Genomic DNA, 259,400 nt, shown 5'->3' on the forward strand with positions numbered 1-259,400 from the left:
AATGTTTAGAGCCTCCACAATAGGCTCTCGAGGTGGGGGCCCCCTTTGCCTGGGTTTAGGGTCTTTTGGGTTTGTCTTTTAGGCTTAATTTGATCTAATTCTCAAGATGCTTGCATATATTATTAATTCTTTCCCTATTAGATGTTTGTTTTTATTTTATTAATGTATGCTCTTTCTGTTTTCCTTCCTACTTTCTTTAGATTTTCTGTTCTTTTTCTAACTTCTTGAGTTTGCTGCTTGGCTCAAGAATTTCTCTTTTTTCAGTTTTTAAATTAATTATTTAAGGTGACAAGATTCTTTTCATGTGTTAATGTAGCTACATTCCATGAATGTTGATATGTGGTGCTTTAAACTATCATTGGTCTAAATATACAGTCTCCGACCTATGATAGTCTGACCCAGGCAACCATTCTGTTTTTCACATTTAGTAGAGTATCAAGGAATTGGATGTGATATTCAACACTTTGTTATAAAATAGGTTTTGTGTTAGATGATTTTGTCCAACTGTAGGCTAATGTGAGAGGTCTGAGCATGTTTAAGGTAGGCTAGACTAAGCTATGATGATCAGTAGGTTAGGTGCATTAAATGCATTTTCAAGTTATGATATTCTCAACTTAACAATGGGTTTGTTGCTACATAACCCCATCGAATGTTGAGGAATATCTGTGTATAAGTATATTCATGCATATCTATACACACATACATATGACAAATATATGATTTCTTCCTTGTTTGTCTGAAAATGTCATGATTTTGTTCTTCTGAATGATACTATTCTCAGGTGATGTGGTTTTCTCTCAACATGTTAAAGGTTTTATCACACTGTCTAAACACCTTCCTCATTATTGAGAAGTTTGATTTTGTTTCATTTTTTTTTCCTTTGTAAGTCATCTGTCTTCTCCTTCTGGTTCCATTTGAAATCTCTCAGCCTTTGGTATTTCACAATGATGGATCTAGGTGTGGATTTATTTTCACTTACATTGCTCAGAATTTGTTAGACTTCCTGATTTTAAACATTTTTATCCATAATCCATTCTGAAATGGTCTCAAATGTTCTCCCTTTGAATCCCGCCCCCCAACCCCTCTCTTACTGTAACAGCCCGGATGCTCTTGTTCTCTGTCTCCTTCATATTTTTCATTTCTTTATCTCTCTGTATTGTATTCACATTTATCTTATATCCTAGTTCACCAGTTCTCTTTTGTTAGATATGTCTAATTAGATATTTGCCTCTTCCACTACATTTTTAATTTTAACGACTGTATTTTTCATGTGCAGATGTTCTATTTGGTTCCCTTTAAAACCAATCTGCTTGGGCAGCCCCGGTGGTGCAGCCTGCAGCCCAGGGTGTGATCCTGGAGACCCAGGATCAAGTCCCACGTCGAGCTCCCTGCATGGAGCCTGCTTCTCCCTCTGCCTGTGTTTCTGCCTCTCGCTCTATCTGAATAAATAAATAAATCTTAAAAAAAAATCAATCTGCCTCCTCATTTTTTCACAGTGTATTGCCTTTTATGTGTTTAATGCTTTTTTTTGTCTCTATTTTTAAAATCGTTATTTTAGGGATCCCTGGGTGGCACAGCAGTTTAGCGCCTGCCTTTGGCCCAGGGCGCGATCCTAGAGACCCGGGATCGAATCCCACGTCGGGCTCCCGGTGCATGGAGCCTGCTTCTCCCTCTGCCTATGTCTCTGCTTCTCTCTGTGTGACTATCATAAATAAATAAAAATTTAATAAAAAAATAAAATCGTTACTTTAAAATGTCTATCAAAAAATTTCAGCCTGTCGGGACACCTGGGTGACTCCGTGGTTGAGCATCTGCCTTTAGCTCAGGGTGTGACCCCGGGTCCCGGGGTCCTGGGATTGAGTCCCGTGTCAGGCTCCCTGTATGGAGCCTGCTTCTCCCTCTGCCTGTGTCTCTGGCTCTATCTCTCTCTGTGTCTCTCATGAATAAATAAATAAAATTTTAAAAAATTTCATCCTGTGAAGTCTTGGGTATCTAATTCTGCTGTTGACAGCTGACCAAATGTGTTGTAATTTTGGATTGTGAGTCCTTCTTCCAGTTTTACATATGGGAATTGTGTGCAGCCTGGGTTGGGAGTCATGGCCCTCTAAAGAAGGTTTAAAGTTGTTCTTACCAGTTGTCCCAAGTGTCCTCACCGGGCAAGGACACATTTTTCATGTTAAATTTTTAGAGTGTGGATTTCCAGACCATGAAATGTTGATGGATGAAAGAGAATCTTTATAGCCCTTGTGATTCTTGGAATCCACATATATGTTTGTATGAAACTGAAAGTTTTTATTGAGTATTTGTTTATTTAATCCAGAAATATGTGTTGAATATGGTAGGCAGTTGGGGAACAAAATTGGAAATGTGACCATTCTTGAGGAAATGGACGTGAAAACAAGAATTTAGGTTCAGCATGATAACTTTTGCCAGAGTGTATATACAGCCCAGAAGAACCACTAATCGCGGCTGGAGTAGGAAGAGCAAGAGGAAGGCACTGCCCAGCTGCTGCTTAAAATGAGCCTAGCATTGTTAGTACAAAAGGAAAACATGATACAATGACAAGATTATATGGTTGCTTTATCCTTAAGATGGCACTATAAACTCACAATTCCTTTGTAGAGAAAGATTACATTAAAAACTGCAATCTAGTAAAAGAATTCTCTCAGACCTTCTAATATAAACTAATATAAACTGGGGTGGCTTTTGTGTGTCAGACACTAAGTGCTTGTAGCTATCACTTTTATTTCATCTTTAAAGCCACCTGAAGACATAGAGACAAGGAGTAGTCACCCCGTTTTGCAGACTAATGATAGAGATCAGAGAGGGTGTGACTTGCCCCTAGTCATGAAGCCACTAAGTGGCAAAGCCAGGATTTTAACCGGGACACCCTGAATCTGGAAACCGTGTACTTAATCACTATGCTGTATCTGTCATTAAAGGAATCCAGATGTTGGGGATGCAACAGGAGAATGATCACTTATCAAAACTGCCCCCCACCCCAGGCCCCAAGTTCTGGTTAAATCACCCTGAGAAACGTGTCCACCACAGGGGAATAAGCAGTCAGAGAACCCGAGTCTCAGCCCTAGGAGTCACAGAAGACATCCAGGCACCTGGAAAGCTGCATTTAGTATGTCTCTGTTCTCATTGCTCTGCCCCCACTGCAGCATGAGGCCAGCCCTGGCTTCCCCTCGCACCTGAGCAGATGACGTCGCTGTACTAAGTGCTCCAAGTTGTGCTGATCCGTTTGGATCCGTCTTCCCCACCTGTGAGCATCTTCATACCCTCCATGCTTGGTATAATGCCTGGAGCACAGATTTCTCACTAAAAAAAAATTTTTTTTTTGAGAGGAGAGCATGTGAGTCAGGGGGGAGGGATGGAGAGGGGGGGAGAGAGAGAATCTCAAACAGACTCCCTGCTGAGCAGGAGCTTTACCCAGTGGGGCTCGACCTCAGGACCCTGAGACCACAACCTGAGCTGAAACCAAGAGTCAGAGACTTAACCGACTGAGCTGCCCAGGCAACCCTGTCACCAGATCTTTGCTGAAGCTTTTCTTTTTCCACATTAAACCAGATATTGCATCGGAGGCCCTATCTTCTCCTTCACTTCCTTCTACACATAAATAATCTCCAACCGAGAGAACAAATTGTAGGAGAGAAGATGATCTGTGTGGAAAAAGTAGTTTGTCTTTGGAGCATTTGTGTGTTTAAATAAGAGTTAAGTAAATGCAAATACTGTGCTTACTTAAATTATCAAGCAGTACCCAACAGCTAGCACGTCCTCCGCTAGGGCATTTCTAAACCTGAGCAACCTGGAAAGAAAGAGAAGCATCCAAAGAGTGAATTCTGCAGAAGGAATGAAAGTGAGGAAGGGTAAATTAATCCACTTACCTTTTACCTTCCTCTGTTCTCCTTTATAAACTACACGTTGTTTCTTAATAACAACTGGTAACAATTACCTCTTTCCCTTCTGCCTTAACTTAATGACTAGTTACTAACCCCTACCTTCCCTCCACCCCCCGCAATTCCCAAAGCAGGGATACCAAGCAGTATTTCTTTTTCTTTTTTTATTTCAAGTTTTTGTTTAAATTAGCTAACACATACAGTAAAATTGGCTTCAGGAGTAGAATTTAGTGACTCCTCACTTATACACCATATCCAGTGCTTATCACAAGTGCACTCCTTAATGCCCGTCACCCAGTTACCCCACCTCCCACCCACCTCCCCTCCACCAGCCCTCAGTTTGTTCTCTATTGTTGAGTCTCTTATGGTTTACTTCCCTCTATTTTTTCTCCTCCTCCCCTATGTTCATCTATTGTTTTTTCAATTCCACATACAAGTGAAATCCTGTGATATTTGTCTTTCTCTGACTTATTTTGCCTAGCATGGTATACTCTAACTCAAACCATGTTGTTGCAAATGGCAAGATTTCATTCTTTATGTTGGCTGAGTAGTATGAGGTGGAGATATACATATATCATTTATCTATCTTTATCTATCTATCTATCTATCTATCTATCTATCTATCTAATCTCCATCCATTCATCAACTGATGGATATTGGGGCTCTCTCCATAGTTTGGCTATTGCTGATAATGCTGCTGTAAATGTTGGGTGCATGTGTCCCTTCGAATTACTATGTATCCTTTGGGTAAATCCCTAGTAGTACAATTTCTGGGTCATAGGGTAGCTCTATTTATTTATTTATTTTATTTGAGGAACCTCCATACTGTTTTCCAAAGTGGCTGCACCAGTACTATTTCTGGTTTGGCAACCTTTGGGACAATTTTTTTTAGCCAATAAATCCTCTGGAGGGAGAGAAACTTGGAACTTTTCCTTACAGCTTAAATTAGTATTAGGGATGGAGTGGGCAGGAGAACTGGCTGGTTCAGGAGGCAGTCCTGCTAGGATCAGAACACAGGTGTGGCAGTGAAACACACCCAGGTTCAAACCTAAGCACTATATCAGCTGCTGAACTTGGACAAATTCAGTTTTTTAACTTATAAAATGGAAATATCACTAGATCTATTTCATAGGTTGTTATCAGGATTAAATGAGTGAATTCATGCAAAGCTCTTTGAATAATGTCTGAAGATAGTTAAGTATTCAATAAATGTTAGCTCTGATTATTATGGTGGATTTATGTAATTCATAAGCAAGGAGGCTGGTGAATGACTTCATTCAGTCACTATTCATAAACTCCTTGCTATGTACAAGGTACGGTGTTAGGTCCTGGAGACACAATTTTCATTTCTTTATTCAGCAAATACAACTAAGCTCTGGACAGGAATAAGAGAGTGAGGAAATAATGTCTAGTATACTATTGAGTTGGTTCACATCTTAAAATCTTCTGTTTTCAATGTTTCAACTCTATTTAGGGGATTTGCAAAATTTTTGATTTGCTTTACTATAGAAGTTTACCTCAGGATGTTTATTTTGTAGGGTGAGACAAAAAGTCTCACTTTTTGTTTTCCAACTAATGTGGTCTTCAGGAGGATATACTACTATTTACAGATTAATTTAAAAATTTTGACTTTTTTTTTTTTTTGAGTAATCTCTACACCCAACATGGGACCAAACTCACAACCCCAAGATCAAGAGTCAGATGCTCTATTGACTGAGCCAGCCAGGCACCCAAGGAATTTTGACATTCTTGAATGGGAATACCACCAAACTCTGTGAAAACTATGGGTTTTTGGCCATACAAAACAGGAAGAAGTATAGATTTTGGGGTCAGAGAGACCTGACTCCAAATTCCTCCACTTAACAGCTATGGAATCTTAAATAATTTGTTCAGTCTTCAGAGTCTTGATTTCTTTCTGTGTAAAAAGGGATAATAATATCTCCATTTTGTAGGATGTTGGGAGAGTTAAATTCATCCATCCAACAAGCATTTATATGTTGAACACCTACTAAATACCAGACATTCTTCTGAGGCTACAAAAGTAAACAAAACATGCAAGAATCCCTATCCTCATAGTGTTTATATTCTAACAACACAAAATTTAGTGAAAAATTAAGTTAGCTTATGTAAAATGGAACACTTTAGAAATTTATTATTGTATCAATGTATGCAGTGCTTGTATCAGTAATGGAAGGCTTAAAAAGAATTTAATTGTGGCAGAGTAGAAATTCAAATTAGAATGTGCCGTTGTGTACTGGAGATATTCTGAATAAGAAAAATAATGTAGAAATGAGTTAATTGCTAGTGAAACGATTTTCAAATTACTTTTTATTAGGTAATCTTATAACAGCTGTTTGGATATACAAATATGTATATACAATTTTCTAAACATGTAAATAAAAAGCAGTAGTTTAGTATACCTACTTGAATTCATATTAACTCAAAACCTTACCAAAACATTTATTATAAAAAACAGTAAAATTGCCTGACATATCCCAAACATTTTTGGGTGTGTGTACATAAACATTTTCAAGCTTGCTTTACAAAAAAAGAGTGCAATTTCTAATCCATGTGTTCATAGTGACTTTCAAAAATAGTTCAGAGGGGGAGAAAAGAAAGTAGTACTGCCTTGTAAAACACCATTAATTAATACTGACTTACCCTGGGACATTCATGAAAAGATCCTTTGTTACCACATATGGTAAAAATATTTAAAAATTAATGCTCCAAAAAGTCAATACTCCATTTCTATGAATAAAACATAGGAAATAAGATTTTATTTTCTTAGACTAGCTTGTTAACCATGAAAAACTGCATTCATTCTGCAGATATTACTGACACCTCACATTATTACTTTAAAAATAGTTATGATTCTTGAAATTCAAAAAGAAACCCATAAGACTTATTCTCCTCCCAATACATTCACTGAATGCAGATTTAAATGAGCACATCTCATTTTGCTTGTGCCCTTCATTTGCATACTTTAAGATGATTGAAATATATAGTACATTTGTATTTTTAACTGGAACCAAAATTAAGATGAGTGATCTATGCAAAATCAACAGCCTGTACTTTTGTAACAGTTGTCATATGCAAAAAGGAAAACAAAACAAAACAAAACAAAAAGCCCTGAGTCAGTATTTTTTTGCAAAAGAAATGAAAAAAGAGTACTGTGCTGTGGAGTCATTGATAACTTATGAAATGGTTAAGACTGTCCAGTATTCATTTGTTTTGTTTTCATTTTGATTGAAGAGAGGTATGGCTCCTGTTGAGTTTATCCAATCCAGATCATTTCTTAAAACTCAATTTCATTTAAATCCTCAGAATATCCTGATGATTGTTGAGTTAAATCTTCTATTTCTGTCAGGAAAGACAAATCAAAAATAGACAATAGTAATTTTCCCTATTTTTATTGTGGAAAAACACTTAATTTGCCTTCTTATGATTTGAGACTATTGCAAAACCCCTTTTCAAGCATGCTGATATAATTGGGAAAAAGACTGCTACCTGCACAGGGTCCTGCTTGAAATTTAACATCATCAATGGCAATATCACTTCTTATTGACACTCCCCGAATGGCTTCAAAAATTACCTGAAAAGTAATAGAGTTTGAATTTAGACAGAGTCATCCTGATAAAACAATACTCATAAAAACCACAATGAGATACCACCTCATATCAGTCAGAATGGCTAAAATTAACAATTCACGAAACAACAAATGTTGGCAAGATTTGGAGAAAGGGGAATCCCCATACACTGTCAGTGGGAATGCCGGTTGGTGCAGCCACTCTTAGAAAACTGTCATTCCACAAAAAGTTAAAAATAGAGCTATCCTACAATCCAGCAATTGCACTCGTAGGTATTTATCCAAAGGATACAAATATAGTGATTCAAAGGGGCACATGTACCCCAATGCTTATAGCAGTAATGTCCACAATAGCCAAACAATGGAAAGAGCCCAGATGTCCATTGACAGATGAATGGATAAAGAAGTGGTATATAGATAGATAGATAGATAGATAGATAGATAGATAGATAGATCTATATGTGTGTATATAGACACAGATGTAATATTACTGTCATCAAAAAGAATGAAACCTTGCCATTTGCAACGGAATATTACTCAGCCATCAAAAGGAATGAAATCTGGCCATTTGTAACAAAGTGGATGGAACTAGAGGGTATTATGCTAAGTGAAATAAGACAGTCAGAGAAAGACAAATACCATATGATTTCACTCATACTTGGAATTTTAAAAAAGATTTTATTTATTTATTTGAGAGCAAGAGAGAGCATGAACAAGGGGTGGGGAGAGGGAGAAGCAGCAGGCTTGCTGCTGAGCATGGTGCCTAACCCAGGGGCTTAATCCCAAATCCCTGGGATCATGACCTGAGCCAAAGGTAGACTGAGCCACTCAGGTGCCCTTCATATATGGAATTTAAGAAACAAAACAGATGAACATAGGGAAAGGGAAGGAAAAATAAAATAAGATGAAAACGAGAGAGAGACAAACCATAAGAAACTCTTAATCATAGGAAACAAAACCTTCCTGGAAGGGAGGTGGCTAGAAGGATGGGGTAACTGGGTGATGGGCATTAAGGAGGGCACTTGATGTAATGAACACTGGGTGTTGTATACACCACAATAGTGGGTATTGTATGCAACTGATAAATCACTAAATTCTACCTCTGAAACTAATAAAACACTATATTTTAACTAAATTGAATTTAAATAAAAATTTTAAAAATAAAAACAAAACAAAACAATACTTGTCAGGGACAGATCCAGGCTATGTGGGTCTGGAAGCTTAGACTGTTTTTCGAGCTCCTTTAAGGAAAGGAATGCAAAGTCACAAATTCAGACTTAGGTACAAAAGAGAGTACTTATTTGGGATTTTAAAGAAATTCACAAGTTATAAGAGCCTTGGAGATTTAAGTCCCTTTCTTCTGAGATTTCTTTAGACAATTTCCCAGAAATGCTCACTTAGAAAGGCTTCCTGGTAGTGACCTGGTTTCCCCTTCCTCCCTAGAATAGTCTAGTCCCAGTATTCACAAGGCCTATGAAAGCCATGGGCCACAAGTTTAAGCTTTCTTAGGCTTTCCGTAACTCCACAGTGATACTAGTACTAGGTGGAAGAATTTAACATGGCTGATGAGACTATGTATGAGCAGCAAAGAATAATCATGAAGTTTACCAAAAGGACAATGGTTCACTTATCATGTTAAATACCATAACATCCAAGAACAGCCCAGGAGGAGAGAACCAGCTCCATAACTCTAGATACTGAGAAGAAAATACCTGATCAAATATTCAGGTTCTAGGGAAAACAGGTTACATTACCAGTCCTAAAGCTGCTCCAACAATGGTTAATAAACCACCGAATACTCCAGGGAGGCTCGTGGGTAATGAAAATTATCCAGAAGATACATTTGCTCTACTCACTTTATGAGCAAATGACTCCCCATTGGACTAGTTTATGATTTAAATTAAATCAAAGAATATAAAGTGGATAATTAATAAGTATATGAAACTATCTTGAAATTAATGACTCAAAGAAGCTGTAATGACGGAAATGGGCAAAATAACGTTATTAAAAATTCTAAGGACACAATCCCAAACAAGAATCCAAATAAGTGGTTAAAAGAGGGAAAAAAAATATCCTAACACATCTAGATAGGAGGATATATGAGTGCAGTTAATAAGCATTCTGGTTCTCTGGACATCAATAAAATCTGGTTTTTCACCTCCAACTCTAACAATGGAAATACAAAAAACAAATTACCTGATGGAATTAAATTTAGAATAGTCTGCAGTTGAGCCAAACATTTGATTTCATACAACCTTCTCATTTCAATTTCCTTAATACTTGAGTGGTAACCATTTTATACCATTATGGTTTCCCCCTTGTATTACAGACACACATTCTATTATTAAATAATTTTAGTTATTTAAGAATGAGATAAAACTTTATTTTTTCTTTCAATTTAACTGTATTATTTTTTTCAAATGGCTACAAAGTCATTAGGACACAAATGCTAAGTTGTTTGGGCCCAACTATTTAATAAATGAAACTGTTAGGAATTACTTTTGCTCTAGTGGCACCAGGAAAAGATGAATGAGACTAAGCACACCGTGAACAAGTACTTTTGGAAACATGGTGTTAGATGAGTACGCAGCACATAATAATTCCTACTAAATTTTAGGCAGTATAATGAACAATATGAATGACATAAATGTTTCAATGAGCTAAGAATTTGTCTAACGTTTTCTTTCAATAGCATCAAAATAAAAGAACCCGAGAGAGTGGAGGAGGAAAGGTTAAGCAAGGCATTCAAAGGAAATAAAATCATTTTGTGTTTTTGATCAATAGCGAGTCAAGTGTGGCTCAGCACCTTATTAAACCCCAAGGAAAGAGAATGATTAAAATTTTGCTACTTGATGCATTTCTTCTACAAGGTGATCCACACTTGCCTGCCCCCTCTGATGATTCACACGCTGATTTCTCCAGCTTTGTTCTCCCCAGACTCCAGTCTCATATCCTACCGCTTACCTGACATCCCCCTGTGGATATCTACCTGATGTGGAAAACTTAGCATGTCTGCAAAACCCCACCTGTTAAATTTCCCTCCTGTGCACACTGCCCTTACACCTCCAGATATGCTCCACCCAAAGCCTTCCCCAGCTCAATTAACGGTAACTCCATTCTAGTGGTTGCTCAGGCCAAAACCTGTGGAGTCATCTTGATGACTCTTTCTCTTGAGCCCCACATGCCACACATAAGAAGTCATGTGGGCTTCTGATGCGTTTCACCTCTGCTACACAGCCCTAGCTACCACCCCTTCTGCCAGGACTGCTGCAGTAGCCCCAAAGTCTCCTTCACTCCCTACAGTCTACACCCCACATAATAGCTGATCATTTAAAAATATAAATCAGATCGCATTACCTTAGATCCATCTGATGTTTCCTTGTTGCTTCTGGAATAAATTTCAACCTCTACCATGATGATGGCCAAGACCTTCCATGATTATGCCCTGGTACTTCTTTGATCTCATTACCTAATCAGCTTGACCTATTCTTTTTCTCAGCACTTATTATCACCTGATGGTACATTATATATTTTGGTTTACATTTTCTACCTCTTCCCCACGAGAATGTCTACTCTAAAAGATGAGGAGCTTTACATGTTATGTTCATTGCTGTACCCCAGCACTTAGAACAGTAAGTGGTCAATAAATAATGATTAAAATAAGGTATTTTGGCCTCATACTTTAGGAACTCAGTCTGGTTGCCAATGTAACTATTGAGAATACCAGGGTTGCCATGGTGACATGAATTTGAGACCAGAGATATTTGGGAGGGAATGTATTTTTAGAAACAATAACATCTTTTTATACTTTGGGACTTTAAATAAAGTATATTAAACCCTTTCACATACATCATCTCATTTGACCATCTAACTCTGGTGATGTCAGCACGTCAGAAATTACTATCCCATTTTGAAAATATATAAACACTCTGAGAGAGGATGAGATTTCCCCAAGATCACCCAGTGCTAATGACACCCAGGGGAATGAGTTTAGTTTGGAACTTCCATGATAGGAGGGAGTGTAGAATAATGATTTAGGGATACAAACTTTGGACCAGTTAGATCTGGGATTGAATTCTCTCACTCAGCCACTTACCAGCTGGACAGTTTCTACATCTGTAATGAGGAGCTAAAAGATCAACTGGAGGGACTTATATTCTGATCCTAGGGCTGTTAAGTGCCTGGCACGGAGAAAATGGCTGATTTATTCGAATGGGTGTGTCTGTGTTTTATCAGACGCTAAAATGTTTTGGAGAAACAAGCTCAGCCTGGTCTCCAGATAGTCATTTGGGATTCCTGAGGGAATCACTAAATCCAGAAGGAAATTCCTCATGGCAGATTCATATCTGTTTCATTGTAAGACAAAGGGAATGGTCTGGAGTCTTCCTTCTAGGTTGTGAGCTAAAAAATCTCTCTGGCTATTCTGTACCCTTTGAACTTGACATCTCAAGATGCTACCCTAAAAAAAAAAAAAAAAAAAAGATGCTACCCTAGATGCCTAATTACTTTGGGATCAAAAAAACATTTCAAACAACCAGCTACTCAGCAAGTCTAGCATATGCAAGGCATGTACTCAACTCCCTGGGTTTGTTTATTTGTTTAAGATTTTATTTATTTATTCATGAGAGACACACAGAGAGAGGCAGAGACATAGGCAGAGGGAGAAGCAAGCAGGCTCCCTGTGGGAGCCTGATGTGGAACTCGATCCTGGGACCCCGGGATCATGACCTAAGTCAAAGGCAGATGCTCAACCACTGAGCCACCTAGGTGCCCCAACTCCCTGGGTTTAGATGCTAAGAAGCTGGGAAGCCTGGGTGGCTCAATCAGTGAAGCATCTGTCTTTGGCTCCTGGGGTCCTGGGATCAAGCCCCATGCCAGGCTCCTGGCTCAGCAGGGAGCCTGCTTCTCCCTTTCTCTACTGTTCATGGTTTCTCTCTCTTGGTCTCCCTGAAATAAATAAAAATAAAATCTTTAGATGCTGAGAAGCCACCTGTTCTCTTCAACTTAAATCCCAGATTGCATCAGCAACATTTGGGAAATGTAAAAAACATCAGCGCTCAGTCTCCACCTGAGAGACTCAGATTCACTTCCTTGAGGACAGACTCTCCAGCGTTAGTGGGCATCTGAATCACCAGGAGGGCTTGTTTAGACACAGATTTCTGGTCCCCTTTCCCAGACTGGCTGGTTAGTAGTTCCGAGGTGGGGCCTGAGAATGTGCATTTTAGGTACATGTCATTTTAGGTGAACTTGCATTTCAAGCATTGCTGCTGGCCTCAGGATCACACTTTATGAACATCTGAATAAGGTACCAGTATGAGTGTCCTAAATAGCCTAACGAAATTAATCTACCATCGCAGAATGATGATCAATTATCTTAGTAAGTTCCTGAATGATCTACGTTCCTTCTATACCAAACATTAAAGCACCACTTAAATCATTCCTGAGGCTGTTGTCTTGACTAAATCTCTCAATAGTTCCATCATGCCAAGATAATGGGCCATCCCTGGATAATGGCTCATGTTCCCTCTGTTATTTGTTCTTTAGGAATGCAGCACCCTAGCTGGCCCCACCACCTGGCCCACCCGAGCTTCTGCAATTCCTTCCCATTGGGATCTGTAAGAAAATTCTACGTGGCTGTACGATGGTATAAAATGAAGCCCTTATTTTAAGTATCTTGGCCCCAGAAGAATTAGGCTTAGCAGAGTGGCCAGTGGTTAAAGCTGAGGGGTGCTGACTCAAGACTGTTCATCGGTTAGAAGCAAGGATGAGAAGGAAGCAGGGTTTTCGGTGGAAGGTCACAGCTGAGAATTCTACAGAGCAATTTCAGGAACAGTCAGGATCCAAGGGATGTCTCCCCAGAGCTTTCTGGAGCTCTGGCTCAGAGGCAGGTGAAGTCAGTGGCTGTCCAGAGGCCCTGGCTCACCTCTAGACTAGACTGGCTGCTCGGCTTCACTGACTGGAATGTGAAAGGCTCCTTCCTGTTGCTGCCCAGATTCGCTCATAGCCAGGATGCTCCTACTGCACACGAGACTCAGGATGTAGGATCAGGACTTTGTTTCTTCCATGTCAATGCAGACAGAGACTTCAACTTTCCCCTGGACCACGCACTCTGTTAAATAGAGGCCTGCAACCAAAGCCCTTGCGTGTGGGTAATGATGAGGGGAAGATGTAGCCTGAACAACTAATTGGGTAATACCAAGTTTGGAAGAGAAGGGGACTGCTTTAGGGACATTGCAGGGCACAGAGGATGCACCTGACACTCAGAATGTGCCAAGACAAAAATAGCTACCCTTTCATCACTGAGTTGCAAAAAGCACTTTACACGTAAATACCCAAAGCTTTCTCTCCCCGCCTACTCTCCCATTCACTGCTGAGATTTCATCAATATAGACCAATTATGTTTACTCTGAAACAAGTACTGCCTTTCTCTATGATCCTGAAAAAGAACAAAATGTTCTCTTGGGTCACAAGAGAAAGAAAGAACATCAGGAGCTTATAGGACCACTTTCTATCACTCGGTTCTTGTCTCCTCTGGCCTACCTGGTGTTGCCTCTCACAACTGTATTCAATCAGCGCTCGTAGCCAGGAAATGCTCTGTTCACCTCTTCTTCTCCATAAGAGGGACTCTTCACTCTCACCTTCCCTCTTTAAATAAACACTCAGCAGGCCAGTCCCTGCTCCATACATGTGGTAGAAGAAGGTCAAGCAGTGTTTTCCAGTGACTCCTCTCAGAGGCCAGGACAAGAGCTGTGCTTTTTGTCCATACACCATGTGGGAGGCTTCGATGTACATGTAGTAGCCTAGAGAGCAACGCAAAATCAGGTATTATTAAAAGCATGTGTGTGCGTGCGCACAAACACACAGAATATTCTCTTCTTTCTCTTTTGAGTAGTGCTCCTGGAAACAAATTAGAGTAAGTGGATGACTTGACCACCATGCTGATGTAGGATTTTTATCATTTTGGAGAATATCATCCAAGAGGAATAGATAGACGTGCTACAAAATTTAGATAATCAAAATAATTTTTTTCACTTACGAATTTAAAATTCAGTTAAATATATAGGATGTAATTGACGTTATTATTATAACACTAGTATTGGGCCACCAATGTGATGATCAGTGCATCAGAATTTGTCCTACTAACTCATGGACAATGTTCTGGAGCTTCCAGACATTGGTTTGGGAGAGCCAGCATGGATTTTGTAGTCAGATGTGTCTGGGTTCAAGTCTTGACTCTAATATCTGATCTTGGTCTAAGGAATTATCCTCTCTCAAATTACATTCATCATTTTGAATAAGGATGAATACTATCTATCTATCCATATGCTATATAACATTTCCATTTCCTTTATTAATTTCAATTTGTTTTAATTTGCTGGTTTCAGGCAGAAGCAAGATTTGTCTGCACATAAATAAAACAGTGGTTTGCTGGAACCAGCTTCTACTGGCTCTTGAGAGTCAATCGTGTGACTTCTGTTGGTAGGTCCAAATGACGGATGTATTTACCCCACAGAAACTAGACATGGCTACAAATTAGCCCAACCCTGATAGAGCTGGCTAGTGTTAAACAATTACTATCCAGCCACTGAAATAAGGCAACAGATGAATAATATGAATACTAACTTCTAGATCAACACACCAGTGATATAATTCTGTAAACTTGAGGGTCATTTTAAAAAAGGCCCTGGATTCCACATCATTCTTAACCCTGGACCATTTGATAAAAGTTTATGTCTCTTCTACCTGAAAAACTATGCACAAGTGTTTCCATGCATTTTTATTGTCTTCTTGGCCAATATTGATTTTTTTATGTGTATGATGTAAAACATAATCCACAGTGTTATTCCTATTATTATTATTTCATGCAGAAATTAATGGCCAAATTGAGGGTAAAAAGAAAGAGAGCCCACATGCTGCATGCAGATGAAATGGTCTCTAAGGCATCTTTCTTTACAGTTGGACTTTTAATCAATTAGCTCTAGTCATTTCCCCAAATGCAGGGCTTGAAGTATTCAAACCAGAATTGGTCAGAAACTCCATCTGTGCTTCTAGAGGACATTCATCCTTTCTCTCACTTCCATAAACACAGACCTGAGAAGTCCCATGGGCAATTCAACAGGTGGGAGAGAGTCCTGCTTAGGTGGGTCTTATCAAATTGTATGCACTGTGTCACCCTCCCCACCCCCACCCCCCTACCACCCCGCCATGTTCCACTCAATGGAAACTGGGCCAACAGAGTCATGGGATGTGGCCTTCATCAACCAGCCTTCTCCATGATCTCCTTAAAATATTACAAATAATACTGCCAGTATTTCTGGAGTGTTCACCAATGACATGCTCACCATTAAACCAGTGTCAATATTTAGCCTTTGTCATTCTTGGCTCATCTGTGGCATTGAAGAGAATACATCACTTCTGCCTCCTACAAGTGCTTTCTTAACTTGGTTTGCAGGACGCTATACTCACCTGGTTTTTCTCTACTTCACTGGTCACTCCTTTGCTAGCTTACCCTTTCTTCTCTGACCTTTAGCCTTTGGAGTGCTCCAAGGCCCAGGTCTTAAACTGCTCTATTCTTACTGACTCCAAGAGTAATCTCATCTTGTTTCATGGCTTTTAATTCTTACATGTGTTCTTGTAGCATGAATTTAAATTTTCAACCCTTTTGCTGAAACCCAGATATGTTTGTTCAAACAGCCTAATAGACATCTCCCTTTATTGTCAAACGGACACCTCCAACTGAACACGTCCAAAACTAAATTCCAACAGCCTTACCGTAAAACCTACAGCACCCTTACTGGTTGGCCAGGCCCCAAACCTGGAAGTCCTGTGCCACCTCTTCTCCTCACTATCACCTCTAGGAATTCCTGACAGCTTGGCTCTACCTTCAAAACATGTCCGGAAGCCAGTCATTTCTCTTCTCACCACCAACCCTGATACCTTTTGGTCTGAGCCACTCTTACTTCTCACTTGGATTAATGCAACACTTACTAGTTAGTCTGCCTCTCTCTGCCCTTGTTTCCCCCCATCTAATCTCAACATAGTACCCATAGTGAACAAAAGCTAAATCTCACCACCACTCCTCTGCTCAAAACCTTCCATTGGTTCAGCATTTCCCTCAGAGTAAGAGCTGAAGGTCTGAGAATGGCTTTCACAGCCCTGTATCTCCCAACAGTTTTCCTACCTCTGATTTCTACCCCCTTCCTCTCCTACTGCCTTTCTTCTTACTCACTCTGCGTTGGGTGGCCATATTGGTCCCTGTGTTGTTCCTGGAATGGAGGAAGTATGCTATCAACTCAGAGCCATTGCACGTACTATTCCCTCTGCCTGGAATGGCTTTCCCTCCATATCATCTCAGGCCTCACCCTCTCATTTCTAAGTCTTTGCTCACTTATTTCCTTTTTCATTAGACCAATTCTGACCACAGTATTTTGAATTGTAATCCCCCTCTGGCACTCCTCATTCCCTATACTATTATTTCCGTAGCATTTAATTGCTTCATAACATACTATATAATTTTTTTTTAGGTTTGTCTGTCTCCCTTCTCTAGAACACACAATAGCAGAGATATTTTCTTATTTACTTCACTGTTATGCCTCCAGGTACTAGAACAGTGCCTGGAACATAATAAATACTCAATAAACACTTGTTGAATGAACAAATGAATGTATTTTCTTCAGCATCTCTAAGCCACAAACCAGTGCGACCAAGGTCACTCCAGTTGTGTGAGTGTTTTGGCAATGAGATATGCACTTGACTGGGATGCTCCAAGGAAAAACTAAGATGAATCCAAGTTTTGAAAAAATTAAAGTCATATAAAATTAAATGTTCTTAAACCAGTACCATGCTATCTGATGCATTGTTTTTTAACCAAACACACAAAAAGATTATTTTTTAATGTTACCTTCACTCTTCCACTGGCAAGAAAATTACTATACAAGGAACACTGGGGTTTTTGTATTTTCAGCAATGAAAGGAACTTTTATTATTCTTTTCTTTAACATTTTCTAACTTAAGCTAGGCTGGATATAAAAAATTCAGCCATACATCATCCTAACAGAAGGGTGTATGTATATATGTGTATATATATATATATATATATATATACACACATAATTGATTGAAGAGACAGCCAGAGGTGGGAAGTGGGGAGGGATGGAGGAAGAAGGAGAGAGAAACTCTAAGCAGACTCCATGCTGAGCACAGAACCCAATGCAGGACTTGATCTCAGGATCCTGAGCTGAAACCAAGAGTCAATGTGTGCCACTCAGGTGCCCCAGAAGGGTGTATTCAATTTAATTCTATGGAGAATAAGGTCAAAACATGAAAATTACCATGGTTTATCACCTAACTGTGCACAAAGGTATCCCATGCCATCCTATACATAAATTAGTAGCATAGTGCCCTGAAACCCTACCTTATTGCATGTTAAACCTAAAAAAATTCACCCCCCCCAAATAAGGAGAAAATCAGAAAATAACTTTTGTATCTGGCTTTGGGGTTCTCAGAAGGTCCACTTGATCCTAAATAAAGGGTCTTGGCTAAAAATGAACCATTCAGTTAGGGAGGAAAAGCAGGCTCCTCCAAAAGATGCTGTCACTGGAAAAACGGAAAGTAGAGACCATTAGGACTCTGAGACGTGACATCTTTGCAGAATGGAAAGGAAGCAATGGGGATCCATCATAAGTAAGATGCTAAGTGAGGTGCTTCTAGTGATGACAGCGTGCATCCTATTGGTAACAGTGTAAGTCCCAGACAGAATTAGTCTGAGATCCTGCAAAAGAAGAAAACCCCTAATCACCCTCAGGATTAAATTAAATTCTTTCTTTTTTGAGTACAATGCACTAACTATTTAGCCTCCAATGGGTGAAGCATTTTTCTGGAAACGCTTTTAGCTCCTGCACCTCTGGGTCTCAAGTATTAGGCTGAAACCATTACCTCAGGTCTCTGGTTCCAGAGATCTTTGTGTTTCAGAAGATAAAGGATGAAAGGAAATCTCCCAGGCTTTTGAGCTGTGTAATTATACCACTTTGGGAAGACAAAGAAAACATCTAGGGGGATGTAAATACAACTTGTTGTGCTTTTCTGGGACACTGACACCAGTCTACTTTTTAAAAAAATTTCATATTTTTAAATTTAATATACATATGCATATATGTAATATCATAATATTAGGCAGATAGATACCAGTCTATTTTTCTTGAGTAACGTTAAGCTCTCCAAAAATGCTTGATACCATTTCTATTTTAAGCATATATGTATATTCCACTAGGCAATACCAATTGAAACCAATCTAGATCAACATCTATACATACAAACAATTTTAACACATTTGTCAACTGATTAGAATTTGTCTCTCTGATGGTCAAACCAATTATTCCTCTTGATTCCAAATGTTTCTCTTTTTGACTTGCATGTGACATTTCCTTTCCCCAGAAAAGATCAGAGCTTCATAGAGAGCCAGTCTGTCTCACATGTGTTTGGAAAGCAGAGAAAAGCCCCATGTGTTGACAAGCTTTGCCACATTCTAACTCCAAATGCTGTCTGTCTCAGCAAACAAAAGCTCTGGATGGGAGCCAGGAAGCCCCAGCATTGAAACCTTAGACCAGCTCACGTGTTCTTGCACATGAAGGATTCCAATCTGTGGAAGGGATTATTAACTGAAATCACTTTCTCTCTGTGAGTCATTGTTTAACATTCAAGATGGGATTCCACTAGGTCTAGTGGGAGATCGGGGTCCCATCTGTTCTTTGTGCAGCAACCATGATGTGTTGAGACACACACCATATTCATAATTTGGAACAGCGAAACAGCTGTTTCTTCAGTCTGATGCCTGCCCCCTTTCACCAGGGCTAGGACGGAGCTCGAGTGGCCTGTAAGAGCCACGTGAGCCGAACAGCTAAGCTGCGTTCATTAAGCCCAAGAGGATTTTTAACAGGGAAAAAAAAGGCATCAGTACTTTGGGCAGAACAACAGCTAAATGTGTCTCTCTACAATTGCTTTTTACCATGCCTTCTAAATGATTTTTAAAGCTTGTCATAAGTAAGTTATTGTTTCATGAGCATGGAGTTTTAGTTTGGGGAAATGAAAAGAGTTCTGGAGATGGGACAGTGGTGATGGTTGCACAACAGTGTGAATGGACTTACTGCCACAGAACTGCAGGCTTACAAGTTATTAAGGTGGTAAATGTTGTGTGATATAGCAATTTTTAACAGAAGCTTGCCACAGAAGCCTTCACTGTGTTAGCAGGATCTGACAATATCAGAAACTAGTGTGAGAAGAGAAATCATACAAGGATTGAAGGACATTGGAGATTTTGATCATCTAGAGCAAATTTCTCAGACGGCTACAGACTAGCTGGGTAGCATCCTTACTTGTCTGCATATCAACTACTACAATTCTTAAAAGACAAGGACTAAAATTTGACTGCTAATAAATTTCAGTTATATAATAAATACATTAAGTATAGTTGCAATTTTCTTTTGTCTGACAGTGTAATTTCATAAATATATATCATTAGTTGGTATTTCAATGCATCCTTAATATTCTATCAAGAGGGAGTGTTCTTAGAAATGAAGACTTACCCCTTAATTATCAGAACTATGGAAGACTTATTGAAACATTAAATAATATCACAAAAGAAACGGATGGTGTCTCTCTCTTTGAAATCATTAAGGAAATGATGAGTAGCTGCTTTTCTAGAATGTAGTTGTGGAGGGGAGAGCCTGGAGGACTTTTAATCTATTGGCTTGTAGACTCAGTCAGCTAGGAAACGTTACAACTAGAGGCATTTTCTAGCTAAACTGGATAGTTATGTACTGATTTATTTATCCCGCTGTCTTTGGTCCACAAAATCCCTGTGAACTCCAGGGCAACTAAAACAAATGTATGGAGGAATTCTGACAGCATGGCAGCATATAAATGTTAATAAAGTTCCAATAACCAGTAAAATTCTGTGAACTTGGGGCGCCTGGGTGGCTCAGTGGGTTGAACTCTTGATTTTGGCTCAGGTCATGATCTCAGGGTAGTGACATCAAGCCCCACATCAGGCTCTGCATTCAGCACAGAAAAGTCTGCTTGAGATTCTCCCTCTTCCTCTGCCCCTTCCCCTGCTCCCACATGCTCTCTCTCTCAAATAAATTAAAAAAAACATTAAAACCCTGTGAACTTTAAAACTTGTCTTTACTGTCTTGTAAATAAGTAGCATCTGTGTCAGGAAAGACAAATCCTGCAGAGTCCAACCCTTCTCCATGCAAGTCCAAATTCATCTGTCACAAATGCCTGTATTATCTCATTAATTAAGGAGCCAAATTGTAGTGCAAGAGTTTGGGGGTTTTTTGGTCTTTGTTGTTGTTCTACTAACATGACTTGTCCTACTACATGACTGCCTTAATCCTTGTAAATATTTCCCAAGCTTTAGTCATACAAATACCAACTTCATGATTTTATTTTGTCTGTTCACATACCTGCAGTATTAGTCACTTAATATTCTTCTTCAACTAGATTCTGTTTATTTATTTATTTTTATTTATTTATTCATGAGAAACAAAGAAAGAGAGAGAGGCAGAGACATAGGTAGAGAGAGAAGCAGACTCCCTTTGGGGAGCCCGATGTGGGACTCGATCCCAGGAGCAGATCACGACCTGAGCCGAAGGCAGATGCTCAACCACTGAGCCACCCAGGTGCCCCAGGTTCCGTTTTTATTACATAAATATATTTATTCAAATAGGAAACTTCACATTAACATGAAAATAGAAAAAAGCTATAAATCTGAAATAACACTTTTGACGGACTGGTTACGTATTTTTCTTATACATGGATATTAGTATAAAATTAAAAAGGGATCCCTGGGTGGCGCAGCGGTTTAGCACCTGCCTTTGGCCCAGGGCGCGATCCTGGAGACCCGGGATCGAATCCCACATCAGGCTCCCGGTGCATGGAGCCTGCTTCTCCCTCTGCCTGTGTCTCTGCCTCTCTCTCTTTCTCTCTGTATGACTATCATAAATTAAAAAATTAAAAAATTAAAAAATTAAAAAATATTCATCCACATGCCACTTCAGTTACTCACTGGTTGTTTGGAGAACATTGGTTTAAGGTCTACCAACCATTCTTGTTACTACTAAGTCATTTTACCTGTAGTCATAGGCCATGATTTTCTACTTATAAAAGCACAGATGGTGATACAGAACAATAAATCCAAGAAAATATCCTAGAGATGAACATCATATCTCTTTGTAAAAGTTTATAAGTTTTATAAAAGTTTTTATAAAAGTTTATAAAAGTTTCACTTTTGTTATTATAAAAATAACAGGGGCACCTGGGTGACTCAGTTGCTTAAGTGATTTTGGTTCAGCTCATGATCTCAGGGTCCTGGGATCTAGTCCTGTGTCAAGTTCCCTGCTTAGGGGGCGACTGCTTGTCCCTCTCCCTCACCCTCTGCCCCTCCCTGCCACTTGTGTGCTCATGTTCTCTCTCTCAAACAAATAAATGAAATCTTTTAAAAAAATTTAAAAAATAACAATACAATTCATTTGACTGGAGCTGATACAGTATTAAGGCTTTTCACAAATATGATCTTAGTTATGATCATCACAGCAACCCTAAGAGATTAACAGGACAGCTGTTGTTAACTTTATTTTACATTTGGAGAAACTGAGGCTCATAGAATTTATGTGACCATGCCACAGGTTGTATGCAGCAAGTGGCAGAGTCAGTTCACTGCTCATCCATTGGTCTTTCCATTAGATTTTGGGAAGATTTATTGCCTCGCCAGATAATGAGTCAGAAACTAAAGCTCCATTGAAATTGCTATGTATGATGATGTGTTGAGTCTAATAAACACACAATAAACTGGCATGTCCATATGGACATGTGGCTTCTGTGAGCTTTTCTTTTTATTTAATGGGCCTATATTTACTGCCCGTCTAATGCAGTTGTCTGTAAACAGCTTTGTATGCCTTTCCTCTTTCTATTTTCTTGCGTGTGTTCTTCTTCTTCTTCTTTTTTTTTTTTTAATTTTATTCATGAGAGACATGGGGAGAGAGGCAGAGACATAGACAGAGGGAGAAGCAGGCTCCCTGCAGGAAGCCGGATGTAAGACTCATCCCAGGACCTCAGGATCACGACCTGAGCCAAAGGCAGATGCTCAACCACTGAGCCACCCAGGTGTCTCTTATATATGTTCTTTCAAGAGTAAATTGATAGGTTTTTAGGAACGGAAGCAAAAAGGTAGAATGAAGTCTCCAAATATAGGTAAAGCCTCTGAAGTTCCCAGAATACACTGCGTTCAAAAAGGATTCTGGGGGCAGCCCGGGTGGCTCAGCAGTTTAGCGCTGCCTTCGGCCCAGGGCGTAATCCTGAAGATCCAGGATCGAGTCCCATGTCAGACTCCCTGCATGGAGCCTGTTTCTCCCTCTGCCTCTCTCTGTCTCTCTCTCTCTGTCTCTCATGAATAAATAAATAAAATCTTGGAAAAAAAAAAAGAAAGTGTTTAAAAAAAAAAAAAAGGATCCTGTTATCACCAACATCAAACTAACACCCTCAAGTCATTAGGGAGAAAGATATTGTGTTGCTGCTACAGAGTTTGAATCTATTATTTTACTAATGTATCAGTTAGTAAGTTCTGCCAAATTTGCATACTGCCATTATTTTACTGCCTATAATGTAAAAAGACACACAGAAAATATTGTTAGGACTAAATGCAAAGATAGCAATAAGTCAACAAAGCAGGCAGTAGGAGATTTTTTTGGATGTAATTCCATTATTGATTAAGTCGTACATCTAAATCACAGACACATTTGCTATTGTTGTCCTAGGATCCAAGTAGATAATAATTAAAACTCCCTTGGGTGAGTTTCAGTGTTTTTTTGTTTGTTTGTTTTTGTTTTGTTTTGTTTTGTTTTCCTGCCACAGGTTTATTTGTACAAATAGCACAGGAGGACACCAGGCCCATGCAGACAGAAGCCCAGGGGTCATACCAGTCCTTCCGTCCTCACACTGGCAGGCAGAAGCCTCTACACTGGAGCCTTTGTGGGGGCCTGGGCACCTTTGGGAGCCTGCGCTACAGGAGTAGAAACAGGAGTAGAAGCAGGAGCCGGAGCCGGAGCTGGGGTTGCAGCTTCAGCCTGGGCCTTGGTTTGAGCCTTGGCCTTGGCCTTTGGCCGGCAGAGCCTGAGACCTTTGGCAATGCGGGCACGAACATGTTTCCTGAGTGTGGGGTGAGCGATGTAGGCAAGTCGATTGAGCTTGCGGCTGCCGCCCTTTGGGATCTTGGGCTTAACCTCCTTGGGCTTGACAAGGGCCTTGATAGCCTCAGCACGTGCAGTCATGGCCTTGGCATTGTTGACCTGCATCTTCTTCAGGCCCTTCTTGTTGTGCTTCTTGGCAAAGTGCATGTTCCTCAGGAACTTGGGGTCTATCCCCTTAAGAGATTCGAATCTTTGTGACCGGGGTTTCTTGATGCCATTTCTGTACCATTTTCGTGACTGGTTGTGCGTGGTGTGGTTCTTGGACTTGACCATGTCTGCACCAAAGCCCGCGGCTCCCCGAGCAGTTTCAGTGTTTTAATATTTAAAATGACCAGATTGCCTTAGCTGATCTGTAAAATCTTCTCTACCTGTAGCATCCTATAAATCTATGAATTATTATTCATTTGTTGAGTCAACTAAAATTTTCTTATTCTTTCAGACTCTATCCCCTGCTGGAGAGAAATTCTGGTGACATTCATCTAAGCAACATTACATTTACTATAAAATTACATTACTATAAAAATATGAGGTGATCGTCAAGTGGTTTTTATGATAATTAAATAAAAGGCATCTGGAGTACTTTATTACTATGTCAATTGTCTCCAATATTTACTACTCAAGACTGAGAGTTATAAAGGGAAAGAAGTAGAAAATCATAATCTCTCAGGCAGTTTATAGCCAAAGGCAGTATAAATGTAAATTTTAATATTTTCCTCCTATTACCCCTTCTCAAAGAACAGAACACCATATGATAACATAATCTCAAATATAGCAAGATCCTGAGTAGAATAGTAGAAATATCAATTAAAGAATACAGTTTAAGGAGATCAGACACACAAAGATCTCGTTCAAAACTCTATGATTGGTGGGTACAGAGGAGAAAAGCAAATGTCTTCAAATTTTGAGTATAATAATTATGTTCTTAGATAAATGATGCCAAAAAAATGAAATACCAGAGACATCCCCTTCTGGCTATGTTGAGTAATTTGTAGCAGACCTACACTCCTGCTGAGAAGAGTTGGAAAAACAATGGATAATATCTATATATTTTAGAAAACACCTGTCTTGGTGCTAGCAGAGAGGAAGCAGGAAGGATTCGAGGGGGCCGAGTTGCCAGGAAAAGGAGGTCAGGAAGGTGAATTCAACATTCTTCAAGCTGTTTTTCCCCACGGGGCATTTGCCTCGTCAGTTTAGAAGTTAAACAGAGAAAGCAGCTAGCAAGAGGCTGAGAAGCCAACAGAATTCAGTGGGTTGGGAAGATAGTAACTGGAGTTCTGGGTTGCCAAGGCAGCCAGGGCTTCAGAGTCAAGTTTTGTGAGAAAAGAGAGGCACAGAAAAGTGAGCGCATCACTTGGCAATCTTCCCTTGAGTCATGTGCCAAAAGCTTAAGCTGTGGAGGGCAAGAGCCAAGAAGTCAAATGCAAAACAGAGTTTTTAGCAATCTCACCAGCTGAAGAGATAAAAATTAGTCTAGGAGATACTAAAGAGGAGGGCCCTCATTAAACGCCAGGGTTTGCTCTCAGAGAATATCCCCTAGGTGTAGGAGAGAACAAGATGTTGATCCAGCAAAGCAACACTTGCTCAAGTTGGCCTAGTTCTGATTGGGCTGAGGCGACCTGTTCTACTCAAGCTGGCTATTTGAGAAGAGATTAAATCCTCTCTGGGGAAAAACACATCATCACCAAGGATTCTATAATTTTTCATTCTCAAGGTTCAGTAATCAATTAAAACACCAGATATTTCAAGAAACTGGGCCAAAGCGGGGGGAAAAACAGACTACAGGAACAGAAGCACAGGTGACCCAGCTATGGAGCTATCACACTTTTAAGGAGTGTAAAATAATATGCTTAATAATTTAATAATACGACCATTTAGTATTATGGCCAAGAACTAGAAGATAAGATAAATTTCATCAAAGAATTTGAATCTCTTAAAGAGAAAGAAGTTGGGGACGAATGTGGAGCTTTGGCAATACCAGAGTAAGTTCCTCTGAAAGTGTTTCTCTATCAAAGCAAGGGGAATATTAAAAAAAAAAAAAAACTGTCAAATCAACTTATTCAGAACTCTGGAAATTTTTTTTTAATGATATATATTTTTTTAATTTTGTTTATTTATGATAGTCACACACAGAGAGAGAGAGAGGCAGAGACATAGGCAGAGGGAGAAGCAGGCTCCATGCACCAGGAGCCTGACGTGGGATTCGATCCCGGGTCTCCAGGATCGCGCCCTGGGCCAAAGGCAGGCACTAAACCGCTGCACCACCCAGGGATCCCCAGAACTCTGGAAATTAACTAAAGGCATACAACAATCTAAGAGTTTTAATTCAAGAAAAATGATAATCTTGCTAAGAAAGGTAAATTTTTAGCCTGCCCTAATCCCATCTTCATTCTCCTACTCCAAGACAAACTTGAAAACCAGGATCTTTACAACTCAAGTATCTGTAAAAAGCAGTAGCCTACAGCATTTATGCAAGGGGCTGAACTGGTTTGGAGCTACCCCAAATCCTGTCCCCAGAAAATTGTCATTATTTGACCTATTTGACAAAGCATGGGCAACTTCCGTTCTTAAGGCTTCTCTTTATTTAATTTGACTGAGGTAGACCTTACTTTGTAGGAACAGCTTTATCTCAGGGCATTTGTCAAAAGCAATCAGGTAAATAATTGTTTAACACTGCAATTGCCTGAGGTGAAATTAACAATTGAAGCTAACAAAAGACTGACCAAAAATTTTTAAAGAAAAAAAAAATAGGTCATGGGATGTGCACGGGTGAGGTTGGGGCGGGGCTTTGCAAAGCCTCAAAATACTCTTGGCAATCTTCATGGCTTCTGCTCTCATAGGATCCAGCAACCAGTTGGACACAACAGTGGCCAAGTTAAATGATGCATCCTTGTATCTATTCTGCCCCCTTCCTTGCTTTGGCTACTTTCAATCCACATTTCTGCTCCTTGGCACCACACCTCCAAAAATACTACCTGTATACAAACTTGTATCTTGGACGTCACTTTCTTGGGAATCCTGCCTGGCAGTTTCCTATACACCCACCAAGTAGAATCGTTTATAGTTCCCTGAAGCTGCCACCTAACTAAGTGGTTCCATACTTTGCATGTGCCATTCCCTTGTTCTGAAATGCTACCTCATCTTGCCATTCTTCTTGGTGAACTCTCACTCATCCTTCAAGATGCTCCCAAGGAGAGCTAGCTGCTTCTCTCTGTGTGGTTCCAACTTCTCTAGAACTTAACCCTTAATACTATACTTATTATAATTTTGGGGCAATTATTTGGTGCATAAGGCATAGTAGATGCTCAGAAAATGGGAAATGGGGAATAAATCAAGATCATCTGGATTTGTGACTGCTCCCAGTTCTAAGATGTTTCTTCTTAAATAAGATTTTACTTATTTATTCATGAGAGAAACAGAGAGACAGAGGCAGAGACACATGCAGAGGAAGAAGCAGGCTCCCTCGGGGGAGCCTAATGTGGGACTTGATCCCAGGACCCCGGGATCACACCCTGAGCTGAAAGCAGGTGTTCAACTGCATCCCATAAGATGTTTCATCTTATATACACGTAGCGTGTGACACTGATGGCTTGAACAAATAAACAAATGTTTTAAAGGGGCCTTTATTTGCTAATACTTTAATTTTTGAATGGGTGGTGCCTGTCATATTGTAATCTGAGAGCCAATATATCCACCTACTTATGTCTCAAGCCACTGGACTCCAGAGAAAGAAGCCACCCTTTCAGGCCTTAGGAACACACACTAGATGTGCAGGCTGCAGCCCTGGAGCTAAATTTATAACACTGGTTTGCTGCCATCAGAAATAGCTCAGAAAAGAATTTACTTTCTGCTAGATGCATTTCTATAGATGTCTAAAAATACCATCAGTTTGAATATAACCTTTCCAAGAGAAGATACCCTTCTTTGGCTGAAAGGTGTTGGGGTGAGATCATGGTGCTATGTGAAGAACTGGGCCTTTCACATAGAAGCTGTCACAGCTGTTCCAGGTCGTTTGCAGTGTCCTAGTATCACAAAGGCAGGGAAACTCTGGTGAGACAGTGTGGCCAGAATATGGCCAGTAGAGCCTGACATTCCTGAGATTCTGTCCTTACTCTACCTGTTACTACTCCGTGGCCATGGAAAAACACTTAAATTCTCCCAATTTTTGTTTTCTCATGTGAAAAACAGGCACTTCCACTTACTTTACAGATTGTGGTAAGGATGTGTTTACAAACTGAATACCCATGCCTCCCTCCCAAATTTATATGTTGAAATCCTATCCCCCAACATGATGATATTAGGAGGGGAGGCCTTGGGAGCTGATTGGGTCATAGAGGTGAACTCTCTTCAATGGGATTAGTACCTTTTAAAAAATTCATTCATTCATTCATTCATGAGAGACACAGAGAGAGGCAGAGACATAGGCAGAGAGAGAAGCAGGTTCCCTGTGGAGAGTCTGATGTGAGACTCGATCACACCCTGAGCTGAAAGCAGGTGTTCAACTGCATCCCATAAGATGTCTGCCATAAGGCACTCAACCACTGAGCCACCCAGGTGTCCTGCATTAGTACCCTTTTAAAAGAGAACCCAGAGAGCTCCTTTGCCCCTTCAGCCATGAGGAGACACAGTGACAAGGTGGCTGTCTATGAACAAGGAAGAAGGCTCTCACAAGACACCCAATCTGTGGGTGCCTTGATCTTGGACTTCCCAACCTCCAGAACTGAGAGAAAAAAATGTTTGTTGTTTACACCATCCAGTCTGTGGTACTTTCATTATAGCAGCTCAAATTGACTAAGACAAGATATAAAGTCCCCAGCATAGTGCCTGCACATGGTAAATGTTCCATAAATGATCACTAGCTAACATTATTTCCCTAGTAAAGCAATTGCTAAAGTAATTCTAAGAACAAAACCAAATCATCTTTAATCCAATTCCATATATGTAGGTACCCATGGCAAAATTTGCTGCCTCGCCGGCATTACTGTAGATAGGAATAAAAAAGATATAACCTGTAAAAGATTTTCTTTAGTGAGAAAATTGAAAGGTGCCTTGAGAACTTTCTAAAAATTTGCATGGAAACAGGTAAGATAAAGAATGAAGAAGAAGGCAGACCCTGGAAGCAGTGTGCTGAAAAAAAAAAATCAAAATTCTCTTGATTGTGCATCAGAGGATTTCATTTAATGAATAAAGCATTTACTGGGAGTGAATAGTGGGCACACAAAGATGTTTTTGCATTATCATCTTTGCAGAAACGTCCAACCAGCTGAAACATCCTTCAAAGTTTTCAGAGACAAAGCAAACACTATCATATCATATTTCTTAACACAAAGCCACACCCAGTTAACCAATGCATCCCCCATAAATCAGCAAAAAAGGTAAATAAAGGAGGAAAATTATGAGTAATTGAAGATCTACTGGATGTGCTTTTGCTAGGTTATCACGGATTTTGTGTATGGAGGGAACGGGGTAGAATGTGGTATGCAAATTAAGCAACTTTGAATTATCTTATTAGAAAGTTGGGAGGGGCAGGACAGGGACCATTTTCTGGAAGAAGAGCTTACCTTGCTCCCTCAGGATTCAGCACACCATGCAATAACTCCAGGGAATTCTGTTATGTGTTGTACTGCATCCTTCTAAAATTCACACACTAAAGCCCTCACTCTGGTACTTCAGAATGTGACTGTATTTGCAGATAGCACTTTTAAAAAGGTAGTTAGGGGGCACCTGAGTGGCTCAGTGGTTGAGCGTCTGCCTTTGGCCCAGGGTGTGATAATCGGGTCCTGGGATTGAGTCCCTCATTGGGCTCCCCACAGGGAACCTGCTTCTCCTTCTGCCTGTGTCTCTGTCTCTCTCTGTGTGTCTCTCATGAATAAATGTTAGGGTGGGTCCTAATCCAATGACTAAAGCTCAGGACACAGACCACAAAGACCGAGGGCCAACCATGTGAGGCCACCACCGAAAGAAGGGCATCTGCAAGCTGAGCAGAGAAGCCTCAGAAACAAACCAATCCTCTCAACACCTTGAGCTTGGATTGGACTTCTAGCCTCCAGGATCATGAGAAAATAAATTTCTGTTGTTTAAGCTGCCCAGCAGTATTTGAGGTATTTTATTAAGGCAGCACTGGCAAGCTCATACTGAGTCCAAATACCCACTTCTGAAGTTATTTATGATCCACTTGGGAAGATAAAAGTGATATATGCATAGAAGGATTAGGTAAGTACCACTAGACTGGCATGAGGGTGACTGAGGTGGCAGCAACAGCGATGGCCACCAGTGAAAAGAGAGCCAAAGAAGGAGAGGTCATGGAGATAAGGAAGGGAGGGGTGGGGACACCTTTGTTGAGTCTCTACTTCCCACAGGCACTGCAGGAGCGGCTCCCGTACAATGTCATCAGTGATACTAGCCACTCTTCTCCGTCTCCTTTGCTGGTTCTTCCTTTTCTGACCTCTGAACTTTGGAGTGCTCCAAGGCTTATCCCTTGGTCCACTTTTGGGTCTACAAGACCTCCCTTGGAGATCTCACCTAGTTATATGGTTTTAAATATCATTCATATGCCAACAACTTCCAGCTTGGCCATTCTCCTGAACACCCCCCCCCCCGCCCCCGACTGTCCACTCGACATCCCTCCCCCCTTGAATATCTATTAAGAATCTCAAACCTGACATATTTAAAACTGAGCTTCTGATCTTCCCAATAAACTGCTCCACTCAATCTTTTCTATTTAGTTGTCCACAACTCATATTCTAGTTGCTCAGGTCAAAATCGTTGAAATCATTCTTGATTCCTCTCTTTCTCTTATATTTAATCTATCAAGAGATTCTGTTGCCTCTGCTTTCAAAATATATCCAGAATTTCACTCCTTCTTACCACCTGGACTGTCATTGGTAAATCCACCCTCACTTCAAATTCACCATCATCATCAGTTACCTGGATGCCTCGCCTTATCCCAACTGGGCTCTCTGATTTCACTCTTGTCCCATTTCCATTTTTTAGTCTTTTCTCAACAGAGCAGCCACAGTGATTCTCTCAAAATGGGGCCAGGCCACTTCTTCACTAAGCTCAATATTTTCCAGTGTCCTCCCATTTCAGGTAAATTAAAATCCAAAGTCTTTTTAACAAATGAAAAGGCCAGGACCTGGCCCACGATTATTTCTCTGATCTCACTTACTAGTACTCCCTCCCCAACTCACTCTGTTTAGCAAAACCAGCCTTGTTGTCTGTGGGACACAATGAGCATGCTTTCATTTTAGGGGCTTCCCACTGGCTGCTCCCTCTGCTTGGGACACTTCTTCCCAGATACACACTAGAACAGCTACCCCAACTCTTTCCAGGTGACCTTCTCAATGAGCTCTGTTGTGCCTCTACTATTTAGATAAGCCAACTCCATTCACATCCTCCTCCTAATTTCCAAGCTCCTCTGCCCTACTCTATTTTTTTCTGTAGCAATTTATTACCTTCTAACCTATATAATTTATACTTCAGTATAGTCTTCATTGTCTGTTCTCCACCTGCTAGATTAGAAGGCCCTAGAGGGCAAATGATTGTTTTGTTTTGTTCATCTGTGTTTCCTAAGTATCTAAACTGGACTTGGCACATAGTAGATGCTCAATGAATATTTGTTGAGTGAAAGAACAAATGAATAATAGAGCATTAGAGCATTTATTATATACCAGGTCATATCCTAACTATGTTTTAGATTTTTTACAAAAGATTTTATTTATTTATTCATGAGAGAGAGAGAGAGAGAGGGAGGGAGAGAGAGAGAGAGAGCGAGAGAGAGAGAGGCAGAGACACAGGCAGAGGGAGGAGCAGGCTCCATGCAGGGAGCCTGACGTAGGACTCAACCCCGGGTCTCCAGAATCAGGCTCTGGGCTGAAGGTGGGACTAAACCACTGAGCCACCCAGGCTGCCCCTTATGTTTTAGATATTGTCTCACATATAACAAATGTCACCACAATCTATGATGTAGGTACTAATTATTCCACATACAGATAAGGAAATGACATTTAGAGATGTTCAAGGTGGAAGTGAGATTTGGACTGTAGCAGCAGTTGAGTCCCAAATCTCTCAATTTTTAAACTTAACCAGCCTATAAAGCAGGTAGATAGGCAAGGGGCTATAATTATTCTTATATAATCTTTGAGATGACACAAATGAAATGAAGAGATTTTATGTAACTATCTCATGGCTTCATACATAGTGAGTGGGGTATAATTCCAAAGTTCATTGGTCTGTACCTCGTGGAAGTCTGGTGACCCTCCTTGCCCTTTTCAAAGACCCCTTTCCTCCACTGCTTATTATTTTTGCTTTGTGCTCTCTTCTATGTCCAAGACATTCCACAGCATGTTACCCTAAAAATTCCCCTGTGGCAATCTACCACAGCTTAGCTCTCTTTGAGAGTATCTCTTCTCAGATCTGCTACAACTAGCCTTCTTGGTGTCTCTGAGAAATGGAAGAAAAACTATCAACTCTCCTCCATCCAAGAAAAATGCACATAAATACAACATCGTGATTACAATGGACTCTAACTCAAACTGATTTGTTCCTGACCTTTCTCTACTCCTCTTATAATAAAAAGATACCTCCCTACTTCTAGGGGTTTTGCTAAATAAATGGCTAGTTATTTATATGTGTCAAGGAGGGCTTATAGCTCATTTATTCATTCCAAAGACATTTCTGAGCATCTGTAGTATACAAGGTACAAGATTAAGCCCTATGGGGATTCAAAACCAAGGTTGGTAGTACCTTGCCCTGAAGACATTATCAATCAGAGCCAATGAAACTCACTTTTTAAAATTTTTGTTTGAGTTACCTCTTTCCAGTCCATTTATTTATTTTTAATATTTTATTTATTTATTCATGAGAGACAGAGAGAGAGAGAGAGAGAGAGAGAGAGAGAGAGAAAAGGGCAGAGACACAGGCAGAGGGAGAAGCAGGCTCCATGCAGGGAACCTGATGTGGGACTTGATCCCAGGTCTCCAGGATCACACCCTGGGCTGAAGGTGGCACTAAACTGCTGAGCCATCAAGGCCGCCCTTTCCACTAGATTTAATAATGAAAGACCTACAGTTGCTACAGCCGTCTTGCTATCATGAGATGAGAGCCTATCTAAGATTAGAGTCAACCCCAAAAAACCAGAGCAGAGAGGTAGACAGGAGGGAAACTGGCTCCTGATCACACAGTTTTATCCTCTGCATCAAATTGTCCCTAAAGCTAGCCCTAAATGGATTTTGTCTGTTACAAAGGGCAACAAACTATTCCCAACCAAGACAGTATTAACATACAAGTCTTTCAATTATATTTTTAACCCCCTGGTCTTCCAGATACAGTCTCACATACTCTTAGAGACCCCTTAGAATCTTCTACTCAGTGCTGGAAGTGGGAATCTATTCTACTGGACCAATGCTGAATGTCTTTAACATCATGTCTATTGAAGCAACAGTGTTCCAGAATAAGCTCCCGAACGCAGAAGGAAAGAAAGAAAGGACAGTGGTAGGACCAACCTGCACATCTCCTTAATCAGGCAAGAGTGCATTAGTGCCTGAGGTCAAATGGACACTCATGGAAGGTGGATGGAATCAAGAGCTCTTGAAGGGACCCCAATCCAAAACTGCCAGGTAGAACCCAAAGAGAAAGTCTGTGTGAGTTGTAGCTTGCAGAGCAAGCACTAAGGGAAGAGAAGGTGGTCACGGGACATTAGCCAGAAAGTACACTGCCAGATATTGTAAGACGCAGTGCCCCAAAGAGCCAATATTTAGGTATCTGCTGTAACAGAGGATATTCAATAGTTAAGAGAGAATCTGAAATAGCACCCACTATTTTATTATTTTACTTTTAAAAAAAGATTTTGTTTATTCATGAGAGACAGAGGCAGAGACACAGGCAGAGAGAGAAGCAGGTTCCTGGAGGGGAGCCTGATGTGGGACTCTATCCCAGGATCCCAGGATCACGCCCTGAGCCAAAGGTATCCCTAGCACCCACTATTTTAAAAGTTCTTTTCTTTCCATCTCTCTTCCACTTATCCTGAATAAAGATCATGAAATGAGGGGTGGAAGAGGAAGTCCAACAAAGGAAACAAAGGAACTTTCTTCCCTTTTATAATTCCCAAACTACGAGTTAGACCTCAGCCAAGGGAAAAAGAGTGACTCAATTGAACGAGAAACTGAAGATTCGATTTGGACTGGATTGTGTAACACACAGAAGTAGGTAACTGTTCTAATACCTCAATAGGACTGGGAAACAAAGGGATCGGGGGATGGAGAAAGGAGAATATTTTAGGGTACGTTTCAAGAGAGCATCCAAAGAAAGAATAAAGCTATTCCTGATGGTACCCCATCAAGTTTAGCCAAGTCACAAACAGGTTACACTGCAGGGTGCTCTCTGGTGTTATTCCATAGGCTTATCTTGAGGTAGGCCATAAGAAATAGCAGTAGCTAACTCACCTTTGTATTATTTATTTATCTAGAAAGGTTTATGTATTTATTTGAGAAAGAGAGAGAGTGTGTGAGCAGGGGGAGGGCTAGAGGGAGAGGGAAAAAGAGAGAGAAAGAGTAGGAGGGAGGGAGGGAGGGAGAGAGAGAGAGAGAGAGAGAGAGAGAGAGAGAGAAAAGCAGACTCCTTGCTGAGTGTGGAGCCCAATCTGGGGCTTGATCCCAGGACCCGAGATCACGACCTGAGCTGAAATCAACATCCAAAGCCCAACTGACTAAGTCTCCCAGGCGCCCCTCCCTTTGTATTTCCTATTATAATGGCTTCTTTGCTAGGACCCTTGAGAAAATATCTCTGCAAGCTTATGATCAGGCATTGTTCTGCTTCTCTGGACTGAACAGAGTGCACCCAATGGATATACTAAGCGATATTAAGAGTGTCTGTGAGAAAGCTCTATTCTGTATGGAGTATATTACCACTGACATTGTTTACAACTGCTGCACATGGTGATAATAAATCAACATTTAATGTATTTCATTGTCCTTCATATATTTTCTGCAGAAAATGCACCCCCTTATTTTCTACACCCCTTGGTGGAGTGCTTCTTCACTTCTTTAGCCTAAGGACACAGTAAATCATGTTTTTCATCTTTGTTTCAGCTGCTAGAAAATGTAGAGTCAAGCTCGCACGCTAATGTTCCCTCCCTTGTCTGCCAGCACATTTTCCATTCGAGGCCTCAGTGCTGGCTCCAGCTTAGATCACTACTTTTTTTTTTTCCTTCATGCTGTCCCTCTCTCTTTTATTTTTAAACCGACTTCTAATTAAATTATTTTTGTGTGCATATCTTTGTAAGCCCATTTAAATCCTCTTTGCGCAAGATACATAAACAATGTATAAACAGAAAGAACAATCTTGAATGCACAAATTTGACGATCTATCCCAGGGGTGTAAAATCGCATGTGTAGCTCATTCTAGACCCAGGACATAAATTTGCGCCTTCCAAAATGCAGTAAATGACCCCCTAGAAAGCTCGGTCAGGTTTCCTTAGCAAACAGTACCATGTGGCATAACTCACCTACCCCAGTAGTGTGATCTCCCTTTGGTCCCGTGTAGGAGGTGGGAGTTTCTCCTCTCCTCCTATGCCAGCTGCTCCGGTTTCTTCTCTCCTGAGTAAATGCACATTCATCTTGTTCAAAAGTACACTCTCCAGGTAAGGAAAGCCTCTCTGTAAGGAAACAGTAGGTGTTGTAATTGTTGAGGCCTTTTCAAAGAAAATGCATCCCGTGGCTTAGAAGAAGCCCACCCTGCATGTATGGATGTCACCTGGCCATACGCCTGAGCTTGAGCAGAGGCAGCCTCCCTACCCCCCAACTGGCCACCCACCTATGCCAACCTCTTGCCCCCAGCTAGAGCCTGGATTCTACTGTGGGTTCTGCCATAGCAGTGGAGACAAATCAGAAATCTAGATTCCAAGGTGTCGGGATAACTTCGAGAAAGAAACCTCCTCTGATTGGTGAGTTTATTTGCCTGAAGGAGCTTACAAAGCTCTGAAAATTGGAGGGAAATTGCCTTTATGGAAATATGGAAAATAATAAAATTGCCTAGAATAGGTTTCTTCAGAAATCCAGGATAAGTGAAGGAAATCCTTAGAACAACTCTATAGTTGCCTGGAGGGAAGCAGAGAACATGCAAAGGCTCACTGTGCTTCTGGAGACACAGTTTAACATGCGTGGAGCAAGTGAGTGACTTTCTCTGAGCTTCAGTATTCTCACCTACTTCACGGGACTGTGTTCAGTGAGATGATGCACATAAAATATTTAGAACATGAAGTTCTCAATAAATAGTAGCTAAATAAATATTAGGGCTTGGTGTTGTGTCACCTGGAGCCTTATTTTCCATTTCCAAAAACAAGTATTTATGTCTTTGGATGATGATTCTTAAAATTAGAATGGTGCCACCTCCCACTTACTGGAAACTTCTTTGCCTGAACATGGTTGTACCTTTCTGCATTGAGATTCTTAGCAAATTTCTCTAATCTACCACCTGTTTTTATTACATCTCTTGCATAATAATTATTTTACTCCATTTTATTTAATATACGGTACAAGCTATGCCTCGAGTGTAGAGATTTTTTTTATCTTTCTTTTCTTTGCGTTATCCTTGCAGTGCCTCACAAATCAAGAGGCTAAAAACAAATTATCTTTTAATTAGATAAACAAGGAGATGATCCTGCAGTGCCACACTGATACCACAATCTGCCTGTTTGTTAGAGAAATAGATACACCTATGGTTTAGGATGCAGTGGTAATCAGTAGATACAGGCTGAGGTATGCACCATTATCTCATTAGACATAGTGTCCGACACATGGCCACCATCTTTATTTTGTCCCTGTCATCCATGCTTGGTCCACTGTTCCACTGTCATTTAATTCACTTAGAAAATATTTCATTTCATTATCGTTTAAAAATTACATGCTTACAGGCTCCACACTGGGTGTGGCACCTGCCTAAGATTCTCTCTCTCCCTCTGCCCTGCACTACCTCTCTAAAAAAAAAAGGAAAAAGAAAAATAAAGAAAAATTACATTTTAGTATAGTATCTGTATAATAATGATTTCATCAATATCACTTGAAAATCTACATTCACGTAAGACAACATTAAAAATGCCAGGTCCCGCATGCGAGGGCATGTATAGGTATTATTCCCACTGTTCAGGTAGGTATTACTATTACTACTTCTTTTATAGATGAGGACATAGAAGTCAAGTCACATGTACAAAGTCATACATTGTATACAAATCATCATTTCTAAATTCTAAAACTTACTACACAGATCTGGACAGAGGCACTTCTGGCAAGAAAACAACAACAACAACAACAACAAAAAAACCCACAAAAGCTAGCCCCAGATTAAATGTATTTGGTGTATTCTTAGAGAAACAGGATGCAGGATGTGCTGGCACAGGCCTGGGAGACAAAGGGCGCTTGAAACCTTGGCTGTCTTACCTGGAGATGAGCAGCTTCCCAATTCTATTGTAATGTCGTCCAGGGCTACCAGTCCACAGTCCCAAAAACTTTTGCATAGGCTCATGAAAACCACCTACAATTCCGAGAAAGAAAACTATGAATTCCGTTAGCTGCAAATTAGAAATTCTTACAACTTGGGATTTACTTAGTCCGAAGCATGCATAAGCAAACCACAGAGCCCTCTTCCTTGTCCACATGAACTATAGGTCCTAGTGGCATGAGTTACAGCAAGTCATTTATACGTGACCCTGAAACTACTTCTATTCTTTTTTTTAAGCACAGTTAAGCTCATAATGATATGCTGTGTATATTAATGCTGGAATTAGTTCACATTCTTCAGAGAATTGAAGAAGGAAGGCAAGAGGTTAACCACCTGGCAGAGGAAAACCTGTCAGGTTTTAAATATTTTCCCCCAGATAATCCACAAAATGCATACGGGTTGATGGAATGCCAAGCATTTTTACAAAACATTTCCAGTACAAACAGCATTGATTTTTTGGAAATGAATTTCTGGCAATGTGCTTCATTCATATTGTGAACAAAGTCCCAGTGATTTGCCATCTGGAGATTCATGTTCCATTTCCGAAGAAAAGATATATGTCCCTTGATAATATCACTAATAAAAGCCCTAAATGCAGTTATTTTATCAAGCCAAACATTTTTATTCTTCTATGTGAAAGAAAAACAGATCCATACTATAAATTATTAAATTCATTGTGCCATAGAAGGGGGGGTGGGGAGGAAGAGAAGTTTTGCATATCTTTCCAGTAGACTAATTTTATTTTATTTTATTTTTAAGATTTTATTTATTTATTCATGAGAGACACAGAGATACAGGCAGAAGGAGAAGCAGGCTCCATGCAGGGAGCCTGCTGCGGAACTCGATCCCAGGACTCTAGAATCACGCCCTGGGCCAAAGGCAGGCGCTAAACCACTGAGCCACCCCGGGATCCCCCCATTAGACCGATTTTAATGTCTCCTTTTCATATACAAGATGAGCAAAGAGTACTTTTCAAAACATTTATATTAGATTTTCACTGTACTTTGTGGTTTATAAAGCTGCTTTGCATGTGTAACCTAAGGTATAATGAGCACGAAGTCATTCAGTTCATGTGCAATCCCTCAAACACAAATATTAATTCAAACAAAGACAAAGAGATATAACAGAAACTAAATCTCAAATTAGGAATAATGAGAATATTTGATTTTTTTTTTTAGATTCTAATATTATGTTGTGTCTTCAACCTACCTGTGTTACCAGCAGGATCTATTTGCTCTTTGAGGATGGGAACCATTAGCATACAAAATTTGTTTCAAAAGAAATTTAAAAATGATGTGACAGTTTACCACTATGCAAAGTATAAAATGTCTTAAACCAACATCTTCAGAATAATTACTAATTATAAGATGTGTAAAAGTTTACTTGGACCATATTAGGCTGCTTTAAATTAGAATAGTTTAGAGATGTAACAATATATAACTACACATATATATTTACAAGGGACAAGATAAAGGGGGTATTTTGTTTTATCTCTGTTAATTTTCTAATTTTTAGAGATTATAGAGATTATCAACAGGTTTTTTTTTTTTTTTAAGGTTTTATTTATTTAGGGCAGCCCCGGTGGCTCAGTGGGTTAGCACCGCCTTCAGCCCAGGGTGTGATCCTGGAGACCTGGGATCGGGTCCTGCATCGGGCTCCCTGCATGGAGCCTGCTTCTGCCTGTGTCTGTGCCTCTCTCTGTGTGTATGTCTCTCATGAATAAATAAATGAAATCTTTAAAAAAAAAAAGTTTTATTTATTTATTTGAGAGCAAGCATAAGCACAGGGGTGGGGCAGAGGGAGAGAGAGAAGCAGACTTCTCGCTGAGCAGGAAGCCCAAGGCTGGGCTGGATCCCACCAGCCCTCCTGGGATCATGACCTGAGCCAAAGGCAGTTGTTCAACCGACTGAGCCACCCAGGAGTCCCTATCAGCAGGGTGTTCTACTTGCAGGATTTTTGCCTAGGAACTTATTCCCCATTTGCAAACCAAAGCTCTATGTCATCAGCATTGAATGCAGTTGTATTTTATCAGCAATGTTTATTGTTATGGGGGAAGGATTGTAAATCTGTCTCCTAATTTATTGAATAAATCGTGCTGCAGAGAGAAAAAGTCCTGGCTCTCCTTCCTTTTGGTAATTTTCAAGTCTATTTTTCACCTAAATAGTGAAAATGTACTTTTTCCAAAATGAATCTGGGGTGGATTCACCATGTAAACCATTACCTAAATAGGACTCAATCATTTGGCATGTAAATGGATTCTAAGAAGGAGAAATAGTAATGTGCTCTCATGTGTTTACTATAGCATTTTATGATGACCATAAAACCAAACACAAGCAATAAAATAAGCCAGCAAGCCAACAAATGAAACAATCCAAAATTTCACAAAAATACAGGAAGTGAATAAACTACGGTACCACAAGTTAAGAAATAGGAAAACATTAACTCTGATTGCTTGTGAATATTATTCAGTAGTATGAAAGTCTATTTCTCTCATAATGAAAAAAAAGCTGGTTATAAAAGATAAAGTTAAACAAAATAAGATAAATTATACTGAACTCATCTAAAAGTACATAGAAAAAAAGCCTTGAAAATTTATCAAATTTGGAACAATTATGTTAGGCCCATGAAATTATATGAGGGTTAAACAGAATTTTCTCCTATTTTCCAACTATTCTTTTTAATTTTGTTATATTTACAACTGAGAAAAAAGAAAAGAAAAAAGAATCAGGACATCTATAATTAAGATGTGGAATGAGCTAGTGTTTCCTAGATTGGCATTGTTTATTATAGTAGCCACGAGGACATGTGGCTATTTAAGAAGTAAAAATAAAAAATTCATTTCTTCAGGCACACGGGCCACATTTCAAGTGCCCAATAGTTACATATAGTTAGTGGTCAAGTGAATTGGACGCAGCAGATATACAGCATTTCCTCATTGCAGAAATTCCAATGCATAGAACTTCCTGGCTCCTTTTGAGAATTCCAAACGATTTGTGAACCGCCACAGTGGGTTAGGTGAAATGCTAAAGCTGTTCTGGACAAGACTAGGCCACTAGGTTGTTCCTATCTTAGAACTCTTTCTGCACTGAGAATACCAGCCAGACCACATGTTGTTCTGTCTTATAAAAGATCCACAGTCAGTTAGCTATGAACTAAGATTCAAACTACGGCCTCAAACCTCAAATCTGTTTGGCACTTGCCTATCAGCATTCCAACACACAAAAGAAACATGACAAGATCAGTTTGTTTGGTGGAACACACAAGATTTTCCACTGTGCTATTAATAATGCTGATAATGTCAGCTCCTATTCTTGGGCCACCATCTTACATTTTGAGGGCTACTTGAAGTGGAAAGGTTACTTTAGGGTAGTTGTGCCTGGGCCAGCTAATGACCAAGCCGGGTTGAGACAGGAAAAAGGGAAAGCCAAACATCCTGGTCTGTTCTTCAGAACCCTGTCCCTAAGTCCAGTTAAGAATGTGACAAGAAGGGAACTGGTCATAGGCTAAATTCTTGAGGGATTAACTTCTTGCTTATTTGTAGATCTTTTTAAAAAGAGTGTTTATTTCATTTTAGGTGGTATTTCAAAGCTAGTGGAATACCTCCATAGACTGGGAAAAAAATTCCTAGGCAACCTGAATATATATTTCACATCTTGCAAGGCATCAGAATGTCCTCCACAACAAATGATTATCACTAACAATTATAAACACCAAAATATCAGTAGTGCTGAGGTTGGAACACTGTGCTGTAGATAAATGAGCACGTGCAATGCCTCTTTTAAGTATGATAAAATGTTAAGTAATATTGTCGATCCTTACTTGACTGTATTTAAAATTATTTGTTTGCAAATACGTTTACGTAGCTCTCCAGTTACTGCCTATTTGTGCTGCCAAAATTAGTCTAGGTAGGGCTCCTCTGCAAGGAATATTCTCTATCAAAACAAAAATTGCAAAGTATCACAAGCACCTAAGGACTGGGACCTTTAAATACACTGAAACAACGTGATCTATGCAGATCTCATTTGCCCTTAAGTTTTAGGAGATTTGCATAAAATCAGGAGCACCTGTCTAAGGGATACATTATTTCACTTTGTTCCTCGTCATCTCCTCAAATACACTAATATACACCCTCTGATGCATTGCAGGATGTTAAGCAGCAACGCTGGTCTCTACCCACTAGATAACAGTATCACCCCCAAGTTGAGACAATCAAAAATAGATGGAGACATTGCCAAATGTCCCTTGAGGGGCAAAGTTACCTCTCAGCTAGAGGTACCTCTACCTATGGTGGGTGGGGGGTGGTAAAACACTGCTGGGTGGATGATAAAACCTCACTTTATTCTTCCCAATCAGCACAGGACAGTTGTTGATGTTTTATAAGCAGACTAGATGGAGTTAGTTTTCTCTTCCTCTCTTTGTCACTGGGAGATGGTTCTAACAAGCAATGAAATATCCTCAAGCTCTGGAAACAAAAGGCAGAGGAGCCAAAAACCCAAGAGAGATGGACGAAAACTCAAGCTACATAATCATCCCCGAGATTTTCAAGGCTCTACTGTTCCAATTTCCTGTGTCAGAAAACTGCAAATTTGTCAAAGGGCCATAGAATCTTTTCTTTGTTTACATTTTTCTCCCTTTCCAAAAAGGATCATCTACTCCCTCAAAACAACATAAATATGGGCAGCAGATCATAAAAAGTAACTGAGCAAACTTTCTTCATAGCCTACAATTTTAATTGTCTTCTAAAGTTATTTTAGGGGGGAAGAGGGACAGTGGGGTGGATAGAGGGTCTGTATGGGAATCTAGTCACAAGGCTGTGTTAATCAGAGGAGCTAGACTATCCCTAGGCCTGTAGAAGTCTGTGAAAGTTCCTGGTTAAAGCACCCAGCAAAGAAAAAGTAGATAAAGAGATATATTGGGAACTTATGTTCTCAAACTAAACCAGGTTAAACTTTTAAAGGAGTTAGGGTTACTGATTCTAACTTAATGAAGTGTCATAATTTAAGGGCTACCCAACCAACTTCGCTGAGGGAGGGAGGTAATAAAGCTTTCCCGAGAGCTGTGGAATATATAACCACAAACCTTTGTTGTGAAGCTAAAAAGGATTGTTTGTATTAAACAGCTAAACACTGGCTGAATTAACTTGTTTTAAAACTGTCTTTTAAAGTAGGCTCCATGGCCTGCTCACTAGACATAGTTGGCCAGATTGTTGGCTTACCCCACCACCTACTTTACTCATTGAATAGCTCCAATTGGGCCTATAATAAGTATGTGAATGATAGTTTCCAGAAATGGCCTTCTATCCTCACATAGAAACATTTCAGTTGTATGCCAACAATATCATAAATTACCCAGGTTCACAAAATGAACCTAGCTAGGCTCCTGTTAAAAGCAGTGGACCTTGACAATTTAGCAGAGGGCCTGATTCTGAGTTAAATTTAACTTTTCTTCTGATGAGGTTAAACTCCTTTGAAATCATTTGGACACATAAATTTGGGTATGGTGACTTCAGAGTTGGTGGAATAATTATTCATAAAATTACTATAATCCAGTCTGTGAAGTTGCAGAGTCTTTCATTAAGATGCTGTGGACACAACTGCAGGGTATCCTATATAATACAGTTGTATTCATTTAACTGTTTGACAATAAGCTGTAATAAAATTCTAAAAATAAAAGAACTGTAAAGCAAAACTAAACAAAGACTCCAATATTAAGACACTTGGCTAAAGGGGTGGAATTTTCTCAAATCCCTAAAGACAGGCTGAGTGGAGCTTCATCTAGAGACACGAGTATAGGACTAGCATTTTTAGAATCCCAGCCATGTTTTGGGAAATAGTTGCTAAATTGTAACAGCATGCCTCCTGCAGATACTATATTTGGTCTTTAGATCCCACAAATGGCAGGATGACCATGTGTTTTTAAATAAGTCTTTAGCTGACCAACACTTTTTTTTTTCTTAAAAGACTCATCTGTTTTGTTTTTTCTTTTTCAAAAGACCCATCTGATTTAATTCAATTTTTGGCTTTGACAAGCAACAAAGATTGGGCAGCTTCCAGTCTCTCCTTCCGTGAGCCCTTCTGCTCATAGGAGCCTTCCGTTCTGGGGTAAAGGGTGTGGTGTGGTAAACCTGCAGATAAACTGCTGAACTTCTTCATTGCTATTTTTGTGGTAAATATTAAGATCTCTCAGCTCACTGATTTCAGAAATCTGCACTATTTTTGGATCTTTTGGTCACTGGGAAGAGAAGAGAGACTCCAGGAGGCACATTAAAATCAGTCACTTTTTAGAATCTGGGAAGACCCAGAGACCCTGAGATACCAACTCGAGATCACACAAGTCCAGCTGCAGAGCCAGATGCAAACCATCACGCTCCAAAGATCCGATAGGGCACGTTTCATTATACCCACCAGTCTCTTTTCTCCCTTTTGCTTTAGGTATTCAAAACTGTGATTCTGAATCACAATGTTGTGTACTCGAAACTAATAGAATGTAATATGCTAATGATACCTCAGTTTAAAAAAAATTATTCTGAAGGGTGTGATTTGGAAACTCCTCAGTTCATAGCAGTGGACCAAACGTGTCTTTGACCTCCATTTACAACCAGCTTCCTGTCTGCTTGCCTCATGTCTGTTTATAAGGAGTTTTTCCTAACTCGGTACCAGAACCCAGCACCAGAACCCAAATCTTACATGGATGGTGGCTAAATTTAAAAGCTACCAGTCAGTAACCTCTCCTGCCTGCCTTCCCTCACCTCAGCCAACATTCTTCTTTGCCTTAGCTGATGACCCTGCCTCCACTTAGGCGCCCAGGAAAGAATGTTTTCAACTCCCCACAGCCACACCTCCCACCTTAGCTTCATTTGCACTTGTTTTCACTCCCTTCCCTTTGTTTGGGAAGCAAGGTCTGTCTGACTCTTAAATTTCTGGTCTTCCCACTGGGGACACAATGCCTAATCTACACAATTAATATTGAGGATCCAAATGGAAAATAAATGTGAGAGGCCTCTGGAAAAATGAACGTTAGACAAAGGTAGATGGTTGATACTAAAAATGATTGTTGGGACACTTGGGTGGCTCAGCCCCTGAGCATTGCTTTCAGCTCAGGTGGTGATCCCAGAGTCCTGGGATCGAGTCCCCCATCAGGCTCACTGCAGAGAGCCTGCTTCTCCCTCTATTTCTCTGCTTCTCTGTGTCTCTCATCAATGAATAAATAACATCTTTAAAAAATTTTTAAAATAAAAGTGATTGTCAGTGTTTTAGGGTCTGACTCACACCCTAATAAAGAGGACACTGTTCTATATATTTATCCCATCAGTCACTCATTATCACTGAAGGGAAATAAGGTGTGAATGCCTTCCTGCTTTTTATATACTCTCGTCAGCAGGCAGGCAGGCTGAACAAAAAAATGCTGGTGGATCTCTGTCCCCTTCCCTCAGGAAGGACCCTTGGTTGAACCCTTCCCTAACCCACGCAATTTAAGGTAATGGCCAATTTAATGGACATCACACTATGGAGCTATTGTTGTAGTTTACTTGGATGGAGATGTAAAAACCCCAGTTCTACCAGAAGACTCACAGAGTGCAGTCAAGAAACAGCAAACAAGGAAGAATCTAGGTCTTTATCCTGACCTTCAACCCTGCTCTGGAACTTCTCCTGGGGTCAGGGGAGGACAGCTGGTACCGTAATACCCAAGCAGGAATATTGACTTTGCTCTACTCATGTCTGAGATAGGGAGACAGTTTTTTGGCCTGATTTTCACTGATTCCCAAGGCAAAGTGTAGATCCATGACTGGATGAAGGGCTGTGGTTTAAAGCTTGCATAACACTAAGCCCTTTGTAGCCTGCCCCAACCTATGTGACCAACTCCTACTGATGGAGAATTGGGCAGTTTCTAATTTCTTAGTATTATACATACTGCTGTGAGGAATATTGGTATCTAAATCTTTGTGCATAACCATGATTCATTCCTTAGGGTAAATTCCAAGAAGTAGAATTGTTGCGTCAAAAGGTATTCATGTGGGGCACCTGGGTGGCGTGGTCGGTTAAGTGTCTGACTCTTGATTTCAGCTCAGGTCATGATCTCAGGGTTGTACTAGGCATGGAGTCTGCTTAAGATTCTCTCTCTCCTTCTCCTTTCTATCCCTCTCCTACCATCCCCCTTCCCTCTCTAAAAACAAAAACAAAACTGTATTCATGTTTGGGGGCTTTCTTTTTGAGACATGTAATTTAATTGTCATCTAGAAATATTATTATCAATTTATCTTCATACTAAAGTTTATGAAAATCCTTATTTCCTTGCATCCTTACCTTTCTGGGGTAATGTGTTTTATATATATATATATATATATATATATATATATATATATATTTTAAGTATTCATAGATATGGCTCATATATGCATATATACATATATTTTGGGTCCAAACTGATTTATTTTTTATTTTAATTTTTAAAAGATTTTATTTATTTATTTATTTATTTATTTATTTATTTATTTATTTGAAAAAGAGAGAACACAAGCAGGGGGACTGGCAGAGAAAGAGGGAGAAGCAGGGAGCCAGACATGGGTCTGCAACCCAGGAACCTGGGATCATGACCTGAGCCAAAGGCAGATGCTTAACTGATTGAGCAAGCCAGGGACCCCAAAAGATTTACTTTTTAATTGACAAGCTGAACAATACAAACAGTATACAGTATGGATATAACTATTGTTAGGAACAGCATACACCAGAGTATTATAGTTTTAAAATATTTAAATCTATTTGATAGACAAATGTGCTATTTTATAATTCTTAAAATTTCTCAGACTACAAATGAAGTTGGATAGATTTGTGCATTTATTTTCCAGTAGTATTTTTCTTTTTCTTTTTTTTTTAAGATTTTATTTTTAAGTAATCTCTACACCCAATACAGGGCTCAAATTCACAACCCTGAGGTCAAGAGTTGTATGTTCCACCAACTGAGCCAGCCAGATGCTCCCCGTAGTATTTCTTTTTTTCTGATTTGCCTGTACATATCCATTGCCCACTTCCTTATTACCTTCTGCTTATTGATTTATTAGGGTAAATACATATATCAAATATCCTAAGAGTTTGCCATATATGTTGCAAACTTTTTTTCCTGGCTTGATATTTGCCTTTCACAGACATTCATTAGGCCATCCTTATCTGAGGAATGAAACTAAGAGATAATTAAATATCTTGGTTTAAAGACTAAGATGAAAAGGGTGGGCTACAATCGTTGTGTGTCCTTGAGTATTTATGGGTACACATGTAACCTGACGTTAGACAGAAAATCAGAGTCACCGCTCAATAGCAGTGCGGCAGGGGATGCCATGGGGAAGTAGCTTGGGGACTATCTGGAGTGACTTCTCCTAGAGGTGGGTACTGAAAAGATAGAGCAGAAAATTGCCAGAGAAAGTCACACAAGAGAGGGAGAAAAAGCTGGAGGTATCTTTCCTATGCAAAAGAAAAGATGGTGTTTTTCTCTGGGTAAAAGTTTTATTAACGTATGAACTGTCAATTTCCAAGCAAGTGAATGGAGCTCACAGCTCCCGAAGCCAGCAAATACTTTACCTGATTTAAGAGCTCAGAAAACCAGAGGATCCCTAGAGAATCTCAATGTGAACATCAAAAAATAATGTTGCCTCATAAGAACTTGGGAAAAGTCTCCCTAAAAATGTAGCCATTTCAAGATTTGGAAATATTCACAGGATTAGGAATTTGAAAGTATAGACGAGGTAGTGCTTTCAGGTTCATAAGCAATCCTTGGAATAAATGATTGCTTCATTAAGTTTGTTAATAAAACCATGGGGAAAGAATGCCTGTGATGTCTTTTCAGATTTCTCCACTGTGCTGGGAGGACAAATGTGGTAATCTAGCAATACCCCAGGAGATTAATTCCTTGGGAAAGTTCTAGAAGAATGCACTGACACAAATGCTACACTCGTGCAAGCTGTGTTGGCAACCAGCAGTTGTGGAAACCAGTCTTCCCAGTAATTTCCCCATAAGTTGACATGAAATGCAGAAGCCTTCAACTAATACCTAAAAGGAGAGAAAAGGAAAGCTCAAGTATCTCAATCCCGTGTTGCTCATAATTAAAGTAATTGAGAATTCCTGGATTGACAACTGACACCAAGTCTAGCTTGAAAAACTCAAGAGGAGTCTCCTTTTCCATACTTCGTCTATTTATTCAGTTCCACATTAAAATTTATTCCACTTGACAGTATAATTTTCCTTGCTATGTATATGGAACTACTCTAATCTGTTCTATAATGTGTTGATTATCTTGTCAGTAGTTAATGACCTTGCTACTTCTACTTTGCACTCAGTGGCCCTACTTTAATTATACCAGGACATTAATATCCTAGGGCAGCCATTTCTCCATGTACCCAGACATCAAGAAATGTGATAGGAAATCTATCTCCTTTCATATATCTTGTCTACACATTGGTTTTCTGGTTCCTTAATCCCTTTAGAGCAGGATGTCTTGTTATCCAATGGCCACCTATTTAGAAGTCTCTTCAGAAACTTACTAGACTTGCTCTTCTATTTGAATGAACTTCTAAGTATTGCCTTTAAGACTTTCAGAAGCCAAGATATTTTACATCTAGTTGCATTTTCATCATTAAAGGGCAAAGTTAAAAGGAAGATTTTAAAAGCACAAATCCAAACCACAGACTTAAATTTCGTTGAGATTCTTGCTAAAAGGAGAAGATTATCCCAAGAGGAAATAAGGAGCTGCAGAGAGCTCTCCACAAGGGCTGTGCTACACTGTATGAAAAGACAGTTGCTGACGTTAAGATGCCTAAAAATGTAATATGTGGTAGAAGAGATGTGGTGGGTCACCCCAAAACATGTCCTTATTACACAGAGAGGTGATATGACATTCTGAATTACATCATTAATGCCTGAGTCAAGACTCGAAGCCAAGTCTTCCTATTCTACAAATCTCACGCTAATAAGTAAGACATGAGTTATGATTTATTAAATATTCAGAGGAAGAGGCACTTGAGATGGGACTTTGAGAGAAAGGTAGGGTAGGATCTTCTCAGGCATGATGATTCCTGTAGCACCATCAGTGGGAAATAGTTGTTGTTGATAAATACTTTGTAGGAGGAAGGCACAGGTCAGAAGGTGAGGAATTCAGAAATAAGAACCTGCACAGGAGTACAGACACTAATTGAAGATGTGTTTTCCAAGAAGTTTGAAGACAAAACATGGGATTGGGTGGTAATTTAAATAGATAAAAAAGTAAAAGGAAGGTTGGTTGTTTGTTCATGTGGCCAACATAGTTTGGCAGTGTATAAAGGACTGTGGATACCGAAGGTTTATGAGAAAGAAATAATTTAGGAAATAAGGTCCCACAGGTGACAGGATGGTGAAATCACACGTATGGATAGACTGGTTGGTTTTGACTAAGAACAAGGGTAATACTTCCTGTCACATGTGCCAGGCGACCCATAGAGGCAAAGGAGGATTTGGGGAGAAATAGAATCAAAGGAGTTTGTGTTGAAAGCCTTCATCCTTTTGGGACATGCATCTGTGAGATCACATCCTGAGACTGAGGCAGGGAGAATCAAGTTGGAAAGTTGCAAGTGAAGATGAATCTGAATGTCTGAGGGCAGAGGATGAGGAAGGAAGTCACTGAGAGGAGAGAGGAATAAAAGGAAGGCTCTCCTATTAGTATGGAGGGGACATTGGAGATCCAGTGGTATTTTCTCTAGCTGTGCTGAGAACCCCAGAGAGGGAAAGGAGATGAAAGTAGCTGCTGAACACTCCCAGAAACTGAGGGGACCAAGGTGGGAGAAGCCTGAAGCACTGGGAGCAAAAGTGAGAGCATCATTGACCACACCTGCAGAATGGAGGCTAGAGAAGCTGTGTTGGGGTCCATGGAAGGCATCCAGAAAATCAAGAAGCCCTGTAAAACCTCCCATCAGTCATTGGGAATAGCAAAATGATTCCAGGTAAGGACGGGTAGTTGGTGCCAAGAGAAGAGTCACAGCTTTGGTTTTAATAAATACCATCATAAAAAGCCCCAAATCAGACTCCATATCTACATGTCTTTGTGTGTCCTTATATCCACTCAAGCAAGCAACTCCTGCCTGTAAGTGGTCACTCCTATTCCTTGCAGGACAGATGGCTCAGGTGCTGGGCTAGAAGTGATCATGGTTTGTATGATCCAAAGGCAGAAACATCTTGCTTCTTCCTTGGACCTCTGTGCTCTTCCTTGCCATCAACCCTATTCATTGACAGTTCAGTTCCACTTTCCAACTATTTGTTGAGTACCCACCCTGTTACAGAATGATGTTCACATTAGAAATTTAGAAACAAATGAGACAAGGCTCTCTGTTCTCTAGAAACTTACGGTCTGATTAATATAGACAGGCAGGTAAGTAGATAATATGCTATGATAGTAGTAGTATAATGATGCTAAGAGGGGCAACAGAAGACAAGAATTCTACGTTAAACACCCTAAAGGAATTCCTCCTTATATGAAGTTCAGCAGGGTTCTTTAGTGTAGGATTTACCAGAGTTTCTAATACGTTACTGCTCATTGTGAATCTTCACATGTGTACAAGGAAGAGAGCTAGTGTGCAAAATTTCCACCCAGCTCATTTGACCACAGAACATTTTTTCAATGAACTACTCAAATGATTTGTACTCTGGGGGTATCCTGAGAAGTGCTGACATAAGTTTCTTGTGGAGTAAAAAATTAAATGTATTTATATTTATATTTTCTCAGACTGGCCAGATAGGGGTTCTCTCCAAATCCTTAAGTGACTTTTAAAGTTTATTTGTTTTTTAATTTTATAGCAGAGTAGACTCAGAAGGTTTGACCATTAACCCAAAGATCATTAAGCTGAGCTCAGATGAAACAGAATGGCTGGTCATTCTCTCATTAATGGACCAGTTAACAATTTTTTTTTTCCAAAAGAAATATTTAACCAACACAATCTTGAGTTGCTCCCAGTGCTTCTAATTAACAGACCATTTGAAGATCTTTGTTAAAGAGAAAACTAGCTTCAGGCCAGGAGATATTGCAGGACCTAATATATATGCTACAATGACCAAGAATAATTTTAAACTAAGGATTTGAACACACAAAGGCTAATGTCTGTGCTCTCTCTTTATGGAATTTCTGACAATGACTCCAGTTTCTCCTGACATTTGGTTTTTAGGGAAAGCACTTTGGAGTGAATTGTTCTCTTTCCTTACTAATGTCCCTAGTGTATAAAAGTCTCAAGGGGACTCTTGATAACCTGCCCTCCGTTTAGTAATGTGCTGGGGAAAAACAGATCAAGAAAACCATTTCATGACTCATGCCTTTCAAAATGTTTCAAAGACATTAAAAAATTTATTGTAAGCTGTTCATGACTGTAAACACAGCCATGTCATTAAGAAAGCTTAGTACTATTAAAATAAAGACTTAATCCTGACTTTATTTTTAGCTTAAAGAATACTGAACAGCAAAAATCAAGAATTATGCAGAATTGTCCACATACTGTAGAGATGCTGCCTATGAAATCTGACAAGGATCAGGACATAGAAAAAATATCCTTTAGTCTCAGGCATTCTCTCCCTCTCCTTCTGTCTCTGTTCAGTTAATTTAATACATGCTGTGCTAAGGGCTTTACTTGACACATTTCATTTGTTCTCCACCATAATCCTTTGAGGTAGGTACTACTTGTATACCCATTTTACATATGAAGAAAAGTGAGGCTCAGCAAGATCACATGACTGGCCCAAATTATGAAGGTGTAAGTGGCAGAGAACCCACTCACGAGAACTCTAAAGCATTACTCTGTATTTCCCTCTACCCCACAGCCCTCCTTTGTCTGTGGTGGCCCACCATAGATTCCGATCCCTTGTAGAAGCTAAAGCTATTTCTAAAATGTGACTACTAAAAAAAAAATAAAATAAAAAATAAAATATGACTACTGGGCATTAATGATAAAGCTCTCAAAAATTTTTTTTAAAGATTTTATTTATTCATGAGATAGAGAGAGAGAGAGAGAGAGGCAGAGACACAGGCAGAGGGAGAAGCAGGCTCCATGCAGGGAGCCCGACATGGGACTCGATTCTGGGTCTCCAGGATCATGCTCTGGGCTGAAGGTGGCGCTAAATCGCTGAGCCACCCAGGCTGCCCAAAGCTCTCAAAATTTTTACAAATCTTGAGTTAGGTAGGGCTGGGCTCTCTTTCTTGCCGATCCTATGCCTTCAACCAGGAGAGGGCTGAGGGGCATAAAGTCCTGGTATAAAACAACATGGATTCTGAATTCAAAAAGACCTGGATTTACTTCTCATCTCAGCCAGCTCTGTGTGCTACTGAACAATGTCCTTAATACTCTGCCTCAGCTTTCCTCATCTGTTAAGTGGAGCTATACTGCTTCCTTCCTCAGGTGTCACAGTATCAAATGAAGCAACATACATCAAGTGCTCAGTATGGTCCCCGGCACCCAGGGAGCATTTTATGAAGGTTCCCATTGTTGTGGGCAGCTGTGCCAACAGTACACAGAATCTGTCCATACGGCTACTTTGCTAGAATGGCCTCAGGGAAATTGTTGCCATTGCTACCATTTCTTTAAAGAGCTATATATTAGAGTTTCCATCAAACATTAGACCGTCCATGGAAATAGCAGGTAGTTATTAATTGAACCAGCCCATTGTCCTTAAAACAGGCTGGATAAGGACCACTAGGGCAAAGAAAGGAATGGAAGCATCCAGAATAGAAGGCATCTGGGAAAGCACAGATGAGGCAGCGTGTATATATTAGGAGTGACGGAAGAGAAGCATGTAGGGGAAAGGCCAATGGTTTTGTCTTCTTTGAGGCCCGTGCTGCCTCTCACTCAGCTCAGCTCTAGGCTCACATGACTCATTCAAGAAAGCAGGTTATACTAACTAGCAAAGCAAATATAAGGGCTCATTGTCATTATTTTGAATATGCAGCATAGATACTCAAAAATATCTACTCAATGTTTTCTTTTTTTTATGATTTTATTTATTTATTCATGAGAGATCCAGACAGAGAGAGAGAAGCAGACATAGGCAGAGGGAGAAGCAGGCTCCCTGCAGGGAGCCCTATGCGGGACTCAATCCCAGGACCCCGGGATCATGACCTGAGTGAAAGACAGACGCTGAACCACTGAGCCACCCAGGCGTCCCTCTACCCAACATTTTCACCAGTGAGAATTAGGACCAGGATTAAGCCAGGTGTAGTCAAAATTTTAAAAAGGCTTTTAAGCCAGGACACAGGTATGAAAACATAGCTGTTCACTCTGTGAGTTAGGGCCTGACTACTCACACTTGACCAGCTTTAGGGTGGCGAGGGCATGAAGCAGAGGCTCCTTCCTACAACAGTGCAGTAAGCTCTGAGCTTAGGCATTCACTTCTGCAGAACATGACGTTGGATCCATTTGATTCTGCATCTAGGGTAGCCAGGACACTAAAAGGAAATGTCTCACTTCCCTTGCAGGAATGTGGTAAGAATTAAATAAAATAGCAGGAGGTGCCTATGCCCCAAGACACACTAGGGAGTCTTACTTTCTGCAGCTGCTCAAGAATAAGCCTTCTCTGAGACTGGGTAGAAACCTTGAGCATCTAAAGACACCTGTGCCAGGGGTGCTTGGGTGGCCCGGTTGGTTAAGCATCTGACTCCTGGTTTCAGTTCAGTCCCATGATCCTGGAGTCATGGGATTGAGCCCTGCTTTGGGTTCTGCGCTTGGTGCAGAGTCTGCTTTGTATTCTCTCTCTCCCTATCCCCCCAAGCTCCCCTCAAATAAATAAATCTAAAAATAATCTTAAAAACTAATAAAAACCCATGCCAAAGGGCATGGATAAACATGGGTAAAATCCTGCTCTGCCACTTACCAGCCTTAGAAAGTCCATTTGTTCCTTTTCTTAAGTCATTTTTCACTGTTCATTATTCATCTACTTACTCATTGTCCACATAGACATCAAACTAAATTTATTGAACAAAATGTTTCTGATGATCTACTTTGCACCTGGCACAGTGTTAGATGCTGTAGATACAGAAATGGACAAGACTGACAAGGCCCTTGTCCTCATGAAGATTATATTTTTATAAGAAGAGAGATGGACAATGAACATTTAAAGTTTCCCAGGTGATTGTGCCAAGGGTCAACAAACACTGCTCAAAAGTCAGGATCTGTGAGTTATCCCACAATTAGTGAACAGTTGTGATCTAAGTAGCTGTTAGGTTTGGGGTTCCAGATGAGAAAAGTAAGGAAGAAACAGGTTTATAAGAATATGAGAATATCATTCAGCCATGAAAAAGAACAAACTCTTGTCATTTATAACAACACAGACCTTGAGAGCACTAATGCTAAGAGAAATAAGAGAAAGGCAAATGTCATGTGATCTCACTTATATGTGGAATCTAAAAAAGAAAAGAAAAGAAACCCAAGTGCATAGACACAGAGAACAAATCAGTGGTTGCCAGAGGTGAGGGGTAGAGAGTAGGTGAAATGAATGGAAGGAGATCAAAAAGTACAAATTTCCAGTTATAAAATTAATAAGTCCTGGGAATGTAACATACAGCATGGTGACTGTAATTAACAATACTGTATTGCATATTTATTCATTCATTTATTTTTTTAAAAGATTTTATTTATTTATTCATGAGAGACACAGACAGAGAGAGGGAGGGAGAGGCAGAGACACAGGCAGAGGGAGAAGCAGGCTCCATGCAGGGAGCCTGACATGGGACTCGATCCCTGGTCTCCAGGATCACGCCCTGGGCTGAAGGTGGCGCTAAACCTCTGAGCCACCCGGGCCGCCCTGTATTGCATATTTAAAAGTTGCTAAGAGAAGAGACCTTAAAAGTTTTCATCACCAGGAAAAAATCTGTAACTGTGTGGTGACACGTTACGTGTACTGTGGTGATCATTTCACAATATATACAAATATTGACTCATTGTTATATGCCTGAAACTAATATGATGCTATATATCAACTGCACCTCAATTTTAAAAAGTCCTAAGATTGCAAAGCCCATAAAGGGTGGAATTAGGATTTGAAACCAGAGAGACTCCTGTGTCTTTGCTCTTAATCAGTGTGTTATACTGTCTCCAAGATGATGAACAAGAGGCTTAGGATGCCCAGGGAGCCCTAACTATTCTGGGGAGCAGGGCCAGAGAAGCACTCTCTGTGGAAGTGGGGTTTAAGCCATGATTTATTTAAGAAGAGCCTAGGCAGAGGACACAGGGTGTACAACTATCCAAGGTAGGAGAGAGGCGTGAGTTCCAGGAACTGAACTCGCAGTGTGGTTAGAATAGAGAGAGCAGGAGGTGAAGCTGGGGATGGGGTTGGTGTCAGAGCACACAGAGTCTCTTCCTTAAAAGCAACAGGAAGCCAAAAGGTTACTCCGGGGTGGGGAGGTTTGGAGGGCGTTTTGCTCATAAAAACTCTACTGCCAGGCAGAGCACAGATGGGAGCAGGACAAGAGTGGCCTGCAGGTAAGGTGAGAATATAATTTCAATTTTCAGCATCAACTTATAGACCAATGGTTTTCATCCAAGGATGGTTTGGCGCTTCTGGGGCCATTTGGAAATGTGTGGAAATAATCTGGGGTTGCATTAATTGCAGATGTGAAAAACCGAGTATTGTGAGGGACGCCCCTACCCGAAGGCAGAACTGTCATCTTCCAAATGCCACGGTGGCCCACACTGGATATCCAGCCATTGGCAACACCAGAAGGCTTCACTGTAGGAACATAAATATTCTAAGCCATGACAATGTAAAAGCTATTGTATGGCTTAGAGACGGTGACAAGAGAAGGGGCAAGACAGGTGAAGGGAGATGTAGATGTGAAGATTCATTCATCTTACATAGGAAGTTGTTAAGAGACACTATCTAGAGTTTACGGGTCCAAATATAGATGGTTACATGTATTAAAGTTGTAAAGAGCACCAAAAGTGAAAAATACGATATAACCAAAAATTGTGAAGAGAGAAAAAAGGAGAGGGAATAGTATAAGTAAGCTAAAGTCCTTATCTTTCCTCGCAGGGAACACTATTCAAGTTAATGAATCAAGAAATGGATGTGGAAATACAATATTTAAAATTAAAGAGGAAAATATTCCCAAATCAGGAAGAAAACCACCAGAAAAAGAGATGCAACTGGAGTTTGAATTCAGGAGGATGGAGTAGTAAGGGCAACTCTGACTTTTCATTTTATCCCTTCCCTGAAACGTCATTTGCATCTTACTTCCACCTATATATGTTACATAAGTAAGGGCCCCCATGGTGGCTGCCAAATGGCTCTCTCCCTCTCTGAGGAGCTGGTTCTGTTCAGCAGGGACCTGCCAAGAACTACAGGCCACCTTCAGACGTATGTCGAGTTTCCTGGTGGTGAACTGTACTTTCTCCTCTTGGGTGTTGGGGCCAGATGTATGACTAGTTCCTTCCAAGGCTGAAAGAACTTCCCTGCTCCCACGGGGTCCAGATCCCTTTTTCCTCATGTGGTCGGAAGGGAACAAAGCAGCTGCTGGGTGGGTCTGGACGGGAGCCCAAAAGACAAACGGCAAGTTGTGCAGGGAGTCCTCACTGGCTGAGGGGCTTGCTCCCATTCCATGGCATCAGGTAAGAGCAGGGACACACTCTAAAGGAGCGGGCAGGTTTCTAGAGGTTATGGGGGGACAGGATGAAGTAGGGTGGGTGGGGGCATGAGCAAGAATTAGAATCCAGACAGCCTGAACCTAACCATCCACTCATCAGGCTGGGTCTCTACTTGTTATTATTTTTTAAATGTCCAATTAGTTGAACTATTCTATTTTTCTCAATGAGACCCTTCCATGAGACAGTGAGATTGGACTGTTGTTAGTTGCTTACGTATCTGTATTTTAGTCTTCTGTTGTCTGTGATCTCCTCCTCAAGGGCAGGGTCTGAGCCTCACTCATCTTTATAACTCCTGCCCTGAGCATGTATCTAATAAATTCTGGTTGAATAAAGGGATAAATGAATGGATGAATGAATAAACAAATGAAAGTCAAATGAATGAGTAAAATCCTTATTATATCCCCCAACTTTCAAAAAAAACATTAGGGGATCCCTGGGTGGCTCAGTGGTTCAGCGCCTGCCTTTGGCCCAGGGCGTCATCTGGGAGCCCTGGGATCGAGTCCCGTGTCAGGCTCCCGGTGTGGAGCGTGCTTTTCCCTCTGCCTGTGTCTCTGTCTGTCTCTCTCTCTCTCTTTCTCTCTCTCTCTCTCTACGTCTATCATGAATAAATAAATGAAATCTTTTTTTAAAAAATAAAAAAATTAAAAAAACATTAGCATAACAGGGTATGGAGTATAATGAACATTTCCTTAGTTCCTGGTGTGTCCCTGATTATGTGAATCTGGTGCATGTCTGTTCGTGTGTGTGTGTGTGTGTGTGTGTGTGTGTATTACCATACTACTTCCCAGAGTAAATAACTGGTAATGGGAAACAATTTAAGCCTTTGGGATCCCTAAGAGGTGCAGAGAGGCTTGGATACCTCCAGGACTAACAGATCAAAGAGGAAATTCAATGACATTGCAAAGGTCAGATGACATTTATGGAAAGATAGACTCACCCAGGAAATGTTTGGAATTGGCTAGGCAATAAGATTAAAGAGCATGAGTCTAGACTAAGAAGAAATGGGAACCTCACACCAGAAACATCACCTAGCTTCTCCTATCATCCAGGGGGCAAACCAAATATCTCATTCTAACCACCTGATCAATATACAACGGAGTTAAGAAGGGGAGGCCTGAAATAACATTACCTATTTAATTAGCATAAAAATAAGACAAGTTGTGTCTATGAGACTGTGATAAAACTTGTATGCTTATGTTCTGCTAGAGATACGGTAAATTAGCTCAACCCTTTTTAGAAGTCAGTAAGTCACAGGGCACCTGGGTGGCTCAGTCGATTGAGCATCTGACTCTTGATTTCAGCTCAGGTCATGATCTCAGCATTGTGGGATCAAGCCCTGCGTTGGGCTCCATGCTCAGCAGCCCAGCAGGGAATCTACTGGAGAGTCTCTCCATCTCCTTCTCCCCGACTCATGCACTCTTTCTTAAATAAATAAATAAATCTTAAAAAAAAGAAGCCAATTACTGAGACTGCCATGTCATGATAATCACAATTTCTTCTTGCCTAGCCATGGAAAAGAACTTCGTAAAGATTTTCAAAGATCTTTGATTAATCACTGAGAATTTAATCATGCCCTTGTGGGTATTCCAATGCACTAAAAATAAGCAAGCATCACTATGATAGGGATGGTGTCCCAAATTTCATTAGCAGATGGATGAAGTTATGTTCTGTCTGGATGGTTATAACCAGCAAACAAGCCGAAGCCATTAAAGTTTGTGAAGAAGGTTCTACTAATCTTCTAGGTTTGTATCTTTCCCTAGGGAGCCTGGGTAATTCCTGGTTAATAAACGTGATCAATTGATTGGATTCATTCATTTAACAATATATTTTGAGTTCCCATTGTGGGGATTTGAAGAAGGGGATCTCTCATATCTTTTTTTGAGTGCATTCCTGCTCAGAGCAAGTACTTGAAAGACATTTTCTGGTTGAATGATGGGCTGAGACAAAATGAATTTTCCCATACTGGTTTCATATCTGGTTTGTAGTCGACAGAATTTATTACTTCTGTAAAACTTTCTTAAGTTTAGGAGTTGTTAAACTTGGGAGATTATAGTTTTCTTTTATATCCCCCTTGCAGTAAATACTTCTTTGTATTCTCATTGCTATCAGAATCAGCGGCTGATGGTACCCTTACATAAATTCTCTCCATCTGGGCTCGCTCTCATTTTTTACTGAGCGTCTCTACCTTGTGTTAAGGTAGGGCTTTAAGCTTTTGAGCTTAAAGCCTCAATAAAATCAGGCTCACTGATTTCACCCTTTAAAGTAATTTAGTATTATAAATTATAATACAGTGATTAGTATTCCTATGTGTGTCATACATGTGTGCATGTGTGTGTGATACACACACACACACACACACACAGAATTGGGGCTTCAAATTAAAGTTTAGCTGTTGAACTTGGACTATCCATGCATTCACCATCTTTGGTCTATTCTCAGGGAATCTGAGAAATAAACAAGCAAACACTCTCGGTGGCCATGATTCTGAGACGGAAAACTGAAAAGAATTTATAGGTAATACAACTTGTGCATGGCTCAGATAGAGTGTAGCGGTGGGGCTGTCAGAAGAAAAATAAAACATCACCATTTGAAAATAATTAAACAGAAATTCACTAACCCAGCCCAGAAACCAAAGATGAACAAAGGGCAAAGCATTGCACTGGCTCTACTATACCTTGGTAGGCATGGGCTTCTTGAAGGTGATTTCAGCTTGCATCCAAACACCCCTTGGAGACTCCAGCACAGACCAAATTTTCTCTTGAACTACGTGGTTCTCTTCAAAGATATAAACTGCCAGGGTGTCACTCATTTTTAAAAACCCATAGATGGCATAATAAAAACGTAGACAATACTGCAAGTTTCCTGGCAGGGAGGGACCGTAGAGCCTTCCAATGTAGCCAGGCTGAGATGTAAACTTTGTGTTGGCCAGCAAGTAGTACCCTGCAAACAGGACAAAACATTTAGGCTATCAGTGATGAAAAATTTAAGTAATCTAGGCCAAAGTGTCAAGTGGCAAAATTTGGTTAAGAGCAGTAGAATTTGCCAACAGAGACTATTTCCATGGGTCTTAAATGATAGGATGCATTTTGTAATATCTGTGGCTTAAGTGACAGGATATATCCTGTGACTCTATTATCAAAAAAACTTCTTCAATTTCAGTAAACTTCATAAACTAGTATAGATTTCCATCTGCAATATGCTCAGATGCTAGTCATCAGTTAGGATTTGTGCTTCTCATGAAACAAAAGGGATGAAATCATCTTGGAGCTCCAGCTGTCTGGGTCAATCAAGTGACACAGACTGAGTACCTAATACTCGGTCCTAGTGACTGTAAGGTCCAGAGTAGATTTTTCCTTCTTATTCCTGCAGTGATTAGTGGAAACAGATCACAGACTGGTCTGATAGTCCTTCGAAGTTTGATTATTTTACATGAGTATTCTTAGGGACTGATCTGTGTCATCTCCAAAATCGATTTTGTTTCAGCTTGCCATTCAACCAGAAAAGATCTTCAAGTACCTTCTCTGTGCAAGAAAAGGGTCCAAGGAAGAACAATTATTTCCTTATTTAAAGGAAAAAAAAAAAGAAAGAAACATAAGGTCAAGAACCTCCCCTCCCACCTGCTCCATCACCCCTACAGTAAACTTAAAACAGATCCACGTATTCTAGAAAGCCTGGGTAGAAAAGAAAAAAATACTATCTATTTTTCATTCTTTCCTTTTTCTGCTCCTCCCCTCATCAATTTTCCTTCTATTCCCTTGGTCTTTGTTTTTTTTTTTTTTTAAAGAGAATCTTTTTTTTAAAATTTTTATTTATTTATGATAGTCACAGAGAGAGAGAGAGAGAGGGAGGGAGAGAGAGAGAGAGAGGCAGAGACACAGGCAGAGGGAGAAGCAGGCTCCATGCACCGGGAGCCCGACGTGGGATTCGATCCCGGGTCTCCAGGATCAGGCCCTGGGCCAAAGGCAGGCGCCAAACTGCTGCGCCACCCAGGGATCCCTCCCTTGGTCTTTGTATTTAGTTTTGTTTTATCCAGTGATTTAATTCATCTGACAAAAGGTTCTTGGGTTATCTTACATAAGTAGTGATATGGACAGAGTGATGTCTCCCCACAAATCCATTAGTTGAGATCCTAATTCCCAATGCAACTTTATTTGGAAATTGGGCCTTTAAGGAGATAATTAAATGGGGTTATAAGGGTGAGGCCTTAATCCTACAGAACTGATGTCTTCACAAGAAGAGAAAGAGACACCAGAGACCTCTCTGTCTTTACTGGTATACATAGAGTGAAGGCCATGTGAGGTCACAATGAGAAGGTGCCATTTATCTACAAGGCAGAAAGGGAGATCTTACTAGAGACTAACCCTGATGGCATCTCAATCTTGTGCCTCTAGCCTCCAGAACCGTGAAAAAATATGCTTCTGCTGTTCAGGTCACCCAAGCTGTGGTACTTTGTTATGGCTGCCCGAGTGGACTAATACAGATGGCCATGCACAGCCAGAACAATGTTTTTGAAACCCGAATTGAATTCTACTCTTCTTTTACTTAAAACCTTTAAATGGTTTCTCATTTCCTTTATAAAAAATCCCAAATGCCTGCCATTTGGCCTCTGGCCTGCCACACCCATGGTTTATATCCTAACATCATGTTCCTCCACTCTCCTGCCCATTGCAGCCGCTGTAACCCTCTCACTGCTGGGGCTGTCCAGCTCTTTCCATATTCAAGGACTTCACAGATGCTGTTCCCTCTGCCTGGATTCCTCCCACTCTCCCAGCTAATACTCTCTCCTCTCAGGATCTCTCTCCTATTCTCTCTCAGAGCCCACTCTTCATTTCTTCCATAGCACATACCGCAATGTGTAAATTATAAGTTTATTTGTGTATATAATTGTCTAACACTTCTCTTGCTCATTGAGATGATTGCTAGCCAGTGAGAACAGGACCTGATCTGTTCACTAGTGTATCCTCCAGGAGTGAGTCTGGCCAAGGTGACAATAGGTCTTTGTAGTGCCTGTATTTCTATAAGTTAAGCAACCTGTAAGAAAAGAAGTCATGATTACAAGTATAAAATTGTGAGGGCCCCTTTTAAGGCCCTTCCTAGGGCCTGTGTGAGTACGCTACTCTGAAATTGAAGTGTCATCAGAGTGTGGTGAGCACACCCAGTGCCCAGTGTATAAATAGCCACTGAATAAATGAACTAGACACTAACCCTTGAAACAAGCTCTTTGCACCAGTCTCTACAAAAGTGGGCTTCACAGGGGATGCTGTCAAAGTAATTAGGTAGCTAATCCTTACACAGGGGAGCTCAAATTGGTTTTCTTACAGTTCTTTGTAGACATAACCATCAAGTGTCCCTACCCCCAGCCTTTTCCAATAGTTTTTATAGCCTTTAGTGCCGTACAAAATTATTTTTCATTGAGTAAAATACACATAACATACAATTTACCATTGTAACCATTTTAAAGCCTACAATTCAGTGGCATTTAGTACATTCACAATGTTAGGCAACGAGTGCCACTCTCCAGCTCCAAAATATTTTCATCACCCCCAAAGGAAGCTCTTTACCCATTAAACAGTAACTCCCCAGCCCCTTGGCCACCAAGAATTGGCTTTCTGTTTCTAATGATTTGCATTTTCTGGATGTTTTATGTAATTAGAATCTAATAGCTTTTTAAAGTTACTTATTTATCTAAAGGGAAGAGCAAGATAATTTCTAAAGGTTTGGCTGTTTAAAGAACTGGCAGACTGTTGTGCTAGCATAGCAACCTAAATGCCAATTTAAAAAAAAATGGCTAAACATACGATTACCAATCATTTTTGCTTCTTTATAGCTGCCTTTTCTTGCTTGCTTGCTTTTTTTTTTTTTTTTTGGTAAGTCACTGTCTTGATTGGTGTGGAGTAAGAATGGCAGATGGAGCATGAACACCATCCCAACCCCCAGCATCCCCACAAGCACAGACTCCTGATTTACCGATGCCTGATGTGTGGTCTCCGGCCCGATACATGTTTGGTTTTACTTTCACCCGAGTCCAGCCTGGACCTTCTTTATCTTGATAAAAGTTGCAGAGATCTTCCTCAAAATTGCAGCTGGCTTCCATGGCACTGAAAGGAAGCTCTGGACAAAGGAGAACCAAAGTGAAAATGCCAGACCCAACAATCTCAAAGGACTACATCAACTGGTTGATAAATACGTACACATTTGAGCCAGGGAGACCAAATAAAGAAAACACAACAAAATATTTTCACCCTAATGGCATGCTGACAGGTTAGCATCAAACTAACATCTCAGCATGACAGGAAAATTGTTCTTTTCCTCCCTAAGGGGATAGAGGGAAGGAACTCTGTTCATACTCTCTATAAAAAATAAAGAAGTATATCAGACCTCAAAAGAAATTTCCTTTCATAACATAAAAACTGGGAGCAATTATTCACATATTTCTTCACGATTCAAATTCATTCATAGAAAATTAAAGAGAAAGAAAAAGGTAAAGATTTTAAGAATTCTTAATTTTTCTCTTAAGACAGGTATTTTAGAAATAATATTTTCCAGAAATAATTCTCCTTTGTTGATCAATCTCGGTGTCACCAGCTCAGCTGCTATTTATAATTGACATTAGTAGTAGGAGCTGATCTGCTTGAAGAAAATCATTGCTTAGTATAAACCTCACTGTTCCAAAAAGTCACACCAATTTCATCACCCATACCGCTATTATTTTGGCTTTTGCTGAGTTCTGGTATCATTTACCCTGGTCTATAAATACCACCTCATTCCAGATTGCCTGGAGTGAATGGAACATAAAAGATTTCTGCTGTTTTGAGAATAACTTGGTACTGCAACAAGTGATTGTAAATCTCACTGTTCAGATTGTCTGAGTCCAGAGGGGATGTGACTGCCACAGTTTGGGATACATTTAATGTAGCCAACTGTGATCCATTCTGCATGCTGACATACGCTGGCCTAAGTTTTTAGGGCCAGAGAAAGAGAAATGTTCTAGAGAAACATTTGAGTTCTGGGAGCAGTGACATGATGAAACAGGAAGCCGTTTATGGACAGAACCTCACTATACTCTCAATGCTTCAATTTCCAAAGCAAGAAAACCATCAAGTGGGCTGAGGAGCTGGCCCAGATTAAAGGGGATGGAAGAGGCATGACAACCAAATGCTATAAGGGACCCAACATTCAATCTTGGTCCCAGAAAGCAAAGAGTTATAAAAGACAGGATTGAGGGGATCCCTGGGTGGCTCAGCGGTTTAGCATCTGCCTTCGGCCCAGGGCATGATCCTGGAGTCCTGGGATCAAGTCCCGCATTGGGCTCCCTGCATGGAGCCTGTTTCTCCCTCTGCCTGAGACTCTGCCTCTCTCTCTCTCTCTCTCTCTCTCTCTCTCTCTCTCTCTTTCTGTCTCTCACGAATAAAAAAATAAAATCTTAAAAAAAAAAAAAAGACAGGATTGGGACAAATTAGTATGTGGACCATGAGTTAGTTGATAATACTGCATCAGTAGCTAAATTTCCTAAACTTTATAGTTATCTGATGGCAGTTAACTGTGGAAAATGCACTGGGTTTTAGAAAATACACACTGAAGTATTTAGGGGCAAAGGGACATAATGTCTGCAACTTACTCTTAAATGGTCAATAGGGTAAATCTGGTAAAATGGTAACAACTTAGACCTGGGTGAAGCTTATATGAGAGTTCTTTATAGTATTCTTGCAAATTTTGGCTGAGTTTAAAATGACATATAAATAAAGTTTTAAAAGCACGAAAAAAGTGATCACCACCACATTAGAAAAAAAGAATAGGAACAAAACGTTCCTACATAATTAGATTCCAATTGTATGTTAGGTGACATGCCCTAGCAAGTGTGCAAAGTGAGCACCCTGAGGAACCAGAGAGGAGAAAAGGAAATGTAGAGCATTCTCAATGCTTTAAGACTGGTGGGTTGGTCCACGCATTGCTGGGGCTGGCTCTGTGAGCATCAAGGAGTATCTTTAAGCCACGAAGATAAAGTCTTTGAAAAATGAGGATGTCATTCACATGAGTCTCCTTTGACACCAGCCTCCCTATGCAGATCTACAACCAAAGGAAACCCTATATTGGTCTCCAGTCTTAGTCACCCCTCTGCTACCTGGTAATGAAAAAGTAGTTGAAAATGCACCATTGATAGCCGCCTGGCCCAGAAAATGGTATGGCACTCCCAAAAGCCAGCACACAGAGAATGGCAGGTCAGAAAAATCACTCATTGGGAATACATCCCCAGGAATATTCCCCCGGGCAGCCACAAGAGAACCATAACCCATTTACTATGTGTGCAGGAGAGGTGAGAGGTGGTATTAAAACTTGAAAGTAAGCACAGATCAGTTCTCTCCATGGTGACAAACTGAGCCACTCAGGAAAGATGTTTCTGAGAACATGATTTTATTCCTTTGCTAAATACCTAGCCCTAGAAATGGATTTGTCTGGGGTCCTGAGGAGGCCTGATAAAAAGAAAATCTCAAAAGCATAACTGAAAGCCTAAATCTCTTCCACTCTGAACGCCGCTTCTGCTATGAGACCGCATCTAATTCCTGAAGAGGGGGCCAGAGGGCCTATTTGTGACCTAAAATGAGCACGCCAGAGATCTGGGGTAGGTGGAAAGCTTTTGCTTAAGGCTGGTTTCAGAGCATATGGGCCAAGTGGCCATGACAGTTGAGCGATAATGACCCCTTTGAAGCATACGGAGGAATCAGAGGCAGTTGGCAGCCCTTGAACATCAGTCGATCAGAAAAGAAAAAAAAAAAAAAAAAGGAAGAAGGCCCTTTGAGCAAGGTACCAAAAAGCATCACAATGTAAGATGTAGTTAATGACTTGCTCTCTGACACTTGAGCTTTTTGGAAATGAGAGGTTCTGAAGATCCTCTAATCAGGTGAAGGGTGCTGCTGTTGGAGAAGAATCTTTGGCAGCATTTCCCACCCTGAGGTTCATGGAGATGGACTCCGTACCAGCCTTAGAACTGTAAACGCTCATCAGCAGGCTTTGGGATCCTCAGCCCCTGCAGCGCTCTAGAGATCTGGGTACAGCATGCTCTGTAGGCTGCTAACCTGCCACAGGAGTTTTATTTTAGCCCGAGCCAGCCCGAAAGCAGGCTGAGACAGCTCGAAGTTGGCTGGGAGACAGTGTGAGTAGGACCTGGCGCCAGACTGAGGAATCTTGATGGAGCAGGGGCTGGGGCTGGGCCACTGACCAGGCTGTGGAGATGCTTGAGGTCTGAGCTAAGGCCGCTACAGCTGTAACCAAGGCAACGACCAGAGCCAGGTTTCTAATCAGATATCAAAAGGGCAGTGTGTTGTTGGCAAATGGGCATAAATGGCATTTAGGCCCAGGAAGACACCTTTGAGGGTTATATCCACGAGTATCAAGACCCTTCCAGTCCCTGGCCTGGGGCTAGGGTGGACCCAAGCCCCGAGAGGAGATTGGGCCTATATATGGCAGAGCAGTGGGAGCTCTCAGTTTGGGGCTGAGCATTAAGACAGGATCCCTATAAGTGGAATCACCTGTCAGCCATTCAAGGCTTTACAGTTTAAAATGAGAGCTTATTCCCATGGTCCAGGCGCTAAGCCAAATGTGGTGGAGGACAGGGAGGTTGTGGGTGGGAAAGGCTTGGAAAGGGAACTGCCCTAACTCAAGGAGGGGGCGTGGGGAGGTCTCACTGTTCTGTGGCAGCATCTTGGGGGAATACTTGGGGAGCGACATGACACTGGTGTTTAACACCTGTGACTCTGTGATGGGTCCCAGGTCTGGGAGATTGGATTAACACTAAGCCCAACCAGATGGTGGGAACGAGACGCTTCATATGTTGAAATAATTCCTGTCTTGGCCTACTAAAGGGGATGAGGGAAGAAAATGCTAGATCCAGCTGGGAAAAGCAGAGACAACAAGTCTGGAGCTAACCAAGATAAGGGAAAAAATGTTGGCACCTGTTATGAAACAGAAGGGCATAAACTATTTGTGAAATGTAAGATGAAGTATGAAAAACGGAGGGCTCAGCTTCTAAGACTCAGAATCTGGCCCACAGCTGCTGAAGGAACGGCACAAAGGAGGCTTCAGCTCACCCATTCACCAAAGCGGTGCCCTTTGCTGGTTCTCCTCAGTTTCAATCTGACTCCCTGGTCCCCAGGGAAAGGATGGGCATATTTTGAAAGTTAAGTAAATCACACGAAGCCTCATGGCCAAGCATTTTCTGTTGTGCCATATTCTGCTAAGGCCTTCACAGAAATTAACTCATCATCTTCCCAACTGTGGAGGACAGATCCTCCTAACCTTGTCCCACAAATGTGGAAACAGAAGCTCAGAGAGGTTAATTAACATACTCAAGGTCACACAGTTTGCAAGTGGCAGAGCAGTGATGTGAATCCAAAGTCCCGACTTTGGAGCAGAACACCATGATCATGCAATTAAACCAGTTTAAAGCAAAGTTGCCAGGTTGGGAAGTTCTGAAGACCAGTATGGAACCTTGGCTAACCTAATTACATGAAATTGTGAATCGCTGGTGGTCCCCGCAGAGGAAGGGCCTGTATGTGGGCTGAATTTTACAGACTGAGGGGCTATTGGACCTTTTAACAAATAGTCCTTATTTTGCTGGAATCTTTCTTTTCTTTTCACCAGTCGGTGGGAAAGCCCTCACATAGATTCTGTATCTTTTTAAAAGGGAGACTAATGTTTTCAAACATTACTTGTAAGGTGGTTCAGTAGATACTGTTAACCTCTCACCTGCATCTTCACCCCACCATCAACCCTGTGCAGATACTGAATAAACACCCCTTTTCCCATATGAATAACTTGGAAATAGAAAAGTTCAATGTAAATAAAATAAATAAAATAAAATAAAATAAAATAAAATAAAATAAAATAAAATAAAATAAAATAAAAATAAAGAAAAGTTCAATGTAAATGTCTGGTGACAAATAGGAGAAACTTTCCAAAAATAATGATAAAGAGGTTATGCAACTACGATAACACCACTGAAATACTAGCTTATGAGAGTAGGGAACTGTCCAACTTCGAGACCTCTTTAATCTTGGGGTTATAGTTTGGATTAAATAATTTTAATGAAAATATGTAAATATGCATATCTAGTCTGGTTCCATTTTGCTAGATCATTTTTAAAATTAGAATTAGTAAAAAAATATTTGGTTTTAACACATCAGAGTATTTCTCTCTAATTTGGAGGTAACACTTTAGCTCAAGTAGAAAACATTATCTTTCTCAGTCCCCTTGCTTGTGAAATGTATCTGGAGCCCTATGAAATTAGACACCAACTCTATCTTAAGTGAAAGTCATACTACAAAGGCCAGGTTCAAAACTTTACTTCATGCTCTAAAGCTCAGAATGAGGGCTCATTAATAAGATGGGAGAATCACTGCCCCCCTGGGGCCTCTCAAAAAAAAAAAAACACTAACAGCTAAGGTCAGTTGCATTAATCTGGGTTATCATGAATATAGTGTCATCCTTCACATTCTGGAACATTTCTTTTCTTTTTTTTAAGATTTTATCTCTTTATTTGAGAGAGAGAGATAATTAGAGAGAGAATAAGTGGGGGGTGGGGAGAGGGAGAAGTCGGCTCTCTGCGGACAGGGAGCCCGACACAGGGCTCGGACCCAGGACCCCAGGATCATGACCTGAGCTGAAGGCAGATGCTTAACTGACTGAGCCACTCAGGCACCCCTAGAACATTTGTTTTCTAATTTATTTTGAATCGATTTGCTTCCCTTTTTTCCAGAAAGTAAAAATTTCCTCTCTTTTCCAAACACTAAGTTTATGGAAATTACAAAATTGGCCGCGATAAAAGAATTTGAGGATTTAACTTAGAAAGAGAAATTAAATTAAGTAAATACTATAAATATCACAAACTGTCATAGAGATAATGTACACCAAATATTAGCATCTTTAAACATGGAGACATTTATAGATCTTGAGTACATAAAATTAGAGTTTTTATAATCCGACTTGAGAGTTTGAGAATTTTTTCCCACCCATTCAGCCACCTGTACATGATCTAAGATATCCTTTAAAGAGAAAGACGAGGGACACCTGGGTGGCTCAGTTGAGTGTCTGCCTTCGGCTCAGGGCGTGATCCCAGGATCTGAGATCCAGTCCCACATCAGGCTCCCTGCATGGAGCCTGTTTCTCCCTCTGCCTAAGTCTCTGCCTCTCTCTCAATCTGTGTCTCTCATGAATAAATAAATCTTCTTTTTTAAAAAAAGAGAAAGATGAGGAGGGAATGTGTTTGTATTTAATTTTCATTACCTAGTAGATAGGGACAGTGAAAGCTCCTTAACACATGACAACTGGCCTGTGGTGTCAAAAAAATTAAATTCACTCTGTCAGGGGAAAAAAAAGAGTAATGTAGCATAAAAATGACTATTTGATTAAATAATTTTTTAAAGGAGGAGATAACAGGAGAGGCGAGAAAATTAGAAAGAATTAAATCAAGTCCCAACCACAGGCATCTACCAAGAAAACTCCCTCTGTGAGCCAGAATAAAAAGAGAATGCTTACCTGTCTGATTCTGGCAGTGAACAGGAGAGAAAGAAATGTCATCGAGAGCCACATATCCTCCTTTAGGACCATTGAAAGCAACTTCAAAAATAACCTGCAGAGGAAGATGAGGTATTGCTACAGGTTTACAGATTTTCTGTTAGGCTTCAGAGCTCTCAACCATGATTTACAGATTTTTTAAAAGATTTATTTATTTATTCGAAAGAGAGAGAGAGGCAGAGGGAGAGTGCAAACCCCAAGCAGATTCCATGGAGCCCAACATGGGGCTTGATCTCATGACCCTGAGACCATGACCTGAGCCGAAATCAAGAGCCAGACCCTCAATGGATGGAGTCATTCAGGGGACCCTCTTAACTATGATTTAAAATAATGTGGCAGGGACACCCGGGTGGCTCAGTGGTTGAGTGTCTGCCTTTGGCTCAGGGCATGATCCCTGGGTCCTGGGATCGAGCCCCGCATTGGGCTCCCTGCAGGAAGCCTGCTTCCTATATCTCTGCCTCTCTCTGTGTCTCTCATGAATAAATAAATAAATAAAATCTTAAAAAAATCATGATGTGCCAGTCAAATCAGGTGGTGATAGGTTAGAGGCAAATGTTAGGAATCATGTTCCTAAATCTCAAGTAGCTCCCGACTTGAGCCACCATTTCTTCTAGGGGAGGGAGTACTGAGCCCTGTGTTGTATTTTATTGGTGGATTTTTCCCCCTTACTTGAGTGTGTATCCCTCTCCGACAGAACCACAGAATCGACAATTTGCTAATGACCTACGTCATTACAGAAACAACGAACTACTTGAGGAAAGCAGGCCCGGCTTTCCAACTGCACTTCACAGAGAAGTAAGGCACTGTGGGATTCTTTCCCTTTTCTCACACATGAAATCCTCTGTGAGGGCTCTGGACAAGGATGCAAGATCGAAGACTATTACTTGTCTGCAAAGGCAAAATCAGGCCCCAAATGCTATGTATGGATGTCAGCATTTCAGCATGTCCAGGCACATCCAGATGGTTAGAAGGAACATGAGGTTGTCCATGAGTTCAGCTCTCATTTTTCTCCCTTCTCTGCCACCGGCTTCTACTCTGAGGTCCATCTGCTACCTTCTGCTGGTGCCCCTGGGGATGGGGAGCAGTGCACACAGCGCTGCACAGTGGGGGATGCAGTGGGGAAACCACCCAAGTGTGCAGCCTACTCTGGTGAACTAACACGAGAGGATGCAACGTTGGCAGGGTCTGAAACTCAGGCCAGGCAGGTGACATAAACACATGACATGAGCTTGGTGTGATACAGCAGGATCGGGTGCAGACTGCCCTGAAATGGGGAACCCAACCTCAGTCTATAGGGGCGCCTGCTTCTCAGCTTCCTCAGTTGCTAATGTGTGGCAGTTTGGGCCTGAAGTGTCAGGACCTACCCAATTGTCAAGAGGACCTGGATCTCTAGATTTCTCCTGGGAAATCTTTGGCTATTTCAGTGTTGGCCATTTATTTAAACACTATAACAAACATGGAAAAAAACAGGGGAAGAAACCCAACCCACCACTCTAGAGACCAGCCAGGCAAATAGTTGTAGGCTGGACCTGACCCCTAGGATTCTACTTTTCAAACCTCTTCTAAAGAGAAGGGTGTCTTGGAGGCAGACGGACCACAGTTCAAATCCCATTTCTGGTACTAAGTAGGTGACCTTGAATACATTGCGAACCCTCTTAAGGCTTTGCCTTTGTTATTTATAAAATAGGCATAACCCCTACTTCGTGGGACAATCAAGGAGATTAAATGAGATAAGGTATATAAAGCCCCCAGCACAGAGTCAGGTGCATACTGAGCTCTGTACTAAATGCATGCGGATTTCTCCAGGTTGACTTCTCTGGAACTCCTATTCAGGTTTGAGCCTACTTAGCCACCAATGAGCCCCAGCAGGTTCCTTCCTTTCCCTAAGTCTTCGTTTCCCTAGTTTTGAAAGAGTGTGGACAAGATGGTCCTGTTCAGCTAAAAAACGGTGGTCCTACAGACCCTTGGATTCTGCAAAATCTAAGAGGGGCCCTGGATGTTTGCTGCTGGCAAAGGTCGGGGAGGCTGAGAACACAGGGGACAGACATGGACCAGTGAGAAGGGGCCATGGACTCCACAAACATAGCTCAGGTCCGTGACATTTCATTTTCAGGGTGCCCGCTGATAAAGTGAATGATGGAGCTTGGTCTTACTGAGCAGGTGGGGTGAGAATGCTTCTGATCCAAATTTGCAAATCACAGCCCATGTGCCAGCGTGTTCCCTCTTGGGTGGGGAGGAACGGGTGGGGGAGGTTCTTAGATGTTTGTTTTCCTTTTTAAAATTCATTTGAGAATATGGTGACATTCAATTCACTGATTTCTGCGGAGCGAGTTTCTCTTGCTGGCAATTTCCACTAGCAAACAGTAGCAGCATCATGAGTCAGATTGCTGGAGCAAACGCACATGGGAACCCGAGGGATACATACTGAAGTGTAGTAGTGTCCAGGATTGTGACTTTTCAAGCACGGATGTAAATGAAAATTCGGCAGAGCCGCACTCACACAAATGTTGCCCAAGGAGTTTATGGTCGGATGGAAGGAGTTTGCAAAAGAAACTGTCGTCACTGTGTGTGTGACTCATTTGACTTTAATAGAAGGAAAACTTTCTGAAACAGTATGTGCATTTCTTTTCCTCCCTATAACTCAAACTTAAAAAATTTTCCACTGGCCTGCAAGAGCAAATCAAGGCCTCGTCAGACTTTGGGAGAGGAAAGAGCACACATCCAGTGTGCTATCTCTGGAGCTGTATGGGGGTGTAGGGCGGGAGCTGAAGGGGGCAAAGGGAGTGGCAGGCCTGTCTTCAGTGGACAGAACATGTCACAAACCCATCCAATCCCAATGCTCTCTGAAGCGCCCCACATCAGGTGAGCAGATGGCATCACCAAAAAGCATGCAAAGAAGAATCCACTTCTTTTGCCTTCTTTTGCACTTTAAAGGGAACTAGAGGAGACCTTACAAAAAGCACAAAGTGAAAAGGAAGGAATATGTATAAATCTGTGGTAACTGAGACTCTACATACAGCCCCAAATCTGCAAGCACAATGTTGCACCCATTGATTCTAGTAGCCCTCTGGAGTCCTCAGACAGGTCTAGGCATCTGCCTTCAGCTCTAGGTCAGAATTTAGTCCAGAATTTTCCTAAGTGCCTGGCACTCACCAGCTGTATGACCTAGATAAAAAAGATCAAGTGCTGGGGCTCTCTTTTTTTTTTTCTCCTTTCTTATCTGTAATGTGGGGATAATTTTATCTACTCTGGATTGTCGTAAGTGCTGGAATATAACACAGATACAGGTGTGTATTAATATATGTGCTTAGAAAGAAGGCGCATAATAACAAACACCACAATGTTAGTGTTCTCACTCATCCCTGCAGGGTCAGCCTGGGCCGTTTTAGCATGTTTTGCTTTCCTAAATCTTCTCATTCTTCTGCACTGGATATTTATCACTCACATAACCATAAAAAGTTTTAAAACAAAAGCACCCAGCCCTGATTCAAAGTGGGGCCACAATCATAAATCTCTCATTTTTATGACATTCTTTATATTGTAAAGGTGGAGAGAAGAAAATAAGTTGGCTTTTTTCTTTTTTTCTTTTTTCCTTCTCTCTTTCTCTGGAAAGACTCTTCCCTCCAGCAAGGGAACGCTTCATCCTAGCTCTCAGGAATGGAAGTTCATGAGTGGGTTTCACCTAGAGGGTGTTCATCTCTTTTGCCTCGTGACCACAGTATGAGGTTCAGAGGGGATGTGTGCCCATGAAATATAGTAGGCAGCAGGAAGACAGAGGAACAAGAGAAGAAGAGGGGGAAGCAGAGGGAGTCTCAGGGGGTGGAGAGGAAGGAAGATAAAGACTCCCGGGCCTGAGCTGCACCCCTGCAGAGGGGTCCGGCCAGGGCACACCTACCTCCATGGGGTAGGGCGCGCTGAACTCCACCTCAGCCAGATTCCAGGCAGCATTCCCTGGCTGGCCCATCTTCCAGATTTCCTCGTAGAGGCCAGCCCCATCCCGAGTATAGAGGGAGAAGGTATTGTCATTCCCCTGCTGGAGCTGGTAGTAAAATGACAGGCAGCCGGACATGGGGGCTGTGGTCATCGGGGAGATGAGCTGTGCTACCTCCTGGAAGTGCTTGACGTAAACCGAGTCCACATACATGTAGTGGCCTGAAAATCACAGGGTGACACATAGCGTAAGGCAGGCTGGTGGGAATTGCGGGGTGAGGTAGGGGGGCTGCTGGTGGTGGTTCAGGGGACACAGTGCGATGATAGGATTTGCTCCAAGGCGATCGGGGGGTGTGTGTGGCAAAGAAGTGGATGAGTTAGGGGCGCACGAAGTCTGGCCATGGGCCGATGGGGTTGCTGGCTGGGAGGGGAGTGCACGGAGCTCCACGTGCTCTGCTAAGTACAAGACCAGAACTGTCCACTCTCTCTCATTGCCCGACTTTGGGTAGAAGCAAAATACACAGCTACAGCGGTAGATGCATCAGCTGCAGAGCACTGGAATTTTCACAAGCTGAACGCAGCTGTGGAAAGAAACCGAACCTGACCCCAGGAGGGCCCTGCTTCTCCCAAGGCTTCTGTGAGTTACAAGACTTCTAAGAACATACTCAGCATACCATCTGTTCCTAAAGGGGCACAGAGGGACCCTCCTGCTCATCTTTACAATACACACAAAATGTGGGCGAGTCTTTTTTTTTTTTTAAGATTTTATTTGTTTATTCATGAGAGACAGAGACAGAGAGAGAAAGAGAGGGGGAGAGAGAGAGAGAGAGAGAGAGAGAGAGAGAGAGAAAGGCAGAGACACAGGCAGAGGGAGAAGCAGGCTCCATGCAGGGAGCCTGAAGCGGGACTCGATCCCAGGTCTCCAGGATCAGGCCCTGGACCAAAGGTGGAGCTAAACCACTGAGCCACCCGGGCTGCCCAAGTCTTTTTTTTTTTTTTTTTTTAGTGAAACTAACATGTTGACTTCAAACTAGGTTACAAGTTTTGCCTCTTTAACAGAATATGCAGACAGGGTTGGGATTCAGGAGGTTGGACTTGGGACATCACCCTTGGCAAGGCCTTCGTGGGCTCTGGGCCCACAGGTCGACTACCTGACCTCTGTTAGAGGCATTTTGGTGCAAGAGAGTAACCAGGAAGCAGGAAGGGGAAGGAGAGCCTGGATTGGGTCCTAGCAGGGCTTGACCTCAGGCAAGTTACTGGACATCTCTGGACTTCAATGTCCTGATCTCTAGAGGGAGAACCAAATGCTTCCCTCGCAGGGCTGGTCCAAGCATTACATGAGATTACGCATGTGGAGTGCTCACCGTGGGCCTGGCACATTGTGACTGGCTAATACAATTACAATGAAATAAAGGAATGTCATTAATGATTCTGGTACCATGCCTTCCCCATTGTCTGTTTTGTGCAAAGGCTGGTCGTCATTATTAGCAACGTAAGCTGCGGCAATGGAGGAATGTGATGCATTGTAGCTTCACGACAATGACCTTTCTATTTATAAGTTCAGAACAATTACAGCTTAATATTTTGTTTTATTATGCAGTGCCTGATTAACAACAATCCCTTTTATACTCAGCACAATAGCAACAAGGGTATTAGGAAGGAGATATGCCTTCCTGCACCGGACACTTGCTTTGCTTCTAACACACCATCTGGTGTGCAATAGGCCCTTGACAAATGGTTATTCAAAGCACAGATACAGTCTCAGAAAGGTCCTCACCTCAACATGGCAGAGGAGAGAGGTGAATAAATCAAGGCTTGCTTTCTCCTGGCGGCAAATTGTTCAACCCCCTGAACCATCTCCCTTGTTTAACTATAATTTCTCTTAGCATCTTGCCAAGACATGCAACTGTGAGTAAATAAAGATCACAGGCTCAGATGACCAGAGGGCCAGCCGGATCAAGTATACCACTGAAGTGGAGTGGGTCCAGGGGAAAAGTCGAGTGATCGATTCATTGCCAACATTTGAAATCATATTTCATCAGCAATGAGAAATAGAAAACAAGCTTCTCTGTGAAACTCAGAGAATCAGATGGCACTGAGCCCATATTCTCACACGGCTGGGCAAGAGTGGCAGCCCCTGCATGGGTTAGGTTCTCTGGCCCAACACTGAATGCATCCATCCCTCTGCTCCCAGCTGGTGCCCCGACATCCAGCCCGGTGCTGTAGGCTTTTCCCACTGAAGCTCAAAATATAAATTTTCATAGCACATCTATCCATTTAAAAAAGATACCCCCTGTCTGAGTCTGCTAGCGTTGCTATAATGAAGTATCACAAACAACAGAAATGGATTTTTTTTCCCAGCGCAGGAGGCTGGAAGTTCCAGATCAAAGTGTCAGCAGGGTTGGTTTCTTCTGAGGGTGGTCAAGGTAAATTGGTTCCAAGGCTCTCTCCTGGAATCTGGTGGCTGGCTGGCAACTTTGGCCTTTCTTGGCTAAGAGATCTTCACCTTCATGTTCACGTGGTATTCTCTCTCTGCACATGTCTCTCTGTGTCTAAATCCACCCCCACCCTCCCAACGACTTTTACAAAGACACCAGTCATGCTGGATTAGGGACCTACTTCAGTATGACCTCATGTTAACTAATTACATCTGCAACAACCCTACCACCAAATAAGGTCACATTCTGAAGTACTGGGGGAGGTGGTGGTGGTTGTAGTGGTGAGGACTTGGGCATATGGTTTTGAGGAAATACAATTCAACCGGTAACACCCACCACCGCAACTTTTTAAAAATTCTGTATATGCCAAATAAGCATATCTGCAGGCTGGAAACAGCTGACGGACTCCCACTTTGCTGACTCTGGGAAGGGATGTTAAACAAAGACACAGAATGTCAGGGGGCACCTGGGTGGTTCAGTGGTTGAGCATCTGCCTTCGACTCAGGGTGTGATCTCGGGGTCCTGGGATTGAGTCCCACATCGGGCTCCCCAAAAGGAGCCTGCTTCTCCCTCTCCCTGTGTCTCTGCCTCTTCTCATGAATAAATAAATAAAATCTTAAAAAAAAAAAAAAGGAATCAGAATGTCAGACTGAATCAAATCAGAGGACCTCTGAACTGGAAGGAAGGGCAGGCCTCTCCACTAAGCTCCCCACGCCCAGGCTGTGGGGGCCCGGCCTCCCCAAGAATACTTTGCTAATAGAGAACACATGCACCCAGCCAGCCTCCGTAACACACCTGTGCTCACTGGGCGCTCCTGTGTCAAAGGCAGGGAGGAGGAATCCCTGGGTGGCGCAGCAGTTTAGCACCTGCCTTTGGCCCAGGGCGCGATCCTGGAGACCTGGGATCGAATCCCACGTCGGGCTCCCGGTGCATGGAGCCTGCTTCTCCCTCTGCCTATGTCTCTGCCTCTCTCTCATAAATAAATAAAAATTAAAAAAAAAAAAAAAAACAAAGGCAGGGAGGAAGTATTGACTGCTCTTTGTAATGAAACAGAGTCTCTTGCCAAGATATGCGGGGAGGGGGAGCAATGGGAGGGGACTGGGTGGAGAGCCCTTATTTTGTTTCCTTGGTACTTTCTGGTGGGGGCTGTGGAGGTGGGCTGCTCATGCCACCTTTGGGTGAACTTGCTGCAGGGACCATATCTCACTGACAGCCTCCAGCTGCCTCACCTCTGGGTCCCTCAGGCGCCTGTGCCAAGGCCACATACACTGGGCTGGTCTCAGCTGGTGCCTAAGGGTAGCAAGATGCTGGGGAGGGGTCATTTCCGCCTGACCTGGGCTCCTCAGTAACTCCCCATTGGCCTGGCCTTCCCCTCCCTGGTATCAGCCTTCTCTGCTGTCCCAAAGGCCCTCCCCAGCCGGGCCGCGTTCTGACTTTCGAGAGCCCTGGGCACTTTGGCCGGAGTGGATCTGCTCCTCCTTAGAACATATTAAAGATTATATTTTAGTATAAAGATGAACACAATTTAGGCGGGGCTGATGATTTTATTCGTTATTATCACATTCATTATTTTCTTCTGATTTTGTTTTAAAGATTTATTTATTTATTTTAGGAGAGAAAGAAAGAGAGAGAATGAGTAGGAGGAGCAGAGGGAGAGGGAGAGAGAATCTCAGGCAGACTCCATGCTGAGCACACAGCCTGATGCAGGGCTCGATCTCATGACTCTGAGATCAGGACCTGAGTTGAAACTAAGAGTTGGACACTGACCCAGGCACCTCATTTTCTACTGATTTTAGAATAAATAAAATGAAAACATTCTCATGGACCCCTAAAAATGTCATGGCTCCTAGGCATGGGAGCTACTATGCCTAACAGACCTGTTGACCTGGGCCCCAGTCACTCCAGCTCTCTCCTTAACCTTCACAGCCAATAAATCTCTTTCCCACCTAATCCAAGCTTAGGGTCTTCCTCTTGGAGGACCCAAACTGACACAGCGATGACAAGGGAAATCATTCCCCAGAGGGTGAGGAGTACCTCCAAGGCCTCTGGGAGACTTGGTGATCCCAGGAGACCTCACAATCCACTAGGAGGTATTCATTCTACTTGTGGGGTGCACAGTAACTGGGCTTACAGAAATGTCTCACACCCCATCCCATTACGAATCCATCTTCCTCACCATTGACAGATATCTGACAGTCTTCTCTAAAGGCTAGTTAGTCACCTGCTGTGGGGACAACATATTAATCCATGAATCTGCTGTTAAAGTGCTTCATTAACAACTCATGTACAAGACACTCAGCCAAGTGAGCCACAGTCATTTCTGATCCAAAAGCCATCCAGCAAACACAATGTGATGTGCCCACAGTGAGTCAGACAGGCTGCTGGTGCTGAGACCAGGACTGCTGACACCAAGTCTCCCATGGAGCCACTAGACTAGACCGCATTCTGTTGCCCTCCCTGCCCCGCCTCCCCATCATTCAATTGTTGCCAAAGTTGCGTACTATTTACTGAAAATCTGAGTAAGAGTGTTTCTCACTGGAAAACAAAAGGTAGCTGGCTCATCTCAGTTGAAGCGGGGCGGATGATTCACAAATCACCAGGTGTCTGCCACAGGAGGCCAGGCTGGAGGGCTAACTACCAGCCCAGGCTCAGTGTGTGTCATCGGGTACAACCTACCCCGAGGAAGAAGAGCAAATGTTTGGAGGAATGCAGGCACCATTTTGTGCACCTTTCCAAGGGGAATGAAGAAGGTAGCTTGGAATTCTTGGGGAATTACATCTCTAGTGTTTGGTATTATGAGAATTTTCCTGCCCAATTCAGTGAGGCCAATCCTTCTAACTGGTGCAGGGTGCTAGGGCCTTTAGAATAGCTGGGAGAGGCAATTTGTCTGACCCTTTAAGTTTGAGTAGGACGAAACTAGGTCTAAATGGACCTTAGATGTACACATCCTATAAGGAAACAAATATTAAGGGATCCTGCAGGCCACAAAGATGTCTAAGTAATCAAACTTCAACTGGAAATGAAAGAGTCTATGACGGGGCCATGAGTTCTCCATACAACTAAAAATTGGGAAGTGCAGTGTCACCCATCCCCCCACCCAAAGCCATTGCAGAAGTTGGTCAGCTTGACTATGGAGTGGTGGCAATAATCTCTAAAACAGGGGATCCCTGGGTGGCGCAGCGGTTTGGCGCCTGCCTTTGGCCCAGGGCGCGATCCTGAAGACCCGGGATCGAATCCCACATCAGGCTCCCGGTGCATGGAGCCTGCTTCTCCCTCTGCCTGTGTCTCTGCCTCTCTCTCTTTCTCTCTGTATGACTATCATAAATAAAATAAAAAAAAATAAAAAAAAAAAAATAATCTCTAAAACATTCCAAAAGAGTATGAGCTGAACCTAAGCTCCCTTGGAATCTGAGCAGACACAGGAACATGGAATTGCCATTTGAAAACTGTGACCAGATAGTCTGGACCTCAGAGGCATCAGCCGTGGCCTAAAGCCATTTCAAGTACAGAAACTGTATTGGGACTACAGTTATATAAATTTGAACATTAAATGTAACTTTTCCTCTATTTCTTTTTTAAAGCATATTTGTAAACTCAGAGGTGAGCAGAAGTGACTTTACTTTCTCAAGTTTGATACTGAGTTGACTGTGTTCCTTTCTTTACCACCTCATTGTTCCCTTTACCTTTCCTAAGGCAATAGTGCACAACAACTTAAGGTTATTTTTGCTTCAAAAATTTGAAAGAAAAACTTCATGCCATGAATTTTTTTCTTTTGCAAGACACCTGTTATCACCTTGTTCAAATGTAAATGTTCCCTTATGCTTTTGAAATAAATTTCCTTTTGTAATTTAAAAAAAAAAAAAAGTCTTGTCATACTCAGACTTAGAGCTAGTCTATCCTTCCCTAATTCTAGATTATACAGGGAGACTACAGCTCCTAGGGGGAAAAAAAAAACAAAAAAAAAATTCCAATTGTATCAAAATATCAAAATCTTGGCGATGTCAGCTAAAGGCCCCTTCTGGGCATGTACACTTGCTTCCCTGTATGCAGTAACATGTCCCCATGTTAGCTCAACGGTTCATGTGCAACCAGTGGCCCCTTTTAGGTAGCCATTTTCCCCTTGAATTAGGGAAAAAAAAACTTTGAGGGCAGTTCCTGAAATTTTATTTTCAAACAGTCTGGCTAACCAGCATTCCACAAAAATTGCCCTCGGCTTGGCTCCAATGCTAAGGCATCCTCTGACTCAGCTGTGATTTGGCCTTGTTGGCCACATTTGTGCTCCAGTTGTGAGACGTCTATATCCGTGTCATGTTGTCTGGACAAGCTGTCTCCTGGGGAAGGGGGAAAGCATGGTCTGAGGAAGCATATGCCAGCTGGGAAAACCCACTGGTCTGCTACCACTGTGAGGAGACAGCACCTAAATACGGGAGGTCACCATGCCTGTTCTTCCTGTCTACGAATCCAACACTGATCTTCATGGATCTTTAGTTCTAAGAGTTTGGGTAAGTTTAGTATAATAGAGTCAGGCTCTAGTCTTTTTAGATAGCTTTCAGAGATGACATAAATGTAATAAATGAACATGAACTGGGATGTCTCCTAGTCTCTGCTAAGTCCTCAGTGCCAAGAACGATGGGTGACAAGTACCTCCATTCTGTGGTCTGGTACCAGACTATCCCTGTAGGATATGCTACATTGTGGCTGCCTTGGCATCTAAGCTGGCATCACCAGATGTATTCCATCTCTCCCTTCCAGCCTGAGGATATGAGAAGGATCAGAGACATTGTAGACAGTCTCTTTGAAGACTGGTGTTCCAGAGCTAACCTGCAATGTGTTTTCTTTTGACCTCCCAAGGAAAAGGAAAGGGATTGCTTCCCCTTTCTTATCTTGATCCAAGAGAAGAGGCTTAATGGAACCACTCATAGAGAGAGTGGAACCTCTATGAGAGGGAAATCACCATCCAACCTCCCCCTGACCCATGCTTGCAGAAATCCCTGAGTTCTTCAATTGCCCTGGGCCTCAAGAGGAGGGAGCTCAGAGTTCTCTGGAGAACTTGATCAGTGATAACTGGGGTTTGTGGGGGCACAGAAGACAGTTCCTGACTCTTGACCATATACATCTAGAGAAAAGACGTCCATAGGGACGCTGGGGGTAGAATGGAGAGAAAGGATTACGTTGCCAGTGAGCTGTACCTCCCAGTTTGGCACGGGCAAAGATTTGAGATTTTCCTTAGCCTAAGTGGCCAGCTCAGAAGGTAGGTAGGCTAGATCGTCTTGAAAGGACTTTTCTCAAAAGGACCACATGCAGTATAAAGGCCATGAACTCCAGCTTCCATGGGACTGGTCACATAAAATCTGTTGTCCCCATCCCTTCCTTTTCTGTTCCACTGTCACACCTCCTCCTACCCTGGAGGAGCCAGAAGCAGCAGAGTGAGTCGGAGAACATGAAGGGAAAAGCAAAAGAAGTATGAAGAAAAAAGGCCAATGGCTTTCTCTCTATGGCTCTACCGTGTTTTAGTCTGGGGGGACATTTGAATCAGATGAGATGCTGGAGTTTTGACAGGGCTGAACCAAACCCTTGAGAAGGAGGCTGTTAGTTCATACTTCAAAGTGTCCAGAAAGATAAGGTAAGTCATCCAAGGACAGGGAAAGGTGAATGAGCAGAGCCTGTGTAAAGGTAACGGTGAGAAAATTAATAAAACTGCTTCCCCGCTGAGAGCGTATGCAAGGAACCAAGTGGATCAATGCAGAGAGTAAATGCATAGCACTGTTAAGAGGATGCCTGAGCTCTGTCTGAACCGAAAGGAGAAAAGGTGGCCATGAATTATAGAAAGATGCTCCATCCATCTCAGGATCTTGGAGGGAATAAAATCACTCTGACCTTAATTTAGGTTTTGAAACCTTGCTCAGCTCTCAGAGTGGCACCCTACGTGCATACGATTTTTAAAATCTCAGCAAAGAAACAGATTTCCCTCATTATTTGCCCAGTAATTACCTTCTTTTTTTGCTAAGGCAGGTAGGAAACAGTAATGATCTGAGCTACCAATAGGCTACCTCCTGAAAGATTTTGTTTCAACTTCATAAAATATTAACAAAGAAAAAAAATCCATTCATGATGAATCGGAATTGAATGACAAAAAAGCAGGATAATATCCCATCCCCTCCAACATTCCCAAGATGTCTCACGAGAGTTCTGACTGCATTATTTTAGCCATTTCCACCCTGAGACAGACATTCGGAGACCAAGTGCCCATTTGAAAGATCGGACTCACGGTTTGGGGCTGTTAAAAATGCATGGTCAAATGAGGAAAACTCATATATGTGTCACATTTTTCAGATACCACATTCACTCTTCTTTCTTCTACAACACAAAGGCCAGCGCCCTCCTGAAGGTGTCCCTCAACCCCGGAAGTGTCTAAGCGGACACACAGCTTCGCTTGCCCCCATTGTTCACTTCTCTGGTTTTTCTCTGAAAGCATAAGCTGCTTCCAGTAAATGAATGAACATGAGATGAGTTTTTTTGAGCAAAATCTGCTGCTGTGGGCAGATATCTGAACCATTTAATCTTTACTTTGCCACCCAAATTGATAGAGCTCAGGAAAAATCAATACACCCAGTAGATGGCAAATGTACTTAGAAAGGCAACCCCCCTCTCTTAATTTAAAGCACTGGAAGGTTATTATTATTATTATTTTTTGTTCTCCCAATAGTGATTCTGGCCAAAACTCTGAGTCCAATGGGCAGAGAGCTTTTCAAGGAAAATATCAGAGAATCTTTAGAACTCATCTGTTTTAGCCTCACTGTATATAGGAAAAAGTCTTATATGGGAGCCCATGTGTGAGGGGTCTGAATGTGTGTGTGTGTGTGTGTGTGTGTGTGTGTGTGTATTTTAGGTGAGGAGACAGCTGTCTGGCCACAACTGATCATCAGTGATCAGTTCAAGAGATCATCAGTTCAAGAAAAACAGCAGAGAGTCAGGGGAAAATGAGTAGAACGTAGGCACCCAGGCTGCGGACTTGTCATGAGCAGGAGCATAACTGAGGTCTGGGTGTTACTCTGCCATCACCTCATATCCCAGAACTTTCAAATGCTCTCCAATCACTGAATAAAGTATCCACTCTCATGCCTGTACGCCTCTGCATATGCTGTACTTCTTATCCATCTAGCCAAATTCCAGTTCTGAGATGACTTCTTCTAGAAAGCTTTCCCTGAACCCCCAAAACCAAGGCAATCTTTCACTTTTCTGTGGTCCCATATCATTTATTTCACAGCTCTGTTAGTCATGCATCATTGTGCATGCTTACAGAGTATTTTGGTATTTGAATAATTTGAGAAATGCCATAATACCCATTAACACAGAACTGTATTAAAGGCACCAAGAAGTCCTGAAACAAAGAAGTCTGTGTAGCTTTCTTCAGCTCAGGGTTTCCCTAGTTTATTTTTCCCCCTGGTTACGATGAGTGGTGAATTTGGAGATTTGGATGTACAGCATTAGGACTAAAATACTAGAACTCAAAGCTATCTTAGAGATTATGGAATTCAAATTCTTCATTTGAAAATAGGCCAATGGAGACCTTGAGAAGATGAAGGACTGCTTAAAGCAATCCAGCACTCGGAGAACTGGGTCTGGAGCATAAGTGTTGAACTCCTAGCCTGGTCCTCTTTCTCTGTTCCTTATTGACACTGCTGAGGTCGGAATGTTCCATGGTCACAAATGAGAGTGAGGAAAGTCTAGGGATGATGCACTCCTCAGAGGATGGATGACACTCAAGTGACAAAGTCAAATGGATGACCTGATAGTAGGATACAGATCCGTTGCCTCTCCCAAGAAATATGTGTTCTCCCTAACCAACTGGTCCTCATCATCACTGAGGATGCAAAATGATATGGGGCGCCTGGCTGGCTCAGTTGGTGGAGCGTCCAACTCCTTATCTTAGGGTTGTGAGTTCAAGCCCCACGTTGAGTGTAGAGATTATTTAAGAAAGAACACCTTTAAAAAAAGGAAAAAGAAGGGACGCTTGGGTGGCTCAGTGGTTGAGCATCTGCCTTCGGCTCAGGGCGTGATCCCACGGTCCTGGGATCGAGTCCCATGTTGGGCTCCCCGCAGGGAGTCTGCTTCTCCCTTTCCTTTATGTCTCTGCCTCTCTCTGTGTGTCTCTCATGAATAAATAAATAAAATCTTTAAAAAAAAAAAGGAAAAATGATGCATAGAACAAGTGGTCATTAAGTCATCATATCGGTTACTCAGTGCATCTGACTCTGGAACTAAGTGATTTGGGAGAAGTTTTCTGACACTTCCCCATATTTAAGTTCAGACATCTATGTTAATGACATCAAGAGTTATAACATTTTAATGTATTACTCTTTCAAGATTCTCTCTATTTCCTTTACTAAATTCTTAAGATGTGGCAGAAAGTTATGTAAGTTGTCATATTCCTTGAAACAAAGCTTTTAAGAGTTGGCAACATTTTGTTGTTTTGAATGAACCAGATTGGTGAACTAATCTGTCATGCTAGGTTATCACCCACTCACCACATGACACTTACAGCGTGGCTCCTACAATGGCCACAAATGGAGTTGGACTCTGCGTGCACAGGGCCAAAATATGGAGATATATATATATATTCCAGTCATTTGTCATTTCCAAAAGTGCTAGCCCTTTCTTTTAGAAGAAGTAAGTGAAAATGTTTTGGTTTTTTGTTTGTTTGTTTGTTTTGTTTTCTAATCACAATTATTTATGTAAGTGACCTAAGATGTATCTAAAGAAATAATTTCTAGAGTGTTTTTTGTTCTCTTGTTCTACTGTTTGGTCCTCTATTTACTGAGATAAACACTGTCTGGTTAACTAAACTAACTACATTGCTGTGACTGCATCTCTCCTTGCTCAAAGACCTCCAATGGTCTCCCACTGTCGACATTATAAAGTTAAGTTCTCTTTCCTGGCATTTGAGGCCTTTGCGAATTTGCCCCTACACCACTTTCCCAATCATATCTCTCCTCCGATACCCCTATGATTGCTACCATGCATCACTCTCCCTCTCTTGTCTCGGCCTCTCAAGGTCCTATCCATTCCTCAAACACAGTTGACTTCTTTCATCATGTCTTCTAGAATGTCCAAGCAGTAAGTGATCTCTCTTATCTCTGAATACCCTGCACTTTCCTTTTATGAGGGAAGTGGGGGGACCACCTTTAGAACACTTGACACATGCTACCTTGTCTTACATCCATGTATGATAGAAATCTTTTTCCTTTTTTTTTTTTTAAAAGATTTCATTTATATAAGACACACACACACACACACACACACACACACACACACACACACACAGAGACACACACACACACAGAGAGAGAGGCAGAGACAAAGGCAGAGGGAGAAGCAGGCTCCATGCAGGGAACCTGACGTGGGACTCGATCCCAGGACTCTGGGATCATGCCCTGAGCTAAAGAGAGATGCTCAACCACCGAGCCACCCAGACATCCCTCTTTTTCCCTTTCTTGAACGTATATTCTTTGAAACTGGGCCTAGTTGTCGTTTTTCCAATCAGACCCAATACAGAGTCAAATGAATGAAAATGCTAGATCCAATGTTGAATTTGTCTTAAACAAGTGGTCCTAGGAGATTCCAACCTTTTAATATATGATTACTTAAGAAGCCTAGGCATGTTGAAAAGAGAAAAGGAACAGATAAAATAAAGTCCGCAAAATAGAAGTTGACTAACTGGGCCTGACCTGAAGTTGTGTTTTTTTGGCCCATGCTGTGTTTTTAAAGAAAATATTTACCAGGGCACCTGGGTGGTTCAGTCGATTAAGCGTCTGCCTTTGGCTCAGGTCATGATCTTAGGGTTCTGGGATTGAGCCCCATGTCAGGCTCTCTGCTCAGTGGGGAGCCTACTTCTTCCTCTTCCTTTGTCCCTCCCCCCGCTCATGCTTTCTCTCTCAAATAAATAAATGACATCTTTTAAAAAAAAGAAAATATTTACCAATTTCAAAAAATTGGGGAAATTTCACATAAAATACTTGCCTTCCTGGTGATCTTATGAAATAAAAAGATCTGCCCTTTGGACCCGCATTCTCACATGATAGCAATTAATTAGAGCTGAGTACCCTTTGTACAGGATCTGTGCTTCCTAATTTGCCACAATCCTCACCCAGCCCACATGTCACTCACTTTATAACATCTGCCTGGCTCCTTTAGGAAACTGAGTGTGAGAGTCTGGCTATAAAGGAGACAGAAGAGGTAGGAGCAGTCTCAGAATGGAGACTGTCCAGAGCCAAGATAAGCTACAGGATGGGCACTTAAAAAAAAAGTTAGAGACCAGGTTACAAGTATTCACATGAAAAGAAACTACCATGAATGAGAATCAATGTAAAGAACCATAAAAATTTGTCATGTCTTCAGGCATGGGGACACACTGTCATTGTCAGCAATTTATTAAGACTGAGCAGGTGACCTCAGTATCTACACTGCAGCAGATCAAACTAGAAAAAAAAGGACTGTTTGCGGCAGAACCAAAATTCCTATTCTTGATCTTGATGAAAAGTCGGTCATGAGAATCTTTTCTCTAGTCAACAAGCCTTTAGGGTTGAGGACTGTAAGATCTTGTAATTGTGGGGATACCCTGACTTTCATGAAGCCTCCCAGGGTCCAGGTGAGGGCTGTCACAATCCTTAGGAGGTAAGCCCTCGCCCACGTCTCCCATCTGTGGAGATGGTCTCCTCAAAGACAACTTATCCCCAAGAACCTCTCCTCTCCATTTTCCTGCACAGTCCAGCCCACTTGGCCACTAGGTGGCCCTGTTGCTTTCAGGATTCATCACTGGGAATTGAGACTCACCTCAGGGCCACTTGGGAAGTTCATAAGGACTTGTTCCCATCACTCAATCTATTTTTAGTGAAAAACAATCTAGGATTATTCCAGACTTGCCTTTAGGGATAAGAAACATAGAACAACAAGTAGATAAGAAAGTAAACTATAATAGGGAAATGTGTAAAGAGCAAGGCCAGGTCACAGGTGAAGAAAAGCCTTTAACCGGGAGGCCTTCCCCTTAGTTACAGAGCTCCCGTCCACAGGTTGTCTCAATCTCACAGCCCACTTTTCCTGCTCTTCCACCAGGACTCCTGGCCCCTCCTCCCTTCTCCTTTTTCTGTGGACAGGGCCACAGTTAGGTCAATGTAGGGACGAAAACACTTCTCCTGGGAAAAGGACACCATCTGTCGCCAGCTCACCCAGTTCACTCTTGAAAGTGTGATCCTGCGGGAGAATGGAAGGGGAGTTCCGAATGTTTCCTCCTCCGACAAACCAGTTCACGTTGGGGTTCCAGCGGTTCACAAAGCCACAGAGATGATTTTCTTCAAAGTCGCATTCTGGCAGAAGAGAAAAAGAAACACATTTTGTGGAGACATGGTCACCCCTCGGTATACCCTGACCCACTACAGAGTTTGCTCTTCCAAATTCAGATATGTTTCTCATTCCCTTTGATCACTGGAAGCTTTGTACCAGGATCCCTGGACAATAATGGAAATTTTAAGTCATTGTTGCTTCTTTGTATTATGGCCCTTCCACTTACCAGCCACGTGGCTTGTAGCATGACCTCTCTCAGCTTCTGTTCCTTCATTTATGAAATGAGGGGAACACTCCCACCACACAGGATGGTTGTAAGTGTGGCCATTCCCAACACAGTGCTGGGCATGTGGTTAGTGCTTGGTGTATCAGCACCCTCTGCTTTAAAGCCCTATTTGGGACTATCCGCTTAGCTCCAGAAATTGTATCTGCCACCCTTCTGGTAGCATACTTCCCCATCCCCTTCTCTCCTGATGGTAGACAAGATACCCAGGGCAAAAGGACATGTTTCTTAGGTGTTAAAAGCCCCTGCTTTTCTTATTAACAACAAACAGTCAGAAAGGCAGGGCAGGCATATCCTAGGCTCTGGGTTCTTCTGCAGCGACTGAGTGGAGAAGAGAAAATAGAGACACTTCACCTACCTCCCCCGCCCATACACACACTTTTAGTTGCACTGACATGTTTGCACAGATAAATTTTTCTCAGGCTTGTTTAGTGGGAATAAGAAGCTCACAAACCAAGGACCCCCATACTCATCAACTAAAAATATGAAGTATGATTGCCCTCGTCATCTCCCATTACCCCCTTCAGACCCCACCTCCACCTTTTCTCACCCTGCTCTGCCCTCCAGAGGTAGACTTATATGGACTGTACCAATGGTCTCCCCTGCCTTTTGCCTTCCTGTTGGATTTGACCAATGGAAAGTAAGAGAAGAATGAGGCTGGTGGTGTTCATTTCTCTAGTTCCCTCCCTGTCAGGCTGCCATGGGTTGGTTGTGTCCCTCTTCCAAGGACACAGGTCCTATCAAGTAGCCCTCACCACACAGCCACTGGCTCCAGGCTCCGGTAGTACCCCCCACCCCCACCCGCCCTGCCTTGCCCTAAAGTCTGACAAATCACCACTCTTACCAGTTCTGAATTGCCACATAAGCTTTTGCTGGTTTCCTTTACCTACCCTCACCTCTGCAGCCCCTAATGAGTCTTCTTCAAATTAGGTGGGATGCACCCTGTTTCCACTTTCCTGCCCGGACCCTGATTGATATAGCTATCAATGGGTTTTTACATTAGCAATCACTGAAAAATGTTAAGATTTTTATCTGCAACTTTTTCACTGCAGCGTCTGCCAAGCAATACCCAACATTCCGTGCCCAGGGCTGCTGAAGAATAAAATAGAAAGCAAAACAGTCCTTAATATGCCAGGTTCTATTCTAAGCACTTTAACTGAATTAACTTATTTAATCCTCAAAACAGTCCCATGAGGTAGGTACTATTATTAACCTCATTTTACAGATGAGCAAACAAGCAGAGAGCGCACAGAAAGAAACGGGAAGGGATTATGGGATCAAGCTACTCAACAAGATGAAAGTATTGGCACTCCTTTTGCTTTTTATTTTTATTTTTTTTTCCTTAAAAAAAAAAAAAAACAGAAGCCATTGAGTGATTTGAAGAGAGGAAATTTACATTTTTAAAGTGCCCGGCACCGTGCCAGTCACCTTTAGACCTATGATCCCAACAGCTCCCATGTTATTCCTATGAGGGAAGCATTTTATATCTATTTTGCAAGTGGAGAAAGAGAGGCTGCAGGGCGCAGGGAGCTGAGGGCCAGCAGGTGCTGCTGCACCAGGGGTGTCCATCTGGTGAGTGTACTCTGGGATCCACACCAGCCCCCAGGAGGTAAGCGAGGGCACTACCAGGGGGCGCAGCGGTCTAACCCCACTGTACCTTCAGAACATGGTCACATTCCCATGTTTTCTTCCACTTGCCTTAGTATCTTGGAAGGCCAAAACATAGAGTTGGAAGGCCAAAACACAGAGTTGAGAGGGGATCAGCAAAGGCTCTTTTTTATTCAGAATTCTCTGACTCTCCCTTCCTCTTCCTCTCCACAGTTGGTCAAACTCCAAGGGCTGTCACTGTTGAAAAATCTCTCAAATCTCCCACCTTTTCCCCATTCAGGCCCTGTTTGTAAGGTTACAACCACTTCCTGGGGGATTTCCTCTACGGTGTATTTTCTTGTTTCTTAGTCATTTGCCACAGGGCCCCCAGAGTCACCATGTAAGGATGCAGGCAGGGGCCCATCCTCTGCTGACCTGGAGCACTTGCTGACCACAGAACCATCCACACTCCACAGCCCAGCTGGGATCCAGGGACTTCCCTAGGACTCCCTTGGCGGTCCTGATTCGCACTTCAAACACCCTCCTGGCTTCTGGCCTGTGGGTGAGCAAGCTCTGGGCCTCCTCCACACTGGGGACATCCCACAGAGAGCACCTCCCCTCTTCCCCTGAACCTGCACTTCACTGAATCCTGCTCCTTCCTGAAAGCCCAGCTCAAAGGCATCTCTGATGTTCAGGCCTGTCTGATCTCCTGTCTTCCTCCCCCTGTACCCCCACTGCCTGGCCTGGCCTCCTCCATGGGGGCCCGTCTTCGTTTTCTAAGGAAATAGTGCCAATGGCAGACAAATAGAAGGTGAGCAGCCGGCATGGAAGAGGCATCCAGGCAGCCCTGCTCCAGGGGCATCCAAGCCACGCTGGGGACACAAAGACGGGGTAAAGGTATGTAGGAGAGAAATGGAGTGCAATGAGGAAGAAAGGCAATATGATGCCTGCTTTTCTGGCAGAAGCTGAGCTCACAGCAAGCCGGAAATTATTTTTATCAGAATGTGTTGAGGTTCAGGCAGCAAGTCAGGTTACAGTTGCTGCATCTACTTTCCCTTCGTTAATGCAGCCAGTCCAGGCAGATCCCAGCGAGCCTTCATCCGCCGTCCACAGGAGTGACGGGACACCATTCAAGTGAAGCAGCATCTAAGCTACTCTGCATTATGCACTGACTGCTATAAAACAGCTTGCCCTTTAGGATTGATTCGATTCCCTCTGGCAACAGATTTTAGAAGAAGATTCACAATTCACCTTCTGGTACAATGAAAATGAAACCCACTTACCAATACAGTAGCCAGTTGTCATCTTGATTTCAAAGAGCGCGATGCTGGCCGTGCTTCCCTGTCCTAGCACACCTTCTATTAAAATCTGCACGACACATGAGGAAGAAGGGAGTTAGGCTTCCAGCACCGTTGTTCCTTGGCTCAGTATTTCAGAGACTGGTCAGGAGCTGTTCGGCAATTCAAGGCAGAGCGAGATTGCTTGTCTCAGCTAATTGCTACTGGGTACCAATCTCACAGTGGGTTTTATTAAAAGAATGTGTGTGTGTGTGTGTGTGTGTGTACAAGGTGAGTGAGGTGTCCAGTAAAAGCTTAGAGTAAACTGTCTTCTACTGTTATCCCAACCACCCCCTTCTCTAGTGCTTGTTGGTAGCACCATGTGGCTGTGGATGGAGAGGACACCCAGTGCTCTTGGGGAAATCCATTCTGAGAACGGTGAGGGACTCAGGGCAGAGTCTTCAGCAGGGAAAGCTGTTGGAGGAAGGGAAGAGCAGGGAGCATAATATGACCAGCAGTGGGAAGTTCCCCATGAGATGTAAGAGGCTCATAAATTAATTTGTAGTATCTGCATTGTTTAAAAAAAAACATGAAAATTTTGCATAAGGAACAGAGAGGAGCATGACAATTTGTGAGATGAAGTTCAGCCACTGTTGTGGTTCACTCTGGGTCCCATTTCTGAAAGTATTTGCTCTTCTTTCTGTGACTTCAGCTCAATCTTTGGCAACGACACTGGTAGACTTAGGATGTGGCCTATGGCTAGGCAGACTGAGTAAACTAGAGAGCTCAGACCTCACTGCTCCTTCCCTCAATCATCTGTCCTGCCTGATGTGAGGGGCTGCAAGTGGCAGTGGGAGAGGAGAAGACAGCATTTCAACACTTTCTGAGGGAGAGAGATGGGATAGGGAGTTGAAAAGGGAATTAGGAATGGAGAAAGTTTTCATGAAGGCCCTATCCTGTCCTCTACAGCACAGTCTCACTGAATATCACACTTCATGTCTGGCCAAGTAAGTCGGGCTCCCATCCTCCTTGCCTGCTCCAAACAACACTCAGCTTTATGTCACATTGTCTATCTTCCTTTTCCAACACTTCAGATGGAACAACCTTCACCTTTGAAAAGGAATCCGAACATATCCTTCACATATCTTTCCCTCTTCAAAGTATCTTCGTTTTTCCTTTAACCATACTAAATGATTTGTTCAAAATTTGTAGCAAACAAAACATTAGAAAGATACCACACACACATGAGAAAGATGAAACAAAATGACTAGAAATGAAAATGCTCCCTAAAGCCCATTAGAAACTAAACTTCCATCGAGGAGGTTGGTTTAGATTCTCACAGAAGTCCCGCTTAAACAGACAAGAACAGAATCTGGGAAGAAGCCTTTCTAAAGAATAAACAAAATATTAACTTACTAATCATTGATTACTAATATTCTTCTGGGACACATCTCTTGTAAAGCAGCACCTCCTAACATAGAAGATAACTACCTTCAGTGGCAGAAATTTTCATCCAACCTCAGAGTAGCATAAAGCTACGTGATAAGCTGGGCACCTAAATTCTACCTACCTTGAATTTCTTGGAACTGTTTTGTAAATCCAAGCTGGCTATGAGCCAGCTGTCTGAAGGTTCCTTCGCTGACCAAAGCAAGCGATCAAAGCTTTCATCTTCAAATCTCACATAGAGGTTCAGCCGGCTGGTGTCTGATGGAGACCTTGAAGATGCAGTTATCTGGTAGACCAGCCGGAGGCAGCTCCATTCCTCAGCCTGTAGATCAGAGCTTAGCAGCACGGCTTTTTCCCCCTGCTTGGCAAAGGAGGTGTCCACATAAATGTAGTGGCCTGGAAAGAGAAAGGAGCACCAGGAAAAGATTGATGGGCTGTTCGAAACTCAAGGAAATACACAACAGTGGTCCAGTGAAGCAAAGGGCAGATTCAGCCTGCAGATACATTTCAATGGCCTACTGAATGTTGCCTGAACACGGGATCTCTGCCCTCTTGCAAAAAATTAGAAGGTCCCACCACACTGAGACCATGGTCACACAATACAGGACAATAATAGGCTGCAGCTAAGGAGTGCTGCCTCTTCAGAGGGTGGCATGGGGCTCCATTTTGCCATCATCCCCACTACTCCCTGTTACCTCCTGACACTGAAGCCAAGTGTCTGTTGCCTATTATCATCTCATGCCAGGCCCATTTAGCTTGCTGCATTTATCTTCCCCATCCCCACAGGTGTGAGAGCTTGAGAACTTCGGAACCCAGAGGAGCAGCATGCCTCTGCTGGAATTAGAATACCTTGATGGACTCCATCTTCTTCCACAGCTCCCCTCATGCCCAATGATTTGATCTGCATCTAATCTGCATCATTATAGTAGATTGAATTTATTTGGTTGCCTCGGATCTTGGGGCCTATTCAGACAAAGTTCACTGTCAGCTGATTTTTAAAATTAGGAGTAAGAGTCTCCTTCCCTAGACTCTTCCACAAGGAAATTCCATAGTCCTGATAACTAAATGGAAAAAGTACATGCAACACATGGAGGACAGGCCGCTCATCACTTCCCTCTGCTCTACACCCCCCCTTCCTCTGTTTCCCTCTCCTTCCTTTTCCCCCAATCTCCCCCACCCCCTCCTCCTCCTTTCCTTGCTCTTTTTGCTCCTCTTTCCTCCTCCTGACAACAACCACCCCCCCTAGTTTTTCCTGACACTGATACGTGGTGCTCTGCTGGCTGCACCAGGATGTTAAAAAAAAAAAATGGCTATGAAAAACCGGAAAAAAATGGATTACAAACAAGAACTGTAACCTGAGCCTTCCAAATCTGACTCTGGTCAGTGGCTTCCTGTGGCAGTGACCTGATCTGCCTGGGACCTGCATTCTCATGCCATGCTCAGAGGTTCCCACATTTGTGGCTGCCATCTCACCTGCTGCTTCCATCCTAGGACCACCTCCCCACCCCTTGCATTTTAGGCTCCCCTCAACACCAAACTTCTACTAGAAGGGCTCCGAAATTCCTCTTTGCTTTGCTTGATCTTCCTCAGCCCCTCCTTCCATGTTCATTGCCCTAAACATCAACCCCAGTCAGGACCCTGGGCTTTGCAATGAGTATGGATGGGTCAATGGAGGCTCAGCTGATGACCAGCTTCACAGTTAGGGCGCTGTCTTCAGGGAGCCTCACTGGCCCGCAAGGGGTTTTGAGATTGACATCTGTCTCCACGGGCAGGCTTTCAATATAGCGACCACCCATCCAGGCTTCTAGATGCCAACCCAGGCACCCCTGGGGGGTGTCATGGCCACCAACACCATTACTCCCTGCACAGAGTGAACTCCCATTGTGAACCAGGTGCTGTTCTAAGCACTTCACATGGATTTCACTAGCTGGATTTTGAAGCACAAGAAATTGGCTCTTGAGGCCAACTCTTTTTTAAACAGAAATGGCAGCTTCTCTGTGACATGAGGGAATGTGTAAGTGCCATCTTCATTTCCCGTTCTCCACTACTGTCCCCAAAGAAGTGACTCTAAGCAGGCTGGTAGTGGGTTGGGCATGGCAACTAAGGGAGCTCCTGAGACCACTTCAAACCCTTTTTGAGGAAGTAGAGTTGGCACGTGGGGTAACCAAAGGAAAGAAACAAACTCCTCACTGTGTCTGGTGGAGTTTCACATCCCATGCCAACCTGCTACCCTACAGCCTCAATTCTCCCACTCTCCACTTCTTTTCCGAGTTCTAGAAGGAAACAGAAGGGCTCTCAAACTTGAGCCCATAGGGACCTGGAGGGCCTGTTCAAACAGATTGCTGGGGCCACCCTTGAGCTGCCATCATGTAGGTCTGGGTGATGCTGCATTCTTAACAGACTGCAATTCTCAGAAGTTTTGGGTGATGCTGATGCTGCTGGTCTGGGGACCACATTTGAGAAGCAAATATTTACAATATCTGCCAGAGAAACAGGACTCATTATTTAGATACCTATTTTTTAAAAGACTTATTTACTTATTTTAGAGAGGGGGGAGGGACTGAAGAAGAGGGGGAGAGAATCTCAAGCAGACTCCTGCTGAGCCCCAAGCCTGATGTGAGGCTTGATCCCATGACCCGGAGATCATGACCTGAGCCAAAATCAAGATTTGGATGTTTAACTGACTGAGCCACCCAGGTGCTCCCCTTAGATACCTATCTATCAAAGGAAGGGCTGGCTACTGTAGCATATAAAGGAGGGAGGAGTCAGTTCCACTTGGAGGTAAAACTCAAAATTAAATAAAATGTGTGCTGCAGGAGGCTCAGAGTCCATCTACTGGTGATTATCTTGATTTTTCTGTGAATGCCATCGAAAAATCTCCCTTGGAGCTAGAGAGTATCATGCTAAATGAAATAAATCAGAGAAAGACAAACACATGATTGCACTCAATGCAGAATTTAAGAAACCAAACAAATGAGCAAAGGGGAAAAAGGAGGCAAAAAAAAAAAAAAAAAAAAAAAGACTCTTAACTACAGAGAACACACTGAGGGTTACCAGAGAGGAGGTGCCTGGGGAGAATGGGGGAAATAGGTGAAGGGGATGAAGGAGGGCACTTGCTGTGATGAGCACTGGCTGATGTATGAAAGTGTTGAATCACTCTGTTGTACACGTGACACTAACATTGCACTGTAGGTCAACTAACTGGAATTTAAATAAAAACTTAAAAAAATCTCTCTTGACATAATCTCTCACTATATCAGATTTGATTATAAGCATATGCTAATACTGTCATATTAATAAGAACCTTGGAGAGTGGGGATCCCTGGGTGGCTCAGCGGTTTAGCGCCTGCCTTTGGCCCAGGGCCTGATCCTGGAGTCCCAGGATCGAGTCCTACGTCGGGCTCCCGGCATGGAGCCTGCTTCTCCCTCTGCCTGTGTCTCTGCCTCTTTCTCTCTCTCTCTCTATGTCTATCATGAATAAATAAATCTTTTAAAAAAAAAAAAAGAACCTTGGAGAGCCCATACTATAAAAATGTCTTACTTAAAATATCTCCATAGTATACGGTATGAAAGTTGGTGCTATTTATTGAGAGATCTTGATACCTCAGCCATAAGTGTTGGCTATTTCAAAATATTGGGATTTTTCACATAAACTGAAGACTTCAAATTTATTTTCAGGTCATGCTGTGTGAGTGTGCCTATTAGCTGCATTATAATCCATCCAGATTTAGCTCCCTGATTTTGCAGAATAATACATTTTCCCAGATCAAAGAACTAGCCCAAGCGCTGCCCACCTCCACTAACACTGTCAAGCTCAAGGCAGATTTTCTTAATTAATTACTACTTTTTTTCCTGCCTTGTCTGAATATAGCCTCAGAATTCTTCTAAACAGTGTTCCATGTAGCCACTACCAATCAATTTGAGTTAGAACTTGAGTTGAAACTATTTGTTTTAGCCTTGCTTGTGGCTTCAGTATCAGAGTATATTCCGCAGTCATGTTAGAGCTAAATTGGACTAGAAGGAACGTGGTAAGTTTTGAAGAAGTTTTAGAAAATGAAGAAATAATGAGGTAGATATTAATTATCAGGGATGGTGCCCCTCCCTGAACTATCACTAATAAAATTGCTATTCTAGAACAAATTGATAATGTTTTTGTTTCTTCTTAGTTTATTAAAAAAAGAATCAGGGCAGCCCTGGCGGTGCAGCAGTTTAGCGCCGCCTGCAGCCTGGAGCATGATCCTGGAGACCCTGGATCAAGTCCCACGTCATCTCTGTATGATGCCTGCTTCTCCCTCTGCCTGTGTCTCTGCCTCTCTCTCTCTCTCTGTCTCTATGAATAAATAAATAAAATCTTTAAAAAATAAAAATAAAAAATAAAAAAATAATAAAAAGAATCATTTTACTACTGAGTTAACGAGGTCTTCTTTGTGTGGTAAATATTTCATTTATTCTACACTTTATCGTAGCCAAAGGGCTGAGAATATATGTCATTTAATCTATCTGAAAGACATTGGCATCTGGAACATAATTTATAAACAATGAAATTCACCTTTTTAATACAATTCAGTAGTTTTTAGTGTACTCACAAAATTCTGCAACCATCACCACTATCTCCAGAATCTTTTCATCACTTGAAAGAGAAATCCCATCTCCATTTTTTCCCTTCTGCTAGCCTCTGGGAACCACAGATCCACTTTCTGTCTACTCCCCTTTTCTGGAAATTTCAGACAAATGGAATCATATAACATGTGGCCTTTTGTGACACTTCTTTCACTTAGCATAATGTTGTTGAAGTTCACCACATTGTAGCATTTATTAAAATTTCATTCTTTTTTGAGGCTGAATAATATTCCATTTTATGGAATATTATTTTATGGATATACCACAATTCATCCACTCATCACTTGATGGACATGTGAGTTTTTTCTACTTGTTGGCTATTTTGAATAATGCTACTATGAACAGTATTGTACAACTTTTTATGTAATGTAAGTTTCAATTCTTCTAGGTATATAGGAGGGGAACTACTAGGTCACATAATAATTCTAGGTTATCTTTGTGAGGAACTGCCAAGCTGTTTTCTAAAACGGCAACACCATTTACACGTCCACTAGGGAAGAATGACATTTCTCCACATGTTCACCATTTGTCACTGTCCATCTTTTGTTTTTACAGCCATCTTAGTAGATGTGAAGTAGTATCTAATTGTGCTTTTGATTTGCCTTGCTCTAATGATGAATGATGCAGAGCATCCTTTCATGTGCTTATTGGCCATTTACACATTATTTTTTTTTTTTTAAGAGTGGTTCAGGGGGAGAGGGAGAGAGAGAATCTCAAGCAGACTGCACGCCCAGTACAGAGCTGGGTATGGGGCTTGATCTTACAACCCTGAGATCATGACCTGAGCTGAAATCAAGAGTTGGATGCTTAACCGACTGAGCCACCCAGGTACCCCAGCACATCATCTTTGAAGAAACGTCTGTTCAAGTCCTTTGCTCATTAAAAAAAATTAGGTTATTTCTCTTTCTATTGTTAAAATATAAGAGATTGTATATCCTAGATCTTATCAGATACATGATTTGCAAATATTTTTCCCCATTCCATGAGCTGGCTGTCTTTTCACTTTCTTGATGGTATCTTTTGAAAAACAAGTCTTTAATTTTGATAAAGTCCAATTTCCTATTTTTGCTTTGGTTGTATGTGCTTTTGATGTCATAGCTAAGAAACTCTTGTCTAATTTAAGGTCATAAAGGTTTATAGCTATGTTTTCTTGTAAGAGTTTTATAGTTTTAGCTATTACATTTAGGTCTTTGATCTATTTTGAGTTCATGTTTGCCCATTAACTTGTCTTGGCATCTTTGTTGAAAATCAATAGAGCATAGACACAGGATTTATTTCTCAACTTTCAATTCTATTCCATTGATCCATGTAATATATAAACTCCCAATGTTGCAAGTCTTTGAGTGATTTCCAGTTCTTTTTTTTTTTTTTTAATTTTTTATTTATTTATGATAGGCACACAGTGAGAGAGAGAGAAGCAGAGACACAGGCAGAGGGAGAAGCAGGCTCCATGCACCGGGAGCCCGACGTGGGATTCGATCCCGGGTCTCCAGGATGGCACCCTGGGCCAAAGGCAGGCGCTAAACCGCTGCGCCACCCAGGGATCCCCTGATTTCCAGTTCTTAAAAAGTTGATTTTCACAACTGTTGACTGTTTTCATGGCTTTTACAGTGACAGGATTGTCTGAAGTCCTTATTCTACCATTCTTGCTAACATCATTCCCTTTCTTCATCTTTTAAAACAATGTTCTGAAGATATTAAAGCAGACACAAACAAGAGAAAGGCAAAGAATGGCAGAGATCACATACAGACTGGGATGTTGACTGATGCATCAGGCCAAGGGGCTGGGGAGGGATTTATTGGCCACAGGGTTGGAGATATGATGACAGGAGGGAAGTAAAGGATACTCTTCCAATACTGCTGCTTAGGCAATTGAACTAATTTATAAGTTGTTTATTAGAAATAATCAAATCTTTATGATGGGTCAGAAAAGGGCCATCAAATTCCAAATGGATATTTTTTTTAAAGTTAGTAATGAAAACCAAAAATTAAACTATCCTGCCAAAAAAGTCAGGTTGCATGAACCTCAGAGTCTGAAAATCTTCTAGTCTCAAGTACACATCAGAAAACAATAGAAAAATCCATTCTGTTTCAGCGAAGGCAAATAGAATGGAGTTCTGATGTCACATTCAATTGCTAAACACATCTGCATAGCTAGAGCTCAATGTATTAATGACTTCCAATAGCCGAGGCACAGTGTTTCTGGGATTTAAATCCCAGGCCATCATTACGGCATTATGGCAGAGTATGAATCATGGGGGACTTCTTGGTATCCCTGAAATTCTGTTTGCTGATGAATGTCTGTCCTTCAAGTGTGATGGTCATGCTGAGGTGACCGTGTGGTGCAGTGGACTCCACCTAGGATTTGTAAAGCTAAAATTTGTTTAAAGCTTTATCATGCAAAGGTTTACTGTGTCATCAGTTTCTTTATCTGCAAAATGGGAATAACAAAACAGTGGAGTCCTATTACATATACATTCAATATTTGGGAAAGCACTCAATGTACTCAGAAGAAAAAAAAAACACCAACTGAAAATGACCCAGCCACTGTAATATATACATACACACACAAAATGATTTTATACAAATCGCCACGAAATATAATCTATTTATATATTTCAACACTAAAAGGAAAACTGGGCATGTTGGGGGCACCTGGGTGGCTCAGTAGTTGAGCGTCTGCCTTCGGCTCAGGGCATGATCCTGGGGTCCTGGGATGGAATCCTTCATCAGGATCCCCGCAGGGAGCCTGCTTCTCCCTCTGCCTATGTCTCTGCCTCTCCCTCTGTGTTTCTCATGAATAAATAAATAAAATCTTTTTTTAAAAAAACTGGCTGTGTTGTACATAGAGATAGTATAATACATGGAAAGCCACGTACACTGTACTCTGTAATTTAAGCAAGGTTCAAGGGCAATTGTGACGGTAACGGATTTTCACCTTCTGTGCTGGCTTTAGAACATAAACTCAAGCTCCAGTGTGATATGACTTCCAATCTACAGACTCACTGTAAGAACCTGATGAAAATGATGTGTATAAAAATGCTTTGTACACTGTAATGTTAATTGTTAGTTATTTCTCTTATCAAACAGGTCCTTTACCTGTTTCAGAGATAGGGAGAAACTTAGACTGCCTCCTTTTTGTCCAGTATGGTGCAGAGCCAATATCTGTTCAGGTAGCAGACCTTTTCAATGCTGGTATGACAACAGTCTTCGCTCAATTCACCTTAGTTGACCCTTCCACGTTGACATGTATGCCTCTGTGCTCTTTAGTGCTGGGCCTCTCCTGGCTGCCCGCCGTGGCTGCCCATCCTCACAGCTAAGCCCCCTGGGCTCTCACCCAGGATTCCTTACCATCCACAGTGGAGTTCAGCACATTTACTCCAGTAGGATTCTGGATGAAACCTCATGACCCAGGTCTGAAAATGACGCCTATGTCTTTATTCTGCTAGCTCTTAGCACCACACACGTCTGATGCAAGGACATGGCCTTATTTTTGGCAACTTCCTTCCTGGGGCTGAAGTCCAGCCCTTGAACTCAGGTGATGGCCTTCTCATCAGATTTCCTGAATGCCATGCTGCTGCCTCCCTGAATGGGGTCGTGCCTGCCTGTAGAAGCGCATGGCAGAGTTGCTAAGCAGTTCCTGTTCCTGTCTGACACTGATTCAAATCCCAATCACAGCACTTACAAATCATGTCATTTTGAGGCAGTTATTCACGTTATCTGACACTCACTTCCTTCACTGGTCACTCTGCAAATACCAACTTTGCAGAGTTTTAAAAAAGATTAAGGTAATGTAAGTAAAGCTCTAAGCACTGTGCCAAGGGTTGTGGTCAACTCTTGATAAACATTAGTTCTTATTTTCCCCCGATATCTGATCAGCATTCTTTCCCTAATGGTTAACCCATTTCACCATCTCCTGGTGGACCTCAACGATGCCAACTGCCACTTGTTCTCCCTGTTACTCCTGTGCTTCCGACATCGACTTCTGCCCACTGCATGGGAGATCCATGTGCAGATGTATCTACTCTCCCTCGAGCCTGTAGGCACACCTCAGCACCCCCCAGGCTGTCCCATCCCACCACCCAGCTGTGTTCCTTGCTATAACAATCATCTCTGGGATCTAGCAGCTGATCAGAGCAGCCCAGACAACGATGCATGCGAAGCACCGAGCAGACATTCATGAGTTTTTTTTTGCCTATTGTGGAGAGAGGATGCCTCCATGAACTGCATCTTCAATTATGTATAAGCCATCAGCTTACATTTGAAGGGGTCTTGCTTTCTTTGCACATCAAAGATTTTCAAAAATTACAAAGTCAAATGTATACAAAATGCAATGGGGATAGGGGTTCCTAAAAACTATTGACTATGTTGCTGGAAAAGAAAGAATTTAGCGTTTCTCAAATGTAAAAAAATCTGTATTAAATATTCAGGATTGTGAATATCTGCTTTTTCCTCAGCCAGACTCACAATTATTAATAAATCTATGGATTACCTCTGATAGGAGAATGTTCCGTTCTGAAAGTATCTAAGAAAAAAATCACAAACTTCTATGGTTTGCATTAAGTGTTCTCACCTTCTATTTCCATATTTAGCAGTATCCTCTGTGGTTTACTAAATCAATTTATGAATATATATGGATAAGAGACAAGGATTCAAAGGGAATTGACATTTGTTGTGTTGCAGGCATGAAATTCTTGACGTGTGCTCTTCCCTCTTAATCCTGATGCATGGTCCTATCAGGCAGAATTTCTACACAACAAGGGAGGAAACAAATTCACGAAGGTTACTGCAGCAGCCACCCGTGGTCCCAGTTAGTCAATCAAGGTTGGACTCCAAGTCTATGCTTTCCCGACTGCTCCATGCTGCCTCTGAATATATCCTTGTCTATCTCTTCATTAATTTATCTTTTCATAATTGTATTCATCTTCTTAGAGCACGAGAGCACGAGTTTCTTCCTTTCCCTCACTGTGGAATCCTGGAGGGACTGCTGATGTTTCTATGTGGAAGCCCACAAAGGCTTTTCTACACATACTCTTCATATTGATAACACAATAACCAGATTAATTTTTCCTATCATATTGCCTCGAATGTAAAAGGTTGTTAAACATGTAGAGCTTTATAAAATTAGGCTATGCCTTATAAGTGATCTAGGGTAGTACACCTTCCCACCATCCACAAAGGATGTTAACCAACCAAAGGTAAGAATCAACGTGTGCAGAATAAGACATTTGCACCTGCACTTGGATTAGTGACAGCGGACGGAGACTCCACAATGTTGGGCTCGGAGGACCCCAGCCATTATCCCCTGTAGATACTGCTGGGGTCCTCCGAGCCCAACACTGGGGGGGAGGCGGTTGGCTGGGGCGGGAAGGAACCGCTCAGGATGACGGCAACACTGGCAGGGATTCATAAGCACAAGGCACGGCCCAGAGTTTCAGCTTAGTGTCCTACTAGTGTCCTAAATACCTAATGAGTATTTACTCATTCGTATTGAGCAGGAGGCACTGTGTGTGCATCTTATGGGTAATTGACTTCTGCTGGATTGGACGACTCGGAGTCAGACAGGAGGGTCTCTGTGCTACCCAACATAAGCAAGTCTGCCATATTTCCAATCTCCCCGGGTCCCTCTACAGAATTTCACAAGGCACATCTCTTCTCAGTAAACGTTTTTGATGGGAATGGCTTCTCTTCTACCCTCTCCTGGCCATACAAGGTCCCCAATGACGACGGAATTCCAAGAGACTTTTCACTCCCAGTCAAGAGAATTGCTCCAAACCCCTGATTTTTAGTTAGCTTCATGCACAAAGAGACAAATGAGCTCTGAAAGGTATGCACTTAAATCTAAATCCCACCACGAGCCAATGCACTGAGGAGGGCTGATTTGTCGTGTGACTTTATATGCCAGTGGGACCCTCTTCTGAAATGTAATGGCTGAAATGATCTATAATTGAGAAGAAGGGACTGGCATGTGCAGTCCTATTTGGGTCCCCAAAGGGTAAGAAACCCCTCCCAGAGTGAAATCTCTGGTACAGCAGAATGTCGGGGAAGGTTGCAGAGACCGCCTTGCTTGAGGAGGAGGGAAACCCTGCCTTTAAACAGTGGCTTCAAATGCCACGTGGGCTCAGGACCAACCCTGCACACAGGGCCGTGGGCGGGGGGAACGCTTTTCCTGCTCTGGAAATGGACTGTTCAGCCTTCCCAGTATCCATTTCCAAGGAAGAATTTCTGATTCTCACCAGGGGAGCCAGAGCCATGGCCTGGACCACACAGCCTCAGAAACCTGAGTGATGTGGGGGTGCTGGAGGGTGCTGAGGAAGCTGAGCCCCTCGGCCGCCACTTCGCGTGAACCTGGAAGACAACAGGGAGGCCCAGGGCAGACTTGTGGTCCAGAGTGTGACCATCAGTTGCCAGCATGGGCCTTGGTCCTGGGAGGAGGCCACGGGGGCAGCTGGGGTCTCGCTGCTTCTCGCTGCTTCGTCTCAGCAGTTCAGCAACCTCTCCCATGTCGGGGGGTTTGGCCTTTGGGGAGGGAGGGGAATTTCTGCAGGAAGTGCTGTCACGCTTTTCACCTTGTAGGTGGCTTGGCTCCCGAAATCATGGGGGAGCCGCATTAACCTCTCTGCCTCCCTCACTAGCCAAATGCTTCTTTCCTCTGGGTTCCTTGATACCCTCTCTCCCGTTTTGCTCCTGCCTTGCACCTGTTCTTCTCAGATTTCTCCTTGGGATCTTCTCATCCTCGCTTGTCTCTTAAGTTGTTGGTATTAAGTAGATGTGGGTCTGGTTTCTGTACTCCGATGAGTCTTTATCCCTGTAGCAGGGACTGTTAACTGGCTCCCCAACATCCATCCTCCTCTGCTGCCTCTGAAGCAGCCGAGCTTGATCAGGGCAGGGACTATACAGAGACAGGCGACGGCCACTGCTAGGCCACCCCTGCATGTAGAGGTGGGTGGCCACAGTTCCAGGCAGGGATGTTGGATGGGGTTTCCAGGGAAGTTCCTTTAAAGATGGGCCTGATGCATTTGGCTTGCCTTCCCGTCTGAGCCTGGATGCAGGGGGCTGGAGTTGCAGCGGCCACGTTAAAGCTGGGAGGTCACTGTGGTGACCAACTCATCCCAGCTAGTCTGGGACTTTCCTGCTTTGAGAACAAAAAGGCCCCTCTCCTGGGAACCCCCTGGGTCCCAGGCATATGGACACAGTTGACCAGTCTAGCAGTTGACCTGAGGATGGGGGTCAGTGCTGGGCCTGGGTTCCTGCCCATGATGTGGAGTCTTCTAACCAGTTTGGACTTCTTGCCTCTGCACATTTCATTATGATGGAAAAAAGCAAGAGCAAATTTAAACCAGTTATTCAGTTGTTTCTGCTACAGGTTTTTCAAACACCTGCCTGATTCACACTCCCTGACTTTCAACTTCTGAATCTGTATCATCAGCCTGATGCCTCATTACCTTCTAGACCCATGTGTCCAACTTCCTGGTGGGCATCTCCTCTTGGACACAAACCCATTCTCTTTCCCCCACATCCTGCTCTTCCTCTAGGTATGAAATCTGAGTGACTGGAGGCCTTGACTACCCAGTGAGCAATCAAGAAATCTTAGCATCTTCACTGGTTCCTCCATCTCCCTCTTTCTCCAAAATTCTATCAGTCTTGATGACTTAATTTCCTAAAATCTACTCTAAGCCATCCATTCCACCTGGTCCCCTGTCCTGCTCCAGTTTAGAACACCATCTTCTGCCTGGAGTGTTGCAGTAGACTCCCTGCATCTGCACGGAGACTTGCTTCATTCGAATCTGATCTCCATATGGTAGCTATGACGTTTGTATCACTTTTTGGCCTAAAAATACTTGAGAGAATTGCCACTGACCTTGATTTACACGGCCCTGATGTTCTGGCTGTCATAGTTGACCACCACATCCTTGTCACAGTCTATACAGCAGCACAGAATTTCTTTTAGTTCCCTAAGCTAAGGTGGCACATTCTCTCTTGTTTCCAGGCCTGCTCACATGGTATTTCCTTTACCTAGGATACTTTTTCACCTCCCATCCTTCATACATTCTACTCTACTACCTCTTGCCTCCTTTCCTAGCTTACTCCTAACTTCACTCAGGTCTTAACTCAAGAGAACCACTATGTACAGATGTGCAGTGCACAACCTGGTCAACTATATGTGGTGATCCTGTTTAGATACTGCTTTTTCTGGACAATATATTCATCTGTATTCCTCACTAGGTTTTAAACATATCAGGGCATATCTACCTGCCTCCTGGTAGGTGTTCTCTATGTTTTTAAATAAATGAGTAAACTCCTTCCTGATGATAGATTTCTTTGTTATGTTTACATATAAAGGATACATTAAAAGTCATTTTTGTCATGGAGATTTCTCATTAGGTTTGAGTTTCAATTCAGTTTACTCTAGGAAATGTGGCATTTAATGTGAGCTGTAATTTCAATGGCAACCCACACTACACTTAATATTTTCATGTATGCTCCCACTGTTAACTTCCCGAAACTCAAATTCTCATTATGTCAAGATACACAAAGGATTGTTAAAATACACAATTCTTTGCCTTTCTGGAATGCAGAATTTATGGGAGGCATTCAGAAAATGTTTCAGTGTGTGACATTTCTAGATTAAAGAAAGCTATAGTTTTATCAGCTTCAAATTTTGAGGAGTTCCAAAGTGCAGAGATCAGCAATACATCGGGAACTGATGAGGTCAGCATTGCTTAGACTTTTTGAATGCCATTTTCGTTCCCCCTGACAACGGGGAAATTATTCTTATATCCTGGCTAACACTGCAAAAGTAGTCTTAAAAGATTACAAAGCGTTAAGCCTGGCAAAAGTAAAAACAAATACCAGCAGACAATCTCCAGTGTAAACAATCTACCAACATTTGAAACCACTACCACAGATGTTGGTTCCACCCTCCTTTGTAGGGTCTGGGAAGGGTGCAGATTTAAACCCTGCTGGCCCCAGTGGCAGTTTAAGAAGAGAAGTTTACCTTAGCAACCATCAACAGAAAACCAAATGATGAACCCACAGTGAAAGGTCATGGGATATTTGGAAAGGGAGCTTCGCTTGATACGATGTTTAACAAATAAATATGAAAATGTAAGAAAAGGCTGCATTATCGGATAGTGTTTTTTTTCTACCAAAAAAAAATCAGTTCTCAGAACACATTTTCCACTACATGACTTGCCAGGTGGGAAAGATATTCATTGCAAAATTAGAAAGGTCCTTTTATTTAAGATAAAGGAAATGCAGAGGGTAATGACCTCAGGAGATCACAGGTAACCAACTGCACTCTGGTGCACCTAAAAGACGAAAAGGATTCTCCTTCTAAGGAATATGTGTTCATTTACAAGGAAATTTTCTTATTTTAACTTATAAAAGACTCTAACCCCCTATCTTAACAGTTTTTCCAATAACACTGCTGAGAGCCAAGGTGGTTGTTTTTGTTCATGAATTATGCAAGGCAATTTTGTCAAACAAAAGGAGTTATATGAATTTCAGCTTCATCCGAACCACAATAAGATAGGAGTGCCTATGAAAATTTCACCACAGTACAGGTAAATAAATAAATCTGAATTTAAATATATTTTAAATATACACTTTTACATAAAAGATATATATATATACACATTTACTTTTATTCGCACTTTCTCATTTCATATTCAGCATTTTATGCCTATTATAAAGTATAAAAGCAAGTAGGAACAAAAATATTCAACATAAAAGGAAAATATAGCTATAAAGGTGAACACATTTATTTTTGTTGCATTACAGATAAGACACAACTTGGCATGGTGGAACATAATGATAGAAAGAAGGGTTTAAATGAAAGTAAACCCCAGAATATTCTTTTTATAAGATAATGATAGCTAACACACACACATATATATACTTTAAAAGATTTTATTTATTTATTCATGAGAGACACAGAGAGAGGCAGAGAGAGAAGCAGGCTCCATGCAGGGAGCCTGACGCAGGACTTGATCCCGGGTCTCCAGGATCATACCCTGGACTGAAGGCAGTGCTAAACCACTGAGCCAGCCGGGCTGCCCCTCCAGAATATTTTTTTAAATGAGTGATCTGATTTAAATCCATGGCCTTAAACCTTGTTATTTTTCAAACATAATTGAACACAGAATTGCATCTACTAACAGAGAAAAGAAGAGTGTCTAGGGTCGCCAGGCAGGCTAAAAAGTTTTAGGCTCTCCTTTGTCGTCTGGGGTAATTTTGCCTCTGAGATCTGTTCCCTCCCAATTAATCTCTTTTCCAGGGGCCCTGTGGCTTGTTCTGTGGGACTTGGAGACTCCTGACTTGGGCAGCCCTAAGTCTCTCCGACATACCAACCAGAGCCACTACCTCCCCTGTCCACTCTGGGCCGGACTCCTGCTCCCTCCAAGTCTGTTTCACCGGCTGAGCTGGGTGCCGGCCCTGATACATGAACGCGCTCTCTCCCTGTCTGGGGCGGTAACCACATTCACATGGGCTGAGAAATCCTCATCTGCCAAATAGTCTTTACTCACTGAGGTCAGGCGCCAACATGCTGTACATTCCTTCTAATCCAGCAGTTCTCAATGTTGGATGCACCTTGGAATCACCAAGGGAGGTCTAGGTATCAGTCCACATCTGGGCAGACGGGGATGGTTAGTTAGCCTCCTAGAAACAATTCGTAGAATCCTCGCAGGTGGCTCTAAAGTTAAACAAGGCTTGAGAAGCACTATTCTCATCTGTTTTTTCTTTTCCTTTGGTTCTATCTCTGTTGAATCTCAGTCTCACCATGTACGCAATGATGGCAGGGTCTGTGTCTATTTTACTCAACCCTTTAATCCCAATGCCTGGTGTGTACTACATGTTTAATAAATACAGTCTAAATGAGTTAAGTAGGACGTCCTGCCATTCATTCACCTACAGTAAAGATGGTTTAAAATAAAGGCAACGCCTTTAAAGCCAATAACAATAAACACTGGGAATGAAGACCTTGTAAATATATTTCAGAAACCCTCCTTAAATATGAAAATAAATGTATGACTATGTGCGCAAGGCATATAAAAAAATCACAGCAAAGTTGGCAGAAAAACAAGGCAGTGGGTTTCAATGAGTTGTTTGCTTTGGAGACTAAGGTTTTTTGGGACAAGAATACTGAGAGCAACTGTGTTTATTCCTTATAGTTTTAGAGCACCTAACTATTCCCAAAGCACAGGGGTCTTTTTCGGACTCACAGTAACCTCATGATATAGCTGGAGACTTGTTATCCTTTATCTCACAGATTAGGAAAGCCAAGCTCAGAGAAGACATGCTGCCTGAGGAGCAGCTGGGTTCTGGATCCCACTTGGATAGCCAGATTCAGCAATCCAAAGTACTTAAGTATGCCCCCAATACTGCATGGGACATACTTATACTAAAAAAAAAATTGTCATTTATCTGAAATTCAAATGGAATGTGGCTTCCTCTATTTTACCTGGCAACCCTAGGCTCCAGGCCAGTTCTTCTTCTGTGAAAAGAGATGATCTGATTTAAGGATCACTGTGGACCATACAAGATAAAGGGCTGAAAGGTGGTCCCTTCTCCTTTCTAACCTCTGTGATGAGGCCATTCAGAAGGTTCTGCACATGCTAGCCTGTGGATGTGCACTGTTCTCTGGCACAGCAGTGGTTCAAATGGAGTCAGGAGAGGGGTGGTGAAAGGAGACATGAGTGATATCTCTCAGGGCTCCAGGACCACCCTCTCCATGTGGACTCGACTTTTTAAAAATGCGTTATTATTATTAGTTTTGAATACAGAACATTAAATAATTGAAAATAAGAAAGTGAAGGTTCTGCACAGCAAAGGAAAGTGTCAACACAATGAAAAGGCAAACTATCAAGTGGGAGAAGATATTTGCAAATCATATATTAGATAAGAGATTAATATCTAAGTCATATAGGAACTCACACAACTCAATAGCAAATAAATAATCTGATTAAAAAATGGGCAGAGGATCTGAATAGCCATTTTCCCAAGGAGACATGCAGATGGCCAACAGATACACGAAAAAATGCTCAATATCACTCATCATCAGGGATATGCAAAACAAAACCACAATGAGGTATCACCTCACACCTGTTAGAATGGCTAGTCTCAAAGACAAGAAATAACAAGTGTTGGCAAGGATGTGGAGAAAAGGGAGCCCTTGTGCTCTGGGAATGTAAATTAGTAATGGTGGGAATGTAAATTATTGCAGCCACTATGGAGAAATGGGGCATTACGCCAAGTGAAATAAGGCAGAGAAAGACAAAAACCATATGATCTCATTTATATGTGGAATCTAAAAAATAACCCCAAGCTTATACCAACAGAGAACAGATTGGTGGCTGACAGAGGTGGCAGGGGCCAGGGCAGTGCGGGGTGGTGCGAAATGGGTGAAAGAGGTCAAAAGGTACAAACTTCCAGTTACAAAATGAATAAGTCATGGGAATGTAATGTACAGAATGATAACTATAGTTAATAATACTGTGTTGCAAATTTGAAAGTTGCTAAGAGAGTAGATCTTAAAAGTTCTCATCATAGGAAAAACATTGTATTAACTATATATGGTAACACATGTTAACTAGACTTACTCTGGTGATCATTCCACAGTATACACAAATATTGAACGATTATGTTTTTGCCTCTCTGTTAGCCATGAGCCCTGGAGGGATAGTGCAGCTGGTGGAAAGAACATAGTTTTAAAACCAGGTAGTTCTTACTTTAAAAATTTAATAATCTCACTCATGGGAAGTCCCCAGTACAGCAATTGGTGTAGTATAGGTTCTCAGTAAAGCATGGTCTCAGATTCCCTAACTGTCAAATCATTATTATACTACTCTATCAAAAAAATGTTTTTATATTGAGGTCATATATATCAGAGTTTTCTCAAATTCTATAATTTATGTACCACCCTTGGGGTTTTGCTTTAGCTATGTAGCAATTATTTAATGTTTTTCTTTAACCATATTCATCTTTAAAAATATAATATTTATTTTACCTGGTTCCTTAGCAATGCTATCCATGAAATTTGGGAGTTGCTATGCTGATTAGTCTAGTACATTAAAAAATACATAAAACATGTTATATATTATTATATCTCAAAAAAACTGGGAAAATATACATAATTATTTTTACAAATATGGCATGCTCCACCTAAAATAGTCCTATGAGCTACCATGGTGTGCATAGTACACTTTGGGGAACACTGATTTATGTAAAAGTCAGTTATAATATCAAACTTTAGTTTTCAAGACTTAGAAACTAAGGCCTATAAGGGGTGAGAAATTAGACCAAAGTCAACCAGACAATCTATTGTAGAACTGAAATAGAACAAGTTTCTGGATTTCCAGGTCCACATTTTCATTAGCCAGTCTCCTAAAATACCTCTAGTTGAAGCCTAAGTTAAATCCTGCTGCAAAATCATAGGATGAACACTGTGATAACTTAAACCAATCTCACTCTTTCACCACTGTCTATATTATTTCTTCACCTAGGAAACCTAAAGGCAGCCTTGCCCTCCCAGAACATGCCTGATAGCACACACCTGAGCTGACCCAGCCATGCGCCTTGCTCACTTCATATCCTTGCTTGGCATGTACAAACACACTACCCCGGGGGAAATGAAATGCAAGACAGCAGAGCAATCTGGTGGTGTCAAAACTGTGTGCTGTTTAGAGACTTTTCTGGAAGTTTTCTGACCTTGTTTCATCCACTCCCAATTACACGCTCTCAAATGTATCAAGTTGTGTCAAATCCTCTAATGGAACACTTCTACCAATTGCCTCCAAAAATATAGGGCATGTTTAAATTCTGTGCTTGTTAAGAATTTTAAAATCCCTTTACATTCCCAAATTGAGCAATAATACCATGAAAGGGTCTGTGATAGAGAGGAGTCTGAGGTCTTCCTACAGAAGCAGCAACAAAGCAGGCAACTCTGTGGTGAGGCTTCTTACCTCAGTTTCCAAGGAAGAGTCTCAAAGGCCAACAAAGAATAGAGGCTGTTGCATGAGATGTGTATCATTTTTACCTTCAGGCATTCATTCCCTCACAGTTCTGGCTAACAGTAGGTTGTTTTTTCCTTGCAGAATCTACCTTTCCTTAGTTTCAGCCCAAATGGTTTGTGTGGCACTGACCCCAACTCCTCCCTCCAGGAGTGGTCACATGACTCAGGTCTGACCAATCAGGTCATTCAAGCCCTCTGGCCACAGAGGTTGCTTCAGCAGTGAGCACATGGACCTACTCAGGTAAATGAGCCTCAATCATGAGAATTTTGTTAGGAAAAGCCTTATTTCCTTAGCAACCATTAACTGTAAGAATGTGGGATGATGGGCAGCCCAGGTGGCTCAGCGGTTTAGCACAGGACGTGATCCTGGAGACCCGGGATGGAGTCCCACGTCAGGCTCCCTGCATGGGGCCTGCTTCTCCCTCTGCCTGTGTCTCTGCCTCTGTGTGTGTGTGTGTGTGTGTGTGTGTGTGTCTCATGCATAAACAATAAATAAAATCCTTAAAAAAAAAGAATGTGGGATGCCTCTACCTGTCAGAGTCCATGAGGAAGGCCCCCTGAAAATGCAGCCAGCAGAGCAGAAGCCAGGACCAAGAGAAATGAAAAGAAAGAGACTGAACAGGATAGCATTTTTAAAAGCCACGTGTTGCACCTGAAGCCAGATATTGCTGAATTTTTCATTTACATTAGGTGATGAAGTCCTTTAGTTTAAGGCAGTCTGAATTAGAGTATGTTTTAGTTGGTGGCAGGGGAGCCCTGTCGGTACAGAAGTCAGAGTGAGTGCACTATAAGTGCCTTTCAACCATGAGGAAATGGGGAGGGGAGAGGAGGCAGGCGTTGTGAACTCCAAAGGTGTTTTCTGACAGCAGAAGGCGGCCACAGACCAGTCTCTTGTCTTAATGTTACCCATGCCCCGTTGTGTGGTCCCGAACAGTGAGTTAACCTCTCCAAGCCTCGGCAAAGGAATTGGACAATCAGTAATTCTCAAACAGTCCTCTGTGGAGCCTCAAAGTCCCTCAGGCAATGGAAGGGTTATGGGGACCAGGTTCCCAGACTTCCATCTTGCAACTTACTTCCTTCTTATCTATATTATTTGTCAGGCTCTCTTATAAGGTTTTGTTGGAAGGTGGGTTCTACTGCTAAAACATATTCATCAGCTGTTCTAGTTCTGTTGATGCTTAAGTCTAAATTGAGTCAAGACTCATCTGGGGCCAGTAAAAACATGGTGGCTCTACGCAAAGAGTTGGTCAGAAGCCAAGGTCAAGAGCTCAATCTCTGGAGGGTTTGTTAGCTTAACACAGACATTAAAAAAAAAAAAAGAATTGTTAATGGCAATGATCTTCATCCCTAATCTCGAGAATGGTCTTAGAGATGTGGGTCAGTGGTCATACAAAGGACTGGGAAAAAGAACAGGGATGGGTCCATACAGTCATAGCTCTGCCCTAAATGCCAGTGTAAACACCACTGGTAACACTCAAGGCAGGCAATCTCTTCTTCATAGCTAGAGAACAGAGGGTGGTATGCTTGGAAGTTTGTTTGTTTTTTTCCTTTTTTTTTAAGACAGTGGGATCATAGTAGAAGAAGCTGAAATAACAGAGAGCACTTGCTGTTACACAATCAATTGCACAATATCTGATGGGTATCCACAGTGCTCTAAATTCATGTGGATTTGCTTTTTCTTATAGACAACATACACATTGGAGTGGAAGTCAGATGAAACAAAAATTTCAATGAAAGTATATAAAAGCATTTCTGTGGGAACATCAATTACTATGATTACTTAAAATATATTAACTTGCAGGCAAGTTTTGACACTGTATGCAAATTTGGAGTGCTCCAAATCTTTAAAAAAATGTATCTTAAAAAGTACATTTTAACATCAGTTTCCAGAATGGATCATCCACTACCATAGTCAAAACAATTTTCTTTGCTTTATTTCAGGTAAAAATTGCAAGTATGACTAAAATTTGTATAACAAATATACATTCCAAAAATAATATTGATCTTGCCAACACTATATGAATATTTAATTTACTTTAACAAACACTCTGAAAGATAATAAATGAAAATTATTTTTCTATTTGTCTTTCTAGTCTCTGTATAACTAATGGTTTTCTCATTAGAAAACTTGTTTTTTGATAGGATATGACTTAGGCAGTTTATATTAACACAAAAATAAAATCATATATATATTGAGGTTTAATTTTTCTCATTGATTAACTCCTGATTTCTATCACATATGCTAGAGATACACAAAACCCAGGTGGGGGATGGGGTGAGAGAAGATAAGAATTAAGTCAGACTAAGCAGAGTCAAGACAAGATGCAGGCAAAGGGTCAGATGAGGGCAAGCTATGAATGCCTCACAACACATCTCAGGATTTGGAAGCAAGTAGCGGTCAGGAAAAATTAAAATTGGGAAAGACAGATGGTTTTGGGATTAGACCAATGCAAAAGGGTGAGGCTCAAGACAGGCAGAAATATATGTCAATGCTAGGGACAAAATGGACAGGGAGTTTCAGACAGCACCTTGGATAGCTCCCCCGGCAAGAGGTGCTCTGACAAAGCCAGGACCCTAACAAAGGAAGGATCTTATCTTCTACACCCTAGAATTCCCAGTCGGTACCACTCTGATGAAATGAACTTGGTCCCTGAAGCCTGGGGCAACCAGCTGCAATATTCCACTGGAAGGTTTAACTTAAACCCCTAGGGATGATGTCTATGCCTCGCTGTAACAGACTCCTTGGTGATGGGGTGGGGAGTACAAAAAGTAATTGTCCTCCTAAACTTCAGATAATTTGCTTTCCAAAAGCCTATCCCATTTAATTTGGGAACAAAAGTTCATCCCAGGACCAACACTGCTGTGAACAATAAGTAGCCCTGTAGTGCAGTTTTCATGCGTTAATGTTTACCTCTGATTTCATATTGTCCCTTTAGAGTACCTATATTGTAGATTAGAGAAAGTGGGATATAGTGAGTTATATATTTATTAGATGTAATAAAGTCCTATAGTAAAGCAAGTTTAATTTTCCTATTACTACCACTTCAAATAGAGTTCATGGTAATAAAAATCCCTGGGTATGACTTTCATGCAGGCATCTGTTGCCAGACTTTATTCCCCTCTGACCCAGTACTATTAATAGTGGAAGAAAGTTTGCTTAGTTGACTCCTCATTAGTAGAAACCAAAGTCTCTTGGATTCAAAGACAAGCATTATCATTTATCTCATAGTTCTTTGGCTGTTTTTATCTTATGGTATTAGTAGATCATAACAATAATTGGAAAACCAAACTAATTTCAAATGGATTATTCACTAAATGAAACATGACATTAAGATTATTAATCTAGGGGCTTCTGGGTGGCTCAGTCAGTTAAGTATCTGACTCTTAATTTTAGTTCAGGTCATGATCTCGGGGTCATGAGACTGAGCTCTGCATCTGGTCCAAGCTCAACATGAGAGTCTGCTTGAGCTTCCCTCTTCCTTCCCCCAAACCCCACACTCTTTCTCTCACTCTCAAATAAATAAAATCTTTTTAAAAAGATTATTAATCTAGTGAATAGGAAATTTTTATAGATTAGCAAAAAAAAATCAGGTAGAAGAAAAAAAATAAGCTTTAAGTGAGTAATGGTTGGGGATGGAAAGAAGTGGTAACAGAATAACTATTGCCACCTATCCAACATGTGATTGTGACTATGGGGAGACCAAGACATGATGATGTGGTGCCAGCCCTCTGAGATCCAAAATATTTACTGAGCATCTACTCCATACCAGGCAGTTCTCCAATACCTTGGAGGTAGAGCTAGAAACAAAAAAGATGTTCATGGCATTATTTACTCCTTTTTGGTGATCTTAAGTCAGGTCCACCATGACTGAGACCTGTCAGCATGAACTCTTCAAAGACTATGACCAAGATACAATACAAGGAGGTGGCCAAATAGGAGGTGGGGAGGTCACACCTAGCAGTGTGGGGAGCATGATAGACCTGGGTAAGAGGATTAGGGGTTGTAAGTCTCCCACCTCGCAAAACTAACCTCACATTATATAAGTTAAGAGTATGCTAGGAGAAGAGAAGAAGGTTCTAGTCAGTATTTTTGAAGCCAAGGAGAACTTGATATATTAGAGGAGAGCTGGTTCCTTTATTTTATTTTATTTTTTTGATATCACAAAATATTAACATTAGAAAAGACCTGAGAAGTCTGAGTACAACCTCTTCTCTCCACTCTTCCTAAGCCTCTTAGCTGACTAGCGGGAAGGCCAGAACATGCTCAGCTGTCCTGAAATGGAAGCAAGATGTTTCTCTGTGTGACTTCCACATTCAAATTTGTCTGGCTAAAGAATCTCTCTAATAACAACAGATAACTGATTTCATATCAATAAATATAAATTGGAGGGACTACAGGGCAGTCATCCCAGTGGTTTCCTCAAGTCCCTGAAAGGCTGGGTATTGGCTTGTGATGAGGGGTAGAAGACAGAGGAAATCGTGAGTAAGGAGGAAAGAGGAACAAAGCCAAGGAAATGGAATGCAAGACTTGACCTAGAGCTTGCTGGCCCCTTTCATTGAGAAATACCACCCTCCTCTTCAGTTACAACTCCCTTCTGGCCTGCTGATTTTTATTGCTCTTCAATACAACAGACTGTCCTAAGTAATCAATCAGTCAGGACTAGCTTGGGTTCAGAAGACATTACAGCCATTGCAGGAACATTTTTACTGAATGATGGAGCCCTTTGTTGCTTTGATTATAAAACACGCAAAATTTTGTAAAAGCCCTGAAATGTACACTGTTTTCCAAAAATTAGGCACAAAACAGTATAATTTTGTGAAACTAGAATTATAGAATGCCTTAGATACACATTTTAAAATGAAAATACTGAATTATATTCTTTACTGGTAAACCATCAATGGTACAAAATGAATATATAGAGAGAGGAGGGCAATAATGGACAAACCACCCATTCATATCTGAAAATTGTTCTCATTCTTGGAGAAAGACAATTGCAGCCACTGCTCACTTCCATGCTTTTCAAAACGTGGTCACATTGGCTATTCTGGATTCTGACTTTACTAATAAAATAAAATGCCCTATTTCCTGTTTTCTTCACTTACTCCTTGGTGGGAGATGCTAAGAGTTAAGATGAACATGCTTCAAAATGTTAGTGGTAATAATTAGTGGCTCCTGGAATATCCCTATTATGGCTTTTTAAACTATATATATATTTTTTGCCATTTTCAACATTCCTCTGGTGAAGGGAGGTTGGCATTTATTAAAAAGTTCCAATTTGCTGGTGGCGCTGTATGAAGTGCCAAGAGTGAACCAGGTAGAGGAAATTGCTTTTTAAGCTTGCAGGTCTGAAAGGGAATTGTCTCTCTTCAATGAAAAATAACTTCTGTGATTGGCACTGTTCTCCAGCCAGCCCGCCAAGCAGGCTCTTTAGATATAAGACTGCAAGAGTTCTTGACTTGCCTTTCAGATAAGGAACAGCCCAGTCAGCCATCAATCTAAACTCTTGGATTAAAGGACAGAACATATATGCTAAAAAAAACCACAAAAAAAACAGTGACATGAGATGAGATAACAAACTTCCCCCAACTTTTCTATTGTATGAATTATAGACTTAACTTCCATGAGAAAACTGCAGAAGACTAAAGCTAGGCTTTGTAAGAAAGCTATTCTCCTAGGTTTTTTTGCCTAATGTTTGCATTCCAAACAAGTAATAATTCTTTTTGTTTTGTTTTGTTTTAAAGATGTATTTATTTATTTGAGAAAGAGAGAGATAGCACGTGCATGCATGAGCAGGGGAAGGGGCAGTGGGGGAGGGAGAGAATCTCAAGCAGACTCTTGCTAAGTGCAGAGCCCAATCCTATGACCAAGGAAATCATGACCTAATCCAAAATCAAAAGGCAGCTGTTCAACTCCACTGAGTCACCCTGGCGGCCCCAAGTAATAATTCTAATTTATAGAGCTTTCTGTAGTTTCACTCATATGTGGAATTTGAGAAACAAAACAGGTGAATGCTGGGTGGAGAAGGGGGTTAGGGAAGATAGGCAAACCAGGAAACAGACTCTTAAGTATAGAAAACAAACTAAGGGTTACTGGAGGGGAAGTGGGCAGGAGGATGGGTTAAATAGGTGATGGGGATTAAGAGGGGCACTGGTGATGTATGGAAGTGATGAATCATTAAATTCTGTGCCTGAAACTATTATTACACTGTATGTTAAAAGGAATTTAAAAATAACTTGAAAAAGAATCATACTACAGACAACTGACAATATGAAGAATTGGAGTCTTATTTTTATTGTTTTGAATATTCTTCAGTGCATAGAAACCTGGCAGGATGACTACAAAAAATAAGGTATAACAACCTCAACCCATGCAAAGGGCAGGAAAGGACAGTCCCTCCCAGGTCATCAATCACAATGACACATAAAAAGCCAAAGTCAGCTTCTCCATTCACCAATTTGGCCATTCCCTTACAAGGATCAGAAAGGATCTTGTGGTTTTCCTTTGCTCTCAAGCCCAAGATAAACACCCTCAAGATCTGATTTAGCATCTATCACTAGAGCAAACCGCATTACCTCATTTTCCTGGTCCCCTCCTACTCCTGAACTGATATGCCTGCCAGAACTTCCCCTACTCTGTGTCACCTCTTTGCAGCAAACAAATGTGAGAGTCCTTCTTCAGTAAAACTCTTATAAACAAAGCTACTTTTTGGCCCTATATAAACTCGTGGGCATGCTCAACATTTACTGAGCACATACTTTCTGCCAAGCATGGTACAAAAGTACATAAAGAGGCCTCCTTCAGCGAGCTAACAGTCTCGTGCTAAAGTAACTCAGGCAAAGGAAGGCCTGAACATCAGGGTACCTATCAAACCAGTGACCACAAAACTCTCTATATTCAACACCAAGTAAAACATACTCTCATTTCTTGTGTGCACTCAAGTAAACACTCTCGAAAGAAGTCTTTAAAATTAGGTGTTTCCACACTCTTTATCACAAAACAGAAACTAGACCTGTCTTGGAATTAAAACCTTCTGACCATTTAGAAACTTCGCAAGATTTTCCATTCCTCGACGTTCATTTGGTGTTTGGCCACAAGACACAGTGTAGGAAGAGCTGTTTGGCTGGCGAGTCACACAGATTGGCAACGACACATGGAAACCTAGGAAACTGGCCGTGTAAACAAACAATATTCCCAAATACTCATGCAACCAGACCAACTACCCCAGCAGCCCCACCAATGTAGAGCAAGGCATTTTTCTCTTCCCTTTTTCAAAATAAAGGACCTTTAAAATGCATACACTTTTTTAAAAGTCATGTTATGTGGGGCCACCTGGATGGCTCAGTGGTTGAGCATTTGGCTCAGGACAGGATCCTGGAGTCCTGGAATCGAGTCCTGCATCAGGCTCCTTGCAGGGATCCTGCTTCTCCCTCTGCCTGTGTGTCTCTGCCTCTCTCTCTGTGTGTCTCTCATGAATAAATAAATAAAATCTTTTAAAAATAAATAAATAAATAAAATCTTTTAAAAAAATTCATGTGGGATCCCTGGGTGGCGCAGTGGTTTGGCGCTTGCCTTTGGCCCAGGGCGCGATCTTGGAGACCCGGGATCGAATCCCACATCAGGCTCCCGGTGCATGGAGTCTGCTTCTCCCTCTGCCTATGTCTCTGCCTCTCTCTCTCTCTCTCTCTCTCTCTCTGTGTGTGTGTGTGACTATCATAAATAAATAAAAAAAATTTAAAAAAAAAAATAAAAAAAATAAAAAATAAAAAATTCATGTTATATGAAGGACAAAATACCTAATTAGGGGTAACTTAAAAGACAGTGAAGGTTAACATTAAGCATATGAGAAAAAAAAATTAAGCCAAAGCAACAACCTTTGTTGTTGTTTTTATCCGTTAAGAACAGAGGAAAAACTGCAGTGGCCAGCAATGGGGAAATGATTAAATAGATTCTAGTCCACATTATGGACTGTTAGGCAACTATTGAAAAGAATGATGTATCTCTATATTGACTTGGAAATACATCATATGTATGTGTGTACATATATGCATATGGAAGGCATATCTGTGCTTTCATAAATTACAAAAATAAGAATTTATGTTTCTAGATGCATAGAGGAATTGTGGAAAAAAGTTCATGCAGTGCATTACACCAATAACATTGGTTCCCGCAAGGAGATGGGATAAGGAGATGAGGAAGACTTGATTAGTAATTTGTATATTTCTATATGATGCGAAGTATTACAACAGCATGAATGTTTTGATCATTTAGCAAAATCCATAGTGTATTAAAGCAAAAACAGGAGACTAGGAAAATATTCTCTGTCCTACCAAATGCATGATAAATTTTAAATGTTTCAACATAAAAAGTAAGAATATTTAGCAATAACATTTGTAATTGCATAACATCTGACAACCAAGAAGGTCTTTTTGCAGACAAATGTTCATGGGTTTAATCTTCTGCAGCTGTATATGTTCCCACTCAGCCAGATAAAGGGAAGGTGTGTTTTATTTGTGTTAGGGGGAAGCCAAAAGCACACCTGTCGAAGACTTCCTTGAGGTCCTGCAGTGGGCTGCGGAATAAGAGGAGGGCCTCTGAATCTCCCCCCACAAGCAATTCACATGACCATGCTGGGGTCCTGAGTGAGAAAGGGCAGATGTACTATGGCATCTGAGAATAAACAAGTAGCCAGTTTTCTGTCAAAAAACCAAAAAGTGGCCATTAAATGTGCAGTGTAGGAGCAATTACTCAAGTGCTCACAAATAACACGCAGAGGCTGACCAGAGAACAAAACCCCTTGGCTTCGATTCATCACCTCCCAGCAGACCACCCACACTGCATGCTCCAGGGTCACGTGTGCGCATCAACAAAACAATAAGATCTAAAATTCTGGGGCTGTTTATATTCATGGCACTTGGCTGGGTGGCTTGTTTGGTAAGAGAGGAAGTAGTTCATGCCATTCTCACAGCAGCTTGTAATACGTTATAAATTTGTTCTTGAATAAGCCCTTTGGAGAGCTTCTGTGTCCCAAAGTCACAACTTCTCTTAGATACATAAGTTGTACATAGCAGTCTATGCCAAGGGGAGTCACTCTCAGGAGTTCTGCTAACAATGGAGGGCAAGTGGGCTAATAACCACCAGTTTACAGCATTTCAGAGCTTCTCTATACAGGAAAAGGAAAGCATGATTTATTACCAATGGGCATGCATCAGAAGCCAAGAGACGGTGACCCAGATCTTGGCCTTGACTACAAAGCACACTAGCTAAGTGGAGGCTGGAGTGAAGACTAGTTCTGTAAGGTGGCTCCCTCTGTGCTACCTTAGAGGTCTTGAGATTCCCAGAAGGACAATCTTAGAGGAAAAGATCAGCTGGAGCTGAAGACTTGACCCAGGCTGGGTTTACTCTGGGCCATCCCAACCTCCCACTTTCTAAGAACCCAGAATTCCTAAGGAAAGGAGGACAAGATCCATCTCTTAGAAATTCTGGAGATATCTTAGGCCTAGAGATAGGAGTGTGTGGGGGTTGGAGATGAGGATTTAGTGGGACCTGGTGTGTTGTATGATGGGAAACTCAACTATACATTGTTTCTTAATCAACAGCATGAAAATTATTAGGTAGGGGGTGATTTGAAAAATACCACCGAAAGGACTAAGTTAAAACATAAACACTCTGGAGACAGAAACAGGAAGTAGAGGAGGGTTATCAGACTGATTTGAGGTTAGCAGGATACACGGGTCAAACACTGTTTGCTCCTACAAAGCCATCTTGGATATTTATACTGTACATGAGGCTGTTTCTTAACATTAATTATCCCCTGGTTGTCACAAACCCACAAAGTACAGCAACTAGTTCTTTTCTATTTTCTGGTTAAAAAAATATATATATATATATGTATGTATGTATATATATAAAATCAAGAATTGTGGAGTTGGGTTGTCTGTGAGTAAATAAATAGACACAAAGTTTCCTCAGTTGTGAATATCAGGTACAGTGTTGTGAATTCACAACTTTTGCTATCTGAGCAGACTCCATGTTATTCTCCCTCTATTCAGGGATTGAATCCCTGGTTTGGATCTTGTAAATGGACCAACAGAGTCAAAGAATAGCTTGGCATTGACATCTCTGGCTCATGGAATCTAGTAAGGAAGTCTGGATGGCCCATATCTCTCAGAATACCCAAAAGGGAGGCCTGGGTCCATTCTATCTGTTGTAGAAGATGGAACTTTAATGCAAACAGCATTAACATGACATTACCATCATCTTCATTTGACATAAAGACAGAGTTCAGGAATTATAATCTTGACTTCCATTCAAGTGTGGAGCTGTGCTGTCCAAATGGCAGCTGACAGCCATTTAAATGTGACTACTTAAAATTAAACCACTTGAAATATATTAAAAATGTAGCTCCTCAATCACTAGCTATATTTCAACTGCTTAACAGCCATATCTGGCCAGTGGCTGTTAAGTACAGGCACACATCATTTCCATCATTACAGAGAGTTCTGTTGGACATCACTGGTCCAGATTAACCTTGGATACAGCCTTGGGCCTTTGTGACAAGAGTCATCTACGAAGCGAGAGCAATTAAAGCACCAAGATGAGGCCCGAGGGGGTGGAGAAGCTCTACTGTCTGTCAACTATCCCTTTATTCTTTGACACAATCCATTTATACCTCTTCGATCTTACACAAAAGGTCATGGAGATGCAGCTTCAAGCCCTCCCACTCCACATTCTGGAACCACCACTGACCAAGACAGAACCCAGAATAAATTAATCGAGGCCCAGACCACAGGAAATGATGGAATTTTGACTGGACTGTGCTAATGGATCATCTATTATTTAATCTACTTCCTGATACTGTATTTTTTTAATCCTTATTTTTTCACTAAAGCAAAACAAATTGACCTGGCATTTGGGTTTCTCTCCTCCAACTCATGAAGAATTCCAAAGTCTGCCTTCCTGGGCTTTCACAGCCATATAAGACAATCTCCAAGGGAACAGTCTGTGCTGCTTTTGCTCTAACAAACTGCCCTGCTAACTCTGAGCCTTGACACCTAGTTTAATGCAAAAGGCTGAAGGGACTATTTTTAGAGAACAATCTGTTTCTGAAATTCCCTCATGTTTCCACTCAAGAGTGTAAGCATTCCGTTAGGTATGAAAGAAAGCATCCTACCAGGAGTGGGCCATCCAAATTCAAGAGGAGAGAGGTATCATATGGAGCTGGAAGCTGGGCAGCAATTATCCAAATGCACTTAAAATATAAATACATAAAATTCGCCCCCCAAATCTAGCCCAGGACTGAGGCAGCGGGCTTTTCACCTGGAAATGCTGAGAAAATGAATGCATCTCACCATGATCCTACATTTGAGAGCCAGGTTTACCGTTTCCAAAGAGATGTTATAAGGATGTTTTCTTTTGCCATAGAATTGGTGAACAGGACCCAAAGCCAAGGTGCAGGGGCACTAAGTACCTCCATTAATTCTGAAGACAGTGGTCTTGAAGTCTGCAACAACCTAGGGTGCATGGCAAAGAGCCAGAGCTGATTCTGCTGCTCCTGCCAGCCAGGCCAGCCTTGAGAGTACAAGTTCAGAGGAACACGCTATTCCTAGTGAGAGGTCCTTCTCACGCCTGCCTCTACTATGCACATGGTTAGCACTGTGCTTTCTTCACCTCCCAACATGTCCTGGAGATTTCTCTACATTAGTGATCTGCTTTGTTTTTCTGGACACACAGCATAGTGTGCCATTCCCCACAGCTGGATGCCTGGGTCACTTCCAACATTTTGCTAGTATCAACAATGCTGCTGTGAATGATCTGGTATGTGTGCCATTTCACCCATGTGCAGGTCTATCTGTAGGATAAATTTCTGGGATCTCTGCATCACAGGGCCAATGCATCTGTAATCCTGATAGATACTGTCAAATTCCCCTTCACTGGGCTATAACCTTGTGCCTTCCCGCAACCAAGGCATCATATTATGAGTATCTCCTTCCTCGCAACTTCTCACACAACACTCATCTCAAGGAGTTAATGGTACTCCAAAACTTCTGAGCAACATTTCTTAAAGCCCCTAAGAATCACCTGAAGCAATTTGTGTAAGACGAAGATTCTTGCGATCCACTCTCGGATATTCTGATTCAGTGGGCTGGCTTAGAGCTTTGGAAGCTACCTTTCAAACAAATCCTGTAGCAATTCCCAAACAGGTAAACCTGTGACCTAACTTTTCGCTGCCTTAGAGAACCAGCACATCTCTGCTGAGACACAGATGCAGGTTTATGCAGGTTGAGCTGCAAAGGTGCTGAGCCCCAGGCAGGGATGACCTTGCACTTAAAATCCAGACTGCCCAGTTTAGAGTCCTGGCTTCCTCCCTTGACAGATGTGTGTTCGGGGCCAGGTGATTTCACATGTGTGCTGCTGTTTCTCTGTAAGCTGGGGTGAACAGTACTACTGTTTTTAGGACTAAATGAGCTAAAAGCTGTGAATGCTTTCAATAATGTTTAGTCTTTGAGCAAATTATTTCTAAATTGTCATCATATATGATAGGCCCTGCTAGTTATCTATCCTGATTTCCATTGTCCCCATCTTCCATGGTAAGAGAAATCCCAACCAGGGGCTGGCTGGGCATAGTCACCCAGGAAAAAAAAAGTCTCTTTTGCAGCTGTTTGTGGCTGGCCAAGGAGACACAAAAGGACCAAGTACATAATTTGTAGGGTTTGGCACAAAATGAGAATGCAGAGCCTCTTATTGAAAAAGCAGGGAAAAGGTGCTATTAGAGGTATTAAATATAAAGCTTTTTCATTTCATCCAGGATTTCTCTCTTGACCTGTCACGATGATGTTTATTTGCTGTTTGCAGGTGCTCCCTTGGGGACACAGATACTCGAGAGTGAGTGGGGACACAAGCACCAGGAGGCCAGCCAGTGGGGCTACTGAGCATCCCCTTCTGCCAAATATCAGATCTGTGTGCAGTGCCCCTTTTGACTGGGCTGGGCAGTCAAGCCAGCCAGCTCCTCTTTCCCCAGTCCCACTGCCTCAATCCACTGCAGATGGGCAAACCCCAGGGGTATGGCCACATCCGCATGCTAGGACAGTCTAGGTATCTATATTGAAGGTGAGTGGCTTGCTCCGACTGTGTTGCCTGCTTTGTGTATTGTGACATTGGCAGCTCAGGGTGCGGACCACTGTTGTCATGCCCTGACACCAGCTCCTCCCAAGGAGAGGAGCCAGCAGTAGACACCTAGTCCTGGGAAAGTAACAGGAGGTGGGGTGGGATCCCACAGGAGCTGAGGCTTCAAGCCCCCAGCACATTCTCCACTGTTCCATTAAACTTCACTTTCCAACAGGAATTTGTTAAGAATTTTAAGATGGTGACTACAGAGCAATAAACCCAAAGCAAAAGGTCCTGTGTATCCATATTGGTCTCAAGACTGTGTGACCAATCCTGCACTTAAGTGTAAGTTTTTCATGCAACTTTTGGGAGACACCCTTAAAAAATGATCTTTTCATCACACTGTCCTGCTTGAAATGCATTTAAAATGGGTGGAACATGAGCCACTGTCTGAGACCATAAGGGCCATACATGGGATAGCAAAGTGAACCAGAAAGACACTAGATCCCAAACAACAGCCTTTGATGTAAAGCTGTTGGGACCAGGGTTCTTACCTTGGGGGAGATGGCTTCAAAAGTTCATGACTGTAGACAAACCAATATATGTCTGAATATTTCGCTAGGAGAGCATCCACGCTTTCAGTGTGGATTTTTAAAGGGCCCACCACCCTAACAGTTTAAGGACCAAGCTTTGAGCAACTGCAGATATTCTCTTTTGTTGTTTACATGTAATCATAGGCATAGCCAGAGCAATAGAAGATATAGAAGTGTGTGCCACACGGGTAAGACACCGACAGAACTAGAGCCATTAATCGCAGGGATGGTGGCCTGGCCAGGAAAGAGATTTTTAACCCCCTCACTTTCAGCACTGTCTCATGAGATGAGATTCATGTTTTATACCAGAAATAGAAAGGACTTACACTTGGTCATGATTTGAGAGCTGCTAGGGCTCTGTCTATAATTCACTATTTGAAAGCTGCTGCATAACGTCTGTAAATCACTATAAAGTAGTGGTTCTTTCCAACTAGTCGTCTAAGTATCCTTGGCCGAAGGATAGTACCTTTAAGAAGGATCTGCACACTGACCTTGGAGTTGCCAGCAAGCATCTGGACAAGACCAACTCAGTCATCCACGCCCTGCAAGAACTTTCTGTTGCCTGGATGGAACTCTTCCCTTTGAGAGGAATCAGCCCTCTTACACCTCTCTTGGTTTTATTTTGGGTCTAAACCAACTAGAACACTTTGTTACAAATATGCAGCACTCCTCAGGTACAAGATGTACAAGTACTACAAATTGAAACAAACTTGGCTTGTCAGAAGTGACCATATTTTTGCAGTTACTTAAGCTTGGAAATGAGAGGTTTGCTCTTTCTTTCTTCCTTTCTTTTTCTTTCTTTTTTTAAGATTTGTTTATTAGAGAGAGTGTATGTGTGTGTGAGAGTGGAGGTGGGGGCAGAAGGAGAGAGGGAGAGAGAGAATCTCAAGCTGACTCCATACTGAGCACAGAGCCCCATTCAGGGGCTGTATCCTAGGACCTCGAGATTCAGGGGCTGTATCCTAGGACCTCGAGATCATGATGTGAACTGAAACCAAGAGTCAGACGCTTAAGCAATGGAGCCACCGAGGTGCTCTGAAAGCTTAACTCTTCTGCAGACAATTTGTTCATTTCCTTACAGAAATCTCTGTGGCATCTTAAATAGAAGTAGTAAAAAAAAAACACGTTTACATCTTTCCTCTTCGAATGTACCTCTCTCACCTTTAATTTTTTGTGGACACTTTTATCTCAGACTTTTCTTTTTTAATATGGAAGAGATAGAGACAAATAGCTATTGATCTTCCAATATTTCAGAAGTTTGGGAATGCAAGTATTTAGAGAGACAATATAAGAACCCAGATTGCCTAGATTCAAATCCAATTCAGGATCATCTGGCCAAGTTACTTAACTTCTTCACTGAATTTCCTCATCTATAACGTGGGGATAATAGTAGCATCAGCATCCAGCTCACAGATTTTTTGTGAAGATTAAATGACTTATGGCTGCTAGGTAGAAAATATTTGAGAAGTATGAGGCTGCCTCTATTATTCTTGCATACACAGTATATTTCTAAAATCAAGAAAATTTATAGTCTACTCTGGAAGGAACTAGAATTCAAGGTCATGTATTGAGTACTGGTCCCAAGGAAAAGGGGGGCTTCAGCTAAACCCAGACATTTACCCCCTGGGAACTAGGGTTCCAGCAGACTAGTCACACAGTGATGGGCCAGTGTAACTGTGAATCATATTTCCTGGAGACTGGTTTTATATGGGGATGTTGCTGCTGGGCAGAAAAAGTGGATACCTTGTTCTTTTCAAAAGAATTAAAATGAAATAAAATCAACTAGATGAGGTCAGCATTTTCTGCTCTCCCCAACTTGCTATAATACTAAACACTTCCTAAAAATAAATGATTGTTAAATTATTATTATCAGTCATAATACTGGTGGCACCTAGCTAACAGGCAGCCAACCTTTAATAAACACCAGGAGGTTTTAATCCTGAACAGTTCCTAAAATAGTCAAAACAAGGGCTCTTTTAAATATTCCACATTAATTTTGTTCTATTCAGCCACCCAGTGTACCTACCTCTTTCAGTTGCATAAGCTCAACTTTGGAATGTGTTCCCGGGAACTTTTTGGTAAATTAAAGAAAGACAGAGATCTCAGTTCAGTCTCTCTCTCTCTCTCTCTCTCTCTTTAAGGTTTATTTATTTGAGAGTGTGCTTGCACAGTCAGGAGGGGAAGAGAATCTCAAGCCAAGATTTTCTGCTGAGCGTGGAACCTGACAGGGGCTCTATCCCAGGACCCTGAGAACATGACCTGAGCTGAAATCAAGAGTCCGATGCTTAACCAACTGAGCCATCCAGGCACTCCTCCTTCATTCTCTTTCTTCATCAGCTTAGAACCAATCTTCTGCAAGCCCAGGTGCTCCCCCTCTGCTCCTCCTGACTCTTGATTCTCTCCCCGCATCTGCAGCACCTCCCCAAATGGAAATGCTTTCAACCAGCCCTGAAGCAAAAGATTACCCAACAACTGCATGTTGCCTATTCTATCTTTGGCTTCATCTTATTCAGTAAGATTAAAAATAACAATACCTTAAGTGTGCGTAGAATATTAAGGTTTATAAAACGTTTTATATTTCTACCATCTCCATTGACCTCACAATAATCCTGGAAGATAGGAAGGGTAGATGACAATTCAGCTCAGAGAAATTAAATAAGCAGATATTTTGATCGCATGAAAGAAAGAACATTTTCACCAAAACCTCTAGACCTATGGACTCATGTTAGGTTCCTCAGTTAATTATTTCTACTTGGATGGAAAGAAAATTAGACTAGACTCTTAATTCTGGAACCCCTGGGATGTGGCACAGCCCCATCAAGGAATTTTCTGGTTCATGAAGATAAACGATGACATCTGAGGTAAATCAAGCACTGCTTTCAAGTTTTCTTTTGTCTCACAGTTGGTCTCCTTTGCAAGGAAAAATGGGTCAAAGTGTTCAGTAAAACACATGCTATTAACCCTACATAACCCGAGTTAATTCTCTCAAAACTAGTGCCAATAAGTTTGGCACTACCTCCCACTCTGGTAGACCAGTGATGTCCTTCTACTATTTATACATCTATTTATTTATTAATATTTAAAATCAGTTTAATTAACATATTGTGTATTATTAGTTTCAGAGGTAGAGTTTAGTGATTCATCACTTACATACAACACCCACTGCTCATTCCATCAAGTGCTCTCCTTCATGCCCATCCCCCAGTTACCCCATCCTCCACGCCCTCCCCTACCCCCCGTGATCTCCTTTCTCATCCTCTGAGAAGTACTGTTTATTGAAGAATTTCACTAGTTTCTTTTTATTTCCTGCAGTTTACAGAGTTCTGGATTCGAGATATTTGGTGTTAAAAGGCTAATAGGAATGACCATTGATATTCACATATTTAATTCGTCATGATTTTTTGAATGCCTTGCAAATAGCAACTCTGTTTATTGAAATATTTTTTCATCGACCTGATACATTAAATCACAGAATATTTACTATGAAAAGTAGGGAGGGGACAATAGAGTGTCAAGCACTAGTCCAGTGTTTGAATATAATTTACTACTCAAGTTCGGGGCCAGAAGACCACATCGTATGTGAAATATGTTGTTATAAGACCTTGTTTCTCAAATCAGCCAGACGTTCAGTCACTAGGAAGTTACTGAGCATCTATGACATGATCAGCCCTGTACTTCCAGTGACTCAAGTCCTGGATATCGCTCAACATGTAGAGCTATTCATACAACACTAGTTGTTTGAGGTTTTTTTTGTTTTTTTGTTTTTTTTTTTTTTAGAGCTGAAGGCTCAACCTCCCTACTCTTACCTTACTTATTACAAAGAGTGAATTAAAATTAAGAGAGAAAAACTCTACTCTTTGTTTTTGTTTTTTTTTTTTTTTGAAAAACTCTACTCTTAAAAAAAAAGTAGGCAACTTCTCAAATGGATAATAATGACTGGGCCACACCTTTTATTTTTCACAGTCCATAAGCCCATATGGGGTTAGTCTTTCTTCCGTTTCTTGATGTGCCTGTAGTGGTAAAGGTCCAGGCCCCCTCTTCCATAGGATGAGACTAGATGTTGGTTTCTCTCATCCCCAGAAGCAGCCCTCCCCGTGCCCACTTTGGGCATGTACACTTCTCAGGAACCTCAAGAAACTGAGGGCTCACCCGTCAGGAAAGGATTTGGGGGTTGGTGGATCTCCTAAATAGAATCCCTTTCTCTAGCGATGCATAATGAAAATACAAGCTGCCAGCAGCCCTCACACACCCTACAACTCTTTCCAAATCTTTTGAAATCCACCTCTCCCAGGGAGGGGTACCAGAGCAGTTGGACAAGGTTTCCAAAAGGCACACATTAAGAATGTCGTTCTTAGGGGCACCTGAGTGGTTCAGTTAGTTAAGCATCTTTGGCTCAGGTCTTGATTCCAGGGTCCTGGGATCAAGTACTACATTGGGCTCCCTGCTTAGCAGGGAGTCTGCTTCTCTCTCTCCCTCCTTCTGCTCTTCCCCACTGCTCATTCTCTGTCTCTCTCAAATAAATAAATAATTTTTTTTAAAGTTCTTAGTTGAGGAAAATGTGAAGAGGGATAAATTTTCCTTCAGCCAAGATCATGCTGACATGAAAACGGTGACCTAGGAAAGAAGGGGAGAGCAACCAAAAGAACAAATGTTTCTGGCTGAAATTCCCCTCCAACTTTTCCTGTAATCGTTCAGGAACAAGAAGTTCCAGAAAGCAAAGCAGCTAGCTCCCTTCCAGGTGCCACAGTGTGAAGCAGGGTTAATGCTAAATACTCGCGATCATCTTTAAAAAACTCTCCATCTCTGGGAGTTGGAAACCATCACAATTTTCTCCCTTGAAACACAGCTTTGGATGTATTTTTAGCCTGTTAGCCACCAAGGAGCAAAGTAGCTTTCAATTTTAAAACTTGACAGGCGTCCTATTCTAAACAAATTATCAGAAGGCTGTGTAAATTCACAATTTGCTTCTGACCTCATCATCTATGAAATGTTTACAAGGACAAACCCTGGCTATTTGATCCACACGAGTATTAAGGATCCTAGGCTAAGGATCTTAGCCTACATGAGCCAAGAAAACAGGCCAGGGTAATAGCTGCACAAGAAAGTTGTGCTGTGATTGGAAAAACATTGGAAATGCCTGTGGGCATAATAAATAGAATTACTTCCAGTAATTATATGGGTCTTTAACTTGACCAATAAAATAACAATGGCAGTAACAGGGGGAAGAAAAACACACACATGCACAGAGGAACAACAAGAATAAAGGTTCTTCAGTGTGGAAATGAAATGCCAGGCAGGAGATGGAACATCTGTGAAAAAAGAGAAAGCCATATCCAGGAGACAAAAACCAAAGGCTAGACCTAAGGTTTACTTCAGCTTGTCTCTCTTTCTCACACGCAATCTTTCTATCATGTGCCCTGCCCCTTCCAAAAAGTTGTCCTACCCATTCTGTCTGTAGATGTCTCTAGAAGGCCCCCTCTGCATCCTGGTTCCACGGGCTCCTCCAAAATTATTTCCCCAGCAGATCTGGGCGAGAGCCCCAGCACTGGTCCTGGGTATCTTTGGCTCAGATCTGAAACTGCCCTACTCTTCCTTCCTCTGTGCTGTATTGCAGGGGGGTGCATTTCCTAAGTGGGGCTGAACCAAATGGAGGCGCTGGAGGGAGGAGCCCGGAGCTGGGTCCTCCACTACCTTCCCTGAAGTCACCTGTATAGCTCCAGGATGGCTCCCTGGCTCCAGGGCAGTTCCAGCTTTTGGCAGTGACCTTAACAACTGGGCTCCAACAAGACTTCTTCCCTTTGTCTCTCCAGCCAGGAGGAGAAGCGGATTCCTGGGCTGCCTCGATATACCCGTTCTACCTCCTCAGTTCTTCTATCATCTATGTAACCTATACATTTTATTTTGTTCACCAAATCCCCCTCCTGTAAAGATTGAACCAATTCAACCAATATTCCTTGCTTGAATATTGACAGATACAGCCCACTAAAACGAGACTCCACATATCTCACTGCTGGCCCCTCTAATCCATCCTAAATGTTGAGAAAGCATTAATTTTCCTAAAGAGTAGATCTGAACATGCCTCCTCTTTTCAGCAATCTTCATTGTTTTCCATTGCCCATCCAGAGCTGCCTCCAACATTAGGCATTCGAGGGCTACCTTCACAGATTTTGACAAATCTTTATAACAACTGTACTGGGTTATTTTTCTTTAATAAATTTACTTAACTTAGGGCACCTGGGTGGCTCAGTGGTTGAGCATCTGCCTTTGGCTCATGGCACAATCTCAGGGTCCTGAGACTGAGTCTCACATCGGGCTCCCTGAGGGGATCCTGCTTCTCCCTCTGCCTGTGCCTCTGCCTCTCTCTCTCTCTCTCTGTGTCTCATGAATAAATAAAATCTTAAGAAAAAATTTACTTGACACAGTTTAAAATTTTTCTTTAATTTGGCACACTTGTAAAAATACAGTGGGCATAAGTAAAAATGTCCATGATCAAAGTTTTGATATGCTAAGTATAGATTTTTTCCAATACATATTAAATCAAATACATAACTTAAAAAATTGGTGATCAGTGGATTATCTGAAATATCTATATATTTCAGACTCTTGAATGACAGGGTTTGAGTTCAATCAACTTCCTGCCTCAGCCACTTACTAACTAGGTGACTTTGGACAATTGACTCAATCTGTCTGTGCCCTGCTTTGTCATCCATAAAATTACATCAATAACATCTCTCTCATTATGATGATAATTTTATGATATCATGATGATAAATATATGATGATAGTTATTATAACAATCATTATGATAATTACCCGAGGAAATACCCTTAATGTATTTAGGACAGTGATGATATGCAGTAAGCACGCAGTAAGTGTTGGTTATGATCATTCTTCCAAGTTGACCTTTGCTCCAATAACACAGGACCACTCTTACAGGAACAAACTAGACCTAACCTACCTTTGCACCTTTGCCTTGCACCTGGGGCTTGTCTTATCCCACTTTCAGATTCCTACCTATCGACTGCAGCAAATTGTAAATTCTGCTTCTTTAAGAAACCTCTTGGGGTGCCTGGGTAGGCTCAGTTGGTTAAGCATCTGACTTTGGCTCAGGTCTCTGATCAGGCCCCACATCAGGCTCTCTGCTCTCTGCTCAACGAGGAGTCTGCTTCTCCCTCTGCCCCTCCCCCTGCTCGTGTGCTCTCTCAAATAATACCTTAAAAAAAAAAAAAAAAAGAAAGAAAGAAACCTTTTCTATTAGCTTCCCTTCCCAAACAAAACTCCCCTATTCTTTGGACTTTACAAGATCTTTGTATCTCTCCTATTACAAACATCACATTCTGTCCTGGGATTTGGATATTTGCCTCCTGCTTCCTATTGGTTTGTAATCTTTTGAGAGATAGGATCTTGCCTTCATCATGGCTGAACTCTATCTGGCCCATCTCCTGCACTCTGATAGCAGAGATCCACAATAAATCCTGTTTTTTTGATCCCCCCCCCCCACCACCACAAGGCCTTGGCATACACAGTGCTCTAGACGCAGACTCATTATTGTGCCTTTTTGGAAGTAGAATGTGTGCCTTGACTATTCATAAAACAGTCCTTTGCCTAATTCACAAGTTAACTAAAATAAATATTTTCCTTACATTTATAGTCTCTCATAATTTTTTAAAAATTTATTTATTTGGGCAGCCTGGGTGGCTCAGCGGTTTGGCGCTGCCTTCAGTCCAGGGTGTGATCCTGGAGACCCGGGATCGAGTCCCATGTCAGGCTCACCTGCATGGAGCCTGCTTCTCCCTCTGCCTGTGTCTCTGCCTCTCTCTCTCTCTCTCTCTCTCTCTGTGTGTCTCTCATGAGTAAGTAAATAAAATCTTTAAAAAAAAATAAAAGCCTCTGTTTTAAAAATAATAAAATGAAACTAAATTTTATTTATTTATTTAAGAGAGAGAGAAAGAGAGAGAGAGAGAGAGAATGTGTGCACACAGAGGGAGAGAGAAAATCTCAAGGAGACTCCCTTCTGAGCACAGAGCCCAACTCAGAGCGAAATCTCACCACTCTAAGATCATGACCAGAGCCAAAATCAAGTTGGCTTAACCAGCTGAGCTGCCAAGTGTCCCTGTAAGTCTCTCGTATTTTTAAGATTGCAAGCTGTCAGGCTCAACTTGGCTCTTGATTCTCTTTGTAAGTGTTCTAATAGCACAATCGTATAGTGCTTTACAGTTTATAATGCACACCCAACCAGCTCATGTGAACTTCACAGTGTTCTTTACAGGACTTTTCCTCATTTTGAAGAAGTTTAAAATAAGATTTAGGAACAATGTCTTGTATAAGACCACTTGTGTCTGCTCAGCACATGCAGAGTCTGGGTGTGTGATAAGTTGAGATCTGGTTCTCTGATCCAGCTCCTTGGCAAGGAGCTGTGGCTACGGTGACACCACACCAGTGAGCCATATGGCCATGCAGGCCTATTACAGCCACTGTGAGCAAAGTGATTTTCTTAAGCTATCTGAAACAGCTGCATCTCCCATTTGACTTTCCCACTTTCTTTTGTCACCAAACTGAAAGATCCTATCTACTTTTTTTTTGTAAGTGGGTTGTTTTTTTTTTTTTTTTCAGGTGTACAACTCAGTGATTTGACAAGCTCATACATAATGCTATGCTCACAAGTATAGCTACCATCTGTCCCATTACATCACTATTACGGTATCATTGACTGTGTTCCTTTTACTCTGCTTTTTATTCCCGTGACTTGTTCACTGGAGGCCTGTATCTCCTACTTCCCTTTACCCATTTTGCCCATCTCTCCATTCTGCTCCCCTCTGGCAACCATCAGTTTGTTCTGTCTTTATTCTTCCTTTATTTTATTCATTTTTAAAGATTCCATTTATGAGTGGAGTTATATGGCATTTGTCTTTCTCAGCCTGACTTATTTCATTTAACATAACACCCTCTAGGTCCATCCGCATTGTCTCAAAGGGCACAATCTCATCCTTTTTATGGCTGTGTAATATTCCATTGTGTGTGTGTGTATCACATTTTCCTTACTCATTCATCTACTGATGCAAAGGATCCTATTATTAGATAATAAACTCATATAAAGACCATACCAGCCAATGACTGGCCCTTAGGGCCACCTGAGCACCTTGTCAGATCAAAACACCTCTGAATCTACTAGTCTTTTGCTTTATGTACAGTTTTTGCTCTTGTGCCCTCTAAGCTTGCTCAGGCTAGGGGCATGGACAACTTCGTCCTCAAGTACATAAAGCAAATAGGTTTCATTGCACAGCCATGGCAGTGAGTGTTGGCAGCTGCCTGGAAGCCACAGTGGTGCTTATGCCATAGATGCAGGGCATGGAGTGTTTTTCAGACTTTCATCAATAGTGTCTTCTGTAGTATCCTAAAAAATGACCTAACAGATGAAGCTGATTCTATATTACAAGTATGGATTCAGATTAGAAGCAGTCTAGGAAGTAGAATTCCTTTATTTCTAGCTGTTTGGGATCATACTCCTAATCTTCTTCAGTTGGGAGCATCTGGGGAAAATAGGATGAATTATATGCATCAGAAAGCCTAAATGTGACATAGTTAAAAGATTTCTGGGTTCTAGTCTGCCTCTCTTATTTTACTTTTCCAGGCTTCTGTTTCTTCATTCATAAAATAAAAAAAATAAAATGCCAAGGTCCTCTATCTGGGCTATTCTGTATTTCCAAATATCTCCAAAGCAACAGGCCAAAAAAATAAATAAATAAAAGAGGCAATAGACACAAGTGAAGAAATGGACTCTGGTTTCTTCTTCAATGAAACAGAGGATACCAAAAACTTTGGTTAATTCTATGTCAGAGAATGTAGCCATTTTCACTCTGCTCAGCAGTGGAGGGAGATCGGTACATTTCTCTGTGCTTCAAGAGATAAAAATTTACAAATGACTTCACAAAAAGGTTGGGGAACTTCACTTTCTTGGCCAAAGGGGAACTGTTCAAAAGTGCTATTCTCTATTCTACTTGATCTGCCCTTGCCAAAGTCATCAAAAACCTTCAAGTTGGCAAATCCAATGGTTTCTTTTTGTCTTCATCTTCTCAGCTGCATTCAATACAGTTGGACACTCCTGCCTGAAAACACTCTCTTCCTTTGGCTTCTAAGACATTCCTTCATCTTGACTTACCTTCTATGCCTGGCCACCTCTTCTCAGTCCTCCTGGTTGGCATCTTCTCTATGTCTCCACCCTAAATCCTGGGATATCCCTAGGGCTTGGTCCTCTATCCTCCTTCTCTTATTTTTTAATATTATCCCCCTAGCTTATCAGCCAATCCTGGGCATTAAATACTAGTTGCATGCTGATAATTCCAAATTCATGGCTCACCCCCAGATCTCTACTCTGAACTCTAGATACCCATGTCAAATTTGTTTACTGGACATTTGCATTTAAAACTTCATAAAAGGGCGCACCTGAGTGGCTCAGTAGTTGAGCATCTGTCTTTGGCTCAGGTTGTGATTCCAAGGTCCTGGGATCAGGTGCCACATCAGGCTTCCCAGTAGGGAGCCTGTTTCTTCTTCTGCCTATGTCCCTGCCTCTCTCTCATAAATAAATAACAAAATAAAAAAATAAAAACTTCATAAAACACCTCAAATGTAACACATCAACATAAGAACTCTTGATTCCCCTACCACCATTATCGCCTTCCCTCATCTGTTTCTCTCCCACTCTTCTTCATCTCTATAAATGGCATGCCATCCATCCTCTTGCTTGAGCCAATTACCTAGAAACTATTCTTGATTCCCTTTTCTTCCCACATCCATTGTGTTAATGAATCCTATTGGTTTACCTCCAAAATATATCTCAAATCCATTCTCTCACAACCTCTACCAGAATCAAAACCACAGTTTTCTCTCACCTACATTACTACCAAGGCTGGGCTCCTAGCATTCATTCTTACTACACATTTATTCCTCACAAAGCAGCAGAGTGATTCTTTTGAAATAGAATTCATACTCAAATCCCCTCAATGGCTGCCCACTTCAACTAGATTAAAATCCAGATTCTTCATCATAGCCTGAATGTGTCTCTAAGGTCTGGCCCTGCAACCTCTCAACCTCTGCCCTTATCTCACTGTGCTCTGGCCACACTGGCCTTCTTGGGGTTCTTCTACTTCATGTAGCTCACCCCTACCACAGGGCCTTTGCAATGATGACCATCTACCTTGTATACTGCCTGCCCACCCTCACTGTGCATGGCTGCTCTTCTTCCTCACTCTAGTCTCAGTCCAATGCCACCTCTCCAGAGAACCTCTTCCAACCATTCACTGCAGCACACAGTCCAATTCCTCCTGCTTTCCCATCATCCTCTTTCATTTTATTCATAATATACCTGAATTGACTTTATTTCTTTGTTTCTGCGCCCATCACCAAAATTCCCCCACCAAATTACAAGCTCTACAAAAGCAGGGTTATGCCTGGTTTCTAGATTCCCAAAATCAAAGCTCTAGCCCTTCTCCATGCAGAAGTCAGAGTAACCTTTACAAAACAAAACTCGTATAAGCTCATTACTTGCTCAAAGCCTCCAGAGGCTTCCCATCTCTCTCAGAGTAAAGTCCGAAGTCCTGGCCATGGCCTGCACTAGACTGATGTGGTCTGGCCCCCAGGGTTCCTGGGAGACCTCACCCCCTCTCCCTCACCTGGCTGCAGCCACACGGACCTCCCAGCTGGGCCCCAAACACACCATGTGCTGCATTCACTCCCTCTCATTCCAGCCTTGGGTCAAACATCTCCTTTCCAGAAATGCCCTTCCTGCCCACCTGAGCCAAGAGAGCTGCCCTTACTCTGTCCATTTCTCACCATAAAACTTAGACCATCTGCCATATTATACTGTTGTTTGGTGTGCCATTTATCTCCAGCTCCCCCTACCAGATTACAGGTTCCAGGTGAGATAGACAATGCTTCTGCTCACTGCTGAATCTCCAGGACCTGGTGGATATAGGTCCTCAGTAGATTCTTGTCGAATTAATGAAAACTCCAATCTTGCTGAAAACTCCTAAGTCTTTCTAAGTCATGCCTGTCTGTGTTGATTATATGCAAGCAGTGGGAAGGTTTGTTCTGATGGAAATTGCTCCTTCTTTTCGAAAGTACAGGTCCAGAGCAGCAATTTCTGTGCTCTAGTTAAAAAGGTCACACCTCGGGCCCCTGAGTGGCTCATTGGGTTGACTCTTGGTTTTGGCTCTGGTCATGATCTCAGGGTCATGAGCCCTGCTCAGCATGGAGTCGACTTCGAATTTTTCCTCCTCCTTCTCCCTCTCCGTCTACTCCTTCCCCTGCGCACGCCCTATCTCTCTCTCACTCTCTCTCTCTCCCTAAAAATAAATAGATAAATAAAATCTTGAAGAAGAAGAAGGAGGAGGAGGAGGAAAAGAAGAAGAAGAGGAGGAGGAAGAGGAAGAAGAAGGCAGCCATGCTGGTAGGAAAGAAGAGGGACTCTTCTCCCCAATCCCTCACTGGCATGGCACCTAAGGGCATTCCTGTCCTCTGAAGGTTCAGTTTCTAGCCTGACCATTTGTGGACCTGAAACTCGTTTTCAACATTTTGATTCTGTTGACTTTGGGGAGACATGTCTTTGAGGAGAGACGAAAGTTCCCATGGAAGTGGTCACTTAATTGAGCCTGTCAGCTGAGAGAAGAAGCTGCTCAGTGTGCACTTAGACCCTGAACTCCCATCTCATTGTTAGTATGGACAACAGTATGACGGCAGATTCCTCATTTGGCTAAGTCTTCAATGTCCCAAACAGACAGTGAAAACAGCATGGAGAAACAGGCTGAAATGAAATGAAAGTAAATCTGACCTGCTGATCTTTTTGTTGGGTATAAAGCTTTTTGCTGGCTGTGACACATAACAGTGACTTCAGATATAAACATAGTATGCTCAAAATCAAACCCTTCTTTCTCCTACGGTCCATCTCCTAGGATCCAAATAATAGATTCACAAATATTTACTCTGCTTCTTGTTATCTACCTCACCCTGGTGGAGGGGTGGGAACAGCCAAGAGATATCTACCTATCTATCTATACACAAATGCAAGTATTTATATATCTCATAGTCTGTCCTTTCAAAACAACTATTCTGATTTCTGGAAATAACAAGACTAAGGGAGGGAGAGAAAATAACAATATGAAAGAGCAATTCCAGGAACTTCAGACTCTTAGACAACCAAAGGCAGTTTTTAATTTAGAGCTGAGCTTCTAAGAAAACTCTCCCTGGTGGGTCGACCGCTGCTAAGGCTAGAAGGGAAGCTGGACTCTGGTGGCCCTTCCAGGCTTGGGTGGGAGTGACCAGCACAGCTGAACCAACATCTTCATGGACAGACTGACAGCAAGAAAGGACAAGAACTTTAGTCCATCTGATTCATCAATGAGCTTTGTTTTTTTTTTTTTAAGATTTTTATTTTATTTATTCATAGAGACAGATAGAGAGAGAGAGAGAGAGGCAGAGACACAGGCAGAGGGAGAAGCAGGTACCACACAGAGAGCCTGACGTGGGACTCGATTCCGGGTCTCCAGAATCACGCCCTGGGCTGCAGGCGGCGCTAAACCGCTGCGCCACCGGGGCTGCCCCATCAATGAGCTTTGAATGGTAATGTTTCACTGGATTGTTAATGGCAGATTTAGCTCACATGAGCCAGACACCAAGTCTACAATTCATTTGTTCAGCATGTTTTAAGTGTTCCTATCGGGCTGGGGACCAGGCAAGAAAGGCCAAGTGCAGGGTGAAGACCATCTTTATTTAAAATTTTAGTATTTTATCCATAGTGGAATTTTTGCATTACTTTTATATTTTTGTTAAATAGGCAATTTCCTAAAGAAGATGTACAGATAGCCAACAGGTATAGAAAAGCTCCTCAATGTTATTAATCATCAGGGAAATACAAATCAAAACCACAATGAGGTATCACCTCACACCTGTCAGAACAGCTACTCTTAAGGAGACAAGAAATAGCATGTGTTGGCAAGGACGTGGAGCAAAGGGAACCCTTGTGCATTGTTGGTGGGAATCTATACTGGCACAGCCACTGTGGAAAACAGTATGGAGTTCCTCAAAAAAATTAAAAATAGAAATGCCATATGATCCAGTATTTCTACTTCTTGGTATTTATCCAAAGATAGCAAAAATACTAACTCAAAATGATATCTGTACCCCTATGTTTATTGCAGCATTATTTACAATAGCCAAGATACAGAAAAAACTAACTATCCAACAATTGATGAATAAATAAAGAAATTATGGTGTATGCATATATATAATGAAATATATATGTACATATGTGTGAATATATATACACAAATGACAGTATGTATATACATATACAATGAAATATTATTCAGCCATAAAAGAGAATGAAATCTTGTCATTTGCAACAACATGGATGGAATTCGAGCATGTTAAGTGAAACAGGTCAGACAGAGAAAGACAAATACCATGTGATTTCACTTTAAAAAAAGAACCAAAAAACAAGACCACAGATACAGAGAACAAGATTCATGGTTGCCAGAGGCAGGGAGTAAGGAGTAGAGGTTGTGAGGGAGGGGGTCAAAAAGTTAAAAAAAATTTTTTTAAATAAAATAATAAATAAACAACAACAAATATTATGTATCTTGATGAGTGGCTTTATACGGTGTCTTCTTTACTTGTGCACACAAGATGAAGGCCTTGCATGCCTCAGCCTGGTCCCAGGCCCTCGTTGATTATGTGCAGAGCATTGTGCAAAGGCATATAGTGGATTCAGAGAAGGAAGAAAGGTAGATGCTAACATCTAGAATCATAGCATAATAGGAGGGAAAACATGTTCTAGAATAAGGCCAATAAAGCAAAAGAGCAATAAATGTTTTAAGAGATGTTCCAGGGATCCCTGGGTGGCGCAGCGGTTTGGCGCCTGCCTTTGGCCCAGGGCGCGATCCTGGAGACCCGGGATCGAATCCCACGTCGGGCTCCCGGTGCATGGAGCCTGCTTCTCCCTCTGCCTGTGTCTCTGCCTCTCTCTCTCTCTCTGTGACTATCATAAATAAAAAAAAAAAAAAAAAAAAAAGTTTAAAAAAAAGAGATGTTCCAAAATAATGACAGCACTTCAAGAGAGGTGAGGCAAGACAGACACCACGCTAAGCCTCTTGCCCTCGCTTTGCCACTTCCAGCTGGGTGACACCAGGCAGACCACTTGACCATGAGAGACTACCATCTCCTCATCCGTGACCTGGAGAGAATGTCCCCACCTCAGAAGGTGATTGTGTGGTAAGACAAAGTAATGTGTGTAACACAGGTGGACTCAAAATAAATGACAGCAATGGGGCCTAAGCAGGCCTGGGGAACACAGATTTAAAGTCTCAGTCATGACACTGGCCATCACATAGCTCCCTAGGGAGAAGGCAACAGAAATGCAACAAGTTATGCACATTTTCCCAAGAATGCATGAGGACTATAGCCAGACATCCCTATCCACTATTTGGCCATTTCTTTTTTTTTTTTTTTAAGATGTTATTTGTTTATTCATGAGAGACACACACAGAGAGAAAGAGAGGCAGAGGGAGAAGCAGCCCCTCCACGCAGGGAGCCCGATGCGGGACTTGATCCAGGGACCCCAGGACCATGCCCTGGGCTGAAGGCAGGTGCCCAACCGCTGAGCCACCCAGGCAACCCCCTTGGCCACTGCTTTTCAAACTGCTTCAAGAGCTCCACACTGGGTTCTGTGTCATTGGCATCATAAAAGAAAAATCTGTGAGAAGGGAGAATATTTTCCATGTGATCTGGAGTATGAGCACCATGATGGATTTCAGGTATCAGCTTGGCTTATCTTAGGGAAAGAGAAGAAGATTGAGACAAGTGTTTGAATAATCCACAAAAAACCAATAGTGGGAGGAACTAGTCAGTTTTCAGAAAAATCGCTCTCGGATCACAGACTAATGAATGATTTATGCTTCACACACACACACTCACACCTTCTTACTCATGTTTGGGCAGCATCTTAGAATTTCGTTTCTAAATGTTCTCTATCTTTTCTTTGTTGCAGGAACTGCTTTCTACATTTGTCCAAAGAAGAAAATACTATCCTGTGTCTGGTAATACATCTCTGTTCTCCCAGTAGACACTCACTCAAAGCAGCAGACAAAGGGAGAGCCAGTGGCACCATCACAGCAGAACCAAAGCGTAACTGAAAAATTCACCTTTTCTGTCTGATGTGCCTGCCTAAACACATCCTTGAGGAAAACATATCACTTATGGAGAACATCTCTGTGATGCCTGGCCTCATCTGGTATTTCTTTCCACTTACCAATTCTTCATACATTCGGCCTTCATACATTTCTAAGGCAGCATCTTCACAGTGACTAGGACTTGTTCATCCACTCGTCAAATATTTATCCAGTGTCTTTCAGGTGGCAGACACTGTGCTGAGCATGGGAGAACCCAGAGGGACACATATGAGACAGGTTCCTCGCTCTCCACAAAGTGGGCAGTTCAGCAGAGTTGGCAGGCAATATATATGCAACAAAATCAACATGAAAAATATCAGAGAGCTACTGTGCTCTAATGCTCATTAAAATCGGGCGATGTGGTAGTGACTGTGAGGAGGTCACACTTGAGATAGGGTGCTCAGGGAAGGAGGCAGCATTCCCGCTGAGGCTGAGAGGACAAGAAAGAGACAGCTACATGAAGGTCTAGGGGAGAGGGCCCCAGACACAGGACATGACGCTACCACACATCCTCACCTACTTCATTTACCAGTGAATCAAGCATGTACTGAGCTCCAGTAAATGCATCTTGAGAGCTGGGTACCGGGTGGGGCGGTGCAGGCTTCGCGGGGACATGGCCTTGATCTTAGCCTCATTAGCATGTCTTCCAGATAATGGAGCTGTGAACCATCACATGGTTCCTGAAATGAAGAAATCTATCCTTTAAGTTTCGAGGACCTAAGGAACTGAATATAAGCTCTCTCTTCATTTCTACTTTATGGAAGCTGGCTTAGGATGTGAGACACAGCATCAGTTTTGTGATAATGGCACTCAGTTCCCTGAATGAATGAGGAACGGACTTGGAAAAGCAAGTCGTGAAGGACTGAGAACCTGCATGAAAAGGAAAGAAGGGGATGGCACGTAGGATGAGCTAAACAGGAAGAGAGGGGGGATGATGAGAGGAGTAGAGTTCAATAAGCCTTTACTAAATGCCTATCATGATGAGGCCAGGTACTGGGGACACAAGGCAATCCCCAGCCTCAAGGGAGTTTGGGAGAGATGTCTCACATGGATGATGGCAAAGGTGAGCAGCCTCTGGCAAAGACAAAGAGGTGAAGAGGCTGGTTTGGGAAAAATATTTGTCAAAATAGTCAACACATGAGAGGTTGGAATTCTATCCACTTCTGGAGGGCACCCAGTGGGACAGGGAGGCATGGGCTTTGAAATACACAGACCTGGATCCAACCAATCCTTGCTCTGGCTGTGTACCCTGGGGTAAGCTGAATAACCTCGCTGGTTATCAACTGCTGCCTCTTTACAATGGAGTTAGCCCGGGACACCTGGGTGGCTCAGTGGTTGAGCATCTGCGTTTGGCTCAGGGCATGGTCCTGGACTTCCAGGACTGAGTTCCACATCAGGCTCCCCTCGAGGAGTCTGCTTCTCCCTCTGCCTATGTCTCTGCCTCTCTCTCTCTCTCTCTCTCTCTCTCTGTCTCTCTGTGTGTCTCCTATGAATAAATAAATAAAATCTTAAAAAAAAAAACAAGCAATGGAGTTAGCCTCAGAAACCACACACAAAATTATAATGAGGTTTAAGAGATGATATGCAGGTGGTGTCTGTGACATAGTAACTAATAGTCATTATTCCTATAAAATGACCAAGGTTCTGACAGATAATTTTCAAAACATACTTATGGCTCTGCAGAAGTAAGTGATCATTTAAGAGATGAATATTGACCCTCTCAGCATAGTGTCTCTTGGGTCCCTGCATTTTAGTAGACAGATACAGAATCACTGGCCAAGGGCTATGCTTTTACTGCTGGCTACTCACGGACCTATTTTTATATAGTCAAAACTCAAGACCAGAAAGCATGCCTTTCTTTAGCTAGGCTAGAAAGTTTTATCAAGGGTTCAGTTATGGCCCAAAGTGCCAGGTTGCAGAGTCCAGAAAGTTGTGATGGTGACTGATCAGTGCTCTCTTCAGCCTACAGGAAACCATTTGTAACCTCCTCTTACCTACACAGTGCCATCCTTGCTAGTTCTCACTAATCTCCGAATTCCTAGAATCATTTACCTATTCCTTGCCATGCCCTAGTCTCAGTGAAAGATGAGATAGTTAGTGTTCATATATCTTATTTCTTCTAATAGATCGGCAAGTACCCTGAGGGCCAGCATCTTTATTAGTCCTTGGCTAGCACAGGCAGGCACATGTCAAATGAATAAAATTAAGCTAAAGTATTCACTCTTAATAATAAGCCACAGACTCTCATTATCCCATTGTGCCTTAAAACACATGTTCACATCCCACAGAATAGACTTTTGAAAGGTTAAAACAAACTCTCTGACAGTGTCTTCACTTGCTAAGAGTACCTTCACCATTGGGTCATGGTTGGAAATAAATGAGGCATGTTCACATCCCTTGGGTCAGCAGACATCACCCATTATGGAAGGAAAAGACAGAGGGAGATGAGTTCACCATCTGCCTTTATCCCATGGGTTTCATTGTCCTTCAGCTTATATGGTATCTCCTGCTTATTATCTCTACCAGTATGGCTCTCTAAGGTCTTTTTCCATACCCCAAGCAGGCAAATACTGCGTTTTTCTTTTCTTCTCTCTCTTTTTTTTTCTTTTTGCATGAGATATTTGACTCGTTTTCAAAATAAGACCAATAAGGTTATCAAGAAACACAAGTTCTGCTGGAATCTGTCCAGAGAATGCAGGGCAGTCGTGGGGTTGCTGCAAATGTGAGACTCTCATAGGAGTTCCCAAAGTATTCTCATTTAGAACTTGGAACCAGGCAGGAATTCTGTTGTACCAGGGTCCTGTGCCAAGGGAAAGTGCTAAATCTTTTCCCTGTGCTAAAGGAAAAGATTAATTTTGTATTTCCTCAAATTAGAATTTATTTGGTGGTAGGGGCCTGGTGTATGGAAGAATCTAGAAGAAATAATGCTCTTACTTGGTTCTCTTCATCATTTATATCAGAACTCAAGTGGAAAAGTTTCTTCCCTCAAAGTGTAGAGAAAACAAAGGAATATTATAACTGCTGTCTTCTTCACAAAACATAGATAGGAACCAGAAAACCTGTTTAAAAAAAAAAAAAGCCCTGCCACCCAGGAACTCTGCAACTTGCAAGTTATGTTACTTCCGTGTGCCTAGCTCTCCTCAGCCCTAAAATGAGGATGAAGATAAGGCTCAACTCACAGGTGTTGAGAGAATTAAATCAGTGAATAACATCAAACATACAGAACAGTAAATAAATGAGAGAGATTATTCCATAAGCATTAGTTATTACTATAGCTACTATTATTTTTATCTCAAAGATCCTTTAAGACATCATGCTAAGGGAGAATGGGAAAAGAAAAGTAAAATAGCTGAGTGGTTATTTTCTTAGTCTTTGGAGATAAATGGAGGTTAACATCCAGATTCCACCAATTACTTGTTCCATGACTTTGAGAATGTTAAAAAAACAACAAACAAACCTACAAATCCCACTTTCTTCATCTGTAATGACTTGTCTTCCTCATTAGGTCATTGTGAAAATTCAGTGAGATTATACATGAAAGGCTTCCAGCACAGTGCTTGGCATATAGTGATTGCTCAATAAATGTTACATGAAAATAATTGTTACTATTCATTTTTCTACTAGAATTTTTGACCAACATAATCACTCAGTGCTCAGTAAATGCTTGCAAATACCACTTTGGTCTTTCAGTTTTGTTTTGTTTTGTTTTTTAACAATTCTGAAATGAGATCTAAGAATAATCCTAAAATATGATCACTGAGGTGTCCATTCTCCAAATATTTAAATAAAATGTGGCAGGCTCCCAGCTAAGGGTAGTACCTTGATGGCAAGTCATTCTGGAATGCACCCAGGAGCTGATGATGGAGAGACTCAAAGGAGATTGGAACTCTGAATCCTTGCAGTTCACTCTTCAGCCTTTTCCTTTGTCAAATGTCTCCAAGGAAAAGTTCCTAAATCATTTGAAGCTCAAATGCAGTGTCTTTTTTGCATGACTATGATTCACTGCACATTTCAACAGAATGACAGTGGATATTGTCTATTTTTCCAAGACCCATCAATTTTCCAAGAATTCTTAGACTCCTAGGCTCATATTATGCTCAGCAAGAGATCTCTCATAAATGTGTCCAAACTTAAATTTTATGACAGGGACATAGTCACAGAATTATGAATGACTTCCTGATAACCAAAACAACAAATGAATGGAGTCAATTAAAAATATAAACCATTTTACACCCTGTTCCATCTTCCAGCAATTTTTATAGTAAGTAGCTGAGCTTCAGGAAAGGCAGAGGCTTGATGGATATTCAAAGGGACAGAGAAACTTTCTTAGCAACTGTGCTGTCTACTCTCAGCTGTTACACAAAGAGGTCACCTTCATCCTGTCTCAAAAGATGCTTAACTGTGTACTTGACAGACAAGAGGGCCACTTGGCTCAAAGCTGAACATGACGTTGTTGGTAATTATTGATATTCTCTTTAAATGGGAGTGGTGCTCTAAAAGCCTGGGGTTTATGCTCTACAACTGCCAGAGTTTCCTTTAAATTTACCACCTTTATAGAAGAAAAGAAGTCCTAGTCCACAAGCGCAAGACTAAAACCGAATCATACTTCACGTCAATATTATACATCTTTAAATAGGTTATCTCCAACATCATTTCTCTTTAATTATAAAGCATTCAGTAGAGAACGATGTCTAAGCAGTTTGTTGACTTCTTATGTTGACAATAGAGATGAAAATCTGCAGAGCTAATATATAACCTAGGATATATTGGGACCCCCCCCAGTTATTCCTAAATATCAAATATGAGCTCAAAAGGGTCTGCTCTTCAGTGTTGATTCTTTATATTATTTCTTTTTGAAGATTTATTTATTTATTTATGATAGACATAGGGAGAGAGAGAGAGAGAGGCAGAGACACAGGCAGAGGGAGAAGCAGGCTCCATGCCAGGAGCCTGACGTGGGACTCGATCCCGGGACTCCAGGATCGTGCCCTGGGCCAGAGGCAGGCGCTAAACCGCTGAGCCACCCAGGGATCCCCCAGTGTTGATTCTTTAAACACACACACACACACACACACACACACACACACACACACTTGGGGCTCTTGGGTGGCTTAGTGGTTGAGCGTCTGCCTTCAGCTTAGGTCATGATCCCAGGGTCCTGGGATCGAGTCCCGCATTGGGCTCCCTGCAAGAAGCCTGCTTCTCCTTCTGTCTATGTCTCTGCCTGTCTCTTTGGGTCTCTCATGAATAAATAAATAAAATCTTTAAAATATATATATTAAGAAAAAAGACAATAATGTTTAATTCAGATTGTCCTCATCAGAATTTGTGGAAAAGAGAAACTGTCTTCAGGGACAACAGTGTGATTTCAAATTCAGGATTTGTAATGGAAAAACAAAGGGTTTCTGTGAAGCTTATATTTTAAAATGGACTAATGCATGGTCATAACACCCTTCGAAAGAAAATTCTCTGGTCTATTATCCATTTTTAATAAAGCCACAAATATAGGGGAAACCTGTAGAACCTTAAAAAAGAAATCTGCTTAAGTTATAGTTTCAGACAAGAGGATCTTAGTCATAAAATATTAGTAAGCAAAGAAGGTAGCTTCTCGGTGAAGTTAAAGCATATTAAAGTCATCTTCATTATAAGCATGGCCCCAAATAACACTTTACTTCTGCTTGGCAGTGAAGCAAAAGTTTTTCAAATAAGGAATGGAAATTTTTCGAAGCATAGAGCTAAGTTCTCTGTTGCACTGCTATATAGCAACACTGCGATTCTGTTAAGAGTAACAGAGCAAATACGTACCAAACTGCTTGTCCAGCAGGGCAACTAGCTTACAAAAACACATTTATCTGTGTACTCTTTTGATTCTCACTCTAGGAATGGATGAATCCAAAGTTTAGGAGTACTCCTTATGATGGCCAAAGTATTTTAGGTCAAGCTATAAATTTTTCCTGAAGTTCTCTGCCAAGATTATGCTGAGGACTGAGTAGAGAATCCTTAAAATGGTTCCCAAAGTAAACTTTCATCTGTTATGGAAAAAAGAAGTAAAATCACATTTTCCTATCTTTGCCTGATTCCTCCTTGATTCCAAAGGCTCACCACTGCATGGCAGGTGCACAAGATATAGCTGGGGCCTGCGCCCCCAGGGCTGGAATGTTGGGACATTGTCAATATTTTACAGAGCTTTTCTACTATCTCTAGAAAAGCATACATCTTGAAGGTCTGTCCTCCTTGGCATTGACCTCTGCAAGTACAAAGGCATCACCACCATTAGGAGGGAGTCTAGGGCCAAGTGAAGCTCAACTCTTTGGAGCCAGGTGGGCTGGGGTCAATATCCTAACTCTCTAACTATGTTGCCCTGGGCCTGTTACCTTCATTTTTCTGTTCCTCCCTCTTTCTCATCTGCAAAATGTGGTAATAATGGATCATAACTACCCTAGGATTATTGCGGAGGTTAGAGATAAGGCCAACAAATGTACTTGGCAGGTGCCGTGAAATGCTACCTGCAGATCACAGAGCAGGGCTACGTGGGAAGCCACTGTGTAACTATCCCATTAGGTTTCACTCCACACTACTCACTGGGAACCACTCTTACAACAGAAGTTGAATACGTGATGCCATTAAAATCCCGATACCCAAAGATTCCCCTATCGCTTTTAAAAGGTTTGCTTTTGTTTTTTAAGAAGTAGATTCCAGGATGCCTCATAAGCCCCACAGATTCAGCCAATCTCCTACATCCTCTGCATTTACAGTAGGAATAAAATTTCACATATTTTGAAGTTGACACTCAAGTGTTACTGATCCATTGGGTGGAGGGCTCTTGAGCTGCATGGATCTGAGATCTGGATGTTCTTGACATTTCTGAATTGTCGAAGTTGGAACTGGGTCTAATTCGTAACTTGTGAGGCTGCTCCCCCTCTCTCCAGAAACTCCTTTCTTACTGGTCCTTTCCCCTCACTCCATAAGCAAACTCAAGGTCTTGCTTAAAATACAAAGTGAGACAAAATAAGAACAAAAACCTTTCAAATCATGTTTCTTGGTAAATCTGGCTGAACCTCCCTGCAAGAAAGGGAGAACACCCAAATTTCTTGCTGAGATTTCTCTGCTCTCTGCATTTTCCCTTCATTGTTCCCCGGAGGTTCTGGTCTGTCCTCCTCATTCCATGGAAACTGCACCAATTGTCAATCAACAGACAAGGCTGTTGCAGAGGTTGCCCTGCCCTGGGCCCTGTTGGTCACATGCCCTTTCTGAAACTCTGAACTGCTTTGGCCTTTGTGACCTGCACTTCCCTAATTCTCTTCAAATGTGCCTGGTTCCTCCTGGGCCTCTCACTCCACCACCCCCTTACCATGTCTAGTCTGCACAGTGACTCTAGGCTCTGCCCTCAGCCTCCTGCTCTTAACCACTTTGTATTTTCTCCCCGGGGAATCTTATCCCTGCTCAAGATTTCAACCACTGTCTTCACACTGAGGATTCCCACGGCCATAGTCCTGCCCAGACTGTACCTGACCTTCCAATTCTTGCATCAAAGGCCCACCTGTTTGTTTCCCACGCAACTCAGAATGGCACACCTCTTCCACCCTTACCAGGAGGCTGCTCTTGAAATCCCTCAACTGTAGGCACTGCCAAATAGCTGTCCAACTAGAAACCAGGGAGTCATTCTCCCTCTGACTCATCATTCCCACCCCATCAATCATCAAGCCCTGCCAATTTCGTCTCCTTTTTGGTGTTTTATTTACTTCCTTTCACTCCTATTACCCATGTCCCACTTCAAGCTCTCATCATCTCTCAGCTGGACCAGTGGATTGCTCCCTAACTAGCTTCCCCATTGCCAGGCTTATCTCCCTCAAATCGACCCTCCTCACAGCTACTAGACTGGATAGCAGGCCACATCAATACTCACAGTCTCAAGGAAAATTACATGTCCAGCAGGACAGTAACAAAGTCACACAAATGGTTCCTCCAAAAGAGTCTCACCTACACTTTGTATCTCTTTATTCTTGCCCAAACATAGCTCTCTAGACTTTTTGTTGATTCTAAAAGCTCATGCCTTTCTAATAAACTCCTTTTCCTGCTTAAATAGCCAACTTATGCTGTTTACAATGAAGATCCTTGACTAGTGTATGATTCCATTTGCTTCTGTACCATAATTTCTAGATTTGTGTCTCCTATTGGTCTATGGCTGCCAAGGGCAGGGACCATGACCATGTATATACTCCCTGTCCTCTATGTACTCCAACTATGAATATAATGCCTGATGGAGAGTAGGCACTCAAATGCACATTGGTAGAATGAATATTCTTAGATGCTTTTTCTGTGAAATGTATGATTCATTCATGATACTATGAAGTTATGGTACATTTGTTTGGTTTTATTATCTTATTCTTAGCCTCAGAATCCTCCAAAACACAAATGACTTTCTCACAAAGTAGAGAAGGCAAATATTCTGACACATGTCACTGAATCACGAACCCAATCCTTAGGTTTTCTCAATAGCCATACCTATATGCAAGGGCTTCTTCCAAGAGCAGACAAATATCTAACTGCTTTAATCCATCAGAGTGGCTACTGCTGCTGTCTTACACTTGCCCTTAGAAAAAAACAGCTCTCAAAAGCTAGCTCACTGTCTGATAATCTTTGGCTAAAAATACTTTATAGACCAAGCAGTGTCACTCTCAATGTTGCATTGTGATTGTTTGTGATGGCAGAGGATCAAGGGACTCAGGTAGCCTTGATTAGTCAATAAACCAAGGGCTTATCAGTCCCTTGGTATGTCCTAGACGGAATAGACCACCTGTGGGTCAGACAAGCTGAGACACTGCTTCCCTGTTATACTTGGAAATTACAACACTAGCTTCCAAAAGTCCTTGAAGTCCTATAGTAGGAAGGATTATTTAACACAACCTCTCTTACTATAAGGGGAGATATCAAAGATTCTCCCCCCCCCCTTTTTTTTTTCCTATCAATCTCAATAAGGGCTTTACAGACTGATTAATTTCTAAGCATTTGCTGATACCACATGCTGTTTGTTGGGTGTTGCGGGGGGAGGATGTGATCCCTGTTCTCAAAGATGTAACACTCTGGGCCTCTGGGCAGGTGAAGGGGTGGGGATCCAGACACCTGGTGGAAAGTGAAGAGGGCCAGGGGAAGCGAGGGGAGAGAGATGTTCATCTACCAAGGAAACTCAGGGAATGCTTCAAGAAAGAGCTGGAACCCCTGGCATGGGTAGGGGTGGCATGGATAGGGGTAGGATTTCAATAGGCCAGAATGGAGCAAAGGAATAAAAAGCAGAATACAGATGTGCAGAACAGTGCAAATAGAGCAAAAGGCAAGAAAGTAAAAGGCACGTTGATGAACAGCACATTGGGGAGTGACAGGAGGGTTAGAGCAGATTTATAATTTGGAGCAAATCATGAGGGGCTTTGAGTGCCACGCTGGGCAGTCTGTACTTTCTCCTGGGCAACTCATAATCAAAGGATTCTTAACAAGAGGGTCTTTCTTCTTTCTTACATCTGGAAGGGGTGAGCAGTTGGCAGTAATTCCAATACACTGTCCTCAACCCTGGCCACATATGACATTCACCTAGGGAGTTTGTTCATTTGTTAGCATTTATTAACAATGCCAACTCTGGCCCTATTTTTGGCCAAATAAATCAGAATCTCTTGGGGTAGACTTTGACATGAACATCTCCCTAGGTTCGGAGTTTTTAGGTGATTTTAACATCCAGCCAGGGTTGAGAACCACTAACCTAATACATAGGTATGAGAATTTCTCTATAAATTCTTAGTTTTTGTTGGGAATGCTTTGCCCACAGAGGTAAGGCATTATGTTTAACTAGGTACAGCCCGATGGGTACACCAGAAATTTCTGATATATTATGCAAAGTTCCTTGCTTTTAAATAACTTCTTCATTTATCACTAGTAATATGTTCATCTGTGTTAAGCACTATCTTCTTCCTATAGGTATTTCATATATATATCATTGGTAATTATTGATATGTTCATATACATGATATAATATATACAGATCTATCTGAAAAGATATATATACAGATATGATATATAGATATATATTTGACATTTGATATGTATACATATATATAAAATTGGCAGATGTGAAAATCAGGGTTGTCCAACCAAGATGCCAAGACATATATAACTCCCTAGCGGCCTTATTTATCAAGGTATCACTTATATCGACATAATGGAGTTTCACTTAAATTCATAAAAATAAAAAAATTATTCAATAAGAGATAGAAGTAGGTCTACTGCTGGGGTGACCTAGCAAGGAGTTTCTGCTACTTTAAGAACAAGAGTATTTTATAAATATTATATAGCAAGATGCAAGTCACAAAACATGCTAACCGTATGCCAGGGGATTTGAAGGTGGCAATGAAAGCAGAAAGTCCTAAGACAAGGAATTATTTTTTTCTGCCAACATATGGTGACCACAGCTGACTTATACAATTATAAGAAGGGAAGCATCCTAAAACTCCTTAGGTGCCTTGTGGGAGCTGGGTAGCTACTTCCCATCGGGTAACTCTAATTTGAAAAGAGAAAAACCCAGATGGGGTGTTGGCCTTGAAAAGAAGGGGGTTGGGCAGACAGCCTATGTCCAAAGAAGTCAATCAAGGGAGGGAGGAGCAGTTGGATATAACCAGTCCAGGCAGGTTAAATCCCAAGTGGCGGGGCCAGTTAAGAGAACCCAAGAACCCAGACTGATTGGCAAGGAGGCCAAGGGATAGGGCTCTGCCCAAGAGCTTAGGGTAAGAGAGATTAGTTTGGCTCGGGCTCTCATTAAGATTTTATGCCATCAATCAGACAGATAATTACCTTTGAAGGGGCATAATGAAACAAGAACACACATGAAAATGCCTAAGGACTTTTTAATTATCCAATACTGGGTTTATTCATACAGCAAATTCATCCATTCAACAAATATTTATTGAGCATCTACTATGTGCAAGGCCCTTTTCTATATGCTGAAGATTGCAGGCAGGTGGGAGATCTACCCATCTAAAAGAGTGAATCATTGTGCAGTATGGCATAAAACATAGTGGTTTATGGGTATGGTGGGCCCGAAGCACTGTACCTTTGGAATTCATATTCTTCCATATGTATGAAATATAATTAATTCTTTGATGAAGACTTTCCAACATTCTATCATCAATACACCAAAGCTTCAAGGTCCAGGACTCCTGGAGACAGGGCTGTTAGGAGAGGGGCAGCAAGAGTAAGTGGAGAGCCAAGAAACAAGGCCCTGCCCCCAGGTTGCACTTCCCTGGTTCATGACCATGACTGCTAGCCTGTCTGCACCCCAGTGTGCTCCTCTGGAAAATGAGGAGGTTGCACTAGATGATTTCTAAAGCCCAGTTTTTGGATCTAGGATCCCAGGCAGGGCCAGGGCCAAGCCAAACTGGGCTCAGGCACAACACATGATAGCCATGACTAACCTGACAGCAGCAGCAGCCAGGGCAGCCCCCAGGAGTGGCATGGGATGCTGCAGGAGTATCCCGAGCCATTTGCTGGGGTTGAGAGTCTCTTCAAGAGACATCCAAGGAACACCCCAGACTTGTCTGCTCTCCAGTCTCTACACAACATGGGGGTATGTTTCTCCTTACAGAGCACCAGGAGACCAATACGCAGAGGCAATGTAGTCTAAGCATGGGGGTAGGAACTGCCTTATGAACTTGTGATGAACTTATGAACTTGTGATGTCAGGGTGGGGTGCTGTGTCGATCTTCTAGAGTCAGGAACAGAGCTGTAATTCACAAGGGAGGACTGTTCCCCCTCTTCCAGGAAGGCCACTTGGGATCCTAGCCAGACTTTTGGCTCTAGCTGAAATATCAGTTTCATGACAGAGCATAGAATCAAAACTCAGGTGGCCCAGTAACTGAAAGTGTTTTCAAGAGAGAAGGGACGGGTATGGATAAAGAAAGCGGGTGTCAGAAAGACATACACATGTGATTTCAGTGCACTCTATCTACCATGTCCCCCATGTCACCTCTTGGTTGTGCCAAACCTCGTAGCCAGCCTTCCTGCCTCAGATAGCATCACTTGCTCCGAGGTACAAATACCATCTGAACTCTTCTGTATTAGGCAATATCTCAAACCCCAGCCCCCACTGTGGTACAAAAACCATTCCCTACAACAAGAGCTTTGAAATGCCTCGTTGACCGCCCATTCACCTGACACATTTCTGTATTTACCTTCCTCTTCCAGGTGGCTTAGTGTGCCAAGCTTCCAATTAAGGAGCAGTACCTGGGTCAGGTTTTTACCTCTCTCCCTTCCTCAGTTCCTCCAACGGCTTCCTTATTGAGCTAGGTTAAAGGTGCTAAGCCAAGGTGTCCAGAGTGGAGCCAAAATTCACCCGATGACTCATTTGATTGTGACTCTTCCAGTGTGAGGCCAACTTAATGGGCTCCAAGAATCCTCAGCCGAAGGGCTTCTGCCCCCACAGCTGGCATTAGGGAAATGCAATCAACTGTCTCGATTTTACCTGAGGACCACCGTCCTAAGAGCTTCCAATAGGCTCTGAACTGCGAATGAATAAATGTGTTGTGTGGGTTTTTTTTTTTTTTTTTTTTGAGGATGAATGAAGGACTAAGGGAGATTTTTATAGGATTCAATAGATCTCTTGTTTCCTGGATTTAATTCAAACCTAAAATTGAGAAGCGAATTCAAATTCAAGTCTAACATAATCTCACTCCCCTTGAAAAATTGGAGGAAATAAAAATATTCAATCAAGCCACTGTTGGCAAATCTAGAAAGTAGAAGAGGCTGGGCTGCTGCGCCCAGTCCCCTGCACAGGTGCCACCCCCTGTTTCTGGGGGCACTTTCCACTGTGGTACACAACCCAAGCAGACACCACTAGGTGAAATTCAGCGTGCCCAGCGGAGATCAAGCATATTTCAAGACGGCTACAAACTAGAGACAGTGGAATTGCAATCAGAGACTCTTAGAGACCTAATACTCTAAAGAAATCAAAAGGGTGGACCTCAAATACAATTTGGGGCAGCTGAGGAGGCATTTCAAGAAGAGGACTTATGCAATTACCCCAGATCTGATTTTCCTGTGATGAAATTCTAATTTGCAGATTTGTTTCCCTACATAATTCCCTGCACTGGGCCTTAGCGTAGTTCTCTCCACAGTGTGTTAACCTACTGACCAAGGACATATAGAAACCACCATCTGTATTCCAAATACCTGCGGGCAAAAGTCTCTGAAACCTATAACTTTCTATCTAGGGTGGCTCAGACGCACAGAGGTTGATGGAAACCAGTTTCCGAAGGTTTCTGCCGCAAGATGGAGTACATTTGTAGAGAGGCTTGGGAACAGCTTGCCAAAATGCCACCTGTGACAATTTTATCATCCTTAATTTACCGACCTAGAAATGGGCTTATCACAGAACTTCTTAGTGTTGCCCTCTCAGTAAGCAGCTATCGGAGCTGGCACACACATCACTGCCCCTCTGGAGTGCACTCGGTTATGTCCAAGTTCTGGCCTTTGAAAAACATTGCCCTAGAAGGATGGAGACCTACCCTGCCTCTTCTGCCTGAAGAGAATGAATGAACTTTCCCCAGCCAAGCCAGTAGTCCTGATCCTGAGCCAGAAAGCAGTGGCCGTTAGAAGCTCAAAAGTAGCAAAAAAGAAAGCAACAGTGCTTCCATTATACTATTAAACCAAAATCACCTTTTCCTATAATCATCTTCCTGTTTTCCCAGAAGGGGCACTGTTTAACGGCCACTTTGGTGCAGAGGTGCCAGCCCAGCGCTTCCCGTGGGTCTGGAAGGTGGAGGAACTCAGCAAGCTGTGGCATGTCCACTGACCCCAGAGCAGCTGAGAGAGGCCCCCCATGCTGGGAGTGGGAGCTCAGACTCTGAGGCTCCTCGATTAAGGGGTGAGGCTGGTTTCCTTTCCTTGGGTCCAAGACTGGGGTGAGACAGGAGAGATGATTAGGGCACAAGATGTAAGGAGGTTTTCACTCTCAGGATCATGCAAGTGGCCCTTTCTTCCCAATCCCTGCCCTGTGCAGGGCCGCTAGCACTGGGGGATGTGTGTGACTGTATGTGTGCATATGTGTCTGTAAACTCACTTTGGTCAGCAGCTCTCAAAGCATGGTCTCCAGACCAGCAGCAACACCTGGGAACTTGTCTGAAATGTGAACTCTCAGGCCCCACCACAGACAGGAACTTGGGAAACTCAGGTGGTGGGACCCAGCAATTTGTGTCTTATTGCACACATCAGATAACTCCCGAGCAGCTCAAGTCTGAGAAGCACAGTGCCAGAGGATAATGCTCTCCAAAGCCTGTTATATGGTCCATGGCAGGTGGTTTCTCAAAATGCTTCAGCCACAGCAGGAGCAGAGAAAAGGTGGGTTGATGAGAGGACAGAGACCTTCCCAAGGCCATTGGCAGGGGAGGATCCCTCCGATAATGAATCAGGAACTGCTTTTCCCCCAGCTATCCCCAAGTAAACTGTAGTAGACAAGACCTGGCAACTGTTGGCAATAAATAAAGATTGCTACTGAGCGAGTCCGGTTCTGTTTCTTCCCCTTAATCACGCAGCTCAGAGCCAGCTGCTGAGTGACGCTTTGTGTCAGGAGTCAGCCAATTGAACCTCCTGAGACTGTGATGCCCTCCTTTGTAAAGGGGGCTCCCATCACCCCCCTGTGAAGGTCTGAGAAACTTAATGCATATGCAGCCCAGCAGAAGCGTGGGGGCAGAGCCTGGGTTCTGGGCTCCACCCTCCTCCAGGGAGCCAGCTGGGATGCCCTGAGGGCAGCTTAGAGGGAAAGGAAGTTAACTGAGCTCCTTTACACTGCAGCGTTTTTAAAAGGAGGCTATGCCCCAGTCCAAATGACCTGGGGCACCAAGCTTCTAAAAGAAAAAAAAAAAAAAAAGCAGGCTTACAGAGTAGGGGAAAGGAAAAGAGAAGGGTCACCCAGGGCCTGCTGCTGGGCGCTGAGAACTACTTGTTTTTTGACCATATAATGAAGGGTAAGAAGAAACATCTGAAGACCCACATTTAAACTGTCACCAGAACCCAAACAGTATGTAGTGGTGAGACAGTGACCAACGCCCGCCAGCCTGGTGACCTCAGGCACACAGTCATGGACTTGGTGTCCTTTCTGCCAAGTGCTGGATATTACAGATAGGAGGGAAGTAGGAGGATAAAGTCATACAACAGCACACTTAGGCACAACATAAACACGAGGGCTTAGCGCTCAGGCGGCTCCACAGAATCAGGGAACCCCTTCTGCAGTATGGGAAGAGAACTAGCCCCCATGCGACTTTCCCAGCTCATAAAGGTGTCTACCGAGGCCCGGAGGGGCTGAAGGCCTGCGGAGGGCACGCGGCCGGTGGGCGACCGTCATGACCTTGCAAGCCTGGGGAGAGGCAGGCCAGGTAAACAAAGGACCCCCCCCCCCCCCATGTCTTCCCGGGGCTCTGCGTGCAGCGGAGCTGAGGTTGATCCATGACTCACACTTTTCCTCCCAAGGGGATTTAGCTCCAAGATAACATTGCCCTTGAGAAAAGGCCAACCAGCAAGGAGGGGAGTTCACTTCGCAGCCTCCCCTCCCCACCCCCCGAGCTCTGGAGCCCCCTTACCTTCCTCGTTTAAAATCCAGGGCAGGTACGTGAACACCGAGTCAAAGCCACAGGTGTTTTCCTCAAAGGCGCAGGAGCCGGCGGGCAGGTCCAGGGCACCCGCGAGCTGCGGGGCTGCGGGCACAAAACGAATTTCGGTTCGGGCGAGGGCTGGGAGCGTCTGCAGCAACCTGGGGCGCCCCGGGGTGGGGGCGGGGAGCTAGGGGGATGCACTAGGACACCCTCCCCCGCCCCCAGCGCTTCCCAGGCACAGCCCGACGCCCTCCCGCATCGCGCCCCAGGCTGGGGAGGCGGGGATGGCCGTGGAGAAGGACCCGGAGGCCCCCGCGGATGGCCGGGCTCGGGACACCGGCTCCGCGGCGGGGACGGGCGGGGGCTGCGGGCGCGGTCCTGAGGGCGCCCCCCGGGGGTCCCCCGGGGCCCTGCACTTACCCAGCACGGCCAGGAGGACGCCCCTTAGCAGCATGGTCGCGCTTCGGGGAGGGAGGCCGACCGGAAAGGGGTGCGGGCTGCCGGCCCGCTGGGGGCCGCCGGGGACCCGGGGAGGGAGAAGCCGAGCGCTGAGCGTGCGCTTGGGGCTGCCCAACTTTGCGGAGCGGCTCGGGGAGCTGAGCGGGAAGCTGAGGGTGCCGGGGTGCCGGGGTGCCGGGGTGCTGAGCGCCGCTCGCCCGGCTGCAGCCGCGGGGCGGACCGCGTCCCCAGGGAAGCCGGCCGGGCGCGCAGCGGCCCCGGGCGAGGACTGCGCTGGGCGGGAAGGAGACACTGCACACTTTTGCAAGGCCGGCTAGGGCCGGCCGGCAGAGGAGAGGGCGGGATGCAGCGCCTCGGCTCACGGCTTTAAAGCTTGGGACCGGACCCCTTGCAGACACTCGGAGGGGGCCGGCCTTCCAGCAGCCCCTCCGCTGGGCCGGGACTGGAGGCGCGCCCCGCCCATCCGCGGTGGGAACCAGCTTATTTCTGGGGACAGCTTCCCCGCATCTGGCACACCAGCACTGCAGGGCTGGCCCTAATTTTAACTTCTTCTCCCCAGAATGGAAAAGGGTGGAATTCTCCGTGGAAAACCTAGAGGAGAACTTGGAAACTGCTTGGTGACATAAGCTTTGTGTCTCAGGAGCTGTGTGTTCGGGGCCCAGTAACGCTGAGCCTAGAGTACCAACCCCCCCCCCCCCTTTTTTAGCAGTGGAATGTCTGGCATGCCTGGTGCTCAGCATTCCCTCTGTCCGGTAAAATGGGGGCATTCCTCCTCTCCAAAGAGCCATGATAAATTAGTAGTTTTCTAAATTGGCATGTGAGGGGTGGGGGTGCTGATGTCAGGAAGGGTGTGAGTGCTTTGAGCATTAAGTGGGTCTTTAAAAATATTCTCTTCCGAGAAAGAATGTGGTGGGGATCTTCTTCTTCTCTCTTCTTCTTCTTCTTTTTTCTTCTTCTTCTTCTTCTTTCTTCTTCTTCTTCACGGTCTTTATAATTTTGTGCAGGCAGTTTTGTGCCTAGGGCAGTGGTTCTGGAACTTGAGGATGCTTCTGAACCCCCTGGAGGGCCCTGCCATCAGAGTTTCTGCTCTGGTAGATCTGGGTTGGGGCCCAAAGGTTATGCACATTCTTATCAGGTTTCTGGATGCTGTTGCTGATGCTGCTAGTCTGGGACCACACTTGGAGGAGCCCTGGCCTAACAAACTCCTGTTCAACCGTCAAAGCCCTGTTCATGTACCTTCACCTGGTTTCTGGCCTCTCCTGGCTTTCCTGGCCCTTCACTGGCAGCTCCTTCTCCATATCCTCTGCTGTCTCTTTTTGTCTACCCCCTAAACACTGGAGTGCTTCCAAGCTCTGGCCTTTTATCTCCTCCCTCCCTCAGTAATTTCATCCAGCTTCCTAGTTTGGAACTACCTACCAACTAGATAGCCTGATGACTCCCAAATTTACATTTCTAGCCCAGACTGCTTACTGACTCCAGGCTCTTCTCCCTCACTGCCACCTCACATTTCACAGGTCACAACATGAACCTGGGAGTCCCTCCCAAGCCTGCCTCCTCCTGCATTTTTATCTCAGTTAAAGGAACCTTTCTCCCCAACTTGCTCAGGAAAAAATACATCACATCGAGGTATCCCCGACTCTTCTCTTTCTCTCAAGACAGTACCCAATTCTGTCCATTCCGGTCAAAACACAGCAGATGCTGAGCATGCTCTGTGCCCCCAGTGGCTGCCCTGATCTAAATCGCCATTGTTGGCAGGGGGAGACTACAGGACCTCCGAAGGGCAGTGTCCCCGCCTCTCCTGCTTTGCCCACCTCCACTCCATTCCTAACGCAGCCATCAGGGCATCCGTTTAGGACAGAAGTCAGGCCATGTGGCAGGTCATTGCTTAGCTTCAGATTTGCAACAGACTCTCAAACCAGCAAATCAAAACCCAGTCTTTGGGGGCTCCTGGGTGGCTCAGTGGGTTAAGCATCTGACTCTTGATTTTGGCTCAGGTCCTGATCTCAGGGTCATGAGATGGAGCCTTGTGTTAAGCTCCACGATGAGCATGGACCTGCTTAAGATTCTCTCTCTCCCTCTGCCCCTACCCCCTGCTCATGTGCATGCACACACACTCTCTCTCTAAAACAAAGAAACTTTTTTGTCTTCACAAAGAAGTCCTTCACAAAGGACCAACCAGATCCTACAAGACCTGCCCCACCCCCCCTTACATCTCTGACCTCATTTGCCCTGCTTACACCTCTCCAGCCACATCGACCTCTTGGCTGGTCCTCAGATACAAGGTACCTGTCTTTCCAGAACTTTGCACTGGCCATTCCCTCAGCTTGAAATCCTCTTCCTTGGAGATCCACATGACTCCCACCCACCCACCCACACTACCTTCATGTCATTATTCCCTTGTCACCTTCAGTATTAGAAATCTACTAGCCTTCTTTCTAATAAGAAAAAAGCCCCCGGATCCTTTTAAAATAAGCTTGGACAAATTCTCATGAGTTTTCTGTAAGCAATAACCCAAAGGACCTAAAATTTGTTTAGTCATGTGTGTGTTTATATGCTTTGCTTCAGGTGGTATCTGATAATGAAGAACGTTTATCGTGCTTAATATCATAAATATTTTATATCGAAAATCTTAATTTTCGCAAGGACTCTATGAGGTCAATATCATAATTTTCCCACTTAATATATGGGGAGACTGAGGTGCAGAGTCCAGTGAATAGCAAGAGTCAGAGAGAAGACTTAAAACTAGATCTGCTTTCTTCTAAAAGCCTATTCTCTCAACTGGTAATCTGTCTCCTTTGTTTTATATTCTTTTTTTTATTTCTTGTTCATAGATGGAACTAAATATCTGATGAATTTCATCCAATTACTCAATTAAAAATTCAAAGACAGATATGAATCCACTTGAAACTTCAAATCACTATTTCCAGCCAAGCAAGCTTCCAGCAACTCTCAAACTGGGGCTCCCTTCTCCAGGTACCTGCAGAATATTTCAGTTTCAGGATTGCCTTAGATTCATTTGCATGTTCCAAGTCTTAAGAAAATGAAAAACTTCTGAGCCATAAAGAGATATTAAAAAAATTTTAAAGACGAGTTAAAACTTTCAGGCAACATCATTTATTGCCACCTATGGGCAACTGAATCCTTACACATAAGCACAGAGTTAGTGGGAGTAAAATTTCGATTTCACATATAATTGCATGATCTGAAGAACAGATGATCCTTGGACACTGGTGTAGGATGGCATCTCTGGGAAGCAGACTCTGATTTGGAGGTGAGGTGCTTGGGCTCTGCACGTGTGGAAGGGAGGAGAAGGAGACAGACCCGGGCTGAGGGAGAGGTGACATTGCAATGCAAGCCCTACAAAGCATCTCCTGACCCCACTGGCTACTCTGGAGTTAAAATGGCCCATGCAGTTTATCCCATATGAGGCAGATATGGCCAGGTTCCTTGTATTGCTCCTTCCATGCCACAGCGGATGTGGTCCACACAACGATGGGTGATCCCCAACAAGAGGCCGACCCAAGGGGGCTGATGGCTGAAGGCTGTCTGGTGACAACAATCCCACCAGCTGAGATGACAGAGTCCTTCCCAGAAGGAGGATCTGGGCAGCACACTGGTGTCCACCACAGACATTTTGCAGAGAAGGGAGGGAATATTGCACATGGAGAGAGCCAAGGAGGAAATCCAGAACATCTAGAACTTATGCACATCAACCCACTTCCTCCAGTCACTGACCTTGGAGCCCTGTGGCCGTGCACTTCCTCAACCCCTGGAAAACCACCTCCCCAGGGGAGGACTACCCAGGACTCTCTCCTCTAAGATTTAGTGTAACGGAATGATTAAATGACACAGGTAAAGTTCTGATTTAGAGAAAGCACCTAATAGACATGAGGTATTGTGGTGGGTTGAATGGTAGCCCCCCAAAAAAGATAGGCTATGAATATGACCTTGTTTAGAAAAGGCGCCATGCAGATGTAGTTAAATCAGGGATTGAAATGGGCCCCACATCAAGGCCAAATGCCCTTCCATGAGACAGAGGCCAGTAACAGACACAGGTAAGGAGGAAGAGATGCCTGGAGCCCCTAGAAGGCCAGATGAGGAGGTCCTGTCCCACAGCCCCCAGAGGAGCGTGGCCCTGGCCCCTCAGACTCCTTGATTTCAGACTTCTGGCCTCCAGATTGATGGGAGAAGAACTTTCCATTGTTTTAAGTCCCCTGGTTTGTCCTGGCAGCTGCAGGACACTAACACAGAAGTGTTAAGCATCCAGCAAACATGGGCCAGGCACTTTCCATGCGTCATCTCCTTCAATCCTGCTGCATCCCTGTGAGATGGAGACTTGTTATCTCCATCTCACAGGCGGGAAAACAGGCCCAGAAGGGTCAAGTAACTTGTTCTGTGTCACAGGTCAAGCTACACCACCCCTAAGAAATTTCCTCTTTACAGAGGCCTGTCTCCCCAGACAAGGGTTGCTGACACGCCGACACCACATGCAGGGAAAGGGGCCTGCTATCTCTGGAGCACACACGAGCCCTCTCACAGAAGCTGGCATATGCTTGTGCCCTTGGCTGCTTTGCTCCCTGCTCCCCCCAGGGGGGCCACAACCAGGGATTGGCTTTTTGCTATGTCACTCTTGGGCTGAAGACCTAGCGTGGTCTTATGGCCAGTTTTCTGGGCACAACAGAAGAGGGTGAAACTCTTGGGCAGGAGCCCATATCACCCTCTGCCCAGCCACTGAGGCATCAGGAGGGAAGAGGCTCATCTGCGGGAGGAAAGAAAGAAATGAGTGCTTATGATGCACCCCTGTGTGCACCACTGATGCAGAGCCAGATGGGGAGGCTCTTTGCCACGCACCTTCCCTTCCCTTTGCCTCTCTCCCTTCTTGGAGTTCACATGTGGTGCCATGTAATGGTCACTTCCACAAACACCTCCTGAGCACCTACTATGTGCCAGGCACAGTGCTCAGGACTGGAGACCCAGGGCTGAACAAGACACAATCTTGACTTCACAGACAGCAGACTGACCCACAAAAAGACCATTTCAATAAAATATGCTGGTGAAGTAGAGCAAAGACAGCAAACAGAAATTCCAGGGGCTAGAGAAGTAACAGACATGAATGAACTGAGCCGGAAGTAGGGGGACTTACGGAGGGATTGTGGTGTGAGCATGCCCAACCGCAGGTCATCACTGATGGTGGCACAGGGCTCTAGCCATGCCTATTTTGCCCAGGTTTTTCAAAAGAAGCCCAATGTCCAGATACAGATGTAATAGCCTGTATTTTCCAATACTGGCAATGAATTAAAACAGAACATATTTAAATCTCTGTGGGCGTAGACTAAAACCTATATTCAATTCTTGAACTGCCATTTATAGCACCAAGATAGAACCACGGAGACAGAGAATGGGATGCTCACCACCACCCTTCCAGAAGGGGTGGCCAGACACAGGTAACCAGTCCCAGTCTAGAGAAAATAGAGAAAAAAAAAGAGTCTAACTGACCTTTCTCCAAGGTCACATGTCTCTAAGTGGTAGGGACAAGATGGGAAGTCATAAGCTCACTTCCTCACTGGCCAGGATTTGGGTCCACAGATAGGACTTTGTATGCTTTAGGTCTTGTGCAAATAATAAGGCTATTCATAATATCCTTCATAGTAATTATAATTTGCTTTCTATTACATACTATATGTTTTAAAATTATATATATAAATATATATGTATGTATATATATATATTTTTTTTCTTTCTCCCTTTCTTGCTTCCTGGGTCCCCTCTGATCTACACCAAGACATTGTCTCTGCTCTGGAGTTTTGTCTCTTTCTGCTTATTTGCATCTTTCTTTGTCCCTGTCTGTCTGTCTGTGTGTCTCTCTCTGGATCTCTGTGATGCCCTCTGGGGCTCCCCTCTGCCTCTTACTCAGCATTTTCTCTCTTGCTTTCATGCTCTCTTTGTCTCTCCACACATAGACTTCGATGTGCCCCCACTCATTGCATGCTATCAGGTTGAAAATGAGCTGGTAAAACAATTCCAGGCTCTATGGCTTATCCTGTCAGTGACCTTCATTGCATTCCTGCAGGAGGTGTCTGGGGGCTCTGCCCCAAGGCTGGCTGGCAGTGTCCCTTGGTTCCTGACCAGCACCAGCTGCCTCTTACCCCTTGGGGACAGTCACGTGCCTGCTGCAAGTCTGACTCATCCACCATGAGGGACCAAGGCCCAAGGTTAACCAGTTCTTAACAGATCTCCTGCTGTTACAAAATCTATGCCCTGCTATTCAAATTGCCACACTCAAATGAACTGGTAAAGTAGATATTTCCTTTACAGTGGGCATTTAAAAGGGAATAGATCACAGGGAACATTAATCTTTGTTCCATCAGTTTACTCTGAACCATAGTTTGGAGTCAGATATCCTTCACTATGGTTTGATGGCAATCTTTTAAATTTTTTTAAGTCAAAGTTTGCAGGGCTGAGTCATCACAGTGAAAACACTACCACTTTTTATTTAGTGTTTGTGATATGCCAGGTGGTTTCATGGTCAATTTAGGGGAAGAAACTAGACCTAAAGAGTTTAAGTGACCTACGGGGCAGGGCTGTGAACCCTGCTCTAGCTACCACCAAAGCTCTCTTGACTTGTCAAGGTTTGGGCAACCACTACGCCATGTCCTGTTCTCAGACCCCACACGTAGGGCCATACCCCTAGGCTGGCCCAAGGCCAAGAGGGTGAATTTCTCTCTGTCCCAGTGAAGTATCTATAACCAGAGTTCTGCAGAAAAAGCCCTTTGTGATCATAGTGGAGCCTACCTTTCTTTCCCAAGCTCATCACACCCCTACCACCTATTCCCCACCAGCCACATGCAGGTTCCTGACTGTGTCCTCTGGGCCACTCCTCATGTGTTCTTACATGCCCCCTTCTTTTTGTTCAGAATCAGAATGCCTTTTTCCCCTTCTCCCATTGGTAAGGGGAGGAAGGCATTCTGATGGGTCAGTTCCTTGTAATGAATTGAATTCTGCTCCCTTAACCCTCCAAAAGTCACATATTGAAGTCTTATCCACTAGCACCCCAGAAAGTGACTTTATTTGGAAATAAGGTCATTGCCATTACAATTGGTTAAAATGGGGTCACTCTGGAGCAATGTGGGCCCCTAGCCCAATATGACTGGTGTCCTTATAAAAGGGTGAAATTTAGACATAAATGCTCACAAGGAGAGCACCCTTGAAGACCAGGTGGAGATCACGGCAATGGAGGTCATGGCAATGGAGGTCCCAGGGCTATGCAAGATCACCTGCAAACCAGCAGAAGCTGGAGAGGCTGGGGAACTGGTTCTCCCTCCCAGCTTTCAGAGGGAACCCCCCCACCACTGACATTTTCAGATTTCTGGCCTCCAGCACTAAAATGTCTATTGTTTAAGTGACCCAGTATATCATACTTTGCATGCAGGCCTAGGAAGCAAATGTGCTGTGTTTTGTGTGGGTCGAACCTAGGAGAATGACACTACCAGCTAGAAATGCCTGGACACAATTACCACGGCCCCAGTGAATATCCCACAGACCTCTCTTCTTTCCAAATCGTCGTTACAACTGGACTGACCCTCATAGTTCTTATGATGACCGCAGAAGGCCTTTCAACAAGAATGATCAGCAAACTTTAGGGGGAAAAATAAAGGTTTATTACTTACAAGACCTGGAAACTACACAGCACACTTGGGGCCCCTGCAAGGTTTGTAGGTAGAGAGACACAGTGCCCTTGGGCCTGGGTTCTGCTGCTATCAAGGTTGAGGTGAGGACCTAGGGTTTTGTGGGCTCACTATTGATGAATTCAAAATGTAAGAGCAGGAATTTAAAGCAAGGGAGGAGAAAAGACAAGTGGCCCAAGTGGCCACTCATTGAAATCAACCGAGATCTTTAAGACAAAGGGGACTCTGTGAGGAAAGGTGGCCTGGCTCTTTAATCGAGATGATGTGGCCGGCAAAGTGTTTGTTCAAGAGAGCTATTCAAGATAGTGATTCCAGCCTTTGAAATGGATGCCCTCAGCCATCAAAGCCTAGGTCGGGCCCTTGCTACACAAGGAAAGAAACAGTCCATTTACACTACCCATCTCATTCATTTCTAAAGACTCAGTCAAGGGTCCTCTCTTCCTCTCAGGGTTACCTGTCCTCCTAAAGTACAGCGTATATTGCGAGGCTGTATTATGATAACTTTGTTTATGTCTCTGTTATCTGCAAGGGAAGCTGATACTTCAAGGGCTGAGCAGTCTGCTTCACTCTCATTTCTGCTCCCCTGTCATCTGTGTGCCTGGCTAATTGTAGGCACTCAATACATGTTCTGAAGGACAGGCTACGGGATGGCACATCCTCACTGGTATACACTGTCCAGAGGCCTGCCTCAGCTGCAGCCCTACCATTAGAAGGGAAATAACTGAATCTAAGCTCTAGGTCACCCAGGAGGGTATTTATGGAAACAGATGAACTGCACAGATGTGCTTGGAGAGCCCAGAGCCAATGCGAAGAGGAGCAGTAGCCTGAGCAGAAGTGTGGGCTTTCTGGGCAGAGCAGCATACCCAATACACTCTGCGAGGAGAGGGAAGGTGAGGGAGGCTCTCAGGACCCACTGCAAGAAAGGCAAGGGGGCCGCAGGGAGAGGACTCTGCCACTGGATGAAGGCACCAGGTCTTGGGGGTTGGAGGAAGACAGAGATCATGAAACCACCCACATTCTGCCATCTGAGCCTGTCCCAGCCCAGCCCTGTGGATTCCTGTCTGGGTCCAGGAGAAAGGCTGGGCTTCGGGGAACCCAGAAAAGTCTATTCCCGTAAATCTCACATGGGGCTGCAAACATCTCCATAACCACTGGGGCAGTATTAAGAAGAGCAGGTGAGCAGTATCTTGTCTTACCTTGCTGCAGACTTTGCGGGCATTTCAAAGTTAACTGCAGGGAGAATTGGCAGCATGTGGCTGTGCAGCAGGGTGGGTGGGTGTGTAGGCTCGCTTATGCACACGCATGTTCTCCCCAGGACATCCCCTCCAATCCTGGGAGTTAAGGCTCTGTGTCACCTGCTGGGGCTAAGAGTGAGCTGAAGGGACATTGGAATTCAACATAATTACAGTTAATGGCAGCTCCAGGGGTAGGGGGCACGAAGCAGGGCCAGGAAGCCGTTTGTACTACCTAGGCTAAACCCAAATAGTATGCTTCTCCCTCTTCAAGTTCTGTTTCCTTAGCAAGGCCTGGAAAAAAGGAAGAATAAAGAATTTTGCAGCCTGAAACATTCCCCAAAAAGAGCCATGAAACCCCGGCTTAGCTTCTGATTTACAGTCTCTGACCTTATTAATGTGTTAGATTGAGCAGCATATTATTAATTATTAATGTGTTATTATTAATGTGTTAGATTGAGGATCTACACTCTGTGATTTGATCTAAATGGAACAGAGACAGTGATACAACTACTCAGAGGCAGAATGGACACCATCTGGGAGGGGGACAGATGACAAATATCAGCTCTGAACAGGCGAATGAGGTGTGTGTGTGTGGGGGGGTGTGCATGCTTATACATGTACGTGGTGTGCAAAGAGCCATTACTGATGAGACATCAAGCTACACCATCACCACTAATCTGAAAGCCTGAAATTCTGGCTATTTAAAGATGGTAAATGACACCAATTCCTTCAGATTTTCAAAGTGCCAGAGGCCTGGGTGACTGGTGATAATGAAGAAACTCTACCCTGAGGCATTGCAAGATGCCTCCATGAACCAATCCAGCCAATATGATTCCTGCTGTACATTACCAACACCTGGGGAATTTGCTCTTTTTAATACAAAGGTTGGATCCCAGCAGACCGATCAAATCATCATTTCTGGGATAGGACCAAATCTCTGGTACTTCCTTAAAGCTCTCCAAGGTGATTCTACTAAGCCATGGTTAAGAATGTTCTGGCTTGGGGATCCCTGGGTGGCTCAGCAGTTTAGCATTTGCCTTCAGCCCAGAGCGTGATCCTGGGGTCCTGGGATCTAGTCCCACATCAGGCTCCTGCATGGTGCCTGCTTCTCCCTCTGCCTGTGTCTCTGCCTCTCTCTGTCTCTCATGAATAAATAAATAAAATCTTAAAAAAAAAAAAAAGAATGTTCTGGCTTAATATTTTCATCATCAAAAAAAGTAAGTACTATTACTGTTAATTTTTTAAGCTGTTTGAAAAGAATAAGAAAATGTTATATCAGAACAGGGACTGTAATTTTTTAAAAGATTTTATTATTTATTTATTTATTTATTTATTTATTTATTTATTTATTCATGAGAGACAGAGAGATAGGCAGAGACATAGGCAGAGAGAGAAGTAGGCTCCCCAAGGGGAGCCCGATGCGGGACTCAATCCCAGGACCTCAGGATCATGCCCTGAGCTGAAGGCAGATGCTCAACCACTGAGCCACCCAGCCACCCCCAGGGAGTGTAATTTTGTCATTGAGACCATGGACCCTGGAGTCAGATCGTTCTGCTGGAGTTTAACCTGGAGCTCTGCCACTCACTACCTGTGTGCATTGTTCAGTACCTCTGCGCCTTATATTCTTCTTTAATATTCATTTTCTATCAACTCAAGTTTTTCTCAGGTCAGGCTTGTAGTTGAGACTGATTATGGAGTCTATGCATCAAAATAGCCTTTCATACACTGTCCTGCCTTTGCAGGGTGGGAGGCAGAAACTAGAAATATTAATTGGACAATCAGCAAATTGTAGCTTTAATGTCTTATCAGAGTAGAAGAAAAATCTAAACTATTGAGTGGATGCCATTGTAAGTACCAACAACAAAGACATTAAAAATAGTAATGTAGAAAATAGTCTCAGGATTAAAATAGAACCTTCATTTGAGGATACTTGAGGTGGAGCAAACAAGATGGAGTAGAAGATATGAAGAGACTTCTTACAGGATTATGTCTTTAAAGGCTAAAGGAAATTATCTTGGTCCCTGGTTATAGCCCGAAGGGCAGGTTTGTCTGTGTCCAATAAAAATGTCTTCTGGAAAAAAAACAACACCAAAACCCAGAGAGAAACTTTTAAATGAGACATCTTGTTTCCAAACTGCTGGAAGCCCCAAAACCCCTCCCAAACTGAAAAGGTTGCTTTTCTCATTACACATTTTACAACTTCATATACACATTTATTCTATATTTATTTTGTTATAGGGAAGCTTTGTTTATTCACTCATATGGGGAAGCAGGCTCAAATTAGACTTCTGAATATCCAACTCATTGGACTTAGAAATTTTCTCTTATTTGGTGGGATGGGGATGTTCCATGAGAAACTGGTTCTCTTACTTCTAGGCTTCTTTCCAAAATCAGGGAATAGGAATGAAATGACTTCTTCCACTCTAGGTGTGGAAATGTCTTACGGTGGGGGCTGCCTTCTGTGTCTCTGCTAGGTTTCTATACTGGGTCAAAGACATCGCCACATCCCTCCAGAAGGGAATAGCATCCCTGCTGGTGGCATCTGACTGGGTACCCAGCAGGTTCCTGAGTCCTATTAATTCTTGCATTCCACTTTTGTCCTTCAACGTTCAATTTCCTTCTTTTTGAAATATATCTTTTTGTCAGCTAAGATCTAGAAGAGGTCAATTCTCCCAGTTTTTGAAAGCATCGATCAAAAAATTAGTTAAGTTGGATGTAGGCTTCTGGATTACAGTTCTGAGTGAGTTGAACATGCTATGTGAGCATCTCTTAGCACAATCAAGTTGACACATTAAACCAACCATCATACCACCCTAGCAAAAGATGGATATTTATTCTCTAGAAAGGACAGAAAGGAGGTAGGCTGGACTCAAAGAGCACAGACTGGGTTAAGAGTGAATGTACCACACTGAAACCAGGGTAAATAAATGAATGTGTAAATACTGAACACGGAGACCCTACTTTTAAGCTCTGTTTACCAACTTGGCTTCCAGAATGGTTATGACCAAACTTTTTCTCTCTAGGTAGAATGATAATGGAAGGGTCATTTCCAAGGAATCTGACCAGATATAGAGGAAAAATGTAAACATAGTGATATTAAGGTTTCCCCCAACAGACAGGCCAGCCACATCACCCTTCAATGAAACTCATTCAGGTCTTCCAATTGGCCTCTTACTGATGTGTCTGCTCAGTTAAACATGAGCAGACACCTAAAAATCAGCAGAGGACTGAAGAATGTCTTTAATATACAAGATAAAGATCAAACAAATAAGGCACTAACAAAGAAAACAACTTGGAGGAAAAATAAACTACAAAAACGAAAAGAAAGCTTCAAAATAAAACAATTTTTAAAATCCTCAGAGAGATAAGCCATGGTTCTGAATCCCAGAAACAAGTTAAGAATACTGTTTAAAACAGAACATTCAGACAACATAAAAGATCCTTTACAAATTAAAAACATGAGAGCAAAACTGAAGCACTCAATAGGAAATGTTACAGGTTCAAGTGAAGCAATCTCCCAAAAAGTAGAGCATAAAGCAAAGAAAATAGGAGAAAAACATATAAAATATCACAAAATATCATATAAATTTATACTCCTTTTTTTTAAGAGAGAGAGATTGCAAGAAGTGAGAGGCAGAGAGAGGAGAAAGAGAAAATTTTAAGCAGGCTTTATGTTCAGCATGAAGCCTGATGGGGGGCTTGATCTCAAACCTAAGATCACGACCTGAGCTGAAATCAAGAGTTCGACACATAACCAACTGAGCCACCCAGGAGTCCCTAAATTTATATTTATATATAAATATTTTGAATGGAAAACATGAAAGCTTAAATTTTATCATAAAACATTGTACCAAATAGTCTAGGAAGGCCAACATCTGAATAATGGGAGTTTCAGAGGGACCTGGCTGGCTCGGTTGGTAGAACATGTGTCTCTTGATCTTGGCATTGTGAGTTTGAACCCCACATTGGGCATAGAGATTACTTAAAAGAAAAGAAGAGGAAAATAAGAAAACATGAGTAATGGGAGTTTTAAAAGAATAGAGAAAATGAATGAGAAAAAAAATCAAAGAAATAATTAATGGAAATTTCCTAGACTCAAATACATGAGTTTCTAGCTTGAAAGGCTCATTATATGCACATAAAAATGGATGCACACCAAGGTGTATCACTGAACTATCAAAACTATGGAGAGAACAGAAACTCATTAAATACTTTCAGAGTGTTTCAAGTCACATACATTCAAAACCCATAATAATGCAAACACTGAAGATTGATCTAAACAAAAATATACTATTACTGTATTAAAAGGATGAGTATCTGGGAAATAAACAAGTATATGGTGGAAAAGGAAAACAATTCCTATCTTCCAATGTGGAAGGAATTATTTCATTATCCTCTGGCCTCTATTGATGTTGAGAATTTTACTGACACTATAGTTGCTCCTTCGTAGGTCATCTCTATTCTCTGGCTACTTTTAGGTTTTACTCCTTGTCTTTGGTGTCCTGTAGTGTCTCTGGGATTTCTAACAATCCCAGTGAAGATTTGATGGCTTCTTCTGGGATCCTTTAGGAATCAATGTACAGTACTATGATTGTCTGTGGGGCTAGTTAATATCCCTGAACACAAAAATTATATCCATAAAGATAAACCACTGGAGACATAGAAGAGTCTTTGGCTGAAATGCAAATATGTAACTTTCTGAAAGGAGACTATGGGTTTTGCCCAGGAAAAATATCTAGAGAATGATTGCCGAGTAGAACATGAGCTATTGCCCGGAGATAAAAGATGAGATAAATATGCCCTAGATTTTCCAGAAAAATAAAACCAGTTGGGCCCAGGGAATTCTTCCAGGAATTATTAAGAAGCAGCTGAATGAGCTCTGTAACCCCTATTATCACCTCAACCTCTGCCCCATACTCCCTTCCATGTCCAGTCTCCAGGTTAGGGAGACAATCCTTCCTATAATTTGGGTGTTGCTGGGGAAGGATGAGTATTGTGACTTTTCCCTCTTCTTTCCTTGGGAGAGAAAAGGGATGTGGCTGTTTTTCCAAATCTCACTAATGTGAAATGGGATCCAAACATTATTCTCAAAGATTCAGAGCATCTTATCAACAGTTTATTCCTTAGTTTGCTTTTGTTTATACAGTGGGCTTGCTGATCTGTGCCCTATTCCTATATGTGCAGGGGGAAAATAAATGGAAAGAGATGACAGGGCAGAGAGAATGCAGATCTGTACTCTCACTACTTGGTGGGGCAAAGCTGTGTAAGTTGCCTATGAGTCCACATGTAGCCAGGCTTGAGCTGACTTGCTAATACCCCACCCAAGAGGGTAACCAATCAATCAAGGACTGTAGCAGCAGGAGGCTTTGGGGTGTTTCACTGTGGACCAAAGCAGGGGGCAGATGTAAAGGCCAAGTCTGAATGGATATCCCAGGTCAGGAGATGGGTCTAGACTCCCATATAAAAACAGGGCCCTTGAACAGCTATACCTTTAGTAACCAGCATGGTAGACAACCTCAGTTCAGAGAGATATGAATGTGAATGTGTTCAATGTTTGTCCACTTGCTGCCTTCAACCATTCTTTTACTGAACCTCCCTTGGCTATTCTTTAGTGACATCTTATGTAGATTCTATTCTGGTAACTTGCACATATAGAAAAGTACATCACCAGACAGCTAGTATTTAGACATGTGCCACAGAAAGGGGAATGCTATCTGAGAGGAGACTACAGTGGTACCAGTTAGGTAAACATTCCTTCTTTTCTTCATCCATCTTCCCTACCCCTGCTATGCAAGAACTAAAACTAGAGGAAAAAGAGAGAAGAAAGAGTGAATGTGTAGACTATGCCGTTTCCCCACTCCAAAACCCCCAGGCAGAAGCTTCACTGGTGGCATGGGGCATGAACACAAGAATTCAACTGGATATGCAATTGAATTGGATGGGACTTTTTGGTTGTAGAAATAGGCTTGGGGATGAGCTTCCAGGAACAACACGCACAATCATACCACAGAAACGACTTGCTGAGGAAATGCCATCTTCGGCCTACACATTGGGAACTTGACTGCATTAGACCTATTGCAATTGTTAATGCCTCCCCAAAGCCAGATTCCACAGCCAACACCCAAGCCAATAGAACCAAAGCACTGAAGAGAGCTTATCACTGTTGTTGGTCTTGCAGGAATTAAAATCTTGCATAGATGCATCTGATTAGTTGAGTCTGGGTCACATGATTTTATTCTTGGTGAAAAGAAGGTGGGAATTTGAGTTCTGAGTTCTGTAATGGAGAGGAAGAACATATAACATGGAAATTCTCTATATTCAGAAAAGCTTTTTCAGAATAGAAGTCACTGCAAATGTAACACATGTCCACCATAGCTAATACTGTTTAAAATATAATTGATTAACCACTCACGCCTATTAGAATGGCTACTATGAAAAAAATTTTTTAAAGTATTGGCAAAGATATGGAAAAACTAACACTTGTGCATTGTTGGTGGGAATAAAAAAAAAAAAGTATAGCTACTATGAGAAACAGTATGGCAGTTCTTCTAAATGGAAACAGAATTACCATATGTTTCAGCAACTCTACTTCAAACTATACATGCAAAAGAGTTGAAAGGAGGGACTCAAGGAGATACTTGCACATCAGTGTTTCCAGAAACATTATTCACCAAAGCCAAAAAGTAGAAACAGCCCAAATGTCCACCAATAGATAAATGAAGAAATAAAATGTGTTATGTACACAAAATGGAATATTTTATAGAATATTTATTTTATTCTATACAAAATAGAATATTCTATAGAATAAACTAGCTTCAAAAAGAAATGAAATTCTGCTACATGCTACCATGGAAATAAAGAATGACTTCTCTTGTGTCTTTGGTGTGAGACCTCTCATTCAGCAACAGGTAGGCTATACCAATATTATGTGTGAGAACTGAGTGTTCAGACTTCATTGCCTAAGAAGCAAGGTAATACAATGATACTCTTGCAGTCAGTGGTCAGTGCCCCATATATATTGAAAAACTGGTCCACTTAACCCTCATCTCTCATCAAGTGTCCCCGTTTGGATGGAAGTCTGCAACTCTAAAAGTCCTTGAGCAATGAGAAAAAAGATTTAAAATCGAGAATAGCAGAATGTGCATGTATTAACCGCAAAAATAACAAAAGCTAGTTTTCTTTTGCAAATGGTTTGCCGACTTTTCTCAAGCTTTAAAGAAAAACCAATTATTAACAAATGCATAAATCAAGGAGAGAGCAACCAAATAATAATTAGCCCAGGAAGCTGGAGCCAAATATTCCCTGATCTCCGATTGGCCTTGAGCAAATCACTTAAGCTCTCTACTCTACAGCTTCCCTGACTCTGGGAGGATAATCAGAGCTTCTCCACAGAGGGGTTGGGAAATTCTCTGAATTCACTGTTGTCAAGTAAATCCATGGCATGCAGATACCCAGGGAAGCCATTTTGTTCCTTTCAAATTTATAGAAATTCTATAAAACAGTATATTGAGCAAGAATCATCAAGTGTTCGTTTGGGGAACATAAAGTGCTCCAAATAAAATAGAAACTTTATGTATAACTGGAGTTTTCTTTGTTATGGCTTTAAGAAGTCAAAACACATTGGTTGCCAGTTGCAATCCAATTTCACATTGTCCCTTGCCTCTTGTTGTCCTGGTGACTTGCTGTATCAAATGCTGAGGAGAGGAAGTAGTTGAGCAAAGGGGCAAGAGGGCCAGTCTTTTCCTGTCTTGCTAGAGCTCTTGTTTTGTTTCCTGATCTTGCTCATCCTTGTGCAATTAAGTTGCAATGCTGAATCCAAATATATGCTCCTTGAGAACCTCTCATGTGCATGATTTATAAAGATTGCTCTGGAGTTGAAGCAAGCTATCTGGACTCTTTAGATACCTTACAATAAAAGGAAAATAATAAATTTATCAGAAGGACTTTTAGGCTTAAATACTTTTTCAAGGATCCAAAGCTAATTAAGAGGACAATATACAAAAGAAGATGACCTTTTCCATGTAAGCTAAAAATACACCATCATTAATGATTGTGTAATTAATGATTGTGTTGTAGGCAAGAAAAGACAGTGAGCAGTTCTAGTTAAGGTCAGCATTTCACTTAAGATCATGGAATGGGAGACGGTGTAGTTCATGTTTTAAGTAGTTAAAATATTTTTACAAAGACATTCTTTAAAAACAAACATGAACATTAAAAATAAATGAATATGCTCTAAAGCAATAAGCTTTCACTTAGACTTTGGAGTCATATTACAGATTTATCTTGCCTATGGCAGCTAAAGATAATTTGAAAATATTTGTCAGAGAGAAAGAATTATAGTGCTGACTACATCTAACTTACTACATCCCCTCTCTCTAGTAGTTAGGTGGCTTTTTATTATATTACCCTGTTTATGTTGATGACAAACCAAAACAAACTCAGCCTTTGTGGTGGTGGGGGGGCGGCGGGGAATGCTATTTTTCTTGAGCAAAATTATATTATAATGTGCTGACAAATTAAAAACAACTATTCTGAGTAGTGAATGCATAAGGAGACTCTAGACCAAAGGATTTGGAACAGTAATGACATAAAGGAAATATTCTGATCTCTTTTTCCTAAAAACTCAGCTAAAGTTCCAAGTAGTTTTCATTCAACAGTTCCAAATACCTTTCAACAATGTCACTCCAAAAATGAAATGAGGGAAAACAAAGAGACATCTGAATGCCCAGTCTGACTCCATTAGAAACGCATGGGTAATTTGTGTGATTAACAAGTCCTTGTTCATTAAGCCCAAGTGCTTCTGGCCCTGCCTGATGGTCGAGGTGTGAACTCTGTTCCAGGAGCTGCAGTGGTAAAACTCCTCTACTACAGTGTCAAGAGCATGGGGTTCAGTGTCTGACGGCCTGGGTTCAAATCTTAGCTCTGCCACCCAGCAGCTCTGTAACTTGAGACAAGTTCCTTAATGTCCCTGAACCTCAATTTCTTCTGTAAATGAGGGAAAGTAACAGTTACTGTCTCCTAGGATGAAACAAGATGATGCATCTGAAGCATACAGAGCAGTCCCAACACATAATAAGCATTCAATGAATTTTAACTATCTTCTGATTTTTGCTACAAGCTTGGATGGTTTAGCAACATTAAGTGTGTAACTCAACTCATTATTTAAAGATTATTTAGGCAGAGGGATGCCCTTATTTATAAGCAAATGAAAAATTTAGTAGAATTTAAGGATTTCTTTTAGGTGCCCAGACGACTTTCTTATATAAATTAGAATCACAGGGAACCCCAAAATTCCAAAAGAAGAAGAAACCATGATGTGATCCTTAGCCCTGGCAAAGAAGTTTCACAGAGGGAGAGAACATGGGAGGGTCCATAGTGCATCAGTCCTCGAATCAGAAAGTACATGGATTTGGTTCCTTTCTTGGTCACTATGGTGGGTTGCATGCTGGCCCCCCAAAACATATGCCTAATTCTTAAGCCTCAGTACTCATGGATGTGAGCTTACTTGGAAATAAGGTCTTTGCAGATGTAATTAAATTAAGGCTCTTGAGATGAGATCATCGTATAGGTAATGGTAGGCCCTAAATTCAATGATGAGTATCCTTATGAAAGAAAAGGAGAAGACAGACACACCCAGAGGGGAAGCCCACAGGAAGATGGAGGCAGAGATTGGAGTGATGTGTCTATAAAGGAGTGCCAAGAAATGTGACCGGCCACCAGGCACTAGGAGACAGGCATGGACACAGAATGGGTTTTCTTTCAGAGCCTCAAGAATGAATCAACTCTATTAACCTTGATTTTGGACTTCTGGTCTCCATCAAGAGTGCAAGAATAAATTCCTGTTGTTTTAACTCATTCTTTTATAGGAATTTATTACAGCAGACCAATATAGTCAGGAAGTTGGAGAGTTAGTGCACCCATCTGAGGACTAATGACATCAAGTATATAGAGGCACCAGGACATCACAGGTGCTCCACAAATGTTAGTTGAAAACATTCTCTCTCTTTATCTTCACAACAAGCCAGTTTTGTTTTGTAAGTTAAGTATTATCTTCATTTTCTGCTGAGGAAACCGGTTCTTTTAAAAGTTGACCAAACAGCCCCAGGCTAGGTGAGTAAATGGCAAGTTTTCTGGCTCCAATGCTTACACCTTCTCAAACACACCAGTTTGTCCTCTTTCTTGCTTACATAATTTTGTCATAATTCTCTGTTACTTACTGCACATGTCACCGTGAGTGAACTGCCGTGTATACTGTGTATCCATAAAATAAAATATCATCTGAGGAGGTAAGAGAGGAGACCGTAAAAGTGGAGTGTAAGAAGGAAGTCTAAAGAAAGTATACAAAATCAAAAAGGCAGATCACTTATTAAGAAGTTTACTAAGTTAAAGTGTTTTGTTCTAAGTTATAAATCCTTTGGGCTCATTAAGCATCCCTGTAATAGTGTTGAACTGTTCGATGTAGTTAAGTAGCCGGAGATTGAGTTAGAATTACTATGCTAAGGTAGCTAGTAAGTGCATTCAAATAAGTTAATTATACCTAAAAAAGCTCTTCATCTATCTACTGCCCATGGTTGTTTTGAGATTTACTACGCTATCAAAAGTGGGACTCAAGCAACCTAATGAAATCCACTATTTATGCCTGTAATCACAGCAGTGGTATTTCAAGGCCATCTCATTAGTGGAAATATTTGCAGTCAACCTATTTGGGATGCCCTTGGAAGAGAAATGCACCAAGCATATCAAAAGGGCATAATTCTCTTTCAGAACAGGGCTTTATTTATCAATATATTGGAGTAAGTACCAACACTAGATTACTGTAACTGCTTCATTTTCCACCACCACTCCCCACCCCACCTCATCCCCCACCCCGCCACCCCACTGAAAACCACAGAGATGTCAGGTCATTTAAGAATCTCCTGAGTTCAGAGTGAAATAACGCAAACTTGTAAATTGTGCTTTGTGTTGTGAGAGAATAAACAATACAGGGAAAATGAGAAACAAAGATTATTGTCTCTCCTTTTCTAATTGGTAGCTTTCAATTAGTTAATACAGTTACCATCCACAAAACTGTTTAGCTGTATTACCGAATTTTGACTTAAGAAATGAGGATTTATAAAGTACTTGCCCCTAGGGATGTCCCAGGACTTCTGGAGGTAATGCTCAGAGGCTGTTTCCTGGGACTGTGATCATGAGAGGGAATTCAGATGAAGGTTCTGATAAACACTACATCTTTTGTTTATCCTGTGACTAAACCCTCTTTTCCTGCGACACGACCCCTACCCACTAAACCCTCTTTTCCTGCGACATAATCCACTAACAAGTTCAGCATCTCCCATGCCCAAGACTGGCTGGCTGGCTCACCTCATCGGAACACTGAGACTTGGTCTTCATTCTAGTGTCCTGGTTGAGAGCATGGGCTTCAGTTCTCTCTTCCACTGTTTACTTCCAGGAAACAGCCAGTCATTCTTTAGGTCATCATTTCTTCATCTGTGAAATGGGAGAATAATGGCAACTGCCTCTCAGAGCTGTTAAAGGAAAGCCACATAAACCACTTAGAACTCTGGCTGGCACACAACATTCGTTCCCCTCGTGGCCAACATCAGCCATAGAGGTGGTGTGCTGGGCACCAGTATCCAGGGATGGATGTGACACCCTCCCTGGGGATCTCACAGTCCAGCTGAGGGGCAGAGATGAGAGTAACTCACTACAACACTCTGACTGAGACCTACAAATGTAAAGCACATAGAAGGCCCTGTCTAATTTGCTGTGTGTTCTGCTGGGAGTCCTGAAATGCCCCAGAACTTCACAGGATAGCGAGAACTCTGGCAGGCTCTCGAAAGATACATGAAACTTCCCCTTCAGTTGAATGATCTAACATCACACACATCCAGTAATTTAGTATTGTTATCAGTGACACTACATAGCATAATTCTGCTACACGGAAGAGCCGGGGCATGCTCACCTTACCCCCTCTAGTGCTGTGCTGCTCATGTGTAGGCATAGGAGATTAAATATTATAGCTTTATTCTGTCTACGTGTATGTGACAAGTGCCACATTGTTGTTGTTTTTTTTTTTCACATTGTTTTTCTCAGCCCAGGTCAGCTGACAAACTGTCCCAAAGGTTTTGAGTTGTCAATCAATTCACATCAGATTAGCACTTTGAGAGCTGTCATGGCTTTCCTTCGGGAAGGGTCACAGAGAATTCCCTTTTGGCTTGAGAAAATGTTAGCATAGGTATAATATTACCAAAGTGCATCTCTAAAAACTGAGAGAGTTTCCCTCTTTGCTTTGGTTACTGGGAAGCCGGGAGACAAACTGACTGACAATAGTAACCATATAGAGCCATGTGCTACTCTTTTCTCATGTTTCAAATTTTTAACTGTATCTGACATCTTTGTGATTTATTTAATTTAGATGGCATGCACTTTTGAAGCAAGTTCAGATCCTCTCTGGATGAAAAGAAAAAGAATATATTTTTAGAATTCTCAAATTATGCCTAAGTAATAGAGTGGTACCCTCAAAGAGTTAACCCCCTTCCAAAGGGCTTTGTTTACTCCCAGATAGATTACTCATTGGCAGATGAAGCATGAAGTTCCCAACTGTCAAACACCAGAGGGATATGTTTCTGCAGGGGGAAAAAAAAGAGCACCTTAGTAAAACTTTCTCTTGAAAGAAAAAAAGAGCATTCAGATGTATTTTCTAGAGCAAACTGCCCATCTAGTGCTAAACTAGCTAAGGACATATTTGAAGGATGGTGGCTGTGAGAGGCCAACGGAAATTCTGAAATCAGTGAGCTGGAGCAGCTCCACCAGCCGGTCCAACTGGACAGCCACCAGGACCACTTCTAACAGAGGCTCACAGAAGACAAACTGTGACAGTGGAAAGAACTGGCGAATTAGGAGAGATGTACATGCACATGTGCATGTGTGCACGTGCACACACTCAACACAAACCAATAACCCCATAGTGTTTGTACAAGAAGGCTACTTTTAGGAGTGTTTTTCATTTTTTAGAGAGAGAGAGAGAGAGCAGTGGGGAGGGGTAGTGGGAGAGAAAGAATCTCTTATAGGCTCCACCCTCAGCATGGAGCTGGACCTGGGGATGAATCTCATGACCCTGAGATCATGACCTGAGTTGAAATCAAGAGTCGGGTGCTTCAATGACTGAGCCACCCAGGTGCTTCATGAATATTTTTTAAATGGACAGTTTACTCCAGAATTACTACTGGGATAAACATGAAATTCTAGTTGATTCCTGTGATCAGGGAAAGTTATTTATATCATGACTCACCAAAATGAGGAGGCCATGAGGGGAGAGAGATTTATGTAGATCTATCCAGACACAGGTTACATACCACTTCTATAGCTCTTTTCACACACATCCCATGCACGTAACTGTACTTCTGCTAGTATGTTACGTATATTAACTCCTTTGGCCCTCCTAAGAAACAGGTTCTAGGTTTTTTCACTTCTGCTGTCAGGAGCTAGAGAAGCTAACTAACTTACTCAGTATACACAAGTGTCAATGGTAGCTGGGCTTCCATCCCAGCTCTGGGTAACTCCTTTGTAGATTATGCAATGTCTATGCAGCTATATGAGTCAGGGAGCAGTAGGTAGAAGGAAGACCTAGGAAGCCAACGAGGAAAGCATGCTTTGCTGGCACAAAAGAGATCAATCCTACACCATCTTCCCCTATTACTAAAACTACTTGTAGCCTTGATGAAAATGTCATATGATCTAGGTCGGATGCTAGCCTGGAAAGATGTCTTTGTCTGCTTACTTAGAAAATGGTAGGTTTCAACAGAGACAATTTTAATGCCTGTGCACTGAGGGGTCCTATTCTTGACTTGCACGAGTTACAGGCCACACCTGCAGGATACCACATCAGGATGAAAAGCTAACAATTCACTCAGGAACAGGAATTTAGCTTCATGATCAAAACTTCTGAGTTTTGGAAACATCTGGATGTCTGATATTGACAGACACAGCCTCAGCCACACTTGCTATTTTGCTTGGTACATGCCCCTGCATGAATCATACCAGAGCTAAAAACAGGGAGCAATAGAAGACAAAGCAACACAAGCCTGAGTAAAGCCAAAGTCTTTCCACCATCAATTACAACAGGGGTGGAGCTCTGTGGGCTTCAGCTGGGACCCACAGTTTGGGGCTGAGACCAAAGGGATGGTGGAAGCCAGAGGTGCCACTAAAAGAGATGATCAGAGAGGGGAGATGAATGCTATCCCAAAGGAGCAGATGTGGGAGGAGAGTGCAGAATTCAGAGCCAAGAAACAGATAAGAAGCAAAAGCAGGCTGGAATGTAAGGTGGGAGGGCTGGATCCTGAGAACTCTCTCTGAAGGCCTGCTCTGGCTGGACATGGCTGGGGAAGGCACTGTCTGTGACTTAGTGAGGTGCTGCATGGTGAATTTCATTCATTCAGGTTGAGGGGCAAAGAGGCTTAAGCACATATGTTACTCATACTATAAAATGTTCTTGCTAAAAAGTGATATCAGTAACCAGCTTTCCTTCTGGCTTTTGCTTTTCAGTGGGAACAGGGAATGAACCAAATATGGTCCATATAACATGAACAAAGGGCTGCGAATAGGATTTTCTCTCATTTATAATTAATTACTTAAGATCAACAACAGTAACAGCAGCTAACATTTATGGGAACGTGTCAGGCATTATATGGACGATTTCATTCCATTCTTGCAATAACCCCAAGAGGTAGATGTTATCATCCCCATTTCACAGATGAAGAAACTGAGACTAGGAGAGGTTGAATAGCTTGCCCACCACCCACAGCCAGGGCCCTTTCTGAAAAAGAGAATTCTGCACTCTTAGGCAGTAGTGTCTCTGACACTGGCCACAGCAACCATTTTCTAGATATGTCTCCTGAAGCAAAGGAAACAAATCAAAAATAAATGCCTGGGACTATATCAAAATAAAAAGCTTCTTCACAGTGAAGGAAACAATCAATAAAACTAAAAGGCAACCTACTAAATGGGAGAAGATACTTGCAAATGACATAAAGGGTTAGTATCCAAAGTATATAAAGAACTTATACAACTCAACACCCAAAAACCAAGTAATCCAAATAAAAAATGAGCAGAAGACATAAAGAGACATCCAGATGGTTGACAGACACATGGAAAGATGCTCAACATCACTCATCATCAGGGACATGCAAATCAAAACCACAATGAGGTTATCACCTCATATCTGTCAGGACAGCTAAATCAAAAACACAAGAAACAACAAATGCTGATGAGGATGTGAAGAAAAAGGAACCTTTTGCACTATTGGTAGGAATGTGAGCTGGTGTAGCCACTGTGGAGAACAGCATGGAGGTTCCTTATAAAGTTAAATATAGAACTACCATATGATTCAGTAATCCCACTGCTGGATATTTACCCCCAAAATACAAAAACACTAATTCAAAGACATACATGTACCCCTATGTTTATACCAGCATTATTTTCAACAGCCAAATTATGGAAGCAGCCCAAATGTCCATTGATAAATGAATGGATAAAGATGTGGCATGTATATGTGTGTGTGTGTGTGTGTGTGTATGTGTGTGTATATACACACAATGGAATAGTACTCAGCCATAAAAAGAATGAAATTTTGTCATTTGCAACAACACAGATAGAGCTAGAGAATATCATGCTAATTGAAATGTCAATCAGAGAAAGACAAATACCATGTGATTTCATTCATAGGTGGAATTTAAGAAACAAAACAAATAAGCAAAGGGGAAGAGAGTGAAAGGGAGAGAAAGGGGCAAACCAAGAATCAGATTCTTAACTAGAGAGAACAAAATGGTGGTTACCAAAGGGGAGTAGGTGGGAAAATGGGTGAAATGGGTGATGGGGATGAAGGGGGGCACTTACTGTGATGAGTACTGGATGTTGTATGAAGTGTTGAATCACTATAATGTACACCTGACACTATATATTAAGTATACTGGAATTAAAATTTATTTAGAAAAAAAATCCCGTACTCTTAAATCACTGTGTTCATGATCTCTAGATTGTGATATCAAAGCCCTTTCAATTACAGTATCATATTTGGTCTTTTCAACAGCTCTGGAAGCAGGCCTGGTTTCCAACCTCAGCTTAGTTCCTGCCTAGCTGTGCTACCTTAGTTCTCTTAAACACTCTAAACTAAGCTTTTGCCATCTGGAAAGGGAGGATAATGATGGCATCCAACCACCCACAGGGCCGTTGTGAGGAACGGATGCACCAAGGGATGTGCAGCTGTGCCCAGCCCAGAGTGGAAGCTATGGAAATGCCCACTCTATTGATGGGCAGAGCAGGGACTTCCATGCCAAGTTACAGGTAAGCAGAGGGAAGCTCAGGGAGGTGAAGGGGCTCACTTAAGAAGACCCCATGTCGGGCAAGGGCAGAATAGGGAGCTAAACCCACATCATGTGGTGAGAAGTCCAGCATCCTTTCCCCTGAAGCTTCTTGGCCCCATGTTGTTCATGACACCACTTCATGGCAGTAAGTGTGGCTTGCTTTCCCAGGGGATCCTGGCAGCTGCTGTAACAAGCAACTCTGGTGCAGGTGCACTTTAGCTCAGTAAAGACATCTGGATGCCCTTCATGGCAGCTTTGAAAGGAAATTTTCCCTGTTCTGTTGGCACGACTGTACAACAGGTTTCGAAAACTGCAATTCAGAGCACTTCTGCTGCTGATCCCCCTAAACAGAGACATGTGTTTGGCATGTTGCCCGAGGACCCAGTGGTGTCTATTGAACTATAGGCTATGTTGTGGTTCAGATGATGAGGATTTAACTGATGATCCTCACCCCAAAGATATATGGGGGATACATTTCTATCCAGTGTAATGTTTTGGGGTAGGGAGAGGTTGTGGGAAGGAAACAACTCTCAGATACAGAAACGCAAGGCCCAATTTCTTCCAAAGAATTTATAATGAGCCGGTTTATGAGTCATCTGCATCTGAAAATGAGCACATTTCCTTCATGATGGAATCCCGTGGCACCAGCCTTAAACAAAATTGTGAAATAGGCACCGTTTGCTACTTATATCAACCTTTGCACTCTTGTTCTGCCCTCTAAAGCCCCTTTCCCTGTCCTCACTTACACAGCGGGGCCAGCCTCCCAGCCTACCTCTGGGACAGGATCCTCTTTTCCTATGCCTTATTCTCCATCCTAATGTAACTGCTTGCAACTCAGGGCCAGGAGGAAAGCAAACTGTGTGGGATTTGTTCACACTCAGTTGTTAGTAAGGAACGGCCTTCCCAAGGTACTCACAGCTGATGAACTGTTAACGTCACACGTGGTAAATTGTAGAAAAGTTTTCATCAGGCTCTGAACCAGTTTATCTTTGCAAGAATGAATCATGACATTGATTTCAAAATCCCAACCTCAATACATATTTAATCACCGACCCACTGGAAAAATATTTGACTATCCACAATATGACAGATGCTGTGCTGGGGATTAACTGGTGAGTGAGAAGGAATCCATGCTCATAGGACAGCAAAAGAACCTACAGCTTCCACTAGGGGCATAAACTCCTTACCTGGGCTACACTTGGTCTGCAGCTCTGGAAATGTCAGAGGAAAAGAAGGAAGGAGACAGGGAGGAGGAGAAGGAGGAGAAGGAGGAAGAGAAAGAGGATTCCAAGGCCAATAAGGCAAAGGCTTCAACTCCAGTTTGTCAGAAGCCTCTCCATTCCCACTGGTTTTATCCCCCATTACCTGCCTGTCCCCAGAGGACCTGGAGTTTACTGACTTGTTCTAGGAAGATAGTCTTATTATCTTATAATACATATCAGTACCAATATTATTTTATAATATTGAAAATGTTTGTTAAGATAGCAAATTTAGTGACAAAACTTGAAAATGCAAAATTGGGAAATGGGCTTCCTTAGAACAGAAAGTTAACAAAAAGGTAGCTATGTTTGGTCCATTTGTCCCATCTTTGATCCCTGCTAAAATACATAGGCTATAAATTAGGAGACCTAGATTCTAGCTCTCCCTCTGTGTTACTTATAAGCTGTTACCTCAGACAAGTTATTTCACCTCTCTGAGCCTGTTTCCTTAACTATAAAAGGACAGGATCGGATTTGATAATTTTTAAAGTCTCTTTTTGGTCAAATACTGTTCAAATGCTTTGATTCTTCCCTGATCTTACAGACTTCAGTGAGATTTTAATACAGGAATTTGGCAAAGTTAACTGGTTACATGAGTCAGGAAGCCATCTCAAAGAAACACAAAATAAAGGTTGTCAGAGAAAGCAGCAGACTTTCATTTCCTGGGTAAAATGCTTCCTTTAGAACCAAAGAACGTCCATGCATTAATTCCTGTGACAACGAAGGGAATTATAGAAGAGTAAATATCAATGAAAAGCTATAGTGGATGATACATAGGACACTTCTATAGGTAAAGATTTATAGGTGGTTGATGTTTTTTGGAACCAAAAGTGAAACTAAAGTTCAGAAGTATTTTAAAAGTTATCCTTTATGTTTCAGATCTCAGGATAGCCAAATAAAAATATGGCTTGCTTTATCAGGCTGCAATAGCAGCTCTCCAAGAGGACTATTCCCTTTTTGTGGCTTAGGACAGAGGTTCAGTCTCGGGTGCTGAGCATGGAAAGGAGGAATCAGTGTACCACTCTATGCCTTGCCAGAGGGTTGGCAAGGCTATGGCTAGGGAAAGAGACTTGGAAGTTTCTTCAAGTGAGTGGCTGTTTCGAGGGAAATAAGAATGATAAGCATGCTCAGTGAAGTTTACAGGTGACATGTCCCAACTGGTGAAACAACAGTACAAGATACCACAGCTGGTGAACTGGTTGTAAAGGGACCAATGCTTAACCCCCAGGTGTTGGCCGGCTCATTGTCCACTACCTCTCCACACACTGCCATCAGCGGCACCATGTATGGAGGAAAGAGAGTGAAAGGAATAATTAGTTTCCTTAAACACTAGTTACTAGGGATTGCAGAAGTTACTACCAGGGCAGGAAGGGTACTTTTGTCATGGCCAGGGGTCAACTGGTTGAGAGGACAGAACTGAGGAATCCCTAACCTGATTCTGAGATCAATAAGATGTGCCACTGATGTGGAGAGCAAAGGCAAAGGCAAAAAATTAAATTTCCTTACAACTTACAGCCCATTGAAAAGTCCTTGAAAAAAAATAAAAAATAAAAAAGAATAGTCCTTGAGACTATCCTCTAGGATCTCACTGCCTCAATATTAGTATTTTAGCTTAACATTAGCCCAACCTCCAGGATCCTGTAAGTCTCCTTTAACATATAAAAACTTTCTTGGAAACTTCCTTTATCTCTACCCACCAAGATATATGTTAGCAATCACTCTCTAAGCACATGGCGCTGATAGACATCTGAAGGGTCTCATGACTAAAGTTTTATTAGTAGTAAATGATATTTTCCCAACAATACCAGCCTCGTCAAGGTCCCGGAAATCTTGCTTCTGAATTCCTTAGGCACTTATGCTATTCCCTCATCCCTTTCCAATTTGAAAGTATATAATCAGCCACCCCTCAGACCCCAGAGCAGCTCTTTCTGCCCATGGGTTCTGTCCCCGTGCTTTAGTAAAACTACTCTTTTTTTTTTGCACCAAAGACACCTCAAGAATTCTTTCTTGACTTAACTCCCAAACCCCAACATTTTCACATCAGCTACTAGTTTAGGTCTCAATCAATTCCTAAGTGTCCCTGGGTCCCAGTTGATGGAAATCCCAACAGTCCAAGCTGCTAGAATGACATTAGCTATGACTATGAGGAAATTCAATTCTACATAGATAAATACTCACCCTCCCTTTCTTCCTACCTTCTTATTGCTGCCCATTCCCACCTCCCAAATCTCTCTGCCCTGACGAATAGATTGCCCCTATTTGTAGTAGAAACAAAGGAGGACTCTATCATATGACAAGAGGTCCACATCAGATTTTGCTACCTGACCCAGTTTGACCAGTTATGTCCCATCTGAGTCCTAGCTCTCATTGTGCTGTTGCATGTTCTGAGACAAATCAATCTTGGGAGCAGGGGGTGCTCAGGTTCCTCATCTACAAAATGGATTAGCTACCTCCAGATCCCTAACTACAAAATTTCCAGGATGTAGGCACATTTTTTTGATCTTACAAGCAGCCACAAGCTTCCAAAGACACTTGTCACTGTTTATTAGCTGTATATACAAGACAGTAAACAAAATGAAAGGTAAAGTTACATGCTTTTAAAATGTTAATTCTGTTCTTGCAATATATCCTAAACATTTCACTTTATTCTGCCCTCACTATCAATTACAGATGCGAGGACACGGGAAACATCGGAAGTCCTGGTCGATAACCAGAAAAGAACAAAATCGGCCACAGAGGGAAATCAATGCCGGGTTCACCAGCAATCAGCAGATGTAGCTGCTTCTACATTGACAAAACTGGAATGGAACCAAAACCAGGATGGGCCAGTTTTGCAACACAGAACAAACCATGGGCCAGCCATGGATATCAGAGGTTGCTATTTTGACCCTTCACCCATTTTTCTATCTATTCATCTTTCTATTCATTTTCTTCTTTCTTTGACAACCTAAAGTAGCTTATCTAAGTTATAAAGCAAGCTCCCAAAATGTTCAAACATGTCTCTGCTATTAAGGCAGGTTACTAAGGGATACAAGTAGCAGTGAAAAACATTGCAACACCAGACGTGATATTCTTTCTTTTTGGACAGTCCCACATTAGTCCACATTTGGAACGCCAGCCACACATAGTCAAAATCAAGATGAGGGAAATGCCCATAAAGAACCAGTTACAAGGAAAAATACTGATGAAAGTAGTCATGTGTGCATGGATAGATACTGATTCCCCTTTCCAGAGAAGAAGAAGAGAGAGAAAAAAAAACAGAAAGAGCCATTAAGTATCCTCCTAGTATATTCCTTAAGTCTCTCATCAGAAATGCTAGTTCAATGTTTACTATTTGTCTTATGTACAAACTGATACATCATTCTGTGGATTTGAGAAATTAAAAAATATATGGGCTAGAAAACCCCTTAGGCCCAGATTCCCATTTTGGCACAGATGTAAAGCTTAAAGAACTGAGTGGCCAGGGGTTGTGCATTTCATATGCACAGAGAATGGCCAACCTTGTCCCCTTGCCAGGGTCAATGGTCCAACTTTTCCCCCAGGCACTGCATCTATCTCAGACACATGAGCAAAAGGGAAAATCCACACAGAAGTTATTTGTTCCACAAGGAGCAGCAGATGTGATACAACTTTATAATTGTAATGATTTTGCCACAGCCCTGGACTTCTGGCCAGAAGAAGCAGTCTTAGAAATGCTGTTGCCTCCCTGCTTTGGCAAAGAACCTAAAATCACCACCCCCACCTCCCATGCACACTGTTAAAGATGGGGCACCTCTAGATGAGCCATTCTAATTCTGCAGCTTGCTAACTGGAAGGATACAGCCCTTTCCCCATCCTTGCAGTTCTCAGCTATACTGGTACCTACACCAGCTCCTTGTGCCAAGTTCAGAGTTATTGCATGCTCATTGAATAATTACTATGTGTCTAGCTTGATAGCTTAGCCACCTGCCAGCCCTAACTGCATATTACAACCACCTGGGAAGCTTTACAAAAAAAGAGAACATGCCAGCATCCAGTCTCTGAGAGATTCTGACTTGATTGGTCTGGAGTGGGACTCCGGCAGCAGTATTGTTAAGGGCTCTCCTGGTGTTTGTAATGTGCAACCAGGGCTGAGACACCCCTGAGCTAGGTATTGGAAATCCAGAAATGAACGTGGCACGGTCTCTTCCCGCTAATAGAGCGTGCATCTTTGGTTTATTTGTAACTGGCACTAACATTCCTCCTTGGGTAAAGCAATCACCAGCTTGGGCTTTGTCGACACTGTTTGTACAGGACAGAAATCATTCTGGTGAGAAGTATGTACTCTCCGCTAGCCAAATAAATGGCCCCGCGTGGTTATTTTAGAATTTCTCAGATTTGTTTCACTGAGTGTTTCTTACAGTTTCCTCTCACAACAGAGGTGGTGCAGGAGACGCTGGTGGCCATTCCCTCCTAACCAAAGCTCTCCCGGTGCTTAGAGCTAGTGCAAGCAACTGAAACGAAGACACACGCCATCAATCTTGACTCAGCCCAAGTAACCCAGCAGAACCGATCACAAACAGAACATAAATTTTGTCACAGGAGACATGCCTAGTGAGGTGCTAGGACTCAACTGTTTATAAAACATTACTTCAAATACTATTCTTAATCACATGGGATAGATTAAAAATATCCCCTATTATGCTTTTGCTCTTTACACCTTTCTCTGAGCAGGAGTCAGTGATATTTTCCACCAGCTCAGAGTCTGGCTAGTCATGACCAGTGTAGGAAACATCCCAGGTGTGTTGGCACAACTGGCCAGAGGGAGCCTATATCCAAGGGGTGCTGGTGTACCTTTGGGATGCCCAGAGGGCAGATAGGGTGGGCATTTCCTGTCTATTTCCCCCTCTGTCCCAACCACCTTCATTACGGCCTCCGACTTTGTCTACGTGAACCGATGGCTGCCTCAGGGGCCTTGTTTGCATTTAAGTTCTCTGCTGGTTAGAATCCCACCCCTAAGCCCCACCTGCTTGCCCTCAGCCTCTACCCTAGGACCACTGGCTGGTGAAAGCAAACCCCAGATTGGAGCCCAAATTAGCAATTTGGGGACAAAGGTTCTTAATCAGTCTTCCTATACTCTCCCTACCCCAACCGCCCACTCGGGACCGAACTCATACAAAGACATTCTCCTGCAACTGGGGAAGAGATTTTGTCTCCATCCCTCTCATGGAGACTCACCCCTAATGTTCATGTGGTCCAGAGCAGCAAAACAACTGATACTCTCACACTGTAAGTGCAACTATTTAAAAGTTACCAGTAATGATGTATTAACTGTTAAATAGAATACATTCTATGCTCCTGACTTGACAAATACATACTTTCATACTGAAATGTTTATTCTTTCCTCTTCAGCTATTTAACTGAATCCATTTGTAGCATTTTTCTACCTTTATCATTATTTCAACCTGGACTCATTCTCAATGGCATAAAATATTAAAATAATTTATGCCAAGTACACAAATCTTGGATATATTTTTATCAAAAATTTAAGTTACATTAAAAAAATAAATTTGTTCATGCTTTTGAAAGTTTATTTCTTCTCACATGTTCAAAAAGTTCTGTTAAGATTATAAGGTAAAATAAAAATTATAACTAATGAATGGCAAAATGAGGCATTAAATAATGCTGAAATTACAAAATTTGCTCTTTTGAATCCTTCTCTAAATCTTAATAAATATTTTAACAAAATTTAAAAAGCCCACATATTCAATATTCTAGGATTCAATATCAATATCAATCTAGTTGGTGAGGTAAAGAATCAGTACCATACTTCACACATGTGATGCTTCTACTTACATACATATAAATTTAACAGATATAGTAATTTTTTTTTTTTACTATTTCCAATCATTCAACTGCCATGTGCAACTGTTGCAAATACTATAGTAATTTGTGACTATCTCTGGCACAACACAAAGAAAAGCAAGAAAACGAACATTTGGCACTACTGGCAAATGATAAATAAGAATTTATTGTATTCAAGCTGTCTGAGAGGAAGCATCTGACAAGTTAATTTTTCTTTTCTTTCACTAAGTGCTTCTGCCATTCAAATTCTCTCAAAACAATAAATAAAGCAGTGTCTGCCTCTGAAATCCTCAGTGGCACATGCTACAAATCTTCATGGCACTCAACTGTAGTAGCATTTTGTGACATTTTGATCCAAGAACATAGCATAAGTCAGGGAGTATGTTTTGGTTATAGATCCTTCGTATCAGTGCTGAACATCAGGTCTCAACTGACAGAGGCACTGTTGCCCATGTGCTCCTGAAGACATTTATTTGTGTGTTTGTATGTGTGTGTTCCTTTCAAGTGTGTGGTTCAGGACAGAGACCTCCCTGGCCTAGTGTCTTACCAATTACCAAAGGGGTTGAGCTAGAGAATAAATAAGCTTCAACCACAGCTGGAGGGATTACATAATTTCAAAATATTTGATATTGTAAATTCTGCTTCCAACCATGATGAAGTAATTGGAACTAGATTTATATTCCTACTATAATTTGTAAACCTAGCAAAATAAGCCAAATAACTGTGTGGGGCTTTTGTTTTGTTTTGTTTTGTTTTTAGGTATTGGACAACAGGTGGCACAGGACTGTGATTTTTGAGGAAAAGGAAACAAAGGAGGTGAGTCTTATGATTGCCCTGGCTTTCTATCTAGAGTCACTATCAGGAAAGCAGTGCAGGGAGGTGGATCCTAAGCAACTATAATAGGATCATTGAGTTGAAGACACAGAGATTGAAGTTCAGGGAAGCAAAGGCCTTTGGCATCTATGTGGTAGAGAAAAAGCTCCAGAAATTGCACAGCGTTCCTCTTGAGTCTATCACTAACATTAAGTTATGAGTGCACAAGGCAAAATTTCTCTAAGAGAACCAAAGAATCATTGGGAACTGTAAACAATTCTCAGAGCTCAAATGGGACTGGGGGATGTTGAAGTTCTGATCAGTCGAAGTGGAGAATACTCAGGGAACTCAGTAGAAACTCCAGGAGGGTCACACCTTGACAATAAGATAAACGAGGCTGAGATTAAAGTTATTCCAAACCTGGGGATCCCTGGGTGGCTCAGCGATTTGGTGCCTGCCTTTGGCCCAGGGTGCGATCCTGGAGTCCCAGCATCCAGTCCCGTGTTGGGCTCCCGGCATGGGGCCTGCTTCTCCCTCTGCTTGTGTCTCTGCCCCTCTCTCTCTCTGTCTATCGTGAATAGATAAATAAATAAAAAATCTTTAAAAAAATAAAGTTATTCCAAACCTGCCCTATCAGAACTTTTAAAACAGCCTTCAAAAAATAAAGTTGATAAGCTAGTATTACTACCTACCAAAACAAAGTCTAACACCCCTTAGAGAAGAAAAAAAAGAAAAAAAAAACACAATCCAGTATTCACAATACTCACCACTTAGTAAAAAATTGCTAAGCATGAAAAGCAGCAGCAAGATGCAACCCATAACTGAGGGGGAAATCAGTCAGTCAATAGAAATGGACCCCAAAATGACAGAAATAATGGAATTACTAGAAAAGCATATTAAAATAGCTATTGTAAATATGTTCAAGTATATTAAGGGAAACATAATGAGAAGAGAAATTGAAAGCACAAAGAAAAGTTAACAGGAAATCTTTAGGTGGAAGTATTCAATGTATGGGGCAAAAAAACTAGATGGGATGCTATGCTATTATAGCACAGTGAATACTGCAATACTGCTTAAGAAAAGATCAGTGAACTTGAAGATAAAGCAACTGAAACTATTTAAACAGAAATCTAAAAACAAAAAGGATGGAAACAATGAACACACATTCTGTAATTTGTGGAAACAATCAAGTACTCTAATAGGCATGTAATTGTATTGCCAGAATAATAGAGAGATATGAAAATATTTGAAGACTAAGAGAATGAAGACACAAGCCACAGACTGGGAAAAAATATGGGCAAAAAATACACTTGATAAAGCATTGTTATCCAAAATATATGAAGAGCTCTTAAAACTCAACAATAAGACAAAAAACCTGATTAAAAAGTGGGCCAAAGATAGCATCACCCTGATACCCAAACCAGATAAACACCCTGCAAAAAGAGAACAGGCCAATGTCCCTGATGAACACAGATGCAAAACTCGTCACCAAGATGCTAGCAAACTGAATCCAATGATGTATTTTAAAAAATCATTAACCACAATTAAGTGGGATTTATTCCTGGGATACAAGTATGGTTTAGTTTCACATATCAATCAATGTGATACATCATATCAGCAAGAGCAAGGATAAAAACCCATATGATCATTTCAAAAGATGCATAAAAAGCATTTGACAAAGCACAACATCCACTTATGATATAAAAAAAACCTCTTAACACATTAGGTTTAAAGGGAATGTACCTCGACATAATAAAGGCCCATGTATGAAAAGCCCACAGAGAACAACGCTTTCAATGGTGAAAAACTAAAAGCTTTTCCCCTGAAATCAGGAACAAGATGAGGATGTTCACTCTCACCTCTTACTCAAAACAGTACTGGAAGTCCTACATACAGCAATCAGAAAAGAAAAAGAAATAAAAGACATCCAAATTGGAAAAGGAAAAGTAAAACTTCCACTATTTGCAGATGACATGATACTATATGTATACATGTATATAACCCTAAGAACTCCACCAAAAAACTGCTAAAACTGACAAATGAATTCAGTAAAGTCACAGGATACTATGTATGTACAATGTATCAAAAATGATAAAATACCTGGGAATAAGCTTAACCAAAGAGATGAAAGACCTACACTCTAAAAACTATAAACTATTAATGAAAGAAATTGAAAACAACACAAAAAATTGGAAAGATATTACATGCTTGTGGATTGAGAGAACAAATATTGTTAAAATGTCTATACTACTCAAAGCAATCTACAGATTTAATGCAATCCCAATCAAAATATCAACAGCATTTTTTACAGTACTAGAACAAATAATCCTAAAGTTTGTACAAACACACAAAAGACCCCAAAAAGCCAAAGTAATTTCAAAAAAGAAAAAACAAACCTAGAAGTACCACAATCCCAGATTTAAAGATCTATTACAAACCTGTAGTAATCAAAACAGTATGATATTGGCACAAAAACAGACACATAGATCAATGGAATAGAAATTCCAGAAATAAACCCATGATTTATGGTCAAATAATCTTCAGCAAAAGAGGCAAGAACATGCCATGGGGAAAAGAGTCTTTTCAACAAATGATTTTGGGAAAACTGGACAGCCACATGCAAAAGAATGAAACTGAACCACTTTCTCACACCATACACAAGAATAAACTCAAAATGGGTTAATCATCTAAATGTGAGACCCAAAACAATAGAAATCCTAGAAGACAGCATAGGTAGTAATTTCTCTGACATTAACCATAACAATATTTTTCTAGATATATCACCTAATGCAAGGGACACAAAAGCAAGAATAAACTATTGGGACTACTTCAAAATATAAAGCTTCTGCACAGTGGAAGAAACAATCAACAAACTAAAAAACAACCTCCTGAATAGGAGAAGATATGTGCCAATGACATATCTGATAAGGGGTTAGTATCTAAAGAACTTATACATGCAACTCAACACCCAAAAAACAAATAACTCAATTAAAAATGAGAAGACATGAACAGACATTTCTCCAAAGAAGACATACAGATGGCCAACAGACACATGGAAAGATGTTCAATATCATTAATCATCAGGGACATGCAAATCAAAATCACGAGATGTCACCTCACACATATCAGAATGGCTAAAATAGACACTAAGCATTAGCGAGGTTGTAGAGTAAAAGGAACCCTTGTGCACTGTTGGTGGGAATGCAAACTGGCACAACCACTGTGTAAAACAGTACGGATGTTGCTCAAAAAATTAAAAATAGGACTACCATATGATCCAGTAATTCCACTACTGGGTATTTACCCAAAGAATACAAAGACACTAATTTGAAAAGATAAATGCACTCCCATGTTTATTGCAGCATTATTTACAACAGCCAAATTATGGAAAGAGCCCAAGTGTCCATCAACAGATGAATGGATAAAGATATAGTGTGTAAACACACACACACACACACACACACACACACACACACACTGGAAAATTACTCAGCCATAAAAATACTGAAATATTATCATTTGCAACAATACAGATGGATGCAGAGAGTATAATGCTAAGTGAAATAAATCAGAGAAAGAAAAGAACCATATGACTTCACTCACTTGTGGAATTTAAGAAACAAAACAAATGAGCAAAGAAAAAAAAAGACAAACTGAAAAACAGACACTTAAATATTGAGAACAAACTGATAGTTACCAGAGGCGAGGCAAGTGGAGGGGGATGGATGAAATAGGTGAAGGGGATTAAGAGTACACTTATCATGATGAGTATGAGTAATGTACAGAATCGTTGAATCACTATATTCTACATCTAATATAACTAATACACACTGTACAATAATTATACTGGAATTTTTAAAAATGGGTCAAAACTTTAACAGATGTCTCACCAAAAAAGATATACAGGTGGCAAATAAGTATAGGAAAAGATGCTTTACATTTACATTACATTCCTAATGACATATAGGAAACTGCAAATTAAAACAATACTGTGATACTACTACACACCTATTACAGTGACTAAAATCCAGAAAAAATGACAATATCAAATGCTAGTGAGGATGTGAAGCAATAGGAACTTTCATTCATTACTGGTGGCAATGAAGAATAGGACTACCACTTTGGAAGACAGGCAGTTTCTTACAAAACTAATCAGTCTTTCCATATAATTCAGCAATCATGCTCCTAGGGATTTACTCAAATGATGTGAAAACTTATGTCCAAGCAAAAACCTACCTAGATGTTTATAGCAGCTTTAGTCATAATTTCCAATAACTGGAAGAAACCACAATGTTCTTCAAAAGGCAAATGGACAAATGAACTGTGGTATATCTATACAATCAAACTGAACAATTTCAGCAATAAAAAATGAGCTACCAAGCTACTAAAAGATATGGAGGTACCTTAAATACATATTGCACTATAAAGGAAGTCAGGCCATATCATGTATAATTCCAAGTATATGACATTCTGGGAGTAGCAAAACTATAGTGAAAGTAAAAAGATCAGTAGTTGCTGGGGCTTGGGGGTGAAGGGGAGGATGGGTAAATAGGTGGAGCATAGGGGATTTTTATGAGAGTGAAATTACTCTGCATGATACCATAATGGAAGATACAGGACATTATATATTTGTCAAAACCATAGTGTTGTACAACTCAGGATGAATCATAAGTTATATTATGGACTTTAGTTAATTGTAATATATCAATATTGATAATCAATCATAATAAATGCACTACAGTAATGCAAATTGTTAATAATGGAAAACTGAGTTAAGGGAGGGGGGTATATGAGAACTCTCTGTATTATCTGCCCAGTTTTCTGTAAACATAAAACTGTTCTATAAAAAGTCCACTAATTAAAAATTTTAAAAAACCATCAACCTCAGTAAGAGTTGTCTAGTGCTGCATAGTTGGTTGGTGTCATGGTCTAAGGTACAATTCTGATATCTTGACTCCAATTTCAGGCCAAATCCACTCATTTCTGGGGGGAGGGGACAAATAGAGGGGGAATGGGGAAAGAATCTTCCTCTATATCAGGGCTATCTCCCAAGTTACAAATGGAGGCTATACAAAGCAACTTTACTTTCACAACTAGGGTGACCATACAGCCATTTTGCCTGGAATGAGTGTGGCTTATATTTGTGGCCAGCATAAGTATTGATACTGCCTTCTTTCAATCTCAAACTTGATCATTTTTGTACTATTCACTATAAGCCACCCTATTTGAAGCAGACATTCTTGGGGAGCATATCTTAGGTGTCAAACACTCTGCTAAGACAACTCGGTGCATTATCTTCCATAGTAAGCTTATAAAATAGATACTATCATTATTCCTATCTCATGGGTGAGAAACTGAGGCAATAAAAAATATTGAAGATATGACAGCCAAAAAATGTTTAAATTTGATGAAAACCATAAACTTCATAAGCCCACAGATCCAAGAAGCTCAATGAATCCCAAGTAGTATCAATACATACACACCCCCCACCACCAAAGCATGTCAGTCAAATTGCTCAAATCAATGTGAGAAAATCTTTTAAGCAACTAGAGAAGAAAAACAAAGTTCACAGAAACAAAGATAAGAATTATTCCAGAAATTATCAGAAATTACACAAGTGGAATAATGGAAGACCATCTTTAAAGTGTTGGGCAACAACAAAAAACCCTATAACCTAGAATTTTCTATCTAGAGGAGATATCCTTTAATGTTCTGTATGTTTCCATCTATACGAAATTCTAGAAAAGGACATACTAATCTATTGTGACAGAAAGTAGTTCAGTGGCTGCCTCATATGAGGAATGGTTGGTGGAAACTGACTATAACATGCATGAAGGAATTCGGAGATGATGGAAATGTTATCTTGATCATGATAATGGTTGCACAACTGTATATCTGTCAAAAAACTACTGAACTATACACTAAAAAGATATATTTAATTAAACTTAATTTGTACCTCAATTAAGTTGACTTTTTTTAAGAAATTATTTTTAATAACTGCAGTGCTATCTGAATTTCAAGATTCCTTGGCAAATCCTTGGTTGTTCCACCCTGATTAAAACTCGTCCGTAAGTCCAGCAGCTGAATAAAAACTTGTGAATGATCTGGAGCTTCATCTTTGAAAGCTGCATGGCAGTCATCCACTTGTCTACCAATAAGCTGCTATGTTCTCTTATAAACGGCCCTTCAACACTCCACCCTAGATCCAAAACAATATCCAGAACCATCCAAGATGAGGTCAGAGTTGTCTGCTTTCAAAAGTCTAGTTGGATTTCAACAGCCTCCATCCCACCCACTGACAACAAGCTGAAGTCCTAACATGATCCACAACAAGAATAAATGCAGTGTCTACACTATCTTCATCACAAATAATAAAGTTGCCTCAATTACATATAGCAATTGGTTCAAGAGCCAATTCAGAAACACTTATCATTTTTTCTCTTTAATACATTCCCCAGATTCTGAGGAAGACATTCTCAGGCTTGAGTGGCCATAAGACTCTCTGGAGCAGCTCCCTCCTCTCCTCCACCTGTAGAGAAGGGCTGGAGTAGAACCTGTTATCTGTATATTATTTTATTTTTTGAAAGATTTTATTTATTTATTCATGAGAGACATAGAGAGAGGCAGAGATATAGGCAGAGGGAGAGGCAGGCTCCCTGCAGGAAGCTTGATGCAGAACTCCATCCCAGGACTCCCGGATCATAACCTGAGCCAAAAGCAGATGCTCAACCACTGAGCCACCCAGGTGCCCCCGTTATCTGTATTTTAAACAAGCACTGGGTTCAGGCAGGCTGAGGACCAAATTTTGAGAAATACTGGTCAGAACATTCTATGTGGAGTGGAGGAAATATGTATAAGACCATCAGGACAGAATTGGGATAAAGGCTCATAGAAAAATCATTTGGAAGCAGGAGCCCAAGAAACTCCTGGTAGTCCCTGAAGGTAGGAAAGGGGAAAAGGGTTTGAAGGTTTATCAGAAAGAAGACTAAAAGCTCTAGGAGGAAAGGTTCAGACGTGATTACCCTAAGCTAGTGACCAATTCAGGCTTCACACATCGTCCTTTCACTCTTGGGCGAGTATAAGACTGGTGGGCTCTTGCTGGTTGGGATGTGATTTTTCTATGTCTTTACAGATCATGTAATATTTAGTTATCACACTGTCCCTAGCAGCAGATACTGAGATGGAGATTAGCAGGTAGGAAATTTTATTAGAGTACTCTTGGGATCAACAGTCACAGAGAGAAGAGATGGAAGCAGGACAGGGCAGGCAGGAAAGCTGGGCTGTGATACAGCTGGACTTGCCAGTCCCACAGGAAGCTCCGAATAGGAATGAATGTTCCCGCAGTGTCTCAAGTTGGGGCACTTCTTGCAGGCGCCCCCCTCCCCCAAAGGACGAGACCCTAAACAAGGGTACTGTTTTCAGATGAGTCTTCCTGGAGAAGCAGGCTCACTGGGGACCATGTCAGCATCCCCCTCAGTAACAGGAGGAATAAATCCATAAGGTACAAGTGGGATCTGGGTGGTACATCATTAAAACCACTGCAACTCCCGACGTTTTTTGCTGATGCTTATAAAGAATAATATTAATGTTTTATTTAATTTTTTAAATATTAATGTTTTAGATTAACATTTTCACCAGAATAAGTTTCCCAATCTTCTTGGTTATTGTTGCATATACTGATGTTCCCTTTTCCTGTACTAGTCCACCTGGCAAATTCCTACTCATCCTTCAATCACCAGTCTAGATATGGACTCCTCTGTGAAGGCTTTCAGGCTTTCCATCTTCTGTGTTCTCAGGGACCTCCAGCTATCTCAGCAAAGAGCTGGTCCGTGGTATTGTTCATGTCTGACTCATAATTACAATGTGAGATCCTGTAGGAGGGGACTGGGTCAATGTTATTTGTGTAGCTGCCAGCATTCTGGCACTGGCATCGCATCGATATGTGCCAAATTATATCCATTGATATAATTTGATCCAGTGGCAATGGGTCCATGATCTTGGTAAAATCTGCCTCTCCTAAGAGTTCTGGGCATCTGAGATGAACTAATGATTTAGCACTCTGTCAACTATTATTTTTTTCACTTTTGTTATTTTGTAGGAATAGAGAGAATTGGAATTTTGAAGTGTTTGCTTTCAAAAACAAATTTAACTACAGATAGATTTTCTAGTGGCTGAAACACAACCTCTAAAAACTCTAACTCTAAAGAAAGTGAGTAATTGTCTCTAAAAACTCTAAGAAGACGTCATCCCTCCGTCTGTATTTTTTGTCCTCTCTTCTTAAATTCTCTGTGAATTTAAAACGTAGTGTGCTTGGGGGCATTTTGAAGAAATTAAAATTTGGAGAATTCAATAAATCGCTTACTCTTTGCTAACATGCTGTGCCATGCATTCTTTATTTTCAGGTATTTTATGTGGACTGTCAACTTTCAATCGTCTGTGCACAAATAAGGAGCTGTATGAAACCTGGATTGTCTAGCTCTGATTTCTCATTTATCCTAGTGATGTGTTAGTGCTGTTTATACTCTGGCAGCTGAGGCAACACCTTGCCAGCCCTCCTCCTAACTAGGCTGTGTTGTGCTTCAGTTTCCTTGTCCATAAAATGAGGAAAGTTCTCCAGAAATCCTAGCATCTCTTAGAGCTTTAGCATTCTTTAATCCTATGGTTCTGTCTATATTGAAACACAGGATGGGTATTTATGTTTTATTTGATATTTCACATACAAGGTAAAATTTAGACAATGGTGCTATCATAGAACATGATTTCTATTTAAAGGCCAGTTTGATTTAAGATTTCTCTTTTTCATCTTTTTGTGTGTGTGCAACCCAACTCAACATGTTGCTACATGAAAAACTTCATATGAATGCGTAATGATCTAAAGCATTTTTAGCAAGAAATGTGTGTGCTAGATAAGGAGGAAAGAGATTAAAATGCGAAGAGGTGATGGAAGGCTGCTACTTAGGAATAAGATAATTTTAAAATCCTAAGATTAAAATGGGAGCCCTTATGACCCTCTGTGGATCATCTCCACAGTGCTTTGCAGAGACTATAAAAGTGGTGCTTGAAAATGGCATTAATCACGTTCTCGCTCTCTCTCTCTCTCTTTGAATTCTCATGTAATGCACTTTCTGCAGTTACAAATAAAGGGTTCGTTTCTGGGGAACCAGAGATATGTGTGGAATCTCTGAGAAGAAATGACAAGAAGTGAAAGTTAAGTGGCATGCACAGAAGAGTAAGCTGGAACAAAATGACGTGTTTTTGGAGATGTATGGCATCTTTGAAAACATCACACTTGTGGTTTCCTGGTATCTGTGAAACTTGGACCAATTTAAAGTGCCATATTTGATATATTCTGGCAGAAGTGAAGGGAAACTGGATTGGTGCTTTTTAAAGCTTTATTGCTTTCTGGAAGATGAATTTCTTCTTTTAACATTATCCATCTCCTTCTATAAGATATATTACTATACTCCCTGGCCATTTGGGAGCCAATAACAGTTATTTCTTTTTTTTGGCTGCCTCCTGATCTTACAACGAACCCTTTGAGGTAACAGTCTTAAAAAATAAGAGATGTAAGGATGATATAGAATCACAGAATTTTGGAGCTGGACAAAAGTATGTAGTTGCACGGTGGCTTTATGTAGGCAGTAAGCCATCAGTTCAAGGGAGATGCAGAGAGTGAGATTGAGTGGGAAGCAGGAGTACTGGGTTCTAGTTCTCATTTCTCAGCCAGCCAGCTAAGGACCATAAATGAATCACTTAAACGTTTGGTTAGCCTTGGGGGAAGCATTTTATCTTCAGTCTTCTCATCTGGAGAAGGGAGCTGAACTTAAGAATTACCAGAGCCTCCTTCAGCTGGGAACATTCTTTCTGGATGCCATATCCACAGCTAAAAGAATGTATAATTCTCTCACAGCTGCTGGATTCAGTTGCCCATTGCTCTGAGAAAACTCAATATACATAAAACCTTAATTTTCTTTTTTTTTATAAAGATTTTATTTATTTATTCATGAAAGAGAGAGAGAGAGAGGCAGAGACACAGGCAGAGGGAGAAGCAGGTTCCATCCAAGGAGCCTGATGCGGGACTCGATCCCAGGACTCCAGGATCACTCCCTGGACAAAAGGCAGGCGCCAAACCTTAACTTTCAAAGAGGTAAGTTAGGGGGTTGGTATTTGTTTTACAAAAGTACCCTTTCCTTTACAGACATAAACTTCCTTTATTTTTTTAAGATTTTATCTCTTTGTTTTGAGAGAGAGAGAGAGCAAGCATGCAAGCAGGATGAGGGGCAGACAGAAAAGGAGAGAGAATCTCAAGCAGACTCACGCTGAGCACAGAGCCCATGCAGGGCTTGACTCCACAACTGTGAGATCACAACCAGGGCCAAAACTGAGAGCCCAGAAAGTTTTGTCCCTGGGCCAAAACCAACTGAGCCAAGCCACCCTGGTGCCTCCATAAATTTCCTTTAAGTAGCTACCTATTGAACGTGTTTTTTACTGCATGACAATGAGGTTTGCACACAACTTTCCAGGAATGGGTGTCTGATGGAAAAGTCAGAGTATTGCTTACTAATTACCACCTTCAATTATCTGTGTCTCTTCCCCTCTGACCCCATGTTTATGGCCTAGCACTCTCTTGCCATATCTTTCATGCCCATAATTCCTTCTGCCCTCTACCCTCAGGCCTTCTGTGTGGCACAGCTCAGCACCCTGCTTTCTCACACTGACTGAGTCCTCTTCTCACCCCTCATTTTTTTCCTCTGCTTCTCCTGTGTCAGCTGGCCCTTGTCACACTAATCCTGGTGTAGCTCTCAAATACCTAGTTCAAGCTCAATATCAAAACAGGCCTTCCTCCTTACATCTGCACTACTGTGGTGGTGGTTGTTTTGGAACTCAAGTGGGGTTTCCTTTCACAATTTACCACTGAAGCTCAACCCACTCCCTGCTTCTCCCTAAGCTTCAATGAGTGAAATCAACTCCATGGTCGGTAGGTTACACATATTTTTACATGATCACTTGAGACAAATCAAATTGGGATTTGTTTTTTTGAACAAAATAATAGGTTTTTCCTACTTGAATATAGTCATTTTTTTCCGAGAGGTGCCATAAACCCATAGGATGTTATTGTCAATTTGGTGGTGAAAAGGGAAGCAATGCTGCTGTTAATAAACTTCTCAAAAAATGTGCAGCATTACTAAAAAAGAAAAGAGATTCGTTTTCCATAAGATGTCTTAATAGTTCAAAAACTCTGCTTGAAATATAGCTCTTGATCCTAAATCTTTTAATGAAGTATATTCTGCATTTTGTCATATGCATTATGAACCTCAAGAATTTTCACATCTATGATCTGTGGGGTTTGAGCTTTACATGCCTACATCAAACTGTCAATCAATGATCAGGCCATTTTCCTGACAGAAATTCCACCTTAAGGGACACCTGTGTGGCTCAGTGGTTGAGCATCTGCCTTTGGCTCAGGTTGTGATCCCGTGGTCCTGGGATTGAGTCCCACATCGGGCTCCCTGCAGGGAGCCTGCTTCTCCCTCTGCCTGTGTCTCTGCCTCTCTCTCTGTGTCTGGGTCTCTCATGAATAAATAAATTAAATCTTAAAAAAAAAAAAAAAGAAATCTCACCTTAAGACAGGAAGCTGATTCAATATAGAAACAAAATGCATCATTTTTCCCCAAAAGAGTAAACATCTACTTCCAGAATTCACTAGGCTGGAATCTGTAGTGTCATTCCTAGTAGGACTTTTGGTATTTTCTTAAAGTTACTAAGACTTAATTTTTATAAAATATTAATTCCATGCCCAGCAAAATTTCAGAGAGCTTGAGTGATTTGCCTAAATGGACGCAGTGAGCTGATGACAGGAAAGATAGAACATCTGATTTTTTGATATGGCTTTAAAATCATGCAGACAAAACAGGAAAAACACATGTTCTCATTTTCTGTTTACTTTCTATCATTTTGGTCATGGCTACCATTTGAGCCAAAACTAATCTGCAAGTTCAAATCTCCTGTTAGTTACTTTTCTGTTTCCCTTTTCTCAATTTCAATTTTTAAAGGAAGTTTTAAGGGACTCACTGATATACATTCTTTGATAACTTCAAGGTTGTAAAGTTACATCTATTTTTAATTTGCTCCGCTATTTTCAATTACATTAAAGCCAACATCGTCTCTCTTTTTAAATTTAGAACGACAATTTGCTTATTCTTTTACTAAGTTCACACATGGGTAATATAATTATTCTATCTAGTTTAGCACCTCTAAAAATCATTACAAAAATGCTAAGTTTTAATTGTTCATGGAAATCAATTTATAGGCAAACAACTTAAAATCTATTTTTGTTCCCTACAATTTGCATTTTTATATTTCAGATTGGCTTGTGCAGCAATAAGATGTGAAGTCTGATTGCTAATTGCTTAAACACATAAGGTAGTTTGAAGAGGCACAGAGCTAAAGACAACTTGCCTAGAATAAGCATGGATCAGAAGGAACCTGTTCTGTGAATATAAGAAGGTGTGCAGAGTGGGCCAGTGCTGGATTTAAAGGCCACTAGTGATGGATGATGAATGGGTGGCTTATTGCCATGATTCATTCTTTTCATTCAATTCCACCAGTGACTCATAGTTATTATTTTGTTACCAGTATATGTATAAAAACTAGATAAGAGGGTGATATGAAAAATTGTATTTATTCTCTTTACTTCTTACCATGAGAATGCAATTTCAGAATAGCCCCTCGAGGTGAGCTCTTTCTGGTAGACTTGATGATGCACTGAGCAGTAATCAGTGTGCAGCTCTGATGCCTTGTACCAGCTTTCAAACTTAGGAGCACAGACTGACTACAGGGCTGGGAGCCCCTAAGAAATGATCCAATAACTCGTGCTCATTGCATAGATGAGAAAGCTAAGGACCAGAGAGACTAAATGGCATGCCCAGTGTCACACAGATAGTAACAAAGGTAAGAAGAGAACCCAGGTGTCCAGATTTCTGGACCAGTGCTTCCTCCCCCAATTCCTCTCCAGGATTCTATTTTGTCTCAGTGATACTTTATATGTAGTCAATTTAAGGCTTCTTGTATTCTCATACAGCAACAGAGCAGAGTAAAGGTTAAGAGTTTAAAGGGGCAACACCCTGAAATAAGGCCAAGTGTGATGAGTTAAATCTTTGACGTTCAGGATTCTTTCTGTTCATCTGTCACCATTATCAAGTACTTCAGCCTCACGGAGCTGAAAAGTAGAAAAGTAAGGGGAAGATCAATGGATCAGTGTAGGTAGAAGCAGCTGACAGACATGTAATGGTGTTCAATGATAATTGTCCAATCTGGATTGGATAACTCAGGTACCCACGTATATGGCAGCGTTGGACTCATAAAATCATTCTAAACCTGATTCTGTGTTTGGACAAATTATTCCAATGTACCCATCAGTCAGGCAATTATTTACTGAGCACCTACTATGTGCCAGCCAAATGTTGTGCTAGGTACAAGGCATGAAATGGTAACATAAAGACATAGTATCTACTCCCAGCAGTTTTACAGACCAATGGAGGAGGCAGAAAGTAGACAGGCAATGACCCTCCCTGATGACACAGTGCAGAGGAAGGGACCTTAATGTAGGCCAAGGAGATTCAAGAAGCCCCTCCAGGGGAAGCAACTTGTGAGCTGAGACCTGGCAAATAAGTAGGAGTTGCCCAGACAGAGAGGAAGAGCTGGAGTGTTCCAGGAAGGAAAAACACACTGTGAAGATGTAGAGATAAAAATGTTGGGTGCTCAAGAGGAATTGGAAGAGACAGATTCTGCTCCGGTTAGAGTGAAAGGCTTGTGGCCTCAGAAGAATCAGGGGCCTGATGGGCTGGATGAACAGACTAGTCTCATGTACTTATCCTAAGAACTATAAAGAACATTCAATCAACAAAGAATAACAACCACATAAATGGCTCTGTTGATGAGGAAATACGATTTTTTTTTAACTTTGAGATTTTTTTTTTCAGCAGCATAAATATATCTAGGTATGTTTATTTCCATATTTACATAACATCCTTTTTGCTCATTAATCCATATATACCATCATTTAAATTATAGCCACCCCCATTAGACCCTCCTCTCTGAAAAAAAATTACTCAGGCAAATTGATTAATTTTACTCAAATGATAGCAGGATCCACAATCACAAGTAACCAATTAGGATGAAAAAATATTCATGGAATAAAAACACGCATAGCAAAATTGTACTTAAAATTTCCAGCATTTGAATTTAGGAGAGACGACAGGAACAACTAGAGTAAGAAACCAGAGTAAATAGATGAAAGGAAATGTGAAAACGTTATACTTTCAACTGTGAGCCTATTAACATCACCACACCCAGCCTAGTTGCTAGATGCAGGCAGCTCTGGAAAACTGGAGCACCATGAACTAGCTTTGCCAGACAATCCAGGTCATGCCAAGCAAACTGGGGCCTCAGTGGAAAACAGATATACTCTGTCTGCTAGAAGCAAGGCCACGACCAAGAAACTTTTCCTGAATCTCAGCCTAGAACTTGGCTCCGCCAATGCACCCAATGGCTGAGGTTCTGGGCTCAGCGCTGGTGAGACAAAACCCATCTCCTGTACTCCTTTGGGAGCCAGAAAGGGCACCATGCTTTTATAGAGAAACCCTCTTATAAATTGGGACACTCTTGCTGTCAAGGGGACCCTAAATTCTGAGGGTTTTGTTTGCCATTATAAAATCCATGAGCTACTTTCAAGCCAGCTTTATACAAACATCTTCTATGCACTTAAGAACTACAAAGCAAGTAGAGACAGCAATTATTTGCATTTACAGAATATCTTTCCTTCTAAATGCCCAAAGCTTCTGAACACAATGTTCAGAATTTGAACACAATGTTCTTTGAGAAAAGCACTTCCCTAAAGCAGAAGACTGTATTTTACCAAACAAAGGGATTTATGGGCCACAAACCAGGGGGATGGTAGCAGATGGAAGGGAAAAAGTTCAAAATCAAGAGGCCTTCAGGTGGAATCATGAAAAATAACAGCCACCATAGAAAGGGGCCTTCAGAGTTAGAAATGTGACAGCTGTCTAGGAGATGGGCGTAAGGAAAACAGACTCTTTCCAATTCCTGTTAATTTCTAACTTTAGCACTTGGTTGTTTAATTGCAAACATAATGTACAACTTTTTAAACATGATGTATAAAGTTTATTCCTTCCAAATATGGAAAATACAAATAAAAAACGGGTAAAGAGATTTCAGGGCCGAAAATACAATCACTTAAATACTTGGGTATCTGTGTTTCCAGATGTCTGTTGCTCTAGCTTGCTCACTTTCTCTTTATATGTAACTATACACACATGATGTCCTTTTTATAACATATAGATTTATATATTCACATGTATATTAAAAACAGACATGCTGTATATACTATTTCAGAATCTTTTTTATTCTTAATTATTATGAACATCACCCCTGGTATATATAAACTCCATGAGGCTGGAAACTGCCTGTTTACTACTGTTTCCTTAGCATCTAGAACAGTACCTTCAGGTAGGCATTCAATAAATATCTATTGACTGATTAGTAAGTGAATAGCATTCAAGTCAATCAAGTATAGATACTTATTCATGCAGCATATTAATATGTAATATATATATATAATTAACATATACAATTAACATCCTGCAGGCCATCTGTATGTCCTAGCCCTATCCACCCCAGATCAAATGCTACCCCTCTATCAAACCTCCTCAGCCTCCCTCTCCTCCCAGTTCTTCCTCCTCTGACTACCACAGAATATTCTTTACCTCTTTTGGCACTTAGCATTTTCCATCTTGTTTAATTAATAGATATTTCAACATCTCATAGAAACCATGCATGATAAAAGTGCCATGTTTCTACCTCTCAACGTAGTGCAGCTTTTTAGAATGGCATTTATGTTTAGTTTACCTTTGTAGCAAAAATAGCAAAATTCTCTTGTATTAATCATTTTATGTGCATCAGGGACTATAGTAAATATTAACTCATGTGTACATCACATGAATTAACATTCTTATCAACCTCATAAAGTAGGTGTATTAGTTTGGTAGGGCTGCCATGATGAAATGGCTCTGGGGCCATTCTCCTTGGCTTGCCCTTTTCCTGCTTCTTCACATTGTTGTTTCTCTGTGCACACATACCCCTGCTATCTCTATGACACCAGTCATATAGGATTAAGACCCCATTCCAATGGCCTAATTTTAACTTAATTACTTAATACTTTTTAAAGATCTACAAATATGAGGTACTGGGGGGTAGGACTTCAACATATGAATTTGGGGGGACTATAATTCTTCCCATAACAAACGTATTATGATTATTCTCATTTTACAGATGAGTTATCTGAGTCTCAGAAAGGCAAGGTGACTAGCTCAAGGCTGAAATGAGGCTTTCACTCATGCCCATCTGATTCCAGGATCTTTTCCTTGGAGTCTCCGCCCTCCCTGCATTCTTGCCTCTCACCTCCTACTTCCAGATCACTTGCAGTGGTGCCTCATGAACATTTTAGATGCTCAGTGAATTCTTGTTGGATGAATAAATTAAACATGCATAAAAGTGAAGAATTATTTGGTTAATGATGAAAAGCTAAATCCTGAGATTGGGAATGTATGAGTGGCTGGGTCTGGGGGCTGAGAGGACAATGGAAGGAAAGATTTAGGGACAGAGTCCAAAGCGGCCCATCTAATCTTTTATTCAGTAGCCACGAGACAGGAGCACAATGAGCATTTCTTCAGACAAAATTAAAGACAACATTCAAGGGGATACAGTGTGTAACATCTCCCAGATTATTTGTACATTAGACTCTTGACAGGTAAGCAATCCACATAGCTCATAGAAACACTACCTCCCAAACAACCCACTGGCACCCAAGGTCCATTCTTGGTCTCCTTATTTAGCCCCATCTCCTACCATGCTTTTCTGTTGTCATCTGCCCCCAACTGCTGCCAGGTTTCAACACAAAAGCATTCCTCAGAGTTTCCCAAATACATCAGACCCATTCATGCCTCTGGGCCTTTGTGCAGGCTGCTTCTCTACCTACAGTGCTAGCTCTTACTTTTTCACCTGGACAATTCCTCTTGATTGATTTTTCCAGACACACCCAGAGATAACTTCCTATGGACAAGCTTCTCCAGAAACCCACATTTCATAATAAAATACACACAGAATAAAATTTAGCTTCTCAACTATTTTTAAATGTATAGTTCAGTAGTGTTAAGTCCATTTCACAATACTGGGCAACCAATCTTGAACAGTTTTTCATCTTTCACAAACTTTAATAAACTGTGTACCCATTAAACAATAACTGCTCATTCCTTCTTCCCCTCAGCCGCTGGCAACCACCATTCTACTTTCTGTCTCTGAATTTGACTACTCTAGGTACCTTGCACAAATGGAATTATACAGTGTTTATCTTTTTGTCATTGGCTTATTTTGGTTAGTATACCGTCTTCAAGTTTCACCCATATTGTAGCATGTGATGGAATTTCTTTCCTTTTTAAGGCTGAATAATATTCCACTGTGTGTATGTGTGTACACACACACACATATACACACACACCACATTTTGTGTATCTATTCATTTGTCAATGGACACTTGAGTTGCTTCCATCTTGTTGGCAGCTGTGAATAATGTGGCTATGAACATGAGTGCACAACTATCTTTTTAAGACCTTGCTTTTAATTCATTTGGGTGTATTTGATGATTCTATTTTGAGCACACCAAAATTTTAACACTCTCCTTTATGATCAGAAAGATACTAAGTAATAATCTAAACTTTCTCTTGGTAGCTATCACAAGAAACATAAAATCAGCAATATGCTAAAGAAAAATGTTGTGCCAATTAAGAGTCCCTGATAACCTGTGACAGAAACCAACTCTTGCCAGTCTGCATGCTCCATTTTTTTTCTCACTGACTCCACCTGCTAGAAAAATGATACCCAGTTCCCCTCACTTTTACATCTGTGGTTCCAGCCCCTATAAAGAGACTAGTCTAACTAGCTTTTAGTCTCAAATCCAAAATGCCAAGGAAGAGTGTTTTTGTTAAGTTCCCATCTCACTGAAAGAAAGGTGAAGAAAGGCTGGGAAGGCATAGTCAGATTGTATAAAATGGCTGCTCCCAGTGTAATGATGTGAATATATGTGTTGAAGGATAGACAGCTGCCAAAATGTCATAGGTCCAGAATGGCCATAAACCTGCTAACACCTTAGCAGATGGGCTGCAGAGCGAAAGGCAGTAGGCTGAGGGAATGTTCAACCACTCTCATCCTTGATGAATGCTCTCGTGGGCTCAAGGAAAAGAGACTGTGCAGGGAGCAGGGAGCTCAGGAGTGGAAACACACGTTAATCAAAAGCCTGTCTCATCAACCAAATGAATCCACGGATAATGAGGCAGGGTAAGAGTCTACTATCCTTGAGAGCTCTTTAGACGAGTTTTTGTGTCATAAGGCAATTCTAGCAAGGGACTAGTGAGAACAAAGAGAAAAATGGGGTTTCTACAACATCAAGTGAGTCCAGAGGCCTTTTATTATTAAAAGGAAATAATAACACCCAGAGAGATCCTGGACCATAACATTTCCAGGAGAGAATGCTGAAGTTCAGGTACCTCCAAGGCATCTTATTTGATAATTAGGCAGAGAAATGCAGCTGGCCACAGGGGGTGAAAGGAAGAGTATAAAACTATTGCTAAGAATCAAAGTTAAACCCCACATCACTTGTGGCCTATTTCTGGTAAAATGTTTCTCCTGTTTGTTCATTGATTCTGAATGTTAAATTAGTCTTTCCAGCAGTGGTTCCAGGATGCTGGAGCAATGCATCTCAGACAGGAGTTGAAAAATGAGGGCTGCAAAGTTCAGGGAATAATGGAAAATTAGATCTTAACTGAGCCGCTGTAAATATCACAGCCAGAAAACAGCACATCAGCACACCATGCTGGCAGTGAGGGTAATGAATTCCTCCCCTCCATACAAAATTATCAGTGGTGGGGAATAGGGTAGTCTGAGATGTGGGTGAGGAGAGGCAGAGGAAGGAAAACAAGTGGTGTTTATAAATTAAAATTTCTCTTGAGTAAGAAGCACATTTTCTCTGCCAAAGCCAACAATCCAGTTCAAATACCCTCTTGCAGTAATTCACCTAATGCAAACTTCCACAGGCCATTAGCTGTAGCTCTTTCAGGGCACTCATCATTTTAGAGTATGTGGAGTTACTCGTGGGCACATCTTATCTCTGCAAGGAGATTATAAACCCCTGGAAGGCAAGAGAGGACTTGTTTCCTTTGTTCATCTTTGGATGCCACACAATGTTCAGAAGAACTGATATTTATTCACTGCCTCCTAGGTGTGGCACCCTTTTGTCACGTTGTATCCTAGAGGGTGCTCCAACACACCCTGCCAGTATGTATCACCAAAGAAGAGAATGAAGATTTGAGCAGGACCTTGCTTAAACTCACATCACCACAGAGCTGAGATTGGAACCCACATCCACCTAATTCCATAGCCTATGCTCTTCCCTTCTTGCCACAATGCCCTCTTGGCAAGTAGCAATTATACTACTCAATAATCATGATGGTAACACTAATAGCTACTTTCATCAAGAACTTTCTCAGAGCCAGGTCTTGGTTAGATGCTTTATATGTATCATTATAATTAATCATTGTTATAGCCTGAGAGTTTGGAATTATTATTTTCCTACTTAATAGATAAGAAAACTCAGACACAGAGAGGTTAATAAAATTGCCTATATCTTATACTTATGGTAAGTATCATTATTACCATTATTCTATATCGATTTCAAAATATAAAAATAAACACACATATACATAACTAGTTCAACATGTTTTGAGCAACTCTGGACCAGGCTCTGCACATTTTCTAATTTAATCCTCATTACAACTCACAGGGCAAAGCAAGTATTAATTATATTATGGAATGAGTGAACAAAGGTAAAAAAACAGAGCTACAACTATTGCCCATTGCTAACGGAAGACAAATCTAGAAACTCCTCTGTGTTTGCATGGGCAACACCAGAGGTCCCAAACTATGGAAGGCCAGCAAAAATGAGGGAGTATTAGGAATATAAGAGCAATTTAGACAGTAGAAAGAAAGATTTATGGGTAAAAATGAGTGTTGTAAAAAAATCTGGTATAAAAGGGCCTCCTTTGTTGTGATAGCATCTTAAATGAACTGTGCCAGAAAAATCAGCATTTACAATAAGACAAACAGAAGCCTCTGACTTAGTTTCAATTTTATTTTATTTTATTTATTTTAAAGATTTTACTTATTTATTCATGATAGACAGAGAGAGAGAGGCAGAGACACAGGCAGAGGGAGAAGCAGACTCCATGCAGGGATCCTGATGTGGGACTCGATCCCGGGACTCCAGTGTCATGCCCTGGGCCAAAGGCAGGCGCTCAACCGCTGAGCCACCCAGGGATCCCCTAGTTTCAATTTTAAATAAAAAATACGGCCCTCCTAAACTAATGACAAATCTATTGGATCTATCCAGATGAATTAGATTATGATATTGGAGCCTCAGAAGGGTTAGAGAGCACTAGACAAAAATAAAAATGCCTTGGTTCTGCTTGTGGCTTTTTCAGCTTTCTTGGTCACTTTTGCTGCCCACCAAATGCTTCTCTGTCACCTTTGAGATTAGGCATATTATAGGACTGTCTTTGGCCAATGAAATGTGACCAGCACTGATGGCAAATTAAATCTTAATGGGAAACTAAATTTAATTTAATGGTAAATTAAATCTTTTCAGACAAAAGCATTAGAATCATGCAAGGTTTGTAATGCCCTCTCTTCTTATGTCATGATGACAGATGATATTCTAGAAGGCATTTTCTATCATCCTGCATCCCTAAGTAAAAATGACATGGAGTAGAATACCTAGCTAACCCATAGTGGAAATACAGCATGAATGAGAAATAAACATGTTGTCTCAAGCCATGAAATGTTGCTGTTTGTTACTGTGGTATAACTTAGCCCAATCTGATTGAGATACCAACTAATATGCTGATACCAACCTTGGGTCAGTCCTTTTACCAGCCTGGGTATCAGCTTCCCTATCTATAACTAAACCTATCTGTATCTAAACCTAAAGGATTAGCCTAGAACAGAAAGATTTACTCTGGGAGCTATAAATGAGCTTCAAGATGACAATGAACCCCCAAAATTATAAGTAATATTTTGTGTGCATGTATGTGTGTGTGTATGAGGGAGACAGAAAATTCATATTTTTCTTCAGAAAGAGCTTATAACATTTTCAAAATTTAAGGTCTCTGTTACTCAAATTGAGATTAAGAACCTGAATTATCTCTAAAGCCATTTCCAGCTCTAGTGTGTTTTTTAGCATCTAGAGTAAGAAAAAAATAGCTAATTAGGTTCCTCTGATCTGGTATATCAGGACTTGCCTTGAGTCAGATTTTATTAAGGTTGTTTTCAAATAATTAAGTTTAAGAGTTCAACTTAATAGGATTGCAAATATCAAAATCTCAGGAGGTATTCTTGAGTGAAAAGAGGGGATTCAGAGCAATTCTTTCTAACCCAAAGAAGGAAATATTCTTCAAAAATTGAAAATGAGGTCCCAGATCCCCTTTGGCGGGTGGAACAGAATGGACGCATAGGAAGATATGAAAATTAAAGGGTCACTCTTCCAAAGCCACATCCTCAAATAAGATTTAATACCTGAAAGGCCAGAGTGTGATACTTTAGCAGAAGTCAATGAGCTGTCTTAGATATGGACATGGCTGGGTGGACTACACGATAGAGAGAGCCTGAGCTTTATAGATGGACAATCTGGGTTCCACATGCTCTTTTTTGGGCCACTGTTTTCTCATCTATAAGATAAAGACAATAGTACTCTGTGGTAACGGGGAGGGTACCAGCAGCAAATAGGTAATAGACTCAAACGGGGTAATGAAGGAGGGTTGAATGAGGATGATTTACAAAGATCAAGTCGGAGTTCAAAGAAGCCAGCAAGGCATGTGGAAGCACTCTGAGAAGGGTTAAAGCAGGGAACCCTTTGTCACTCAGAAATCTGAAGGGACAAGGAGAGAGGGCAGTTACCACAAAAAGGAGAGCTTAGCTGTAGCTGGTGTAGCTATAGCTGTAGGAAAGGTCTACACAGCAGGAGCTGTGGCTTTCCAAGGGAAGGCCAGCAGGGAGGGAGCCAGCTTACCCTCCCGCAGAAAGAAGGAATGAGAACAGCGGAGAGAAGATATGGAAGGCAAATGAGCATCTTGGGTCATTAGCTAATAATGTTATGCTCTATTTTATATATATATATATATATAAATAATTTATATATTTATATGTATTATAAATTATAAATTATAGAATTATATATTATATATAATAATGTATGTTATTTATATATAACATTTATGTTATAATATAGCATAATAATGCTAATAATATGTTTTATTAGCTGTTATTTGCTTTTTTTGTGAATAAATACCTCACATCCATTGCTAAAAGAAGAATTGATAGGGTTTATAGGCAATGAGTCCATAGTCCCTGAGAGACTGGTGAGAGGACATGTGGACAGGGATTCTGGCCTCAGAATGAAGCCACTGTGCTTAGGGAGGTGGGCTGGGGCTTGGAGAGCTGTTTCTGAGTGCTTTGACTCAGGATGAACTGGTATATTTTGCTGCAAAGACAGAGTATCTGAGACGGCTACTCCCTAGAGTGCCAAGATGCCAAGCACTTCTGTGACTCTTCACGCTGCAGTCCCAAGCAGTTCTAGTCCTCTGGCTGCTTAGGAGATATCTTTCTAAGCAACAAGATCTAGTCTTGACTTAGTTTCATATGCAAGTATCAGGAGGTATATTTCCTGATGTGTATGTAGATGCCAAAATACAGACTTCCCATCCAAAATGCAGCCTGGCAATGTTTGGACTGTGTGGTACGCAGTAGGAGTTGTCATGTTAAATTACATCAAAGCTCATTCACTCTACTAATAGGCATAGAGGTACTTAGTGCAAGAGTGACATGCAAAATGTGGACAGGATTTGGTTGATCATTTTCTCACTGTACTCCTCAAAAGCAGCCTTCCCCAGAGAAAGAGCACTGGACTATAATATCAAGAGATAGTAACTTTTCTACTGAAGAGTCCTAACCAGAAGAGAGACAGCCCATGTTTTGGCCTACTCAGTTTCCCCTCTTCCTTCTCCTTGGAGAAAATGCCCTTCCTTTATTGGATGGGGTCTGGGAGGGACTATGAACATGTGACCTGAACTGGACCAGATTCTTCCTAGAATGTGAAGTTTCAGGAGAGTGACCCAAGTTTGGAAAAAATATTGAAACTAATCAATCCCATTGGTGGCACTCCAAAAGACAGCTCATTTATTCCTGCCTCCTACAGATCTCCAAAGAAGTCCAGATTCCCATCTATTGAGGTCTGCTTGTTCAGCATCTCCATTCATCTCCTAAACTACCCTGTATCTTTTTAATTAATTACTCTTTGGTTTTAGTTAGCTAGGCTGGACCACATAAGAATCGTCCAAGTTTCAGGACTAACAAGAATGATGACTTAGAGGAGATTTTATCATGCTTTCACTTCTGTTTACCCCAAACCAGCCATTAAGCAGTGCAAATGGTATATGCCAGGAAAGGATACAGTTGAGTGAGTGGGTTCTAGTTCTTCACAAAAGGCGTGGCTGAGGTTCAGAGGACAGAGCATCCCACGTGAAGTGAGAATCCTACCTTTTATACTTTTAGATAGGAAGAAGGACCAGCTCTTCATTCAAGAGTCTAACTAGGGCCATATAAAATAAATAAATAAATAAATAAATAAATAAATAAATAAATAAATAAATACTTTGTTTCTCCATAGTGCTATAATTCCTACAGGCTTTCATTGAGCGTCTGTCATGCCATATCACTGCTGGTCAAAACCCACCTCTCTTCCTTGTGACCAAACATCTTGGTAGGCACAGCTCATGAATTCTAGTTCCTCCATCATCTCAGTCTGATTTCCTTTCTGTCTTCTTACCTACTATTCTCTTTCACTACTCAATAGGATTACTATGGAGAAAACACATTTATGTACATTATCACTAATCCTCTTAACATATCACCAAGGTAAGTATTATTTTACCATTTTACAGATGAAGGAATGAATACTCAGATAAGAGATCAGGGCTTTCTGCAGCACAGGAATTCAAACCCAAGCCTCTTTGACTTCAGTGTCCATACTCCCACCCATCCCATCCTGCTCAGTTTCTGATTCCAATTCTGATTCTAATTATAATGTGTTCTTGGATAAGTCACTCACTTTTCTTCCACTCCCTTGTGGGTAAGCATATAATCATATCTTTCCACAAGGCTGCTCGGCAAAATGGATAGCAAATAGATGAGCATATTAGGTTAGGTGAGAGAGTGGTTTCTGAGGGCTTCAACTATGTATGCTTCTATTCTTGTTGCATCTTGTAATGGCTACTTAAAAAAAAAAAAGACAAATATTCTATCTTTGGTTTGGAACTGGAAATTCCCCTAACCACTCTAAGCCAATGAAAATCCCCAGCTGGAGCCATATCTAGCCATCTTCTCTCAGTATGAATGTATGTATTTCTTTGTACATTTGCTCCCCAAGTCTTGTTAGAAGGTCTCAGTGGCAGCTTCTATTTTCAAATTACAGGCAGAGCTCAGAGTTATTGAAGGTTTGGCTCCAGACCACCACAGAAAAGTGTTGAATGAATTTTTTTATTTCCCAGTGTCTACAAAAGCTATGTTTACAATTTACTCTGGTCTATTAAGTGTGCAGTATGTCTTTAAAAATGTACATATGTTGGGGATCCCTGGGTGGCTCAGCGGTTTGGTGCCTGCCTTCGGCCCAGGGTGTGATCCTGGAGTCCTGGGATTGAGTCCCACATCATGCTCCCAGCATGGAGCTTGCTTCTCCCTCTGCCTGTGTCTCTGCCTCTCTCTCTGTGTCTCTCATGAATAAATAAATAAAATCTTTATAAAAAAAAAGTACATATGTTAATTTTAAAATATTCTATTAACACAGAGACACAATGTGAGAATTTACTGTTGGAGAAATAGAGCCAATAAAATTGCTTGAAGCATGGTTGCCACAATTGTCAATTTGTAAAAAAAAAAAAAAGCAAAACAAAACAAAACACCATATCTGTGAAGCACAATAAAACAAGGTATGCCTGTGTTCCCTAAATATCTCCTAGACTGAGAGTAAGTTGCTGGATTCACCATCATGATTAGCCTAGGGTACTTAATGCTGTTTTAATCACTTATCCTAAACCCTTACAGTAGCCAGAAACTTAGACTAGGGGGTTCTTTTGTCCTGTTTCCTGGATGCCAAGGGTATTCAGGTGACCAGCATCAAGCAGGAGAAAAAGCTGAGTTTCTGTGACCAGGATCCAAGCTGCAACACAGAACCTGTTCTTTACAGAACAAAATCTGAAATCAAGCAACCCTGCAAGAGAAGCCCTTCCCCCACCACCTAAGTATTGGTTTTCATCTCAGGCAAAGGAAATAATTGGATTTCTGCACTGAGCTCTGTGATCTACTGCTGCCAACTACATGGCCATAAAAATATTAACTCCTTGCAGGACACTTTGCCTCTGCAGGAGGAAGTAAAAAGGAAAAACACATCACGCAGGGCCAAGGGAAAGGGAAGCACTTAAGTGATGCAATGTAAATTCTACTCACATGGTATTCATCTCAACTGTCTTGAAATTATGGCCAACATTTAGAGATAAAAGCCAGAGAACTTGGAATAGAACAGATTTCCGCATTCAAGAGCAAACCCATACATTACATTACCTATCAGCTGCAGAGAAAGAGTGGAATTCCACCAGGTGGAAAACGAAGCCAGCCTCTCCACTTCCTCTGCTTACATTTGTTCTCCACTTAATGAGGCTTTAAATGTTCATGAGATCTTCCTGGGTCAATGTGAATCAAGCCTACCGCAGACAAGGTAGGGGTGGAAAAAATGCAAAGGCAGGTACAATGTAGCCTGTGCCCCTGGAAGCCTCCAATATAGCACCTTGAATTAGTTCATTAGAAGAGTTACAGGGAAGTAGAAAATACTGAATTGATAAACAGGGGTAAATAGAATGTATCCCTGTCCACAAGACTGTGTAAGGACCCTCACCAGGCGCCTCATCACTGTTATTTATAATTTTCTTACATATGAATAAAAGGCTCAATAAAAATGAATTCTTCTGTTTAATGATTTGTAAGGCCCGGTCAGACTTGAGGTTGATGAGAAAACTTCCAAGGGTGTGACTAGTTACAGTATCACTCCAAATTTTTTGAAGGCTCCCCTATGCAATACGTGCTTGAGTTTGTGGAGGATGGGACTTCTCTCTCATTAGGCAATAACAAAACAAAAGTCAAAGTTTGAGCAAAATAACTAAAGTTTTAAAAGTACCTTTGACAGTCTCCCATTCTTCTGATGCAAACTTTTCTGCATATTCCTTCAAATTTAGAAACAGCATCTTGTCACTTGTTTCAAACATAATTTTTCAACCACTTTTGGTTAAAACAATTGAGGTTAGCACCTCTGTTTGAACAGCTGCTCACCATTAGCAGAGGAACTATTTCTCTCTGCACCTGAGGGGATTCTGCAAAACAGACTCACATCCCTGCTTCCCTTCAATCAGAATTAGTTGACCTTGGCCTTGTACCCTTCTGCTCTACTCTTCTTTCTAACCTTCTAAAAGAATTTTCAAAACAGATTTCCTTAGGGAGATGTTCACAAGGAACATGGGTTTGCCTTGCCACCCTCTTGGAGTTCTAATATTTGAATTTTAGGAATTTTGGAGGAAGGGGCTTATAAATAGGAAAATCACTTGGAAGCCAGCCTCCAAATGACTGTTCCATATTATGTTAGTGAGTCCCAGTCACCATTAGGGATTTTTCATAATCACTATGAAAAGAAAGAACCACAAAAGTCGAATGTCAGCCAGGAAATAAGTAGGTTACATTTGGGCAGATGGTTAATATTAGGGGAAGGATGTCCAGATTCATGATTTTCTTTTTCCTTAACAGCAATAGCAACAAAACAAGGCAACCCTTTTCGGGCACTTGAGGTGATGAACTCATGGTGTTCATATTTAGGCTTAGCGCATGGCTAATTTCTATCAGTCAAGTGCTGTTTATTGACCATTGCCGCATGGCTAGATTGTTTTTATCATGAGACACGTTTTCTGCTTAATGATTGTTTTATTCAAATGCTGGCTTCCACATTCAACAAGGTTGTTAAAATTATTTCTTGAGTCTAGCAAAATGAAGCATTCTCTTGGGTTTGCGCTTTTCTCTCCAAAGCTAATTAATGTTTTTAAAATGTCCCCTCTGGGTTATAACCATGAATAGTTAAATACAGTGTTAGGCTGATAGTATTCTTCTGATCTCAGTCTACTAATCTGCTGGTTGATGCAATAGCTCACATCTGCTGAAGGAGTAAAGAGCAGTTCCATAATATTCCTTGCTTTCTCCCCTCTGTGGGTATTTGGGGTAATATAGAAAGTGGAGGCCTCACTCTGCAAGAAGGGAGGGAAAAACCTTTCCCCTCCACCTCTGCACTGACTTCCAAGCCTGACTTACTGAAAGGTATTTTCAATGCTATTTGTTTCTTTAGATTTGCCAAATGATAGACAATTTCTCCCAAAAGTTGCATTAAAAGGTTATCATCCAGGAGGCTATGAAGCATTAAAGCACTCAGTTAAATTCATTAGATACCTCTACCTGGATGCCACATAATTACAATAGAATCCAATCATATATGCTGTGAATACCCATATCCACACTATCCACTTTGGAGAAATGCAAACAGCACCCTTACCACTACCCAAAAAAGCATCATTTTTGGTGCAGCATGTCCTTCAGAGGCCAACATCTTTATCTGTGTTCAACTTAAGGGAGACTGATGAATTCTAATGCAATTGAAATCACCTACAGAGAGACATTGAGATTTAAGGGATCTAAATGATAATTTTGCTACACTAGATTTCTTCCCTAGTGCCTTTGGAACCTCATCCCAAGAAACTTGCAACTTCACTATACCTCAACACCGAATGCATTGTCTTCTGAGGCTAATTGACTTTCCCACTGTGTTTTGCTCCCATACCATGGGCGCTACCATTTCCCTCATAACAAATGCTCGGAAACTTGGAATTATCATTAACTTAACCTACTCCTTTATCAACAGTATGCAGTTTTGGAGAATGTGTACATGCAAGAGACTGTACCAGATGTTGGGGGGATAAAAAAGAAATATGGAAAACAGCCCCTGACCTCAACAAGCTGAAAGTGAGCTCAGTGAGACATGTGTACAAATGAAAAGGTAAATTAAGGAAATACAATGTAAGAGCAAAATAATTATGGAAATCACTCTGGGCATGGGTGAAGGAAGACCTCAGGCAGCAACGCATCCTAGGTGAGCAGACGCAGGCCCACAACCACGATGGAAGCCAAGGGTGGAACTCACAAGAGAGGAGAGGTAAGAACCAGTTTGAGTTCAGGTAAGCAACAAAGTCTCTGGATTTTGCCTTCAAACTCCAAGCTTCATGCTTCCTTTCAAGAGTTTATACTGTCCCCATATTCCAGGTTTGGACTATACCAGTAGTTACTTGTTAGGACTTGTTGAGAGTCACTGTATGCCAAGGACTGTTCTCGTACTTCATACATTTTAATTATTTAATACTCAACTTTATAAAGTAAATACTATTTTTATCCATGCCCTACAAATGAGGAAACAGGAACAGAGAGGTAAAGAATCTTACCTAAAGTTAAATGTCCAGTAAACTGAAGTCCAGAATTCCATGCCAGTCCTATTTTGCCATCACATTGCCTCTGTGTCATTTAAAATACCAGACCTAGGGGGCACCTGGGTGGCTCAGTCGGTTAAGCCTCTGGTTTCAGCTCAGGTCATGATCTCAGGGGGGTGGGTTTGAGCCCCACCTCAGACTCCCTGCTCGATAAGTGGTCTCCTAGGGGTTCTCTCCCTCTGTCCTTCCCCCCACTCTCTTTCTCTCTCTAAAATAAATTCAGAAAATTTATTTCAGCAAAGGGAGAGGTAGAGGTAGAGGGAGAGAGCTCAAGTAGGCTCCATGCTGCGCAGGGAGCCCGACATGGGCTGAGACCAAGAGTTGAATACTTAACCAACTGAGCCACCCAGTTGCCCCAATAAACAAATCTTTAAAAAATATATCAGATATAACCTGGAAAACACAACTTTCACCTGCCCTCTCCCACTTAAGAAAATATTTAGAACATCCTTATTGCCTAAAAGAGAAGGCTCAGCATTATTAAGCTGCATATTCAAGAGTTCAGTCTCTATAATTGCTTACCCTGTCCTGCCAATGTGATTTTTCTCATACCATCTGTCACAAGAACCCTCCACTTTAACCAAGCTGGCCCACTCATTGGCCCCCAGAGACACATTGCAAATTTAGATCTTCAGGACTTGCGATTATAGAAATGGCTTCCAGAGCCCTCCATGTTACACCTTGGTGGAGTGGTGAACTAACCCAGTACCTACTCTAGCAGCAGTCACACCAAGGCAGACCTGAAAGCCTAACTTCCAAAAATGTACCCAAGATTAAATTGTAGTTAGACCATAGTCCTCTTTTTTTTAAGATTTTATTTTTTTACTCATGAGACACACAGAGAGAGGCAGAGACATAGGCAGAGGGAAAAGCAGGCTCCCTTTGAGGAGCCCAATGTGGGACTCGATCCCAGGACCCTGGGATCGTGACCTGAGCCAAAGGCGGATGCTCAAACACTGAGCCACCCAGGCATTCCTAGATCATACTCTTCTTGATTCAAAGTCCATACATTATCAACTAAAATTACCAAGTAGTGTTTCATTCTGAAAGAATTTCTGCCACTCTGGATCTCTCCTACACTGTAATTTTGCACATTTTTAAAATCTGATGCCAGATTTTACATACATTCTTTTTTTATTTTATCCTATTAACTTCTATTTTTTCCAACTTGGAAAGATTTTTTAAAAACTAATTCTTTCAACCCATTTATTGGCCTTGCCTTATCCACCAATCTAAAAAGTATACATTTACATAGTTACATTGCTGATTTAAAAAGTTTTAATAGCATTTGGTCAAAGAAAGCAGGAAATATTTTCTTTTTGTCCAAATTGGCTTTGATCCATTAAAATCAACATACTTTGGGTACATTTGTTGGGTCAACTCTGAATCCATCTAAATTTATTGTGGTCCAGTCTTTACTTATTTATCTTGTTGGTATAATTATCATTGGATACCTTATCAAAAGCCTTGCTGAGTCTTTCTTTTATTCCATACAAACATATCTCTAATAAAAGCCTAATAACTTTAAAATCTCAGTCACTTTATTTGGTAATAACTGATTCTTAGTTTATGTATATTTGCCCCTGATGAATACCTACTTCTCTAAGTGCTTGCAAATTACTTGTTTAGGAATCCAATTCAAAATCTTACCAATAATTAATATCAAGCTTGTGTTCACTAGAATGTCCTTTATCAAACTGGAATATGTCTACCTCATCATTTGGTAAATTTTCTTTTTGTAATGTTTTTCCAAGCATGTAATGTTTTTCCAAGCATGTGCTATAGTCTGGAGTTCAGAAGTCTGAAAGCAGTGTCACTAGCCTAAAATCAAGGTATTGAGAGGGCTGCATTCCTTCCGGAGTATATGAGGCAGAAGCCATTCCCTACACTTTCCAGCTTTCAGAGGCCACCCACATTCTATGGCTCATGGCCAGGAGCCAGCAGTCACATCACTGACCTTTGTTTCCATGGCCACATCATCTGTTCCTTCTCTGGCTTTCCTGCATCCCTCATAAGGATCCTTGTGATTACATTTGGCCCACCCAGATAACCAGATAATTTTCCTATCTCAAGATATTTAATCACATCAGCAAAATTCTTCTTTGCCTGGTAAGGTAGCATATTCACAGGCTTTAGGGCATCATTCTGCCTACTACAAATCCCAAGATCATCACCTAAGCAAGTTGCTTTAATATCTTCAGATATAATTCATTTGGCTTGGTTACTGAAATGCATTTTAATGGACTAATATTCTTGCTATCATCTTAATTCTCTTGAACAGTAGTTCTCTGTGACTTTCTATGTTAAGAAAACCTTTCCAGGAGTCATTGGTTCAGTTGGTGAAGCACCTGTCTTTGGCTTAGGTCATGATCCCAGAGTCCTGGGATCAAGTTCCATATCTGGCTCCCTGCTCAGCAGAGAGCCTGCTTCTTCCTCTCCCTCTGCCATTTCCCTTGCTTGTGCTCTCTGGCTCTCTCTCTCTGTAAAATAAATAATTAAAAAAAAAAAGAAAAAAATCTTCCCATAAGAAGGGGTAGGCCCGCAAAAACAGCAGTGGAAAGGTTCTGCTTTTCCTGTCATTTAACTTGACACCATCTTCCTCAAACAATTATCAATGATCTCTCCCTTCTTTCCTTTAAAAAAAAAATAAGTTGAGGGGCACGTGGGTGGCTCAGTCAGTTGAGATCTGACTCTTGGTTCCAATGCAGGTCATGATCTCAGGGTCGTGGGATTGAGCCCCACATTAGGCTCTGTGCTCAATGGGGTGTCTGCTTGTAATTCTCTTCTTCTGCCCCCACTTATGTGCTCTCTCTCTCTCAAATGAATAAATAAATTTTTAAAAAATAAAAATAAATTAAACCCCCCCCCAAACTTTTTGGTTTTTAACGTTTTCTCATCTCAACATATTCACAGTGAGCCTTCAGGATTTTTCATTTGCACAGATTTGTGCCACATCCATGGTTTCATATGAATCCTTGATCGTGTGCCTTGCCTTTGAGATTCTGGTTTTGTTCTTTCTAAATCTAGGCATGGATTGTTCCTTGATCATGTTCTATTTCTTTAATGTCTCCTCAGCATCCTTCTCGTTAGGATAACCCAAGATTACAGAGTAAGCATTTCTTTTTTTAAAGCTACTTATTCTTCTTAAGCGATAGTCTCTTGTAGAAACTGTGGACTCATTTTACCTTTCTCTGATTAAAAAAGAAAAAAAAATCCAATGGATGTGTCTGAACATGCCCATTTGTTCCCTTTTTCTGCCATTATGATTTCCAGGGTGACTCAGTCACTTCCTCTCCTGTTTCTCGTACCTTCTTTTTTACCAAATGGCTTTTCCTTTCTGGTCAGAATTCAGTGGAAGTGCTAGTCATTCTCTCCTCTAATCAGCTATTCCACTTTTAGCAATAGGCGCCTCCCCGCAGATGTTCAGGGAGTTCAAGTCATGATATCACTACATTACTATTACAGGGCTGAGTGGTCCTTATCCCTCACCCCTTCTCTGCATCTTTCACCTCTGCCTGCAGGCTTCCAAACATGGTTCTGGAGTCTTCCACATGGTAACTTGTTAACATTCAGTGCTCTGACTTGAGTGGAAGGACCGGGTCTGAGAAAGGATAGATACCAACTAGACATAAGTTTAGGGTGGTAAGTGAAGTCCAAACCAATCTGCATGTCCTACAAGTAAATGAGTAAAGGACAAACATGCTGGTTTAGTTGAAGGGAGTCATTGGCTTCAGGAAAAAAAAAAAATCTCCACTCCAGCCTCAGGAGTAGAGCAGGTGACTGAGGCTATGGCAATCATTACATGTCACTCTGTAACCACAGTGATTAGAGGTGAGCACAGGCAGGTCAGGGAGCTGCTTGTAGCCATCTTGGGACTACAAGAAGAGCTAATTTTATACAAGGTTGACACCATAGAAGAGGAAACAAACAAAATGAAAGAAATCAGTTACTCGATGACACCACTGAGCCATAAAACCAAAGCTTCCCCTCCTTGGTATTTTCAGTTCCTTTTAATGTCGAGCCCATATGAGTTGGATTTCTATTCAAAATGTATCCTTCTATTCCTAACCTAAAGTTCTATCCCACCAAATTTCACCAATAACCATGAGACTGGGTTAAAATATTAAGTTTATTTTGCTTACTTTTATTAATTACCAGCATTTCTGTGTATTAAATCTGGACACAAAGAAATGGTTTTTTTGTAAATTGGAAAGTGTCAGTGAGAAGGGACAAAATATACAGATATCCAGAATTATGAAAGGGATAGGAGTCAGGAATTTGTCTTGCTAGGGGGCATCGTAGAATTTTGGCTGAGATGAAATTTTGTTTTTTAAGAGGTCTTAAAAGAAATACAAGTGGTGGGGCACCTGGGTGGCATAGTTAGTTAAGTGTCCAACTTTTGATTTTCACTCGGGTTGTGATCTCAAGGTTGTGAGATCAAACCCCGTGTTAGGCTCCACACTCATTGGAGAGTCTGCTTAAGATATTCTCTCCCTCTACCCTTTTTCCCCCATTCCCTCTCTCTCTCTCAAATAAATAAACATATCTCTTAAAATATGTTTTTTTAAAAAAAGAAGATATAGATGAGTTCCCAGGGGACAAGTCCCGAGAGTCAGGGAGATTGAGAGATCTCTCACTGGTGTAGAGGATAGGGTAGTACATCCAAGATTAGGCAACTAATCTGAGGATTGTTGGGGGTGGAGTGACAACTGACTAGGAGTTCAGAGTTTATAGGGCACATGTGGAGTCAAAAGAGGATTGAAGGACTAAAAGAACAAAGACTGAGGTGTGTGAGGTGATGTGGAAAGAGAAGGTGAGTCGGCAGGAATGAAGGAGTAGCCAGTTGGAAGGGACAGCACGTGGTCAGTGAGTCAGCTCTGAGTTCTGTCCATGTAAGGGCATAATTGTCTTCTCTGCCTTCCCTCATGCTACAGGAAATATAAGAATTGTTCTCACAGAATGCTGTTTTACGCCTTTTGTTTCTGTGGTCTCGGTTTCTGTCTTAAGCACCAACCTGTCATATGTGGGCAGTGGTGGCAGCAGCTAGATCACTTAGTCAGTACTGATGATACATGTGAAATTCTACTCCTCCTTCCCCCACCCTAGAGCCGCATATATAAACATCCCCCAATTTTACAAACATCAGAAGAATAAACCTGCAAACATCTCTTTTCAGATGCCAGTAGTGGCCCTGAATCAGAGGATTCAGTTTTGCTAATAAGCTTTATAGTTCTATTCCCAAGACTTTTCTCCTTTTCTAAAGCACTTCCATTTTCCACTATGATAGGAAAAACAACTTGTAGAAACCTTAAGCAGCCATAGAGATCATTGAATCTACCTCCTTCCATTTTGAAACCTGGGAAATTGGTGCCCAGAAAAATTATGTCCTTTTGATATACAAAACTTTTTTAAATTTGAGGAAGTCCAATTTATTATTATTATTATTATTATTATTATTTTCTTTCACTGCTTGTGCTTTTAGTCCATTACATCTTTAAACACCAGCCCTCACTACTCACTAGGTATTGTTTTCCTTGCTTTACTTACTTTTTTTAAAAAAAAGATTTTATTTATTTATTTATTCATGAGAGACACAGAGAGAGAGGCAGAGACATAGGCAGAGGGAGAAGCAGACTCCCTGCAGGGAGCCCCACTCAATTCCTGGACCCAGGATCACGCCCTGAGGCTAAGGCAGATGCTCAACCACTGAGCCACCCAGACATCCCCCTTACTTCACTTTCTAGAGAACAAATTTGATGATTGCCTGCTAGTCAATGATTGGCTCCTCCAACGGCACATGAAAAGATTTGAGGAACAGGAATAATGGAGGGAACAGGAATCACATGGAGGAATATGACCACCAGGTGTATGCTTTCGGCAATGGTAGGGTAAAGGGGGGGTCCAAAGGAAAAAAGGTCACACCCTAAGAAAACTGTAGCTGATCTACCATCTGGCAGCTGACTGCTACCCAGTGATGGAATTGGGCAAGGCTTGGGGGTACTAGTTTACAATTACTAGTTAAGTTGCTACACGAACATTTTGCCTGAAATTAGGCCACTCTTTGGGATAGATGGGTTTGGCTTTGGAGTTGTTTGCTGCTTAAGTGAGTTGGAGTGAAAGGCAGGCTGGTCTTCCCATATCTGAAACTGCCAACCCCCAAGTGCGGCTTCCATAAAGCAGGGCGCTACATTCCAGTAGGAAGGCATCACTGTCTTGGGTAGAGCAGTTGCTTGGTGACCCACTTGTGCTCCAGTTATATGCCATTTCTACTTTTTATGGATTTCCAGTCTGCCAACAGTAGGCCCCTTAATTTGGGGTGATTTTCCAGCAGTGAGAGAGGTCTGTTAGGATTATAGCTGCAGCTGTGAATCAGAGCAGACACAACCCCTTAGTCTCACATTTGACCTCTTTACTCTAAACTCTAAACGATCAAAACAAGGAACCATTAATCTGAGAGGAGAGAGGAGGAAACAGGCTTGATGGACTAATCATTTAAAAGTTACAACCCAGTAAAAACACCTCCAAGGTATCCTATACCCCAATTCCAGTCAACTTTTCATTTGCTGGTGACATAAATCCATCTTAAATGAGTTTAAGCAAGAGTGGGAATTCATAATAATGATTCTGGGGGTACATCATGTAATCAAAGGCAGGTTGGATAACCAAGTTATGAATGGATAATATGTGTTGCAGGCCTTCGTGGAGAGTGGGAACCTAAATCCGGTGTTAAACCCTCTGTCTCTGTCTCTGTGCTTCAGTCTGTGTTGGCTTTATTCTGTCTCACAGCAAAGGAGCATTCCTTCATAGCAGGAAACATAGCCATTGAAAGCTCCCCTATTCCATGTTGCAGGTCCTACTAGGCAGCATCTGTACCGGTCAGGGTCCAGTTGAAGATGACAGAAATCTCTCCTGCAAGTTTAAGCACATCTCTCAGGGGCATCTGCTTGGTGTTCCTTAGGTCATATGAAAAACCCAGCTATGAAAGAGTCTGAGTAAGAACATGGAGAAATTGGAACCCTTGTGTCCTGTTGGGGAGAGTGTAAAATGGTGCAGCCACTATGAAAAATATGGAGGTTCCTCCAAAAATTAAAAATAAAACTACCATATGATCCAGTATTCCCACTTCTGGGCATTTATCCAAAAGAACTGCAAATAGGATCTCAAAGAGATTCTTGCACACCCAGGTTCATTGCATCATTATTCACAGCAGCCAAAAGGTGGAAGCAACCTAAATGTCCACTGATGGGTGAATGGATAAAAAAAGAAGTGTAGTGTAGACAGAGTGGAATATTAGTTTTTAAAAGAGGTAAATCCTGTCATATGCTACAACATGCATAAACCTTGTGGACATTATGCTGAGTGAAGTAGGCCAGTCACAAAAAGACAAATACTGCATGATTCCACTTATAGGAGTACTCAGAATAGCCAAAATCAGAGAGACAGAAAGTAGCATGGTGTTAGTCAGGGACTGGGGAGAAGAAAAAATGGGGACTTGTTTTTTAATGAGTATAGTTTTAGTCTCGCAAGTTGAGAAAGTTCCAGAGATCTGTTGCAGAACAATGTGCATATAGTTAGTTAACACTAAAAGAAGTGGTTAAGAAAGTAACTTTTATGGGGTGACTGGGTGGCTGTCAGTTGAGCGTCTCACTCTTGATTTTCATTTGGGTCATGATCTCATGGTGGTGGATTGAACCTGGTGTCACTGAGTGCAGAGGTAAGTTTTATGTTATATGTTTTTTACTACACACACAAAAAAAGTCTGTATAATGACTACAAGGATATTGGAATAGAGCAAGAGAGTAGAACAATAACTGGAACAGATCCTGACTCCCCCCGCATTCCACCTACCCCCACTGTTTCAATTTTAAAACTCTATGGAAGAACTCCATTTGAGCTAGATTTGGTCCTACATCTATCTCTAACAAATGGTGGCTAGTGGGGAGACACACAATTGGATAGGAGTGAGAAAGAAACACTTTGGAACTGAGAGACTCCTCCAAAACCATGCGATTGGATGGGAGTTAGTGAAAGTCCTTATGATGGCCTTCAAAACCCCATGTGCTCAGGCCCCTATTTACTCACTGACCTCATCTCCTATTCCTCTCCCACCTGCTCATCCTGCTCTGCCTTAAATACGCCAAGCCCATTCTCACCCCAGCCTTTGTACAAGTTGTTCTCTCTGCCTAGAACATCCTCCCCTGAGATATTTGTAGAACTTCACTTCCTTACCTCATTCAAATCTTTGTTTGAATATCACTTTCTCAGCAAGGGCCACCCTGATCACCTGTTTAAATTCAAAATCTGTTTCCCTCCCCTGACACTCATAGTCTTTATCCTGCTTTATAGTCTTCCTTCTGCAATGCACATGTAATTTTCGAAAATCTAATTTACTTATGCTTATTGGCTCCCAATAGGGAGAGGAGTTTCTGCATGCTTGTTCTTTGGTGGATTTCCAGACACCTAGAGCTGTGCTTGGTTCTAGGCACCCAATAAATTAAATGGATGGATGGATGGATGGATGGATGAATGGATGAGTGGATGGGTGGATGGGCAGATGGGCTGGTTACCAAATGAAAGGGGAAGTAATACTGGCAGACAAAGGGAAAGATTCTGGGAAGAAAAAAAAAGAGTTGTCTACTACATCTAACATTTATTGAGTACCTACCACATACCACAAAAGGCACTGTGAAAACTTAGATGTGTAAGACATGGCGCAGGCACTCAGAGACATCCTAAACATGTCTCATAGAAAGGAAGAAAGGGAGAAATCATGAAAATATTTAATGACTAAATGAGAAATGGTATTATTATTTATTTTTAAAGATTTTATTTATTTATTCATAGACAGAGAGAGAGAGAGAGAGCGAGAGAGAAGCAGGCTCCATGCAGGGAGCCCGACATGGGACTGGATCCCAGGACTCCAGGATCACGCCCTGGGCTGAAGGCAGGTGCTAAACCACTGTGCCACCAGGGCTGCCGGAGAAGTGGTATCTTTAAAAGGAATTGTGGCTCAAAGGGAGTGTTTCATTTGTTCTTGGGTAAACACAGAAGGCTATATGGGGAGGAGCCCAGGTCTGGGTTGGGCCCTGTAAGCATGAATGATTCTGGTAGATGGTGAGAAGAATCGAGGATATTCCAGGCAGGGGCAGCTGCATGAATAAAAACAGCCCATGAACAAAGTGGAGAAAAATACTTTCCATTTTACAAAACAAGGAAAATGAGCTACAAAGGAGGAGCTGGTACATTGAAATCTCCCCCTTACTGGCACCCCCATTATCATATGTGCTTATGTTTGGTATGTTGCCACACTGAAACTGTCAAGGCCACATGGGTGGGGGTAGGGGGCCCCCTGGGCTCCAGAACAGGAAGTAAGGAGGAATCCCTATGTACTCCCTAAGGCAGAGGAAGCTCTCCAGGCCTTCTTCAACATAGATTCCACGTGCAGCCTAACACAAGAAGGTCGAAATCCATGTCCTCATTCCTGAAAAATCACAAAAAGGAGGAAATTGTGAAATTTCAGTCACATTGTAGAGTCTAAATTAGAGATTCATTAGTTTGGGTGTGTAAATGGGTTGCAAGTGTCCATGCTAAATATTAGGTGTTTGTGCATATGTGCAGTTTCCCAAAGTCCCTGTTACTTTATTATTTGGAGCACTTTTCTTCTTCTTCTGAACTTTTCCCATCCTACCCAAGCCTGGAAAAGCCTTGCTTATCATAGCCAAAAAGGCCTATTATGACCACCATAGTGTTTCCTTACTACATGAAAAAACTACTATTTTTCTAAATCTACTATGGAGCAGAATCATACCTCCTTGGAAAGCAGAAGAAGTTTCAGTAATTTTTTAAAGATGTTATTTATTCATTTAGAGAGGGAGAGAGAGAGAGAGAGAGAGAAAGCACCTACAGGAGCTGGGGGTTGGGGGTGGGGAGGAGCAGAGGGAGAAGGAGAGAAAAATCTCAGGCAGACTTCCTGGTGATCATGACCTGAGCTGAAATCAAGAGTTGAATGTTTACCTGACTGTGCTACCCAGGCGCCCAGAATTTTGTACTTCTCATCAAAAATAGCTTGCACAGGGGTACCTAGGTGGATCAGTGGTGGAGCGTCTACCTTTGGCTCCGTTTGTGATCCTGGGATCCTGGGATCGAGTCCTGTATCGGACTTCCTGCAGGGAGCCTGCCTCTCCCTCTGCATGTGTCTCTGCTCCTCTGTTTCTCATGAATAAATAAATAAAATCTTTAAAAAAAAAAAATAGCTTGCACAACCACTCCAAAGATGTCTATGTCCTAATCCCCAGAAGCTAGGAATGTTATTTTACATGCCAAGAGAGATTGCGCAGATGGGATTAAATTGAGGCTCTTCAGATTAGACATTCATTCTGCATTATCGAGGAGAACCTTTCCCAGCTGTGGTCAGAGGGAAACATGACCACACAAGGGTCAGAAAAGTGGAATCCATTGCTGGCTTTGAAGATTGAAGGAAGAGTCACAAGCAAGAAGGTGGCCTCTAGAAGGTAGTAAAGGTAAAAAAACAAAATAAAACAAAAACACATATTTTCCCCTGGAGGCTCCAGAGAGGAACACAGCCCTGTTAACCCCTTGATTTTAGCCCAGTGGGACCTGTGTCAGACTTCTGACCTCCAGGACTGTAAGATACTAAATTGGTGCTTTTAAGCCACTAAGTTTGGTGGCAGTATGTTCCAGCAGCAATAGACTAAAGTGACACAAAAGTGAATTTGCAGAGTTTTGCAGAGCAGATTTAAAAGACCACATGATGATAGAAACCATGTGGGTGAGGCAGGGGTACTTTACCCTGCTATTCTCTGGCTTCTCTGGTGGCAAGTTTTTTCCCCCATGGGCTCGTAACACTTGTGAGTGGAGGGAACTCACAGTGCTCTTTTGTATATGCTCCGCACCCTCCTCAGTACTGTGAAAAGCAAAGACAGAGATACAAAATAGAAATAAATGGAGAGCACGCTCATCCAAGTGTTCATAAGGGGTGGCTGTATTTTGTAAGTTATATTATCTCATTTCTCTTGACATTTAGTAAAGTCTTGCTTGACTATGCCACTCTTGTCACTGTTGAGCTTTGGAGTGTCAGGGCAAGTCTGTAGCTTACATTTGAGAAGAAATACTAAAAATCAAGCAGGTCACATGCACCTTAGACAGAATAATGGTAACAGTGGAAAAGGACAGGGGATTCTCAAAGAAAAGATCATAATAGAGACAAGAGTTTGGGCCAGACCTTGGTCTTGGGAGAAGAATCGCTATCCTTCAAGTCAGCCATGGAGCACATCTGAGTCCTCTTTAATATTGTAACAATATTTGTACCTTAACACTGAAGGCTTTGGGGGCTTTGAATTGGGCTTTGGAAAAGCGCATAATTCTTTTCCCACAACTGTTTTTCTTTTTTTTTTTATTTTCTTTTTCTGTTTTTCTTTCTTAAGTTCTGCATCAAAAGATAAAATTTTTCTCATGAGATGACATGGAAGGTTATAGGAAACAAACACAATACATCACCTTGTGAGAGGTGTGACCCCAGTTACAGGCTCAGCCTGTCTGATTAGACCAACCATTCTACAACCAATTGCTGGTATATTTCCTGGAAAATCCCAAGGAGTCTTTCACAGTGGAATATACTTTCCCAAGCCAATGCATGTAGGGTGGATATCCTCCCACACAGCCAAAGCCATGGAGCTCTACGCAGCCTCCCTATACCATGGCAACAGTTGGTTGGTCTGAGAGTGGACAGTTCACCTGGATTGGTAAGTCAGAGTCTCTTCTCTAAGAATTTTATTTATTTCTTTAAGTAGCTCCACACCCAACATGGAGCCCGAGGCAACACTTGAACTCACAACCCTGAGGTCAAGACCTGAGCTGAGACTGACAGTCAGACACTTAACCAACTAAGCCACCCAGGTGCCCCACCTGTCTAAGAATTTTAGAACTGGAGAAAGAGCAAAAGGAGGAATGAGCGGCAAAGGACAATATAGAGAAAAATGTTTCTGGAGAGTCACAATTATAACAATTACACTCAAAAGCTGTTGGAAAACTTTTTCCCATCAGATGACACTCTTAACTGTTTCTGATCCTGGTTCCCATTCTGCTCTTGGCTTAGCTGAATCCCTGACCTGGAGCACTCTAAACTACCTTTCTGCCATTTTAATAAATTCTTTTTTTTTTGCTTAAGCTGATCTGAGTGGGTTTCATTCACATACAACCAGTGAATCATGATAAATAAGACCCAGGGCTGTGGAGAGAGTATGTGATGTGACAAGATGGCATTTAGGGGGACATGGCCTTGACAGCGCACTGTCTTACCCACCACTGTTAGTGCCTCATTTCTGTCAACAAATATGCAAGAACTAACCAGAAAATAAGCCTGTTTTTCAATACCTCTTTTAAAAGGTACAGAGGAGGGTCAGAGATCCCTTTGCTAGTCTCAAATATAGCCCTCTATTTCATTCTACTTTCTCCCACATGCATCTCAGGAGAAGGAATAAACCAAGGAGACACTTACAAAAATGGCTACAATCAGAAACTCTTACTAGTGGGCTCAATGACAGAAAGGGCTGCCACAGACCAGAATCCATGTGACAATGAAGTAGTGCATTGTGTCTTTGTGCATGTTCTCCCTGCTCCACCAAACACACAGAATCTGTCTCTCTGTCTCTCCATGTCACACACACACTCCTCGTTCACTCTTAATAATGTCTTATGTCCCACTCTGTCAATTCAAGGGTGGAAGACAGACTCTCCTGAGATCATGTGGCTGTCAGACCCAATATAATACCAGATCTGACCTGAGCTAATATGGGCATAAAGCCCTAGCATGCCTTATTAACTGTTGGCTTTTGGCACTGTCCCAGGTAGAAAACCCTCCCTGGGCATGTGCAACATCTCTACTAACTTTGGTCAGCTCTCTTAAGCCACAAAACTGAATCCTAAATATTTACTTTAATCATCCTCCCTATTCCCCTGCACAATTTCAATAACATGCTGTATTTTTAATAAAAAAATTAAATGAATATAATTTTAGAAAAACATGTTAGGAATATTTACTCTGTAGAGAAACCGAAGATTATAGATCCCAAATCTAAAATTATGTGCTCTTTACTACACAAACAGGAAAAGATTTATATGAGTAAAGGGAACATAACCGCAGATTTGATATTTATGCAAAAATATTCAAAATTGAAATGGTATAGGTCAAGCCATATGAAAATGCCTATACATTCCTTCCATGAGGCTTACAAGTATGGAATTTGGAGTCAGGTGGTATTCACTTCCCACACAAGCTGCCCTACTTACCAGCTGTGCACAATTTCTTAAGCTCTGTGGGTTCCAGTTTCAACATGTGTACAGTGGGGGAGAGATTATCAACCTCACTGGGTTGCTGCAAGCAGATGCTCTAGCAGGTGCTCCAGCAGGTGTAAGACACAACTGCCAGTCCCAGTAAAGGGTAACAAGAAGGTTCAGGCATTCTAGGAACCAAAGGGTCCTTCTTTTCTTCTCTCTTCTCAGAGGTTTTCTAGGTTCTCTTTTCTATAATTAAGCCTAAAGAACTACCCCAAGCCAAGAGGAATAGAAAGTCATTACTCAGGGATCTTCAAAAGGGAAGATAAATAAATCTATGCACAAGATAATTTCTTCAACCCAAACTTATCTGCAATGTAGAATATTTTCTCTCTTTCTCTTTCCTGGCATTCACAAAAATAAGAATAAGGAATATTTCACATTTGTCTCCCAAGACAAAACAAAAGCCCTGTTCAGCTGTTCCTTATTCAGTCTAGATTTGCAGACTTGCACGGCTCACAAAACCTGTGTTTAAATTCTTATTCTCACCTCCACTTCTGTCCCTCACCTAGCCTAACTCTATCTCTGTGAACCCCCACCCCTCATGATGATCATTCGGAACATGCCATGTGGATCCTTCCAGAGGCTAAGTCAGCCCAGCCTGGCTTTGTGTAGACACATTCATCTAGGTGACCAATGATTTACGTCAGGAGGGAGGAGGTGTGCATGTCTCCAGCCTTATGTAATCTTCATAAAGATCTTCCACAGAAGTTAAAATTTTACTCACTTTACAGATAAAGGACCTGTCACAAAGCAAGATGGAATAGCTTTCCCAAGGCCCCAAGTTCTGACTTCAGAACACCTTGTAGCCTGAGTAGTCCTTACAGAGAATAATTCACATTATGCCACTCCTCTGCTAAAGACTTTCCAATGGTTTCACATTACACTTTCAGTAAAGTTCAGATCTGGCCCCCAACTTCTCCAAAACAGCTAGGTGTTGGCAATCAGGAATGCTGACATAAATTTGCTAGTAGGAGTAAATCTGGTTAATATATCATGTAATAAAGTATAATGTTTGGGATGATTTTTCTCTGCAGGGCAGAAATCAGTTGTTTCTATTTTCTTGCTATAGACCAGAATCATTTGCATTGCTATCTGTTTTCCACAACATAATTTCTATCCCTACAAAGGGGTACAATATCCATCAATATAAAGACTACCAAACATGTCACTCTATGTAATCAGATAATCCCCAAAGTGTCCACTAGACAGTGCCCAGCACTCCACTGAAAGGACATTCAGTAATCTCTCTTGCATATGTCCAAGACTTGGACAATTTTCCCTGACAGTAAGTAACTTTGCTGTACCTTGGCTTTCCATGCAGTTGGCAGAAGATTAGTTCAGGTCCTGCTTTCTTTGGAAGTGGTTCAGGCTAGAGGAAGGATATTGTAGGTTCTACTGATTTGGGCAGAGATGACATTTTCCAAATTCATAGCTCTGAACAATGCATGGACATGACAGGCATTCAATGACTACTTGTGGAATATATGAATAAAGGAACACAGAGTTAAGGGGGGTTTGAATCCCAGCTCCATCATTTATCAGCTGGGTGACGTTGGACAACTTAATTATCAGAATCTCGGTTTCTACACTTTTGAGATGGAAAGAGTGACACATACCCTGGTAGGGTTTTTGTGAAGATTCAAAATAGTGTTTATGAAGTACCACACAGGGTATCTAGCATATGATAGGCCTTCAGTATGCAACAGTTATTGCTTCAAATGTGGGTGATCACTTCTCTACCCATATAGAAATCACGTATCTCCTGCAAAAATCTGGTGGGCAAATTTTTGGCTATGAATTCTTCCTTGTTATACTAATCATACCCAAGGATAGAAAACCAAATCAGCAAATTCTTACCATCTAAAGAATCAACTATTTTCTTAAAAAACTTTTTAGTGGAGAATGTTAGCAATATACCAAAGTAGTCATCATTAGTCCCAACAAACAGCAGCCCATGACTAATTCTTTCCTACCCACTCTCCTCTTTCACATTATTTTGAAGAAAATCCTGGATTAAAATTACAAGAGGAGGAAAATTTTTCTTCACCCTCTCAGTTAGAGTGGCCAGGGGACTTGTGAATTAAGTTGACAAAAGACAGCTTGGCAGGAGAGAAGGCATATACATTTATTTTAATTTTATGTGTACAGAGACAACACAGGAGGTGAATACCCAAAGGAGTTGTGAAATTTGGAGTTAATGTACCATCTTAATAGTGGGGGAATGGAGAAGGGAAACAGAGGGATACTTCTGGGAGAACAAGTGAGTCCTTAGAAATTGTGAGGGGGAGGGCATTTATGGAAACATGATGACTTTTTGGAAAGATAAATGGGTCTTTGAGGAATAGATGGGAGATAGTTTGTGTTAATGTCCATCTGGGTGTGGAGTCAATTTCTCCTCTCCCAGAAGAGAAGGTTGGAGTTGCTCTCAAGGAGGGGACCTATGCAGTTGAGTTCTTTTGGGAGGCACTGCTTTTAGGCAGATTTCAGGAACTCCCAGATTTCTGGAACTTAGATGCCTTCAACTGAAAATAATTCTTAGGCCAAAGTGCCATATTGAGGTGGCATATTTGATCCCCATCATATCATCCATCTGTAGATGAAATCAGCTGTTTTAAAAAGCAACTCTGTATGTAAAAGGGACATTCAGAGGACAAGAATTGTCTAAAGGAGAACTGGATGAGAGGCATTTTCAGGAGATGCATTCTAATGTCAGAAAATGCAGTTCATGGTAAGTGATGGGGTTCAAAACATGCTACCTGGAAACATGGCACCTTGACATCTTGAACGTTGAAAGCTGAAGGAGTCTGAGAAAACAGCAGGAACAGGAAGGTCTCTCTGACCTTCCCCCTCCATTCTCCTTGAAGCAGGTCATAAAATACTGCATGAGAAGTGCCCTCCCTACACCAGAGAAAAGGAGTACCCTTATCTCCAAGAGAGGGGCCCAGAGAGGAATCTGAATGAACAAGTCTAGCTAAACTCCCCCTAGTTGACCAGAGCTACCTCATACTTCCTAACCTATCACATCTCTCCACAACTGTGCATTGGCCTTCAAACCTATCATAAAAATACTCAGGTGTAACAGTTTCTTTGGGTCTTCATCTCCTATCAATCCTCCTGTGTCATGTAAAACTTATAATAAATACATCTGTATGCTTTTCTCTTGTTCACATGTCTTTGTCAGTTGAATTTTCAGATGCAGCCAGGGACCTTAAGAGCATTGAGGGAAACTTTTTCCTCCCCTACATAAGCCTGGGAGTCTAGTGAGACATGATCTATATCAAGCACAGGCAATCAATTAAGTGTTTTCTCTGGTTATTTAAAACTGGAAGATAGATTTAAGTCTGACAAGCTGCTTTTATCTTTCTCCTGATTCTTCCTGGAGCCCAACCTCTTCCAGAAACTATAATCTAAGTGGAGGCAGGGCCCTCTGAAAGATGTTCATTTGGGAGGTAACCCAGTATAGCCTCCAGAGTAAATGAAATGTAAATCCAGTCCAAGAGAAGCTAATGATTCTCCTAGTGTTGTTCCTAAGAAAAGGAAGTAGACTCAGAGACTTGTGTCTCAGAGCAGTAGCCTCTTTGGGGAGAGCAGAGAGATGAGAGAAGTGAAATCCTAGGGGGAGTGATACAGCAAGAACTTTTTAGGAAATTGGTGGCCCTGGGGCGGTCAGGAGGTGCTGAGCCCACAAGCTGGGTGTATAGAGAAGAGTAGGCCAAGCTCAGTGTAACCCCGAAAAGTCAGTTTTTAGGCAGTGTAAGAGGCAAATAAAAATAAAAAATAAGAGGCTTAATTTTTCCTGCTGAAAATCAGGGAAGAGATTTTCCCCTCCTCCCCTCTGTTTTCTTTCAATTTTCTTTCTCTATCCTTTCAAATGCATGTAAATTTTTTTTAATGGTTGAATAAGTCTCTTGCCAGTCTCCCAACTCAGGAAAATTTCCTGAAGGACTCAGCAGCCATCTCTCCAGAATGTAATCATGAAGAAAAAAGAAGGCCCATCCCCCATTTCAAAGGAAATTAGAAAATACCATGAGACCTGGAAGCAGATGGATGTAACTTGTCACCTAACTGCAAATTGCAAAACCTATATTCATTACATAATATATTAAAGGACGAGATTTCCTTGTCTTTGTAATCCCTTCAGTGGGTTGCCAGTGACATACATCACATTTTGGTTTAATGCTTGATATTAAAAGCATTTGTATATGCTTTTATACATAATATAATGTAATTGTATGTAATATGTATACATATGTAATGTAATATAATGCTTGATATTAAAAGCATTGATATAAAAACCTTTGTGGAGAGGGTTTCTGGGTTGGGAGATTTTATTTCTATAGTTTCCCAACAGTTGCTTGAAACCCAGAGAACAAGGAGAACTTGGGGTTCAAGTGTCTTCTCAAAGGCCAGGGAAAATGGGAACAATTAGCTCAGACTTTGACTGGAAAGTAAAAACAAACCTGGTAATAGCGAGGGAAAACACTAGCACGGTTGTTAAATTAACATACCCTTAGGTTCAAGATCTAGTTTTATCACTTACTAGATAGGCAAGTTACGTTCTCTGAATCTCTGCTTTCACCTGTAAAAATAGCATAAAGAGCACCTACCATAGAGAGATCTCATGAGGGTAAGATAATTTAATTAGAGCACTTAGTCCATGCCTTCCCTATGGGTGAACTCACTCATTCTTAACTATTCCTAATGTGTAATCTTAGCTATTTGTAATAACTTGTAAATGTTATTATAATAATCCAAATTACATTTAAATGAGCACTGAACTTTTAATTAACTAGTTAATTAATTAAATGAGAGAGAGTACTCACATGCATGTGGCATGAGCCGGGGGAGGGGCAGCGGGAGAAGGGTAGAGAGAATCCCAAGCAGGCTCCAAGCTCAGTGCAGAGCCCAACAGCTGGATTTCATGACCCTGAGATCACAACCCAAGATCCCAAGATGAAATCAAGAGTCAGATGCTTAACTGACTGAGCCACCCAACTGCCCCACACTGAACTACTGTTAGAAAAAAATAGCTGTTGAACAGTAACCCGATGATTTATACTTGGTTTCAAGGTTCCCTGGCTCTGCAATAAATCACAAGGGCTGTGGTAGACAAAGTAGAAGAGGTTTAGGTGAGATCCAGAGGATTATGGACTGGGATTTTGACAGAATCACTTTGGGACATTTTTTTAAAACTTGATTGATTCCCTAGATGGGAGCTGTAGAAAAATCCATTGTTGTGAAATCTGCGCACGTGCGCGGGCACACACACACACACAGCCAGTGTGCAAGTGACAATGGTCTCAGGCTTGTTACATCCCCATATTAGGGAGGAGAAAAATCTCCTTTTCTCCTCCTTCCAGTGTTCCAGTTTCTAACTAGGGCATGTTATGAAAGACAGATTAACACAATGAAATGTATTAGAAACTCAGGGATGAGTAAACTCAAAGAATTGGCTAAAACATGAGCTTAAATATCATCTTCAGCTAAAACAAAGGAAGAAGGATGTAAAGGGGGCCAGTTATGGGCAAATGACCAGGAAAAGTACAATAAACAAGGGTAAGTAAAGTTATGCAGATTTAAGTGCCTTCTACATTAATAAGAGTCTCTTAGGATTTAGAGTCATCTTCCTCCTCCTAGTACAGAGAATGAGACACCTTTACAAGTGGTGATTTCCTTTATAAATGTAAATATCCTTACAAAAGGGTAACTACTCTGTTTTCAGAGCTTCTACACTGCCTGCAATCCTTAAGCCAAAGAGGTGCGTTTAAGGTGGCAAATTCTGGTCTCCTAAACCTAATTTTCCAAGATCATCTGACAGACTGCATGATCACTTTGATCGTGGACTCTGGTATGGTGGGTATCATTCCGCCCTCCGGCCTTCCGCCCCCGCCCTCCCCCCCATCATCTCCATTAGTAAGTATGAACCTCTTACTGGGGGTGGAGGGAGGGAGGGGGGGTTGTACTCTAGAAGTTGCCAGTATCAGGAGACATCTCTATGCCATTCCTAAATACAACTGACGTTCCTAATCATTTCTGAAATAATAAGTTGGGTTTTTTGTTTGTTTTTCATGAAAAAACAGACATTATTTCTCTGAGCTCTCTCCTAACTGCTCCAAAGTCAGTATTGGAAAATGTTGACTGTGGAGCCATAGAAACCTCATTAGGAAGTCAGGGCACCTGGTGAAAATGCTCGGGACATTTGTCAGAGCTCCCAGAGCTGATGAAAGAAACTTCATGCTCTGGTGGGTTTCTTCATGGTCAAGAAACCCCCTTACAAAGCTGTCTTTGTAAGAAGGCCATAGCTCTGGGATTGAGCCTGTCAGGCTGACTTCCAGGCTCAAAAGTGAATCCCATGCCTGACCCCAGCTGGAAAAGTAGAATGTGCTACAGGAAAAATCTAGAAGAAAGAAAAAGGCAACTCATTAAATTGCCTGCCACAGAAAACACAGATAGCTTTAGAGATAAGGAGGAAGCATAGTTTCTCAGATCTAGAAATAGTGTTTTCAAGTATGTTCATCATAAGGAATCTGTTCCAAAGTTGGAGCGCTGATCCTCCTCTCTCAAGAATTCTGCAGGGAACATATGTGCACAGATGCCACACACATCTGTTCTGAACTAAAGTAACATGTTCAGTGGGGGAATGAAATTTTAAGGCCTCAAAAATAGCACCAGTGGATGAGAGAGCTATTCAAAGGGGAATTTTTAAATGCCTGGGGTTGGAATTCCACAGTTGGAACTGTGGGCTAAAAGAGGATCCAGGGTTTACTACACATCTCTGTCTGTGGTGAGCAATGAATCTTAATGGAATTCAATTTGATGATCAATAGCTACAAGTTATTTTATACGTCACGTTAGCCACACTCAAAAATAATCATTATTTTAGTCATATATGATGCAACTGATAAAAAAGCACTTCACTTAAAGATGTTCTTGTAGAGCCTAATGTTAAAAAAATATAACTAAAGAAGACAACTTAGGTCATACAAACAAACTTCATTTAACACTTCATGAAATGGACAGTCCTTTCAAAGAACTGCAAAATGGCGCAAAGACAACAAGATTCTATAGGATAAAGAATAAAGAACAAGGAAGAGAGAATTAGAAAACATCTGATTGGCTACAGCCACATGGTCAACCTTATTTGTGGGGGAGAAGGCCCAAAATTGGTTTGGTGCTTTGGGATTGGGTTACTGAATATAGGGACATGAAAATTACCCAAATTTGGGTTTGCTGACATGACATGCTCTGAAAGAGTGGCTCCATCTAGGGTCTATGTACTGATTTCGACTCTAGGTAAGTGCTGTCCATAACACTGGATTTGAAGATATGTTACAGGGGCGCCTGGCTGGCTCAATGGTTGAGCATCTGCCTTCGGCTCAAGTCATGATCCCGGGTCCTGGGATCGAGTCCCACATCAGGCTCCCCACAGGGAGCCTGCTTCTTCTTCTGCCTGTGACTCTGCCTCTCTGTGTCTCTCTTGAATAAATAAACAAAATCTTTTTTTAAAAAGAAGGTATTTTATAATTGATGGCAAAATTTACTAACTATAACCTGGAGTTATTATACTTATGACATGTTTTTTTTTTTCTGCAACAGAATATAAATACACAAATTCTGGTGAGCATGAAGTGGCTTTTTCTATATTCTGGGTAAGTGCCTAACCATCACATCCATTACAATATGTCCAAGTGCTAATTCTTCTTCTTGCTCATTATCAGATGTTTTTTTCTGATGGATATAATGACATGAACCCACAAAGCACAAAACTAGCACTGTTAGAGGTGCCAAGGCTCTGCAAACTTTTTTGAAAGGCCACACAGGGCCTCTCACTGCAGGAGGAGCAATAACAAACCAACAACAGTGAGAATGTTGATGCTGGCATTTAAGTTGCTGTTCAAGGAGATTATTATTATTATTATTAAAATCCTACTCTCACCCTGCTTTCCTTTAATCATATTAATGCCCTTTCTTTTACTTGGTGAAAAGAGGTTTCCACTGGATTTTTCCATAAATCATCCCCTAGGCTTTAAGCCTTTCAAGAAGTTTCCTGAACACAGGAGTGCTGAGTTCTGTCTTCAGGCTCCTTGGTAGAAGGAGTAGAAATTAATGAAATTTCAAAGAGGTGTCCCACTCACTCTATTTATTTGGAGCCATAGGACCCTTTCTTTTATAAGTATTTTGGCTTTTAGTATTTTGCTCAGAGCACAAGGCATCACTGTTTAGCAAGCATTTGAAACTACTACTTTACATCACTGCATTTTAAATGCCAGAAAGATGATAGACACACTTAAGAGGAATTACTAAAGCAATAACTCAGAATAGAAAGCTGTCCAGTTTAGCTGGAGCTTACAGGAGATATGGGGAAGTTGCAATAAGAGATAGGGCTAGAAGGAGATTTTCAGAGGATAATTCAAGAGTTGAAAATCAGACTGAGATATCTATACCTGATTCTGAGGGCAATGAGGGGATGCTGAGGATTTTAAAGTAGGGACCTTGCATGATTCTAGCCAGGCTTCAGAAAGATTAATAGAGCAGTGGCTGTAGAAGAGAAGAGAATTAGGAGAGAGGAGGGCATAGGAGGCAGGACTGGATTCAAGGGGTCCTCTTAAAGCCGTAACAACATTTCTATTTGGATGGCCCCAGCTCTCTTAAACCTAGGATCACCAAGACAGAACTCATCAGTTTTTCCCACCAACTATACTTCCCCCTTAATCTTCTCCATCCGAATAAATGGTACCACCACCCACCAATTCCTCCAGTCAGAAACTGGAAGTCACATTTGAATTTCTCTCCATCAGGAAGTCTTCACAGCACTACCCCCAAAGAACTTCTCTTATCCAACCACTCCTCTCCATGTTCCCTGCCAAAATCTGAGTCTAGGGCACCATGAACTTCACCTGGACAACTGCAACATCCTGAATGATGTCCTTATGTTCACATTCTGCAAATGGTGCCCAGAGAGATTTGCTCCGAGTATAAATCAGACAGGATCACTCTGCTGTTGACAACCCTCCAGTGGTCATTGATGCGTTTAGAATAAAATTTTAACTTTTTATCTTAGCCTAAAATGTCCTACCTATTCTGTCCTCTGCTTAACCCTCAGATTTAATCTTTCTCCTCCTCTTATTCATAACATGTTAGCCTTCCTTGTCGCCTGTGCTCACAAGGCTCCTTCTCACCTCAGGCTCCTTTTAGTTTCTCAGTACCAGTAGTATAACTCTGAAAACAAAGGCTAGTTGGAATAGCAGAGAGGCCTCATTCTCTCATCTTGAATTTTTCCCAGGCAGGGGTGATATCTTGCTCATTAAATCTATACATAGCTTTTCAATGGCCACATGTAAAGATTTTTGGTTTGTGGTTGCAGCAGTTACTATAGACACTGTAATAAACAGGGTCATCTTGTGGAGAGCCCCTAAATGGAAGACTCTCCTGGCTCATTTCCTCCTCTTTGTCTCTCTAGGGTAATATCTGGTTGACAGAAACCAGAATTTCAAAGGTGGCAGTGGGAAGGGAAGGGGGGGTGGTGAAATTTCTGCTGGAAGGTTTGCCTGAGGCTGCAGGGGTCCCTCCCACCTCCAACTCCAACACTATTCCCTTTGCCAAGTCAGTTTCTCTAAAGGGCGCCTGGTTCATTCATGTGTGCAAAGCTTCTATTACTTTATGTTATTGGAAAAGAATATATGCCCATATACATCTTCCTTCCCAGTCACATCCCCAACTAAACTCATCCTTAAGATTTTGGGATATATATATTCAAAATATTTTCTGTGAATATAGGCATCGGTTAGTAATATAAAAGTATCTCCAAACTTTGTGGCATATATTTATATTCAGAGATCCTATAGGTCAGGACTCTACGCTTCTAGGGCATAATGAGGGCGCTTGTTCACCTTCATGATATCTTGGGCTCAGCTACTTAATCAGGAAGACCCTCTGACTTGATATTGGAGATTGAAACCATCTGAAGGTTCATCCACTCACACTTGGGAGCCTGAGATGACTTGAAAATTAGAGCTGCTGACTGGACTGCTCCATCTGTTGGGAAAAAACAGGCTAACACAGGAGGAAGAAAGATGGGGGACATATACCAGACAGAAGGAAAAGCATCTGCACATTAAGGTTCCCTGGTGGGAGGGAAGACAATGCATTAGAAGTAAAAGAAAGAGAGCCAGTAAGGTTAGATACATACACACACACACACACACACACACACACACACACAATACACAATAACAAAGAGAGAGAGAGAGGAGTCCCAGGCAGGAGGTCAGATACCACATGTCCTTATAGAGCCCAGTTTTAACTTTTGTGTTTTACTTTAAGAACAATGAGGAGCCAGTTAGAATCTTAACTGTGAGGTTGAGGCGCTGGGGATTAGGACTCCAGCATCTTTCTGGAGTTGACACAACTCAACCCATAACATGCCAATAGTGTTACACTGCTGCTAGTCTTCTGGTGCTCCACCACCTTAGCCACCTGTAGGTTAGCCTGAGTTTTCTCACACGTATATAAATGGTCTCTTCACGAAATTCTCTTAGGTTAAACCCTTTAAGTGTGCTAGGGTTGCTCTGGGACCCTGACTCATACATCCATTTTTGAGACCTATTTAATAAATAAACTGTACAGGGCTTGGCAATGGGTGAGGAGTGGAGATGAGGAAAAGGGTCAAATGTAATCCCCAATTTTCTGTCTGGTGTAATTGATGGGTGTGGTACCCTTCACTGAGATCAGGCATGCATAGAAGAATCACTGCAAAGAAGATAATGATATGTCTTGAGACATATAATGAATGTATGAGCCACACACACACACGAATCCTGAATGTCTGTGCATTATTGAGTTTATATGACATATAAAGTCAGCATAGATTCAAATCCTGGCTCTGCTACTTACTAGTTAAGTCACCTAGGACAAAAGATTTCACCTTTTTCTTCCTTATTATTCATAAAATGGACATCACAAAACCTGTCTTATAGTGTTGCAGTGAGGATTAATGAGATGAGCCATAGAAAGCACTTAGCAAAGTGTTTGACATTTACTAAGAGAGTAATAAATGCCAGTATTAGCCAGTATTACTCTTACATACTTACTTTCCATCTGGAGAAAGTATCACCAACAGCAAAGGTCTTGAAATGATCCACCTGAACATGGTCTCAGTCCTATTTTCCACTGTAAATTTAAAACTATTTTAAATGCAGTGCAGGATGGAAATAAAGTTGCTAGCAGACTCATACTTCTAAAGCTTTCTCTTTTCTATTTGGTTTTGAACTTGGGGGTGAGTGGGTGGCTCAGTCTTAAGCATCTGCTTTCGGCTTAGGTCATGATCTCAGGGTCCTGGGATCAAGCCCCACATCGGGCTCCCTGGATTCAGTGGGGAGCCTGCTTCTCTCTCTCCCTCTCTCTGCTGCTCCCCCTGCTTGTGCTCTCTCTCTGTCAAATAAATAAATAAAACCTCAAAAAAAAAAAAAAACCTCAGTAAGCTCATTTAAAACAGTTTCTAATCTTGATGCTGGATATCAGTTGGAGATGTGGCTACATTTCAAAGCAATGTAGATATTTTAGGATGTAAAGAGGGCTTTGGGAAATTATATTGTCTGACCTCTAATTTTCGGATGAGGAAATGAAGACCTGAGAGGGTAAATGACTCATCTCAGGCCACACAACTACAGGCATAGTTGGGGCTAGAATCCAATCCTCATGACTCAGATGCTGGCCTTTTCATCTCCAACATGGCAGCCTCTAGCAAAACAGTCCAGAAAAATGTTTATTGCATGGAGTTTTAAATTTAAATAATGAACACAACGCTGCTCTAAAAGAAAATACAGGCTGAAATGAGGAACGAGGGACCAAAGTAGGAGTTCAAACCATTACCAGTTGTTTTTTTTTTTAATATATAAATCCACAGAAACAATTCTTTCTGAAAAACAGATGAATAATTTAACTAGCATTTTAAACTTTCATAAATGTATGCTGTTAACAAGGGGTCTGACTACTTTTGCACATGGGAATAGACTTTTCTCACACTCTGAAACTATGAGTTGCCACTTTTCAAATTTATTTTGAAGACTTGGTGATTTTTTTTCCCTCTGTGACAATAAAGTAACTGAACTGTGTTCAACTGTCTATCCTAAAGACATTCTATTATAAAGAATTCTGACTCAATGAACTAACGGTATTTTGAGGAGATCACTATATATATTTTTATAATCAACCTGGTTTCTGAACATTAAGTTAAAAAAATATAAACATCACACCTGCGTCAATCATGTTGTGATGTTTGAGTTTGATTATGTGGAACCACATAGATCAGTTTTCTTGCTTAGACAGGAGGAAAGCCAGAGATAGAATTTATCTTTCCATATCATCTTTTCTAGTATAGGAAAAAAGAGATATAGAAAAAAAGAAAACCTTCAAGGCAAAATTGGGAAAAAAAATTTACATATCATACTTCCTGATGTTAGGAGAAAGGAATATAATTTTTTGTATTGAAAAAAAAAAGACTGTGTTTGGTAGACATAGTATTCAAGAAAAAAGCTAATCTAACTGAAATGGATTATGTTAAAAAGAATTCTATTACCTCAAAGACTTGGTATCCATAGCAACTGAGACATCTCTATACTTACTCTTTCCATCCATAATGGGGGAAATAAACAGCCAAAGAGCTTGCCATTTCCCGATATCACTATATCATAGCTAATAAGTTATTATTTGACTGAGACATCTTAACAAACCCTACTGCTATTATACTTTTGAAACAGGAACATTTCCCTCCCCCCCCCCAAAAAAAAAAGAAGAAATAAGAACATGCTACCCAAATTCAGGAATGAAAAATCAGCTTACAAAGGAGAGTTGTGAGGCACATCCAAGGAGGGAAGGAGTTCCTCTCTAAACTTGGCTCCTAGCTAATGTCCAAGGTAGAAAAGCATTTTTCTGGGCTTCTGCCAAGCCACAGGTCACCTGGTCCTCCATCCATGCAAACCCTGTCATTTGAAAGGGAGTCCAGACCTACGCAGACCACTCTCAAAAGCCTAAAGATGTTCAAAACAGAATGCTCAACGAGTGGCAAATGTGTGCCTTTTGCATATATCACTGTTGTTATAAGATAGTAACTTTTTATTCATTCATTAAACGTTTGCTGCATATCTAAATGTGCCAGTCACTGTGTAAAGTTCTGAGGATGTTAGATGTGAATGAGAGAGTCCCAGCTATCCAGAAGTTCACATCTAGTATGAATCAAGATATATCAAATGTCCTATTAATATTAGAAAAGGATCATTAACATCCACTTACAATGGGCACATTGTTAGATAATTCCCTTAGAATTCAGAACAGTTTCTGGCAAACAACTGACACAAAGTAAATGTTGACTAAATATGACAACTTAAGGGAATGATCATGATGATGCTAAGAAAAAGCATGAAAATTATATGTAGCAGGGAGGTCTTCAAAACACAAAACCTCAAGTTCTAATTGATGAAATTTTATGCAATTTACAAATCATTATAAATAAAGATAAATATGATTAAGAGTTTCAGAAATAATTAAGCAGTGAAGCCAGGACTTGAATCCATGCAGTCTGGGTCTAAAGATTTTTGTGCTAAACCACTATACCATGTTGTCATTTAGGGCAAAGTAGAACAGGAAAGGAGTGAAATTCTTTCTACAACCATGGTGATCTAAAAGAAAGAAAGAAAGAAAGAAAGAAAGAAAGAAAGAAAGAAAGAAAGAAAGAAAGAAAGAAAGAAAGAAAGAAAGAAAGAAAGAAAGAAAGAAAGAAAGAAAGAAAGAAAGAAAGAAAGAAAGAAAGAAAGAAAGAAAGAAAGAAAAAGAAGGGAAGAGAAAAGAACAGAGCCCAAACAGTGCAAAAGTGCAAACTGCAAACCTTGAGAAGCCAAACATACAAGTTGAACTGCATCTATCTTATTCATTTTATTCAATATTCTTTGTGTCTCCCTGAGTCAGGTGTCTTGGGCTGAAATTTTCATGTGAAAACACATTAAGCCATTGTTCTAATGGTCCATTTTCTCCACAGGACTGGCCACCTTCAAATATACCCTATGCTTTACTTATTTGTTAAGGTTATTGATTATTGTCTGTCCTGTTCTAACAATATAAATTCTACAAGGACATGAATTTTGTGTTTTGTTCCCTGAGGAAAACTGTACCTAGAACACTGGTTGGAATACTATTTAGTTGAAACTTCTGAAGTCAGCAAGTGTGTGTCCTTTTACTCTGCTCTTCATTTTCAGGATTGTTTTGGCTATTTTTGGTCCCTTCAGTTCCATATGAATGTTAGGATCAGCTTGCCAATTTCTACAAAGAAATCAGCTCAGTTTCTGACAGGAATTGTGTTGAATCTGTAAATCAATCTGGCAAGTACTGCCATCTTAATTTTTCCAATCTATAAACATGGGATGGTTTTCCATTTATTTATATCTCCTTTAACTTCTTTGAACAATGTTTTATAGTTTTCAGAGTATAGTCCTGCCCTTCTTTCATTAAATTTGTTCCTAAGATTTTATTATTTTTGATGCTACTGTGAAAATGATTGTTTCATTAGTTTTGTTTTTGGATTATTTATTGTAAAATGTATAAAAATACAACTGATCTGTATTCTGCAAACTTGTTTAGGAGCTCTAATAGTTTTTAGTGGATTCTTTTGGGTTTTTTGTATACAAGATTATGTTACCTGCAAATAGAGATAGTTTTACTTCTTCCTTTCCTATATGAATGCCTTTTGTATTATTATTATTATTTTTCTGTCTAATTGCCCTGGCTGGACTCTCCAGTACAAGTTGAACAGAAGTGGTAAAAACAGACATCCTTGTCTTGTTCCTGATCTTAAGTAGTCTTAAGTAGAAAATATCCACAATTTCACCATAAGTATGATGCCAGCTGTGAGGTTTTTGTAGATGCCCTATTTCAGGTTGAGGAATTGTCCTTCTTTATCTTATTTGTTGAATGTTTTTATCATGAAACAGTCAACTGTTTTTCTGTATCAATTGGGATGGTTGTGTGATTTCCGTTTTTAAAATTCTGTTAATATAATACACGACATTGATTTTCAGGTGCTGATCCAATCTTACATCACTGGGATTGTAATATTGAGAATTTTTTGCATCTATAGTCATAAAAAATTGATCTGTGGTTTTCTGGTGATGTCTTTGCCTGGTTTTGATATCAGGGTAATAGTGGCCTTATAAAATGAACTAGTTCTCTCTGTTCTTTGGCTTGCCTAATCTCTATTTACGTTATCAAGTTTGCTAATTCTTTCTTCTACCAGTTGAAATTTATTGTTGAGCACCTCTAGTGAGGTTTTTAATTTCAATTATGGAACTTCTCAACTTCAGAATTTCCATTTTGTTATATATATATATATATATATATATATATATATATTTCATATATATAGTTACTATCTTTTTATCAATACTCTCTATCTGATTCAACATTGTCATAGCTTCCTTTACTTCTTTTATCATGCTTTTGTGTAGCTCTGTGAACATATTTCTAATGGCTGTTTTAAAGCATTTTTCTGTGAAACTTCACATCTGGTCGCTTTCATAGGCAGTATGCGATGTCTCCTTTTTTTCCCCCATGCAGAGGTCATACTTTCCTGTTTCTTTGCATGCCTCATAAATTTGTTGGAAATGGATATTTTAGATGGTCTATTGTAGCAGTTCTGGGCACTAGATTCCCCTCTTTGAGGCTATTGTTATTGGTTATTTTTTTCTTTATTACCTTGCTGGATTATTTTATTGAAATCTATTTCTTTCTCCTTCCATAGTGTTAAACCTTGAATGTTACTCCTTAGCAAAGCATGCCTTTGAGTATGCTCTCAGTAACCCAGAGATGGTGGTTCTATCGGTAGGGCTCTCCTTTCTTTCCCCCAACTACAACTCAGCTGTTAAGCTCTATTAACTGTCAGCTAATGACTGTTTTGTTTTGTTTTGTTTTTAACAATTCCTGGGTCATAAATAGCTCTACAAATTACTCCAATCAGACTGTGGTTCCTTTGAGAGTGATTTCTGATGTCATGTTAGATATTTGTTCTCACCCCTAGGAGGGCTCCTCCCAACTGCATTATTCTGGTTCTCTCCTGCAAAGTAGTCAACCTACAATGTAGGCTCTATCTTCATTAAATCCACCAATTTGCCTCCAAATTTCATTTTAACCCTAGCCCCACTAATCTCAAGAGTGTCCTTTCGCTTGTACTTCTCCAAGGTCTGTTGCAAATGAAGTCAGTACTCTTGGGAAGAGATTGAGAGCTATCGGTTTATGGCTGCTTTTCCCTCAGGCAGTTTCTGAACCAGGGTTTTGGAGCTGGAGATGGGGACAAAGGTAAATTTCTCTCAGAATGACACCTGTGCTCTAGGAGTTGAGGACTTAGGTAGATGGGGGAGGCAGAAGCCTGAGCTTGCCTCCCCTGGCATGGAGCCATGGCTTCATGAGCTGGGGTACTCCAGGACACTCAGCATGTCATGCCCAAGGTAGAGTCTCCATTTCATGAGTGAGGCTGAGGGAAGGGACACCCTTATTTATTGATTGCATTCACTCAGAACTTAGCCTCAGCAACAGATAGCTGGGGATGGAATGAGAAATACTGAAGTCCTGTACCTCCTGGCAAGAAAGCTCTTCCACTGGGAGCTGGAAGAAGAGAAGGAGAGAGTAGTCTTTGTTCAGATACCACAGACTCTCATATTTCTTTCCAAATTTATGTGAATTTTCTGGAATAGATGGTTTTTCATTTTCTGTTTGCCCTTAGAACCATTCCAAGGAGCTTTACATTTTTGAAAACTACTTTCCCAAGTTTCTCTGTGAATTGAGTCAGCAAAACTCCTTACACTAACACAGGAAGTGCAGCAACCATTCATTTTAATGCAGTCATTCTTTGCTAACTTACAGCAGAATGGCTGTGGAATATATGCTGTCCACTTATTATTACGTTTGCAGCAACTAGTGACATGGTTTGAGATCCCTAATGAATAGTGACAAGGTGTTTATGGGGAACCATGCTTTGCTCTGGTGAGATCACAAGCACAAAGAGAAAACAGCTCATGGAAGATGCCGGTTTGTCAGTGATTGGATAAATGCTATACAGTAACACGAATGATTAAACATCTAAAGCTCAACCTGTTGGATGGGCTTTGAAGAGGCTACAAACCAATTAGTCTTTTTATCTTTCAGGAACAGCCTGGAAAACAGGATCTTAATTCAAGCTCAGCTTGATTTCTGGGCTATGGAGAATAAAAGATGTCAGTGACATAAAACAGGAAACAATTGATTAAGTCTTATCTGAGTTTTAAAGGCTGAATGCTGCGAAAAGCTCTAGTCATTTGCAATAATCACATTTACATCAACCTTGATGAAAATGAGGTGCCGCTAAGCCTCAGAATGATTCTCAGCTCTGGAAAGTATTTCATATTGTCTCAAGTCTTCAGAGAGGTGCTGAGCAAGAAGCACCTGCTGTTACATTGTGACTATTAAGAACACAGAGTCCTTCTGTTGCAGTTACCTTTTCTTTGATGCTAACACCTATCACCCAAGAACTACCAATGAGGTTGAAATACAAGAACCCATGTTTTCTAAAGATGTTTCATCAGGAAAAGAGATATGGTATGCTCAAATACACTCTGTTTGACTTTTGCCTCTAAGGGGTTTTTCCCTTTGTCTATGGACTTAAAAAATAATTTCCACAATGCTTTTATATCTTCTAAACATAAAATATGGGAACAGCAGGGGATTGACATTTAGTTCATTAGGTTGGAACTGAGATTTCTCATCCCGGTGCCTATGGTTACTGAAGAGATTCACTCTCCCAGAGAATAACTTCTTGTACATCTGTGTACCCAGAGCCATCATAAATGGTATTTATTTAGTTGGGTCTTATTTTGTAAATCATCTTCTGAATCCTTTCTTAGAATTTATAAACACCATGTTAGCTTTCTATGCACATAACTCAAGTAATAATAATGTAAACAAACACATATACGTGCTCACTATGTACCAGGATCTGCTCTAATGGCATCATGTATATTAACTCATTAATCATCACAACAACCTCATGAAGCATGTAAGGCACAAAGAGGTTAAATAGTTTTTCCAATGTGACACAGCCAAGTAGAACCAGATACGCAAATGTGCTTTCCCAGGAATCAATAAACTTATGGAAATTCTGACATTTCCATGCAAAAGCAACTTTAGATCATTCACTAGGATAATCCAATGTCATTTTCTATGTTAACAACAAAACCAAAAATTTTTAATTTCACTTCAACACAAATATATCCCTCCTCCATTAAAGTTACTAATTTCCAGTTCAGAAAGCCAGTCAAACCCCAAAGCTAGTTGTACAGGAATCAACACCTAATCAAGGAATTAACTGGCTATGCAAAAAAACTATCAATCATCTGTAGGAATTGGTGCTTTTTTAACTAAAAAGTTTATTTAATTGGCCATTTGGATTTGCAAACCTGACAACTGTGTCTAACCTGGAATCATCACTGATAAAATTTAATTAACTATAAGTTCTTTTAGGAGCAAAAATCATGTCTCTTACATCTTTGCACATATCTTTTGGTGTCTGACATACAGAAGGCAATCAAGAAATATTTATTAATTTGATTTGATGCACTAGTCATTATAAAAAGTTAGAGAAGTGCATCATATGTAAGCTGTCATATATGCACATTGCGGTTGCCCTAGCTGTATGACTTTGGGAAATCACCTCATCTCTCTGCATCTATACTTTCCTATCAGGAAAATGAATAGTAGAATTGGGCTCCTTCCAAGCTCTGAAAACCTAAACCAACAGCGTATGACCCAAGAAGGGAAGATTAAGTGTCAGGGGCATCTTCTCATTTGCTTTAGGCCCTAAATTAAACATTAGTTCTGTTTGAAATGGAGAGTGGGGGATAGTTGGTGGCTGATTCATAAACAGTGAAATTTACAAGTTTTTCTCCATTATAAACTACAAGTTGGTCAATGAGACAATTGTCATATATGCATGAAGATCAGAAAACCCTGAGCTGAGAACTCCATCCTGTACAAGCTTAGATGCAGATTAAAAGGAGAGGAGGTATCATGTCTTCCAGTAGAGGGAGCCAGATTTTAAGCGTTAACCAGACCTCAATTTATTCCATGGCACTGTTTACCTGATCTAGAAAGAGAGAAGTATTTTGATTCGAAATCCTCCTTTCTGGGCCTCACATACAACATTAAAAACTGTATCACAGAGACCAACACTAATTTTCCAAAAGACAAGATTTTTCCTAGTAATAAATGTTTCTTCTTCTTAAAAAAAAAAAACCAACAAATTATCTATTAGTTTTATCAGAAGTCGTAGGACTTTTACAAATATTTATTGAGCCTGTGGATATCTGAGTTTAAATTCAAATAAAATTTATAGATCTACAAAGGAGTCACTACAGCTTGGTCATTTCCTTTAAGTGGAGACTTGTTTATAGGTAAAGGGAAAAGTTGTTTTCTTTTTTATCAAGATATAATTGACATATAACACTATTAATTTTAATATACAACATAAGGATTTGATATACACACATACTGCAAAAATGGTTACCTCATTAATTTAGTTAACATCCATCATCTGACACAGTTACATTTTTTTTCTTGTGATGACAAGTTTTAAGATTTACATTTTCACAACTTTCAAATATACAATAGTACTGTTAACTATAGTCACCATGCTGTATACTAGGTCCCTGGAAATTACTCATCTTATAACTAGAAATTTGTATCCTTTAACAACACCTCCGTATATCCCACACCCCTCAGCTCCTGGCAACCATCATTCTACTATGATTTCATCCTTTTAAAAATGATCTCACATATAAATGTGAGGGCTTGCTTCACTTAACATAATGTCCTCAAGGTCTATTCATGTTATCACAAATGGTAGGATTTCCTTTTTATGGCTGAATAATATTCTATTGCATATATACATACCATATTCTCTGGATGCATTCATCCATTGACAGGCACTTAGGTTGTTTCCACATCTTGGCTATTATAAATAATTTTGGAATTAACATTGGGGTGCAGATATCTCTGAGATAGTGATTTCATTTTTTAATATATATATAAATTCCCAGAAGTGGGATACTGGAAAATATGGTAGCTTTTTTTTTTTTTTTTGGAACCTCCATGCTGTTTTCCATAGTGGCTGCACAAATTTACATCCCTACCTATATACAGAAGGGTTCTCTTCTCCACATCTTTATCAACACTTGTTATTTCTTGCCTTAAAAAAAAAAAGATTTATTTATTTGAGAAAGAGAGCACGTGAGTGCTGGGGGGAGACACAGAGGACGAGGAAGAGAGAATCCCAAGTAGATTCCATGCTGAGCATGGAGCCCAATACAGGACTCAGTCTGACTCAAATCAATCTGACAGAGTCTCCTCTTTTTTTTTCATTTATTTTAAATCTTCCTGATATGTTGAATAAATTGGGCAGTGTCCTATCTTCTAGATTAGTCTGGTTATTTCCTCATTATGACACTTAGCTTGCTCTTCTAGTCTTTGTACTTCCTATAAAATAAGAGAATTAATAGCTTAATGTATTCAAAGTTAAACATTTAATTAGACTACATAGGTGGTATTACCTATTCAGTATCAAACATTTCTAACTGGTGGTCTGATAAATCTTCAAAATAGAATGTGCTGACTTGAATATAATATAGACATTTATACATTATAGAAATTCATTTTCTCTAAAGCAGGAAACAATAAAGATCTTTTCTGATTATGATCATATCCCAGGAAATAGAAACCTTCCAACTGTAACTATTAATTTGCTTGCTACAAAGGAATGTATGAGACATGAACTCTTAATTAAACACAAATCAGACATCTATTCAAATTTTCTAAGAATTTCAACAGACTTCCTTCATCTCATCCAATTCTACTTCAGTAACCTCCCCTCATCTGTTCAACAAACATTTACTGAGCACCCATCACAACCCATATTCTTCCCTGACTACTGGGGATACAGAGGTGAAATGCTCCTGCCCTCATGGAACTTATATTCTATTCATACCGTAGAACTATCTCAGCCTGAAAAGTTTTAACTCCAGTGCTGTGCTCTCTTACCACAAGCTCGTATCCTTCCCATATTCTCATTCTGTCACTACTCCAAATCTTACAATTTCACTTCATAAGACGTCCAGTCTCCTAGCCACTCCACACACCTACACCTGACCACACTTTCCTTCTTGAATTCAGACCCATGCCAGGTGGAGCACTTCAGAGACTCTCTAACAGCCCAATTCCTAGCTACACACTATTATCTGGGATGATTTACTTAATCTTTGTAAGTGAACTTGGACTTCCCCTAGTTTCAATTACTAATTATATATTCACTGTAGAAAACCCTCTTAACTCCAAACTATTCTTCTGGGCCCCATTCCCATTATATCCAACCACCTGCTAAATGTCTGTACCTGGGTGTCCCAAGTTCAACATATCCCAGACAGAAGTCATTTTTCTCCACATTCTCACTTTCCCCTTAATGTTCTCTATCTTCATTAATGGCACCACTGATGTCACCTTGGACTCTACATGTCCTCCTCCCCATCTAATTAATCACTAAGACCTGCCAACTCTAAATTTTCAATTTTTCTGCCTGCAGCTCTCCACACAGACATCATCTCTCTTGTGGTAACATCTTTACTGGTCCTTCTGCTTCTAGTTATTGCCCTCAAGTATTCCTTAACGCTGCCTTTGAGTTATCCTTCTAATTTTATTTCTTATCATATTACTCACCATTTAAAGTTCATCACCTCCTGGATAAAATCTTTTCTTCTGCATGACATACATGGCCTTTTATGATCTGACTCCTGTTTTCTTCTATTGCTTCAGTGTCTTAGTTCTGGCTACTATAACAAAATATCACTTAGATATGGGTGGCTTAAACAATAAACATTTATTTCTCACAGTTCTGGAAACTGGAAATCCAGCATCAAGATTCAGTGTCTGGTGAGAGCACTGTTCCTGGCTTACAAGCAGCCATTTTATTATGATCTTCACAGAGTGGAGAGAGAAAGCCAGCTCTTTGTTCTCTTCTTCATGGGGTCCTAATTGCATCAGAAGGACCCCATTGTCATTACCACATTTAAATCTAATCACCTCCCAAAGGCCACACCTCCTAGTATCACTACCACTTGGGGGTGAGGACTTCAACTTATGAATTTTAGGAGGATACAAACATTCAATCATTAACACTCAGTTGCTGCCACTTCCTGCCATTCGTCCAAACTATAGAAATTTTCCAAAATTCATCCTGCCTCTGTGACCTTTCCCCAGCGTTATGTCCACTTAAAATTCTCTCTTTATCTCATTTTGTCTCATGAAATGACACCTACTTCCTTTTAGGCAAATGTGTACTCTTTCATCATGTACCAATTCACATGTCCCTCCATATTGCCAAGCCACCTCTGACTTCCTCTGATACACAAAAGAACATCTCTAGAATCCCATTACACTTGTACACATATGCATTATTGCAATTATCATATTACTGTCTGTTTATAGGTCGACTTCCCATATAATCTATGGTTTTAGAGACAAGTCGGTCCTAGGTGTTTAAGAAATATATGTAGAATGAGTGAATAAGTAAGTGGACAACATAAATTTCTAACAACAACAGCACTATTAGGTCTTCCACTTTGAAAGAAGAGTTTCTGAATAGAAACTATTTACAGTTCTATTTAAATAGATGTCAAAAACAAGTAGGCAAACTTCTCAAGATTAACTGTTTTCTTTAACAAACATTTTTATTGAAATATACATATTGAAAATAAATATACAAAACTTATAACCCAATGAATTTTCAAAATATAAATATTGTACTACTACCTACTCAAGAAAAGGAACATCTGCTCCTGGAAGTAGTCCTCATGTCCCTTATAGTCATACCCCCACGATAATCACTATTTCAGTTTCTAACATTCTAGATCAATTTTCCCCTAATTATATATTTTAAACTTTTTTTGTTTCAAAGGTTTTATTTATTTGAAAGAGAGACAGAGTGTGAGTGGAGGGAGGGGTAAAAAGAGAGAGAGGGAATCTTTAGCAGACTCTGCACTGAGTGTGGAGCCCGATGGGGCATAATCTCTCACCCTGAGATTATGATCTGAGCCAAAACCAAGAGCCGGGCACTTAACTGACTGAGCCACCCAGTGCCTCATGTATTTTGAATTTTTTATGAATAAAATTATGCAGTACTTTTTTGTATCAGTGGACCCAACTTTCTTTCTTTCTTTCTTTCTTTCTTTCTTTCTTTCTTTCTTTCTTTCTTTCTTTCTTTCTTTCTTTCTTTCTTTCTTTTTATTTCTTTCTTTTGCCTACCAGACCTTTTGGAACTAGTTTTTAAAGTTTTATTTATTTATTTTAGAGAGAGAGAGGGTGAGAGAGCAATGGTGGGGGAGGGGCAGAGGGAGAGGGAAAATCTCAAGCAGATACCCTGTCAAAAGAATGGAGCCCAACTCAGGGCTCAATCCCACAACCATGAGATCAGAAACTGAGGTGAAATCAAAAGTTGGACTCTCAACCAACTGAACCTCTCAGGCATCCTTGGAACTAGTTTTGTTGAGTTGGTATAGAAATATTTTGACCATTTAAAAATAAGGTATTTAATACAAGCAAATGAATTTAGGGAAAAAACAAGTTTAACATCACAAGGCTTGGCTATCAAATATCAAATATCACATCCCATTAACAATTTCTTAGCCAACATATATTCAGGTGCCAGTATTCATCAAAAATACTTTTTTAAATGTTGAAATAAAAATTTCATTTTAGAATAGTTTTAGATTTACAGAAATATTGTGAGCATAGTACAAAGAGTTTTCATATACAATTCACTCAGTTTTCCCTATTATTAGCATTAGTATAGTACATTTACCACAATTAAACAATGTGGATACATTCTTGTTAACTAAAGTCCATACTTTATTCAAATCTCTTTGGAGTTTAACCTAATGTCCTTTTTTTTTTTTTCCTGTTCCATGATCTCATGCAGGATGTTACACATTTAGTAATCATTTGTCCTTAGTTCTCCGTTTCCCAGGCTTTCCTTATTTGTGATGACCTTGAAAGTTTTGATGAATACTGGTCAGATATTTTGTAGAATGTCCTTCATTGGGGATTTATCTGATGCTTTTCTCATAGTTAGACTGGAGTTATGGGGTTTTAGAGGAAGACCACAAAGATCAAGTACCGTTTTCATCACATCAATTGAGCATACATACTATCAACATCACTTATCACTGCTGATGGTGACACTGGTCTGGCTGAGGTAATGTTTATCATGATTCTCCACTACAATTATTCATATTTCCCCATTTCCATATGATATAATTTGGAAGAAAGTCACTGCAAAGCCCACACTTAACAAATTGGAAGTTATGCTCATGACCTCAAAGGGTAGAACATCTACATAAATTGTTTGGTATTCTCCTGTGACGGAGATTTCTCTATTCTTTTTTTTTTTTTTAAGATTTTATTCATTTATTCATGAGAGAGAGAGAGAGAGAGAGAGAGAGAGAGGCAGAGGCGCAGGCAGAGGGAGAAGCAGGCTCCATGGAGAGAGCCTGATGTAGGACTCGATCCTGGGACTCCAGGATCAGGCCCTGGGCTGAAGGCGGCGCTAACCACTGAGCAACTCGGGCTGCCCCAGATTTCTCTATTCTTATTTATTTAATACTTTGGTTTATAATCCAATATAATTTTATTTCTTGTGTTGCTTTTAAATTATGTTCCAGTTATGACCATTTGGAGTTCTTTCAGTTGATTCCTATCTCCTTTTGACATATCTTTATCATTGCATGTATTTGTGTGTGTGTGTGTGTGTGTGTGTGTGTGTGTGTGTGTTTAATACTTTCTTACTTTCTGGAACTTCAAAATGCTCCAGACTTCTCTTGTATCAATCAAGGAGTCTTAGTGCCACACAAATGTCACCTCAAGCTAAGTAGCAAATGTACATTTTCTATTTTTTTGCAAATGTACATATTCTACTATTTAGTCCTAAAAGTTTAGAAATACTTAAGATTTTCATCATTGATAATATTTTTCCATGAATAATCATCACTTGCTCCTTGCACTAGCTGCATTTGAAAGCTAAGACAATCCACTTATCCTCTCCTCAAAAAACCTCATTCCATTACTCCAGGACTTCAATTGAGGCAAACCTATCTTCAGAGAGATCCAAGATTCTTTAACATGCCATCTGTTTGGCAATCTCTTGAGATAATTTTCTCTGCCTGATTTCTCTGAAGTGAGAGGCATTACATTTGCCTCCATACCCATTTCATCTGTTTTTTTTTTTATCGTCTTATCATGACACTCAACTACCCATTTCCTTGAGCTTTTTCTTCTCTTTCAAAGCCACTGTTTTGCAGTTATTCAATAAAATCAGAAATGCCAAGAGCTTCTTTTTCTATTTTCCCCTATTATGAAAGAGCTTTTAGCACACTCCACTGGACTTTAAACTGCTTATGAGAAAAAGGCATCCTGAAAAGAAATGCTCTTCATTTTATGATTTTCCTATGTTCTTTTCTTCAGCTAGCTTGAACAGAAGAAAAGCATTTTCTGATTCCTGTATTTGCCTGAGTATTTTCAAAATATTTCTTTGCTTGATGTACCTCAACTTTTAAAAAGCCACTAAGTACACTGTACAGTTTGTTTTTTTTAAATCACAACTCAGGGCTTTTCTCTGGAAAACTCTTGGGTCTCATTAACAACAATAAAGTCCAACAACTCTGCCAGTATTATATCTATCTTATCAGTATAATACCTGAATTCAATCTACTGGGAGTTTGTATAAATTTTTAATAAAAATGTGAGTTAAATGCAGTAAAACACAATATTGAAAAATACTCTACCTTTAATTCATTCTTTATCTCTCCCCATTTACAACTCGAATTTCTCCTCTCCCAAATATTGCCAAATTTGCTTGAGATTATCACTTTCAATCTATTTTCCTACTTGGGGATTCTACTCATTTATATAAACTTAAGTTTATTAATTAAAATGCAAATTCTTTTCTGATAGTTCTTGAGGGTAGGCTAAGAATCTATAGAATCTTACATTCTCATAAATGAACACTTATTAGGCACTTATATGAATTCAGTGCATTAAGGTAAAAAGACACATTAAGTCCTTAGTCTAGTGGTATAATATAGAATAAAAGAATTATAACCTCAATTCCACCTTTATTAAGGTGATTATTGAAGCCACAGACCACACATTCTATTGGTATTTAGTGAAAATGGGTGAAATGTGGCATAAATAGTTTTGAGACTATAAAGCAGGACTTTGGGGAATGTATCAAAAAGATGGCTGCTGATTGACCCATAAACTGGACTCAGGCACTCAGAGGCTTCTCAATCCCTCTCCTGCCCTTGGAATGTGGGTTCTGCTTGCCTTTTCCACTCCCAGAGGCTGCTCCATCGCCTTGAGATGGTGATATGGTGTTGAGAATACCTGCATGGTATATGTAACTGAGCCCAGATAGGGTCTCTTTATAAATGTTTAAGATTTGGAGGGTGGGTGTGGAGATCCATTGCTGCCATCCAAGACAAGCTTGTATTCAAGTTCCATTTGCTGTTAATAAAACTGTCATCTACCAAACTGGAGTGGCCTGCCTCTTTGGTCTTACCCTGCCCTCTGCTTTTTTCCAGGCCAGCTTCATATTACACCAGGGATGCTCCCGAGAGGATTATGAACCAACAAAGGAATTAGCCATCACCCTTTGTTTAGAAAGATGAGGGAGGGGCACCTGGGTGGCTCAGTTGGTTAAGCAGCTGCCTTCAGCTCAGGTCATGGTCCCAGGGTCCTGGGATGAAGCCCCAGGTAAGGCTCCCTGCTCTGCTTCTCCCTCTATCCCTCCCCCTTCTCATGCTCTCTCTCTCAAATAAATCAATATATTTTTTAAAATGAGGGGAAAAATGTAAAACATGTACATACAAATTACCATAACATTTAATGTACATCTATACTTTATTTCATCATGAAGTTGGATTTCTGGCTAAGTTTGTTCACTAAAAGAAGTACTTGGGCTTTTCCCCCTTATTATTAGCATTGGGATATAATAAAAAATCTGCTTCACCTACATGAAGTATATGGTACTTACTAAGTACTAAATAAATATTAACTTTGTCCCTCATTTTTATTTAAAAATTACTTAGATCAATGTTTTCCTTTCTTTTTTTCCGTAAAATAGTAATATCCCACAATATATGAAGAGATACTCCCTGCAAAAATGATTCTGTGATGAAATAAGTCTGGGAAATGCCAGATTAAACAGGGCTTAACTTCCTTCTGCTCTACAGAATTTGGCAGGGTCTTTAATATTTGAATGTGCATCATAATGCACTAAAGTAAGGATATGGTATATACCACATTCCCCAAAGACATTTGAGTACAGAACACTTTCTTGCGTAACTTATTTTCCTTATCTTATTATTATTGAAGTATAACTGACCTACAATATTATATTAGTTCCAGGCGCACAACATATTGATTTGACAATTCTAGACATTACTCAATGTTCATTCACCAGGGTAAGTGTAGTCACCATGTGTCACCATATGGTATTACTATGTTATTGACTACATACTCTATGCTGTACTTTTCGTTCTTGTGACTTATTTACTTATTAAAGATTTTATTTATTTACTCATTTATTTAGAGAGAATGCGTGTGAACACGAGGGGGGAAGGGGCAGAGGGAGAGGGAGGATCTCAAGCAGATTCTGCTCTGTGCACAGAGCCCCAAGTGGGGCTCAAAGTCATGACCCTGACATCATGACCTGAGCTGAAATCAGGAATCACATGCTTAACTGACTGCACCACCCACACACCCCTCGTGACTTATTTTATAACGGGATTTTGTACCTCTTAGTCCTCTTCCTCCACTTTGCCCATCCCTCTACCCTCCTCCCTTCTGGCAATCACCAGTTTGTTCTCTGTATTTATGAGTTTGTTTCTCAATGTTTTAATGTTGTTGTTTGTACCACTTTCTTCAAGGGATCCAATACTCCCAGACCAGTTTCGGGAAATGCTACATTAATCTGAAGAGCAGGGGAGAAAGAAATTTAAAACGAGTGTTTGGCAGGATGATGGTGCTGTTAATAGCACTAGGAAACAGGAGAGACAAGTGTGCAATGAAGATTCATTCTGAACAGAGTGAGGTTCCTTCACTGTCTGGCAGAGACGAGCAGTATATATGAGAGTCAAGCTCAGGAGAAAGGTCAGGGCTGTGGTTATGGATTATTATCAGTTAAAATTCCTCCACTACACAGTCTTAGCACTCTGATACATTCCAATCACTTGTGAGATCAATCACAAGTAGCCTTTTACTAATGTTAGTTAAAACACCAACTCTACAAAAGATTTACACTTTCAAAGAAAATGAAGAGTGTTAAAGACTTTTCTGTATGTAATAATGTAAAGACAATTTATTTTCTCAGCAATTGGGTGAGTAAGTGAATATTCTGATACATCTGATGGTGGAGACTGGGCATCCAGTTCCTCAAATCAACAGTAGTAGGCAGACCTTTCCTCACATGTGAGTGTGAGTTTAATTCCTCAAATATAAAAGGGGAGAGAAGCCTCATGAGGTCTGGGTAAAAGGAAGGACACAGAAACGGGGGAAGAGGAAGAGATGTGAGAGCAGGGACAC

At 41.3% G+C, this 259,400-nt stretch overlaps 2 protein-coding genes and 1 long non-coding RNA gene across 4 annotated transcripts; 1 reads left to right on the forward strand and 2 right to left on the reverse strand.

Moving 5' to 3' along the window:
- Window positions 1-6,215: 6,215 nt before the first annotated feature.
- MAMDC2 (MAM domain containing 2) lies at window positions 6,216-155,811 on the reverse strand. Of its 2 annotated transcripts, XM_041745102.1 has the most exons (14): window positions 155,327-155,808; window positions 154,895-155,008; window positions 90,853-91,124; window positions 89,289-89,373; window positions 86,021-86,158; window positions 72,323-72,579; window positions 68,389-68,482; window positions 61,825-61,968; window positions 58,532-58,797; window positions 37,163-37,256; window positions 35,233-35,382; window positions 14,029-14,288; window positions 7,410-7,494; window positions 6,216-7,262 (listed from the first exon to the last, which is right to left on the reverse strand). In XM_041745102.1, the coding sequence occupies exons 1-14, from the start codon at window positions 155,358-155,360 to the stop codon at window positions 7,198-7,200; spliced, it is 2,058 nt and encodes a 685-aa protein (XP_041601036.1). In that variant the 5' UTR covers window positions 155,361-155,808; the 3' UTR covers window positions 6,216-7,197. The 2 variants fall into 2 exon arrangements, with proteins under 2 accessions (XP_041601036.1, XP_041601037.1); XM_041745103.1 differs by lacking the exons at window positions 6,216-7,262; window positions 7,410-7,494 and having other exon boundaries at window positions 14,079-14,288; window positions 35,237-35,382; window positions 155,327-155,811.
- On the reverse strand, window positions 23,390-24,005 carry LOC121485081 (60S ribosomal protein L29-like). The gene has a single exon (XM_041745104.1). It carries the CDS (start codon window positions 24,003-24,005, stop codon window positions 23,499-23,501), a length of 507 nt encoding a protein of 168 aa, XP_041601038.1. The 3' UTR covers window positions 23,390-23,498.
- On the forward strand, window positions 154,126-184,874 carry LOC121485082. The gene is made up of 3 exons (XR_005986195.1): window positions 154,126-154,690; window positions 180,508-180,626; window positions 184,576-184,874. It is a non-coding gene; the product is annotated as an uncharacterized LOC121485082 (long non-coding RNA).
- The last annotated feature ends 74,526 nt before the right edge of the window (window positions 184,875-259,400 follow it).

The sequence above is a fragment of the Vulpes lagopus genome, chromosome 2 (genome assembly GCF_018345385.1).
Source record: "Vulpes lagopus strain Blue_001 chromosome 2, ASM1834538v1, whole genome shotgun sequence".
Classification (NCBI taxonomy): Eukaryota; Metazoa; Chordata; class Mammalia; order Carnivora; family Canidae; genus Vulpes; species Vulpes lagopus.

Excerpts from the sequence above, each read along its gene's own strand:
- LOC121485081 (XM_041745104.1), bottom strand. The coding sequence starts at position 24,005 with ATGGTCAAGTCCAAGAACCACACCACGCACAACCAGTCACGAAAATGG.
- MAMDC2 (XM_041745102.1), bottom strand. The coding sequence starts at position 155,360 with ATGCTGCTAAGGGGCGTCCTCCTGGCCGTGCTGG. Across the intron at positions 61,969-68,388 it reads TCACTGCCAGAATCAGACAG|AGCTTCCTTTCAGTGCCATG; the intron begins GTAAGCATTCTC and ends TCCTTTGTCCAG. Across the intron at positions 35,383-37,162 it reads GGGAAGCTGCTCATCTCCAG|AGAGGCTTTCCTTACCTGGA; the intron begins GTAAGACAGCCA and ends GTTTCCTTACAG.